The sequence below is a fragment of the Crocodylus siamensis genome, chromosome 3, assembly GCF_052110815.1.
Source record: "Crocodylus siamensis isolate JL-2025a chromosome 3, ASM5211081v1, whole genome shotgun sequence".
Classification (NCBI taxonomy): Eukaryota; Metazoa; Chordata; order Crocodylia; family Crocodylidae; genus Crocodylus; species Crocodylus siamensis.
In genome coordinates, this window is record NC_143397.1 from 202,764,461 (window position 1) to 203,052,818 (window position 288,358).

At 43.1% G+C, this 288,358-nt stretch overlaps 2 protein-coding genes and 1 pseudogene across 4 annotated transcripts; 1 reads left to right on the plus strand and 2 right to left on the minus strand.

Moving 5' to 3' along the window:
* Positions 1-21,428: 21,428 nt before the first annotated feature.
* Positions 21,429-145,920, minus strand: JPH1 (junctophilin 1). Its single transcript, XM_090040192.1, has 6 exons — positions 145,465-145,920; positions 139,206-139,962; positions 67,543-67,661; positions 35,739-36,400; positions 23,969-24,064; positions 21,429-23,792 (listed from the first exon to the last, which is right to left on the minus strand). The coding sequence occupies exons 1-5, from the start codon at positions 145,841-145,843 to the stop codon at positions 23,984-23,986; spliced, it is 1,998 nt and encodes a 665-aa protein (XP_089896318.1). The 5' UTR covers positions 145,844-145,920; the 3' UTR covers positions 21,429-23,792; positions 23,969-23,983.
* A 32,112-nt stretch (positions 145,921-178,032) lies between these two features.
* Positions 178,033-200,513, plus strand: GDAP1 (ganglioside induced differentiation associated protein 1). Of its 3 annotated transcripts, none has more exons than XM_090040193.1 (6): positions 178,033-178,277; positions 179,196-179,388; positions 180,294-180,467; positions 190,559-190,653; positions 192,334-192,448; positions 195,580-200,513. In XM_090040193.1, exons 1-6 carry the CDS (start codon positions 178,113-178,115, stop codon positions 195,960-195,962), a joined length of 1,125 nt encoding a protein of 374 aa, XP_089896319.1. In that variant the 5' UTR covers positions 178,033-178,112; the 3' UTR covers positions 195,963-200,513. The 3 variants fall into 3 exon arrangements, with proteins under 3 accessions (XP_089896319.1, XP_089896320.1, XP_089896322.1); XM_090040196.1 differs by lacking the exon at positions 179,196-179,388 and adding an exon at positions 179,463-179,632 and having other exon boundaries at positions 178,202-178,277; XM_090040194.1 differs by lacking the exon at positions 179,196-179,388 and having other exon boundaries at positions 178,175-178,277.
* Positions 200,514-222,735: 22,222 nt separating this feature from the next.
* On the minus strand, positions 222,736-222,910 carry LOC149869357 (U2 spliceosomal RNA; annotated as a pseudogene).
* Positions 222,911-288,358: the final 65,448 nt, after the last annotated feature.

Genomic DNA, 288,358 nt, shown 5'->3' on the forward strand with positions numbered 1-288,358 from the left:
TTATACTGTCTAAAATATAAGGATCAAGATAGTTTTACCCTAGTTTTAGAATCTGCAACTGCATTGTATATCTGACTTCTATGTGGTGATGTCAGTGGTGAATAAATATGGCAGATTCAAACATCATTGGGTGTGTCTACATGTCACTGTACAACATTACTATGGTGCCACGCTTAAGTACTAAAGCATGGCACAGTACAGGTGGTTACTGTGCCAGGTGTGCAGTGCACGGTTAGATTTCACTCCCATGTCGCTGTAGCAGTGTGCTATAACCTGGGAGCACATTGCTATGGTGACGAAGCTGATGATCATGTGTAGACCCACATGATTGCTATGTTACCATAGTGTGTTGCTATGTTGCCATAGGGCAGCATGTGGACGGACCCATTATGACATAAAGCATAATGTCATAATTGCTCTTGGATATACCTGTTGCCCATGCGGTCTGCTGCCTAATTGTCTCCCAGTGGGTGGAAAGTTTAAATGCATGTGACCTCTCTATATCTGATTGATAGGTGATTCACAGATAATATAAACCTAAATTTTGCTGTACTTTAAGGGACTGTCTTTAACTTGGAAGGAAAAGATCCTGTGCTTTTTTTCCCCCCCTCTGCTGATTGTGATATCTATATGTATGTTGCCACTGACTCATTACACAAGCAAAAAAAGTACACTTTCATACCAGGAATTTACCATACAGTTATTTGCGTGTGTGTGCATATCTTGTAAGTTGATTTTAGGTAACTATATTTCAAAACCTGGCCCCTTAATAAACAAGGCGGAGCTATACACATAAATGTTCACTTCGCCTTGCTTCAAAGAAAGGTTTAAAACAATTCCTGTATAATAACTGGCAGTAGTGTTAAAGCTGGTTGCTAATAGCTGGCCACACTTTTATTTTAAGTTTTCCATCATTATTAATGGATTGGAAAATTGCTGTAATAATACCAGTCAAAATCAAGTACTCCCATCTTAAATACTTCAGCTGGTATCTCATTGTAATTTAGCACATCTGACACACTTATTTGAGGCAAAACACAGTTAATATCTAGGTTAAACAAACTGACTTTCATTGTGCCTTAGTTCTGGGATACTAGATGCAACACTGACTTCAAAGTTGCACCTGCCTGAAGTAAATACTGAAAAAATTAAGAACTTCAAAGCATCATAATGTTCAAGTATTCCATTAAGTCTTAACAGCCTCTTCCCTGCAAACAGAAGTATTTGCATAACCAATTAGTTTATCATAGTAAATAATCCACTGACATTTACAATAAGTATCCCCACTGCAGGTTGAAGTAAATATTAAGTTGCATGTAAAGCTATAAATAGTAAGAATTTTGATGCCAGGCACAGTTTTAAAATACTATGGAAAATAAATGAGCAGGGGCTGTGTGAAGTGAGTTTGCATGTCTTGGTATACTGTTCAAATGCTCAAGTTTCCCGTCTACTAAAGGGTCAGCTGTCAAAATTCACTGGCGTATTTTCATTATTCACATGAGGTGGTGCATCTGTCCATGCAGAAGTGAAATGTTTAATCCCAGCAGAGGTGGTGCAGTTCCTCTCCTTGGAGGTGTTTAAGAGGCTGGACAAGCATCTTGTTGAGCTCGTTTGAGCCCAGTTACCTCCTGCCCATGGAAGGGGACCGGACTCGACGATCTTACAGGTTCCTTCCGGTGCTTATTTTCTCTGATCTTGAAACAAGAAATAGCCCCAGTGGGAGGAGGCACAGTGTTTTAAAACATAGGATTGGCAGTATTCTATACCTCGCTTTGCCAATTAATTGATACAAGAACTTATGAGAGTCACATGACCTCTAGTAAAACAGAGACCCAATTTAGGAATGAGAATAATATTATCCTTGTCATGCAGGCTTGCTGTAAAACATGTACAACTAAAATCTGTGAAGAAATGTGCCAGAGAAGTGACAACTATCATCTTATAAAGATCAAAACTGCTATCTGAGGACTATACAAATCAAGGGGGGGATACTCTGAAAAATATAGAGGTCTAGGGGTCTAGTTGTAGAGGGCTGCACATCACTCAGAGTCCTACTCTGTCAGTACCTCTTATTAGCAGACCCCTGCCAACTACCATATTTTATGGAGTATAAGTTGAGGTTTGGAGCCAAAATATTTACCTTTAAAAGTCCACCTTGACTTGCATACCATATCAATACTTTTGACCCCCACCCCAGTGCTGCCATGGCCCCGGCCAAAACCTGGCCTGGCTCTGATCTGATGTAACCTTTTTCACCTACTGACAGCATCCCTATTGTTGGAGGCCATGGGGCCTGTGCCCAGCCCAAGCATGGCCTGAGGGCCTTGCTATCAGCATGGAGATGCTGTTCAGCCAGGTGCTGAGATTGGCCACATCTCCTGTGAGCAGTGCTGCCTGGGCTGTGCCAGCTGAGCCCAGCCCTGTCCCCTGTAAGTGGCGCTGGGCTTGGTGCTCGACTGGCACGGCCCGGGCAGCACCACTCACAGGGGATAGGGCCATGTCGGCTGAGCGCCGAGCCTGGCACCATCCCCGCTGCAAGCAGTGCTGTCTGGGCCACGCCAGCTGAGAGCCAAGCCCGGCCCCATCCCCTGTGATCGGTGCTGCGGCACATGTACACCCCTCAGATGCCCACCCTGCAATGAGGGTGCGCAGGGGTTGGTATAAGTTGATCCCATACTTCTGATCCAAAAAGTTAGGTTGGCATATACACCAGATCTATGAAACTCCTACTTTTTTGGATCAGAAAAATGGGGTCAACTTATACACCGTGTTGACCTGTACACTGTGAAATATGGTAAATTCAGTGGTGCAAACTTGACTAATTCTTTAATAATGAGTACTATTTCCTCCTTTTCTGAACAGACCCACTAGCTGCCTTCTCTTACGTAATGAAGCCAATTACCATAACCTCCAGCTAGTGAAATTCTGCCAGATTCTATAGAATCCTCTTTCAGTTTCTGATGGGAGAAGAAGCACCAAGGTCATTCAATTGTTAATGACTCAGAATCAGTAAATGTTAACCAAAGACAACTGAGGACCCACATATGAAATTCTGAAACATAGTCTAGTTCAGAGGAAAAAAACTATGGTACTTTAAGCCTGGAAATATGGCACATAGCAAACATAGTGTCATTGGTATATGGTCTTTTGAATGTACTTTACAAGAAGCGATGCAATTAAAGAAAAAAATTGCATTTTTTTTCATGTTCTCTGTGAAGAATCGGTTGTATTGCAGGAGCTGCAGTTTAACTATTTCTTGTTGTGTGCATCAGTTGATGGGGATGTCTCTTGACTGATGTATTCATTGCATGTACTACTTGTAATTGGTTGGGGTTAGAAGCTATTTTCTGTGATGAAAATCTTGGTTCATTGACAGATACAGAGGCTGGCTCCATTTTGATGTACAAATGGCAGACAAGCTTGTTTACACATTTTAATTTGTGCTCCCTTAAAAGTGAGTAAAGGATTTTATTTATTTTTTTATTTTCCACTGTTAACTGAAAGAATTTACTGCTGTCAGATAATAAGACCAATAGTTTGGTGAGATGTAAAAAATGGAAAAGGTATGCTGATGGATCATGTGACTATCCCAGTTACACTGAAGTGGTAATAGAGGTTAGAAGGAGGATAAACCCTCATGCCATAGGGGTTTCCAGTTGACAGGAATTAGGAAGAAACTTCCACATCAGTCCCTGCGGGGTTTCCTTTATCTCATGCTGTCATCTCTAGTGCTGGTACATCAGAGACATGATTCTGAACTAGATGGGCCAGTGGCATTACATTTCTGATTTTCCTGCATGCCTGCTTGAACTTGACTGTTGCTTTAAATAAACACTAAGTACACCTTGTTCATTTTGGACTTACTAGGGCTGCATTTTTTATGGTTAATTATGTGTACGTAATGGAGTTAGTTCTGCCGCCTCTTACTCATGGACGGGACCTTTGTTCACAAGTAGTCCTATTAATAATGTCATAAGGCACCAGCCTTATGGGAACAAGGGTTGCAGAATCTGACACTGATAGTAATTCAATATAGTGCTGTAAGGTTTGTGAAAGATGTTGTTCAAAGTGCTGTATGAGTGGCGCACACTCTGGGCAGACAGTGCTATTCCTGTGAATAGGGGTAACATTTTCCAGTGTGCTTACATAACTTGGGAGCCAAGGCCAATTTTCAAAAGTGACATGAGCACTTAAAAACCACAAACGTTTTGATAAAATGTAGGTTTCTAAGTCATGTAGGCACTTTTGAACATTTTTTTTGCTAGCTCGTCTGTTCTCAGATTGTTTTGGAATTAATTTTGGTTTCTTCAAAGATGACAATTCCAGCATCATAGCAACCCTGTAATAACAGTGGCTTCCACAGTTCCTGGGACCCTTTAGTAGCAGATCCAAGGGTACAGGTACCTTAATTTCTGAAATTTCCTCTAGTTCTTCTCTGTACTCTTAGTTGAGTATCAAGTTATTTTTAGATAAATGCATTTAGGCTTCTTTGCTGGTATATTATCTCTTGTGTGCATGTGTGCACAGAGGTTGTATTTCAATGCATGCATATTAATTTATCACTACAACATTATTACATGTGGGGCATTATTTATATCCTTAATGTAATAGGATATTATTTTTCATTTACTTAATCATCTTATCCACATTGGCCATGTCTACACAAGATGCTGGTTGCACAGTTGTTACTGCACAGCCATTTAGTATTTGCATACAGAATATTAAATGACTGCACAGTAACCAGAATTACTGCGCAGTACCATCACTGCACAGCTTTTTGGTGATGCTGACTGTGCAGTATCTCTTTAATACTGTACAATAGTGTTGTGCCACACTTCATTATTTATTTTATTAGATGCTTACTTTTCCTGCTTTTTCTTTTGAAACCTACACATTCATCAATGGGAGGACCTAAGCCACCTGAAGTTGGAGCTGCATGAACTTTTCAAATGGACTGGTATTCAACTGGGAGTCATACGATCCTGATGAGAATAGTCCCCTATGAAGTTGAGAAGAGATAATGCCTAGCATCTCAGTGTCCTTAAACAAGCTGTACATCTCAGAAAATATCAGTGAGTTTTATTGGTGAGGGAGATGAAGGAAAGGCTAAGGATAAGACTATCATTTGTAACTTTTAAATCACTGATGAGCCTGATGGAAAGGAAGCCCTTTGAAGTCTCTCAGACTGAGTGGTGAATTTTTCCTGGCTATTCCTTTTGTGGCTTTTCTTTTGAGCTGTGCCATTACATCTTAAATCAAAGATACTGTACTTAAGCATTAAATAAATTTGTATCTTTCAGCTGAAGAAGGGAAGACTCATTGAACTGCTTGAAAATATAAAATAATATAATATTCTGTATCACTTTTAGTCATATTTGGCTTTTATGTCTTCAGAGTAAGTCAAGTGAATTGGTGATTCTGGCTGCCTATATATGTGCTCTGACACATTCTAATTAGAACGTGTTGGACCAGACTCGCTTAATTGAGTTTGCTCCACATTCTAATGAGAATGCTGCAGTCATGTGTATTAAGCCTCCATGTATTTTTAAAAATGCCTGCAGGATGCTTTAACTAAACCTCATCAAATGAGGTTTAGATAAGTGTCCCATGGCCATTTTTAAATGCATGGGGGGCTTAACACATGATGGTGTAGCATTTTAATTAGAGTGGCTGCCTGGAAACTGCTCTAATTAACCTTCTGCCGCCCCCCGCTGCCCCCCACACACATCTGAGCACCCGTATGGGCAGCTTCTGTTCTTTATCTTGTATTTGTCACTTGTCTTTTTACCAGTGCCATAGCTATGAAGTTTGGCACCTGGGGCAAAGCCCACAGCAGCAGCCTGCCTTTGCCCTGTGTACAGATCTGGTGGGGCACATGCCACCCCATGCTTGCCTAGGACTGCATGCAGTGGTAGGAACTTCCCTTTTCCTGTTTCCCCCAAAATTAGCTGCTTGCTGCTCTGTCCCGTGCCCCACCTCAGCTGGGCAGCGCCTGTTGGCACCCCTTTGCTTTGGCACCTGGGGTGGTTGCTCCCCTTCCCCCTACTTACTATGGCACTGCCCATCACTCAACAGACTTCTGCCAGACTTAAAACTTTTTCCCCATACTATCTGGTTATCCAAAAGGTGTTTTTGACCGTAACTCTACTTTGTGGCAGGGTTATTTGGTTTTGTTTCATGGGCGTTTACCATTTCAGAGTAATATCTGTCCCAAACTGTATCATTAGATAGAACCTTGTTCTGAATGTCAAATATCTCTATAGCTGGGGGTGTTAAGATCTGGAATTTTTGACTGGTCTTGTATTAAACTTGGTGAGCTATGAATTCTGGGTTGGATTCTGAATAACTTCAGCCACTAGAGGTGGGAATACAGGAACTTCAGGAGCATTTTCCTGAAGTTAAATGCTCCAGGATTTAGCATTTAAAGATGCTAAATGCTAAGGATTTGGATAAAATCTGCAGCTCAGTATCAAAGAATTCATTTATACAATGAAAAAAAAATCTTGTTTGACTCACTACATAGAAACAGCATTCTTCACTAAATGTTCTAGAGCTAGAAAATGAGGTATTCTTGGGCAATTTCCTCGAATTGGGTGATGTGGGATAGGTGATGCTACTCTCAATGATAGTGAAACAATTTCCAAATGTCTTCATCCTAAAATGTTGTTCAATCTATTGGGTGGAATTGAGTCTTAATTATATGGGCATCTGGTTATTCAAACAAAAGTTGCCAGCTTCCCAGTTTGCTATGATTTTCTGAATCATACCATATTTGGGTTCCTGCTGTAAAAAGCATCTCTTCATTCCAAAAAAACAGCAAAAGAAGTGGCCTCTATGTATGTATGAATGCACAATGTGGACTGGCTACTTCATGCCAGACCTGAGTTAGTCCCTTTACTCAGTAAGAAGGTCTAAAATAAAAACAAACAACAGTACAGCTTGAAAGTGTAAAGTGTAGACTGTGCCAAATAGTTTATGGCCAGCACAGTTTTCAAGCACCTGGCAAGCACAATTCATTCATTTTCCATATGTCATTGGCCAGTCAGTTCTTCAGGACATTCCCTTCTAACTCACAGATACTTGATAGGCACAATCAGCCAGGAATTGGCCTCCAGCCTTGGTCTGTTGTCATGTGTGCAAACTGTAAGGATGGAAGTATATCTCACTTCTGTTTTTGTCTTCCAGGGGGTAACTTCTTGATGATGTCCTTTACATTTTATTTTTCTTTCCCATTAATGTAGCACAGTATGTCAACAGAGCTTTGATAGAAACATATTTGGAATATTGAAAATATTTTTTTAGGTGCCTAGACACAACTGGCTCTTGATTATAGTATGCAAACTATCAGTGGTATGCTGTAATCACCTAGCTTTCAAAGGGTGGGGGGGAAGGGAAGAGAGAGAATATGATCATCCACACAGCTGCAATGAATTGGGTGTATGTGCAGTGTGAATGCTGATGTTCAGTACTGCCTTCTGGAGGAGAAAATGTTTCAAACTTCATGTTTTGAAGTTTCCTGCCTCAAACTCTCAAACTTTAGAGGGTCCAGAAAAGAGCCATCAATAGGATCAGGGACTTGCAAGGCAAGCCATACAAAGAAAGGCTGGGGGACCCGGACCTCTTTAGCCTAAAGAAGAGAAGGTTGAGAGGGGACTTGATAGCAGCTTACCACTACATCAGAGGAGTGCATCAGGAGCTCGGTGAACAACTCTTCACTAGAGCACCCCATGGGAAGACCAGGACCAATGGATACAAACTCCTGGAAGGTGCTTCAGGCTTAATACTAGAAAAAACTCCTTCACAGTCAGGGTGTCCAGACTGGAATAAACTCCTTCCAGAGGTGGTGCAGTCGCCTACTCTGGTGGCTTTTAAGAGGAGACTAGACAGTCACCTCGCTGGGGTCACTTGACTGTAGATGTCTTCCTGCCTAGAGCAGTGGGGCTGGACCCGATGATCTGTTAGGTCCCTTCCAGCCCCATACAATCTGTGAATCTGTGTGCGTTGGAGAAGAAAGTCTGGAAAGTATTTGACTCTGGTATTCATTACTGGCCAAGCTAGCAGGGTTTGGTTCTCTAGCCCACTGAATGGGGGTAGAGGCTTCTTGATACTACAGTATTCAATTGACTGGCAGTTGTGATTTTCTTTCAATTCAGTTTCCCATTCAAGTGTTTTCTACCATGTCACACAGACAGGTTACATGTATACTTGATGTAGAACTTTGAATGTTTTCCATTAGGTTTCTCCCAAATCACTTCTTGTTTTTTGAGCTGCAAGCTTGACTTAAATATGCAGAAGATTCCTTCACGTAACAGGAACATGAGACTGGAAAGGACCACTTTGGGCCCTCAAATCCAGCCACTTGTGTATGCAGACATCTGTTTGTCCAGAAGGGTCCATAGAAACATCTACTGAAGCCCCTTTGATAACGCACAGCCACAAAGCACCAAAAAAGGGGAAACCTATACTGTGCCACAGAGGGAGTACAGGAGAGACGAGGGCACCACCGATGGGAAGCGCTCTGGCTTCTCAAATGAAACCTAAAATCTTTTTATAGTTTATTATTAAAAATAAATTCAAATAACGCTAGTTTCTATGACTGAAATGCCTTTTCTCAATTTCTTACTTTCAGTAACTATGTCTGTTGTGTAGGAAGGAGAGCCAGTCAAGCAGTGGCTACAGGGATCATTGAAGGCTATTTTTCCTCATGAATGCATTACAGCCTCTCGCGACTTTGTATATATGAAAACATTAAATAGCTGGAGAAGCTGAGAGCTGGTCCTTTTTTTTTCGTTCACATGAGCCACTCCAGATATTCAATTTGTGTAATTATTAAAGTCTCTCCAAGACTGAGTAGAAGAAAAGCATATGTCATTAAGTCAAAGTAAATTACTAATAATTAACCAATGGTAGTTGACACATTCATAGTATGTGAGCTTGTGTATAATGTATCATACACATGTTTATAGACCTTACTTATCCATCAGTAAAAGTTATCAGAATGCCTGAGCTTCTCAGATCAAGTATCTATTCTAGTTCTCTAAGATTCCCCCAACTTGCTTTTTTTATTGCTTTTTGCAATAACGCTGCCTGTGAGACTATCTTGATCTTTTCCCAGGGTAAACTGGGCTGCTTTTAAATAGTTCTGCTTCTTTCTTTCTGGTAAGGCCAAGCTGTAGTTCTGTGAAATTGTTTATCTGCTCGGAGCCTGTCTTGCACAAGTTGCAAGATTAGTTTTATCAGTAACTCTGCATGTTCAAAGAGTGCGTGAGGAAGCCTGGAATATGGTGTTTGGCAAATGCTGTGACATGTCATGTTCAATATCTTTGGTCATGTGATGCAGTCAGCGCAGGAGAATGTCTTACTGTCTGAGACTTAGACTTTGGGAATTTATGCTTCAGTCTTCCTCTAAAATATTTAAGGATTCATTTTAGTGGAGTTGGATGCCTAAATGAGTTAAGTTTCTGGGTCCAACTGATCAAGAGCTTGTTTGCACATGGAGACTCAGGAAAATTAATGGTACAAATTTAAAACAGAGTAGTAAAACGCCAGTGTAGTCACTTATTTAAAATTGAAAAGGCCTTAATTTGATATAGCTTAATTCACTTTGGAATTAGATGGATCAAATTAAGGCTCCTTTAATTCTAGATATGTTGAAACCGGTTTTAGTAAAGTTTAATCCACTTTAAAGTTAATTCAGATCAATTTTCTTTGTCCCCATTTAGACAAGTTATAACACTGAGCCCACAGAAAGGGACTTGTAGAGAAGGCTACTCTCTAGGAGGAGTGTTTGAGCCTGGAACTCAGTTCAGGCCCTTAGTCTCAAGTTTGTTCATGTACAGGTTGCATTGCAAGACATCACTCTTCTCTGTCAGATTTTTATTTTTATTTTTTAGAAATGTGCACCTTTTTATATTTCTTCTAAAATTATCTGGAAAAGATGACTTACCAATTTTGCTCTGTCATTGCTAGGTGAGGATTCTGGGTGAGGACAGTGTCTGATCCTGACTCTAATACATGGATGGCATACGGTCATTAGATATTATCCATGTATTAGAGTCTATGGGGATGAATCATCTTTACCCAGAGGAAGTTGCTTGGAAATAACTCCTAACTAGGATGTTAGAAACAGGAGAAATGGATAAAAGGAGAGAAAATCTGTTGGTAATATTTTTGTAGCAAGCAGATGATAGAATATGTTTCCAATTGTTACATAATCTCTTGTGTGACTCACAAGGCCTTGCACAGAGTTGTATGCAGTGTTTGATACAAAAAGGAATAGCCATAAATACCAAGAACAATTTTTTGTGTTCTAGGGACTTGTACACAAAGAGGGCATTGGTAGCTGTGTGATAGTTCTCTCACTTATCAGGTGGGTTTTATTGCTTTAGATTTATCAAAATGTATTATTAGCAGGGAAATCCCATTATGCAAACTATTTCACAGCAGTTTTATGCAGTTAGTCAATATACTCTGCTATCTTAATGTGTCTGCATTATTACTGTTTTGAGAGGAACCTATGTTCTGAGGCCGCTTTAGAATCAACCTCTTACAATTAGACAGTTTGGTTGTTCTCAGTTTTAACATTGTGAAGCTCAAATATGCAGATATTTCACAGGTGGAATGAAGTTTAGAAATGTTTTCATCTAAAAATGTAGTGTGTGGTGGTCAGAGATCCTAGAAAGCCCTGGGGGTGAGTCTCTGTTACTGGAACTTCAGGTACAGCTAAGTGGATTTTTTTTAAAGCTTTTCTAGTGCCATGATTACAAAAAAAATTGCCACCAGCTTCAAGGGGACTGGATTTCACTCTAGTGCAGGGGTTGACATCCAGGGGTACATGTACTCCTGGGGATACCTGGGAAGGCCTTAGAGGGTATGCACAGGCAGCGGGGGATGGAGAGCTGCCACCTTCCAGGAGCAGGGCTGGGGGGGAGGTGGTGAGGGCAGCAGAGCCCCTTTGTGGGCTGCACAGGCGCTGCCCTGCCGGCTGGGTGTTGGGGGGGAAGCTTGTACATAGTGGCTGCCACCCAGCACCATGCACTGCCACTACTCCATGTCTGGCTGTGTGCCATTGCCACCCCCCCCCCCCCGCTCCATGTGTGGCTGCACACCACACCCCCCACCTCTGGCTTTACATCCGGCTGCCGGCGGTACACCTATTTAAAAAGGTTGAAAACCCCTGCTCTAGAGCATCTTCAATCAATATATATGTGCATAAGTCATAACACTGTAGTGACAATGTGTAATAAGCCCCAAACAGTCCAGATCCTCAGAAGTCCAACTTGTCTTGTACTAATGTTTAGGGCTCTGTGAAACAACACTGTTTTGTTTCGAGTTCCGTTTTGCCATTTCCAAGTGTCTTATTTTGCTGTTTCAAAGCACTGTTCTGTTTTGTTTCATTGAAACTGTTTTGCTGTTTTGATGTTGTTTCAATGTTTCACCCATAGGCTATTATGGAGAATCACGAAAATGCCTGTAACATTGTCATTTCTTGCCTGATTCGGATGCAGATTGCAGGGATGGTAGCCCCTTCTGAGGGCAGGAAGCCTGCCAAGATAGGTGCAGGGGTTTTTGTGAAATGGCACCTCAAACTGTTCAAAGCAAAACTAGTATCACTTGCTGGCAGCGGCAGCATGCTGTCACTCTGCATGCAGATCCAGAGACCCACACCCCCCAGGAGGAGTCTGGCACAGCCCCGCAGCCCTCCTGGGCAGGGCGCAGGCCCCTGGATCTGTGTGTGGGATGACAGCATGCTGCCCCTGCTGGCTAGCACCAGCACCGGGTTCTTCCCAGAGCTTGGTGTGGACTGTGCTGGGCAGACTTGGGTGCTGGCCCCAGCCGGCAGCGGCAGCATGCTGTCATCCACATGCTCTGCAGCTGGCAAGTGCAGAACTTTAAAAAAAGAAAAAAAAAAGTCCCGCATTCACTGGCTCTGGCAATGGTGATTGGGGTCTCTGGGTGCTTGTGGCAGAGCCCCCCCCCATGCAGTATGGATTGCCCCCCTGCCTGGCACCCACACAGCAGCTGCCCCATCCCGCAGGTGTAGCATGGCTTGGCAGGGTCCTGCGTGCTGTCCTGGAGCTGGAGCGGATCCACGTGGCTGCCGGAGCTTCCAGTTCAATTCCCCAGCTCTCTGATCATTCCTCCAGCTCTTCCTGGAGACTGCGGCCCATGGATCTGTGCGCAGGGTTTCATCAGGCTACTGCTGTTGGCTGGGGAAATGACCCAGAGCCACTGCCATCCCCAGCTGGCAGCAGCAGCAGCCTGTGGTCATCCTGCATCATCCAGGGGCCTGCGGCAGGGAAGCGATCAGAGAGCTGGGGGAAAGAGCAGGGAGCTGGAGAATCGAACTGGGAGAATGTTCAGGGACCTGAACGTTCCCCAGTCCGATTGCCCTCGCTCTTCCTGGAGGGTGCAGGCCCCTGGATCTGTGTGCCAGGTTTTAGCAGGATGCTGCTGTAGGCTGGGGTCAGTGGCAGCACCGCAGCCTTCCCAGCGCTCGGCGCGGGCTGTGTGAGACAGCTGGTGCTGGCCCCAGCCTGCAGCAGCAGCCTGCTGAAACCCTGCATGCAGATTGGGGCCTGTGCCCCCAGGAGGAGCTGTGAAAATTATCAGAGAGCTGGGGAATCGAACCAGGAGCTAGATGTCAATATCAGAGCAGTCCTTCCGCCTCCCCTGCCCTTAGTTTCTGTTTAGCTGCACGCAAGTCCAGCTTTAAAACTCAGAATGTTTTGAAACTTTTTTCGAAACATTTCAAGTGCCCTCGTTTTGTTTCAAAGCCTTTCATTTCATTTTGATTTTCTATTTTTAAACTTTAAACATGTTGAAACAGCTTTGAAAACGCCTATTGAAATTTCATACAGTCCTAATGCATGGGGTTAAAGTGACTGTCAGACTTTGGGTCCCTTCACATTAGACTGTCTTGGAGCATTGGGGTTTTTTTTGCCTTCCTTCATAACCTGCAACAGGGCCCTGCAACAACTTAAAATCATCTCTTGCATACTTCACCTAATTCTGTGCCATTACAGGGGCCCCAGCACACTGGTGACACTTTCTCTCCTGCTTTCTTCCTCTAGCACAGCATAGTTTTTTCATACTAACTAGCCTAAGTTTGTCATAAGCTGCTGTGAGGTATTTTGTGACTGTGGCATACATGAGGAAGATGGACACTTGGAAAAATGTGTATTACATTATCACAGGGTCTGGACTTGAAGACCCAGTGGTTCCTTCTAGCTCTTAAAGAAGCTGAGCTGCTTGCCAGCAGTTTTTCTCCATGAGGCTGTGGAGCTAGACTTTTCCTTGTCTTTTAAAAAATATTAAATGATTCAGCCATGTAACCTGCTGCATTGGTTCTGCTGCTTAGCAATCAAGTGTGTCAGATAAACAGCTTTGGCCCCTAAAACTGGAGGAGATCTATTCACTTATGTCCTTCCCTTGAGGCCCTCTCATTCTGGTGCTGCTGTTTCTGTTCTGGTCTCCTCCAGGTTTTTGGACCATCTTTGAGCTTCATCGCTGTGTTTTTGCAAGATCTCTGAAGCAGTGTCTAGCTGGTCTCCCTAGACCCACTTCTGTTTTCCTCTTGCAGTCCCCACTCTTCTTTTCATTGTATGTCCACATAGTTTCATTTTCCTGGTTCAGTCTTCTCTCTCAGGCCCTCCACTCCCTGTTTGTTTCTCTCAGATTCTTAGGCTCTCATTCCTGTCACACAGACTTTATTCTCCTCACCTTGTGCTTTGCCCTTAAATCCTACAACATTCGTAATTTCTTTCCCAGATCCTTAAATGCTTACTTCTTCTGACACTTCTTTTTTCTCTTCCAGCGTGTCAGTGTGTGTAATCTACACTTGTATTCTTATGCAGCACTGTGAGATACTGCCTCTGCCTCTTTGGCAAACCTGCCTCCTCTCCCCAAACTCCATCTCTTTTTCCCCCTAATCATCTATTTCATCTTTTATTATTTCCCCCTCTCAGATTTCCTTAGTTTCTTCTAATAATCTCCAGTGTTCCTGATTTTTCCTTCCTCCATTTTTTCCTCTCCTTAAAAGATTTCATCTCACTTCCTTGAACATCCTGTCCTCCTCCTTCCCTCACATCTTACTCTTTCCCTCTTCCTCTTAAATCTGCTTCTCTCCTCCATTCGTTTTTCTTACCTTCAAATTTCCCTTGCTCCTGTCACTTGCTTATTCCTAAATACTTCCTTCCTACCCCAATGACAGTGGCCTTTCGGTGGTGTAATTTCTTATTTGTTTGTGGAGGCCCATTGAAACTGATGCCAGGAATATGTCTCTTTGGTATGGTAGGAATGTACTGAAACCATCTACTGTAAATGCTAATCTAATTGATTACTTTTGCTTTTCACAGGATTTAAGCTGTGTGTAGCATTGGACTCTAGACTCTGTGAAATGGTGCTGCTACTCACGCTGCTGCTTCTGTGGTAGCAGACCTTGCCTTTTTTAATGGCTTCCTAAACCACAGACTCTAGACCAAGGGTGGGCAATTATTTTGGGTGGAGGGCTGCTTACCCAGTTTAGGAAGGCTGGTGAGGGCCGCCTGGGTAGCCCTGCCCCTTGACAGGTGCCCTGCCCCCTGGTCACCATCTTGGGACCAACGTCCCAATGTCTTGGGACCAATGTCCCAGGGTCAGCACCGGTGGGGCCAAGAGTGGGGCACAGACTGGCAGGGGTCTGTGGACCTGGGCTGCACCAGCTCCATAGGGCCCCTGTCAGCTGGGACCCTGCACTCCTGCCACCCTGCTCTGGACCCCACTGGCCCTGGGACACTGGTGCAGGCCCTGTGCTCCTGCTGGCCCCCCAGCCCTGTGGTACAAGTGGGGGCAGTCCATAGCCCCGACCCCCTGCTCACCAGCAGGGAAGAAGCTGGTGCTGAGCGTGGGGAAAAAGTGGCCCCTCACCTTCCCCATGCTGCAGGTGCTCACAGCCTATGTGGGGCTGTCTGGAGCAGGCACAGGCAGGCTGCAGGTGGCTGCAGTGCGGGGCACTGGGCATGGGGTGGGCAAGGAGCCGCTTTCCCCCGCGCGCAGCACTGGCTTGTAACTGGGTTACAATGTGGTGCTGAGTGTGTGTGTGGGGGGCAGAAAGCAGCCCTTCCCCACCCCATGGCTGGTGCCCCTGTGCTGCAGATGCTCGCAGCTGGCCTGGGGCTGCCTGTGCCTGCTCCAGACAGCCCCGCGTGGGCTGTGAGCACCTGCAGCATAGGGCGGGGAGGGACCACTTCTCTCCACGCGGGGAAGGAGCCCAGGGAAAAGCTGAGTGCGGGGAGGAAGCAGCCCCACCCCCACTCCCACCCCACACCCAGTGCCCCACACTGCAGGCGCTTGCAGTCTGCGTGAGGCTGTCCAGAGCAGGCACAGGCAGCCTTATGCAGGCTGCAAGCAGCTGCAGCACCAGGCATGGGTGGGGAGGGCCTGCTTCCCCACCCCCGTGCTCCTTCCCTGTCCGGTGTCTCCCCCAACTTACCTGAGCTTTCCACGCTGGGGCAGCCATGTGGTCCCAGGCCAGAAGCTGTGGCTAGGGCTTCTGGCTGGGTGGACCCATCATTATTGGAGTCTGCTGGGTTTCCCTTGGGTCCTACTGCCCTTGGTTCCTGTCACTTTTGATAGGAACGAAGGGCAGAGAAATATTAATTTTCTACATTTATTTATTTATTTATTTATTTTTTTGAGGGGCCCTGCAGGCTGGATAGAATGGCCTTGTGGGCTGGATGTGGCCCATGGGCTGTATTTTGCCCACCCCTGCTCTAGAGCTGTCTCAAGTGCAATGGGAGTGCTGGTGCAGTGTGTTTGCAGCCTCCACTATATTTGTGGTATTTTTCTCAACTAAAAATGTAAATAAAGTAAAAATAAACACCCTTGTCTTAAAATACCAGACACCATTCTAATCTGGTAGACTGCATCACCACAACAGCAAGGTTAAATGAAGTTCAGAAAACCCATTCTTCAAGAACATAAAGTGCTCTACCTAACCCAGAGTTGTTGCAACCTGATTGATTACTGAACTGCATTCAATAAAAATTGACTTTTTTTTCCCCTTCTAAAAGCAAGCCAAACAGGGTAGGGGCCTTATTCAGGCCTGGATCAATACTTCCAGTTTTGATGCCATTGCTCTAAAAGTTGAATCAAAACCTCAGAATAAAATCTTCCAAAATTTGGAAGATATTCCATATTTCAGGCAGGCGCAACTTGTTTTTATAGGTGTCTCTCTAAATTGTTAGCTTGTAAGGGGTGGCATGAAGCAGCTGATGATAGAAGTGGGAGTGAAAGTGACTTACTGGATTTACTCAAATATAAGATGACCTTGAATATAAGATGACCCCCCCCCCCCCCAAATTAGGTCAGGCATGGGGAAAGTACAGCCAATGGGCCAGATCTGTCCCATCAAGGTGTTTGGCCTATGGAGGATCACTCAGCCCTGCCCGACCTAGGCATTGGTGGAAGCCTGGCCCATGGTGCGTGTGGTCACCTCTGCTGACCCCAGGACATGTGGTGGGGTGGGGGCAACATGGCAACTAGACTCTGCTTCCTGGCAGCCTCTGCAGGGCAGCACCTTCCAACCGCTGTTTCCAGTGTTGTCACTGCTGCTGGATCCAGTGCCCTGTTGCCTGGGTACTCTGGCTTGTCCACCCCACATCCACTGCCGGGGTGATGAATAAAGTGGGTGTGTGGGTGGGGTCTCCAGGGAGCCTGACAGTAGGGACAGAAGCTGCAGAGGGAAAGTAAAGGGCAAGAGACTGCTGGGGGTATGACTGTCCCCAGCCTGGGCTCAAGGTCCAAGTCAGAGCCACAGCAGTTGCCTATTTTCCCCCCTCCACTTCATATGCAGATATAAGCAAAATATAAGACAAGGAGCTTTTTCTTGTCTTTGAGTAAATTTGGTATATTCATGCAGTTCCAAATACCCATTCTTCAGAGTTTCATAGTTGCTAGGGTTGGAAGGGACATGAGCAGATCAAGTCCGACTCCCTGCCATGGGGTCTATGTCGTCTTTCGGTGAACTGATGCCATATGCTCATGTGAGGGGTGACATCTTTTCTCCAGAATTTCCCTTGTCAGAGGACTGTTGGAGTAACTAGGATCTTGGAAGTACTAGGGAATTGATTCTGTAAAACAATCTGGAGTCATTCTCAGTTATCCTCTGCATAAATAATTCGTGTCCTCCAGCTTTTGATTAAATTGCAACAAAACCTGAGGCCAGTCTTTGAGAAGCAGAATGAAAACAGTAAAGTCACAAGCTGTAAGTGTATATAACCTGGACACTTTGGGGAACTCTGATTTTCCTGGCACAGTCTGGTAAATCAGTCCAACTGCTTGTGCTAAGGTGTAAGGGATGGAGGAGGCACATGGAAGCCCAGCTGAGTGAGCTAGAATGAATTTGCAACACAAGGTATTTTTCCCCCAAGAGCTCCTGAGTTCATATATCAAGTCCTAAAATAATCATACCACACAGTCCACACAGTAAATCAAGAACCCCCAGAGGACTCCAAACTCCCATTTCTTAGCTGGAGTCAGCTGCGGCAATCTATTCATTCTTTTTCATGATCTTATGAAAGACATTTATAGCGAGTCACTACCCAGATGATATCAGATTTTTCATCAGAGGTGTCAGGATTGACTGGCAATAAAATCAGCTCCAATCTGAAAGCTCTGATCATAGGGGTTTCAGTCACATGGTAACAACCTTAGGAATGAAGAAAATGGGTCAAATTGGAAACGGTGGCCTAATGCATGTATTTCAAATGAAGCAAGTACAAGTACTCCAAGAGTTTTTGCAACTGAAGTTGTTTGTATCAGCAGCAGCTTTGGCCAACATAGCTAAGCAGTGCGTCTAATAGGAAAAAAACTGATTCATTAGAGCAAGAACATATGAATGTATAGGACTATTGGGCTCCCAGCTCAGTTGGAGACGCTAGAGGGATTAACAATTATTATGCATCAAAGAGACTTCCATAGGAGATTAGGCAAATCTAAAGTCTTTCTTTTTTAGGAAATACTGAATAACTTTCCTCTTTGGAAAAGCCTTTCCTTTTTCAGAATGATACTCTCAATATTGTACCCCAAAAAGCTTCAAATGACTTGCCCTCAAATTACACTAAACACATTTACTTAAAAATGTAAATAGATAAATAAAAACAAAAGCACCCAAAACAAAACCACTGATCCACAAGCCCAACTCCTATAAGATAATGTAGTCCAAAAAAGGGAAGATGTCAAAGATGCCATGACCTCCATTAGGGACTTCCCTGTTCCTATCAATTCTTATCCAGAAAGCGATCAGTTAGAAGTTTTACATCTGTTTGTCTCAAGGTTTTGTACTGCTATCTCCATCCTAAACTAAATGCCAATAGTGCTATGATCTGTTTCTTTCTTAAAGCCTTCTGTTATGGAACAGATGATACCCGTTTCAGTTCATTTTTAATACAGTAGCCTATAAATTAGTAGCATGCCTCTTTTTTGGCAGATGCTGCTTTTGTTAGTTATTTTCCTGAGGAAGAGAGGGGAAGGAAGGAATTGCGATAGTTGCAGGGATTGCAATATTTGAGACGTGCTCTAGTAGAGCCATCTTCAACATCTGTTACCCCATACAGCTCTTTATTCTGCTTAATATTAATTGTGTTCTTCACTATTTCTGTGAATATTAAACCAGGGAATTTGGAAATAGTGAATTTTGAAGGCTTAGTTATCTTCTTCATTTCACTTTTAACTCTTCAGTTTTCAGGTAACCATGCAGGAAGAGGAGAGTAGATTTTTTTTTTTTTTTAATTATATAGCTTAGCTATATCTTAATAGGGTCCTTAGCTTCTCTCTCTGGACACGTCTATGTACACAATTAATGCCCAGAAAGCTTACTGTGAAATAAAATACTGCACAGTAAGCTTTCTCCAGCAGGGCGTCTACACTTGCTCCCATGGGGATCAGTTCAGGGCAGGGCTACTTCATCCTGCTGTGTCTACAGCAGCCAGGAAGAGCTCCAGGCTGGTGCCTTGGGTTGGCAGGAAGGCATCAGAGTCAGGCTCTTGTCTCCCAGGGAGTTAGGGGAAGCTGTCCCACCTCCAGGGCACCTGCCTTCCAGCCCTGCACCTGGTCTGCGGATAGGGGCAGGGGACTGGGAAAGAGTGTCCTCCCCACAGATCTTTGCCCTGATTGGCCAACTGGGGCAGGGGGCTGGGAAAGAGCTGCAGGGGAGGGGACTCTTTCCCAACCTCCTGCCCTGGTCAGCTGGTGGGGCAGCTAGCAGCGAGCCCCGGAGCCCCTGGCTGGGTGGGGAATCCCTGCTGTCCCACCAATGAAGCAGCTAGTATTTACAGGTAGCTAGCTAGTATTTACAGATACTAATAGACTAATGTACTGAGTAGTAGCATTTATGAGCACAGTTACATGGTGATGCTTTACTGCCCTGTAGATTAGTCTACTGCATAGTAAAGCATCGCATGTAGACACACCCTCTGTGTAAAAAATGTTTGTGCAAATGATTATTTTCTAGATTTGTTAGGAAAGCTTCACAGAAGGGTCACTTTTTTTCTTTTCATGAAGTCTGCATTCAGTATGACTGATAGTGGTTTATACTGTAAATGTAAGAGGAAGGTTTTGGTTGAATATATCATGGGACCAGAATTTTTTAACACTGAATCCTTTCTTTCCCTCTGTCATACCAATACACAAACTAAAACACTTCCCACCCTAACTTCCCATCAAATACAAAGGTGGAACAGAGGTTAAATAAAGGATTGTTGTATGTGCTAGGAAGACGTAGTCCATTTTCTCAGCTTTTTGGTGCCTCACATTTGTTCATTTGGAATTTTCCAACATAAGAGAAAATATCTTATCTAATTAGACAAATCAATATGGTGTAATAAAATAAGTAAGAAAATTTACATTGCTGGAAAAGATGTGCCTGTGGAACAACAGGCCACAGGTAAAGTTCCCATTCATCTCCAGTCTCATCATGCCTGAATGAGGGATGCCCACAGGCAAAGAAAGATACTGTATTTTAAATCTGATTATGAAAACATGGTCTTCTTTATTTCTATGGAAATCCTTTGCTCATTACTGGGAAGATTTTCATATGAATTAGTTCACTGTCACATTCATAATACTGCAGAAATATTTCATGTCCCACAAATCCCACTTTTAAAGATATGAAGAATATGGTATGATCAGGAAGAGGTGGTTTGATAACCTCTTAATGAAATCATCAAAGTACCATAGAAATTTTCTCCCTTCCTTATTCTCAAGAACTCATTTGCTCAAGGTAGAGTCAAAACAGCCTTTAGAGGTGGTTTTCTTTATGTAGAAACAACATTCTTGCAGCTAATTTTATGAGGACAGATTAAGAATATAGCTATGCATTTGCTCTTAATAAGCTCCTAAAATGTATTGCCATTATAAGGAAGCTCCTGAAAACTGGTGTATCTTTTTTTCTAGTTCAGGGCTAAATAACTGGTGGGCCATGGGCCACATGTGGCCTACAAAGTGTTGAACGGCAGCTGATGTGCTTCCCCCCCACCCCCGCTCCACATTGCTCTGGCTGCAACAGCAGCTGGAGTTGCCATGTCTCCCCTCCTTCCTCCAACTGCTGCTTCCAGCCCTTGTTTCTGTGCCAGGGATGTAGCAGAAGGACTCTGGAGCCATGTGGCTGTGTTGAGCAGCATGGGATCACTACTGCACAGAGGTGGTGGTGGGGAGATGTGCAGTGAGGGTGGGCACCCTGTACAGCAGTTGGGGCATTGCCCACATGGATGCATAGTGCAGTGGGGATGCTACAGAAAGGTGTTTCCGTGGCCTGCAGCCTGTAGGTCTGTGGCTTGCCTGTGGTGTGTGGTACTTGCAGTCTGCAGGGCAAGCAGTTCCTGGCTGCTTATAAGGGAATGCTTCAGTACTGGTTAGCAAGTAGCCGGAATGGGAGAGGGAAAGAAAATAAAACTCTGTACAGATGTACTTGCTTTGTATCCCAGCCAGCTTTGCTAGAGTTCTGGACCCACACGTGTTCTTGGCATAGAACTTTGGTTTAAAGGACATGGGATCTACCTGTTGGTTTTGGACCCATGCAGATCCTGAGAATGAGGGAGATTTAAAAATCTTTGCAGATTTCTTTCTACCAAGAGATATGGGGAGACTATTCACTCCCTGATTTTTAAGGTTTATTAACAATTCACTTAACGAGCATTATTCATGGATCTGAAATGACATAAAAATCCTATCCAGGAAGGTAGGCAAAAGAGAACAGTTGCATAATACAGCTTTCAACATATTTTAAACTTCTTCTGCTTATAAATTATATATTGCTTGGTAAATCCCGACTCATTTGCAGACAATGCCATTGACTTCAAAGGAGCCAGGATTAAATTTGAAAGAGGTATTTTTCAGGACAAACACTGTATTACACTGTTTGAGTAAACATAACAAAACTTATCTGCAACTCTGTTAATAACTATCTTTTTATTAGAGCAAATACAGTTGTGAAAACTGTACATTATACATTTTGGGTTCAAGAATTATAAATAGAGGAACTCCGTAGATAAAGAGTTAATTCTTTCACAGCAAGAAACTTTAGAGACAAAGTGACATAATTAAGTATATTGGCAGGCTTCATGTGTTGTCCAAAATGTAGTGTACATTATAACAATCAATTATAAATAGCCTTTCATGTAAAATACAGCTGTGCACATTTTAGAAAAATACCAACAATTTGTTTTGAGCTTTGTTTTTTTAAAAAAGCTTATAAATCGTACATATTTATAAATGGTACTATGTGCTTACTTAAATTTATAAACACTTTCATGAGTTGTGTTACCCATTCTCTCAAGCATAAAGTATTTTAAATAAATATTTAATAAGAATTAAATATGTCAGTTAGAAAATTAGCTCCTTTGGGAGGAGATGTGTGGTGGGCCGGGATGGAAGGAACACTTATCCATTAATCAAAGCTTACGCAGGTACTTTTAAAAATTTGTTCTAATTTTAAAAATCACTTTCCTAAATTTAAAGTAAAGCACAATTTTCTTTTACCCTTTAAAAAAAAATATACAAATTATTTTCATTTGCTCTCTTTCTGCTTTCTTCTTTATTCCACACTGGTCAAAACACAGGATTCTCAACATACTTCTGCAAAAAACACCACTGTGTTACTGCCCTGCTTTAAGCTGTTTCAAGGCTACACAATATTCAGTCCACACCTACGTTACTTTGTGCTGCATCAAAAGATAGCTAATGTAGTCATTAAGTAACTTCTCAATTAAACCATGCAAACAATTATAAAGTTTACAAACAGATTCAAAAACTATAAAATATGAAATCTTTTTCTAACAGAGATAAAATAAACCATATTCCATCCAAGCCCTTTGCTTTTTACGTTTTAAATTAAAATATTTACTTTCAAACTACCACACCACATACAGAGTCTTTAAGTAAATAAGCATGCTTTTGAGTCATATAGGGTACAATAATTACAGTGTAATGGCACATAAAAGAAACATGATCATATCATTGTAACAAAGGACTCTAAAACTACTTAAGACAAACAATCCAAATGAATTACTGAGGCTTTAATTTATTTTTTTCTGAGGTAAAATTATGGATGGACTTTAAAGACACTGAAGGCATCAGATTGATAACAATCATTTTAATAGATCTAACTGCTCTACCTGAATGTATTCAACACACAGCTAGTATTTTAAAATTCTGATAATTTACGCATATTAACTAGCTTAACTTTCATTGGCATTAATGTGCACTCAGATGAGACTATCTGCTGGCAAAGTATCAGTGTTGAAACATAATTATTCAAATCACCAACTACCACAACACCGGAGTCAGAAAAAACACCATGCAAAACTTGTATCTTTGATATTCCATCTTCCTTTTTTAATGTACTGATAACTGCCTGAAGATTCTCCCTTTTGTCTCTTAAATAATTTTGCTTGGTATTGACGCAAGCATTTGAGCATGTTTAGGAAGATATAAACAGCAGCTTAAAATTTTATCATTACCATATATTACCTACGAAAACTTAAAGTAAAAAGACTTTATAGGCTTAGGAAAATGAGTTTCAAGAATTATACCTTCAAATAAAAAAATATATGTTTACTATAACTCTCTCTTCTGCTTCTGCTGCTAGGTGCAACTAGTAAATGTTTCCAGGCTGGACTATGTACTATGTCATGGCTATACATCAGGTTTGATAAACAACAAATGAACAGAATCATGCACAAGCAAATGAAATTCAATCTCCCAGAACACTGCAGGAGATGTTAAAAGCAGCAGGTAATGGAATAAGACTGGTGAGTGATGCTGCTAACTATTTCTTCTAATGAGATAGGAGTGAACGCTGGAATCACTTCCACAGCAACAGAATCCTCTGGCCACATTCCTCTGGCAGTCGTTTTCCCATCTCCCCACTAAAAACATCAGACAGTAAAATAGTAAGGCAGCTGTTAGCTTCCATCAACAAAAAGTGCAGCTCCGTACATTTCCAGTTTAGTCACACTGCTGGAACAGATGGAGTAGCCAACGTGCTTCGCCGGCTGGGCTGCTTCAGCGGATTTGTTGTGCTTGTTTTCCAACATGGCTGCTTGCTTCAACTTTCAGAGGACCCCAGAGCCACAGATCATCAGCAGCGAGACTGATCGGGCCCCTGGCTGAATTTTCCAAGTTTCATCTCTCTTGCGTCTCATCCTAATTGCAAGCCTCCTTCCCTGTGTCTGAGTATGACTGGTGCCATTTAAAAGGCTGATGACACAACTGCAGAGAATTGTGGGCTAACACCACTAGTTGTCATGACTTCACTGAAGGGTCAAAACAGTTACATCGTTAAATAACTATGTTGAATCACATTCAGGCATAGCTAAAATTAAAGTGGGGAATATTAAAAGTTTGCAAATAAATGTTTATAATTTGAATGGGCTGTTTTTAAATTGAGGTGGATTACAGTGATCTTAAATGAAAACAAAACTTTTCTTACCTTTCCTAATTCCAATCAAGTTAGAAAATGGACAAAAAGAATGGCTAAACCAATATTCAACAGCATTACCAGGGCAATCATGACTGAGTTAGGACCCTGAAAATAAAATAAAATGGATTCTGATTACATTTTTTTTAATAAACATGTCAAATGAACTTGATGTAGCCCTAAACAAAGTGCAGGCTCTACAAGAACTGACAATAGCAAACATGTATTGATCCTGTCTTGACCATTTGACCTTCCTTTGGAAGATTAATTACATTCAAAGGTATAAATTCTGCTCTTGATAAACAAAACACTTAAACTCATTATTTCTGGCATTCAGTTGTGCTAAATACCATCTGTGTGCAAAATGCAAGGGATGCAGTAAAAGCAGGTGAGATTAAATGTGGTGTCACACTGGTTTAATCAAGTCAGGATTAAGTTGTTTTTCTGGGAAATGTGATTGTACAAATGAAAGCAAAATATTGCAGATAAAAACTATGCTAGGTTTTTATCACAAAATTCAAACCCAGCAATCTTGAGGTTAAGAATTAGAGCATAGCATTTCTTCCATTGTTTATGTTTCTTCACAGAGTCCAGTCTCTCTCTAATGTGGGAAATATAATTGTGAATAATGTAAAACCAGATACTGGAATGGTGTTTTTCTTGGAATTCCTCCTTTTTTCTTTTTTTCCACAAGAAATATGACCAACAAAAAGATATCAAATAGCTGCTAGTAAAATAATATCCCCCAGAAATCTCTCAGTAAAGCCTTAAATTGTAATTTAAACATCTGCAGAATTACAAACCTGCTTTTTCTCTTACTGAAGTTAAATGGTACAATTCTCTCATTTTATAAATGGAAGCAGTTAGTTTTGTGGAGAAAGATGGATGTTGAAACAAAAAGCACTAGCTAAATTTCAAAAGTATTAGAAAGCTGGTTCTTACTTTTTCTCTAGTGTCCAAACCTTTATATGAAACGGATAACAAAAGTTCCAGTCCAGCTATGCACAGCTTCTTCTAAGCAATGTCCTAATGGTCTCTCTTATAGTAATATTCATTTATGAATAATTTGGAATTTATACTTAGCAGAAGGTGATCCTTTTATTTCTGGTTTCTCCTTCTAAAACATTTGGTTGCTTGTGAGCAGGGATCCTGGTTTTCCCTGATAATCGTGTCCCCCCCCCCCCCATTTTCTCTGATAAATAAAATTGCAAATTCTCTGATTAAAAAAACCCAAATCCATGATAAAAATTAAAGGCACCTCTCTCCCCACAACAGCCTCGGCAGTCCTGCTCGTGCTGCTTACACACACGAGCTTACACAGACCAGTGTGACACTACCTGTGTGTTGCCCAAAACAGCCCCCCAGACCCCCCACATACACACACCCCACCCCACCCCAGCTGGGTGGGGGTGAGCAGCATGCAGAGGGGCACTGTTGGCCTCACACCCCCGCTCTCGCGCCTCCTGCACTGCTTGCCTAGAGCAGGGGTGAAGGCAGTGGTGCCCCACTGTGGGCCTCACATGCCTGCCTGGCCAGTGGAAAGGGGCGGGCTTGCACATGGCAGCTGCCACCGCAGTATTGCACCGTGCATCCTGTGCTTTCTTGTTGCCAGCAGCAGGCAAATGGCTGTGAGGTGTGGTGGTGGCAGTGCAGCCTCTGCGTGCATCCCCACCGCTCCCCCTGGCTGGGCGGCACATCTGCACATCACTGCCCTTGCCCCCCCCTTCCCTCCTCCTGGGAGTGGGCACAGAGTAAACTAAGGTGGGGGACTGGCAGCACCCCTTTGCCCCCATGCACTGTTCCCTCCACTCTCCCCACCTGCCCAGGCTGAAGGAGGGGAAGGTGTTGGCGAAAGCCCCACCAGGAGTGCCCATTGCCTGGCAGGCACTCTGTCTTCCCCCAACACATCCTCGCTCCCTCAGCTCCTAGCCAGCTTCCCCCCAATCCCTGTCCTGCAACCCTGTGGCCCCACTTACCTCTGGGAATGGAGAGTGATCCTGAGGCAGCCTCTGGTAAGTGAGAGCATTCGGTTCTGCCCTTTCCCCATCTCCCTTCCCCTCCAGGCAGGGTGAGGGGTTTCCCACCCCTTTTGCAAACAGCTCTTGCAGGCTGAAACTCAGCCAGCCTGCACAGCTCTTTGCAAAAGATGGGAATCCATGGGTTACATGCTAAAAGGAAAAATCCACATTTCTCCAATTAAATCTGTGGTTTTCTCTGTTTTCCCATGGGAAACGGAAAACCTGGATCCCTGCTTATGACCAACTTCCTCGGAGACCTGTACCTCTTAAATGTAAAGGCTAGAGACAGTCATTACACATAAACCAGTTTAAGTGATGAGAAACTGGTTCAAACCTCTAACAGAACAGATGCTCAGTGCACATAAACAAGTTTGAAAATGGCTGTAACTAGTTTAAGATGAACCTGGTTGAATGTAGTATATCAAACTTAACTGATCTGGGTCAAACTGGTTTATGCAATGTCTGACCCCTTGCTGGTTTAAGTTAAATCTGACTCCCCCAAAATCCTGGCATGCTCTCTGGGGGGGGTGGGGCTCTATTCCACAGCAGGGCTGGCCCCTCCCCTCTGCTCCCTGGCTGCAGCTCCGGCAGGGACTGCAGGCTGCTTCCCCCCACTCCCTGCTAAGCAGGAATTACCCCCTTCCCTCTGCCTGGTGGAGAGGTGTTGTTTTCTTAATGGGGCGATAAACACTGAGTTAGGAGTGATAAACACTGTTATCAGTTCCCTGCTGGGCTAATTGGAGCATCCTGCCAGGGCCTGGCCATGCCCCCTCTCAGCTCAGTGCTGTGGAAGGAAGGGAGGGTTGCTCTAGTGTCCCCTGATGTTTAGCCTGAGCCACTGCAGGCATGTGCCTGCATGTCTGGGATGTCTGTGCAGTTACGAAGTGATTTAGCCTAGCCAGGTTAGACTAACCTGCAAAGACTGAATTAATACAGACTCAGGCTTTTTGAATGTCTGTCCCTAGCCAAAAAGTGAATGTGCGTTGTTAGAGAAACAAGGAAACAAAAAACCTTCCAGCCATCTCACCTATACTGTTCGTTCCTAAGTACAAAAGGAAAATGCAAATGATCCACTCAAACTTTGGGCTATGGCAAGATCACTGGATTTAACGAGGGAGTAGTAGATACATTTGAAGTTTACATAGAAGTTTTTGTACTTATAGCAAAAGGTACCTATTGTAAAAATTTCACTGCATTCAAGGACGATAATAAATATTATTAACAACTACTTGATAGTTTAAAAAACTCCCACTGTAAATTTTTATTTCTTGGAGTAGGGTAATTGGAAGGCCTATATTAAATAAATGGCATTTGTGCCAAGACTATATCAAATGGTAGTCTTAATGATATAAAAGTCTAATCCTCCTAACACTTTTTACCCAGACTAGTGCTTACTATTGTTAGTAATTCTTTCAAGACAATGGGAACAGTACTTTGAATAATATGCAGTAGAGCTGGTAATAAGTGTTTTCAAGGACTTGATGCAGAGTACGCAATACAGTACAATCCACTTATTAAGAGAGCTGCAGAGAGGCCTTTATTCTTGGAGATATGAAGTAACAATTAACAGAAGACCCTGTTTTAGTGGTGCTACTGAGTTCTAGCAGGCAGAGAGGCCGTCAAATAAATAGAAAGGACCATAGAGATGGAAAGAGGCATGCTATTTAGACTTGAATAGGGATTTAGTTGTCTCTCTGCTCACCTAGTAACTTGGCAAGTGTGAAATACTGAGTGTGATGGCCCATATCATATAGTTAGCATAGCAGTCTCTTACCCTTGGTACTAAATGGTCTAAATGGCCATTTTTCACCTGCATAAATGTCCTTTTGGGCACTTATATGCAGTTTACCATTCCATTGCACTTTATTACTCTTATTGCATGAATGTGTAAGCATACATGCATATACTTAGCATATAGAGTAGACTGTGCACTGGCTGGACAGGGGCTGCACGCCCCATATAGAACTCAAGTCACCTGTTTCTTGGATGCATGGCCTACCCACTCACCTAACTGGAGCTAACATAAGGGAGGGCCCTCCTCCTCCTCCACCCTTCTGGGAATTCAGCCAGCATATGCCTGCATGTAGCTATGTAGCTGCCTAGCTAGTACATAGCCACCTGAGTGTGCGCAGTATACGTGTATATGCTTACTGCAGGGGTAAGTGTCACTGTTCTATGCAGCTGGGTAAGTGCCTTTTGGGGCACAAAGGGCACAGACCTTTGCTGTTAGTGTTTAAGAAATGAGATCACAGCTAACAGTAGATTGTAAAAAAGCATTTTGCTTCCTGCACAAATTGCTGCTAAAAGGTAAATGAAAATAGGAGTAAACACAACCTGTGTTAGACTGAAACTAAATCAGTAACAAAAGGTTTAGAGGTAAGATTTTCAAAAGTGACTAATGATTTTTAGTACTAGTTTCTGGAAGCCCAATTGTGGCACCAAAATTGCAAGCAATTTCTAAAAATCTTCCCATGCCACTAAATTATCTGTAGTTTTCCCACTTGAGCATAATTCCTTCTCTATCCCAATCCCATTCACTGGTACCATCTGCTGCTGAGTTTATACCAGTGACTTTGCTGCAGTTAACTCGAGATTTTTCATGCTTAGGTGTTGCCTCTGCCCCCTCTTGTCTATCAATCCTCCAGGATCTTCACATATTTTTCCCATGTGCCCAGAATGTCATTTACCTTCTCTTTCAGTCACTAGGAAAGAATTACAGAGTGGTTCAATTCATAGCTGCACAGAGAAGCAGTGCCCCGAGAAGCGAAAGTACCACATGGAGGAGAGCATGGTGACACTGAGGAACTAGTAACTCAAGTGAAGCGGTTGCTTCACATCATCTGATGAAGTAAGTCCACTGCTTATGTAAGTTTATGCTATAGATCTCTAATTTATGTAGTTTATAAGGTGCATATCTGCCCTGACTTGAGACTAACATAGCTAACTACTCCTCTCTCTTCATATCTAGGCCTTGCTGAAACCAGGTCCCATCACTCATATTAATCCTACTCTATCTGATCAGATTATAAACTAATAATGAGTAAGGGTTCAGGATGCTCCCTAGGGAAAACTGCTCTCAGAAAATTGCTCCTGCAGGTTTCAGAATAGATTTATCTCACTGATGTGGTATGTCCATACTGCACACCAAAGTACACCAGAGTCCTGAATCAGTTTGGGGCCTCTACATACCACAGTAATACTGGGCCAAGATCCGCAAAGTGAGCAAGAGTTAGGCCCCTTAATTCTACTGAAAATCCATAGGAGGTGGTTGGATACCTTGAAAGTGTCTTTTGAAAATCAGAGCCACAAACAATAACCAATACTGGGTGGAACTCTGACCAGTGTTTTAACCTCAAAGAAACCTTTGTCCTAATTCTAGTTCTACTCTGAGCCTTTGGCAAACAGAGATCATCTACAGTCAATGGGAGTTTTTCCTTTTGAGTTCAGCAAGTTGAAGTTGGGTTTTTTTCATTATCTATAAAACACCCTGAACTGTAGTCTGAATGGTATGACATGTACAAATCAGGTAGCATTTGGTTGAATAGTACCTTGGGGCTGAAGCTGAACTAGCAAAAGAAAGATAATGGGTGCTAGGGCTCAGCTTAGCAACAGATCACTATTTTACGGAAGCATCTGTCTTTCTGATGATCTCCCTCACAAGTTCAAACTAATGAAGATTAAAGGCAGAATCTATAGCAAGAGAGGGTCTAGGATGTAAAAGAAGAGGTCTTACCTAAAGGAAGTAATCTCAGGAAAAAGTGGCAGTAAAAATTATTGTTGCACATCTTAAATAAAACACGAGGAAAAAGGGAGCCATGGTGAGTGTAATACTGAAACTAGTGAGTTTATACTGTGTTGAGACAAATGATATCTTGTCCTGTTCATCCTGGTGTATATATTTCACTTCCTCATTTGATAATTAGTACTCTGAACCCAATGGAACTTCCTGAGGCATCTCAAAATGATCAGACAGTAATTCTAGATAGTTGTATTTTATATGTGGATATGCTATAACAAACCCAGTCTTCGCTCGTTAGACACCTATGCTCGGAGCATTAAATACATTAAGGTGAAATATCATTAATAAGAACCTTAATGCCCTGCAAGAGCTCAAAAAAGTAAAAGGCAAAATTAGTCTGTGCTGTCCAGGACTGACCAGAACAGGTACAATACAGGTGCCACAGCAGAAAAGATTTTGTTCTACATAAAACTGTCCTTCTATTTTTTAGGCAATAGTAAACTCTTGGGTAGTTAAACAGAATCAGGAAATGGAATTTCAGTTGCAATTTCTGTGTCCACTTACAGGACTTTCAAGAGTGCTGTACCTTCTGCTGTATCTTCCTACAATGAGGGCATGTCTACATGAGACATGTTAATGCGCTTAGCCTAATTTAATGTGCATGATGGGTGTGCATATACACGCACATGCCCTTAATGTGCATTAAAAATGGCGAAATTAGGCTAATCATGCCTAAATTTGATACTTGCAAATGCAGGTATCATATTTAGTCACGAGTAGTTAAAGTACATTAGCGCATGTGTAGACATGACCTGGTACTTACTTTAGTGCTGGGTCTGCCCAGCCACTAGGGGCACATGGCAGGGCTGCAGGGACTTGTTGCTAACTTTAGTGCCAAGTGCACTAACTATAGTGCCAAGTCCCTGCATGTGTAGATACCTGCCAAAAATTGCTTAATGTGCATTAGCTTAACTTAGCTTAATGCACATTAAATTTAGTCTCACTTAAATGACCAGGTAGACACGCCCTTAGGGTATTACATTGTATAACTATTAGAAGTTCACAGTGAAAGACTGATAAACCCCTATCACTTGATATTCTGTGTACAGTACTGTAATAGTCTTAGGTCTATGGGATAAATGTAGCTAAGTGCTCAGTGTGGTTTTTAAACCCCACTTATTCTATGGCAGTGGTTCTCAACCTTGACAGACCCTTGGAAAATGCCATCTCTTAATTTTCACTTGTTTTTTGACTCTAGAAAAATAAGAGCATTTCTTCTGTTGCAAAAAACTCAGAAAGAATAGGTCAGAATGTTTTCAACGTTATGAATTTTTATTTGAAATCTCCTGGTTTACCTTTGTGAATCATGCTTGCACACATAACAGTGCTAATGTTGCATGGCACCCTGTGGCACCCTTGAAAGGATCCTGTGGCACCCTGATTAAGAATCGCTGCTCTAAGGGTACTCTTTTCCATATAAAAGAGCTATGCCGTTTTTTCTAGCAGTTCCCTAATTAAGCCAATATGGAAACAAATAAGCAAAAGAATCATTCAGTGCTTGCAGGCAAAGCATAAAGCATTATCTCTTCATCCCTTTGACAATGATTTTAGCCTAATCTGATTTAGCTCCAATGATTTTTCAATTCCTAGCTCAATGGATGGGTAACAGTAATTTACTGATGATCTCTGTTTGCCAAAGGCTCAGAGTAGAACTAGAATTCGGACAAAGGTTTCTTTGAGGTTAAAACACTGGTCGTGAAAATTAATGAGAAAAATCTTCAAGCAGCATTAATGGCAATTATGTACTGACCCTCTTCCTCACTCTGGTAGTCTGGTGGGCTTATCCCTTGTTGATTTACTTCTTTTACAATTTAAAAAAAATGCAAATAGGCAAGAGAATTTACACAGTCTAGTAACATAGTACATATGCTGGAGAAATCAGGATAAACACACATTCTTACAGAACATATATATTTTTACATCTATAGAAAATGCCTTCATCATGAGAATAAGACCTTAAGCCATAAATTCCTTCCTTTCACACATACCACATATGTTATCAATACTGATGTGTTTAATGCATTTTGAGAGAGGCAGAGGGACAGATTCTACATCAGTGGAATAAATAAACACATAAAGATATATAAATACATTATATTCTCTTAATATCCTCCCTACTTCTAGTGGGCCCTGCCCTGGTCATTAGAGAAGGTAGAATTTGGCATGCAGAGGGGCTCTACCAAATAATAAAGTCAGTGGTGGGCACTGTTCCCAGTCTTGGTTTGGTTTGGGAGGAGTGGTAGAAAAGATAAGATTTGGCTTGAAATACTTGTAACTGGGCTAAGCCAAAAATTTTAATGTTAGACTGAAATTCTGTTCATTGGTCACTTGAAATTTGGCTCCTTCATGGTAGTGTATGATTCATCCACATATGTAAAGGAACTTTACAGCTGCAGCATCACACTTGAAAGTTCAAGTTCAGCTAATTATCTATCATCCCCACCTTTTAACCCCTGGTCTCTTTCAGAGTCTATGCCTCCCAGGGTAGAGTCCTTGTCCTGTAAGCATGGCCTGCATTCTTTGTTCCTAGGAGCATGTCTTGACATGTAGCTGTGTTAAAACACACATCGTTTGCTTGCATCTATCTTACCAGTTGATCCAAGATGCTCTCTATATCAGTGATCTGTCCTATTATTGGCCACTTCCCTAATCTCTGCAAACTATATAGGAAATTATTTTGTCTTCTTTTGGGTAGTAGATTCTGGGACAAGCGCTTATCATAGCCAGACCCCACTAGAAACAAAACTGCTTAAAATGTAAATGGAGAATCATCATTAAGACATCAGTTAGCTACATTTCAATACACGGTTTCTTTAGCCAAAGTTGTGATGATAAGTCAAGTGCCCTACAGAAGTCAATCAAATTTGTAACCTTGTATAAAAATGCAGTCAATTCAACAACATCTGTTTTCTTAAAATTCCCCTGATTGGCAATAATTAACATCTTTAGCCTGTTTAAAATATTGGCATGTTAGCTTTTTTTCTAATCCTGCGGAATTACCCTAAGTGCAGTGGTTCTCAACCTTTTTTGTACCAGGACCCATTTGTAAACATCAAAGGCCAGTCCCAACCCAGTGCCCCTCACTTCTGACCTGCTGCTCTAGCCCCTCACTTTTGGGTCGTGACCCACAGGTTGAGAAACACTGTCCTACTGTTCCAAGGCTTATTGAAAGATCAGCATTAATGATGAAGTAAGCCCCTTGGCCAACTCTTTCAAAACACTTGGATGCCAGTTATTCGGACTGGATAATTTACAAACGCCTAACTTTAAGAGGTCACATTTAATATTTGCTGAAATATTTACTGCTAGAATGGAAAGTATGTCATCACATCATCTACCTTTCTCTCACAACAAAGAAAAAACTTGTTTGCATTCTTATTGACAATTTTATCATTTCAGAACTGAATGTCTAGGCATAGTGGTCTAGATACATTTAGAAGATACATTTAGAAGATACATTTTCAAACTTTTAATTTCCAGACATATGTCCATTTAATATTTCTATTAAAAATAAAAAAGGAAAACCAAATTTTTCATTTTCAAGGAAAAAATGATTTATTGCCTAGATTAAAAGAATACTCTTCACTTTTTGTCTAAATTTGTGCCATTTTTGAGGTGCAGTTCAGTAACATCCCACCTGAAATGTTAATACACTTGTGAAATCCTAGGTACTTCAATGGAGATCTATGTATTCTAGTTGTTAGATGAGAATGGACTCAGGCATCTGAAAACACAGCTGTTGTGCATACTCAGTGTACACTGTTTTGAATGAGAAGTGCATGCACGCTGCTGGCTGAATCTTGTCCAAGTCTGTTTGGGATTCACAAACTGTGCATATCTACTTCTCTCTGAAGGCCTGATTTGTTAGGTTACCGCCCAGCCCAAGGCTTGGTCATATATGGCCTGTGGAACTTCCTGTCTGGGATACTGATGATCCTTTTCCCTGCTGCCAAACAATGTAGCAAAGGCCCACCCTGGTGGCCCATGCTCTGTGTCCGATCAGGGGTCCATGCAGCTGGGTGGAGGGTCACCCACTGGCACCATGCAACCAGGAGAAGTGGTGGCAGAAGTGGCTGTGTTGGGAGTACTGGCCCATGTTGGTTGACCCGAGCCAAGTTGCATAACCTTGTTGATACCTAGGCTAGCCTGTAGGTTAGCCTAATAGCTAACACACATTTCTTGGAAGTGAGATGTGGGTTCAAACCCTGCAAGCTGAAGAAGGCCTAGAATCCAGGCCTCTCATTTTCTGAACAAGCGTATTAACCAGAGGGCTACTGGGACAACAATGGATAGACCCTCTACCTCTTTTGATTCAATAAGGTCATGATGTTACTGGCAATATTTGGCTGTTTTTTGGCAAGGATACCAGAATCACTCAGTTTGGGTTGGAGGCTGGCAGGTATCAGGGCCCAGCTGCAACTGTTACTTCTTTCCAACACTGTGCTGAGGTACAGCACAGTGAAAGTCCTCCTTTACTGGAGCTCATACCGCCCAACTGTGGTGCAACACAAGCAGAGCTCCCATTCCCTGGAGCCCCAGGTAGTTGACTAGTATGGAATAGGGAGAGCCCCTCACTGCCAAATCCATGGCTCTGTAGGCTGGATGCAAAGGCTCTGCAGACTGGCTCTGGGCTAAAGGTTGAATGTTGCTTACCCCTTCCTTAGATCATTAAAGCCTAGCCAGTGGCTTTGGGTTGTGACTCTCCCACTAGTACAAACACCTAACTCAGCTTCAGGGAATTTACTAACTGCAGATGAGAAGCAGAATTCTAGACACATGCTGCTGTTTCAAACTGCCTGTCGGCTGTCCTATGCATCACCCTGTGTAGCATGATGAATGCTGTATATTCCATTTAAAAGGCACTTGTGGATCTCCATTCAAGTTATGGAGACCCAAGATGCATAACTTGTTTTTGGAATTCCACTTATGGAATGTGCATGACTTAACTCTAAGTGACACACTGTAAGGGTGAGTCGCCATTATGATGTACCTTCAAGTCGGCGCCTTACTCCTTAAATTACCTTGCATTAGGCCTGTAATGACATTTAATATTTTTAAAAAGCCTGTTAAATAGTACACTTGTTAATTTTTAAATGGTGGATTATAATGTAACTACCAGGTCAAAATATCATCTTCGTAGCTGTTTAATGACACTTTTTAACAGGGAATTTAATAGCATCTAGCATATAGTATATATAGGCTGATAGAAAGACTGCTTTTTATATGGATATTGGGGACTAAACTCTTCTGGGGTGTAACTCCCTTTAGGTATTTAAGAATTTACAATGAGAACAATTTTGGCCTGTTATTCCTGTTCTGCCAAAGTTGTAAAAATGAACACGGGTCTTCTGAGTGATACGTTATAGTAGCTTTATAACTATTTGTCCAATAATCTATCATTACTTGTTCAGCAACGGCCCTCATGGCTTTGGAAATTGCTTTTTACAAGGCCTGTACATAATGGTCCCTATGTGGATAATGTTTACATGTGAACTGACTGCAAAGTTGCATTGACATTATAAACAGTTTGATGATAGTTATCAGTGAATCCCACTGGTACTTTAAACATTAATGGAAAATTGTGTGTTAAATTCAAAAAAATGGATTTTTGTACCATTTTTAGAGATCTGTTCAGTAACTACTATGTTCTGACAGCAATCTAGCTGTATAAACATCATGGCCAAAATATGCAGTTGAGAAAGTGCAATAAATATATGTTAAGTGCAGTTTATGCAAAAAAGATGCTTCTGTGTGCAATGTTCTTGCTGTTATAGCAATGCACAGAGATTTATTCTAAAAACCTGCCACTATCAACATCTTGACTTGTGTATTTTCAAGAGAGACACCAGTGAGAGCTGGAACTCCTATTTGGGCATAATCCAGCCTTTCTTACACAGATGAAACTCCTACAATGAGCTTTGTACAAGAGATGCAGTGAGACCAAGGGGTGGTCTATAGTACTTACCGAACACACATCCACTTCTTTTTCCACTGATGAATGGGACTCATTATTAGCTGGATTCTTTGGTGCAGCAAACTCAGGTTTCTTTACTTTTGTATCAGGTTTGTTTTCTTTGGCTTCTGGCTTAGTCACAGATCTGGCAGGACTTGACTTCTGTGGTGGTGGTATCCGTGCAAGTGCTGAAGATGATGGATTGGCATCTTCATCTTCTCCCCTACGCTCATGTGGATGCAGTGTTGGATTTGATTTTACATAGTAGCCATGGTAATGATCATGCAGCTCCCCATTCCCTGTACTGCTGGGATTGTGGTAGGTTGAAAGCTTTGGCTGATATTTCACAACTACCTCCTCCTTCACAGGTGCCTTTGAATACAGAGGCTTGTTGATTGTGGGTGTTATATTCTCACTAGCTAAAATCTTTTTTTCTTGATTGAGTCTTGCCCCTGAGCTGGAGTTTTGACTTTTCAGCTGTTTTGTAGGAGAAGACTTAACAGGAACAGGAGGGCTGTGCCTTGGGCTTGCTTCGGGAGTCCCAGGTGGTGTAGTGCCTTTTCGATAAAAATGAGGAGACTCTTTGGGGGAAGGTGGTTTTTCCTGAACCTTTTCTTCTGGTTTCTCTTTAACCTCCATCCCTTCTTGAAATTTTTGTTTGATATAATCAGGGCCTGCAAAACAGTATAACAAGATCTTAAGATCAAAACAAGAGAAGGACCTGACAGCAAAGCTGTCACATGGTGATTGTGGATCTGGAACACCATGCTGAAATACAGAGATAAAGTAACAACTTGCTTAGTTAGGGGCTAGTTTATTATAAGGCAGTTACCAACAGAAATTCTTTATGTTTTGCCTTCTACTTGGTGACTGGGCTTTTTTTACTACTGGGTTGATCACTTTATTGTATCAGTCTTGGAAAAGGTGATATAAAATGCACTAAATCTGTTTCCAAGTTACTGAATGGCTGAAGTTTAATTTGTTTCATATACACATCGGCTATATTTGAGTTCTTTATCTTGTATACCAATTAGTTACCCTTATCAAGATCATATCTGTTTTTTTCCTAAAATTGAAATAAGAATCTTCCCCTTGGTCTTCACAGTCTATAGGAGGATACAACTTTTGGCTCGGTTACATGTATGTGTTTTCATTGCCTTTGTCTATGGGTGTATTTTTCTGTATAGTTAAGACACATTCTTGTATAGGCATTGGCTCTAACCCCCTCACTCAGCCATACCCACAAACTCTTGAATGTGATGCTAGTGCTTTCAACTAGCATTAGTCAGATGGCCCCTCTGCAGCACTACACTAAAACCCAAGTGAAACTTTTATTTGAGCTGAAAGCACAAAGCTGTTGAGGAAAAAGACTAAATCCACACTAGTACTGGTACCTTTAAGGCAACTCTTATCACAAGCTCAGAAAACAGGCAAGCTCTCACAGAATTCATTTGGAAAGAGCTTTATAAAAAAGCTCAGCTAACTGCATCATGGAGAGCCATGGAATGTGCTCCTAAAGGTTCTAGGCACATATACACAGGTGACTGGTGCCAGTGTGAAGCCAATAAGCTGGGTATATCTTTCAGTCTGGCTGCCCACATACAGGTTAGACTGCTCCATTTGCTCATATATGCCTGTTGGTGACCTGAATTTATTCTGCATAGATTTAGTTGTGAATGCCAGGGAATGCAGCGGAAGCTCAGATGTCTTGCGGGAGTTAATTCCACACCTAAATCCAGCTCCCATGAAGTTCGGGAGCTTTTAACACTGATAAACAATTGTGTTTACAATAAAACCAAAACAACCCACGTGTCTTTTTTATTTATACTCTTTTATAATAATTTCCATAAATAAGTTGCAACTGTTGCTTTCAGGATTTGGGAATATAGTTGCTAATATAATTTTTTTCTGCTTTTGCATTTTCTACAAGGTAGCCTTAGTTGAGTTTTCTTTCATGATGGAATTTTGTGGCTTGACTGCATTCATCATTCTTTTTTGTATACTTCAATTAAAGAGACTTTAATTGACACAAGAAAGCAACATTTAGACAGATCCATCAGGAATGCATACATTTTTCATTGCTGGGTAGATGGTAAGGAGTGGTATGAGGGCATGGGAAATATTGAATGGGTCTTGCCCAGGACAAGAACTGTTTGGTGTATAATGTATTTGGGTGGGGAAGTCACAAGGTTTCTTAAGTATCTGTAAAAGTTGGTAATGGAAACCACCAGTAGCTGGGGATGAAGGCTGGGTCTTAGACAAGTCAGGATTTGTTTTTACAAGTAGTTTGCTGTTGGTGTCTGGGGATTTTGGGAACAAAGGACAGAGGGAGTGGAGTAGAGAATTGGTGAGATTCAAGCAAAGGAATTTATTTTTTAAATTATGACCTCACCAAAAAAGGAAATAGAGAAGTAGCCCATGTAAAGCTATTATTCTATAAATTCACTGCTATAGTAAGAGATCTTTGAAATTCCACATCCTCGAGGGGTTTTCCTTCCCTCCAGACAAAGAAGCATTTGATAATACTGAGCTCCATGAAGGATTTTTATGCCCAAATACTATCAAATTCCTTAATTTGGTGGGTGCCAGGGGACGTGTATTTATCTGTGAATGTACAGTGCATAGAAATAGGTAAGAGAAAAATGTGACATCAGACTTGTTTACTGTGAAGGGAGATTGTATGTACTCTTCCTTTACAAGGAAAAAATCACATATAACAATTGTATCAATATCAAATGATACTGATAGAAGGTGTTATGACTTAACTTTTACATCTGCATGCTCCTGTAGTGACATGTAGCAAAACTGTTGTAGACTTGTTTCATTCAGGTTTAAAGTTAGACCAGTTTAGCTAACCTGTATTCTCACAGAATCATGCAGCTATAACACTTAGTGACTTGCAGTCCCAAGCAGCAACTCCCTTTTTAAGATGGTTACAATATCCATTTCTGAAAAGCCTTGAGAGCTTTGGCTTACAAACTGTGGCAAATAGTTAACAGTATTTTTAAAGAGCCATGCCTGTTTATGTATAGCAAAGCCTCATTAAAATAAACACTTTATAATCCACAGAAAGTGGAATCTCCTTCATCACCTAGAAAATTTTAATAACAACGTGTTAACCTGGGTCTGCAGCATGATTTCAAATGATTAATGTCCTGAATTTTTAAAACATGTATTACATTTTGTTTACAACACTGTCCCTAAACATTCAGAAGCATAAAATTGTTTCGACAGTTATGATATTCTGAAAAAAATGTATGTTTCCTTTGCCTTTTGGTTCCTCAGTCTTTATACCACATTCTGGCCATGTTTCCATGCTTTTCTCCACATTCATGAAGGCTACAAATGTTCTTAAAAACAAGAAATCAAGCATGTAATTGCTTGTTTCCAGAAGCTTGGCCTGTAATAGAATACTACACAGAAATAGTATGTGTATCTTACTGTCAACAAGTGCATCCATTGGACCAGGTCATTATATTAATATATTACCAAGGTAAGAGTCTGATGGTGTAACTCAGATGGCATGACAACATATTTTTATGCTATGTATAAAGTTCATGTAGTAGTTGTAGTAGCGTATTTTCAGTTGTTCTTAAGGGCTGAATAAGCTTTTACATTCTAGTCTCTCCATAGCTATTTCTGGGTGACCTTGGATAAGTCACAATTTCTCTCTATTTCAGTTTGACTAACTGTAAAAAGACAGTCTAGCAGATGCAATAAATTTACTTGTTTGTCCCTGCTCCAGAAATATTTTCTGTCGTTGAAAATGAGGAGTCAATTTTAGCACAGCAGAATCTTTCTACCAGGTAGCGATTGTTTTGATGTGTTCCCTCTTAGGGGTTACTTCTCAAAGTGTAACTCATTAAGGGTCAATCATGGGTTTTCAATCTGGGACCTGTGAACAGGTTTGAGGAGCACAGGTTTTAACATGTTAACAATGGAGGTATGCAAAATGTTGTGAGCCACTGGTTGTTCTGTGAGAAAGAGGCTGACTCATGCAGCATTTGGAGACTAGCTAACTGGGCCAGGTTCTTCAGGGGCCTCTACACAAGGAGCTCTATCAACCTTTTCAAAGATAAAACATGCATTCTTCTATGTTAATTCCATCCAATTTGCTGGTGCAGGGTGGAGGGAGGGTTAGTCTGAGGTTCTGCTCTCACCCTGCCCTTTTAACAAACTTTGAAAAGGTCAGCAACACAAGCAGTGTTACTGAAATCTCACCCCTCACATGGTTGCTCCCACCACAACAGAATAGATGCTGTCAGTCCTTTTGCCATCTCTTTTCCTGCTCGAGTCCTAGCCACAATCTTAAATACCTTTAAAATGATTTGGATGGAAGGTACCATGCAAAAATGCTAGCTTGACGATCACCTGGCATTACCTATGAAAAAACAATGTAACTGGGTTATAATTGGAATAATAGTAACTAAAACATAAAGATCAATGTGCTGTGCATCCTCAGGAACTGCTTGTTGTTTGTAGCGCATGGAATCCATAGCATGGCAAACAACACACCTGATTAGTTTACCATAAACCAGGAGTCAGGAACATTTTGGGGTAGAATGCCAAAAACACCCTCAAACCTTGACTTGTAAGATGTTGGCGTGCAAGGTTGGATGATAAGGGAGCCACAAGAGGCCTGATTCTTGTTGTAGTAGCACAGCCCTGGCCCCCTCCCCACTGTCTGCCCTGAGGTATGTGCCAAGCTGAATGCCTTTGTGTTCCCTCCTCTGACACCTGTGCTGGGGGTTGCCTATCCCTGCCATTATCCAGTTCTCCCCTCTGCAACAGGGGGATGGTAGCTTAAAAAAAGAAGATCCTGTTTAGAGAAAATGAACTTTGTGAATATTTTAAAAATTTCCTAGAATACAAAAACTCTTGCTTCTAAAATCTGGAGAAATTTAGGATAAAGGAATGAAATGGTTAAATATTAGCAGGCAATTGCAGACAAAGAAAAGGTGGTAATGCTACTTTACAGGACACAGAATATCATATTTAAACTACAGCACAGGCTGATAATATGCAATTCCATTTCACACTATTTCAGTTATAATTACTAGATAAGCATACACCTATTCCTGTCTTAACCAAAGTACACATTATATGACATCACCTAGATAACTTTAGTGCTGTATAAATAATATAATATTAATTGCTTTTGGACCCAGTAAATTTAACTCTTAGCTAATGAATAGTATAATGTTAATTTCATGATAGTTTACTTAGGGCTTAGCTGACAGTGAGTTGACACAGAGTCCCAGATATAATGACAGCATCAAACCCTGCACTTACTGAAATTGGTACAATGCTATGTCTGCAATTTATTACTATTATTTATATAACATTACAGGCTAGAGAACATAGCCAAGATTGGGCCCCTATTGTACTGAGTTTTGGGTGTTCCCTTTGTAAGGGAAACTTTGTAAGGACAAACTGATGCTCTATGTAGCTTTATAATCTGAAGACACAAGACACCAGGCAGAAAAAGGAGGCATCGACTCCTGTTTCCTACAGATGAGGAACTGAAGCACAGAGGGCATTTAGAGAAATGCTCTGGGAGTTGGGGGTGCTTTAATTTGGGCGCTTTAATCAAAAGAGCCCAGAGTGTTATGTGTATCAGTGTCCCAGCGCTGAAAAATGGTGATGGTGCACTTTGAACCAAAGCTCATTAAACAAGCTTTAATTTAAAGTGTCCCAACACCATTTTTCAGTGTAGGGACACTAATACATGTGACCCTTGTGTCTGCTGGAGTGTGGTAATTATCATGATCCTGCAGACTTGATTGAGTCTGCTCCAACATGCTATAATTACAGTGAGTCGCAGCAGCCCCCCTGCATGTGTATAGGAGCCCAGAGAGATCATGAGCTCCCATTTAGCTATATGAACAGTTCCACTGAATTCAACAGTAAGTTATCACTGGGACTCTCACATGTTTAAAGCTTTGCTTGACTCTCAGAAAAACAGATATGTCATGTCTTTGGTTCAGGTAAGAATTATGTTTACCAAATTAAAAAGGTAATTATTACTTTCATTCTGGTCTGGAAGAAAGAAACAGTAAATAACGATTACGTCTATACGCAGGTCTTTGCCATACATTGTGCCCTGGAACAAAGCAAAAACACAAGCTGGTTGCAGCAGAAGCTGAAATCTTGTCATTTAAGCAACTAAAGATCTTTTTGTACAATCAGTGTTGCTACCACTGACTGTTATGTGCTGTTTGAGGAATAAGCTAGTGAAAAATGTGATTTATTATTCTGTGAAATGATCAATGTTTTTCTGTAAAGCCACAGCTGCCAACAATACCTCACTCTGTCAGTGAGAATTATTTGATATTCTATCAACTGTTCCTAAGACATGTCTGACTACAAACTGAACCCATCAACGATGCAAAGGGTCTCTTTCCTCTGAGTCCCCAGAATGAAGAATTCTCACTGACTTCAGCAAGGTGCTCTCATATTAGGGCTTGCAGAATAGAACTTTTAATATGTAATCATCAGTCCTCAGTGGTCAGGATAACAACTGTGGGTGATGGAAATAAAAATAATCTTTCATCAGTTGTTAAACTAAGTATTCCAGTGAGTCATTCTGAATGTAAATAACTATATTCAGTAAACTTTAGAGACAGGATTTTTTTATTATTACTTCATTGTGGATGTGAGTGCATAGAAGGAGGAAGAGCTATAATTATAAGTCACTATTGCTTTTGTTTTGTTTTATTCTAATTTTTCTAAAGATTACAGTGGGAACAGGAAAAAAGAACTTTTAACTGCTAGGCTGCCAGGTCGCCTTCAGCACATGTCAATGGATAGCTTTTCAGTGGCAATTGTAAATGCGCTGCATAAGGACCCAAATAATTATTTTATGTATTCATGAACTTATTTATTTATTCTGTTTACATGCTGCCCTCCCCAGCAAAAGCTCAGGGTGGCTTATAATAAGAGAACAAACTATTGCATTTACTTAATGCTAAGACAGGCTCCCCCCACCCCCCGTTCTTCGAATCCAATACAAGGGCAGGGGGGAGGGAGCAGGTGGCTCCTGCGGCTCTGCCCCCAGCCCCTATCCAGGGTTGGGGCTGCAGTCACAGATGCTGTCTGCCCTTCCGCCCCCACCCCCTGCTACCTCTGCACTCTGTCATTTCCCTCTTGCCCTTTCCAGCCTCTGCTCCCCGGCTGCTCCTTGTCTCCCCACAGCCTTACACTTGCTTCATGGCCTGAGCATGGCTGCAGTCCCAGCCCAGCCCAACCTCACAGGAGTGGTGCAGAGCCTGCATAACTGCTACAGGGGCTGGGCTGGGTCTGTGTTCAGTGGCCTAGGTGAGAATAGGGACAAAGCTGATGCAGTGTAAGGGTGGGGGGAGCAAAGGCTGGAAGGGAGTGGGGAGCAGAGGCTGCTGGTGGGGGGGGCAGTTAGAGGGTAGAGGTGGTAGGGGAGCAGGTACAAGCAGGAGGTAAGCTGTTTGATTTCCCCATACTACCTGCCCCTCCACTGGACTTTCCCCTGTAGTGGTGGTGGTGTAATGAATTAAAGATAAGATCCCAATAATTAGATTCTACACATGGAAAATGATAAGAAATTTATAAATGTTCCATGTAGAATCTAATTATTGGGTAGTGTCTTAAGTTCAGGGTCATCTTAGTTTCAAGTAAATATGGTAACTTATAAAACAGGGGACTATGGCCTAGTATTGCATAAGCCATTGAGATGCCTGCTGAAAAGGTGGGCAGCCATTTACATCATGAAGATGGGACTATTTACATGTGTGAAATGAGTTGCTGGGCTCAGCTGGACTGCAATACCCCTTACTACAATTGCAGTGGGACTGGCAATATTTGGAAACCCTCCAGGCATTCCCAACAGACCAGGCAAGGCCCAAATAGGAGCAATGGGACTAGGCTTAGGACTTGGAGTTACATCTACAAAATACCTTGAGTTAGAGGGAATTAGGCTCAAAATATCAACACATCACTTTAATTGCCCTGGCCCCCAGTGGAATCCATAGCTCTGAGTTAGGTAGGCTAAGTCCCTATAAAACACAGGTGCAAAACTAGGTGTCTAAGAATGGGACTCACAGAAGGGAACATGCTGTGTGCAAGTTAGATGGGAGCCTGACTCTGGGCTGGAGGAGAAACACTTCCCTCCACTTAAAATTCACAGCTATTAACTATATTCTGAGGTGGTGCACCTAGGCAGATCAGTGCTTTCTTCCATAAAATACACCAAGAAGAGGAAGAGGTGGAAGTGGTGTCTGTGCCCACATCTGTACCTTCTGCTTAGCTTATAGCCCAGTGGTTACAGGAGTTATCTAGGATGTGGGAGATGTAGGTTCAAATCTTCTTTACCTGGAAATTTAGGCCACATATTTAGTCCTTGGTTGTGAGGCCTTATAAGATAGACTTCTCAAAAAATCTCTTGTGGAAGTTGTTTCAATGTATATAAACACTTAAATATGTATTGGGGTGGGGGGTGGGTGAGAGAGAGGATGGCTCCATAGTCTGATGCTTATGGCACTCAGCTGAGAAATCCTGGATTCAGGCCCCTCCTTTAGGGTGTATATTCCTGCTTCTAAGCAGCTGAGATCTCTGGCTGGCTTTTAGCCATAGTCGTCCTTCAAGGCCATATGAATGTGTGCATGGAGTGGGGAGAGGGTAGATAGTACCCAGGTCCCAGTACTCCCAGTTTGTGAGGTTGTCTCTTTTCTGTACAAATTGGGGTACAGGGAAGGAAGCTGGAGGGAGAAAACTAACCCAATTGGACACCATTTCATCTACTCCTACACTTAGTGTAGCTGACCCTGATTTTGGCTGCATCTGTAATTGCTCCTACCAGCTGCAGTTATTGGCTGGCTCCTTTCTTTCATACTAATTGTACTTAAGAACACTGTTTGCAGACTTAATCATACAGTTGCAGAGTTTAAAAATAAATAATAGCAAAAGGAGTGAGAACTGCACAGTACAGGCAAGGAAGATCATCATGTCAGTCAGTAATCAAAAGGAAAAAGTGGGAAGATACTACTCGGTGCTGTTTTTAAGGAACCCACGGTTAGAAGCCGGTTTTCCCTTTCAGCTTCTGAGAGCACCCGCTGATTGGTCACTACACTCATGATTTTAAAGTGCTAGTCAGCAATCTAGCAAGGAACAAGCCCTTACACTTCACTTATCTGGACTGGGTTTAACTACAAGACAAAGGAAAGAGGGAAATGATGTCTCAGGTATTTGCAGTCACCATGTTGCAGTGTTGAGGTAACATTTTTGCAGAGTGGTAGGTTCCCAGCAAGCCTGTGCTTCAGCACTTCTGCTGATGACATGCAAGGGACTGAAAAGATTTTTTCACACCCTCAAGGATGCTATATACTGGTATAAGGGGAGAAGAGCTTGTCTTCCTCTGAAGCATCTGACAACTGGACATGAGCAAAGCTGGATATTTTGGTTGGGTGCTGGCCCTGCTGGCATTTACAAACTTTTTAAGTCTCCAGCTTAGAGGGTCTTACTCTTCCACACAAGGTTAAAGAAATTACTAAATCTGGGGTCAGAAAGAATTTGTTCCTCAGCTCAGACTGGCTAGGATTGTGGGAGATTTTGCCTTCCTTTGTAGCATGGGGTGAAGTCCTCCTCCTATAAGCACAGTAACTAACAACATCTCTACCATTGCAGCAGCAAGGTACTGGCATTGTTCTCATCTCTCCTGCTTTTGACTTACAGTGTACTGTGCAGTACTTGGTAAAATAGTTACCTGTGAACATCTGGGACTGGACTTGATGTCCATTGGGTCACCTCCTAGTCCTAATAAACAGTAATAATAATAATAATAATAGCCACACATGCTCCAAACCATGTGCTTGGAAACAATCTCAGGCATCCTCAAACACTTCATCTTCCACCTAAGCTCCTTCATCTAAAAGTTCTTTCAATCTAGACTTGGGAGTCCAAGTTGCTAGCCAACTATGCTGCTTTCTTTAGTATCATTTGTTTTCATCTTCCTCCTCCTCCTTGCCTAAGGAGGTGAAGCTAGTGCTTGTCAGTGGCTGCTCACCAGAGTCATCTTTTAGAACAGGCCTGTACGACGACCCCTCCTGGGATGCCACACTGTATCACATGCACCCTCTTTCTTCTCCCTCCCCTGCCCAAATCCCTGTTTAGATTTAATGCAGCATCAAATCCAGTTCTTCCCCTTGCATGAAGGCAGAATACTGTATTTGCTAATCATTGCTACTCTTTTAGTTACTCGATATCCTGGTGTAAAATCCCCATTTTATTTCTTTTCAGAGATCAATATTGCTTTCATGTTACAAACAACTTCTAAGTAATTTTGCTGTTGCGTCTAATTCCTCTAAGACCTATTATGGTGTGTAACCCTCTTATTTATGATGCCTATAAACAAGAGGGGACCTTCTCAAATCCCACCTTAAACACTGCTTCTAGCAGAACAGCAAAAGATAACATCTCAGGTTCTTATTTACAGGCCATGTTCAGACTTAGGCAGGGTCAATCCCTAAGTTTTTGTCATTTATTCTGCTTTACTATTGACATGATAGAAGTGAGTTTTGCCATGATCTAGAAATGAGTGCTGCATTTTTAGCCTTCCTGTTTTCCTCTAAGAGAAGCAAATTCTGAAATGAAAAAAACTCTGTTAAAATTACCTTATGTTACATTATCTTCTGAAACTCACAATAACTTACTGCAATTCAAACTGCATCCAAATATGGACCTGATTTGCTTTCAAGTGATAGCAAGGTTGTCAAAACTGTAGTTGAAATTGCCTAGAATAGTTTAAAGGTTCTGAAATTTCATGAACTTGCAACTCATACAACAGGATGGAAAAGTTATCTAACAAGAAAAACTTTAAAAAGTAGCATTTCTTGTCTTCTCAAAGCAATATCAGACTCATTTCTCTCTTCCTACAGTTCTCAGAAAGCTGCCTAATTTAAGTCTTCATGTCATTAACTTAGTTCAATATAGTATTTATATACCACTTCAGTATTCTGTAACTATTTTGAAATTAGTAATAAAAATGCTTAATTACTTATTCATAATAACCCTTAAAATACTTTAAAAATATTTAAAGCATATTTGAGAAGTAGACATAAAAGTATTAAGTGAGTTGATAAGATAAATGTAACATAATTAATCTACTTAAAACAGCCAACAATAAACACTTAAGTAACAGAAGTGTATTTATTCTGACAGTTGCCCGTACTGTGTTCCCTTTCTGACATTTGTCATTAACTGATTAAAGTAGCAAGAATGTTGTGTAAACAGCACATTTTGAACTCATAAATGTGAGAATCTGCATGGCAGTTTAAAATGTACATTCTGGTACCTCTATAAAGTCCTGTTGGAAATGCTGTATATAGATTTGCATCTCACATGACAGATGGCACTGTGAATAGCCTAGTTCTCCATAATGCCATGCTGGGACATTAACTCTGACTCAGAGGAACCAGTGGGGAACTTAATGATTCATTAACATTGTTTCTTGCAGGCCCTTTATGTAATTTAACATCCTTTACTAACCCAGTCTAATTATGTTTAGTTTATGCAGTATTTCACATATTCACTCTAATGGCTGCTGGGTTTGACCATGCTAAATTCTCCCTGACTATATAACACATGTATTATAATCTACAAGAATGCCCTTGGCTAAATAAGGGTATAAATAATATGCATATATTGTAATCTGTGGAAGTGCCCCAGAGCCTGCAGGCTGTTTTGGCTGTGCGGCCCTTTGCATATGGGACAACTGACAAGTAAAACATTAATTTCACAAACATGATGACAACCTTCACACTGAATTAACATATTTCATTTCAGTGAGGCAGTTATCAGGGCCTCTGGGAAGTTATTAGTTTTACTAGCATCCTGGGGAGTAATCTTTGAAATAGTCTGTAAGAATTTGAATAGATCAATTGTAAAGTTAAGCGTTAACTGCAGTACTATACCAATGTTCCATCTTTTTTAATTGCTTGTAAAAAATGTAGCCCACAATCTCAATGATTTGAAAGGATTAACAATGGAGAAAACCAGTGAACATGTATTTGTCAATCAGGTAAGCAGATATGACTAAACAGATGCAAAGTGCAAGCCAAGTAGCATAAATAGCCATGTTGATAGCTATTTTTCACAGAAGAATCGTACTTTAATATTTGCACAATTTCTTTGAATTCCTTCTAGCTTGTGCCCCTTTAGTATTCAGGTGTCTACTACTGAACTTAGCATTCCAGGTTCAGTGTCACTAGGACCTTGCAGAGAAGTAATTATTACCTCCCTTCTCCATGACGTGCTGCCTTTCCATATACAGCCTAAAATAGCCTTAGTTCTTCTGCTGCCATATCATATTTCAAGCACATGGGTACAAACCTGCTCCCATAGGAGTTTGGCAATTGACTTGAATAAAAATTAAGATCGTGTTTCATATATAATTTGCTGAGTTGTCACCCCAAAGGTTCTTTTACAACATTACTGGTTGCATTGCTTCCTCCATTTAGATATTTGTTTGCTTTTTTTCCCCCTCTTCTCCCCCCTCCTCACCAACGTGTTTGCGTGTGTCTTGTATATAATTTAATTAGAGTCAGGTTGTGGACCCCTTTCTTGCATTGGTGAACAGATACTTATATAAGCAGCAGCTCTGATTTTTCAGTCTGAGAATGTAAGTTCAGTAGTTTCTTTGTTTTCCTCTGTTTTCACTTGTACTTCCACTACCTTATTTTAATATCACCTACCAAATAAAATAATAAACCGCGCACCTCTCCTGAAAGTCATTAATTGGGACCCACTATTAAGTCCTATGTCATCTCCCTCTCTGCTCTTTTATTAGATACCTTTACCTTTTCATGTTTTCAGGCAGTTTTCTATTCTTGTGCCCATACCTACTGATGAACCCATCTGAATGTTTTAAAAAGAGAATTATGCAATGTAGACAAGGAAAACAGTAACTAGAGTGCATTTTTAAGCAAAGCACAACAATGCAATGCATTTCATGCAGTCCATACTGAAGGATTCCAATTGATTTTGTTGTAATCTTAATAAACAAGCTGTTCGTTGCTCATGATTCCTCTAACATAAAGAAGTTTATTTTTTCCTCTTAATATTTGTTGCATAACTGTACTGCAGAGTTTAATTTATGGGATCCTGTTTTCTGATGAGGCTGAGATAACCAATTTGAATCCTAGTGGTAGACCCTACTGCCTTGCAGGTGTCAGACAGGAGGAAAGACTCTAACTGCTTTTACAAAATTTGACTTTATAAATCAAGAAGTATACTTTCCTTCCTGACTACACTTCTACTTAGGATTTTTTTGGACTAGTTCATATATCATTACTGGAGATTTGTTTGTACTATTCCAAAGGACAGACTATTGCTTAAGTTAAACATTTTCTGAATAGAATAACTCTAAGGAGTGGCCATCACAGCCTTCATGATATCTGTAGGGCCATCTTGGCTTCATGGAGTCTGACCATTTTACAGGAAATGTGAGCATAAGTTGAAAATAAAAATCTCTACAACAATGAGCACTGGAGCTGCATACAGCAAGAAGAGTTTTTAAATATACAAACCAACCCTTGAGCTGCTTAGGTACTTTCATATGTAGTGTTGAACAGCTAATAGAAATAAGTGCAAATTTAAACAGTACTGCAGGTACGTAGACTGGTCAGCTTCAAGCCAGAGACAACAAAACTAAATACACAATCTGCAGATCTTGGGAGTGGGAGAGAAACAAGCTTTCCCAGCTGCAGGGATGTTTGTCTCTGAGCTCAGCCCCCACAATACGATATGGGTAAAAATAACAGGGTCACAACTTGGCCCTAAATAAAACAATATCTGAGTCAAATGCAAGCACACTGATGTGGGAGAATCATCAAACCTAAATATTTTAAATGGAGGAACTCAGTCTTCCTTTGGGTTTTAAAAAAAATTGAAAGCTGTTAGCTGGGATTTTTCCAGAGGTAAGCCAAATATTTTTTTTCTGTGTTAAAAAAATTCTAGTTTGAAAAAGAAACATCCTTGAATTGCAATGCAGGGGGATGAATGAGAAAAACCAAGCTGCGCAGCATCACAAATGGTCCCCTGGTAAAGATCATTGTGTATTCAGAAACTAAGATGGTACTTCCTTTTTTTGCACAAGACTAGTGACAGCTAGTTAGACTTTAATAATAAAAGATTTTTCAAACTTTTTAAAACTAGGTATCCCAACAGCTTTCTTAGGGACACCTGGCACCCTGCTTCCCAAAGGGAAAATATATTTATCATGGAGCAAGAAACCTTTTTGCCTGCCCCTCCCCCGCCTCAAATGTGAAGCTCCTCCATATGGCAAAAGCCCCTTTTGTAGTATTTGCCCCCATTTGGGGATGCTTTCTCTTTTCTATATTTTCTTCCTTCTCCTCTCTCTCTTTTTTTTATTATATTATTATTATTTTTATATAATGTGTACTACTGGTGAAAATAGAGCTTGTAGATGCTTTTACAAATGTACTTTAAGTTTAAAAGTAAGTTGTACCATGTAACAATGTTAGCAAGGGCAGGAATCTCTATATGGAGTGGGTCCCTGAATGAATCATGGTTGATTGTGTAACACAGTAGCTTGTCTGGATAAACAAGTTAACAAGCAGCAATTAACACCTACAAAACTACAGACCAAGAAGAGGAAAGAATCAATACAGAGCCAGGAACTCCCTGAAACTTAATGTTAAAGGTGACAAAGCTCTGGTTTGAGCTAATCAACACTAGAAACTGACCCTTGGGGCTGAAATACCCCCTGATCAACCACTTCCAGAGCTCTATTCATTATGGCAGTGAATCAAAATTCATGAACAGACTCCTGAGACTGCACGTACCTGCGGACATGACCCCTGGGGCTGACAGCTGCCATCCAGCAGCTACCAAGAGGGATGTCCCTCGAGGTCGACGACCCCTGGATTGGGTAAATCCGAGAATTGGGGAGTCAGCCAAGTCTGCCAGAGAGAGATAAAAGGCAGCAAAGACTGACCCTCAATGGCACCCTCTTTGACCTGACCAGCACCCTGTCCGTCCAGAAGGCGAGTCCCTTCTGAAGCAACATCACACCGAAAAAAGCCTCAACTGACCATCGAGGGTAGACTCCAGCGCTTGGGGATAGGTATATCTTGCCACTGGTGCTTAGTGTTCATAGCTAGCTACTGAGTGTGCATGAATGTGTGTGTTTGTGGGGATCAGCACCAAGGTTTATGGTCTGACTTTTGCATCTGTCCAATAAACTAGAATTTTATGATGATCCTGTGAGTTGGTGCTTTGTAGCCAACAATCATCTGTCAACAAGAGACCTAGGAGATGGATCTAATTCATAGGTTGTAGCTCAAAGTACTTTCCATCTCTCTAGAACTTCTTTAGTAAACAATGCCAGCTAAAAAAATAGAACAGAGAAGCACCTTAAGCACCTGATGTGTCACCACAGAGGCAGACAGCTGAGTTAAGTTTTGAGTGATTTTTATCTGCAAAGTAACATGGAAATTGCTCATTATTTTGACTTCATTGTGCTCAACTGATTTCAGTTGCATCAGTTTCATACAAGTAACAAATTTCCTTCAGCAGTACTTCCAACTTATACTAGTATGAGAACAAAACTAGCTAACAAATCATAAGGTCCTCCCCTAATATAGTGCCAAAAAATGTATGCTCCTTTTTTTGCATGTGAAAAGGCACAATTTACTCCTGAATCATTTGTTTACATGAGAATCCTATTCCACCATGTTCGAGTCTCGGAAAAACCGTTAATTCAACTATTTCTGTAATGCACCATTGTCTGAGCTGTAAGTCACACATAGCAGTAATGAAGTGGACAATGACCCAGTCACTTTTTGCACTAAGAGTTTTCAGGGACTTGAACACAGTGGAATAGGATTGCACGTGGGGACTTAAGAGGTGGAATAAGATCTAGACCTAAAGGCTCAAAATTCTAAAGTCAAATGCCCAAAACTTTCTTCTTAAAATCTCATGGTTTTAAGTTGGTCATATTACAGTAAACCTGACTAATGAATTTTAAACACCTGTGGTTGGCAACAGTGCATGAGAATGTGACAACATTCATTAAACTGCAACATGTATGTAGCAAACTTGGTTTGTCAGAGCCAACCATAGGAATGGTTAAATCATGTAAGAGTTTGAAAAGGTCCAACAGTACTAATAGCTGCACAGAAAATATCACAACTATACAAATACTATATAAATCAATATGATGGTGGGAAGACCAGTAGGACTACCTTTTGTGGTGCAGTGGCATTCAGCACTAGCAACAAATCTTATTCTATTACATTCTCCTTAACCTTTATCCTGGTTCAGCTCTCTCCCCTCATAATAAAAACATGCTTTAGTCTCTTTCATATTAATAACATCCTACCCTAGACCCCACTTTCCTCTGCAACTACTGTCCAATTTCCATTCTTTATTTCATCGTTAAGGCACACTAAATACACTGGCTGTGATTACTGCCTGGAGTTCTTCTCCTCCTCATCACCTCAAGCCCAGAAAGGTTAAAACTGAGCTCTTAATCTCCAATCTCCCTACTATCTCTTTTCTTGATCACTATAGATAATGCTGTATCCTGCTGTCTCTGCAGTATAAACTGAGCACCACCAATGCAGATATCTCTCTAGTTCTTCATATGCAACTTACATTTGTCTTTAAAACTCTTTCTGCATAATGTGTCTAAAACATGGACTTATCCATGCTACAACTCTTGTTTCAGTTCTTTTTACCTTCCATTTACTGAAGCCTCCATTTCTCTGGTTTTGAGATGCAACCTTGCCCCACTGATACCCTTCCAGAATGCTACTGCAATGATTATAATCCTAGTCTATCAATTAGACTGTGTCATTCTTTTCTCAGTGTTTCTTTAGTGTAATAATTCTCAACTGGAATTGACAGTACCCTGGGATGCCACAAGATGCTTTTAAGGGTGCAATGTAATAGTAACACTGTTTGATGTGCAAAAACCTATACATGATTCACAAGATGAACCCAGAGATTTTAAATAGAAATTCATAGTGGCAAAAACATTCTGGAACCTGTTGTGATCTTTCTGAAGTTCTTTGCATTAGAAAAATTGCTTTAAATTCAGAAAAATCATGAACCACTGCTTTAGTGGGTCCTTCTCTGTCACAGAAAACATAAAAGGCTTTCGATGTCCTTCACAGTCTATCCCTGCCCTGTCTTTCTTCTGTCATTCAGTATTGGGAAACTGACTGTTGCATTTGATTGGCGACAATACCAGTCTCCATAGTCTGTCTATTAGATTTTCTAACAAGCGTCTTCATGACTTCTGTCATGCTGTCTCTGAGCTTAGGAGGAGCACCCAGTAAACATGCATACAGCTGCCTCACTGTCCTTGTCAAATCCTCTCTTAAAAGTCTCCTTCACCATGATGTTAAAGAAAACATGACAGGATAGGTTGTTGATCTGCTATAACTACTGCCGCCTTCTTTCTTTGTATTCCACTTTATAAGTCTATCAGTTCTTTTTTGTTTTATAGTAGAAAGACCACCTTTTTATTCTATATTTGTACTGAGCCTTACATAATGAGGCTCTGGTTCATGACTAGTGCTCCTAGTTACTATGGTAATACAAAAAATAATTTTAGCTGAGGGTCCAGTCTCTTTTGATGTGTTTCTTTCCTGAAGTCACTGACTGTTTCTTTGGTTACATGTGAACTACAGAACAAATCCCTTTCCATTGAACAGTTTTTAGCTGCGATTTGATACTTAGGCAGTTCCCTCATCGGCATGCTTCCCCTAAGTTACTTGGATTTGATTTCCAAATTCATGCCATTTTTCAGGATCTCTAAATGTTGTTTAAGGTTTTTCAGGTATTTCTTCTCAGACGTTGTCAGGTGACTATGCTTTCTCTGACTGCACATACTACTGGCCTAGAGTGTAGCCATAGTCCCCAAATTTGATAACTCTTTTCCTAGCGTGCAATAAGAAGGAATACTGAGGAGAAGAACTGTGCTTAAGGATTTTATTTCCACATCATCTTCTGCCAGTGGTTGTTGACATATGTCATGGAATGATATACAGGCAGTCCTCAGACATACGACACAATTGGTTCCTGAAAACTGTGTCTTAAGTCAAAACGTTGTAACTCAAAACCAATTTTCTCATAAGAAACAATGTTATAAATGAGGGATTGGTTCCTGAACCAAGGCCCAATACCCTATTTTCACCAAAAATACCCAAGGATTTTGTTCTGGATCAATTATAGATGAGTAATATAGCTACATTAATGTATTTATATTGTAAATAGCAATCATATTGTTTTGGAAGGACTTCTTTGAGGTGACTTGGTTGGACTTTTTGAAGGCTTCTTGGCTGGAGGCTTTTCAGGAGTCTTGGCTGCAGGCTTTTCTGAAGTCTTGTTTGCTTTCTTAAAGAAAGTGTCCAAGGAAGTTTGGAAAGATGTTCTCCAGGAAGATGAGCGACGCAGCGAACTTGTTCACTGGCATGGTGTCACATCGGAGCAAGCATTGTAAAGTCGAAACTGATGTCATAAAGTTGAAACAGGGTGTCAATTTATAAACGTTGTGTGAAACTTTGTAACTCAAAACCTAAGTTGAGGACTGCCTGTACTTAAAAGCAGACTGTCTGGTTCATTAACTACATCAGCAAACACAAGTTGGAAAACAAAACAAAACAAAGTTGACCCTTTATGGGGAAAAAGAACTATATTTGGTGTGGAGGAGGAGGGGAATACAAGCTGCGTAACAAAGATTTGTGTAAGTATACCCAAGTTAGCTGTACTGATAACAGTGTAACTTGGGCAGCTTGAGCTCAGCGTAGGCTAACAACCTTAGCATTTACACTGCTTCTTGGACAGGTTTTAGCAGCCCATTCTGAGCTCTGTACCGTAAAAGCCAACACTGCTATCAGCATGCAAGATAGTTAATTTAGTATAGAAAATACATACTATTATAGGCTTTGGCTTGTCTGGACTGCTTTGGAAAGGTATGGAAATGATAAAGAAGGATGGCAGTTGTGTGAGGCTGAAGAAGCCTTATGATGGATTATTTCAGCAAAAGACCCTGATCACTTATTTGACTAAGAACAGCTAATATGGCTGCACATGTTTTAAGACATAAACTGATGGCACGGGCACAAACTTGTAGCTTTGATCTGGCAAAATGTTAATTTTAATTGGCTTTATTGAATTAAAATGTCTGGACTAGTCCCATGTAATTATCCAGTACATTTCAGCTAGTTAGGGTTGGGCAGAAATCCCTCTTTCCTGTCCATATGGAAACTCTCATGTTAAACACTTTATGGATGGGAAAAGATGTGCTTTCCTTTGAAGTCACAAATGTCATCTACTGTATCAATCAGAGAGAATATAGTGTGCAACTGCATATTAACAGTGGTAAGCCCATGTATAGTTCCAATAAGTAAAAGCTCCTTATTTTTTAAATAACTGATACCTGGAAACAGCATTACTGAAGCATGAAGAAGTTCACACTGCTCACAACCACTTTACAAATTATTACAGTTTTCATCAAAAACTCTTTTGCTCATCTCTACAGAGACAGCACTGATCAACGGAAGAAAATTAGCCAACAGGAATTACAAGAATTGCAGTTAGCCATGTTAGTATGAAGTTATGCAGATGGCAGGGTAAGTTTGCATCTTAGACTAACTAAATTCACTGTGCCTTCTACTTTAACCTGGGGCACTAAACATATATAGCCCCTCAGGTCAGATGAGTGAGGCAGGATTGGCCCATGGACTGGAAGAACAGTGTGGGGCCAGCCTCACAACCTGGATCAGGTCCATGAATTTCCATCATCCAGATCAGGACCCAACAGGAAGAGGCCTGGCACCCCAGGTGCCTGGCTGCCACTGAAGGAACAAGCTCTAGCATCAGACTTTTTCCCTTAGTGATGCTGGGGCTCTAGCACTCCAGCTGTCACCTGGGTGCCTGGCTACACCTTTGGAAGGTCTCCCCCATAAAGGCTGCAGGCCATATGTTTGACACCCCTGCTCTAGCTATTCCAGTAGGATACAGTTTTAACTTTTCCTGGATGCCTGTCATGCAAAACATCTTAGGGCAATTCAAAAATCAATATGAAGGGAAATATTAGATCAAGCAATCAAAAAAGATCAAACAATTCTGAAGAAGAGGAAAGGATAGCAATCACCTAATCAGCACCAGCTAGATAAACTGATAGTTTTACATGAGACAGGCTAAGGATATGATTTAGCCACATTTTTCCAGTGTAATATATAACTGTGCCAGTAGAAGTGGAAACTGTTGACAATCTGTTTTCTGTATAAAACATTAAGCGCCTTTAAAGATTTCACAGAGCCTTAATGGTTGAATTCTTGCCTCTAGTGAGATCAGCAGCAATATTTTTGTAGACTTCAACAGTGGTAGGTTTTCACTTAATATCATTGACATTTCTTCCCATACAATTAAAATAAGTCTAGTGAAACATTTTTGTTGATTTAAATGTTTTCCTTCAGTTTCCAGTTCTAAACACTATGCAAATACATGGAAGGAAAAATACTATTTAAAAGAGGAGTTAAATTCAGCAAAATGCAAATGTTCCACAGCACAAGTGTTAATGTTATCTTTCTTCAGGCATAAAGACAGTCTGTTGATGACTGTCCTTATATGTGAAGAAGGGTGTTTGTGCCTGAAAACTTGCAAAGAACATCTTTTACAACTATTTAATTGGTCTAATAAAAGCTATCACATCTACTCAAGAAACTTGTTTGCCTATGTCCTTAGACCAACACAGCTACAACCAACAACCCTAAAAGTTATTTTTGTATTTTTTCAATTTTAATAATCATTGGTATTGGTAAAAGGAAAATATTTTTAGAATATTAAAATGAAACCACAGCTTTTTTTTTTATTTAGGAGACTGTAATACAATACGTGCATGATTGTTCACTCTCCATTTTTTAACAAATAGTAGTCACTTGGAGCTAAATAAACTCTTGGCATTGAATTACAGCCCTTACAACACCAAATCATACAGGGAAGGAATGGAAAAGAAAGGAATGCTATGAAAATGACAGCACTTGGAGGAATAATGTCTAAAGACTTAACTCTTTTGGAAGCCTGCAAAGGAACTATGACAGTGAGGGGATGATATTCCTCACCAGCACTCAGGTATAGCTGCTGCCTTAGTTACTCTCCCAAATTAGGTGCAATAACACATACAATGACTCCTGTTCTTAAAATAGTCTCCCCTCCTGCAATCTACTTCATAAATATATTGCAGTATTTGTATTGGCAATCCCCTCTGATCCATGACTCTTCCTTGGACTCAATTAATCTGTTTATTTCATATGCTATAGGCCATCTCCTATTAGGACTCCACTGCTCTTCTTTGGTAAAGTTGAGGCAATCTTTTCACTCAAAAGTCTTTCCCCTAGGTTACACCCCTTTGTTACCAAGCAAGTTTTTTCTCTCCATAGTCCTTTACCTGAAAAGACTTAACAATTTCCAGTTTCCCTTTCTTTAAGCCAGCAATTCTCAACGAGGTTGTTCCAAAGATCCTTTTAAGGGTGATACCTTCATGATCCACAAGATAAAACTAACTTGTGGATCACCCAACAAGGACACTGCTCAAGAGATAGATCACACTTTTGACAGAGCTGCACAGATACCACATAAATATTTGTTGAAGTACAAAAAGAAAATCCCCACAAATTGCCCAACATTAATTATGACATACTACCCTTCCCTGGATCCTACATGGAAAATCCTTAAACCATTGCAACCCATACTAGAAGAAGGCAGCTTTCCAGAACCACCCATCCTAGCCTCTGAGCAAGCACCGAACCTTGCTAATCTCATCACCAGAAACAAACTCCCTATGACCCAAGCCACACCAAATGGATCCAGACCATGTCAGGACAAGAAATGCAAAACTGGCCAACATATCTGTGCCACTCCTACAATAACCACACCCCACAACAGAACTATCACCATTCCTGGATCTGACACCTGCACTTCCAGAAATGTTGTATGTCTCATCCAGTTCAACAAATGCCCTGATGGAAAAAAGGTAGGAGAAACCAAATGACAACTGCACAAAATAATGAACGCATGCTGAAAATCCATCAAAGACAAAAATATCCAATTACCTGTGGGTGTACACTTCTCTCAAGACAATCACTCCCTCTCTAACCTCTCAGTTCTAAACCTCAAAGGGAATTTACAAAACACCTTTCATAGATAAGCCTATGAATTTCACTAGTGGATACTAAAAATCATGGACTCAATATAGACATTGGATTTATGACATATTACAACCTCCCTGACAACTAATTTACCAGGTACCTGCCTGAACTTACTATTTACATTTTTTTCCTCTCCTTTCTCCCCTCCTCTCCTTCTCTACCCTTTGTTTGCCTAATTTCCAGCTATGTACTTTTTCACAAACCGACTCTCTTCTACTTTGGATAACTCATTACTACAGCAGAGTCTCCCTTGCTCACCCATTTCCCCCACTCATTCCCCACCTCCCCTTCCCATTGTTTTCCTATTTTCCACCTACTTACATTCTCACTGACCTCCTGTTATACTTTTAGCTTTTTTAATTCTTTGGAGATCTCAGAACAGCAGCATCTCCCTATGCCTGAAGAAGGGTATTTGTGCCCAAAAGCTTGCAAAGAATTTTGTTCTAACTACTCAGTTGGTCTAATAAAAGATATCACATCTACCCAAAGAACCTTGCCTGCCTAAGATAAACCTAGAGATTTCAAATAGGAATCCAGAGCGTCAAGCGCATCCTGACCTGTTTTGGTCTTTCTGACTTCTTTAGAACAGATGGATTGTTCTATTATGTTTCCATAATCAACAAATGAGTAAGAGCTAAAGGCTGGCATTTTTCAAGGGGTATCTTGAGGCTAAAAAGGTTGAGGACCCCTGCCCTGAGATAGGAAGAATTCCTTATAAGCTTCTCATTTACCACACCTCATTATTTAACAATTGTGCTTATGGTACTGTATTAAGGTAGCTAATTTTTGGAATTTTTGCATATTACTCATCATACATGGAATAGGACGTAAAGAGTCTGAGGACCTGAAATTTAAAAGTCTGATCCAAAATACTTTGACTCCAAGAGACTTGGATCTTCAGTGAGGTGGAATTTACCTGATTAAGAGAGAAAAAAATCTGCTTATCAGTTGCTGGCACCTGCATTTCTGATGGAGGATTGCAACCTCCACACTCTGTTTCTCTTTCCTAAAGAGGCTTGTTGCTATCTCCCATGTGCAGCCATTTATTTCTTGCTGACAGATTGTATGCTTATTGTACTAAGCAGTTCTAGCCAAGAGGGTGAAATTACATTTTCCCACAACATCTTTTTTCAAGACAATTTGACAAAATGCAAGGCCTGTTTCTTAGTCTCAGTCTTCCTGACTATAGTTATCTCATGCATCATTAACTTTTGGTAACACCTAATGGCAATCTATAGAAATGTTGTACAACGTAATAGGCCCAGGCAACAGAAGAGCACTGAGAATTTGCTATCAGAAGGTAACAATGCAGAGCCTATTCTCTTTCAGAAAGTTATCAACCCGGTATTTTGAATGACAGTTGTTTTTTGAAGTACAGACTTTAAAAAGAGGGTTATTTTTTGTTAGCGAATGTGACAAAAAGATAATGTGAGATAGTGCTCCATCAGAAATAGTGGTTATCTACTGGGAATATTTATGACATATACAGAGCAGAATACTTGTGAACTTTACGACTAATTCCAGATAGGAGTGAGATACCTGAGCAAGACATTCAGAGGTGAAGGCACTTGACATAGTAGAAATCACACGTGTTGGAGAGGCTTTGTAGATGCACAATACTTCAAAATACTGGACACTCTGATGCAGGTTAGGAAGTGAAATACTTGACATTTGGCCAAATTATTTGTTTGATGCTATAAAACAAAGGATTTTAGTACAGGGATCAGCAATTAAAATATACGCATCTTCTATATTTGGACACCTTTAAGCTTAGGAAACTTAAGATTCATGTTGTTTGTTCTTGCAGGTAAACACTTTGCATGCAGTATTGAGCTTGAATAACCCAGCTTTGCATTATATGTAGATAAGAGGTGGTAGTTCATCCACTGAGACTACTGAGACCTAATGGCCGAAGTAACTCCCATCCTGTCAAAAACCTTTTTGGAAACTTGGAAAGAAGACTATATGTAGCTGCAGATCTCCTACCTCTGCCTCACCTGGCCTGTCCCATATCTCTGGTGCAGACAGAACTGAGTGCTAAGCTGCCCTCCCTGCAGATTCAAAAACTGTGATCTCTCTCCTTGTATAAGATGGAACCATAGCGTCTTCTGCAAGAAGTTTCTCTACATCTTTGGAGAAAAGGGGTCAGTATTTATTCCCTAGAACAGGAACAAAAAAGTTCTAAACTGGATTTTTTTTTTAATGAGGTCTATGTACTTCAAACTTCATCCACCCAAGTATTAAACTATATTTAATTACATTACTTTACATCTTTAGGCATAAAATGAAAAGGCAGATCCAAGACTCTGAGGCACCTTGCTCTGAAGGACTTCCAAGGTCAAATTTCATATTAATACACTTTAATATTTATTCTTGGCTTCTACACTCCACACCTTTGCAGTCTCTCAACCTGGGCAGTTTCTGATCTCTCTCCCTCTGGATGTTTCCAGCTAACTCCAGTTTCTCACTTCTAGCCAGTTTATCCTTGACATGCTCCCTGCTTCTTATTTTTTGCCTTGCTGTTCATTATATGGATCCTTACCCACTTACAGTATAATTCTATTATGCTTCATGCACCTAAATGGTAGTTTTCCAGCCATGTTATTGGCATTTTTGGCACTTATGCACAGTTTGTGATTCTATTACTCCTTTAGTGTGGACACATATGAGTGTGTACACATAAAACAAGCATAAACCATAGGACAGGAGTAAACCACCCCAAGCACAGGTGCCAGAGCATGGCACACAAAGGTATTTTGCTTGGTATGCATACCTTGAGGCGGATGATGGGAAAAGGACTGGAGCTGTGCTGCTACAACAAGGATTGGGCCTCTTGTGGCTCCCTTACCATCTGCCCCAGCACACTAACATCTTACAAGTTGAGGTTATGGGTGTTTATGGCACTTCCCAAAAATGTTGCCCACCCCTGCAATAGGACATGCAGTGCCTGGGCTGGTGCATGGCTATGTACAGGCACCCATTCTGGATGTGTAGGTGTATGTAAGTCACAAAAAACAGAGCAGCAAGAAATCCATGATTAAGGGGTGTTAGATGCCCGAGGAAGGGTGTACTCTCATGTATTAGTCCAGGGGTGGGCAAAATGTAGCCCAGGGGGAAGATGCGGCCCACGGGGCCACTAAACATTTTAGAAAATTAATATTAATCTGCCCTGAGCTGCCTGTCACGTAGCCCTCGATGGCCTGCCGAAACTCAGTAAGCGGCCCTCTGTCCAAAATAATTGCCTGCCCCTGTATTAGTCCCGGTAGTAGAGTGGTTAGGAAGAAAGAGACCCAGTTCTAGGCTTACTTTCACTTAGAGGGGGTAATGGCTTCTGACTTCTCAGCCCTGTGCCCTAATCGGTATACAGCAGGTAGGCTGTTTTCCAGTGCTCCTTTTGAAGCTGGCCCTTAGGCAGCTTAGAGAGAGAGAGAGCGCTATGTGGACCGAGGAAAAAGAGAACAAGCTACAGCAGTGCCCAGAAACCTTTTACAGGCTATGGCAGCGGCAGGAAATTATTTCAGGTGGAGGGCCCCTTACTGAGTTTTGGCAAGCCATCAAGGGCCTCATGACAGGCAACCAGGGGCAGATAAATATTAATTTTGTGAATATTTTAGGGGCCCTGTGGGCCAGATAGAATGGCTTGGCAAGTTGCATCCGGTCCCTGGGCTGCATTTTGTCCACCCCCTGGGCTATGGGCTAGGTAGCTTTAGTGATGTGTTACTGCTGGGGGCTTCCCCTGTGCTCATGTTGGGGTCAAGCAGCTGGGAGTTACTTTAGCACCACTGTTGCTTTCTTCAGTTCCCCACTCCCCAGCTGCAGTGCAGGCACAGATTCTAGTCACTGGGAAGCTGCAGTGCGACCAGGTATTTGCAAAGTGCATCTGTGCAGCCACTGCTTCTCTCTGTTCCTCCCTTCCCCCAACTGTAGCTGTAGCACAGGCATAGCTGGAAGCTGCACCCACACTGCAGCCAAGGGGGTAGACAATGGGGAGAAGGAGAGTGGGCAGAAGTTTCATAGTTGGTAGGGTCAGAAGGGACCTGAGCAGATCATCAAGTCCGACCCCCTGCCATGGCAGGAAAAAGTACTGGGGTCAAACGACCCCAGCAAGATGATTGTCTAGCCTCGTCTTAAAGACCCCCAGGGTCAGCACCACTTCGCTTGGAAGTTGGTTCCAGATCCTAGCCACCCTGACAGTGAAGTAGCACCTCCTGATGTCTAGTCTGAATCTACCCTCTGCCAGCTTGTGACCTTTATTTATAGTCATTCCTGGTAGCGCTCGGGGGAACAGGGACTTCCCCAATGCCTGCTGGTCCCCCCTGACTAGTTTGTAACAGGCCACTAGATCCCCCCTCAGCCTTCTCTTGTGGAGGCTGAACAGGTTCAGGTCCTGTAGCCTCTCCTCATGGGGCCTGCCCTACTGCCTTCTGATCATGTGAGTGGCCCTCCTCTGGACCCTCTCCATGTTGTCCACATCCCTCTTGAAGTGCGGCGCCCAGAACTGGATGCAGTACTCCAGCTGTGGCCTGACCAGTGTCACACAGAGAGGGAGGATCACCTCCTTGGACCTGTTTGAGATGCATCTGTGGATGCATGACAAGGTGCAGCTGGCCTTCCTGACTGCATCCCTACACTGCCAGCCCATGTTCATCTTGGCATCAGTGATGACTCCAAGATCCTTTTCTGTTTCTGCACTGATGAGAAGGGAGTTCCCCAACCTGTAGGTATGTTGCCTGTTGTTCCTCTCCAGGTGCATCACCTTGCACTTGTCAGCGTTGAATACCATCCTATTCTCACCTGCTCACCCCTGTAACCTGTCTAGGTCTGATTGTAGCCTATTCCTTCCTTCCAGCATGCCCACATCCCCCACATCTTAGTGTCATCAGCAAATATGAACAGGGTGCTTTTACCCCCTCGTCCAAGTCACTTATGAAGATGTTGAACAGTGCGGGCCCGAGGACCGAGCCCTGCGGAACCCCACTGCCCACGTCCTTCCAAGTTGAAAATGACCCATCCACCACCACTCTCTGAGTGCGGCCCTCCAGCCAGTTGGCGACCCATTTGACTGTGTGGGTGTTGACACCACAGTCCCCCAGTTTCTTAATGAGAACAGCATGAGAGACAGTGTCAAAGGCCTTCTGAAAGTCCATGAAGACTAAGTCCACTGCTACACCTGCATCTAAGGATTTTGTGACCTGGTCATAGAAGGCCACCAGGTTGGTCTGACAGGACCTGCCTCTATGGAACCCATGTTGGTTGCCCCTAAGCATGACCTCTCCTGCTGGCCCCTCAGGGACTTGCGCCAGGATAATTCTCTCAAAAAGCTTACCCAGGATCGAGGTAGGACTAACTGGTCTATAGTTTCCTCGGTTCTCCTTCCTCCCTTTTCTGAAGATGGGAACCACGTTGGCCCTCTTCCAGTCCTCTGGCACCACACCAGAGCACCATGAGTGCTTGTAAAGCCATGCCAGGGGTCTCACAATGACCTCAGCTAATACCCTCAGCACTTTGAGGTGGAGATCGTCAGGATCAGCTGATTTAAATACGTCCAGTCCCTCCTGAAGTTACCTGACTAGATCCTCAATGACCTTGGCCTAGGTGTGCCTCCCCTGGGGCCTGAGGGGGTCCTGGTGGGGTGGGGGCGTGATTCGGTCCCTGCTCAGGAAAATGGAGGCAAAGAAGTTAAATAGGTTAGCTTTGTCATCTGGTGTGACGACCAAATTTCCTAGCGTATCTTTTAGGGGCCCCACATTACCCGGTACCTTCTTTTTGCCCCCTATGTATTTAAAAAAGGACTTCTTGTTGTCCTTGATCCGGGTAGCTAGTCCCAGTTCCATCTCCGCCTTGGCCTTCCTGACCACCCCCCTGCAGCCCCGAGCAACTGCAGTATAGTCCTCCCTGGTGATGGCCCTGGGTGTATGCCTGCCTTTTAGCTAGAAGACATTTCTGGATGCTTTTGGTGAGCCATGGGGGCTTTTGCGCCCTCCTGCTCCCTTTGATCCATGTTGGGATTACATCCCTTTGGGCTTGGAGGATCATCTCCTTAAGGAGCGACCACTTATCTTGGATACCTGACTCCCCTCCCCTCCAGGACCTCAGTGCCTCCCCGACTATTCTCATTAGCTCATCGAAGTCTGCCCTCCTGAAATCTAGGGCTTCTGTCTTGCTGCTGGCCTTTGCCACCTTGCGCTTGATGGTGAATTCCAGCAGGCGATGATTGCTGTCACCCAGGTGGTTAAGCACCCACAGCCCCCTCACCAGGTCGTTGCCCGTGGACAGCACCAGGTCCAACAGGGCGTCTCCTCTGGTGGGGCTCTGTACCTCCTGGGTTAGATGGAGGTCCTGCATTTTGGCTAGGTGCAACAGTGCATTCTCAGTTTGCAGATGTCTGGTCTCACTGCAGCTCTGCACCAGGCAGAAACTCTGCTTGAACCCAGCCAGACAACAGACAACTGGGGGAAGCAGTGGCAGCGTGGGCACAGCTCTGAGCTGCCCAGGGGTCAGGTGCGGCCCACCAGGACATTCTATCTGGCCCACGGGGCCCCTAAAATCTATGGTTGCCTGTGATAGCAAGGGACCTGCGATAGCAAGGGACCAGATATAATAACCTATGTGGTCTGTTCAGCCTTAAGTCTGATATTTTTCCCCTGTTCATTTATGAGATGTAGTTGAAAGCTATATACAACAGGGTAAGCAATTTGATTATATTAAAATCAACCAGAAATGGGAAGCATGCATTTATGTTCACAGAAATCCAGTTCTTTCAAGAAATACAGTTCCATGACTTTAGAATAAAATTAAAATATGAGTGGGTTCAACGTTTAGTTCAGTATTTTCTATTCTCCATACTCCTACTCACATTTGGTCACTTTACATTGTCTTGCTATGCATAACTGTAGTCCAAATGGAACAATTATAAAAGGAACAAATCTTTAAAGCAATATTGAATTTATCTTTCAATAAGGTTGAAGTCTGTAATAAAAGTACTTTAATAAAAGTATAAAACAGCTTAAATAATGTTTTACTGTATAAGAAGAAAAATCCCCCCCCAGTTAAATTGTTCATGTTGGACTGTGTAGTGTGCTTGTCAGCAAAACATCTTCATATACTGCTTTATTTTAACATTTGAAATCAACAGAAACACTTGTAAGACTGAAATGAGCAAGATGTGACTGCACTACACGCTTAGGAAAATATGCAAACAAACAGGGTCAAATAGCTGTACCATATCCTGTATTTATATTTAATTGGCTGTATTTAAGTTATGTTAATTAACTAGAAAGGTATTATCAAACAAAGAAACTGCCCATTATTGTTGTGGTGTTGCTGTAATGTAACATAATTATAAGTTTTCTTTGCACTGGCTTAACATTGGTAAAAAAAAAACAACATTTTTTTAAAGTTCCAAGTTCTATTATAAGGTATTGCTAGGATTACCTCCCTCACCCTCATCCTTATTTTTAAATTAAAATTTGTAAGTTATTCACAGTTAAGGCATCCCAGCTGTCTTCTCTGCACACATATGCCAGGAAACATTTTGGGTTTACCGTGGCTCCATCATCACCAAGCCACATAAGAAACTGGCACAGTGGTGGTACTAGAAAGCTGAACACAGCTGGGGACAGGATGCTGAACTTCTGCCTCTGAAGTGCTGGCTGTCTTCTGATAAGTAAATAGGCTGTGTCCAGAAAGGGGAAGAGGGTGAGGGTGCTGAAGACTCTGGAAAGATACTGGAAGACCTGGGGTGTCAAATTAGTTTGCCCGCCACCAGGGCCAGATTTGGATTGCAGGGCTTCTTGTAGGCTGGATATGACCTCACCTCTGAGGATGGGGCAAGCAGCAGTGGGACAAGTGATATCAGGGATCCATGGGGCTTAACACACTTGTTGCTTGCTTGCTGCCACCAAAACAGAGCCCAATGCTCTGAGTTCTTGGCCCCTCAAGATTACTTAAAAGAAAACCTTCGCAAGAAACCTTAAAATAATGTAAAAACAACAGGATTGCTTTTTAACTCCACAGCGAAACGCATGGCTTGATGTTTATAGGCCACAACCAGGTAACACACTCCATTCCTGCCTCATGAGATAACTGGGGTGGGACAATTCCTGTGCTAACAAAAGAACAGGAGTTGACATTTTGTGCAACCCCAGCCACTGTAGGGGAAGGCCCCTCTGAGACGCTACATATTTGAGTGAGGGCAGCTGTGATCCAGGCCTCATATTTTTACTTAAGAAGTGCCTCAGGCAAAACTGTTGTTGGCTTCTCAAGATTTGAATAAACAAATTCAGTCTTCAGGTTTTGAACCATAATGAATATGGCACAGAAATAACTCTGAATATTAAATGTCTTGCTCTGACTTCTGCATTCAGGGAAGTGTTCATACATGGGTGTAGCCATGTGGAGGCTTGACACTAATGCTGCAACAGTGACATGTTTTCCAGAAAGCACTGTTATTTGTTACCAAATGATTATACACAGACAACAAAACCTCCTTGAACAACAGATACTCTTCGTTGCCTACACACAGCTATTGTTTCTGGATAAATGTTGAAATTCAAAATGGCATGAACTTTTTAATCTAAGAATTAAAAATGAGAATAGAAATAAAACTACTTAAAAAAACCAGCAAATCTAAATGCTGTTCAAGCTTTATAAATAAAAGACCAATTGCAGCAACCATTTTTATCAGCAGGATGTGATCGAAGGGGAAAAACAAAGTTTGAAAAAAACATACTAAAGTAGCAATATAAACATATGTGGACACAAGCTTCCCTGTACATTTAAATGGTGTTTCCATGAGCAGCAAGCATTGAGATTCTGTACATCCGATTTGGGTTAGAACGTTACAATGAGAAATAGTCAGGTTGTGATCCTTTAGGCTAAGTACAGACAGTCAAAAAGCCCAAAGCAGAATTGATTCAATCTTCACAGGTGAGACTAAGCTGCATAGATTGAATTGAACTAATAAGAAAGTACACACACACATTCACTTTTGATTCTGGAAATGAAGCCACATGCCTGCAGTGGCCCAGACCAGAAGCCCAGGAGTCCTGGGGCTGAGGAAAGGGAAACTGGGGAGTGCTAGAGCACACCTTCCTGTTTGGCTGCAGCAGACAGCTTGGGCCAAAGCTAGCCTGATCACCCTACAAGGTGGGCGGCGGGGGTTGCAGAAGAGATGCAAAGTATCCTTCAATGCTGGGGGGGGAATATGTGTTAGCTTGAATCTGGAGGGGATCTGGGACAGAAGTTTAATAAACCGATTTAACCTAAATCAGTTAAGTCTGATACTAAATTTATCCAGGTTTATCTTAAACCAGTGAAAGCAGTTAGTGTGCATTGAACTTCTCTTGTATTACAGATTTGGACCAGTTTCTGATCACTTATACTAGTTTATGTGTAATTTCTATCCCTAGCCTTAAAGTGCATTCACAGCTCATCTCTAACGTTCTTTTGTTTTTGTCATTCGTTTATGATGAGCTGCTGTGTGACACTGGCTTTTGGAACATGGTCATCCTTACTGGGAATGACAAGTATCTGCAAGAACCTTATTTTTTTGGAATGAAAAAGGAAAACCTTTTCACAATGGAACACAGAAAAAAGCCAAACTTTACCTGGTTGGTAGAAATTTGGTGAGAGTTCTCTGGCCACTGCTCTTGCAATATCACATTCCTGGCGAGCAGCCTGAGCAGCCTGATCTGCAGCGTCTGCTTTAGCTCTTGCATGTGCAGTTCTGTACAAAGCAGAAAGGAGTTTATATGGACAGGAGTCTTTTCATTATTTGTCATAATAAGTGTGAGAGCAAGGTACTGCAATAACTGTACTGACAATGAGTAACTGCAAAACAAGTGTTTTGCAATCAAGGCATTATTATTCTAATCCTGCCTTCCTGTCACTTTTCCTTTAAAGTTATACAATTGGCAACCTAGGCGAGTACAAAGTCTATAAAGGAAGAAGATATTTATCTATCTGAAACCTGAAACTATAACCATATGTAACCATGGATATATCAAACCTTAATCAAAGTTATTGTGACTCTTGATATTTATGCAAAATAATATTGGAACAATAACTTAACTGCAAACAGTGTAGTTTGGAAATGAATGTGGTGGGGTATTCTTCTTTGATGCATGAACTAAAATTTATATAAGGGGTAGTCAAATGTAGCCCGGTGGCAACATCATATGAAGACAAGAAAACCAGCAGTTCATCACATTGTTTGTAAACTCAAAGAAGCACTTTATCAAGGAATACAGAAATACAAACAAATATAATAGAATGGTTGTGCACTTTTTAAAAATAAAATACCTGCTCTTAAGTTTGGATAGGTGTTGCAAAGTTCAGGGATGGCTGACATATTTTTCATATGACATGTTTTTAAAAAGTGCAGTTGGTTTTGACAATGACAATATGGTCTGTGATAGATATAAAAGTACAGTCATAAAAAGAGATTTTGAGAAAAATCATTGTAGTTTAGTCAAAGGAACCGGTTAAAGCTACTCCCAAAATTTCAGAAACCACAAAAGCCAAAACTGCAAGGCGAAAATATTAAAACTAGAAAAGATTCCACCTTTCCCTCCATAAGAAGTCATTCAGGTCACACTGATACAGAAGGGAATCTGATTTCAGTTTAATGTTGCCTCAAAGTGTTTTACAAAATGATGAATTGCATTTAGCTAGTACTGTCAGCATGTGGGCACAGAAAGGAGACATTCTGAACTCTAATTAGAGTGTGGGCTTCTGTTTGGATAGTACTTTGTGCATTTAAAGACATAGGCATATATTACGGCAGCAAGGCTCCTCCTTTGCTAGGCATGGGGTGGCAGGTGGTGTTATGAGCTTTGATGTCTGCTGCAGCCCTTAAAGTTCTTTGCAGCCCAAGGCTGTATTGCCTTTTATACGGGCTACAAAAAAGGAGTGAAGAAGACTCTTTGGATTAAATTGAAAAAAGGAACTTAGTGGAATCTATAGCCCCAAAGTGTTCCTTACATAGTGTATGGAAAGACTTAGGGAGCCCAAAGAATGGGATCAACAAAACCCAGCAGGCTGAAGAGGCAGCTGCTAACATAGGCACTAGGAAATGGCAAGAAACAGACACAGGTTAAATTCCACAAGCACATCTGCAGGACTAGACACCTCACTAATCCTAGGAGTAAGATATTTGTTAAGTTGTTGAACATAGTCAAGACTAAAACACATTTGTGAGTATGCCTACAAAACAGACTTCTAAATGTCCAGAGAATTTTAATAGCAGAAAATACCTCCATGGACTTTAGGTACCCTCACGATTTGACTGTAGTGAAGCAGAGATTTTGGGAATATGTCTACACATGCATTAATTCACTTTAGTTAATGTACATTAAATCCATTGTGAAGTACTAGGAAAATGCACGTTAGCTTGTCCTAATGCACATTAATTAGAGAGTACGATTTTAAAGTGACGTTTAACATGCATTAGCCTATTTTAATATCACAGAATCATAGAAAATTAGGGTTGAGAAGGGACCTCAGGAGGTCATCTAGTCCAAACCCCTGCTCAAAGCAGGACTATCCCCAACTAGATCATCCCAGACAAGGCTTTATCTAGCCCGGTCTTAAAAACAGTTAAGGACAGAAATGTCACACCCTCTCTGGGTAACCCGTTCCAGTGCTTTACTCCCTCCCTATAGAGAATGTTTTTCCTAGTATCTAGGGACCTACTGAAATGACAGCAAAAGTGGCCCATGCGGCTGCTCCTCCAACCCTGCAGTTTCCCCCATGTGTCCCCTCCCCTGCTCCACCCCGCGGCTGATTGGCAGGGTATGGCAGAACGCCACATCTGTCTCTCCCTAAAAACTCTGCTCTGTGACAATTTGGTTAACATGGTCCCTGCAGAGGGCAGACATCCCATAGACTCTTTAGGTAATCCTGACTTGTAACCTAAACTGGATACATTCTTGCGGGAGGGGGATAACCTGGTCCCTCTGCTTACATGACTGGCATCACATACTTGGGTGAGGGGCTTGGGCTCCCTATTGTTCTGAGCAATGCCAGTCTACCCAGCAACCAGGGATGCATTTCAAATTGATTGGCTGGCAGCCAACAGGTGCTGGCCTCCATTGGACCAGGTAAATGAGGTCATAAGGTCTATATAAAGTTAAGGACTGCCCAGGAGGAGAAGCAGTAGCCATGATGAAAACTCAGAGAGAGAAGCTGGACCATCTGAAACTTGCTCTCTCTTTTGAAACTGATGATCAGTGAACTGCCTGTCTCCAGAGGGAATCTCCACCTGCCTCTGGATGATACTTGTGAGTAAGCTACCTGAGATCTAACTAGATAGCTTGCAGTAACTCAGATGTGTGATCAAAGGCTACCCAGCCATGCCAGTGTGCTCTATGGGATTTCTGATACTGCTCTACCCTGTACCCTATTCCAAACCTACTCCTTGTAACCGATAAACTTCTCCTTGGTACCTAGCATGGGAGACTTATGCATATTAACAATACTTAGATTCTTTAAATAGAAAATAACAACACATTTATAATTATTGGGGAGGTTGTCTTAAATTTGAAGTTGGCTTAGATTTAGGTAAATATGGTCATTCGTACACGGGTGAACTATAGGCTGATCTTCATTTTGTGATGGATGAATCACAGTGCCGACTGGGCAGTGTCAGTGCAAAAAGAAGGCCTGGGTGTCACGCAGCCAGCCAAGATTGTGCAGATATTTTCTTAATATTTTGGTGTACTAAGATACTATATTTCATGCCAATATTTGATGCATCTTTCCTAAAAATGTAGACTCATTAATATGGGATTTGAGCAGCGCTATAAATGAAAAATGATATAACAGTACTACCTGGCAGGAGAGCTGTAGCAAAGATAACTAAACAGAATGGGAAGCAAATATGTGACTTAAAAGCTGGGGAACTGGGAACCAGGGTTGGGGATGTTCTTTCTGGCCCTTGTCTTTTGCACCTTTGGATTTAAATTGCCCCATGTGCAGCCCAGATGGACTATACATGCTTCAGTCTAAAACCAGGGGGCTGCCTACTGACAGACTGCCCCTTCCCAGGCAGGGGAAAGCACAGTTTGTCAATTAATGGGTTCCCTGAAAAGTTGTACTGCTGGCTAGTCAGGGGGCTAAAACATGTACATTCCAGCTTCTGGGCTATTTTCTAGCCTATTTTTTTCTGAAATTCTTACCATTAGAAATAAATGTCTGTCCATGGCCAGTGTTTCCAACCTGGAGGAAAACTTAAGAGTTACCACTCTTACATAATTTTTTTATAATGGAAAGGTTGTTAGACTTTTAATTACACTCAAGCAGCATTACCTCACTCAAATACAATCCATTTCTCTTCACTGATTATCTTGGCTAAGGTTACTAAATATTTCTTGCTTTTTGTTCTGGAGTTATTTTGTCATTATGTCATCTTAGTCTCTGTCTGATATGAATAATCCTGTTAATCATGAAATTGAAGCCTATCATATACTGAATAAAGTCTCTCACATACTGAAAGGGTCACCATCATCTTAACAATCACTTTCCCAAAGAAAATGTTTCACTCATTCTTCTTAAAAGTAACTCGTAAGTTTATTACAATTATAAGGGAATATTTTTTTTTCCCCTTCCACCACTTTGTTTAATATGTGCATTTGAAATAGTTTCAACTTTGTGTTTCTGTTGCATGTTCTTCTACACAATGCTTCAAGATTAATTGCAGCAGCAGAACTGAACCTGAAGAGAGGGGGGAAGGACTGTACAACAAGAAAAAGATAAGGGACAAAAAAAGAAAGGCTTCAGCATATTTCTCATTGCTTTATTCAGGCCTCCCCAAAATACCTTTCTAAACAACAGCAGACAAACTATTGTAATGTTTTACGGTCTTTTTTTTTAAATCAGTACCCACTCCTCTTTAAAGCTTGTTTCAGAAATGTCAGCTCTTTACTGCTTCTTTACATCTTACTCACAGCTGAACTGAACATATCTTTTTATAAAAGTATTTTTTTAATTTCATTTAAATGCTATTAGAAAATGGCGTCTTAAAACTCTTTAATTTTTTTCATAGGTACAGCAAAAGTACGGCTTCAGAACAGAGATTAAGTATGGCTGGTTAGATACAGAATGAGCTATCAGTTAAGCTCAAATGTTACATGAGTTTCATATAATGACTCATCATAAGGAAAGGTAAAATTAAGTTACTCAGTGGCTGGAAACGAGCTGCAGTCCTCCTGTGAAATAGGCACAGACCTATGATTATGGACACATATTGTATGCTATGTAACTGTACCTATACTTGGATCTGATGCATCTTAAATATCTACAGGGTGCATGATGGTAATGAAGGACAAAATGCTGGTAGTTTTAATGTAAGTGATATTTGGATTCAAATAAAAGGGTATGTTTTTGACTTTCAGATTTCTAAACTGGAGATACAGTTGATGACATTTAAATGTTGTCTTGCTGTTTGGGTTTCACTGGTAGTTAAACATCTTGGTATCTGAACTACACCTACAAAATTGTGGGCACAAAATGAAAGATCTCTCAAAAGCAGTCTTAGTGGTGTAGTCATACAATCAGACTTCCATCTGCTTTTCTGTGAGAAGGGAACTAAAGGAGGGCTGAAGACATTCAGCTATATTACTTGGCATTCTACACCAAAAATGCTTTATATGTACTGCCATATGTCTTCTATGCATCAGTTATGAATGCCCTGAAAGTTGCACTGTTCGAGTCAACTAAATATTGATTGTAATGAAAGTTGTACATTGTTCTATACTCTCTATATCATTTTGTACCTCAACAATATTCTCCTATATATTTGCAATGCATTTTGGATTAATCTGAAAACACTATTAATATATAATTTACTACACTCTATCTTGCAGCTCATGTCTAAAGATAATGACCCCAGTAGAAGCCCTTCTAGTAACCAGAACATTACTTCTCTCCAGTGGGTGCATCTACAGTAATTGACACTGACTAATTAGCTCTGCAGTAAAGTATCACAATTTACATACGTACAGTAAATTAATTAACTATGTTGTAGGATAGTACTCTCTGGGACAAGTACCATCCTACAGCAAAGTAGTTGCATGTGCCAAAACACACGTGTAGATGGTGACCAAGGCTGGCTGGGGCACAAGGATGCTACAGTGCAAGGGCTGCCTGCTGGCTCGCCCCACGCTGAAGTCCACTTGTGCCCTAGCCAGCCCCTCCACAGCATGTTGAGCAGGGGTGGAGCAGTCCTGGGCTGGCAGGCTGACCCTCCTGAACTGCACCAAAGCTTATTGCTATGTGCTAATTGCACATGCAGATTCACCCAGTGTGATGCAAACCATGAATTGCTTAGATTTCTGCCCATTATTCAGTTTTATATAAATGCTGTAATATTCTTAATACCCAGATAGCAAGCATCTCATTTATTATTTCATTAAATACCCATAATGACTAAGGTGTAGGTTGTAGCTGTGATGGTCTAAGAACATAGGCAGAAAGGTTCTTTGGGTGAATCTGGTATCTTTTATTAGACCAACTTAAATAGGTGGGAAAAAAATTTCTTAGCGTGCTTTTGGGTTTAAAAGCCCTTTGTCAGTCTGAGGAAGCCTCTGCAGTTGGTGTGTGCTCTTCCTGGATGGAATAAATAGTAAAGAAGCCAGAGGCTGAGCTATCAAATTCACCCAAAGAAACTATCTGCCATAAGGACTAACAAATTTCAGAAAAGCCCAAATAAATTAGTTGTACTTGCTTCCATTGTTTTCCAAAGAGAACAATCAGATTTGAATACCTGATCTGCTTTTCTGATGCAGTGTTGCTTACCAGTCCAGAACATTGTTTTTCTTCTTTGCTGCTCAACTTTGCTTCTGTTCCCCACACCCCTGCCTGCTTTCCCAGTCTTGCTGTAAAGTATCTCAGACTGGACAAATCCAGAGGCAGAACAGAATGTGGGAGTTGCTGATGCTTCATAGATTGTCAGGCCAGAAGGGACCTCAGTAAATCATCGGGTCCAGCTGGCTGCATCAAGCAGGGGAGAGAACTGGGGGTCAGGTGACCCCAGCAAGGTGACTGTCTGATCTCCTTTTGAAGATTTCCAGGGTAGGTGATTGCACCACCTCTGGAGGCATTGGTGACATGTAGGGGGCGCACCCCGTGTGAAAAGTGCTGCTGACAGGATTGGCAGCACCTACAGGCAGTCACTGCTCACCACCCCCCCATCATTGCTGACACCACCAGCAGTGTCTGCAGGTGGTCCCCGATCGCCGATGCTGACAGTCTGTAGATGGTTGCAGACCACCGGTCAGTGCTCGCCATCCCCCCACCGATGATATCGCTGCGGCCACCTGCAGAAGCTCCCCACTCGGCCTGCCCCCCACAGCCGATACTGCTGCGGCTGCCTGCGGGACCTTCTCGCTTGCCGCCATCACACCCCCGCTGCCAACACTATTGCTGCTGCCTGTGGGCAGTCACCATGCCACCTCAGCCTCCAGGGCATGCATCATTCATGTCTGGAGGAAGCTTATTTCACAGTCTGGACACCCTGACTGTGAAGAAGTTTTTCTTAATGTTGAGCCTGAATCAGTCTTCCAGAAGTTTGTGGCTATTACTCCTGGTTTTCCCCTCAGATGCGCTGGCGAACAGTTGCTCACTGAGCCCTTGGTATACTCCCCCCAGTATAGTGGTAAACTGCTACCAGGTCCCTTCTCAGACTTCTTTTTCCTCACGCTGAAGAGTCCCAGATCCCTCAGCTTTTCCTTGTATGGCTTGCCATGTAAGACTCTGATCATATGGGTGGCTCTCTTTTGGACTTTCTCAAGCTTGTCCATGTCCTTGTTAAAGTGTGGTATCCAGAACGCAGTACTCCAGCTGCAGTTTCACCAGTGCTAAGTAGAGTGGAAGAGTCACCTCCTTGGCTTTGCTGGAGATGCATTGATTGATGCAGGCCAGAGTATTATTTGCCCTACCGGCTACAGCATCGCATTGCTGGCTCATATTCATACTTTGGTCCATTATTACCTCCAGGTCCCTTCTATTCGTGGTGCTAGTCAGTATGGTGCCACCAGGCTTGTAGGTGTGTTGGGGATTGCTCATCCTGAAGTGAAGCACTTTACATTTCTTGACGTTGAACTTCATCAGATTCTGATCCGTCTAACCTGCTAACCTTTCTAGGTCTGCCTGTATCTGTAGCCTGTCTTCAAGTGTGACCATGCTCCCCCATAACTTGGTGTCATCCGCAGACTTGGCCAGTGAGCTCTTCACTCCCACATCCAAATCATTAATAAAGGTGTTGAAAAGTACTGGACTGAGCATCAACCCCTGCAGGACACCGCTGCCTACTTCTCACTAGGATGACACACGTCCATTTACTACGACTCTTTGGGTTCTATCTTGCAGCCAGTTTCTCACCCACTTGACTTTCTTGGAGTTAAACCCACAATCATCCAATTTTTTCACAAGAATATTGTGGGATACTAGATCAAAGGCCCTTTGGAAGTCAGGGTATACAACGTCAATCTGCTCCCTCATGTCCAGGTGACGAGTTACCCGGTCATAGAAGGAGATGAGGTTGGTAGGCAAGACCTATTTGCGATGAAGCCATGCTGGCTGTCATTCAGAATCCTACTTTTTGCAAGCTTATCACAGATAGACTCCTCGATGAACTTTTCTAGGATTTTCCCTAGGATGGAAGTTAGGCTGATTGGCCTATAGTTACCTAGGTCCTCCCTCCTGTCCTTTTTGTGGATGGGCACAACACTGGCCCTGTTCCAGTCCTCAGGGACTTCTCCAGAGTGTCATAAGTTGTGGAAGAGTGTCATCACAGATTCTGCAGTGACTTTGGCCAGCTCCTTCAGCACTCTTGGATAAAGACCATCTGGTCCCGCTGACTAGTATACATCTTAATTTTTTAAACTGGTCATACACCAATTCTACAGCAATAGGAGGAAGGCAATTATTACCATGCTCAGCCTCTACTCTACCTGGCATGGTTCTCCCTTTGGTCCGGTGAAAGATGGAGGCAAAGTAGTCATTCAGGAGTTCAGCTTTGTCCTGGGTACTGGTAACCAGCTCTCCTGAGTTGTTAAGCAATGGTCCCAGACTCCCATTTATTTTCCTCCTGTTCCCTACATACCTAAGAAAGGACTTCTTGTCCTTGATTCCTGTTGCTAATCTAAGTTTGGTCACTACTTTAGCCTGTCTTACCTGTCCCCTGCAAATGGGGGCCATTGTGGAATAGTTCTCCTTGGGGCCCACCCTGAGAACACCCATTGTTTATAAACCTCTTTATTTTTTCTTAAGTAGACCATGATTTCCCTGTTTAGCTAAGAGGGCTTCCCAGCCCTTCTGTTACCTTTTTGCCACATGGGAATGGACTTCCTTTGTGCTTCAAGGATCTCTTCTTTAAGGAACAGTCACTTTTCGTGCATACCTTTTGCCTTTGGTCCCTGGTCCCACAGCACTTGATCTACTAGTGACATAAACTTGTCGAAATTTGCATTTTTGAAGTCCAGGACTTCAGTCCTGCTATCCAATTTGTCTGCCTTACATCAGACAGCGAACATGATGGTTTCATGGTCGCTGTTGCCCAGACTTCCCTCTATATTTAAGTCAGTCACCATGTTGTCTCCTTTGGCCAGGAGAGTTCCTGTAGTACTGAGGAATTACTCAGATATCTGGCTATTGCATTTTGCTCTCATTCTCAAAATTAAATTGAAAAATAGATTTGGGCATTCCCCCAGTCAGACTGTCAAGGATTATTTTTCTTTGGTTTTCCTGTGGAGAATCATAGATGCTAGGGTTGGAAGGGACCTCAACAGATCATCAAGTCCAACCCCCTGCCTGGGCAGGAAAGAGTGCTGGGGTCAGATGGCCCCAGCCAGATGTCTATCCAGCCTTCTCTTAAAGACCCCCAAGGTAGGGGAGAGCATCACTTCTCTTGGAAGCCCATTCCAAATTTTGGCCACCTTTACTATGAAGAAGCCTAAATCTCCTCTCTGTCAGTTTGTAACCATTGTTCCTCATTATCCCAAGAGGCGCCCTGGTGAACAGAGCATCTCCAAGTCCTTGCTGCACCCCCCCTAATGAATTTGTAGGTGGCTGCAAGATTAGCTCTCAGCCTTCTCTTGTGGAGGCTGAAGAAGTCCAGGTCCCTTAGTTTCTCCTCACAGGGCTTGGCCTGCAAACCCTTAACCACATGAGTAACCCTCCTCTGGACCCTCTCAAGGTTATCCACATCCTTCTTAAAGTACGGTGCCCAAAACTGGATGCAGTACTTCAACTGTGGTCTGACCAATGCTGCAGAGAGGGAAAGTATCACCTCCTTGGTTCTATTCGTCATGCATCTGCTGATGCATGATAAAGTGCAGTTAGCTTTCCTGATGATTTTGTCACACTGATGACTCGTGTTCATCCTGAAGTCCACTATGACTCTGATCCCCCTCTGCTTCTGTCTTGCTGGAGGATCATTTCCCAGTCAGTAGATGTGCTGGATATTTTTATGCCCTAGGTGCAGCACTCTGCATTTGCCCTTGTTGTACTACATCTTATTGTGTTCTGTCCACTTTTCCAAACTGTCTAGGTCTGCTTGCAATCATTCCCTACCCTCTGGAGTGTCCACTTCACCCCAAAATTTAGTATCATCCACAAACTTGGACAGAGTACATTTCACACCCAGATCAAAGTCACTGATAAAGACATTGAAGAGTACAGGTCCAAGGACCGAGCCCTGCAGGACCCCACTGCCCACATCCTTCCAGGTTGATACTGACCCATCTACTACCAAGGAGGTGATACTCTCTGGGTGCGACCCCAAGCCAATTTGCTTGAATGGCATGAGACACTGTATTGAAGGCCTTCCTAAAATTGAAGAAAATGACATACTTCTGCATCTAAGCATTTTGTGACATGGTCATAAAATGAAACAAGATTAGTCAGCTCAGTATAGCACTAAGCATGATTTACTTCTTAGAATAATAGGGACATATTTTGTCTAACAACTTTCCTGCCGCTGTAGGAGCACAAGGGACCAGTGGCAGCAAGGTATTCCTGTGGCACATTATAGTTTCTGAGGAATTTGGTCTTTTGGACTAAAGGTTATAAGTCGATTGTATGGTATTGGCTGTTTGTGGCTGTGATGTGCAGGTGGATGGGGTACAGTGATTGTGTGGACCCTTTTGTCAGATGGTTGCCTACTGCTGTGAGGGACCAAACTTTACACACATGTCCCTTCCAAACTTCTGTTCCTATCTTCTCTCTTCGTGTTCAGGCTGCCTTCTGAATCATTAAACAGAATTATCAAATCATTAAGTTGGAAGGGACCTTAAAGGTAATTTGGTCCAACCTCTGCATGAAAGGTATTCCTAAAATATACCTATCCTTATCTAGCTACCTCTTGAGAACAAACTTTCAATGAATGAGATTTTTCAGCTTCTCTGAGCAGTCTAGTTCACCGTCTTACTCTTTTTAACAGTAAGGAAGTGTTTTTCTGTGATCTTATCTAAATCATGAAATTCATCTAAATCATGAGGACCAATACACTTATTAGCTTTATTTTCTGCTTTCAAACTAAAATCACATGGAAAACTAAAGACCAGATTCTTTTCAGAGTCCCAAAGTCCAGCCAATAACCAAATATTTCTTTTCATGGATGATTTTTTTAAACATACACTTATTTTTTTTCATACATTTCGGGCCAAATGTTTAAAGACCAGTGCCAAAAAAGTAATAGAATCATAGAAAATTTAGGGTTGGAAGGGACCTCAGAAGGTCATCTAGTCCAATCCCTTGCTCAAAGTAGGACCATCCCCAACTATATCATCTCAACCAAGGCTATGACTAGCCAGGTCTTGAAAACCTCCAAGGATGGAGATTCCACAATCTCTCTGGGTAACCTGTTCCAGTGTTTTACTACCCTCCTAGTGAGAAAATTCTTCCTAATATCTAACCTAAACTTGCCTTGCTGCAACTTGAGACCCTTGCTCCTTGTTCTGTCATCTTCTACCACCGAGAACAGTCCAGCTCCAACATCTTTCGCACCCCTCTTCACAGAGTTGAAGGCTGGTATTAAATACCACCTCCCCCCGCAATTTTCTCTTCTCTAGACTAAATAAGTCCAGTTCCCTCAGTCCTTCCTCATAGGTCATATGCTTCAGCTCTCACACCATTTTTGTTGCTCTCTGCTGGATTCTCTCCAATTTGTCCACATTCTTTCTGTAATGGGGGGGGCCTAAAACTGAACACAGTACTCCAGATGTGACCTCACCAGTGCCGAATAGAGGGGAATAATCACTTCTCTTGACCTACTGGCAACACTTCTACCAATGCAGCCCAGATGCTGTTAGCCATCTTGGCAATGAGGACACACCGCTGGCTCATATTCAGCTTATTGTCCACTATAACCTCCAGGTCCATTTCTGCCGAGCTGCTGCCCAGCCAGTCAGGCTGTACTGGTACATGGGATTGTTCTGTCCTAAGTGCAGGACTTTAAACTCACCTTTGTTGAACCTCATGGAATTCCTTTTGGCCCAATCCTCCAATTTGTCTAGCTCTACCCTCCAGCGTATCTATTACTCCTCCCGGCTTGGTGTCATCTGCAAACCTGCTAAGAGTGCACTCTAAGCCATCTTTCAGGTCATTGATGAAGACATTGAACAAAATTGGCCCCAGGCCTGACCCCTGGGACACTCCACTTGATACCACCTGCCAACTACATATTGAGCCATTGATTACTACTTTCCGAGCCCAATGCTTGAGCCAATTTTCTATCCAGCTTACAGCCCATTCATTTAGCTCATACTTCCTTAGCTTACCTATGAGAATGTTTTGAAGTTTTATATTGAAGTCTTACAGAAATCAATAGAACTTGTATGGGGCAGAAGCAGAAGGTTCTTGAGGAATAGCTCCCCAAACATTTTCATTTATTTTTATTGCACACATTTAATTTTTATACAGATTTCAGATATGGTAGCACATTTACTGGATCTAGATAGGCTGTTATACCACCTCATCATTATGCACTACTGGATTATGCTAATATACAATAAAGTGACTAGTCTTCATCACAAGTGGCTGGACCTCCCACTCATTCTCTCCCCTAAGGTAAAACTCTCCAGTGTGCAGAGCAGAGTTAGGATGTTTAAATATATATTATCAAAGAGATCATGGAATAGGGATTATAACTCCTATTTATATACTATTTGAGACAATATATTCATGTAACCTTTCCTGAAGTTTTATAAATAGGTTACAACAGGCCATGTACTATATTAGGGCCCAATCTTATAGGGTTCCCAGAGGATCCTCTATAGACTGGTACAGACTAAAGAAAACCACTCTACCCAATGGGACTCTGTGCTCAGCCTAGAAAATCGCATTAAGGATCTCTGTGATGCTTAGTTTCAGTTCTCAAACTGTGGATTTTCTTTCCAGGGATCATAGGTGGGCAAAGTTATTTGGGTAGATGTGATATCTTTTATTAGATTGACTAAGCAGTTGGAAAAAAAGTTTTTGCAAGCTTTCAGGCACAAACACTCTTCTTCAGATATAGGGAGAGCTTGTCATCTCCACAGGTAACATCCTTGTTAACAGCAGTATATGGAGAGGAGAGATAACAGACCTAATTACCCATCTATCAGCCCTGTTGTCTCTGTGCAACTTTGTGTGTACAGTAAAGGCCTTTCTCTAGAAGTGCAGTTTCAAGAAGTTAAATCAAATCCACCCTATAGAAATTATATATAACTGGAGCCATGTCACTTTCCACAAGAATGAGACAGTGTCTCACAGGTGGAAGAAAGCATTATTCTCAGGTGCAGCTAAGTGAGAGCTTCATGTCAGTGAGGAATCCAACAGTGCTCAAACTACCGGGTGAAGTGACCAGTTGTTGGTATGCGCTTTCAAACAAATCTATTGTGCATATGAATGTTTAATTGCTCCTCTGGATGTTGCCAGGAAGAGTTTGTTAACAATTCTGTGGATAGACCCAATTGATCAAAATATGTAAATAGGTTCCTGTATGTGAGAGAGAGAATAGGAAGCATTTTTCATTTCAAAATGGCATCTCAATGTTTTGTACAATTTTATGGAACTTTTCATGAACATAATTTGAAAATGTTATAAAATGATTTTATAATCAATTATTTCTGTTTCAAAAGCCACTATAAAGTGTTTAAGATTTCTAAGAAAACAACTCAAATTGTGAATCTTCAAAACACAGAAACATTTCGGAATGGTCCACTGTTATCTTACCCTCCTGCTAGGGCCTAAGCCGCTAGGTTTTAACTTTCACAGTGTGCTTTCCAACTGGCTGCCCGCTGGCCAAAGGGTTTAATTGTGGTCCTCGGCTCCTGCCTGGCCACTGCTCCCCGCATTACTTTGGCTCCAATAGCAGCAGGAGTTCCTGGGGTGTTTGGCACAGCAGGGGGTAGGAAGGTTGCAGGCATACAGTACAGCAGTGGAAGGCCTGCATGGGTTCTCAGTGTAGCAGGCATGTGGTTTAGCAGTGGCATCATGGGATAGAGGGGAGGAGGGTCACAGGTATGCAGTGCAGCAGTTGTCAGCGAGTGGGAGAAGGGGAGGGAGGTGCATTGTTTGTTCAGCGCTCACTGGTGTGCCCTGGGCCACTTGGAAATTGGACAGAAAAGTCTGCAGAATTACAGATGCCTGAGAAATGAGCAGCTATACCATTCATTCTCACAGTAAAACACAAAGTTTATGTGTTTTGTTTCTGAGCTGCCTGAAATAACTTAGGCCAATTATTACAACAAATAAAACTTAATATTAAACAGTATAACCAGTTAAAGCACATTTGTGGATCCCACCAACGTAGGCTAATTGCAGGAAAATTATTTCTGCATTATTTGTGTAAAGTACAAATGGATAATAAAACAACTTTACTGTACTTGTTACTAATATATGTACATGCAGTATTCAGGTTGTTGAGGGGTTTTTTGGGTAAAAAATGTGTTATATTTATCATAGATGACCTGGGTACTCTGCTTCCCAGTATTACTCATCTGATTGCATTTCTGATATAATAACTGAAAAGAGTGCCAAGATATGTGAAGAACAGAAAAATAACCATTTAGTGTTCACTTTGAAGAGAAAGTCAAAATTTAAGTCTTTGTAACAGGGTGGTCTCCTCATCAGGTCTTTGCCGGCTGCCCTACTCCTGAGGTAACTGCCCACTTCACTTTCCTGCCATGCCTTGATAGAAAAATACGAGAGTTGTTACTAAGGTGGGAGGCTACCCATTACATCCCCTGCTGACAAGGGCCTAATACCCGCTCTGACCTCCCCTGCAGTTGTTACTCAGGTGTTACTTTTCCTGCCTGTGGCTGGAGCCAACTGGGCACAGTTGTAGCTCTTCTCTACAGCCCCGGAGGGCCACCCATATGCTACCCCTCTGTCACTGGGGTACAGGGACACTCACTCCGCTGGCTCTCACCCAGCTTCTTTCATACTGCCCTCTCTCAGGGCCCACACTCATCCCACCTGGCCTCACTCGGCTTCAGGCTTAGCTCTCCTCTCCTTGGGCAGCCCCAGCACCGTCTGTTGGATATCTCCCACTACCCTCACCTGAGCGTTGACTGAGTAATTGTACAACTGTAGGTCTATTTCATTCCTAGCCCCTTGCCAGGCCACTATGCCCCCACTGGGCCTCCTCAGTCACCCACACTCACAGGACCGCTTTAATCATTGGCCCTCTTACTCATGCCCCCAGGCTTAACTCTGCCTGGGCATGACCCCAGGTCCCTCCTCTGGCCTAAGCTCTGCCTCAGGGCTCCTTAATGAGCTGAGGGCTCCTCCTGCTTGTTAGATCACCACCAGGGATGTGGGACTGGGGTTATAAGGTGCCCCAACTAGCCTTTCACCGGGGAGATAACTGGCCTGGCATTTCCTGGGGTCTCCCACACCACTAGGAGCCCCACCAGGGTGCAGTTTTATGTCTTACCCAGGACAAAGGGTCACCTCCACCCCATAGCCCTTGCCATTACCCTCCTGACTGGAGCTGGAGCAACCTCTCAGTCTGATGTTACCTCCTTCCTCCTGCAGCAAACTGCAGCCCAGTTTATATCCCTGGGTCCAGAATGGCTGCCCTCAAAAGACACCTGGCTGCTGCCTGTTTTCTGCCCTTAAAGAGGCAAGCACCCAAGGTGCCCTACCACAGCCTTCATACTCATTTGTTAACTCTTTCTTCACACCGTTACAGAACCTGAATGTATTGTAGCTGCATTATTTGGTCAGAATAGAAAGAGAATGGAATGAAATTCCAAGACCAAATGAGAGCATGTAAGACACACAGGTGTCCAAAACAATTTTAGGCTGAGTTAGATTTAGGGGTAGATGCCAAAGTTTACAGAATATGATGGAGTAGACAAAATATAGATGTAGAGTAGACAGAATATGATGGAGAGACATGATAGTATAATGTATGAGGTTGATACTGCTAATTAAAATTCTGGAAAGGGAACAGCAGCTATGAATTATTTAAATTATGGACAAACACTGATATTCTGATTTCAGGTAATACAAAGACAACTCTAAAGGCTATGGAAATTTTATTACTGTTGATGTCTTTTCAATAGTTCTTAAGTACCATTGGGTTAAAAATCTTATGCTGAAATGTGACTGCAATAGATTTTCTATAAAATATTTTATAAGGGATGTTTTTCAGTTAATGACCATGAGATATTCGTCTGACAGCACATTCTGAATTAATTATTAAGTTTCTAAATTTAACATTTCCCTTCTAAGGCTTATTCACATCCCAATCACAAAGGAACTGCTTAAGAAAAAAAGGTTAATAAAAAAAGTCTTCCATAATTAGTTTTCTCCTTTCTTGTCATTCCTTGTATAGGTTTTTCTTAGTGCCAACATTTCTTACAGAAATATGTAATGGCAACTGCTTTAGAATACGAAGAATGCTCAAAACATACAAGCTCTTTGATATGTTAGATAAAATAAAAGGAATATTTGAATAGCTAGAGTTTGATTCAATAAGATAGCAAAAAGGCCAAAGCTCTCCCCTTGGAGTAAGAGCTCAGGTGCAGGAGTGCTGGTATGCAAATTGCTTGTGCCTCCAGGGTAGCATAGATAAATCAAACTGCTCATATTAGGATATGCTAAAAATCAAAAGAATGAATATGTGAAACAGGCAAAATAAAGAGGCTTTGAGAGTCCTTTGATTTTCAAACGTCTAATTTAGCCTAATTGAAGAACACAGCAAATTGGTGTTTATAGATATAATGTCAGAATATTTCAAACAGATTAAGTGAAGTGGCCTACAACAAATTTCAACGTTACTAACACAAAACAAATGGAAAAGCTGGAATTGTGATGAATTCAGTTAGCTGCTTCTCATTAAACCTCTGTCATGGTAAGAATGTTCTTAGTTTTGAAGCCATGAAGAGCACACACCACCAACTTTCACTGTTCTATTTGCAACAGTGACTGTTTGAAATGACATGACCTATGCAAGCACATGCAACTCATTTTATGGGTTCTGCTCAATTCTGCTTAGCAAGTAATGCAAAAGAAGGATAGGGTAGAGGAAAAAAATCTCTGCTGCACAACTCTCTAGATCAGGGTTTCTGATGAGCCTATAGTAAGTAAATATTGCCTGGCCTGGGCTCCTGAGAGGTAGAAGCAGTAATCCTCTCCCATTTTTCCAGAGGTAGATCCTGTAAGACTCTATCCAGATCCTTCTAGCATTGTGCCATGGGTTCCTGTGTCGGGAGTTTGTAAAACTCTGTTCTTAGACAGAGCTCTGTTGTCCAAGACAACAGCAGCACCACTCCTTATCAGCCTGTTGTATAATAATATGGGGGTTGTTTTTTTTTTTGTTTTTTTTTTTTAAGGATAAGCATAGCTCTCTGCTCCGCAGTACTGAGGCTGTAACATAAATGTTGTTGTTTCTTTGCAATCTTAGAACACGATCTCCAATAACAAAATTGCTTCAGTTTCCTTTACACTCTGCTGTGTCCCGTCACACGTTTAAGGTTTGGGGACTCCCTATACCTACAAACAAATGACACTGTCACAGGCACATGTATGGCCCTCCAGTATGCCAACACATTTATGACACAGCCTGAAGTCTGTTTCCTCTGCAGTTGCCCTCTCATCACCTAAGGTACTTCAATAACATCTTCACTGTATGGATACATGGAAAGGAAGCTCTAGAGCAATGTCACCAGGTCTTTAATAATTTCCATGCCTCCATCAAACTAACTCTGAATACTCAACCCAACAAATTCATTTCTTAGACACTATGGTGAAGATTTGCAATGACCCCATTTCTACCACATTGTTTCTAAAACCAACTGACTATCTAAACTAACTTCATGCCAGCAGCTTTCATCCTAAGCACACCACTAAATCCACTGTCTGCAGCCAAGCTGTATGTTACAACCATATCTATTCTGGTGTCACAGATCAGGATGAACATCTTAAGCATCTGGAGCAGGAATTCCTACAGTTACCAAAAAATCCCCAAACTATGGCCACGGAACTAAAAAACCCAGACTCAGACTTCAGTCTGATCTGCTACAAGGACACCCAAGTCCTTTGGGTTGTCACTTACAACTCCCAGCCTGAACACCTTAGACGTATCAATGATCTCCAACCCCTCATGCAAAATAACAACCGTCTGGAACTAGTCATAGGGGACACACCACCCTTGGCTTACAGACAGATTCCCAACCTCGAGCAGCAGCCTCAAACAGCAACAGGCTACCTAATTCCCAATCTCAAGAAGAGAGAAGGCACTGCAATGGACAAAAAAAACCTTATGTGCCCCAACATCAATACAGACCACACAATCACTGGACTGAATAACATGGATTATAAACACTTGAGGTTCATTCACTTGCAACTCCATATACACAATCACCTGTTTACTCTGCCCCTCTGTTGTCTGCATTGGACAGACTAGGCAATTCCTACATTACAAAAGGACTGAACGCTGCTCTGACTTCAGCTATAGAAAGACACATAAGCCTGTGGCAAAACGCTTTAGGGTGACTGTTCTCAGACCATAAACTTTTAAAAACAGATCTGAATGGCAATTGTGGGGATAAAAAATCATCCACAGACTGGACTGTGTTAAGCATGGTTTAAACTAAGACTATGGATTCTTATCCCATTGTGGGGGCTAGCTATGGTGACCCCTTTGTTCCTGTGGGTTTAATGTTTGCTTGCTTCTCTCTCCTAGCACTGCCCTACTCCCCCATCTCTCTCCCCCACCCTACACTTGGCTTTTGCATTCTAATTTCTCTCTCTTTCGTACTCTGCTTTTTGCACGTCCTTTCACACATCTGATTAAATGAGTTGCATTACAACTCACAAAAGCTTGTAAGATAGATATTTAAAATTATATATTATAAATCTACCTCAGTTAGTCTATAAGGTGCATTTCTACCTTGCCTTCTACTTGACTTTGCACTAACATGGCTAACATCAGTCTTGTGAAGAGTCATAAGTAGCCAGCAAGGCCTGGCAGTTACCTATACATAATTTCAATGGAAACAGTGGCACCCAATTTCCTCCCAAAACAATCCAGTCAGTTGAGGTTTGAATCAAGTCATTGAATCAACTGATGTTAATTTTGCTCGTACAGCTAATACCCAAGGTTGCGGTGATATGAGAATTTCTACGTTTCTACAATCTCACTGGAAGTCCCTGGCACAACTTTTCGACTCATTTGGTCATAGCTGTTAGTAGGGTTTGTGTCTGCTACAAGACTTCAACCAAACTTGGAGATCACCCTCAATGTGGAGGGTGGCAGCATTACACTGGCAGGATGTCTAATAACTTGCAGGATTTCATTGATGTCTTATGTATCAGTCTACAGTCTTGTCAATCCTCACAAGGAGCTTTTGGAAATCTTTGAAGAAATCCAATGCTGGAATCAGTTATAAGGACATGGTTCTGTCAGCTAATGAAGAAGAAAAATCCTTTGTCAAGATGAAGCATTGATATTTTTCTGCTCCCAGATCACTGAATCATATGACTAAAAAAAGAGCTCAGCTCTAAGCAGAAATATCTACACCCAAACCATCCGAGTCAAACGTATGTCTAACCTCTTCAAAACTTCAAATGACGGAGATTCCACAAGCTTTCTAGATAGCCTGTTCCTGTGCTTAGGTTAGAAAGTTATACTTCATATCCAATCTAAACTTTCCTTGTTTAAATTTGCTTCTTGTTCTGTCCCCTTCAGACACAGAATGGTCTATCATCATCATCATCTATATCAGGGGTGGGCAATTATTTCGGGCGGAGGGCCGCTTACTGAGTTTTGGCAAGCCATCAAGGGCTGCATTTTGCCCACCCCTGCGCTATATAAATAATCCTTTAGGTATTTGAAGACATTTATCAAATCACTCTTTAATCTTCTCTTCTTCAGGCTAAACTATCTTACTTTTTCTTTCCTGCATGTCTAGTTTTCTAGCCCTCGCATCATTTTTGCTGCTTTGCTGAGCTGACTCCAGTCTGTGAGCTGGATCCAGAACATGGTGCTGGCCCAGCCAAGTCCCGAACCCTCTGGGTGGAGCTGGTGTGGCTGGGGCCAAGCAGTCTGTGTGGGCCTTGGAAATTTAGCAGTGGGAGCAGCAGCAGCATTAATTGCCACTGCTCTCCCACTGCCCAGTTTCTGTGACTGTGGGGAGATGCACGGATAACATTACACAGTTCCTGCGCTGGGTGTTGAGCATCCCTGATCTAGACTGTATTTTCTTACATCCCTAATGAGAATGTCATGGGTGACTATGCTAAAACCCTTGATCAAGTAGAGGTGCATCACACCCAATTTTTTCCCATCATTGAAAAAAAATCATTGTCTTGTCATAGAAGGAAATCAGGTTGGTTAAAAGTGACTCTCCTGAAAAATCCATTTTGGCTGCTCCTGACACTTTGTTCTCCTCCAGAATCTTAGAAATAACTTCATCATATGCTCCAGGGATAAGAGCCAAGATGACTGGCCTGTAAATCCCTGGATCCTCCTTGTTCAAAAGATGCGCACTATGTTCACCCTCTTCCAGCTGGCTAGGACTTCATCTGATCTCTGTGAATTCTTAAAAATAATACCAATGGTCCTGCTATTTACCTAGCAGAATTCCTTGAATATGCTAGGATAAATCTCATTCATTCCTGCCGACTTAATGCCATCTATCTGGACCTGGCTTTCCTGCTTCTTAAGCATCAATGGGCCAGACTTTGGTGTCACTGGTAACACAGATGTCTTCATTTTCCTTAGCAGAGATTTCCCCTAGGATGCCCATGTTGGGGGTCCCTATGTATACCAAATACCGCTGACTCACTAGATGCTCGACATTCCATTGACAGTCTTCATTGAGCAATAAGTGGCTGAGGCTTGTAAATGAAGCCCATAAGTCTTTTCACAGCATAGATCAAAATCTCAGGAGAGAAGATTTTCTTTTGACAACATGAAGAATGCCTCAGTGATAGTGAGAGACAATACTGATATCCTGGATTCATCCAGTGTCAATAGCTCCCTCAGCACCAAAGGTGCATCTGAATATGCACAACAGTCATTCCTTCTGTACGGTGCTAGGGATATATGTTTGGAGTTGGTAGTAGTGTCAGTATCTGGCTACACTGAAAGCTGCTCCTTTTCTCCAGCCCCTGGCATTCTGAGGCTTTTAACTTCAGGTCTTATGCTGCCTGTCTTCATGGATACTAATTGTTTTGTGCTTCTGCCAAGGTGCCTTGAGTAGGTCCTCCCATGCTTGTTTTTGAAACTGGAGGTATTGTAGTTGACTTAGATGTCTGATGTTGGTGCTAAATCCTCTCTCATTGCCATTTTCTCTGTTCTAGGCACAGGCATTAGCTTTTTGCTCAGTGAGGCTCTTAATAGTTGTCATTCACCCATTAGTTACACTCCTCAGTTTGGTTCCTCAAGGTCGGGCTGCTCCAGAAGAAGGAATTTCAAATCTCGTGACTCATGCAATCTAGTAAAGAAGCACACCAAGAATCTGCTTAGAGTATAAAATTCCTGCAGGCAGAACAGTCATCTACCCTGATCATCTTTCAGGACAGTCAGTCCTTTGGAGGACAGACTAAGGCTTGAAGCCTGAAGGTTTTGAGTCCTCCATATTAAGAATCCCTGTAGAGGGAAACATATAGAGTCAGTAGAGTTCGGCCCAGATTGGATAGGTTGATCTATGACAGTCAAACATAAGAGACCAGAAATAATTTGAAGGACTCCAGAAGGTTTTGAAAGAGTTTAGTCAGAGCCAAGAACTAGCAAGTCCAGCACTTGAGAAGCTGTATTTCACTGCCAGTGCTGCCAAGAGGGAGGTTCACAGTTGCCCTATAGGAGCAGTTCCCAATGTGGTGCCCCCCTGAGGTTTATTCAGGTGCCCATGCACATTTTCATAATCAGTAAAAATTATTATTCCAACAGAAAATGCTGCCACTGCCAATTGAAGTCAGAACAACAACACTTCAAATTTTTTTCACAGGCTATATGCAACAGCCGCCAAAATGAGACAGTCAGTCTGACTGACGCAGTGACAGAGTGGCACTTACTACTCCCTCCCCAAACGAAACTATGTGCATGCACATATCCAAGATTTTAAATTCTAAACTTTAATATTCATATTGACACCCACTGCTTTTTTTTAAAAATTCAAATGTGCCTTTGTGCACAAACATTGGGAACCCCTGTCCTACAGTGTACGTCCTGGTTTACAAGAGCAAGGAGGCTCAGGGAGCATGTGCAAAACTAACAGACACTGCTATTGAAAAAACCTCTGAAGTAGCATGCACAAGTCATGTATGAACCTATAATAGGATGCAGATTGATACACACTTGAGGAAGAATTAGCACCTGCTTGCTATTCAGAGGAGGTGCAAAATAAGCAGAGTTTACTGTAATGTAACATTCTATATAAAGAAGATTTCTTGCAAGCAAATACAACTTCTGCATGCATGAATTCAATCTGTGCCTGTCCACATTCAGGTACTTAAAGTAGCAGCCTTATTTGTTTCAGATGTGTTGAACACCCGCAATTCTTACAATCCTCCTGCTGCACCATGCCCATGCTCCCAAACTGAAACTTCCCCTGGCTGTAGGCTCCCTCAGCGCTGTGAGCCATGCGAGTCCCTGGCCCTAGGGGTGGAGGTAGGTAATGAAAGTTGGAGGAAGGAGGGGGAAACTGGGGACTCCAGCAGCAAAAAAGTAGGTGGAGCAGTGTGGGAGGGGGGAGGGTGGTGTGACCTTACCTGGACCAGGAGCCCAGGGCACAGAGCTGAACCCCTTGTGAGGGTTGTATGCAGCCCACAGGCTGCCAGTTGGACAGTACTGATTTACGACATACCAAAAATGTGGTTTCTGTCAATCCTCCTCTTCTCTTTGTCTGTTATAATACCTCTTGGAAAACAGGAATTATGTTTCCATCATTTCTGTCCTTTTCAAGAGGAAAGGTTACAGGACAAACAAAAACCATTGTTATCACAGTTCAAAACATCTGTGAAAAGTCTGCCACTTTTTCTCTTATTTTTCAGATGACATTTTATACTGTGCATGCGAGAGGAACAAAAGATGTATTGTTTTAAGCAAGTTTGCAGAACAATGGTATTATCTCTTAACATTGGCAAGCTTATGTTAGGGAACAAAAATCAAGAGGCCAGGAGCCAAAAAGGTTTCGATTAAGCTGTAAGTACAGCTGGTGTACAAGGTGAAAAATCATAGAAAACATGGAAGTATACAGTTGAACTTTGACTACTTTTACAGCATAGGGACTTTGTCCAAGTTGTTGTGCTTTTTTGCAAGGCCAACATGTAAAAAGACATCCTCAATGCAGGCCACATGTACTGTCCAGAAGGTTCTTCCTTTACCAGATAGAAAATAGCATTATTTTAGCATTTTCCTCAAGGCTAAATACAGACAGTCAAAAAGCCCAAGGCTAAACTGATTTAGTCTTTGCAGGTTAGTCTAAGCTGCAAATACTGAATCAATAAGCAAAAGAACAGACATTCACTTGTGATTCAGGAAATGCAGGCACATGCCAGCAGTGGCTCAAGTCAGAAGCTGGCAGGCGCTACAGCACGGCTCTCTGGCACATAGCCAGTATGCGCTGTGTGTTCACTTTTCCTGCTGCTCCTGAGATCGCTGAATTTTGCTGCTTAGACTCACAGCAGCAGGATTCCACAGGGTTGCTCATTAGGGCTGTGCAAAATTTCACCGGTTGTTTCGATTCAACACTGGTTTCAAGTAATTTCGAGCTCAAAACAGTGAGATTAAATCATAATGAAGTGCTTCAAAATAGCCTCGAAACAAAACAAGGCTAGTTGAAACGTTTCAGAAGTTTCAAAATGTTTCACGTTTCAAAGCCAGCAGCAAGATACAGGGGAGAACCAGGGCTGCACCAGCTGGGAGCACAGCCCTGGTTCTCCCTGTCTCCAAATGCTGGAAGCCAATAACAGTGCAGCGGAACAGCGCTGTGATCCGGCAGGAGGTACTGCAATCAGGCACGGGGGTGGAGAGTCAACCCAAGCTGAATATGAACCAACAGTGTGCCCTTGCTGTGAAGAAAACTAATAGCACAGTGGGCTGCATTGGTAGGAATGTTGCTAGCACATTGAGGGAAGTGATTTTTCCCCTCTATTTGACATCAATGAGGCCATGTCTGGAGTACTGTGTCCAATTTTGGGCCCCCTCTACAGAAAGGATGTGGACAAATTGGAGAGTCTAGCAGAGGGCAATGAAAATGGTTAGAGGACTGGGGAAGATGACTTCTGAGAAGAGGCTGAAGAAACTGGGCATATTTTGTCTGCACAAGAGAAATCCTGAGAGGGGATTTTAACAGCTTTCAACTACCTGAAGGGTAGTTACACAGATAATGGAACTAGACTGTTTTCAGTGGTAGCAGATAACAGAACAAGGAGCAACATTCTCACATTTCAGCAAGGGAAGTTTAGGTTAGATATTAGGAAAAGTTCACACTAGTAAAGCACTGGAACTAGCACTGGGTAGTAAAGCACTGGGAGAGGCTAGCTAGAGAGGTTAAGTAATCTCCATCCATAGAGATTTTTAAGACCTGAGTAGACAAAGCCTTGGGTGGGTTGACATAGTTGGGGATCGTCCTTCTTTGAACAGAGGGTTGGGACTAGATGATCTTTTGAGGTCCCTTCCAACCCTCATTTTCTATGCTTCTATGAAAGCCGTCTAGGTGTAAAACTATTAAAGGAAACAAAGGGACATTAGCAGCTACCTGCTGATTCTCCCATTGTCCTGCCACAGCACAGACCATAGCCAGCATGTGGTCTGCTAGCTAATGCTGAGAGGTGTTTGTAAGGCAGAAGGGATGGAGGGGGGAGGGGGTGGGAGAGAGCAGGCAGTCTGTGCCAGAGCTCTGGCTAGGGAGCAGAGGGGAGGGGCCAGCCCTGCTGTGGAGCAGAAAACCCTGCCCAGCCCAAGAGCATGCTGGGTTGCTGGGGGTGTCTGGTTTATCTTAAACCAGCAATGGGGCTGGGACCGACACTGCATAAAACAGTTTGAGCCAAATCAGTTAAGTCTGATACTACATGCAAACAGATTTTTTTCGAACTGGTTTACGTGCACTGAACATCTATTGCGTTACTGGTTTAAATCAGCTTCTGATCACTTAAACTGGTTTATATGAAATGTCTGTCCCTAGCCCAAAAGTCTCTATGTTCATTTCTCTGTATAAAACTGTCAAACAAATCTAATAGTAGAGCTTCCCATAAGCATACTATCATGGTGTATCACAAGTGCATTTTAAAAATATTTCTTTTTCTGTAAGTAACAAATTATCAACCCACATTTGAAAAGTTATTAAATTGCTTTGACTGTATTTTTGTCTTCTGAGGAATACAGCCAGCTTTAAAAACCATCAAAAGTATTTATTAGTCCAACTCCAAAATCTATTTAAAATATTTATGATAATTACAAAGTTAAATATTTTATTGGATACAGAAAGCTCCTTGCCTATAGTCAGTGAGCGAGTAGAATTTTCCAGGGCCAATCAGCTCTCTTTTCCTTTTAATGAACAGCTGCCAAGAGGTCCAGCTATACTGTTTATTTTATATGAATAATTTGTTTACTGTTATGATTTGTTAAAATAATTTCATTTTGTACAAATTTGTACATGACAAGTGCACTGGGCATGTTTAAAAAAATACAGAAAGCAATTACAAAGTTGTAAGAAGTCCACGGGTAGAAATGTTAGACCTCATGTGCACAGCCCTGCATATTTTCTTCACCTAATTGGCATTTTGCCTGTGTGATTTTTTTTTCTAGGTCATCAAAGTCTATCTATTTTTATTCTTCAAAAGTGTCCATTAGACCACTTCCAGAAGACGAAGGAGGAAGAAAATCTCAGAAAAAAAAAAAAACCTCAGGGGTTAACTTTCCTTTTTCAGAAGAGAGATAATAACAAGGCAGAGACTCAGTATAGGCTCTGTAGAAGGACTGCTGCACTATTTTTTGGTATTACTGGTATTAAAAAACTGCATACCTCTGACATATTTCCTTGCAGAACCCACCTACCTTAAAAGCAGGTAGAACAAATGCTGGAAGTCGCCGTGAGCAAGAAAACAAGAGAAAATGGAACAGGCCTTCTGCTCTTGACCATAGCCATCAATTTTACAATCCTATTGGTCAGCAAAACTTGGATCTGCAAGTTTACTTTAGAAATGCATGAAGAAGGTCAGATTCTACTTTGCCTGTTACAGAGATAAGGCACAAAAGGTATCTGCTGAACCACTGAGTAAGTCACAGAAAGATTACATGCAAGGCCATACAACCTTATATTCTTTGTACTCCTCTGTACCAACACAGAGGTTTGTTAATGGGTCCAACTGACCAAAGATGGTGCCGGTGAATATGGGTGTCTATACACATGATAGAGCTCTGCTCCAATGCGTGCTAATTAGCATGCATCAGCGCACACACTCTATTAATTGAGTCTGTTGTGAGTCTGCTGGAGCTTGCTAATTAGCACTCTCCAGCAGCCTCTGCATCTAATTAAAGCATCCTCATCCACTCCAGGGCACGTGTATAGATGCCCTATAAGAAGACCAAGCAGATTTGCCAGCTAAGCTATAGTTCTGCACTTGGTAAAACCTAGCAGTTTATGGATGTTATGGACACTGGCTGCTGTTGTGGCTTTGGAGCTATACAGCATGTTTTGTCAAGAATTTCCTTCCGTCTCAGGAAACAAAAGAAAATTAGTCCATCCCTCCTCAGCTTTCATGGAGCTTCCCCGTGTAAGCCCATTTACTTAGTATTATATAAGAACAAGAGGATAAACCCTTTGTATTCAGCTAATAGCTAACACTGAAATACTTAGGCGGGTTGGCAATTCAAAGCATCTTACTGGACTTTTACACTAGAAAAAGATTCCTTTCTTTCTTGGGGAAAAAAGAAAACACCAATAATATTTCTAGTTTCTTTGTCTGAAACAGGCTTGTGTCTGAATCTCAGCATGTTATTTGAACTGCTGTTCCATTGAGAGATTATCCTGAACAGCACTGAGCAAAAATCTCTCACCACAAATATGGGTCAGGAGCATGAAATGGGAAGACTGCCTGTGGCAGTGTAACTTTAGAGATATCACAAAGGTATTGGGCTGCATAGATCTCATAGGTTAGTAAAAACCATCAAGATCCCCGTTAGTGTTTTCATACAATATAATTAGGATGCTCCCAAATACTAAATTATAAAACTGTGTGTAGCATGCAGCTTTCAGAAGCACTACCAGTTTGGTACATGCTACACTGGATTTTTCATCCATAAAGGAAATAAGGGAACACAGACAAGAACTAACATGTGGCAAATTTGATCTACCTCCTATATTGTTCAAGCTGTGCAAATAAAAATAGTACTAATTTCCTTCAGACAAAAGGAGGGAAAAAACTTCCCAGGGAAAAAAAGCTTTACACATTTAGTTGCAGTGAAACATATAGAACACATTATCACCCATATTTTGCATCAAAGCAAAAAAAAAAAGCACATTAATATTCAGGATGTAATCTTCTGACAAGGCTAGCATTTGAGACTTGAAAAATCCTACAAAAAAAATCACAGTTTTTGAACAGTTAAATATTGATAACCTCTGTTGCATTTTTTCTTACTAACTTAACATAATGCAACTACCAATAGACTACGTAGTACAGTAGTTAAACATGTTCTATATTAGGGAGGAATGTTTAACTGGTTATTTGATATACTATTACTCTGAACATTAAAATATACTGAAACATTCAAAAGTATCATTCATTCTCGCTCAATAAAGGTAAATCAAGTGTACGGTACTTTAGATATGCTCCTTCAAAGCATACAGTTTTCATATATTTAGACAGACTTTCCATGCAAAGGAACCTGCATCAGACAGAATGCACTGTAACATTAGGTACCACTCATTCTGGACCCTATACACAACAGTCTAAAAACCATGGTAACATTTGTGGTTGTACAGCATCCTGTCAGATGTGCATGCCTTCATTTGCATGCAAAGTGCGTTTTAATATATCCAAAACTACACACACATTTTAAAAAACATGCAAGTTCTCATGCAGCTGATAGTTATCTTATGTGGAAGTAACATATTTGAAATGTGTCCCATGCAGAATGCCTGAGTAAGGACAGCAGCTCCGCAAGAATTTCCATCCATTGGCAGTATTTCTGTAACATTTCAAACTGGCATGTCCCAAAATAGCAGGGAGACTAGGTGCCTTCACGTTAGAAAATTCAGTTCTCCCCAAAAAAGTATTATTAAGATTTAGGATTTTTTTTAAACACTGGTAATAGCGTTACCTTATCTTTTTGTGCTTTCCTAAAAAACTAGTTTCATATAGGGGTAACAAAGCTGTTTTGGCTGGAATTTAACAATCCTGTTTTCACTGAACCAACGAGCAAAAAAAAAAAAATCACTGAATTGAGATAATGATCAAGGGACTGCTAAGATATTTATGTACTTATTACTACAGATTATCTTATATTACCACATTTAATCTTTGAAAAAAAGACAACCACTTCCTTAATCCATAAAAGAATAAACTCTTTAAAATTCCTCTTTAAATTCTTACATTTTAAAGGATTTAATACGAAAATGTATTTGAATAGTGCAAAATGCAAATTTTGATTCTACAGAAACATCTCGTATATATTATTCACCTCATTCTGATGTTTATCTTTAGTCCCAAAACAGTAACTACATAGTAAAACAATAATAACCCATTAAAAAAATTAATAAAGATCATGCTTTGCTAGCAGCTATTCAATTGATGTGGAAAACCAGGTTATAGCTGATGAGATGGAAAGAGCGATCACCATAGCAACAATTTACCACTCAACAATGAAGGGGGAAGGGCAGATCATCCTTTGCCATTTGTACAAGTAAACAATTTAGTTCAGAAACCTCAAGTTTAACTATATATATTTATTCCTCTTTCACCTTAGCTAGAAATATAAAAACCACACATAGTAGTTCTAATACTAACAGAACTCATGTCATCATATGTTGATCTTAACTTACAATGGCAACAAATCCAGTGCTTAGGAAAAAATAATGATTTTTTTTTGGATTAAGCGAAGCACACAACACACAATCCCTTGTATTTTTGAACAGTTAAAGCTATCACAGGAAAGTGCATCTTACTGAGGGATAAAAAAAAATGTTCCAGCTAGGTGGTAAAAACCTGTTCCTCTAATTATCAAACTCGAGTGTATTTGTTTTCAGATGTTTTATAGAGAATCTAATGTGTTTACAGCTATTAAAATTAGTATGTTTTAAAAGATATGATACCAATCACCTGAAATATGTACCCAAATCCATGATGACTTCAAATTTAAGACAACTCCTGATAATTAGATGCTATACATGGAAAATTATAAATGTGCTATCAATTAATGGAAGGTCATCTTAAATTCCCCTTCCCCGCAACTGTTCTGCCAGGAGGCAAAGTGCTAGATCACTAGCTCTTGCTCTCCCAGCCTGGCCCCTGCCCCTTTCTCTCTATACCCCCTGCCCCCGTGCCTGCATCTGTCCCTCCATCCCCTGGCTACCCGCCCCTTCCCTGCCCTCTGCCTGTATCTTCTCCCCCACCTCTGCCACTCACTTTCTGCTCCAGCTCCAGGGCAAACAGAAGCAGTACCCAGCCAGGGAGAAGAGGCAACAGCTTCAGGCCAGGCCAGGTTAGGGCTGGAGGAACTGGAGCTGCAGCAGAAGGTAAGAGGGGGAAGAGGCGGAGGTTGTGTGGTGTACCAAAACTGCATACGTGGTTATCCCCCATTTTTTCCTCGACACCATCTCCCTTGAGCTCCCCCAGCTGCGCGACTCCTCCTCCACCAAATAAGCCATCCCAGCCCAAAGGAAGGTGGCAGCTCAGTTCTGGTTCAGCCTCATGTGCAGAGCTGAAATCAGAGCCGACCTGCCACCTGCCCTGGCCCAGTACTTGAATCTGAGATGAAGCTCCCACCCACCCAGTTAACTGAGAAAAATCCCCATCTTTGATTCAAATACATATCGTAATAAAGATTCCTTAGTTTTCTAGTTACCAACCTCATAATAATATTGTCTGACACTACCCTGACTAGGGAAATGACTCTAATTTCTTACAATTATCCTGCATAATGAGAGAGACCACATCTAATTAAAAAATAAATAAATAAATAAATCACTTTATTGTTTTTACTGAACTTTAAGTATAATTTATTACTTTTGTTCCCCCACTGCAGCTCCCCTGTCCCAAGTAACAGCTTGGAAACCTCACATTTAAATCAGTTGGAAATCAACATACAGTTCAGATGTATCAAAATGATGTGTTCAATATATTGTTTTTCTTTCCTGAAATCATCCTTTTCTTATGACACTTCACACACAAGGGTGGAGTGAGCATATTAACTGCTGGTGTTAAATCAGTATTCAGAATACTGTGTGCACTGCAGGCCAGACTCCACTCTCACTTGTATTGATGCAACTCCAGTAGGTCAGATCCAACTCACTGGTACTAAAAGTATAATAAATAATAATGCCATTAATTGCTGTGCCACCACTCCAGATTTACATCAGGGTCAGTATTTAGGTAAAATGCATAAATAGCCTTAGGAGCAAGGGTCATAAGTTAAGAAGCCCTCCTGCCAGGAGAGCGCCTGCTCCCTCTTGCTTGCTCTCTTTCTGGTCCCTTAACTTTTTTCTCCTGACCACTCCATGGACTGGTGTCATTACCAATAGAATTGTCGCAAACTCTTCTTTGCAACAAAATCCACCCAAAAAGCAGAAACTTCACTTTGCTGTCCCCATCACACATTCCTTTTACAAGCAACAAACACCTAGAATCAAACTCCAGAAACCATGAGGCAAACTTCACAACAAAATGATCCCCATCCCTCACCTCTGTTTATTTTCTTACTATTAACAGTAAGAGATGGATAATCCTGTTCTTCCCTTTCCACCCTTTGTATTGCGGTCATAAACTGTTAGGTAATTGATGCACTGTCCCTTTTAAAGAGACACAGGAAATTACTCTAAATTTAAAGACTGTGAAATATTCAGGTATTATAGAAGTAGGGGCCATGTACGTACTACCCAAGATAAATGGATAGAATTGGGGCTTCTCTGCTGTGCCATGAATTTTGTGTTTGACACTGTTATTTAAGCCAAATAAATTGGCTTAATAAAAGCCTGTTTGGTTTTCCATAGAGTATGTGGATTTCCATTGCTATGAGCAGTCTAAAGCAGGGCAGTGTTTGAAGGGAAGGAACTACCCCCCAAAAAGCTATGGTTTTTAAGCAGAATAAAGCAAGAAAAATACTAACAAAGGAATCAAAAACCAGAACCACTGCAGAGAATAGGACTCAGTAAAGGAACTTAGTAAAACTAATTTTTTGCAGGCCTCAAGGCAGATAAATATTCTTTAGCATAGGAAGCGGCTTATTAAAAAATATGTATATGGGATAAAAAAGTAGGGATATCTGCAGGGCATGGGTTTCTAGTGCCAGCTCACTGTAGCAGGTAGGACAAAAATCCACACAGGCTGACTAATTGACCTAGTGTCTACCAAAGAAAGGATACCCACAGATTGAAAAATTCTCTCTGAAAGAAAGAAAAGACATTTTCTCTGAGAGAAAGAGAAACAACAAACCTACTGAGACAGTTGATAAATGTGTAACCCAACTACTGTTGATAATAAAAGATTATGCTTTCAAAGAAAGGAACAACATGCTATATGACAGGATTTTCAAAAGATCAAACTCAAATATAATAAAATGCTATTGGAGGCCAATTTCAGATTAGAAAAAGCCATTAGAATAGGATGAGCAAATGAGGCATACCAAAAAATAGCTGAAGTATTCCCTACACATCATAGCGAGAAGGATTCAACAAAAGGGCACCACCCACATACAGCATTAAAAGAGAAGCATGTTAGGCAAGGCAAGGCATAACAGTTCTGTACGAGGAGTGTACTGTGTCAACCAAATCTAAAGGAAAGCCTAGCAGGAAGTTATACATAAAATGCCACAAAACCATTTTGTACAAGCATGCTTGACAGGCACACAACAAAGAACAAAGCATACACGGCACAGAGTTGCATAAATGCCTCCAAGGACAGAATTTCAGCAGCAGTGATGCTGCATTCTTTTCTGGTTATGATACAGAATAAAGAGAAAGGATAGTCATGCAAAATATGCAACTATCCTGATGGGTCCTGAAGAAATTCCAATAAAGTTCAAAATTGATAGGTGGGAACAAGTAAACAGCAATCCTGCCATGGAAGATAGGAATTTTAATTCACAGCACAACATTAATATTGCATTAGTCAACAAGGCATCCTCTTTACATAATGTGGAAATTACATTTTATGAAAGGCCAAGGAGGAAGGAAATGAAGAAAATCTTTTCAGGTGTTTTTAAAAATAGAGTGCATCTATTGAGAAGTTGTAAAATAAATGTGTATATTATTTTCGTTGGACCAAGTACCACAAAAAATGGGAGGGGAGGAATCCCAGCTCATGGCGGAATTGAGTACAACTGAAAAGTAGAACCACTACTGGAATGGGTTCCCTTAATGATGGTAGTCCAAAAGCCAAAACTTTGATGAGAGCAGATATGTATAAACCAAACCAAGCAGTAAGAGAAGAGGCAGGAGCACAATCAACCCTACATAATATCTTTTAGAGATCTCTACAGAAAACTCATTCACTGCACTAGGAAACAACATGACTATTACACACTTCACAAACAGAAGTGCGCATTAGAAAAGGAGGCATTAAAGGAAAGCGTTCCAGTGGTATGAGGATCAGAAGTATTAATGTCAATGCAGGCAGATTATGCTGAAACAAATTAATATAATTATTAGGCGTGTTTACTGGATTCCAGAAACTTTGCATGTACATGTTTGTTAAGGAGGAACAGTGGAAAAGGATGTCAACCTCCTAGGCTGTGTGCAGATGAAAAGAGAGGCATTTGTGCACAACACTTTAAAACGGTCTAATGCTTTTGCACCGCTTTAATGGTGTCGGTGCTTGCACGCCCCGGGAGCATATTGCGCATTAATTGCAACCGCTGTAGGAAATTCAGTGGTGTAATTTGCCTTAAATGACTTGAGGCGCAGCACACTAGAGCTCCTTTGAGGAGTTTTAGTTTGCTGCCCCTACAGTTGCGGAGTGAAGCTCTGGGCTCTGTAGGAAGCCCTGCAGGTAGCCTGGCAGTAGCCCAGGAAAGCAGCTCTGCCCAGGAAAAGCAGTGAGTCTGATCTTTTTTTTTTCCCCTCCCTGGAGCCAGCCAGCCTGCCTAACCTGTGTGAGGGACTGGTGCTTCCCTCCATGGCTGCAGTGCCCCCAGGACTGCCCAAGCTGGGTGCCGCCTGGGGGGACCACCACTGCCGTGAAGAGAAGCACCAGCCCTCCCCCCCGCTCGCCGGCAGCTCGCCCTGCCCTCCCCACTGGAGAGGCAGGTAAGTCAGTGGGGTGTGTGCGCAACACAGGGGGTTTAATCAGCCCTAAATTGAAGAGGTGTTTTTTAAAACCCATGGCTTCATAATTTAGGGCCCCTGTTTCGTCTACATATGCCCCTAGACAATTTTCTTGATGAGCCCACAGTGTATGTGCTGCCAAGACTTACGTACGTAATCTTAATGCTACAAAAATATGACTTGAAAATGAAATACAAGCCTGTATTTTCTGTAGGACATCAAGATGGAAAAGAGAAATAAGATTTGAAAGAACAGGCTCATGTTATACTATAACACTTTATTAATGTTTATAAACAAGCTAGTGGAAATATTGAAAGACTATAATGAGGCAATTACTCTTTTGAATTAAAATACAGAGTTAACAGTAGAGAATTGATTGGTATGGTGAATCCAAATAATATACGCTTGGAAGTTATGAAAGATTCGTGAAGATCACCTTAATATGGTACAATCTAGCACAGGCAAGAGAGAGACTTTATTGACCCAATATGAATGCACAGTTAAAAGAGTCAGACATTAACTTTTACATGTTGGTATGGTACCAGAGCCCAGAGCCACAGTGAATCTCTGATACTTACTGATGCACCTCTCAGAGCCTGACAACTACTGACAACAATTGCCACTACTGGACACTACAGCTGTTCCTAAAAGTACAACTCAGCAATGCTCTGGTCATGGGAGATGATTCAAAGCCAAGAAGTGGAAGGATGTAAGGTGCCCTAATGTTTTATTAAGCAGAACATTAATAATGGCATCTTCAAACAAAGTTTGTTTGAAGGAGTCTGTGTTGTTCATGTACTGCCCCTTTTAAGAGACGCAGAGGAAGTAGCTAACACTAGTTCTTCTTCACTTATGCTCTGAGCTGAGCAGTGGGTTTGAAGAGCCTGAATAAATGCCTGTTCAGTTTATCTTACCTTGTGTTCAGGGTAGATTAAACTATTTTACTGTGGAAGAAGCCAAGTAAGCAGACTGTAAGCAGTGTAAGCCAAGAACACGCACACTTCATGCTAAAGAAAGGAGGACATTGCTAGGTTCTCATAAGGGAGAGCTGCCCTTTTTTTGCACTGAATCCTTCATAAAAAGCCCCTCTCTCCACAAACATTTCAGGTGCTGTCCACATTTCCCAAGTGCATTACCTTAGTGGAAAACATGTAGGCTGGCCTCTGGGCATAAACTACTTTAAGGAAACACTGGCCAGTTATTCACACAAATAGGATAGTGTTCATTAACAAAAATTGCAACAGTATTTTTTTCTGCCACCCCACTCTAAACACCAGAAAAGAGGGGGAAAGTTCACAGAAAGAAAGAAAGAAAAGGCAAGCAAGCAAGCCTAATGGACTATATTCTGCTTTCATTTGCCTTGTATAAATATGGAATAATTCCATTCTCTTTAGCAGGGTAGAGATTTTTACCTGTGAAAAGAGAACAGAATTTGGCCTATAAAATAATTTTAAAGCTGACCCTAAACACTCAGATTATGTTCCAATTTATTCTGAGAGAGAATCTGAAAACTAGGGGACATTTCAGTTTAACAGAATTCAGGTTTCATGCCTGATCTCCCATACTACAATGCACAAATTGGCGCTTGGGTGCTTAAATCAGATGTTTTGGTGCCCATATGCAAGATTTGTGCACTAGGCATTAGACATTAAAGTTCGAAAACTGTGCCCATGAAAAGTGCAAGAAAAGTTTAAAATTACACATACACCTTGTACGACAGTCTTGCACAGAGGCACTACTATGCCTGATGAATTGGATAAACAAAAATGACACGAAGTGGTGTTTCTCTGCAAGAGCCCATTCGGTCACATCCGAGGAAAGAGATAACAGAACCAATACCGCAGTTTTGAAAAACTGAAAGCAGAAAAACCTAACAAGCTGAATCTATTTTTATAGATTACAGAAGAAAAGATTGCAAATCAGATTACTTTAAGAATATGAAAGTATAGACAAGTACGTCATCTACAGATCTTCAACACACTAATGCTTAAGATGAAGTATGAACAATTTCAAAACAAAATGCCTTTAAAATATGCCACGAATTGGATGGATAAACTGCCATATGCCTAGTGTAGTTTAACACAGTATATAATACAAACAATAAATTATTGATGACTTTTAAAGTTACCATTCATTCATCAAGTGGGACTGGAAGTTAGAAATGACAGGGAACATTAAACTACATATAGCATGTATTGCTAATGAGACAGTAAAAATACAGCCTCTACTATAGCAACATAAGGTGATTCAGACTTGGCAGAAAAAAAATGTCTTGCTGAGATTAACAGATACCCTTTTTTCTCTCCCTAGGATCACAATTCTGCTTGTAATTACTATACTCTAATCCTCTCCCTAGCAGAGAAAATAAAGATATTTGAACTTTTACAAGTAGGGAGTAAAAATGTACTTTTAATACTCCAAGAAAATCTTCACCTCCAAATCCTCTGTTTGATTATTCTGAAGTGATTATTAAAAAGGAATTGCAATAAAAAAAAAAAAAAAAAAAAATCAGGTCAGACACATCAGTCATGAAACAATTTGCTGCTCCCAAGTATTTTTTCTTTAATTACATTTCAAATTAGCTCTATATACAACACAAGTAATTACAAAACACACTGTATGTTTACATTTCTTTTTGCATTTAAAAAACAAGGTTAAAATATCCTAAAATATGCAAAATTCCATACATCTTAATATTTGGGATTTTGCCACTTAACTGTAAAAAACCAAAAGTTAGTTTAGTCTGACACAATTTTATAACACTGAATGTAGACTACATTCTTTTAACAAAACACTGGCATTTAAGCACAGACGTACATAACTGTTTCAGTTGATTGAGTGAATGTTGCGAGGGAGAGGGGGTCTAAATAAGCCTCACCTCATTTGGAAACCCTGGCTACTGCTAGCCACTAGGTGCAGAATCACTGCATGCTAGCTGTAGCAATGGACCCAGCAGGGCTCAGGGTGGCTGCTGCACTGGTGGGCTTGGGTTGCTGCTACCGCATCACAGGCTCTCCATGCAGCAGCTGCAGGACTGCAGTAATGCTGGCTCACTGGGTGCCACCAGTCTGGCACCCCCCTCTAAATCTGTGCCTGGGGTCACTGTCCCTCTACACAGCCCTAGTTATACTATTGTATTTGAGGTTTATTTTTAACAGAAATATTCTTGCATAAGAGGAAATAACTATTTAAAATTACTATACAAAACAAATCCCATCACATCTGCACTTCATATTTTAAAACTTGGTTTTAGAAAAGCTCAGTCTATCGTTATCTCCTATAGAATCTCTCTCAGCTCCTATGTATGGATTTCTATGTTTCTGTTGCTTTTACAGGTATTACTCAGACTGTAGCTGAAAGACCTCTAAAATCAAGTCTACGCATTAAGGCCCAGATCTAAGGGCAGAGCCCTGTTCTCATATACAGCTCATTTGGTTCTGCAGGAGCATAAAGGTTCACTTGTAAAAGGGTCCCTTCCTGCTTTACTCAACATTGGTGTTGCTGCAGCTGGAGTATTGGGTCCAGTTCTGGGCGCCGCACTTCAACAAGGACCTGCTCAACTCAAGAGGGTCCAGAGAAGGGTCACCCATATGATCAGGGACTTGCATGGCAAGCCATACGAGGAAAGGCTGAGGGATCTTGGACTCTTCAGCCTAAAGAAAAGAAGGCTGAGAGTGGACCTGATTGCTTACCACTATATCAGAGCTGTACATCAGGGGCGTGGTAAACAACTGTTTATCAGGGTGCCCTGGGGAAACCTAGAAACAGCGGCCACAAACTCCTGGAAGATAGTTTCAGGCTGAACATTAGGAAAAACTTCTTTACAACTAGGGTGTTCAGCCTATGGAACAAGCTCCCCCCATAGATGGTGCAATCATCTACCCTAGAGGCCTTCAAGAGAAGGCTGGATGGTCACCTGGCTGGTGTCGTCTGACCTCAGATGTCTTTCCTGCTCATGCAGGGGGGCTGGACCCAATGATCTTTCAGGGTCCCTTCCAGCCCTATGATTCTATAATTGTAGGACCCAAAATGAAATAATAAGATTCTTTCTATTCTTCCCCTCATTTCCCCCTCTCCCCAACTTTCAACACCATACTGTTTTATCATCACAATTTTGTGCTTCTTATCCATTATAATTCTTTCTATTAGTTTTACCTTTTTATTTTTATCTGCTCCTCTCACTCCGGTATGTGGTGGAATCTCCATTAAGGAAGTCTAAAACAGGATGGGATACCTGTCCAAAGGAAATGTTCCTCAACCTGGAGTTATGGACTTTGTGCAGGAAAAACTGTGCAAGTTCTATGTCTGTAGTCATGCCTAAAATCAGGCTAGGGGAGGCACACCTGGGCCAAAGGTTAGCATGGAACTAGTTAGGGGGCTTCTGAAGGGGCTGGATGTGTTCAAGTCAGCTGGCCCGGACGATCTCCACGCTAGAGTCCTTAAGGAATTGGCCGAGGTCATTGCAGGACCCCGGCACGGCTCTATGAGCACTCGTGGTGCTCTGGTGTGGTCCCAGAGAACTGGAAGAGGGCCAACATGGTTCCAATCTTCAAAAAGGGGAGGAAGGAGGACCCAGGAAACTATAGGCCAGCCAGTCTTACCTCGATCCTGGGCAAGCTGTTTGAGAAAATTATGCTGGCACACATCCATGAGGGGCCAGCTGGGGACTGCATGCTTAGGGGCAACCAACACAGGCTCATCAGTGGCAGGTCCTGTCAGACCAACCTGGTGGCCTTCTATGATCAGGTTACCAGATCATTAGATGCAGGGGTAGCAGTGGACAGAGTCTTCCTGGACTTCCGGAAGGCATTCGACACCGTCTCTCACCCCATTCTCATTAAGAAACTGGGAGACTGTAGGGTCGATGCCCACACAGTCAACTGGGTCGCCAACTGGCTGGAGGGCCGCACCCAGAGGGTGGTAGTGGATGGGTCCTTCTCAACCTGGAAGGACGTGGGCGGTGGGGTTCCGCAGGGCTCGGTCCTTGGGCCCACACTGTTCAACATCTTCATCAGCGATTTGGACGAGGGGGTAAAAAGCACCCTGTTCAAATTTGCTGATGACACTAAGATGTGGGGGGATGTGGGCACACTAGAAGGTAGCATCAGGCTTTAATCAGACCTAGTCAGGCTACAAGGGTGGGTGGATGTGAATAGGATGGGATTCAACACAGACAAGTGCAAGGTGATGCACCTCGGGAGGAACAACCAGCACCATACCTACAGGTTGGGGAACACTCCCTCTTGTCAGCACGGAGGCGGAAAAGGATCTTGGAGTCATCATTGACTCCAAGACGAACATGGGCCGGCAGTGTGGGGAGGCAGTCAGGAAGGCCAACCACACCTTGTCATGCATCCACAGATGCATCTCGAGCAGGTCCAAAGAGGTGATCCTCCCCCTGTATGCGGCACTGGTCAGGCTGCAACTGGAGTACTGCTCCAGTTCTGGGCGCTGCACTTCAAGAGGGATGTGGACAACATGGAGAGGGTCCAGAGGAGGGCCACTCGCATGATCAGGGGGCAGCAGGGCAGGCCCTATGAGAGGCTACGGGACCTGAACCTGTTCAGCCTCCACAAGAGAAGGCTGAGGGGGGATCTAGTGGCCTGTTATAAACTAGTCGGGGGGGGGGGGGATCAGCAGGCACTGGGGGAGTCCCTGTTCCCCCAAGCACTGCCAGGAGTGACCAGGAATAACGGTCACAAGCTGGCAGAGGGTAGATTTAGGCTAGATATCAGGAGGCGCTACTTCACGGTCAGGGTGGCTAGGATCTGGAACCAACTTCCAAGAGAAGTGGTGCAGGCTCCTGCCCTTGGGGTTTTTAAGAGGAGGTTAGATGAACACCTTGCTGGGGTTGTTTGACCCCAGTAATCCTTCCTGCCATGGCAGGGGGTCGGACTAGATGATCTACTCAGGTCCCTTCCGACCCTAGAAACTATGAAACTAGATCAGAGCTTGCCAACCTTTTTAGACTCAAAGGATTCCTTGTTAAACTCAAGGCATCATTCAGAAATTCCAGCTTTCACTCATTTTTGACTATGGAAACACAATAGAGTAATTCTTTAGTTGCAAAGAGATCAAAGACCACAACAGGTCCAAATGTTTTTGACATTATGGATTCCTTAAAAGCATCTCACAGCACCCCAGGGTGCTGCAGCACCATGGTTGTGAATCTCTGGACTAGATAATTCCTTTTGCCTTCAAAATTTATGAGACTATAAAAAAATCAAGGCAGCTTTTACTTGGCATGTGTAAGTGAAAAATTACATGACATATAAAGGAAGTAGTAAACCTGGTATCCTGACCAATATTGCTAATAATCAAGGCTGTCTGAATTTTTGCAGAACAGGTAATGATTCTGCAACATTTGTCCCATCAGTCAGTCACACAGTACCAAGTAACTTTTACTATAGCTCTTGATCATGAAAACTGAACAAAAACTTTGAATTCTTTTCGATAGGCATGAGTTACTAAGTACTTTGTAACAATTTATGCAACCTTATTACAAGCCCAATCTTTGTTCCTGGAACCATGATTACAAACAGATCAAAGGTTAGAAATGTACCCCTTTAATGTATATTCTGCATGTATAATCTTTATTGATTCCTGAATTCCCAGGACAGTTACCTCTATGCTTAGATGAAGTGAGGAAAGTAACAGGACCATCCTAGGATCTTGAAAAATTGGAAAGGTGGGTTAGAGCCAACATCAAATCCAATGCTGACAGATGCAGGGTGTTACACCTCAAGAAGAATAAACAAAAACACAAATACCAGATGGGTGAAAACTGCCTGGATAGCACCACTGGAGAGAAAGATCTTGAGGTTTTGGTGGATCACAGACTTATAATGAGTCTGCAACGTGATGCAGCTGCAAAAGGTGAATGTGGTTGGAGGCTGGATCCACAGGAGTATCAGGCATAATGCACAGGAAATAATAGTGGTTCTTGACTGATTTAGGCCTCATCTTGAGCACTGTGTGCAGTTCTGGGCTCCACATTTTAGAATGGACATAGAGAAGTTAGAGATGGTCCAAAGGTAAGAGAGAAAAATGATAAAGGGCATGGGAGGCAAGCCATATAAGGAGAGGTTTAGAGACATACGTATAATAAACATGAAGAAAAGGTAATGAACAAGGGACATGAGAACAGCCTTCAAATATCTAAAGGACTGCCATACAGAAGGAGAGCAACTTTTCTTCCTTGCTGCAGAGAGTAGGATGCACAGCAGTAGCTTGAAATGGCAGCAAAGTAGGCTTAGACTGGATATCAGGAAATCAGGGGGACTAGCAGGGTGTGTGGGGAGGATCAGGGGGCAGGTGGAGTCTTGCAGAAGGGCTTGAGGGGGCAGGCAGGGTCTGCAGGAGGTGTCAGATAGATCGGGGGTGTCTGGGATCTGCAGGGGGTGGCTTGGCAAAATTAGGGAGGACAAGTGAAGTCTGCAGGGGTCATGGAGGGATCAGGGGTGCAAATAGGGTCCACAGGGTGTTGCTAAGGTCCAGAAGGGTTTGGTGGGACCGGGGGGCTAGTGGGGCCTGAGGGGAGGCTTGTGATGGCTCTCCCCCACCCCAACCAGGAATTTTAGACCCCCCACTCCCAGGAAAATTTCCCTCATCACCCCAACGAACCTACCTCCTTGATCCTACTTGCCCCTGCACCCATCCAGGCTTACTGGCACCAGTGAACGCCAGTAAAACTGGCACCGAAAGTGGCTTATGGGATGAGTTTGGTGGGCCTGGGGGGTGCGGGAAAAAGGTGTCCATCGGGTGGGGGGAGGGAGGAAAGGTTCAGGGGGCTAAAAGCACAGCCTTGTGGTGGGGGCCAGCACCTAGGAACTGTACAGAAGTTCAGTTAGATTGGTCTTACTGGACCTGATCTAAGACTACTTCAGAGGTACAGTTAACTTAGATGGTTGACCATTTTTAAACGATCAAACCTTCCTAAACTTTGGTACACTTCACATTTAGATCCCTAGTTAGGTCAATCTACACTTGTGCAAATTAAGTTAGATTGGGTGGTCATTTTTATTGTGGTCTAACCTCCTACTAAGGTCCCCCAACATCTGCCTGAGAGGAGGATACAATTTTTAGTCACTGTTTTAAACTTGGATTTCTTCCTAAAAAGTGACTCAAACAGTAAGTTTGAGGGAGCATTTTACTAATGATTCAACACACTAACCCCATAGTGGAATGTTAGAACTCATATTAAAGACCGAGGGACAACCTAAAAGGTCTTGCAACATAATGCAGGATGATCAAATTTACTATTCCAGATATTTCAGGCTGCAAAGGAATTGTCCACAATCTAGCAGCCATGCGTTTGCCAAAGTGCAGGACTGGGCTCCAAAATTTGATAGTAAATAAGAAACCAGCTAGTGAAACGTATATACAATTGAAGAAAAGGGACCAAAACCTTAGAAGTGTCACATTCTTCCTATAAGAAAGTAAACAGGTACTTTGGTCCTTATTTTAATGGGTACTGGACTGACCCTGAGGGTGAGGTAAAAATAACTGACTAGTCAGGACTTGCTTTTGTCATTTCATGGATATGTATGAAAAATAATTGTTCGGTATGGTGTCCATCTGCATTAAGTTAATCTATGTTAAATTATGCTTAATAGTCACCCATTCTAGATCCTCTGTAAAAAAATAAAAAGACCTTTCTTCAGTAAATTCTGAAATATACAGCTATCATTTACAGAACTCTTATTCATTTACTGGAAAAATGACTTCAAAATTAGATCAGTGTTTGGAATAGTAGATGTATTTTTCAATCTGCTTTGCTTTGGTCATTCAAATCCTGTTGTTTCTAGGGGTAACAGCTCACTCTTACAACTTCTGGGACTAAGTAAAACAAAAAATTGCAAATGAGTAAATTTTTAGTGGAGTCAGCCACATAGCAGATTATAAACATACATCTGTGTGCAGCAGAGAGAGCTGATGATAGCACAGAAAAGATGGGCTACAGTATCAGCTGTTAGAGGACTATATTCCTGTCAAATGCTGATAAGCTCAACTTGTGCATTGCCTTATTTAGTCAGACCTCTCTGCTGACACGCCAAAGCACAGTAATGAGTGCGTATGCTGTTTCCAGTCTAGAGAGGTTCCTGCTCCTCTTTTCAGTAATACTGTAACAAATATTAAGTTTCTCAAAAAAGTAGCTTTACTGAATGACATATTGGCTTATGGTTTAAAATATACTGCTAGTCATATAATTTCCCAACAAAAAACAGTTAGTTAAATGGTGTGCCCTCATGTTGAAGCAGAACTAATCATAAAAGGTTATAGCTACAGCATGTTTACCCTTGCTGAATAAAGATCTTATATGAATAAGTGAGAAAACATTCAAACAAGATCATAGCCCATCAATTACCCTTCTGTATTCCCTTTTTTGAATAATGGATTTAAGTTAATTAATTCTCTAAACAACATTTAACCTGTTTTCAACAGTTTCCATATCTTCTGACTATTTCTAAACCAGTCAGAATAGCAACTTTCTTCAAGGAACATCAGCACTTTCCATTGCAATATCTGATATTATGATAAAGGAAGAGAGATGAAATAGATTTTTTTTTTGAAGTGTCTTATCTAAAGGACCCCCTTTGCTTGTTCTCCATCACTAACCTCATTCACCTGATACACTTAACTAAAATAATAGCAATTTATAGTAGGGCACCTTTGTCTGAAGCTCCATGATAACATTAGCAAGACAAGATTTAAAAGTACGTATCATAATATCACATTCTTAAATTTTTTTATCATGTTTCACTTGTTTGCTAATCAGTTTAATCAAGTATTTTGCAGTGCATCTCCAAGTCATTCGCATGAATTGGCAAAATTCTGCTACACATTATTTCACAACTACTGCCAAAAGTTAAATTACCGCGTAAAAGACTTCCACTGAAAAGTATATACATAATTTTGGATAATAATAATTTCTGATCTGTCAAGGGACTATATGACCATCCCATAGTATCCAGTAGGGCTGTGCAAAACAGCAGCATTCCACCTCAGCATCCGTTTAGAAGGAACAGTGTTTTATTTCGAGTTTTGTTTAGTTTTGAAAACACTCTTTTGTTCCATTTTGTTGAAAGCGTTTTGCAGTTTCAACGCTCTTTTGACATTTCGATAAGGCTGGGGAAGGGAACTCAACCTGGCTGAGTTCCCATCCCCAGCGCTGTGATTGGGCTTCAAGCAGCTGGGAACTACGTCAACTGAATCACCTTGATCCGTGTTTAATTTTCAGCTATAGCCATTCTAATAGGTACCATAATCTTCCTGGTCTCCTGAGAAGAGAAGCATATAGTTTCCATTTTAAAGGCTATTCTTGGACTCGCTATAGCTGCCTGGTCCAATAAATCCCTTGCACCCAATATTTTTATTGAATTAAACAAAAAAACCCCCCATGATGTATAAAGATGTCACTACATTACAACAGAGTGGCAAGAAATAGAGTGGCTGGCCACCATGCCTAGTTGCAATCATGTTTTCCTCTGCGGTTATCAGAAGTTGCATAAGTAGTATGGACACATTTACTTCTAAAATACAGCAGAAAGATGAATAATCTCACTCAACCAATCAACTTCACATGGTTCCTGCAGTTAGGATTCTTTGTTTCTCAATGTTCTAGAAATACTTCTTGTGCCCTTTTGATGAGGAAATCTCTTGCTATTTGTGAGATCTTATTAATTGACAAGGGAATCTGCAAACATATTTTTTCAAACACAATCTCTGAGTATAGACAGAGGTAACTTTTCAAAGCTTAAAAACAGGAGGGAGTTGTTGCATTTCATCTCAGCTGTTAGGCTGTAACTGCTACCTGTATTACTACAGAAGTATGCAGAGTTGAGCTCAACTGCTGGAATGAAAGGGTTGCAAGATGCAATAGTTTGGCTATATCCTTATAGGAGGTAATAAAGACATTGTACAGTTACTTATTAACCTAATGTTTTCTTAACTGCACAGGAACTGGTCTCAGTACCATTGATAGGTGCGATACCCATTCTTCACAAGACGAGGGGCAACATTTTTTATGAGAAAAGGCTAGAGACCATTAGTGACAGCATGTTATTTTTTTCTCTGATAAATTATGAAGAATAAAGCAGATATATAGGGAAAATATTATGTTCAGGTCTGGTGCTGTTAAAAGCACCTTTCATCTAGTCTTCCTTTTTTTCTGTCTTAAGATAAACAAAGTTCCCAGCAGCCTGAGAGGACAGAAGTGGTCTGTCTTCATTACTTTATTACTAGTGTAATAAAAATTTATATTGTAGCAACATCTGCAAGGCCACAATTTGACTGCCCATCCCCATTTTACACTAGGTACGCCACAAATAGGGGGGAGAGAGAGAAAGACTGACTCTTCTGGTCCCCAAAAACTTACAATCTTTAAAAGACAAGGATAGAGAAGACAGATAAGCAGGGTGAAAGTAGTTGGGTAATAGGAAGTGTAAATTTTTTAGTTGGATGATAATAGCAATCACAGCTCTACACCCTGTTTCCTTCTGTCAAGCTGTACTATGCTTAGAGCATTACCAAAGAAGAGGTGGGAGAAATACCTTGAATGAGGACATAGTACCCTCTCACCTGTAAAAGGTGGCATGAGAGAAAGCCCAGAGCTTGTTAAGGAAAATCTGAGCCCCTAGACTGTCTTGCAGTGGTCCTAAAACACTGTATAAACAGTGATGATAAGAAAATGATACAGGAAACACCTGCTTAGCGCTCTTACTTGGTTCCTGAAAAACCGAGTGTTAAGTGAAATAAGCATTAAGCAAAACTGAAAGTATCTGACAACCCAAGATGGTGACTGCAATTGTTTTTAATGACCCAAGACAGCGACTATGAGCATTATAACAAAACTCTGAGTGCTTAGTGAAATCAGGTATCAGTTTCAAATAAGCATTAGTAAAACAGCGCTAAATGAAATTAAGCAAGGATTGCCTGTACTTTAATTCAGGGGTGTCCAGCCCATCCAGCCTCCTGGATCAGGACTGTGGGGCTCTTTATAGGGTGGATGTGGGCATGGCAGCGGGACACACTGGGGTAGCAACAAAAATGGCATCAGGGGTTAATGCAGCCATTGTTTACTCACCACCACTCACATGTCACCAGCAGACTCTCTGTCCTGAGTTTTGGCTGTAGGCCCCATCCCTGAATTCCCAGCCCTACAGGTCAGATGGCAAAGCTGTATATTTGGCACCTCTGCTTAACTCAGTGCAAGTTTCTTTTTGGTAGGAAGTATAAATAGGAAAAAGGACCAATATCCTTGTCTTGGACTATTACTTTTATTTTTGATTGACTGTTCCACTGAATTGCAACCACAGGTGCCTGGTTAACTTACAAGACTTTAGAGTGACCTTCATTAGCATCCCATATGCAAAGGTTCTCTTTCTTCCTGTAGAGAGACTGCTCTGATGACACTATTTCCTTTGTTTCATTTTTTATTTCAGCTACACAACAGAAAAAAAAAAGTGAAGAACAGGAAAATAAGTGATTGTAGTCTGAGGTGTCACTTTGATGACCTTAGTATGAGACTTTATTTGTCTCATCATATTTGCATATAACAGTCCTTTCTTAGGAAAGCTTTTATGACCACAAACAACATTTATACTGTGGTTGATAGAAGACTTGTGGCCTTCTCAGATGACTTCTGTGGACCCTGTCATTATATCCTTGTGAGAGAGAGAAGGAGCCATCGGGCTCCAAAGCACACGGGCTAAACAAAGGCTCAGCGGCCCCAGGTCTGCAGCCCCAAGGAGCCCGGCTGAAATCTCCCTTACCCAGGTGTGTCGGGAAGGGAGGGGCAGAGAACTCCCACGCTGGTATAAAGAGCCTGGGACAGGAAACCAGGAGGAGCGCAGAACCGGAAAGAGGAGGAGGAGCAAGCCGACACGCTGCAGGGAACTCTGAAAGTGACGTGGAGTGCTGGTAGGAGACTCTTGCAGAGAGTAAATCCCCCAGCGGGGACTTAGAGCCAGGTTTACTGGCCCTGCTGGGCACAGAACTGTTTGTTTGCATGCTGGGAGCTGGCGGAGCTGGGCAGTGAGAATGGTACCATAATAACCCTAATAGAGAGGCACTATAGACTTTTGCAGTGCTGTAATACATGTAAAAGTGGCAAAAGCCAATAAGACGGACTCAAGGTACTAAAAGAAATCATGGCAACCTCCACAAGAGGCTCTGAGAGAGAGAGAGAGCGCACCACCAAAGTGGGACTGACCACACGAAGGTCAATTTCGGTTTAGATCTTGGCTGCAAACAGCAGGAACAGTGACACAGGCCAGGAGAGCCTTCTCTGTTTTCTTTTTGGTCTTTTGTGGGTTGTTTGGAACAGAGGACACGTGGCAAGACCAACTGGCTGGTCAGAACCCGGTGGAATGGGCGAGGGTGTAGGGGTGGCGGAGCCCTCAGGAACACAGGACCCCACGGGATGACAGTGAGACTAACTGGACTACACGTACAGGCAATGAACCAACTCCGTTAACATCAAGTCGTGGCAGGAAAACGTGGGCATGTAGATCATGCATTAGAATCCATAACATCCTAGTCGAGCAGCAGGCGGTGTACTACAGGTCTGCAAGTGACTGCAATACCTGACAATCCTGAACAAAAATCTCAGAAACTAATAAAACTTTTATTTCTCTATAGACATGCTCTGGAAAGGAAACCTGATCTGGAAGCGAAGCAGGTACAGCCTGAGCTGTAAGTACAAAAATGGACATAATGACCTAACTGCATTTCTGTTCCACCCTGCTCAAAACTCTGAATAATTACAAAAACGTGGGTGGGTATTCCTCTTCCTTTCTCCATTTTTGAGACCCAATCTTAAAAGGTCAGATGATGGAACTGTTCAAAACAGATACAATACAGATTTTCAGGGATTTCCAAAGTGTGAAAGAGAATCACATGTAGGTCCACTAAGTTTGTTCAGGGTACAGACAGATGCAATAACTGCAATAGCTATCAAAGGATACCAATACCATAAGTTGCAATGCAATGGTTATATCTGCCTGATCTAGTAGCAATAACAATGTATCAAAACTGTTCCAGCCTGGGGGAAATTTAGCTCATTTATGTTGCTATAGGATCATGCACACCTAACAGACTGACAGCTGCTGCACACTCCTGGGTAGCAACTCCTCATCCCCTTTTTAAGCAACTAAAGTTTGTCAATACTCTTAGATGCCTAATAAGTGGAACAGAATCTGGTTCTACAACTGGATACCCCATTGGCTAGATATGAAGGAGAGAGAAGAGGAAGTTCAAAAGAAGATAGAAAACATCCTAAACTTGCAATTGTGACTGAGGAACAACAAGTAAAAAGTTTTGGAGTTAGATATGTGATTGATATGATACAATACAGTTTTAAACTTCTACTGAAAAGTAAAAGATAAAGAGGAAACTGACCTTGACAGAATTATACTGTCAGTCTCTATGTAAAGGCTGAACTCTCTTTCAAATGTTGTTACATTTGAAAGCCAGGCTGTGTATCCACATCAAATAGGCATTTTGTGTAGATCTTCACTGTTGGGAAGGATATTTTACAAAGCTAGAGTATGGCAGTGCAACGAATGTAAACCATGATTCTGTATGGTAGTACTGTTCTTCAAATTTGCTATGCCATTAGCCAAATGAGAAAGATCTCAATCATCTCTCAATAATTTAATGTTTCTTAAACTAGCTTATGAATATTGAGCTAGTATGCTACTGGAAATGCCAACCAGAATTGTCTGCACTGGCAAAAACTGAGACTGAAATATTTTGTACTAAATCAACAAAGAGATTTCTTCTGTGAGGCATTTTGTGTGTGTTTATGGTCAAGCAGGCATTCAGCCAATTCCAACTTAAACACTGGTACACAGTTGAACATTTCTGAGGGCTTTTGACAGCTGCAGTATTGAATACTGTGCTTTGTAGCCAAATGATCCTAACCTGGCCCTTTTCCTTCGTTGGAGGCAGGGAAAACATGCAAGTACAAGAGATCATCACAGAATCTCTAGTGTTTCCAGAGACTGCAGTAACGAAAAGAATTGGCTCTAATACAGCAATTATATTTCAGATATATCCAGATTACAATCCTACACACACCCACATCATGTGCTGTGTGTCTCTGAACTGCGAGGCGGTCTTTTCCTAAACCAGTGGTTCTCAACTTTTAAAGACGCCTTGATAAAATTCTTGGAATTTAGCAGCAGCCCATGTAAAAACTAATTTATTTCTTATAGTGCTTATCTTCTTCTACCCCATGGTACCCTTAAAAGGATCTCACAGGTGGCAGGGCAGGCAGCAGCATGTAGGGTACCTGTGAGAGCATGGCAGCGAGAGGCACACAGTGCTTGAAGTGGCAGTGGCAGCTAGGCAGGGCAGACTGGGGCATTTGGGAGTGGGCCATTAGACCTCTGAAGGAGGCAGCTGTCTCTGCAGAAGGGGGCAAGTGGTCACTTGTACAAAGGTTGGTGCCAGATAAAGGTGGCGGGAGCAGGACCCTTCCATGCCTCATTCTTTCTATAGCTTCCCCATCTCCAAGATACTGATACAGGACCAAGATATACTGTTTGCTCACAAGGGCCCATGGCAAATCTTTTTTTGAATTCTATAATTAGGCCAGAGGGCTGTATTGTCATAGCTGACAGAGTGACAATATACATTACATGTTGAAGAATGCTTTTAGAGCTTTTTAAATCCACCTAACCACAGAATGCAAATGTATTAAAATAATACGAGTTTACTTGTAGTTCTTCCCTAAAGTTGATTTGAATATTTTATCACAACAGGAATCTAGCTCTCTCCCACCCTGCCACAAATAAAGAAAGAAATGGAAAATGGCTTTTTTATCACAATAACAGCTGCCTCCTATTTTAATAGATTTGTACAAGTTGAAAATTACTGAATACTGCGGTACAAAAAAGCCTCCGTGTCTTCCATTTTTGTCATTCTGTAGTTGATAGTTCTGGATCTGATGAATGCCACACAGTTGCATTACATTCCAACATAATGCATCCAGAAATAAACCATTTTCTTGATTCACAAAAATAAATCATTTGAAAGGCATTAGATATGTAGGTAAAAAAAATAAGTAAAAGTACACCGCAGTTTAGATAGTGTATTTGGAATTAATCCCTCAAGTGAAGCTGTCATGTAAAGCTAAGGTTATTATTCCAGATAAGAGATCTTAAAAAAATGGGTCAAAATACTAAGAGCAAAGCTCCCGCATTATGCTCAAGAAAAGTTTAAATGACTAACATGACTGGCATATACAGTTAAATTAACCTGGACTCTTCACCCATTGTCTTATATTTTATCCCCCTTATTATTCTTAGATATTTTTTCCAGCTTGCTATTAAAAAATATTCAATAATACAGTTAAAGTTTTTGATCTCTTCCAAAAACAGCTGACACAATGGACCTCCATTAGTAACTGGGCTTGCAAAAAAGTTTGAGATACCTACAAATCTGTAGGAATTAAACTTGCATAAAACAATCTTCAAGTTTCTTGCCATTAGAATTGTGAAAATATTTTTTCATGTGTGATCAGCCATGAATTAGTGAGGTGATACCTACCAAACCTCTCCAATAAAGTGTTTCAAGAGTGAAAACTAATTTTAGTTGTTGTTTTACACTATTAATTTTTAACATCATTACAAGTACCAATGAAAGAATTACAGGTCATTTATAGGGGTAGGTCTTGAAGCTATTCATGTGGAAGATGGAATCCAAAAATGAAGGCTGGATTAGGAGAGGGAGAACTACCCCTTTCTCATCTTCTTGCAACAGACAAGGCATGATAACTAGTTCAGAAAAGCATGAGCTTTGATAGGTGAAAGCCTACTTCATCAAGACTGCAGCAAGACCCGGATAGGTTTCAGGGGTGGGCTAACAAAAACAGGATGCGCTTCAATACTGACAAGTGCAGGGTGCTGCACTTGGGTAGTAGTAACCAGCATCACACTTATAAGATGGGAAAGTCCCTTCTTGAGAGCACGGAGGCAGAAAGGGATCTTGGAGTCATTACTGACTCCAAGATGAACATGGGCCGACAATGCGAGGTCACGGTTGGCAGGGCTAACTGGACCTTGTCGTGCATCCACAGGTGCATCTCAAGTAGGGCCAAGGAGGTGATCCTCTCCCTCTACACGACACTGGTCAGGCCACAGTTGGAGTACTGTGTCCAGTTCTGTGCACCCCACTTCAGGAGGGAGGTGGACAACATGGAAAGGGTCCATGATCTGGGGACAACAGGCTGCAGACCCTATGAAGAGAAACTGTGGGACCTGAACCTGTTCAGCCTTCACAAGAGAAGGCTGAGGGGGAACCTGGTTACTGTCTATAAACTCACTAGGGGGGACCAGAAGGGTTTGGGAGAGACCATGTTTCCCCTAGCACCCCCTGGCAGAACAAGGAATAACAGCCACAAGTTGTTGGAGACTAGGTTTAGATTAGACATCCATAAGAACTACTTCCATTAGGCTAGGATCTAGAACCAACTTCCAAAGGAAGTGGTGCTGTCTCCTACCCTGGGGGTCTTTAAGAGGAGACTTGATGCCTACCTGGATGGAATCATTTGAGCCCAGTTTTTTTCTCCTGCCTAGGCAGGGGGTTGGACTTGAAGATCTACAAGGTCCCTTCCAACTCCACTTCTGTGATCAGATGCTATCATCAAACTAACAGCAAAGGAAGGTTAAAGTAGCAGACTGAAGGATCTGGGAAGAGAAGCGAGAAGAGAAAAAACACAATACCCACCCCTCCTTTCAAATTCAGATGCATATTAGCCAGATGCTAAATAAATAGGTTTTGGGTTTTTTTAATGTTCATTAATTTGGTTTAGGGACTGTGATGAGGAAAACTCAGCAATCCCCACTTTTCAGGAACTAGAGCAAGTGGTAGCTTTGACTTAGTTACTTCTCCCAAGCATTGGACGCTCCTGCCTCAAATCCATCTTTGGCTACTGAAGGTCCAAAAATTTCAAGGCCAGTGTGGGGTATGGATGTGGGCAGACTTGTGGCAACCTACAGGGAACCAGGAGGTAGGAATACATCCTGCAGGAAGGAAGGTCCTGGATGAAGCACAAGATTCTGTACTGAAATGCTAGCTGTATTTGTAGAATCTCTCTAATCACAGTACCATTCTGATTTTAAGTCAACTATTTTCCCTCCAGAAGAACCATAAAAAATGCTCTCCACTTGTACATCAGGTCAATCTATACTCAGACTCCCTACAGTTCTGATGTTTGTACCTGCAGTGCATTTATACATGCAAGAAAAGAAGTGGGTCAGATTTTTTAAATGCTATTTTTAAACTTTATTTTTTAGTGCACTTAACCCTTTTCATTCTTCTCTTGGTTATCTTACTTTTCTTCAGGATTTTATAGGGAAAATAGTAGTTCAAGGTCTTTATCTATGGTTCCTGCCCTATATTCAAGGTGGGGGTGGGGGAGGGAAGTATGTAAAAAAAACTGAAAAAAATGTCTAAGTGTACCTAAAAATTTAGGGCTAACTTAAAATTGGAATTATATGGTATTAGAAACACAGTGCCTTGTTATTATTACCTACCACTCAGTATATGGTCAATGAAAGAAAGAAGTTATTAGATAAAAATAACAAGAAACACAGTATGAGCAGCACTCTAACAGTGGGATAGGCAAAGTTTGAGAAGGAGAAACCAAAAATGTGTAGGAGGAGGTAGAATATCATGGGGAAAAAGAGGAAGAAAATAAGCAAGGTTGACTATAAAACATTTTTTTAAGGTTTTGACAAGGATGGTGGTCAAAGCAGGTTTAAACTGGCTGAAACTAGCTTTCATCATGTAAATGATTCTAAACTATTTCAGAAACTTCCATAACCGTAGTCATAACACATTGGACTACTGTCTAACTTGCTGTAGAAGCCACAAACAGCAAAATTGTAATAATGTGACAAGTTGCCTGGAACAATAAAACCACATGAAAAAAAATATCCATTTAGAACTCTGTAAGAAATAAGCAGCAGCATAAAACCGTGATTTTACAAGTTATGATTGTACCTCATTTCATGATTTTTTTGAGAGCCTATTAAACCTTTTGGCTTCGCTGTGAAGCTACTTTATAGCCAGGTGACAGAAGTTCAGAAAGAGACCACCACACTGCAAAAAGACACCTTAACAACTGAGGGATTTATTATGCTCCAACTATTGGGAGAAACAAGGTGGAAAGCCAAATGGCATGACTTGAATCTTTTTCTGAAAAACAGAGAGTTTTCCTGAGTGTCAGTCTTGTTCAGCTACAGCACAGTCAAAACAAACAACAATGTACAGCTGTACAGAGACAAAGCAGCTGTCAAACTAATAGGGCTGTGCAAAATTTTAATGGCCGTTTCAACACTGTTTCGACTCATTTTGAGGTCAAGACAGCAAAATTGAAATGAAATAAAGGCCGTCAAAATAGCCTGAAAACAAAAATCAGGCTAGTCACAATGTTTCAACCATAGCACTGGGGATGGGAAGTCAGTCCAGCTGGGCTGCCTTCCCATCCCTGCGCTAGCTCACGCCCATGCTAGATCACTGCCTCCCTGCCCCAGGCACGATCTAGCACAGGGAATGTGGAGGCAGCCCAGCTGGGCTGACTTCCCATCCCCAGTGAAGTGTCGAAACAGCATCAAAACAGCCTTTCTGTTTTGACAGAACAGAACAGCTTTTTCGAATCAAAATGAAATTTGAAACAGAATGCTGTTTCATCGAACAATCGAAACTCAAGGCAAAATGGAACGGTGCCATTTCGTACAGCCCTACAAACTAAAACTAGTAAGAGTTGCTCTTGACTAACACCACAGCAAGCGGACTACAATTGCAGATCCAATGTAAGTGGCTCTTTGTCATATGTAAAGATTGGAAGCCACATGCAAAGCTAATCAAGTTAGTTTTAATAACTTCTGCCAAAAGCTGATGCTAACTTTTCACCCCCAAAATAATTCAGTTCCAGGGATGTGAAAGTCCCTACCCTAAACCATTCGTATTGGAGTTTACATGGATGAATGTAAAACCTGCAATATGGTGGTCTTCATTAAAATAAAAACTTTGATCCAAAGTTTGTTACTTTTGATATTCAAGTGCAAGTCTGCAAAGTATAACCTGTGTAGAAAGTATTTTTTCAAACTTTGATTTCATCCAGAATAAATTCAACCAAGTTAGCAAACTTCCAGTGTACTGTAAACTTTTTAATACCAAAAGTACATCAGAGCGCCAGATCCTTAATAGAAATGTATGCTCCACTAGCATAGGCTATACCAGGGGTGGGCAATTATTTTGGGCGGAGGGCCGTTTACTGAGTTTTGGCAAGCCATCAAGGGCCATGTGACAGGCAGCCAGGGACAGATGAATATTAATTTTCTAAATTTTTTAGGGGCCCTGTGGGCCAGATAGAATGGCTTGGCAGGCTGCATTTTGCCCACTCCTGAGCTATACTTACTCTCGCTGCTAAATTTGCCATGGGAATTGGCAGCACTCTGTGGCCAGGGGAAGCAGAGGCTGTAGCAAGAGAGCATGGGGCATGGAGCAGGGAAGGCTAGGACACTGCAGAAGGAATCAGCAGCTTACAGCAACGGCTAGGTCACAGTGGCAGCCCACCATCCAAAAAAAGATTTCCATCATAAAAAAAAAAAAAAATAAAAATCAGATTGAAGTCAGTGGAATTAGGGCATGTCTACACTGCTGCAGCAGAAAGGCTCAGCTGGAATTGATCTGAGCACAGCCTCCTCAAGCACACCAGAGACCAAGGTTTCAAGAGCAGCCACAGAGAGATGCCCAGGAGTATCTTCACTAGTGCATTACTGCTTTTGAATCACATGAATGCAAGGTGAGGTGCTGGAAATGTTCAACTAAGGCACGCTGCTGTCATGGTGCAGGCATGCCAATAACACACTCCGCCCAAAGGTCTACTGTGGATATGGACCAAGATATTCTGGAACAGCTAAAAGGAAGACTGCATAATACCTTCTCAGTCTGATTTTAAAAAGAAAAAAGTTGGTCTTTTACTTGTATTGTTTAATACTCACAAAAATGTTGCTTAAAATATTATGCGTGTGTTATATATTACACACAGCCTCTTATATTGGCTATGAGGTTGCCTAAATTGTCCTCGAGCTCAAATCAAGTGATAACACATACAATAATCTACCCTGTACAGAGAAACATTCTAAAAGCCTGTTATTCAAAATATCTTCCTTATATGGGTCTTTCTAAACGGATGGTGTGCAGTTTTTGTTAAAAGTAATATATTTATATACAATCAGAAGAATCTACCCTTTATTTAAAGCCAGAAATCTTTTAGATGCCTATGTTCTGAAATCCCTCCAACAACAGAAGAACATTTTTGTACCAACAACTGAACCAGTGGTGCTCAATCTTCTGGCTCTATGGGCTAGATGAGCAGTGTGGGGCCAGTCCACAGACTGGACAGGGCCCATGCCACCCCTGTCCAGACCCACATGCTGGAAACGGGTCCCATGCCACCCTATCTGGCCCATGGGCCTCCTCATGGGTCCAGAAATCTGGTAGCAGGGGAGTGATGCTGCTATTCCCCTGACACCAAATTTCTGGACCCAGCGGGAGCCCTGCAAGCCAGATAACACAACACATGGGACCAGATCTGGCCCACAGGCCAGGTGTTGAGCATCCCCATTCTAAGCCATGCACAGTGGAGGTTACAGGGTATACTCAAAGGCTCAGCTGCATTTACATTTTGGTGTGATAGTATAGTATTTACTTGGTTGTGAAAGTGAGCAAGCTTTTGTAAATACTACCAGAAATAAATACTTTCAGTTGATAGTTAGATCATATTGACATTAGTTTGTCGTTTTCAGATCCCTTTAATCAAGGCCCAATAAATCCATAGCCGATTTGATTGAAAAATGAAATTAAAATTTGGGGCTTTCTTAGACTTTATATATAAACAGAAAAGTGAAATATAATAATACCTTTGCTCTTTTTCATCTAGGAATCCCCTTGAACTACATATTAAGTCAAATCTGGGAAGTAGTGAGCTACAATTTTACAGTTTATACATTTCAAATAGTTCCATTTCTCAAACACTGAAATTCTTCGTATGTCAGCAAGCACTATGAGGACTTAACCGACACTTAACCTGCATTCTTTCTTCAGTGAATAAATACCCAATTTTGAGTACACAAGGGTGAAATCCTGACTGCTGACGTGAACAGTAAAACTCCCTTTGACTTCAATGAAGCCACGATTTCACTTATGAAATGCTGGCTTAGTCTTAAAATGTAAACCACTATCCATACAATAGATCCTATAGCATCTTGGCTTTAGCTTATATTTATTTTATGTTTTATTATGGCAAAAGTTCAACTGAGATTACCACTCAGAACAAACACTACAATGATTAAAACTCATTTTGTTCTGAACCCAAGACAGCTTTCTACTATAGCAAAGCAGACTTATACAGGTACATTTAGTATTAATTGGATCCTATTCCTAAATACAATGTTCATATTTTAACTAGGATAAGAAAAGCATCCTAAAGACTTAAAAGGCACTAATCGTGCAAGTATCTATCCAGTTTAGTTTCTTGAGTAAAGTGAGATTGGTAGGGTCAGTTTAACGCATAGAAGAAAGTAGTGTGCATTGCTCATAATTCTTGGCATGACTGGCAGCTGTTCAGCATGAACACAAACTATGTTACTATGTACTCTTAATTCCATTTTTATCATGAAATCACAGTTTGTCCAAGTCAAAGTTGAGGGGTAGGAGTTAATCAGAATACAGTGTTAATTGCCCTAACTAGCTATGGGGGGCTTTGGTATTCATTCCTCTTAATTCAATGCACTTAAATATTAACTCACAAGAATCAATCCAAAATTCCACTGAGGCAAACAATGCTCTGGAGTTCTTTAAAAAGTTTCAATTTATTATTCAAGTGTTTGGTGAAAACACCTAGATCCTCTGATAAAAAGATTACACAAAACAACTCCAAAAGAGCAGAGTGGTTTTAGCCACCACTTAGCCTCCCCATACATTGGCTGGTTCTATGCCAGACCAATTTTCAGAGCAAGTCAAAACACTTAAGGGTTACTTTAAATTACAATAACTCTAAATCACCTGCTCTACCTGTTCTCCTGATCCCATTCATGCTAGCTTTAGGGCAGTTTATGCCAACCAACAATGAACAAAGTCATTTGAATAGAGCCAAACACTGGCACCATGATCTTAAGAAATGCATAACTTAATGTACAACAATGCAAACATTTAGACTTAAGTTAAAACATCAGAGTATCTTCAAATTTATGTGCAACCAAGATAGGTTATATGTTGCTCAAATTAAAAGGAAAAAAAAGCACATTACTGGAAATTGACTGATGTGTCTTCCTTTAAAACTCATCTTAAAATTTTTCCCCCCAAAATACCTGTAAAACAATGCCATCTAAGAAAGAGGAGTTGGGTGTTGTGTTGGGACTGCTCTTTATTATTAGATGCAGCTAGTTAATTTTACTGTTACTACGTCCTCACATCCAGTTCACTGCCTTTTTCTCTGTCTTCCACCTGTTGCATCTTGTCATTATCATAGACTGTAAGCTCTCTGGGACTGGCCTCTCACTTACATGCTCCTGTGTCAAGTGTGTAGCATAATGGGGGGCTTTATCCCTGGGCGTGGGGGTGGTGTTTCCAGGCATAAGTAATGTAAATTTTGTTCATTATTTCAGTACACCTTATCAGCTGGGTCACATGGGTGATCTGACAGCTAGTACACCTTATACAACAGTTAATGGTTAAAGGGAATTCCTAGGGATTTTAGCTTCTTCAGGAAAAAAAAAAAAAAAAGATATTGCACATTTACATTTCTAATATTCCACTTTATTTACCTTATTGGCAAGCTGGATATGAAGGCTGAAAAGGTCAGCATGGAAGACTTCAATTTTCTTAGACTTTCCTTCTCCTTCCCCCCTCCCTACCCGCTTGGCACCCCTTTCCTCCTCACCAGTGCCACTCTCTGAGAGTAGCATTTCTTATGATTAATCAGCAATGGTGGAAAGAGAATCATCATTTTGGGTTAAAAAAAAGAGGCTCAGCTCTAGGAGGCCATGTCCAAGTTTATGATACGAAGTTTCTTTGTGGCCTCTGAATATCACTTAGAACCAGATCCGACTGCAACCTAAATTTAGACACCCAAGTCACAAAGGGGCATTTTTACACATGGTCTGTGGTGGGGGGGTGCTTTAATCAGAGCAGCTGTGCAAGCCTGGAATGTCTTGTGGACCAGTGTCCTCACACTTCAAAATGGCAGAAGGGACACTGTAACTAATGCTTGAACATGAAAACTGATACATGAGATGCGAAGGCTGGTAGAAGGGTGCTAATTAGCACACTCAGTCATACATTGGAGTAATTACAGCATGTCGGAGCATCCTCCCTACACATGTACAGGCAAATCAAACCCAGGTAACTTAGAGCAGCCGCATAACCCTAGATTCCTTAGGCACTTCCATTTTCTTCTGAGAAAGATCCTGGTATACCTAGACTTGGACTCCTATGTACATCTCAGAAGCAACCCAGACTAAGCATCCATTAATTTAACTACTGCCCAAATTCTGTTGTGATCCAAATTAGTTCTGGAAGGTACCTAAATTCCACCCAAGTCCCCAGTTTCTTAAGCAGCCAAACAGCAGGTCTAGGGACTGTTTGATACTGTAAGCACACATGCAATTGTGTAAAAAACACAAGTGAGGTGTTAGTGGTGTTCAACTTTTTGCCCCAAATGTTACAAAGTGGGAGACCTGGTTTTAGGCCTTTCACACTCTGAGGGGGTTCTCTCTAACTCTCACTTCCCAGGAGACTGTACTAACAGCCAGGATATGGGTTGACTAGTCTAGTAGGGACACTGTTTCCCCCTCTTCCATAGCCAGTGTTTATGTGACTCTTTTGGGATGGCAAGAAGTCTGGAACCTGCTGCTGTTTTTTAACATATGTAAAATGCATAAACAGTAGGGGTGTGCAAAGCGGGCAGTATTTGACTCAGATTCGGCCCAGTTCGGGGGACAGTGGTTCAATACGCCGATTCAGATCACTGTCCCAATTCGATTCGGTCCTCTTCCAATGTGCTCAATGATTGGCCGTGGGAAGACCCCAGGTGCCCCCCCAGACCCAGGAGGCACCAGTTGCTGAACTAGGGGGTCCCCTGCACACTCAGCAGTGGACCTAGAAGTAAACCAGAAGTAGCTCTGGTCCACTTTCAGGTCCATTGCTAAGCACGCAAGGGACCCCCTGTATTCCTGTGGGATGTTCCATTTGCCCCACCATCTCAGCATTCACAAGCTCTGCCTGGTACCTTGAGGTATGCAGGAAAAAAACATAAAGCTGAAACATATGGCCAAATCATCAAATCTCTCCAAATCGATTCGGAGGCTTCCAATTCAACTCAGAGAAATTAATGGGTCTCATGATTCAATTCAGATTCAGAGATCTGGCTGCCGAACTGCACTGAATCTCCTCCGAATCAAATCAGCGACTGAAGCTGCACACAGCCCTAATAAATAGTTCTGAAAGCAGGGACCAGAAATCAATGCATCCCTGCCCATGGAAGAGCCCTCCTCACTGAGCTACAGAGTCAGTATCACAGGTGCAAGTGGGAAAGATTATAAAGATTTCTGAATATGAAAGCTGCTCTGTATGGGATAAATATTTTTAATTATGTTTCTAACAGTCTATAGTTACTAGTTCTTCCTATAACTAGAGTAGTTGCTTACTAAGAAACTTTCAAAAAGTCAATTTTTAAGTATTAATAAATGTTTTTTATTATGCTTAAAACTAAATGGTAGCTTTTTATAAATTTGTTTTATAAACCATAGTAAACTCAGAGTTACTACTTAAAATAGATTTAATATGCATCTCCACAATGAACAAAATAAAAAGCCCCAATAAAATCTTGCCCATCTCCTCCATCAATTTTCCCCTAAATCCAACAAGACAGAGTTTAACTAAATTGAAGCCCTTACATTTAGAAATATTCCACTATTAGATGAGAGTTGTATAAACCCTTTGTAAAAATATCAAAATAACAATTAAAATAAAAATTTTAAATGCCTACAATTAAAAGACTCTTATATTTATTGACTATTCCTACTTCAATGAATGTTGAGAGTCCTCAGTATCTCACAGGAGACAATCAGCATCTTATAGGATTGGACTTACAGTTTGTATGATCATTGAACAGATGGGTGGAAGAAATTCCTGCAGTCAAGAGTCTTAAAGACTGGTAGGTGACAGTTTTTTCCTTCCAGAGACCAACAATTCCAGGGAAATATAGATTATAAGCTAGATTCATTCCTTGTTTAACTTTCTGAAGGGCTATGGATGAATGATGAATTTTCCATGCATCTTGAATATTCCCTACCAAGAAAAATCTACTTCTATTTTTAAGTTTTACGGTGCTGCGATTTCTCAGCTTTTAGGACTTAAATATATGCCCTGTTGTTTTCTAATGTATTCTGTGATATTTTTAGCTTTTTTAAATGGCAAGATTCCCAAATTATACTATAAGTTGTTAAAAAAGATCATTATTAAATTATTGCTCACCACTAAAGCATATTTTCTCTTTGGCTCTGTAGTGCATCTATGGTTTCTTTCTCTGAAAATCATTATAGCAAGGATAGGTCTACAATACTTAATTGATGAGTAGCTTTCCAAATATGGAGATAATTTTGTAACTCCATTTGTTTATCTTTAGATTAATTGCTATGCTTATAATTATTTTAATAGAATCTAAAACAAATAAATTGGAAAAGCACAGCTTGGGTCAGGAAAGCCAGCATGAATCCAGGAAAGAGGTCATGCTCAACTAAACTTAAGATTTCATTGCCAGATCCTCCTGCACAATAAAAGAAAAAGAGCACATATTAGAAATTAATGCCTATAAAGGGTCTGAGAATAGACAGCACAAGATGAACAGTATAAGAGGAAGATAAGAAAGCTACAAATATAGCTTTCATAAGGTTAAAAGGGATTGTGACTATGATATGCTAGTATCAGTTTTACAATTTTGGTAAAAGCATAATTACTTTGATAAAGGGTTGAAAATAATAAGATTTCAAGGCTGTAGATATTACTGTAATTAGAATCTGAAAAAGAAATGAACTGGGGCAGTCTATACAAAGTAGAATGGCCATTCTACCCAATCAAGATATTAATTTTAGGGCTGCTATAGAAAACTCCTTGAAAAACTCTTAAGCCAGAATATAGCTACTGTTAAAGAAGATAACACTAGTACTAATACAAGAGCAACCTACAGCAATAGGTAGAATTTCCATTTTACTGGATAAACACACATTAGACTGCACCCTTCTCCAAATAGTGTAGAACGCATCTGTTGTCCCATACAAATAGTACTAATGCTTTGGAGAGTCTACTGCACGCAATTTAATGCCAGAAGGGACCTTTATGATAATCCTCTTGCATAACACAGACTGTAAAATTTCACTTAGTATATCCTTCACTAAGCCTACAACTGGATGCTGAGTTAAAGTATTTTTTTAAATCAAAGCTGATATCAATCATAAAAAAACCCCCCCAACAAATCAGTGGTGATGAAAGGTTCAGCAACTCATGATAACTCTCACTTGAAAAAACAAGAGAATGATTCAAAATGTTAAATGGGATCAAAACACAACAATATACTGGAAGCTGAAGAGCTTGGAAAAAGAAGGTAGTTACTGATGTATTACTAGCATTTAACACAAAAGAGTATTGACTCATGGAATCAGTTACTGGAATGAATAAAAGTAATTTAAAGCAAAGTTGTAATAAAGAGTTTGGAATACTTAATTCTTCTTCTGAAGAACAAAACTGAGGCAGGATAATGCTGAATATTATTATTATTAACAACAAAAATAATGTGAATTGGCATCAGCTTAGAATGGGTAGATATGTCAAGCCAACTAAGACTTTCCTTTTTCTTAAAGCACCACATTTTTCTGGCATATGATATGTGCCCTTAAAGTATGGTTGCTTACTGTCTTAACTGGTTTGTCCAGATATTGTAGTCAGCAGAGACCCCACTCCTGGTACACATATTCCAGGCTGTCATGTAGGAGGCACCTTTCAGGACCATGCATCTAATCTGTGCCTCCTCACACTTCTTTCCCAGGTCACAAACGATTGCATCTGCAACCCTCCTGAATTTTCCTCACAATTCAAAGCCCATAGCTGGCTAAGGTCTCCAAAAACAGGGATGAAGGACAGGTTACAGGATCTGCATCAACTACAACATCTCAGATGGCAAAAAGGTACCATGGAACTACTTCTTTTTCAAGTATGAGTCAATGTGGAAATAGTGTTCGTCACTGGCAAGAAGTACTTTCTCAGAACGGTGGGAATGAGGAGTATCATCTTCACTGGCTGAACACAGAATGGGGAGATGTTTTCCAGGTGTAGCACCTAGCAGCCAAAGTATAAAGCTTTACAAACTTGAGCGAGTAGCTCCAAGGAGCAGCCTTGCAGATTTTGGTACCAAGGCTCATTCAGACTGTTTTGAGAGGAATGTAACTGATGGAACCCTCAAAGAAGAACTCCCTCAAGCTTTGGAGGATGACATTGTTTCCAAGCTGGATGCGGTCCTTTGACCACAAAATATGGATGTCATTGAATAAACAACATCAAGTGCAACTGTACTGGTGGATCTAAGCAGACTCTGATTGAGTGAGCTAAACAAAAGTTCAGAATATTTTAACTTCCAAGCAGTAAAAATTCTTCAGGATCAAGGATCTGGACATGGCTGTGCTGAGCCACCCAGATCTTCTGCAGTTGAAAAAATATGGTCTACTATAGATAATTTTCTGCTGTGTGCCAGCATATCTTGAACTTGCAAGGACCAATTGGTTGGTCCTCAGCCAGTCAACGTTCAAGCCATGAGATGCAGCAACTTCAAGTCTGAATGGAGTACCTGGTCCTGCAGCAACAAATCTGGGTAGTTGTATGGATATTGGTCACAGAAATGCCTCGTCTAGTATCAAGCTATACAGATGAGGCTGACCTACACTCATCTGGCTTTAGGAAACACTCTTTAAAACACTAAAACACTTTGAAACACTAATTTTAAATCAGGAAAAGTCAAAGTGAAGCCCTAAACTACTGGAAAAAGAAGGCACCAGGCAATGTATTTCATCAATAGACCCTACTGATGGAATATCAATTCAATGATGGGTGCCTGAAGGGCCTGTTCATAATTTTGGTAAAGTACTAAGTCATCATAGGTGCAGAACTATACAGTTTATGCCATGTAGGCAGCAAAATTTCCAGTTTGATTGTCCCCATTTTCACGTAGTATACTGCTGATAGTCATTCTGTCTTTGATTCTCTGCACTACTACAAAAAGAAGAATGCCATATACACCAGTCTGATAATTCCAGTCACCTGAACTCTTACACATTTTTATGCCATTCCCTGTCATCTTTTTGACATATTCAGTGATGTTCCACTTCTGGATCTGTGGAAAGCTGGGCCTCACTATGGTAAGTAAGGCTGGCTGGGAAATGATGAGGGTCTTGGCTAACCTCTAGCTGGCTTATCTACTGCTGCTTGTGCACTAGAGCACATTTTATGGTACACATCCGGCTTAACAGGGTAGGGCATCCCAAGGGGAGAGGAGGAGTAAAGCAGAAACTATGAAGAGAATTATATTCCTTGGAATGACTGTGCTGTAGGTTATGGATCTGTTGTGGGTGCCATTAGTGCTGGTGACTGTTCCACTACAGAGGCAAAAAGTGAAAAAAAATCCTTGAAAGGCAAATGTTGATCCTGGGAAAGACTTGCTAATTAACACTGGTATGTGTATATACCAGGCAGGTTTGGCACTACAGGCTTATGAGCCATTTTTCTATGGATGATGTCTCATTCTCATCCTTTGGTATTAAGGAAAGTGTGAAAGAGTTGAAGGGGGAATTCAAGTCCTTCTCATATGACACCATTACATCAAGGGTCAGCAACCTAAGGCATGTGGGCTGGATCCAGCCTGCAGGGCTGTGGGACTTCAGTGGAGAGCTTTGCGCATACTAAGGCCAGCTCCTAGCACCAGCCCACCTCAAACTGGGTCATTCTGGCCCACTGTCAGAAAACATTGCCAATCACTACATTACACAGTCCAATCTGTGCTTGTTACTTAGTATGGGTATATTGCTTCTTTGGCAATCCCTCACAGTTGAGAATGAGAGTCTTCCATGGCTGCCTCATCTGTGTGTTTGAAGATGGCTGATGAGGCTGAGATCCCTGTAGCAGACTCTTCCTCCATTTGGGGCAGTCCTGGGTGAGTCTCCCATGAGTTGACATTGATGTTGCATTTTTTTTAAAGTTGACCTTGAGGACATCCCTGAACCACTGAAGTATGCAGCTGAGGACTGCTTCAGTGCCTGACATTTCTGTACTGATGTAAGTACCAACACACTCAACAGAAAGACCAAGACTGCTAGTCTTTGGTGTCTATGTTGGCACATATATTAAAAGGTCATGGTATTCTTTTATGTCTCCCCTTAGGAATCAAGACATACAGTACCTGGTTAAAGGGGAACTAACCATATATAGCCACTTCAGCTCTGGTTTGGGAATGCCTCTACTCCAGGAGCAGACAAGAATTTCATAGATTTCTCCAAAAGAGCTAATCCAAGACTTGTTCTGAGCTGCACATAAAAAGGCATGCATGCATCAATACCCTACTTCTCAAATTTATTGTACATCCCCATCTAAGTAGGATATGCCTATACTGTAGCAGCACTGCATTCTGGACGGGTTGTTCCTGAACACATCCCATCCACCTGCTCCAGGATGTTTTTATGGACCACTTTCATGCACACCAGAAACTGAGGTCACTAACAAACCTGCTGGGTACAATTCCAATGCAGCATTTCCGGTGCACTTCTGAGCTTCGAATATGCACACAAATATGGCTAGGCAAGGCATGTTTGGAGATAACTGCTGGGACATGCCACCACTGCAGTGTAGTAAGGTCATGAGTCCATCATAACCTACTATCTATCCCATCCCTGTTCTAAACAATTAGGACCGAAAAGGGTCAATTTTTTGTGTTCGCCTTGTACGAATTCATGAATGACTTGCAGGACAGAGAGAGATAATTAGCCATGTTAGTCTGAAGTTAGACTGAAAGCTGGGTAGATTTGCACCTCATAGACAATATGTCACTCCTCTTTCATCTCATAGTATCATAGAAAATTAGGGTTGGAAGGGATCTCAGGAGGGCATCTAGTCCAACCCACTGCTCAAAGCAGGACCATCCACAACTAGATCATCTGAGACAAGGCTTTGTCTATCCGGGTCTTAAAAGCCTCCAAGGATGGCAAGTCCAAAACCATTCTGTGTAACCTGTTCCAGTGTTTTACTACCCTCCTAGTGAGAAAATTCTTCCTACTATATTACCTAAACCTCCCTTGCTACAACTTGAGACCATTGCTCCTTGTTCTGTCATCTGCCATCACCGAGAACAGTGCAGCCGAGGGGTGGGCAAAATATGGCTCATGAGCCAGATTCAGCCTGCCGGGCAATTCCATCCAACCCGTGGGCATGCACCAACTAACTGTACCCCGCCCAATCCACATACCTCGCTCCCACCCTGCTGCACAGAGGGGCCCAGCCCAGCCAGCACGCAGCTTCCAGGCAGGGCTGCTGCTGCCACTGCTGCAGCTGCCAGGGACCTGCTTGGCTTTCCCAGCATCTAGCAGCTCTTCCTGGTCTCCCTGCTGCAACACTCACCCTGGGCAGCAGATAGGGAAGTGGCAGGGGCCTGGGGGGCAGAGGGGAGCACATGTAGCTGGGCTAGGGCTGGCAGGGGTGTGGAGCTCGGGTGGGGGGGCTGTGGGGACCCCCCCACATACTCCCTCCCATGGCGCACAGCCCCTGCTACTGGCAGCAGCAGCAGCAGCAGCAGCAAGCAGAGGCCCTTGGAGCGCTTGTGTTGCTGCTACTTGGTGGCATACGACTCTGGCCAGAACTGCACATGACAGCAAGAAGCACAGCCAGGTTGGCCTGCCTCTATTGCGTGGGGCTCCCCGCAGCACTAATACAGCTCCCAGCACTTATGTGCCCCCGGGGAAGCCCCAAATAATGGAGCCAGCTGCCTTTCCCACCACATGCAGCTGCTGGGACTCTGCTGGAAGTGGTGGGGAGCCCTGCCTCCTGCATCACATAGGAGTTCCCCTGCTGGTACGCGAGTGCTGGGAACTGTATGTGTGCTGTGGGGAGCCCTGCATGATAGAGGTGAGCCAGCTTTGCTGTGCTCCTTCCTTCTATGCACACCTCTGGCCAGAGCCTCACACCTCCGGTTGACAGCACCTGCACATACCATAAGCGCTCCAAGGGCCCCACCTGCTGCTGCTGCTGCCACCAGTGGCAGGGGCTGTGTGCCATGGGGGCAGAGCCTCACGGCACCACACCCTCCCTCGGCCCAAAAATCCCACACAACACTCCCACATATAGACTCCCTGCAACATAACCTAAACCCCCCATGCATGGACAACACCCTCACAATCCCCCCAACACATGTACCCACAACCACACACTCCCCCACACACAAAATACCAGACTAAGACTTTATTTTTTACCTATTATGAAGTCACCTCATATATATATATATATATATATATATATATATATATATATATATACACATATACATATATACACATACACACACATACATATATACATACACATACACTACACAAACAAAAATCATGACAAAAATATTTTTGGGATAAAATTAAAATAAGTTATAGTAGACATTTGAGTTTTAATATACAATTTGGTTTTTTTCTAGTTCAGATGGCAGTTCTGTTGGCTGCTCAGGTCCTCCCCAAACTGTACGGTCAGGTGCAGTGCTCTGGAAGCTGACCTTGCCTGTGAAAACTGAGGTGAAAAAGGCATCGAGTACTTCAGCCTTTTCTGCATCCTCTGTCACTAAGCTGCCTCCCCCTCAGTAAGGGACCTACGATCTCCCTGATCTTCCTCTTGTTATTGACATATTTGTAGAAACTCTTCTTGTTACTCTTCACATCCCTTGCTACTCCAACTACACTTTGGCCTTCCTGACTACATCCCTGTATGCCCGAGCAATATTCTTATACTTTTCCCTAGCTGTTTGTCCAAGTTTCCACTTCTTATAAGATTCCTTTTTGTGATTTAGTTTACTTAAGAGTTCCTTGCTAAGCCAAGCTGGTCTTCTGCCATACTTGCTAGTCTTCCTGCACATTGGGATGGTTTGTTCCTGCTTTCAGAAAACTTCCTTGAAGTACAGCCAGCTCTCTTAGACTCCCCTCCCCCTCAGTCTGGCTTCCCAGGAGATCCTGCTCATGAGTTCCCTGAGTGAGTCAAAGTCTGCTTTTCTGAAGTCCGGGGTCCTTACCCTGCTGCTCTCCTTCCTCCCTTTCCTCAGGATCCTCAACTCTATCAACCTGTGGTCACTGCTGCCCAAGTTGCCATTCACTACATTCCCCACGAGTTCTTCCCTGTTTGTGAGCGGCAGGTCAAGATGAGCGTGGCTCCTGGTTGGCCGCTCCAGCACTTGCACTGGAAATATTTCCTTGATTGCCTGTGCACTGCTGTATTGCCCTCCCAGCAGACATCAGGTTGATTTAAGTCCCCCATGAGAACTAGGGCCTGTGATCAGGAAACTTCTGCTAGCTGTTTGAAGAAAGCCCCATCTACCACTTCCTTCTGGTCTGACAGTCTATAGCAGATCTCCACCATGATATCACCCTTAACCCAGAAACTTTCAACAGGCCTATCTCCAGTTTCATTTTGGAGCTCTGAGCAGTCATACAGCTCTTTTACATAAAAGTACAACTCTTCCTCCTCTTCTTCCCTGGCTGTCCTTCCTGAACAGTTTGTACCCATCCATGACTGTGCTCCAGTCATGCGAGTTATCCCACCAAGTCTCTGTTATTCCAATCATGTCATAGTTCTGTGACTGTGCAAGGACTTCCAAATCTTCCTGCTTGTTTCCCAGGCTCCATGCATTTGTGTACAGACACCTGAGGTAACCAGTAGATCGCCCTCTCTCAGGAAGAATGAGAACACCTCCCCTTTTGCCCCATCCTGCTTGCTCTTCCTCCAGGTCACCCACTTCCCCACTTACCTCAGGGCTTTGGTCTCCATCTCCCAGCAAACCAGGATTTAAGCCTTCTTCACTAGGTTAGTGAGCCTGTCTGCAAAGATGCTGTCTTAGTCAGGTTGATCCCATCTCTTCCTAGCAGCTCTTCTTCTTGCAACATCATCCCACAGTCAAAGAAGCCAAAGCCCAGCTGGAGACACCACCCGTGCAGCCAGCCATTGACTTCCAGGATGCACCTGCTCCTGCCTGGGCCCTTTCCCTTGATCAGAAGGGTCGAAGAGAACACCACTTGAATCCCTGTCCCCCTCATCCTTGCACCTAGAGCCCTATCGTCAATTTTGATTCGTTTAGGGCCTCCCCTGGCAATATCATTGGTGTCCACATGGACGAGCAGCATGAAGTAGTAGTTACAGGGCCAGATAAATCTTGGTAATCCCTCTGTGACATCTTGGATGCAGACTCTGGGCAAGCAGCAGACTTCCCAAAACACCAGGTCAGGTCAGCAGATGGTTCTCTCTGTCCCCAGCAGAAGGGAGTCTCCAACCACCACCACTCCTCACTTCTTCTTGATGGTGGTCGTCATCTCAGTCTTTCCCACCTTGGGGAGGTCTGGCCTGTCCACCACCAATGGAACATGCCCCTAGCCTTCCATTACTAGGGCTCCATATCTGTTCTCCAGATGAACTGCTACAGGTGGAAATGAAGATTTCTGCTTCTTGCCAGAGGTCACAAACTTCCAACTTCCACCTTCCTGTTAGCTCACATCCTTTCCCTTCTTTAGCGCTGCCTCTGGCAGTTCTTCTTCCACAGTCCTGGAGGTCTCCTCCAGCATCAAACTGATGAAGTTCTCATCATGGATGATGCTTTGGAGCCTCATCACCTCCACCTGTAGCTCTTGCCTGTTCCCTGAGAGACACCACCAGAAGGTACCGCTCACACTGCAGACACCTGGCTGTCACCAGAAGGAACCTGCGAGCCACAGTCCCCACAGCAACAAACCGGAAGTCTCAATGGTAAGCGGTCCTGCCTGGACAGAAACCTCACAGATGCAAGCAGAGACAGTGGCAATGGCTCTTGCATTGCAATATCCTTCAGCCATTTTCCCAGGTCTCAAACTGCCTCTTCTCTCTTACTGCCCTTCTTCCAAGCACACTGTCCCTAGCAAACTTGCCTGAAAGCTGGCCTGTTTACTCTTACTAGGCCCCAAGGAGTCCCTCTTCCCTGCTTCCTCACATCAGGGTGAAAGGCTCTCCCCCTAAGGGGACTGGGGGCGAGGAGGGGGACAGGAGACCTGCTTGCCCCGTTTGCTACCTTATTCGCTGGCTCCCTGGTCATTTGGGGAGTCTCTTTTCATACCCTGCTGGGCCTAGACTGGCTCCACCTCCTTGTCAGGGCTTCTGGCCTGCATAGGCAGCAATCACTCAGCAATTAGCAATCACTCAGCTAGTGACCCTCTCAGCTTCTCAGAGCATACACCCTAAACACACACAACCCACCAAACAAATACCCAGTAAGCCAGAAGCACAGGCAGCTCTGAATCACTTACCTTCCCAGCGCAGGATCTCATGGCTGGCTTCTCTTCCCCTTTCCACTTTTGCCCAGCAAGCTGCTTGCAAACTGCTTGCCCTGTTTGCTGCCCGTTTGCTTTATAACAAATGAATCCCGGAAAGTTAATTACAGATTACAGAAGGTGATCACAAGAAGCAGGGGATTAAGAGCTATCAATTATATACAAAACCTCTCCAGGTATAAAAATCTGCCCCAATTACCACCTTATAAAATTACGTCCTACCACTTTAGTTACACATGGCACCTCAATACTTAGGCTTTCCATCTTTCAGATATTTATATATAGACTATGATGTAAAATGCACCTTTAGTTATTGCTCAAACAGGCAATATATATTTAGCTCTTAAATGTTATATTACAAGTTAATTCTTCCACCTCTTTATTGGATTCTACTTATTTTACTTGCATCATCTTTTTAAGAAGCAGTTGTTCAAAAATGAGTATCCTATTCTAACAAAGTATCAGTAAAACTGTATCATGAGGAACAATTACTTTGCAACTTCTTGGAATGGGGTTTCTGAATATTCTTTTTCTACTGATTTACATCATTTGAAGACATCATAGATATCTTCTACACATTTTTGATGATTCTGTAACATATTGCTGATGTTTTCTCTCTGATTAGGAAGGAGTATATCAATTATGAATAGTTTATTTAGTTCAGTACAACATTATGAATTTAAAAAAAAAAAAAAACACACTAAGGTTCATACTACCATCAAATTAACTTAATTCTTTTGAATAAATTAACAATTCTTATTTCAGAATTGTTATTTTGTGTTTAACAAAATGTTTAAAATATTTAAAACTGAGTTCTTACTGTGCTAAAAGACTATGATCAATGGGTACCTGACTTCTTGGCAGAGGCTGGGGTGGGGGGGAGGAAACCACAAAAATCGAACAACTTGCATATTTCCCCGTTGGTTAACAGGATAGATAGTACCCCTCAAGATTGTTTTTTTATAGCTCAGTAAGGTCAACTTCTTTGTTTGCTCCTCAGCTGCTTTTCAACATAAATTATCCATTTATTCAACAACTATGTATTTCATTTTTATTCTTTTAAAATGTTGTTCAGCAACTTTTAAACATATATTAAATGAACATATAGTGGCCTAACAGTTAGTGACTATATAATTCAAGCTAAAAATTGGAAATCCGGTGTACAAGATCATTTCCTTTCTATACCAGTAGTGCCCAATCTTTTGGCCCTGTTGACCAGATGGGTGGCCTGGTCTGTCTTTGGGCACAATACCTCTGCACAGGGCCTGGAAATTTGGTGCCGGGGGTGATGCGCATGTTAAATTCCACTTCTCCGCTGCCGCCAAATTTCTAGACCTGTGGGACAATTGAACATCAGCTGGATCTGGCCCATAGGTTGGGAGTTGAGCACCCCTGTTCTACAGTATGTGTTTTTTTTCCTGGCCACATGAGTAAATTCCAAGTACAGCCTGAATGAGAGAAGCAATCTGAAATGCAAGAAAATTATTAATGGCAAAGATTTTGGGGGGGGTGATAGCTTTCATTGGACCAACTATATAGTTGAGATAAAGGTAGACAAGTTTTCAAATGCAAAGGATGCCACCACTGTGCTCATCATTCTTTTGCTCTCCCATGTATGTTTCTGTTGTGGTGGCATCAGAGTGATCTTTCACAGGGCACTAATCACAGTCACCATCTCCAAAGTAGAACTGGCATCACTAGAATTAATTCTGCGCACAGAGGCATCATAAAAGCTTTGCATTCAAAAGTCTGCCTAACATTATCCTAATTCTATAGTTGCTACAATAAAAGATACCACCCAAAAATCCTTGCCTCTTGCATAATTCCTGGACCATGACAACAACATTCTGAAAATACCCTAACACAGAAAATTACTAGGAAGCTTCATTTAATTTATTTACAGACAAGAAGAACCATCATTGTTGAAAACTTAAGATACAAGCCATCAACAGGTGCCTATATTATGATTTAATATGCAAACATTCCATTTCAGATAAACCCCAACAACCATTAGGCAAATTAAAACTTGAAACATCTGCCTTCTCTCCACCATTAACCAGTCCTCATTCTCCTCAACTTTCAAACAAAAAAACATGAATACTGCGATATGCTCCCTGAGTCATCAAATTTTATATAGTTCAGACTAAGTTGGAAAAGCATATTCCAAAACTAATGCGACATTACAAAGAACACCTTGCCAACGAGATGCTGCTCTCTCTCCAATCCTTTATATGAGCTGAAGGGCTTGAGCTCTGCAGTTCTGCATACCTTAAATTCTACCTAGAAACTGACAGTGAACAAGTGCATACACCAAGCACAAGTGTAAAGTTTTATGGGAAAATATTTCCCATAACAAGCAGGCCATTGCATTCTTAACTAGTGTAAATTTCCAGATAGACTTAAAGATGCAGCCACATGTATTGTACACATTAAAAGTTCTTTAAATAAAGAATACATGAGTAAGCCTAACACTTACTTCCAAAGTATGCACATGCTACTTTTACATTATACAAGCAAATTCAGTTCTCAAGTTAACAAATGCAACTCCATAAAAGTCTGTAGCAATGTACATAAACAGAGACCTGCATATTACTTGCCAAGGGCAGTAACTCAATACAATTTACTTCACACAATTCTTTTTTGATTTCTATAAACGAAGGTGCAAAATGTCTACCTTGTGCAATTACATACCTGGAGGTTGCAATTTCCACTTTGGTTCTTGCCATACCAGCTGCTCGCTGTGCTCCCTCTATTGCTCTATCCACCTTTTCTTTAGTTTTTGTGTTTCTTATTGGTATAAGCTGCTTCCTTATTCCACGGACCAAAACATTGTTTTTATATTTTCCCTCTTCTTTTGTGCCATCTGGAAAAATGGTACATCCATATCCATGCCTCTTATTATTTAGCCATTCACCTTCATATTTCATGCCATTTGAACGCTCACTAATACCAAAGCCACAGCGCTTGTCATTCTTCCACTCTCCCATGTACGTTTCTGTTGTAGTGGCATCAACATGGTCTTCCATTGGACAATAATCACAGTCACCATCTCCAAAACTAATTGTAGAATTGGCATCACTAGAACTAATTCTGCTCATAGCAGCATCACTCCTGACTGAGCTCCGTTTGCTAGATATTGATGATTTAGATTCAGATTTTCTAAGTTTTATACTACCAAGGAGGGATCCTCTTCTGAACAAGCCTCCTTTTTTCTTAATACCCATGGCTTCTGGATCGCTGTGAAAATTCAAAACAAACCCGCCTCTTGTTCCAGCTGGACTGTCTGAAACAATATCATGTAGAACAGTGCCATTGCTCTGCTCACTGCGAAGTGAGGCTAGAGATGTTCGGAGGGGTGAACGGATCACAGTTGCCATGCCATAGGGTACACTTTGCCGTACACCATATCCATGCCGCATCCCTCCTGTCCATTGCCCCTGATAAGTACCTTTTGAAAGAATAACCAAAGGAAACAAAGTTTAAGCAGCAATTTGATTCAGAGAACCTTATCATATCATTAAGAGAACATTGTGTGTTAAGTATTGTATCACCACACTTGTAGCAAAACTTCAGTAGTAAACTCAGTATGTATTCCATAGAAAATATACACCAGTGCGTCACACTGATAAATATAAGATTTCTAGTACACTAAATATTTTACTATTGCAGTTTTTAAAGTTATTTCTTCTCTTAAACAGCCCTTGGCATTTCAAACTGGACTAAAGCTTAGGCAGCCTAAATCTATCTTTAAGTTACATTTTAAATAAGTTCTGCCCAAAGAAGTTGCTTCCAAAGGCTTACTGCACAATGAATTTTTTCACAAAAAATTCTAAAAGGAACCAAAAAGAAAGTAAAGAATTCTAAAGGCCTAAAGGGAGTATGAGAAATGGAAGACCCTCACTACACTAAACAATCATCTTATACTCTGGACTTCCTAGATGTAAAACGCTCCATGAAATTAATAAATCTACTTGTGAAAAAGCTGAATTCAGGTCCAACACAGAATGTGTTCAGTATATGTAATCTGGAGCAATGATGATACAAGGAAAATATCAACGTGTGTGTATGTGCACGCGGGCGCGCACGCATACATACAAATATTGCATTACTAATTATGTAGCAGAAAGATCAAAATTAAAGCTGAACCTTCATGTTTCTCTCACTCTTTTGACTCGCATGAAAAGAATCTGAAGTTACTTCTCAGCCATATAGTATGTAGGTAGGACATTGACGATAACAAATTAGTGGCACTAAGGGATGCCATTTTAGTTGTAATGGAGTGTCCTTGCCTATGTCATAGTCTTAATAGTCTCTGTGATTTTTAAAGGTAACATAAGAGAGCACTTAAAAATATTTGACATAAATAGGTCACATCTCTCTACAGTAGTGCTTATTGTTTGGGGTTAATGAAAAGAATAACCAGGATTTTATGACGTACACGATTTGATCTTTAAGAAAAAAAGAACTTCCATATTGGGTCAGACCAATGGTCCACCTAGTTCACTGTCCTGTCTGAGCAGCCAGTGCCAGATGCTTTACAGGAAGCTGGAAGAAACCCTATGGTAGGCAGATGTAAAAGAATCTGCACTCTAAGAAGGTCTCATCCTAACTCCTTATTAAGATTACCTTAAACCCCAAAACATGAGGTTTATCTCCCTTCCAAAACTGTTTTTTTTAAGCATTAACCATGATAACGCTGAATAGTCCTGAAAAAGGACTAAATAAGCAACTTTTAAAATATCTTTGGTTTAACTCAGTTTTAGCTGCATGGCATATGTTCTTCAGAAAGTTATATTTGGAAACTCAGTGGTTTTCTGTAAATGTTTGTTAAAACTTGAGGAACTCAACATCACTTGAAACTTAATTTGCTACATGCTTTGGAATTAAACCTTATACAATTAAATCTTATGTAAGATTTAAGATAAGACTATATAATGTATTTCTTATAAAGTTAAATACACTTAACAATGTAATTCTATTCAGTGTTAAAATATTTCACGAAGTGGATGGTTTTCCTTTCTAAACAGATGGCTGCTGACATCGACAATAAGCAACTTACTTAGGTCCTCTCTCTCTGTCTCTCTCAGTATCCTAGATACCTGCTGATGCACTACTTTTTAAGGCTGCTGAATCTAGAAACATGGTTATTTAAATATACTCAACATATGGAGTAGAGCAAATAGAAACATGAGCACACTACACTGACATTCAGAACGCTTTATATAGTTTTAAAAGTATAGTCATCTTGTCAATATTTTCCTTTATTAAAAATATTTTTCCTGGAACAAATGCATTCACATCTATAACAGTGCAAATAGTTAAATTCTGTCTCCGGTTTTCTCTCTGCCATCACACTCATATTATAGGAGTATGCCTAAATGAGAATTCTGGCTGCTCTGTGTATCAACTGACTAATTTGTTATGCCAACAATAACTATTGTATGCGTTTCAGAAGAATAGATCTGATTCTCATTTAGACTAAGACACTGTTACATTGTTCTGGCAACTCACACTTATAGCCCCTTTACACTAAGGTACTGTAAATCAGCATCAGGCCCAACGTGTTTCCAATAAAAAGTTTTAAAATATAATTATCAAACATCAGCATGGACTGCAATTTTTTGCCCATGAATTATTTTTGCTTTAAAAGTGAAGGCAGAAGATCAAAAAAAGTATGATGTGCAGGAGAAAATTCTCTCAGGCTGTAACTATTTCCTTTAAAATCAGAATAATTAATGTATTCTTGAGTATGTATCATTTTTTCCTACTGGGATAATAGAAGCAAGGCTAACTTATTTTAAGACTGAAAAAATAGCTACAAAAGAAGTCTTACATAAAGGTTTTGGTTTCCTGGGCTACATATGCTCACAACACCATAGACACGTCTTTTCCCCATTCATTTGAATTACAATTGATAATTTTAATTAATTCAATTGATAGTAGCACTAACAGTACTGCTATAATTACCACACTATTTGAAAACTGCATCAGGTCAATAAAAGCAGCTAAGATTGGGCAATATAATTAACATAAAAAATGGGAGACATAACTAACGGATAAAATATATGGTTAAAATCTTTCCAGATCAATCTTTTGACATGAGTTTGGCTCTCTTGCATAGGTGTCCTTATTTTAAAACTGAAAGCTCATCAGTGTAACTTTCCTTTTGCTGATTTTTTTTTTAGTCAAATATACTACTCTGAAGCGTGCATATTGATTATTTTCTTTAGGATTATAATCTATTGGCTTTTCTATTTTTTACAATTCTGAAATCTCTGGTATTTGTGAAACTGTAGCTATAATACAGGGGAAAAAAAGGGTCATTCAGGCTAGAAAAGACAAACTTTTCCTATTTTCTGAGAGCTCAACAGATTGTTGCATGCTCCTAGAATCTGACTAGTGGTTACATAAGCAGATGCTTAGAAATGAGGCTATTTGGAAATTATGGAGTATTCACACTCTGAAGGACTGTAGGGTCTAATCATTCCCTATTGACTTTTGCAGGATGACTATGCCCCCAGTTCTTTTCCTCTTTGTACTTACTTGTAGTAAGTTCTTATTTTTTATTATTTTTACAGTCATTGATCATTGCCTAATTTATGCACAGTGAAAATTCCAAATTAAGGCCTTGGTATTAATGCAATCCATTAAGTGGAACTGCAGGCAGGTGTGATCTCCAGCTGCAGTTAGTGAGCTCTCCTTAAAGGACTGGGACACTTGTGGCCCAAAATGAAATGAATGAATTCATAAAATGACTGACTGGCTGAATGAATGATCAGGACTTAAAATTATAACCTTTTCCACACAAATTTAGTGAACTTTTAGCTTAAAAAGCCCTTATGAACAACAGGACATATATTACCTTTACTTTGCCCAGAAAAGGCAATGAAAGTTTGTACAGAAATTGAGAGCAGGCTATTACTAGTGCTTTCTATTTCTAATCCCTTCTCCATAGCCACATGCACGAACATGTTTAGAGCAAAAGTATTTTGGAAACAATTTCAATTTCGATTCCGTTTAAAAGTCATTAGGCTCAAAATTGGTTTTGTCATTGCCTAAGTAACAAAACTAAGGCCCTTATTTTGCAGATACCTGTTATAGGCATCTAATTCACAAGTCACCAATTAAAACCACCGAGACTTCATAGGCTCAGCTTTACCACACACAGACCCGTGTCAACAAAATCAATAACAGATTAGCACTAATAAAAATGAAAATCTTAAGAGAGTAAAATGTAGATTTTCAATAGAGCTGCTTTGATGAGCTCTCTCATTTCCAATTGTGTCATATGCAGAAAAACAATTTCTCTCTCAATTATATGTACTATTGCAGTTTCTGAGAGAAGCTGGTTCTGGACAATACGTATTAGTTACTTAAAAAACTTTCTAATAACCACTAGTATAGTCACATTTACTTTAAAAACAATGTGGCTTGTGAGTTCTACTCAGCCCCTAATCTAACATAAAAAAAAAAAAAAAAAAATCCTATAATGCAATGAAAGTGAAACTAAAATTGTGATCACGTTTTAGAATGAAATAAAATTTAAAACTCTCAAAATATGACTGGCTGCTAAGTCTAGCAACCTTTACAGGTTGAGAAGAAAATTTACACATAGGTAACATGGGGTTTTAAAAGAGTCCAACAGAAAATAATTATAAAACACAAGGAAAATAAAACAATGATATTTTAGTTTTATTATGAAACAAATCTTGCTAAATGTTGTGATGAAAACATAAAAAGCCTCAGCTGAAAATGGTGCTACACCACGTTAGCTTGAGGGCATTTCTCCTCTGCTGTCTCTTTTGGGGGTGACACTATCTTTCCTCAATATCTATGTGGGAACTGACTACAGCATCTATTACAAGGCCTGAATTAAGGATCTCTTCTTCAGCTACACTTTTCCAAATTACACTTCTTGCACAGCATTCACATATTATCACCAAACCTCAGCCTGCACAGCAGGTATAGTAAATATATTAAACTAAGCAATATGTCTGCATAAAAAACCCCAAAACTTAAAATCCCTCTACACAGGGGTATATCAAAAGTAAGTCTGTTCAGAGTGAAAGCAGTGACTTTAACAATCTCACACTGGCAGTCAGCAGAATTACAGCGATTAAACTAATAAGAACAGATTGAAGAATAAATGTTTTCGCTCACATCCATTTGTCTCTGATGATTAAAAGTGATACACACGGCATGATGAGAAGAAACCGTCCACTTAAGTATGGGGGCTTCAGACTCTTGGATCAATGAAATGGGATGACGGGTGGTTATCTGTGCTGGCCTAAAGTTAGGCAGGAGGGAGGCCAGCACCTTACTGATGAATTATGTGGAAACTTAGGATGCTATGAAAATCATTGCATAGCTTTCGATGAAGCTGCTTGTAGCCTGTGAAACCTCATGCCTATCTGACCGAGCTAGTCTACAAGTTGTTATCCTGCCTTCCTCGCCGTCTGCCCTAGGATATAATTATCCCCAACTATTTACAGGCTTCAGGCAGGTTGATTTGTGCTTAACAGGAGGGAAGAAGCACTGGGTCCAGCCTGCTCATTCTGGAAGTGGGATACATGTCCCGGGGCTCCTGGCTGCTCTACTGTCTTAACCCATACGTTTAAGGTGGGTCCAAATCTTACCCTGTGTCTGGATGGAGTCAGCAACTGCGGCCTTTTCTGCCTGCCTGCCAGCTCACGGGGTCCCCACCAAGTCCGGGGGAGGGCTATTTTAGGTAGTGCCGAGGCTCCCTTGACCCCGCGGCCCTGCGCGCCCGCCCTAGGAGCTGCAAGCACAGGGGCGCCTCCCGCCCGGCCCGGCCCGGCCCGGCGCCCCCGGGGAGAGGGAGCAGCAGGCTCTTTCCAAGCCAGCACCTCACTCCGCCGGCGGGCGGGCGGGCCCGCGCGCAACCCGGCAGCACGCAGGGCAGGCGGCGACGGGCCCGGCCCGCGCTCACCTCCGTCGCCGTAGGTCTCCACGCCGTAGCCGTCCTGCAGCCCGTTGCTCCAGGTGCCCTCGTAGCGAGCGGGCGTGCTGAGGCTCTGCCGCACGCCGTAGCGCCCCTTGAAGCCGTGCGCCCACTCGCCGCGGTACGTCCACCGGCCCTTGGTCTCCACGCCCAGCCCGTGCCGCTTGCCCTGCGCCCAGTGGCCCAGGTAGGTGTTGCCGCTGGGCCAGGTGTAGCCGCCCACCGCCTCGAAGCCGTGCGCCCAGGCGCCCGCGTACTCGCCCTGCCCCTTGGGCCCCGTGCAGATGCCGTGGCCGTGGGCTTTGCCGTCCTCCCAACCGCCGCAGTACGTGCCGCCATCGTCGAAGTCGAACCTGCCGCCCGTCATCCAGGGCAGCGCCGCCAGCCCGACCCCGCGCTCGCGCTCCCGCTCCCGCTCCCGCTCCGACTTCGGCTCCCGCCGCGCCGAGCCCAGCGCAGCCGAGCCGAGGCGCTCTGCTCGCCCCGCCCCCTGCGCCGGCCCCGCCCCGCCCCGCTGGCGGGCGCCCCAGGCCGCCGGGCTCTGGGCCGGGGCTGGACAGGCGGCCGCGCGTGTCCGAAGAGACGCGTGTTTCCGTGAGCATGTGCGCGCCTGAGAGCACGGTGTGTCCAAACAGGCGTGTCAGCTCGCGCGTGGGAGCGCACGTGTGTGTGCGCACACGTGTGAGTGTGTAAGAGAGAGACCGCTGTGTCCAAAAAGACGTCTGCGCTGGTTGTCAACTCACACGTGTGAGCATGCGTGTGCCTGAGAGCACCGTGTCCAAAGAGACATGTCAGCTCGTACGTATGAGCACATGCGTGTGTGTGTACATGCACGTGTAAGTGTGACTGCCTTAGAGAGACAGAGAGGGAGAGACTTTTGTGTCCAAAAAGACATGTGTTCAGGTTGTCAGCTCACACAGGTGAGTATGAGTGTATCTGAGAGGAGTGGGTGTCGAAAGAGATGTGTCAGCTTACACATGGGAGTGCACATGTGTGCGCATGGGGTGGAACGGAGAGGGAGAGAGTGGCAGAGAGACTTGTGTCCAAAAAGATGTGCGCATTCTGGTTGCCAATGCACACATGCATGTGTGCACCTGAGAGCAACGTGTGTCCAAAGAGAGGGCAGCTCACACATGGGAGCATGTATGTGTGCACATGTGCATGTGTGTCCGAGAGAGACTATTGTGTCCAAAAAGACGTGTGCGCCTGAGAGCATGTGTCCAAAGAGACATGTCAGCTCACACATGGGAGCGTGTGTGTAGGTGCGTGCACATGTGTGAGTGAGAGAGACTATCGTGTCCAAAGAGACATGCTCAGATGTGTCATCTCACATGTGAGCCTGTGTGCCTGAAATCATCATGTGTCCAAAGAGATGTGTCAGCTCATGCATGGGATCATGCACATATGTGTGCACGCATGAGTGAGATACTTGTGTCCAAAGATGCTTGTGCACAGGTATGCCAGCTCACATGTGCTTGAAAGCAACGTGTCCAAAGAGAGATGCACGTTGGCTCACACATGAGCATGGTCACACATGAGCATGTGTAAGAGTGTGTAAGAGCAATGCATGTCCAAAGAGACCCGGGCATGCCTAGGTGTGTCAGTTTACATATGTGTCTGAGAGCATCATGCATCTACAGAGATGTATGTTGGCTCACACATGCATGTGTGTTGGCTAGGCACAGCAAACACCTCCTCCCCCTCAACCATGTTTCAGTCTGTAGCTTCCCCAGACACGTGCTTTGAATCTACATGAACACGAGCACTTTTATTTAATGAAATACGGACCTCGGGCTTGATTGGGATTCCAGTAGCAAACCACAGCCCCTACACGTGGACCGGCTCCTTGCCTCCCGTTAAGTACCTATGACTAAACAGCCAGCCAGTTTGATTCCTGATTAACACTTTGCCAGGGATCAATCTCAACTAATTCAAGTCAATTGCCATTTTAAGCCTGGTGCGTAAATGACTCTCTCCCACCTGTTTTGACAGAGTCAAATCTGGGATAAGTCAACTCTGGATTAAACTGATTGTCTATTTTTAGGTAAGCACCTACACAGGCCTTTTAATATGGCATTCAGGACGGTGGGGCAAACCCCACAAAGTAGAGCTATAAGCCCTGCTTGGTGATGCCCCCCCACCAGGCATATCTATCACCAATTACTTGTGACAGGAGGAAAACCAAACAGGGATGGGATTAAGGGTCATGGGTTCATAATGAGTACACAATGAGAAGGGACACTGAGCAGAGAACACTAGACAGTGTCCACTGACCATCAAATGAGTAGACACTGTCCAGTAAAATTCTGCCTAGAGATGTGAACAGATTTGAATACACAAGATGCAAAAATACATTTTCACAACAGTGTATACACTCTTGTGTCCTAAGAACTTGTGTTTCCATACATCTTTGTTCTGTCTGTAGCTGCCTGGGAGAGAATGTGTCCAATAGGATATGCACATGTCTAAAGGTCCATAGGATATGCACATGTGACTTAATGTTTAAATGTTGGCTGGACGGTCACACACACAGAGTAGTGGTGGATGGGATGTTTTTGACCTGGAGGGATGTGGGCAGTGGGGTTCCCCAGGGCTGAGTCCTTGGGCCTGCTCTGTTCAATATCTTTATCAACAACTTGGACAAGGGGGTGGAAAGCATGTTATCCAAGTTCACTGATGACACCAAGATGTGGGGTGAGGTGGGCATACTAGAAGGGAGGGACAGAATGCAGCTAGATTTGGACAAGTTACAGAGATGAGCAGATGAGAATAGGATGGAATTAAATGCGGACAAGCACAGGGTGCTGCATCTAGGGAGAAGGAACCAGCAGCATCCCTATAGGCTGGGGAACACCCTTCTCATCAGTGCAGAGGCAGAAAGGGATCTTGGAGTCATTATTGACTCCAGGTTGAACATGAGCCACCAATGTGAGGAAGCTGTCAATAAGGCTAACCACACCTTGTCATGCATCCACAGATGCATCACAAGTAGGTCCAGGGTGGTGAGCCTCCTCCTCTATGCAGCATTGGTCAGGCTGCAGTTGGAGTACTGCATCCAGTTCTGGGTGCTGCACTTCAAGAGAGATGTGGCTAGCATTGAGAGGGTTCAGAGGAGGGTCACTCGCAGAGTCATGGGGCAGCAGGGCAGGCCATATGAGGAGAGAGTAGAGGGCCTGAACCTATTCAGCCCCCCCACAAGAGAAGGCTGGGGGCAGAGATCTGGTGGCCATCTACAAATTCACCAGGGGGGATCAGCAGGGAATAGGAGATGCCCTGTTCCCCCAGGCACCACCCAGGGCAACTAGGAATAACGGCCACAAGTTGATAGTCAGCAGGTTCAGGCTAGACATCAGAAGGCATTACTTTACTGTCAGAGTGGCTAGGATCTGGAACCAACTTCCAAGGGAAGTGGTGCTCGCTCCTATCTTAGGGGTCTTTAAGAGGAGGCTGGATAGACACATGACTGGGGTCATATGACCCCAGCATCCATTCCTGCCCAAGGCAGGGGGTCAGACTTGATGATCTGTTTAGGTCCCTTCTGACCCTAGCTGCTATGATACTATGAAATATGCCAATTATAAGTATAATACCAGGAAGGCTGAGCATAGTGGGATAGGGACTGTGCCTTGGAACTGCTGGTAGTGCTTAGCTTACTGGATGATCTAACTTCATCATTCTACTGCTATGAGGGTTTTTTTTTTCCTTTAAGTTTGTATCCCCACTCTGTAAATTAATTGTTATTGTCTTTTAAAAAATTAATTAAAATAATGCCTATAAAAATAGCTGTGGAAACATTTTCAAAGTGGAGCAGTTTCCAAATCTCCTTTTGTGCTTCTCAGAAATGTAATGCCATTTCCAGCAGCTAATGTTGTCACAGCAAACTGAGTTGTGCGCTGTTAGCTCAGTCTTAAGTAGCAGAGGACTCATCTTCAGTGCAATACTAAGGGACACGGATAAATTGGCAATAGGTGCAGGAATTGTGGTCTAGGAATAAGAGGAATGGAAGTGTGTAGTTATATTAGTGACCTTTCAAGGACAGTGCTTCTGGGAACACGGTAAGGAATCTCACATTGTGCCTTCCACCCCATAGCCTTTGGATGACCAGATGGCTTCAAGTACTGCCATGTACTCTTCCTTCACCAGCCATTTGATGATGGGATAAAAATATAAAATGCAAGTGAGAGAGAAGGAGGCACAGAAGTGAATAAGATTTAGTGGAGAAGAAATTGGAAAGTGTTGATCGTATCTCAGAGGATCAGGGATGGCTATTTTCGGAAGCCAAATTTTCATAGTCTTTTTAAAAAAGTTATAGACCAGGACTAAAAGTAAAAGCTGAAAGCAAATTTTATTTTACAGCAGGTTCTGAGGAAAGCATGAAATGTATGTTTGGGTGACAGAAATGCCTACTGCCACTCCTGCAATGATAGAGAAGAATCAAAAGAAGATAGTAAATTGGTTATACAATTTCTAAAGAAAATATTATTGATAGAAACTGCAATTATAACCAGCAAAACTTAACTGCTAACGCAAACAATTGAACACACAAGACAAAGTATATATTAAAGCAAATTCTACCCAGGAAGAACCAAGTCTAGTGCTAATGCCTTAAGACAAAACTAATAGAAATTAATGCACCTGTGTAGTGTAGGCATTTTAAAATGTCATATGTAAATTCACTAATACAATAGTCCGGGGAAGATTCAGTAGGGATGCAGTTGCACCCCTTTGATTCCTGCTAAAATAAACTGCCTAGGAGTGGCAGAAGTATATCTTTCAGACAGCAGTAAGAGTAACTTAACTTCATCATTCATTATAATCTACCCAGTTCTCTCTCAACTCTTCAAAACATTTAAGATCTTAATATTTTTTAAAAACATTTTAAGGTCTTAAATGTTCCACTAATCAAACTGTTCTTTTCTTCTGCAATTCTGCTGTCAGTTCACTGGTTTTGTTAATATAGCTCCTATTTCACAGCCCTACTGACTGTTTTTAACTCTCACTAACAACATTAGCTGAGGTGTGGAAATCACCTTTCAGTGAAGCATTGGATGTACTGTCAAGATGCTCAAGAAAGCTTGATTTTGTTTTATGAATTTGAGAGAGATGTACATTTAATTCTAATGACCACAGGACTAAAGAAACAACCAATGTTTATTATTTTTGCCTAGTTTATTGTTTTTAATACACAGTATATGATATAGCAAACTAATGTACATTCCAATAAAGATTCATTTATTTTTGCTTCCCTCTTAAACTGAATAATATAGACTTATTAGTAACTTTAGCATATTAGTAAAACTTGTAGCCTTTTTTTTGCCTGGAGAGGAGGTGAGTTGAATTACATGCAGTGATGCACTGCACCATCTATTCCCTGCTTTTCATATTCCTAGATTTGCCCATGACACTCGTTTTGTTCTGCACAGATTCTTATACCACACTTATTAGTATTTGAGTGCCGTCTAGCACTACATTAAGCAACATAAGTAGCATCTGTGTCATGTTCCCTCATCTTTTCCTCAGGGGGCATAAGCATGTGTAGTGAAGCATTTTGTTTTGCTATGGGTGTTATTTTTTTTTCCCCAAAGAAAAGATGTTGTGATGGTCCTTTTTTCCACAGTTTGTGATGGTCCTTTTTTCTGAATTTGTTCAGCTTTGGACCAGAACCCAAGAAAGTCTGCCTCTACCACTGACAAGTTTTACAGACCCCCATACCTGGTTCACAAGATAAACCCAAAGATTTCAAACAGGAATCCATAGCATCAAAAATGCTCTGACCTGTTGCGGTCTTCCTTGCATTCTGAGTTACTGGTTCAGATTTTATGCTGAATATCAGCTTTAGTTTGTCTCTCTGTACACCGTCTATACTGTTTTGTCCTGGCCTGTGGCCAGACCAGGCTGTGTAGTATGCCGTATGCTAGACATAAGAAATCAGATTCCAGATATCTGCTTTCATTTCCTTGACCAGTTTTCATGATTTGAACTGTGTTATTAACTGAAGTACATGGTACTTCTGCATTTCCATAGTAAGAATTGTGAACAATTATGAATGTACGAAAATATTTACTTTATGATAAATGTCTCTTGAAGGGATACAATTGCTTTTAATTTATTAAATACTCTTATGATTTAAGTGGTCTAGTCATTATTGAAAGTTTACTATGTGAGATGTGAAGACATGAAGTTAATTTGTGGCTTATTTATCTCAGCAGTAAAAGTAGGGCTTTTATACACATATGCATTTCATATTCATCTCCTAATACAGTATAGAAAGTTTCGGTTCAAGTAAAAAACTTTAGAGAAGTAAAACTGAAGTTCATAATGGAAGCTATAGTATAAGACTTTTGGCTCTGATCCTGCAAAGACTTATGATATGGATATATTAATAAAAATATATTTAAAAGTTGGCTATATATCCCCATTTAATTTGGAATAAAGCTGTGCCAGTTTACCTTTTGCTTATCACCAGATAGACAGGGGCATGCTAAACAGTTGGCATAGAAGAGCAGATGTGGGGACGTTAACCCCTGCCTTTACCCCAGTATAATTTGTTCATCTGTCTATACCCTTACACACCTGCTTCGGCATGATGTTAATACATAGATAGCAATAATTAAAGGACCTAATCCTGATAAAAACAAGACTATAGTTCCACATGCATATGTACTCCTATGGAGTTACATGAAAGGTCCCAGCCTTGAGTAGTAATACTATACAGGGGATAATACAATGAATAAAAACAGAGTGATGGCAACAGGAAGGTTGACCAAACTGGGAATCTGATCCATCTTCCGAACCTTTATTTATGTCAGGAGCCTGAATCGATTCAAAAAGACTGTTTTTACAAGGAATTTTTGTACGAGTGAAAATAGGACACTTACAGAGAGATTTAGGAAGGAATCAGTTGAACTCAATGGGACTGATGTGCTGAATCAAGCACCTCAAACAGTTTAAATATGTTTTTAAGAGTTCTGCAGACTAAGGATGGAATGCTGAATTGAGATCTATGTGAGCTGTAATATAAAGTCTTTTGCAATTCTTAAAACTATATCTTCACAGGAAGCCAAATCCTTGGCTACAGCTGAGGAGCATAGGCAATAGAGGAAAGGGCAAGACAGAACAAAATGCAGGTGGGATATGCAAAACCCAAAAGCAAATGGAAAAATCCTGACTCCATGGCAGCAGCCATAGTTGTTGTGTTAGGAGTCAAAATTAACCAATTTATAAATTTAGTGCCGACTATATTTAACACAATTAAATGTCATCTTACTGTAGACAGGAGCATATTATTTTGTGCAAACTGAATACAACATGGATTAGTCACAAAAATTATGCTGGAATGTCAGTATCAAAAAAGTTTCTGAAATAAAAAAAAAAAAAGAGGGAGAAAAGAGGAAAAGCTTCTAATCCCCTTAGAAATATGTGGAATTATGGTTTATGACTCTACAATTAGTTTGTTTCTCTTTACACTTAAAGTAGGGACCTAGTCTCTTTGTTCTGTGTACAAAATATAGTGTGTTCTTCCTAAACCTGATAGTACAGAACTAATTTTTCAAGTGTTTAGTATTTGTAAGAATAATTGTTCAGTAGCTTCTGAAAGAAAATCAAATTAGAAATGGCTCTTTTAAGGCAGGTAGCATCTCTATCTTTTCTTTGTCCCAAGTGATCCAAATAATGGACTTGCACAGACCCTTTTAATAATTGATTGATTAATTTTAATTGATTAAAAAAATATTGAAAATTTGTGCTATTGCTGTATTTAAAGACATCTGGTTACTCTGCAGTGATAGTCATAATCAAAACATTATTACATGCTAAAACGTGACTGTTTATGGTCACAGACTAGATTAAGCTGATTTTAACAGACACATTCAATAGTTTTTCTCCTTCTTTATGTAGGACAGAATTAAGGTTGGTCAGATGCACTAACAGTGCATTGCCATTCCTTATAACATATTTGTATTTCTTACAAGTTTAGGCTCAGTTTAAATAACTTTGTCTCATAGTGACGGGGATAGTTTCTGGAACGTATTACTAAACTAAATTACTAATATGTTAATTCAACCATAACTCCATTCTGAGAAAACTTTGTCTTGAGAATTCCACCCCCCCCACACACACACTACAATTTTCATATATAAACAGTACAGCAGCAGCATAGGTAGATATTATGTTATTTGTTATGGTTTAGAAAACTTAAGTGTTAATCTTTAAATCACTTTAAAAATTTTTAATTGATATTGTTCTAAGCACGTTTTCGTTGTTCTACTCCCAGGTGACAAATCAAAGCAACCATTACCACAAACTCGGTTTACAGTTTTTATATATTCACCTACATACAGAACATAAGTCCTTTGCTTGCAGATTATCTATTTGTGGAAAATATGTATAAAAGGGACCCATTTATTCGGGCATAACTTTTGGAACAAGTCATAGAAAAAAAGAACACAATTATTCATGAGAAACTGAATGACTGTGCGAAGGACAGAAGAATGACAGTTATCCACATATCACTGAAAATAACCGTGATAGACTGACCTTTCATTGTGAGCATTAACAGGAACTTGCACATGCAAAACATTTTGACATTGTGTATCATGCATCTCCTGGAGTTTGGTCCTATTAGCACATGCAAAACATTTTGACATTGTGTATCATGCATCTCCTGGAGTTTGGTCCTATTAGCAAAGAAATTATCAGTAGATAAACAAATAACTTCACTGCACTCTTTCTTCTTATCTTGGGTTTCAAACCATATTAAAAGTTTTCTTATTAGAAGTCTCATCTCACTTATTAGCAGCTCTACATAGCAGCAGATTGAGGAAGTTCTATTATGGATCTCTACCTGAATGTTGTTGTTCCACTTAGTTATACAGGCAGTCCTCAACTTGCAACATTTCAAGTTACAACGTTTTACATTTATGGCATTTATAAACTGACACCGTTTCAACTTTATGAAGTCAGTTTTGACTTTACAACACTTGATATGATGCGATGCCACACCAGCGAACACATTCGCTGTGTTGCCCATCTCCCTGGAGAACATCTGTCCAACCTTCCTTAGACACTTTCTTTTAAGAAAGCAGCTAAGACTCCTGAGAAGACTCCAGCCAAGAACCCTTCAAAAAGTCCAGCCAAGTCACCTCAAAGAAATCCTTCCAAATCAATGATTGCTATTTACAATATAAATACATTAATGTTGCTATATTACTCATCTATAGTTGATAAGAGTACAAAATTCTGGGCTATTTTTAGTGAAAATAGGGTATCTCCCATTTATAACATTGTTTCTTATGAGTAATTGGTTCCAAGTTACAAAGTTTTGACTTAAGACATGGATTTTCAGGAACCAATTGCATCATAAATCCAAGGACTGCCTGTATTTACATACACAAACAAACAAGAGTGGTCATTTGCTTACTCTCTATGATCTTCTACAAACAGCTACCTTCTTTTTTAATTTTAAATTAATTGTGTGCAAAGTGTACTAGATGAGGGGTCAGTAACCTACAGCCCACAGGCCAGTTCTGGTCCATGGAGCCACTTGACCTGGCCTGTGGACATGGGGCTTTGGTGGCATTCAGTAATAGAGGGCTTTGACAGTGGTTACTTTTACTGTTCCATGGCAGTGGCATACTACTGTAGGTCCTAGTAGCCACCAATCTGCCACCTCTAACCCAAACTGGGCCACTCTGGCTCTCACAGCCTAAAACATTTGCTGACCACCATCCTAGATCAATAGTTCTAGATACTGAAACTGTTCTCTGTAAAAAAAACAGCTGTATTACATGCTTCCCCGTATTGCCTCAACAATAAGCCATATCACTGTTTGAGGATTATTAATTCTTTTTAATAATCTGGTAGGGAGGTAACACCCTAAATGAGACTAGGATATGCTTTTGGATAATGCTGGGGATAATTTTATGGTACTGATTGCAGAAAACCCACGTACGAAGGAAGCACATTGATTTGCTGCTTACTTAGAGGGAAAAACTGATTAAGAATCTCAAGGTGTAAGGCAACTGTCAGATGAAATTCTGTAAGGGCAAGAATTGAGTACTTCACTTGGGGCAGAACAATCAGATGTGCAAATATAAATTGGGGATCAGTAATGCAGAAAAGGATCTAGTAATTAGTGGACTGCAATCTGGGTCTATAATGTAGTTTTGTTGCAAAACAAGCTAATGGTATACTGGGATGTGTTAACAAGAGTGTCACATGCAAGTCAAAAGACTGTTTCTTCAACTCTAGTCAGCACTGGTGAGACCTCACTTGGAATGTGTGTCTCCCATGTTGGGCGCTGTACTTCAAGAAAAACCATGAACAAATTGTAGAGTTCAGAAGAGCACAACAAAAATGAGTAGAGGTCCAGAACACAGTTTTCAAGGAAAGTTTGGAAAGACTGGGAATATTTAGTCTGGAAAAGAAAAGACTATAGGTGCATTTGATAAGGATCCTTAAATACACAAAGGATTGGGGTTAAATTACAACAATGTATGAGGAAGTTGGGTATGAAGAACTTTAACCTGTTTCAGTGCTTAAGTTATCTTCTTAGTGCAAGTTAGACAAATATTTGACTGAGACGGTTTAGATAAGGTATTTTTTTCCTTTGAACAGGGTAATAGTTGCAGCATAGCTACTGGTGTCAGCATGGTACAACTGCTTTTAGGGGCCAGTACCAATTAGCACCCTTCATCTCCCCAGGGTCTTCTCCTCCACTTGGTATTCTCACCCAACACACCTGAGTGTGACAAACTAGTGGGGAGGCTGCCCTACGGGCAGAGAGAACTTTGGGTAGGGGGCCCCTGACTGGATTGTGGCTTCCTCAGCCTCATCTCACTTTTGCACTGGCTGTGGCCTCTAACTTGGAGTCCACTGCCCAGTGCCAAAAAGTTTCCAGCTCAGCTCATATCACGATTTCAAGTTCTAAACCCAGCAAGTGCCTTACACAGGCCCTGGATCCAGCTTTCATATGTTCCAATCCTGCCTCTCACTCTGGCAAACTTTGCCCCTCATAGGCACATCCCAACAAGCGCACATGTGCACTTCCCACAGAACAAATAGCAGTGGCACATTTGTGCCACTGCCATTTGTCACTGAGCACACCCCTGAACATGCACTCCAGCATGTGGCAAATAGACCCAGGTGGGGTAGGGGAGATAGGGGCCAGTACTTGTGCTGGCTCAAGCAGCCTTACTTGTGGTCCTGAGGGCCTCCTGGGGTACCAGCAGCACTGAGCCAGCCACTGGGAGCCTGCCTGGCAGCCAGAACAAGGCTTTGGCAAGCAAGGGTCTGGTTTGCTGTGGTACAAGCTGCTGCTGCTGCCGCCACACTGCTTTTTTCAGTGGTGATTTTCCCCTAGTCTCCATCTTCTGTCCTCTTAACACAGAGTCTGAGATTCAGGCCGTTCCCAGGAACCCCTTTCTGCAGCCTCTGCCTTTGTTACAGGCACAACACAGTCCATCAAAAGAAATGAAAACCACAAGACACAGGCATCTGCCCTGGCTCAAACAACCACCCCACCTGGATTAGCTTCACCCTGCAGCAGTGCTTGTAAACCAAAACAGAAAGAGACTCAAAGTACCTATCTCACTTCCAGTAAATGTTTCTAGGTTCCTTTCACCCAGGCTGTTCTTCTGAGACCTTCCATCATAGACCCATTACAGCCCTGGACACTCCCATCCAGAGCTCTACTCAGCCAGACTGCCTCTCTGGGTTGAAGCTTGGGTTTATAAAGTCTCTCCCAGGTCACCTGACCCTTGCACTTCTGCCCCTGGGCCATCAGGCACTGTCTGCACCTGGGCTTGGTATCTGGCTTGGTATCTGTCTTGTCTCAGGCTTCTCTGAAGTCCATTAATTAGGCTCTGGCAACACAAATGAAGTGTGAATAAAAAGGAAGAAAAAAGAAGTGGGGCGAAAGAGACAAAAACAAACAAGAACAAAAAAAAGAAAAGCAACAAAGAAAAGGGAGGAACTGATAGGGAAAAAGAGGAGCTGTTACCTCTAGACCCTTTCCCTCTCTAGTAACAGGGTAGGGGCCCTGTTACATAGGAAGCAGGCAAACGAAGGGCAAATGACCTCTTGAACCGCTTCAGCCCTACTGTTCTATTATTTTCCTAAAAACTCATTCCAGTTAAGTGGGTAGTTTTATGCATTATATCATTAGTCCTTTACCTTTCTGTTGAGGTTGGCAATTAATACCTGTGGTAGTGATAGTCTACATGATGAAGACAATTTCTCACGTGAAACTGGAATGAAGCCACCAGCCCATTTTGCAAACACAACTGGGACTCCCAACTAATTTTGTGCTTGCTCTTTGAGATGCTGTTCTGTCCTTTTGAAAAAAGGAGCTACTGCAGCAAAACGTCAGTAAATGTCTGCATGCTTTACAAGCAATGACATTTATGTACTATCCTCCATGTTATGCATAGAGACCCATTCTGTTTTATTCTGAAAGTCTAACAACATGAATAATATGTATTTACTTCCTATGAGTAGCTTGTTTTAATAATGAATATATGTCTGATTTAAATCTCCTTAGATGTCCCATTGAACAACAGGAGTCTGTTACATATACAGAAAGATGAGTATAATTCATTTCTTGGCTTATGAATTTCAATTTCTCTGGTATCATTAAGCCTTATGATATAACTCTAGCTATATTAGATTTGAGGTTTGGATCACTTATTTGGATGAAAGATACATGAAGCTTCAGATGAAGAGGCTTGACTGTCAGTTATTTCAGTTTAAGCAAGCAATAACACCTACTTAGTAATTCAGTTCCAGATCCATTTCTTTCATATAACAGCCTTAGAAAATATTTTGTTAAGTCTGCTCACATTTGACCAAGAAATATTTTTGTTTTAGCAACCTCCCTCCTTCAAAGACAAAAAAACTCTGGGGTTGGGATTGGTGTTCTATGAAGAGATTTAGAAAGGTAGCAACAGTTAAATATGAAGGGCAAGATTTTTAAGATTTAAGTTTAATGAGTTTGGAGGTGGCAGTTGTTGGTGGTTTTAAAAAACTTTAATGATTTTTTTGGTTTTCAAAGAGTATATGTTTTGCACACTTTGACAACTAGTCCTTGATTAAATGTCTGTGAAATACGAGATACTTTTGAAAACTTTCAGATACTCTCACTGCTTATAAAATGACCTATTCCAGAGTTTCAGAACCTGCAGCATAACAGTAGAATGATTTTTTAAATTATTGCTGAAGATATGTTGATAGGTCTAAAAGAAAAAAAAATCATTCTTGTGCTTCTTGTGCCATATGGTTACAGAAGTATGTTTAGAAATTATGCTAAAATATCTTAAAATTGGCAAAGGGCTATCATTAATGTGTGAAAAGTAAGCTTGTGTCATTTTATCTAAAACCTTTGGGGAGTATAAAGTTGCAATTTCTCTTTTGACTATTTAGCTTTTGTTCCCTACCAAATTATACTTGAGGATTCTATTGATATGTTCTTCTCTTAGGGGAATCTGTTTTTTCATAAGACAACTGATTGTGGTTGTGGACTTTTAATGTTTTTCTGTTGCTCACCCTGTATATACTTCCACAGTATTTGAGTTCATTAGAAATGTATACAAATCTAATCAATCATTTTATAACTAGACCTAGAGCCATATCCAGATCTACGACATTGCTTTGGCTCCTGGATTGATTTTGTCTAGAAAAGATTGTCTTGCCTTACATGACTATGCATGTTCAGAAGTGATCCATATTGGTCACCTAGGTCCTAGGTGCTTCTCTTTCTCTCAAGTTCTGTTGTGATATAAATCAGTGATAGGAGGTGCCTTCAGGCAAGCCCAAGCCTTATGCTGTCTAGACTGCCTATCGGATGCTGACAGCATGAAGGCAGTTTGTTACAAAACAAAAGAGGTAGTGGTTTTTGCTTAAGAGCAAGTGCTTAGGAATTAGATGAAATAGGTTCTAGACTCTGTTTACTATGAGTAGTCCAAATGCATACCTCCAGCTTCTGCGCAAGAGAGTGCCCTTATCACTAGGCAATAGGTTAGGCTAGATTGAATCTAGCTCTAACCCTACTGGAGCTGGTCCATTGAGAAACTAAAAGTGCGAGTTCAAAGTTTACTTAGGTCTTTATAAGGATGGTAGGCCCCTAACCCTGTCAATTTGGATCAAGTCCTGGAATGCTTCTTTCTCTTAATGCCACTTTGTATAGCAATTAACATGTACTGGATTAAAGATTGGTAGATATTTTAGTAAACAATTGATCAATTGTTATAAATTACAGCAGGTCACTAGATAGCTTTAACCATCTGTAACATTCTGTGTTGATGTACCTGTTACGGTGTTTAATACATGCTACGCATGTCTCTTATATACTTATAACATCCATTAATCATTTATGAGTGCTTTAACAATGAGAATGGACAGGAGAATGTGACCACCTTCTCTTATTTTAAAACATGTCGAAGGAAAATACAGCAAAGGTGATTCTTGCATTACAACTCTTGCATTGCAGCTGGACAGGTGCTCACTCCAGCAGTCAGATGATGATAACTTGTAGCTGCTATCAGCGTAAGTTAAATTTGAGTTGTCATACTTGCAAGGCAGCTTGTTACCAATCCTCTGAACCATTTAGTTTAGTTGTCCTTGCCAAATCCAGAATGATAGGTTTATAAATGTAACCTGTATGTGTCAAAAGAATATTTAAAATATTGCCCCAACAGATTATTTCAACATCTGGTATAGAGAGGAAATACATTATTTATAGATAGCATATTTTAAAAAATAAGTCTTAGGCATGTAACTAACTTTGCTACCAGTAAATTTTGTTTCATTTCATCCTATCATACTTGGATTGAGTGTTGAAAGATGAACAGGCTGGCATTGCTCAGCCAGAAGGGAGAAGAACGTCATCCAGCCCTCAGAATAGCAACAGCAATAAATATGGTCATGCTTCTTCTCTAGTAAGATAGACCCAGATCACATTCATAGCACCCGCAGGTCCATTGGCTACCAGACATTCAGGACCCTTGATGAAACATTTACAAATGTACCTGCAGTGGAGAGAGACCTTGTTCCAGCGCCAAACAAGCTGACATCCAGCAAAAGGGAGAAAACGTGATTGCATGATGCAGGCATCCTACAGATTATAGGGAACACAAATCAACATCTGGCTCAAAACTCAAGATATGAGTGGTGTTCTTGTTGCACTTTCATCTGCGTGGGAACTTGCACCTTTCTTATGGTTGCTAACGAATGTAACTTTTACGTAATGGGAAAGGTGGACTGCAAATTAATTTTAAAAATCATTTCCCTGTGACTATCACGGAAGTATCAAAGCACATCACAATATGGAGGAGCAGAATGACTGGGAGGATCATTCTCTCTCCCAGTCATTTCTCTCTTTTATTGAAAAATATCTCAAGTTAGGTAAAATAATCTAACCTTGCAGAATGAAATGGCATATCCAGTTAATTAGATGGAGGTCTTTGGTAGGAAAACTCAGTTAACTTTTCAGATTCAGAAACATAGGAGATTTGCTTCTCTACCCAAAATTTTTATTGGCCCCTTACTGTGACAGCCAGATTGACTCTTTTGTTAATTTACAGCTTAATTTCGATATATTTTGACTTCCATATGTTACTATTGATAATATAAAATGCAAGTCAAAATTTGCCCTCTTTTACATGCTATTAAACTCCACTGAATTATATGAGATCATATAGGGGGTAAATCTGGGGGTTATTTGTCTCTGTAGCTCTATCTGTCCAACTTGAATAGCTAGTTTCCGTCTTTCACTGGTTTTTCCTCACTACACTCTACATTACTTGGGGGTCTCACAGGAAAGTGTCACTGGGAAGGGTTTGTTATTTCAGACACATACCATCGCCTGCTGAACTCATTTCTCCCCTACACTCTAGCACAGGGCACAGAGTCAACTTCATACTTTCATTTGTATCAGTTACACACATAGGATTTAAATTCATCCCTTTCTCTATATAGCCTAAATTTTTTCTGTCAGATGATAAGTCAATAAAGACTTTATTTAGTTGTTTTTATAAATTCCATTAATTTGCTGTAGTGAAATGAAAGTATTTTTCTTTTTTTTGAAAGTCTTATTGCAACAGATGATAAAGGAAGTGTGTTTTTAGTTCAGAATCGCTGGTGTTTGTTCCCAAGTCCCCAGTGACATTATGTAGTTAAGAAAAAATCATGCCAGCATGTTGCAGTCCGTGCCAAAAGAACATAGACAGCTATTCAGTGCCCAGTATCTACTGCTGCCCAAAACCTTATCTTGTCCTATTTATATTTTCACAAACGGAGGTCTTGTTTAGAAGAGGAGCTAGGTGAATATTGTACCTGCTCACTATTTTTAATGAATTCACTCCAACCATAGTTAGGTTCATATTTCATATTGATAGGTTCTGCTGTCTTTCAATTAAAAGTTTAACATTAAGTTTTAGTAGTACCAATACTTTGTTAAAAGCAAATGTCAGCACTGTGTATGCTAGTATTCACAGAAACCATTTTTTTATTCAGATGTCAACTGACTGAAAATGGTTGTGGCCTGAGTGAAGGGAGGCCTCAAAAACACCTGATTATTAAGGATTAAACCATGCAGCTTTAGCTCAAATGTTGAAGGCCAAAACTCTTTCAGAGAACAATCTATGCTCAATCTTTAGGCTAAAAAAGATTTACTAGAAAATGAAATTTAATTCCATTAGAGATCATGCTAAGGGGTGAATTCAATAGAGTCTTACTCATGTACACCAATAAGTTGATCTGGTATGTTTTATCTATTTACAAAATCACTACCAAAAAAATTGTTCCTACAATTTAATTCCATTTACTGTTAAAAATAACTGTTTTACTGCTAACCCTAATTTCTCTGGACTTAATTTCTATTCACTGGTTCTTGTTATGTTCCTACTCTAGGCACTCAGTCCTCCCCACAAGGAGAGTTTTATCCTGCAATTGTTACCTCTCAATCTCTATTTGGTATGCTAAACACTTGAGATACTTTTCTGGCTTTTGAATCACATATTTGATTTTCCTCTATACCTTCTCCATTTAAAAATATTCTTTTAACAATTTGAACAGCAGGACTGGACACTGTCTGTGGTGAAGAGTATAGATGTAGAGCTGCTCAGAAATGTTCTGACAAAGACAGTTTGTCAAAAAATGTCTGCTCTTTTAGAAGCATGATGAGTTCAGTAAAGTTTTGCCTAATCTGAGGCAGAGTTCAGAGGGAAGCATGCCTGGATTTCCGGAGGACTTCCATGGAGGGTACTCCGGCAGGTGGTAAGGGAAGGTATGATGCTGAGAGCTGTAGATTCTCTGATATTAGGGCAGACTTGCTTTGTTTTGGATTCAAAACACATTAAAAAACTGAATATTTCCAGGAACCAGAAAACTTGCTTTTTGGCCAACTTTTAAGCATCTAGTTGAATAGTCAGAGGTAAAATGAGAGGATTAGGTATTTCCTATGTAGACTGGAGATCCAGATGTTATATGACTTTCCAATTACTGTTCTCCTGAATAATGGACAATGAAGCAGTCCCTAGGAGAGACTTTTCTGGAAGTATTTTTAATTAAAAAATTGTTGTCTTTTATCAAATAGAATTCTGAATGAAAAACTTAAATATTGTATTATATTATACTGTATCACATTATATTGACATTTAATTGCAAAAGTGGTCATGGAAATGTTTAATTTATATATTTTTTTCATAAATGAGAATTGATTCTAATAGCTTTGATACCATTTTCAATAATGCATTTAATAAAGGTTTAACTGAAAACACAAGGAACAGATTTGTATTCAACTTACAATGGAAACAACTTAATTATTCATCATCTCCAGTGTGCTTTCTGATGTTTTTTCCAGTTAGAAAATAGACTCCATTAGAAGATGTTCCTCTCCATCAAGTTCCTCTCTGACCTTTCCACTCAGTGACATGTTTGACCCTTTGCCATCTTTGACAGGCATATAATACAGTGGGTACAGCCAGAAGCAACAGATTTGGAGTGATATGGCCCCTGAAAAAGTGCTCTACAACTGTGACTTAATGTAAGTGCACGGCTGAAGAGTACTTTAAAAATGGCCGATTGTGGAAAAATTAACCTTGGTTAGATCAGGTACATTAAGATGCTCAGAGGCAGAGTGCCTTAGGAAAATTATGTTCCCTCCAGGGTTAATTTTTCATGCAGGGGTCCTGGGCTGTCAGAGGGAAGGAGAGGGAGCTGCTGGCTGCTGAATGCCAGAGCTGGAGGGCAGGGGGGAATGGACCCTCTTGCCTCGTGGCTCCTCCTGGCTACCACAGCTGGGATATTGGAAGAGCTGGATCGGGCCCCCGAGGTGAGGGAATTCCATTACCCCCTGCTTCCAGCTGCTGAATAGCCAGAGCTGGGGGGTAGGTGCGGGGAAAGGCCCCCTTGCCTTGTGCGTTACCCTGAGATTCCCCGGCTAGAGTACTGGGGGCAGCTGGATCAGGACTGTTAGGTGAACAGGCTCCATTTCCACCCCCACCAGCTCTGGCCATTCAGCAGCTGGGTACAGTGGAAGTGCCCCCACCTGCTGGCTTGGGCCAGTTCAGGCTTTCTGTTGCCTCCCGATCCCAGTGCCCTGATCCAACAGACTTTATGTAAAGTGAGTTAGAACAGGGCCCTAGCCTCTGTCTGTGCCCAATGTGAATAAAAATAGACCCAGAAGAACTGTTACTGGAGTTTGCCATTGAACTGCTGCAAAGACCTGCCTGGCTTCCTTCTCAAGTGAATCCATCTAGAACGGTATACATGTTGTAGACTGCGGCATATCTTTGGCTTGAGGGAGAAGCCTGGAGCACACTAAAATGTAGGCATTTTTGTGTATGTATCGATGGAAAAAAAGCAAGAACTGAGGTGTGCATCAAAAGGATAATTTGGGGAAATATGGACTAGGGATGAGGGAGAGGATGTATATCAAGCTACCTTTATGCCATGATCTGTAGTGGTAACCAATAGGAAACTCTAAATGCAGGGGTGTGGCTTTACTGCTACCCTTCGCTAGAGCTTATGATGCCAGACTGCACACGGGGAGCTAGATTCTTTTCCACTCATTAGGCATCTAAGTGGGTTTAAGCCCCTAAATACGAGTCTATTCCAATCTGTTCAAGTCATTGAAAATCAATTAATGCACTTACTTTTGTAACATGCCTGTCATATCATCCTTAAGTCCCAAAAAAGCAGTGAGGAGGAGGAGGAGGAGGAGGTGGAGGAGAAGGACTCACCTACCTTTTGTATTAACTGTGTTTCAGAGACTCAAGCAGACTGAAATACAACCACACTCAGGCACCTAAGTCCACTTATGGGCCTAATAGGTAGAACAGAATCTGGCCTTAGATTTCTTCATCTGAAAAGAAGGATGCATTGCTCATCTCTTACATATAAATAAATACATACATACATATGTATATATATGTTAGCTGTAGGTCAAAGACGTGGTCATTAGCCTGCTAGGAGTGAGTCCTACATTCCTGCCTCTCCTCCAAGCATTATTTCTGTTTCTTATTTGGTAACTGCTTATAGTCTTTTGACTATCTTCTCCTTTTAGATTGTGATGGTTTGGGGATAAGTGCTATCGTTATGTGTTTATATAATGCCTGACACAGTGGGGTCTCAATATTGGTTGTGACTTTTAACATTAAAGTAGCATAAAGAGGTGAGATAAGACAACCAGGAAGGACATGAGACTTATAGTGGAGAAGAAATTAAGATAAATCTGTCCTGTAGTAACAAAAGAAAATGCTGAACAATGGAGAAAAAACAAATCTCATGAACTATTTTTGTTTAAAAGAAACGTGTATCACAGCTCATTTTATTTGATGTTGACCTATAACATTTTGAAAACCATTTTCTATTAATGTAGCTGTTTAATGGATCTGTGGTTATATTCATGCAGACATCTGGCTATTCAGTGGAATACACCTCAAGAGCCTTCAATCCTGATACCCAACTGCCTGATTCACCTTGTAGTAAAATCAATAGATTTTTTTTCCTACTGATTTCAACTAGATTTATAATAGGCCTTAAGGACTGATTTGCTTTAAAAACTATTAAAGTCAATGCAATTATTTCTACTGACTTCAATGGGCTTTGATTCAAACCTTAAATAAGTTACTGACTGGCAAGCTTTTGTTCTGGCTGTAGGCCTGTAGCTTGAAGGAAACATGATCATTCACATATTTATTATTTGTATTATGCTAATACTTAGAGGCTCCAAACAGAGGCTGGGGTCCAATTGTGTTAGGTGACATTGTAAATATAACAAAAATAATAGACACTCCCTGTTCCAAAGAACTTGTTATATGAGAATAAAATAAAGGATAATTGGGAATGCAACAGAGATGCATGCATGGAGCAATATGACAACTGTGATGATTATAGAATGATAAACCATGGTTGGATATACAGGTCCCAGTGCTGAAAACACTTAGGTGTACATTTATTTTTACTTCTGTGAGTTGTACCATTTAAATTAATATGAACAGAGTTCAGCATGTGCTAAAAATGTTGGTAGTACTGGGCTGAAAATTTCAAGAAACTTTACAACAGGTAGTATTAAACCTTTTAGTTATTTTTTTCTTTCTTTCTTTTTTAAACCTATGCACATTGACTCATTGCAATGGCTAAATTAAAAACAAAAAACAAAAAAGCAAGCAAAAATAAATATAACCCCCTATGCTGGACTGGGGCTTGAGTTCCTATCACCTAGCTTTAATTTAGCTTAGGTTTGCTGGAGAGGAAAGATTATGTCCTTGAAGAATGTAGAACATAATTTTGCATAGTAAATTACGTAACTCTGTAAGTTGGAAATTGCTTTTACAGCCTACACGAGTGTATTGGCCTTAGTGCAAATGGCAGATCACCAGTTGACACTTTTATGGCATACTTCTTACAACAAGGGTTACCAAGGGTTATTTAGTTCATCCGTTTTATGCCATATTACTCCTGGGTAAATTAAGGCATGGGATTTACTCTGATACGCAATTGTGCAAAAATGTGTGACGTTATTGTCTCTAAATAATTCCCACATTTACTGTCTCTAAATTATTCCTATAAGTAATTCTTTCAGTTCACAGTAAAAACATATTTATTCTAACTGTCAATACTGCAATCTTACCCTTCAAATCTTACCCTTCAAATCATACCCTTTTCCTATAGCTCTATTAGATACCTTATCATGATCTGTAAAGCTGATTCTGCAACTGGAATGGAATCAACCATTTTGCTAATGATGCACGAGCCAGAATAGAATAGAGCTAATTTTTCTGTAGCAAAAACTTAATTTTTAGTCTGAAAAGTAATTGGATCTGACTTTTCATACATCAAACAAGCTCCTCCATTAAGGAATAAACATCATTTGCGCATACAACATTTTTTTCTGACAATATTGGCCTCTTTGTGCCCAGAACAAATCACTAAATAAGTGCCTGGCAGAGTCAGGAGAAAGCCAGAAATCTTTATTTACAAGCCTTGGTTTGACTGGTGAGCTTGGTTTTGCTATTGTTTGTATTGTTTATGTATATGTCAGTAAATATTATTTTCTGTAACACACTTATGGAAAAAGTCATGTTGCTGGTATCTTGAGGTACTAATTTTTATAATATTTGTAGATAATCTAATGTGATTGTAGATTCACTCAGGCACCTTAGTGTTATAAAAGTTGATGCTGCAAAGCCAATATATTTTGTCTTCAATATGAGAAAAAACCCTATTTTTGTACAACATAGAAGATTAACAGAAAACTAACTAGGAAAAGTGTATAGTGAGACTATGTAGAGCAGGGGTGTCCAACCTTTTTGAATGTGGGGCCGGATCATGAACTTTTTATCACCCAGTGGGCCGGCGAGCTGTATTCAAAGACCTCACAGGAAGCAGTATCACATCACCCCACCGAAACGAAAGTGCGGTGTTTACTTTTGTTTCCCATCATAGCACCTCAGGCCTCAGAAAACAGCTTGGAGGGCCGCATGGTGGCCTGTGGGCCATATGTTGGACAAGCCTGATGTACAGAAAAGAAAATGCTGGCATGATTTAAAAAATAATTATTATTCAGGAGGCAAGATTGAATGGTACATTGGCAGCCTACCTGAAATTAAAAGCTACTGGGTGGCAACTCTATTTATCAGTTATATTTATCATGGGCCCTGCAGGTCTTTTATGTGCTTTGGCACAAATCCAAACAATACAAAATTATCTGCACTAAATTATGGAAAATAATTTTTGGCTCTGGACTTTCAGGAGGCCCCCTTGGCAAATAAATTTGGATGGCATGCCAATGGATGCCACTTGTTGATGAAAGGATTTTCCAAGGTGTTTTGAGTGTCTCTCCTCTTTTGATAATCTTGGTGGAATCCTTTTGTGTATTTGAAGAGAAGAAAAGGAAAGGGGAAGAAGCTACATATTGGAAGCTACATTGACAGTAGCTATCCTTTCTGAGCTTTTTCTGGGGAGAAAAATAATCTTTGCTGTCATAAGGGGGACCTCTTGTGGTCATTTTTTAAAATGGCTAATGGAAAAATGCAAGGCACAGAAACCTTTTGAGTGTGTTCCCATTGTTCAGATCCCAGCATTCCTGTCATATAGGTCTAGGTTTTGGGGATTGATATGCAAGTAGTACATCAAGCGCCACCCCTAGAATGTCTGTATTTTGCAATCCACTAACTGGAGCATTTTTTACCCAAGCCAGGTGTCCAAATATGCATATTTTGGTACTATTTGTAGTATTGCCAATATAAGGAATCTAACAAGAAACTGGATAATATGGATGTTCTTGTGGATGCTGTGAGATATTTAAGCAAGTCTACATGAGGAATTCTTTCCTTCCTTTACTTTCTTTTCTTCATCAATTAGTGAACTCTGGGTGTGTCTACACAAGATGCTTTACTATGCAGTATCATAGTTTATTGCTCAGTAAGCAAGGAAATCTACATGTGAACACGCTTACTGCCAGTAAAAATCAGTACTAGTGAGTAAATTTGCTATCTGCAAATGCAAGTAGCAAGTTTACTTGCGAGTAGTTACTGCACAGTAAGTCACGTCTACACGCCAGCCAGGAGCAAATCTGCTTCTGGCCAGCCCCCCCCAGTAGGGGACCAGCCTCAGGCTGGCCTTAGGGCTTTGGGACTGGGAGCCCAGGCCCTTAAAAGCCTGCAGGCACAGTGAGCCCTGGGGCACATTCAGGCAGCCAGAGACCACACCAGGCCACAGTGTCCCCTTGCGCAGGCTGCAGGCCACCTGTGCCAGCCTGCCTGCACCCTAGTGCCACTGCTTGGCACCGCAGTGCCATGCAGCTTCCAGGTCCCTGCTGTCCAGATGCAGGCTCCTGCCAGGCCTTTCAGCACCTAGGCCCAGCTGCAGGCAGCTTCTGGCCACTGGGGCCAGCTCTAGCTGCCTGTAGGCAACCCCCACAGCCTGTCTGGAGTCTGCAGGTGCTGTGGGGCATTGCCTTGCTGTGCAGCTCCCAGTCCCATGCCATGCCCCTGAGCTGGCCACTGCAGGCAGCAGCCCAGGCCTGGCAGTACAGGGACAGGAGAGCTGGTGTGGGAGCACTGATGGCCTCATCATTGCCCACACCACATCCCACTACCTGGGGCCCCAGTTGGTCACAGGAGGAGAATGGTGACCTCATGGCACTGTGGGATAAGGCAGAGATACAGCAGCAGTTTGTGCAGGGTGGGTGGTCCAACACCCATGTCACTGAGGGGCTGTCAGGCCAGATGTGGGAGCATGGGCATGACTGGTCAGCATGGTAGTGCTGCATGAAGGTCAAGGCCTTGTGGGCACAGTGGGTCACCATCAGTGATCACAAATGTCAGTTGTGGAGTGTCCACAAGCCCATGCCCTTTTCGTGGTAACTGACTGAGGTCCCTGCGTCTCAGCACCCAGGCTGCAGCCATGCTGTATACTGCAGCACGGGAGGCCTGCCCAAGTTCCTGCTCCAGCCTGGCACCAGCAGTCCATTCCACCAAGCTCCCCACCTGCAGCCTCCACAGCAGCTCGTGGAGCCTGGGCCAGTGCCTACCCTGACAGCTCCACAGCCTCAGCCCCAGCCACAAGGAGCAGCCAGCCATGTCACTGCCAGCCACAGGCAGTGCTAGCTCCTCTTCGGGAGCGGGGTGGGCACTTATTCGGGTGCCTGCATGCCATACCTTGCTGCCTGAGTCCGCTAGAAGCAACATGCTGTTGCTGCCAGCTGGGACCCACTGGAGCTACTGGACATGCCAGCCCTACCCACATGGCAAGCCCCACCCTGGGAGGAGGGCCTTCCCCACCTCAGCCCCAACCCCTGTCCCCGCCCCTGCCCTGCCCCTGCTCCTGGCCCTATCTTCCCCTCCCTGCCCAGGCCAGCCATGCTCTCCTGGCTTCCAGGTTTCACCCCCCAGCATGCAGGGAGGTGGAAGACAGTGCAAAACTTTGAGTAGCCCATGCCCCTGCAGCTAGGTGGGCACAGGCCTCACACACCAAGAAACATGTTGATGCTGGAGGCAATGTCCTCCTCAGCTGCGGGGGGCAGGCATATGTAGCGCAGCTACAGGTAGTCCTCCAGGTGGCAGCACAGGGTGCAGGGCAGCCCAGGCTTGCCTCCTGCATTGTTGAAACTCAGGGTCTTATGCCAGGTGCACAGGTTCACCCAGGGCACCATGGAGATCATCAGCAGCAGGGCATAGTGGGTTGAGCACCCCTCATGGGCCTGGACAGAGGTCCAGTGCTGCCTCCATGGGCCAGGAGCCCCTGCTCCAGTCCCCACCCTGGGTCTCCCACCACCCTGCCGCCCCACCTGGGTACAAGACTGCTGTTCGCCTTGGCTCCATGCAGGGCCACAGGAAGTGGAAACAGTTTGCTTTTAGGAGCAAATCTGCTCCCATGTCCAAGCATGTCCCTGTATTCATAGATGCCTATCCAGAAGTGTTTACTCATGAATAGTTTACTCACAAGTAAACTGATCCTGGATCAAATGCATATGTGATGTACCATGTGTATGCAGCTGTAGGATGAATGAGGAATTTCTTGGAATGAACTTTTGCTGGCCAATTATATAAAAACAGCATAAGGACTACATTTTCATTTTTTCAGGCAACAGTGTTCAGACAAGATCTGATATCCAGTTTTTTTATGCACCCACATTTTCATGGCGGTAAAGTTCGTAGAGTTCATGGAAGGGACCTCGAAGATCATCAAGTCCAGCCCCCTACCCCAGGGGCAGGAAGTCAGCTAGGGTCAAAGGATCCCAGCAAGATAAGCATCCAAACGTTTCTTGATTGAGTCCAGAGTAGGTGCCTGCACCACTTCTGGAGGGAGTCTATTCCAGAACTTGGGGGCTCGGACAGTAAAGAAATGTTTTCTTATGTCCAGCCTTAAATGGTCTTGGAGGAGTTTATGATTATTGGTCCTTGTATTTCTGTGGGGTGCTCTCCCAGATCCTGATGCACACCCCTTATGTACTTATAAGCAGTCATAGTCCCCCCTGATCCTGCGCTTTTCCAGGCTGAAGAGTCCCACAGCTCACAGCCTTGCTTCATAAGGCCTATTCCCTTGCCCCCTGACCTTCTTGAATTGTAGAGCCCAGAATTGGATGCAGTACTCCAGCTGCAGCCTCACCAAGTCCAAATACAGAAGGACAATGACATCCTGAGATTTACTTGAGAAGCATCTATAGATGCAAGCCACTTTTGTTTGCTTTACCAGCTACGACATTGCATTGGTGGCTCATGTTCATCTTGTGGTCAGTCTCCCAAGTCTCTTTCAGCTGTGGTGCTAGCAAACTGCCAAGCCTAGAAGTATGCTGTGGGTTTTTTTCCCCCAAGGTGGAATACCTTACATTTGTTGGTATTGGACATTATCAGGTTTGTATCTGCCCAATTACCAAGTTTATCCAAGTCAACTTGGATCATTAGCCTGTCCTCAGGTATGGACACTATGCCCCAAAGTATAGTGTCATCGGCAAACTTAGCCAGTGCTGGCTATCCCTCAGGATGTTGTCCTCAGCCAGCTTATCCTGAAGGGTCTCCTTGAAAATTTTCTCCAGAATCTTACCAGGGATTGAGGTCAAGCTTATGATTAAATGATTATTTAATGATTATTTAATAAGAACTTGAGGCAACTAATACATTCTGTATTGGATTATAGTCAATAGATCAAAACTCTATGCTAGTTTGTATTTGCTTCATCAAACGGTTTGTATTTGCTTCATTCATTTTTTCCTACAAAATGAACTGGAGTACAAGCAAAAGTCTAGTATTGCAGATAGTGCATTTCCTGGCCAACTGGTTAAAAAGAATGTCCATAACATTTAAGGCATCTGAAGGACTCAAGACTACTGAAGCACTTTACAGTAAATATGAAGTCAAAACAGTCAAAAGGGTTGCAAATTGGCTGGAGGACCGCACCCAGAGAGTGGTGGTGGATGGGTCATTTTTGACTTGGAGGGATGTGGGCAGTGGGGTTCCCCAGGGCTCGGTCCTCGGGCCTGCACTGTTCAACATCTTCATCAGCGACTGAGAGGGTGAAAAGCACCTTGTTCAAATTCGTGGATGACACTAAGATGTGGGGAGAAGTGGGCACGCTAGAGGAGAGGGACAGGCTGCAACTAGATCTGGACAGGTTACAGGGGTGGGCAGATGAGAAGAGGATGGGTTTCAACACTGACAAGTGCAAGGCACTGCACATGGGGAAGAAGAACCAGCAGCATACTTACAGGCTGGGGAACTCCCTTCTTGTCAGGACAGAGGCAGAAAAGGATCTTGGAGTCATCATTGATGCCAAGATGAACATGGGCTGCCAATATGAGGATGCGGTCAGGAAAGCTAACTGCACCTTGTCATGCATCCACAGATACATCACGAGCAGGTCCAAGGAGGTGATCCTTCCCCTCTATGCAACACTGGTCAGGCAGCAGTTGGAGTACTGCATCCAGTTCTGGGCGCTGCACTTCAGGAGGGATGTGGGCAGTATCGAGAGGGTCCAGAGGAGGGCCACTGGCATGACTGGGGGCAGCAAGGCAGGCCCTGCAAGGGGAGTCTACAGGACCTGAACCTGTTCAGCCTCCACAAGAGAAGGCTGAGAGGGGATCTGGTGGCCGTCTATAAACTGGCCAAGGGGGACCAGCAAGCAATGGAAGAGTCCCTGTTCTACCCCTGGGAGTAACAAGGAATAATGGCCATAAGTTGACTGAGAGGCTAGATATCAGGAGGCACTACTTCACTGTAAGGCAGCTAGGATTTGGAATGAACTTCCAAGGGAAGAGGTGCTTGATCCTACCTTGGGGGTCTTCAAAAGGAGGCTGGATAATCACCTAGCCGGGGTCATTTGACCCCAGCATTCTTTTCTGCCATGGCAGGGGGTCAGACTTGATGATCTGCTCAGGTCCTTTCTGACCCTACCAACTATGAAACTATGAAAACATCATTTGGATAGAAAGACTTGTTATTAAGATATATAAAAATGATTATTTTCAGCTCTCTCAGATAACTTGCAATGGAAACTTTAACATTGGGCTTCCACACATGTTAACATATACAAGCATTAGAAATGATCCCCTTTTTAATACATCATTGTATATTTCTGATTTGTCTGAGTGGTTATTCTGGGGTCTGATCCAGCTGTTAGTAAAGCCACAGAAGAACATCTCCTGACTTTAGAGGGAACTGGATTGAGCCTCTGTTATATCTTTGGAACAGAAATGGGATGTAATCATCAAATTCTCCTGTGTGTGTGTGTGTGTGTGTGTGTGAGTGAGACAGAGAGACTTAGTTCCTCTTATAGGATACAAATATCACTAATTTTATATTGATTATGGGAGACAAATGTGATACAATCACCAAATGCCCAGTGTGTGTGTGTGTGTATGCAAAGACACACAGACATGCACACACGATTGGAAAGCCAGCTATAGTAAATAAATAGATCCTGTTTGTAGGGCAGCATCTCAGAATTCAGCTCTGCAATGCAAAAAAAAGAGAGAGCATATTGGCATAGTTGTTTTCTTGATGAGAATTTTTTAATGTTCTTATTCTGAAGTCTGAAGGAGCTGAGAATATATATACACATCTATACAAATGTGTGTGTATGTGTATGCAAACTGATGTATCTGTGTGTATATATATATACATGTGTGCTGTGCATGTCTGTGTGTCTTTGCATACACACACACACAAACACACTAGAGAATTTGGTGATCCCATCACATTACCAAATCTAACAGTGATATGGTATCAAGCAGCTAAAATATCTGGACCAAGTTTTTTAAAGACAACCCCAAAAGTAGTTTTATGAATCCATAATTAAACATATAAATCAGTAGTCTAAACGTTTTTTTAGACTGAGGCCGTCTTCAATGAACTGGAGGCACCCCTCAAAAACACAGCTTTGATTTTCCGTTCTTTTTTTTACTATAGAAAATTAATAGGGTTATTAGTCTGTTGCAAAGAATTTAGAAAGGCCAAAAGAGGTCAGAATAGTTTTAACGTTATGGATTCCTATTTGAAATCTCTGGGTTTATCTTGTGAATCATGTTTGCACACCTAACAATACTAACATTGAAAGAATCTCAAGGCACCCAAGGGTGAGAATTGTTGGTATAAATAAATAATAGGCAACCTGTTTTTCAAAAGAGCTGTGTACCAAGTATCTACCATTAAGAAAGATATTTTGCAACCTGTTGGTGAGCAATTATGAAATAAGCTACCCATATGGGGCATTTTCTTGCTAAACTTTTCAGAAATCCAACAGTTAGTTCTGAGGAAATGTTTGAAGGTATTTCTAATTTATATCTTTTATAACATAGTTCCAGATTTTCCCATTTATGTTATAGATGTCTAATTCTCTTCTAAATACCTAATAAAGTCTTTGTCTCAATTATATCTTGTGACAGTGAGTTCCACAGGTTAATTATGTCCTGCATTAGGAAGTACTTCCTCTTAGCAGTTTGTGTTGTCATCTGTTCTCCTTCTGTTACTGCAGTTTGTAAAGAAGTGCTGATTGTAACATCTATATAGAATTCTTTATTTTGTATACCTCTGTCATGCTCAAGTTACCCTCTCTGAGCACTCAGAGCCACTGTGCCAGGAATTTCCTGGCAAATGAAGTGGAACACTGGGTTACAGAATACCTGCTATAGAGCTTTTCTACTATACTGCCTCGTATCAAAATGGATAAATGGAGTCATCCCTCTGAAAAGCCTGTCTGACCTCTTTGTCACAAACCAGCTAGGCACTGTGAGTGTATCAATTCTATTGCAGGCCTACTGGGTGCTGCAAGGGTATTAGCCACTGGGCTGTTCGGTTCAGTTTCAGATCAAGGAGGCAAAGTTGGGAGTGAATCAAAGGCAAATTTATCATAGCTTACACACACAACAGTTAACAGAAAGATAAATGTGATAAGCAGATAATGCAGTATTAAAGAGATAATAGTAAATAATAACAACAGATAATAACAGCAGATAGATGGATCAATTCTGTTGCAGGCCAACTGGGCACTGCAAGGGTATCAGCCACTGGGCTGTTCAAAACAACAGATAGACAGACATGGGTTGGCAACTTATCGATAGGCCAGGTGATTCCAGTGAAGTCAGGTGTTTCCAATCGATGCTGTTGGGGAAGGTCCCTTGATCAGGATTCGATCCTTACTCACACCGGGAGTCTGGAGTCCAGGCTTGGAACAGCAATGACCGTTCTGTTCCCTTCTTCCTGCTGGTCACCTGACGCATGCGCTTTTTATACCTAGTCTTATACTAATCTGTTGGCTTTAGATCCACTCACAATCTTGCCTTATAGCTGTTGCCCTGTGGGTTTGAAAGGTGTTAAAAATTATCATAAAAGGTTACTACCCAAACTTGGGTTTATCCAATAAGCAAATTACAATGCAGCATCTTTAGGTTTGAAATTGATATTACTAAGCCCAACCCTTTTAGGTTTCTCTGAATATGCTTTCTTGGGACATGCTTTCCTGGAATGTGTTGAGTGTGCCAGGTGGTTGGATCCAGCTTTTATCATCAAGGCTGAACCCTGAGCAAAAAACATTAGGTCAGCTAATCTTGCAGCTACAACTTCACCTTTGGGGCCCAGGCAGTTCCACAATTAATATGAACAGTTAGTTTTATCATTTTGGTTAAAGTTATGACAGAAAATTTACATTTGCAGGTTATGAACTTACAAGCTTTATATTAGCTAATATTGCCTGTTAGGCAAAATACCAAATGGCTCCAAGAAGCACATATTTTTGCTTATTAATCACTCTGGTTCTGGCTGTCACACCTCTTTGAAGAGTTTAGTACTGGTTATGATGCTAACTTTGCCATAGTCCTTGTGTTGACAGCAAAATTCTGCAAAAGTGTCCTGCTCTTGTGCATGTTGCAGGGAGGGAGAATGGGCCAGCTCTTTGTTCCATTTCCCTGTCTTTGGTATATGGATTCACTCACTAATTTTGCTCTTTTAATGAATTATGTTTAATTCCTCTTTGCAATCTAGTAATACAGCCTCATGTAGTACCTTCATTGTAATCCCCAGTATTTGTTAGTATCAAACCACTGCCCGGTGTAAATGTATGGTGGTCTCTTCTCAATAAAGAAGATAAAGTGTACAGCAGCAATTCTTAATCAGGGTGCCCTGGGGTTCTTTCAGGGATGTTGCACAGTGCCATGCTCTGTGAACACTGCTAGGTATGCAAACGTGATTCACAAGATAAAGATCTGAAACAGGAATCCATAATGCTGAAAGCATCTGTCCTGTTGTGGTCTTTCTAATTTTTTTGCAATGGAAGACTTACTTTATTAGTTTTCTGTAGTTGAAAATAAAGTGAAAACTAAGAGCTGACATTTTCTTAAGGGTGTCTTTAGTTTATTAAGGAGTGGGTGCCTTTAGTCTAAAAAGGTTGAGAAATACTGGTCTAGAACATCTAAAGAATATGTGGGGGAAGATTTTTGGGTGGAATCACCAGCAAGCAATGTTGTAGATGCTCTCTTCAATTACCAGACAACATAGTACATTTGATGGTACATTTTGTTTTTATTATCTTAACTGAGGCCATACTTTGATCACTATTGAAGAAATTAGTGGCTAATAAATAGTTAAATAGATGAAATCTCAGCTCTGGTGAATTTAATGACAAAACTGCCTTTGACTTCACTAGAGGCAGGGTTTTATCAAGTATATGTTATAAATAAATCCATATACAAATAGTACCACAGGTACTATAACTCTTAACATATTAGGTTTCAGGTTTGGCTTGTTTTGTCCTTATCTGTGAGAAATATTTGGTATAAAGCCATGGAATATCCAAAAACATCAAAAAAGCTTGTCCTGTTCCCTGCAAAATCTGGTATTTATGGTGTACTTTTTTTTGCTTTTACGTAAAAATATACTGATTATGTCTGATGATGACAGACATCATTTTTCTAATGTATCACCTAATATAGGAGAAGCAATTTCTGATAGATGAAGGACTATCCTTTAACCAAATACTTTACAGACCTCCTTTATTTTTCACTGAAAAATAAAGAAAAAGTACAACACAACTCCTCCACAAATCACCTTTAAAAATTCAAGGTTGATACATTTACAGAAGAAGAGCAAATCTGAACGACAAGATTGATAATCTCATCTCTTTATTTTCAGTAACTATAGTAAAAAAAAATAAAAGGCAGTTGGGAAAGATAGCGTATTTATATTACTGATGTACCATCAGGATCTATTTGAACTTCTTTTTGGAAATTTGTAAAGTTTTTTCCTGTTCATCAGCTATACATAATTTCTTTGAAAGTCACCACAAAGACCTGCGGTTGTTGAACATCTTTTCACGTAAAATAAATGAGCCTTCCTAAAATGTAACTGTTCCTCCTGCAAATCTGTCCCAATGCTTCAATGAGGAAAGTTCAAGATCACCAAGTTCCCCTGTGTGTGCATGTGTGAGACTTAGTTCCTCTTATAGGACACAAATACTACTAATGTGTGGATCCTGTGTACGTGGGGATCCTTCAGTGGGTAAATTCCAGCTGCAAACGGGGCTTGGACTAGACTGGGGTGGGCAATTATTTTGGGTGGAGTGCTGCTTACTGAGTTTTGTCAAGCCATCAAGGGCTGCATGACAGGCAGCCAGGGGCAGATAAATATTAATTTTCTAAATTTTTTAGGGGCCCTGCAGGCTAGATAGAATAGTCCCCCTGGGCTGCATTTTGCCCACCCCTGGACTAGACGACCTCTGGAGGTCCTTGCAGCCCTACTGCTCTGTGATCCTATGACCAGTTAAAGCACTTAGGCATATTCTTCCAAGCTGTCGGTCTCATGCTCTTCAACGTTTAAGCTCTACATTTTTTAGAGAAATTGGCTAGCCCCGAGGACTGCAATCATAGCCAAAGGTGGGGCATCCACTGGCTCACAAGAGTGGAAGGAGGATGGTGGTTTGGGGGGAAGGGGGTGGCGGCCTGCAGGTTTGTGCCTGGCCAGGACTAGCCTAATTTAAAATATATCTCCACATGGGTGGAAGTGAAGGCTCTCCCTAGCTCCGCCCTGATAGGGACCATCCGGGGTTAGGCTTGAGCCCGGCTGGAGCAGGGCAGCCCCGGGGGCCCTCCCTCAGCCTCGGGCCCGGGCCCGGGGCAGGCGTGGAGGCCGCCGGCAGCGGCTCTACGGAGCATGCTCGTGGCGCTGGAGCAGGCTCAGTGCCCGCCGGGAGCCGGGCTGGGTGGGGGCTCGGGCACGGGAGACATGGCGCCGGCCGGGGATGGAGAGGGGCCGCAGCCCGAGCCCGAGCCCACGCTGGTGCTGTACCACTGGACCCAGTCCTTCTCCTCGCAGAAGGTGAGCGGCGCCGGCTGCTGCTTCAGCATCTGGACAGAGGCGCCCGGCTGCGCCGTGGGGCCCGCGGGCAGGGCCGGGCCGGGCCGGCGCCGCGCGGGGTGCGCCGCCGCGCCCGGGGCCGCTGAGAGGAGCAGCGCCGGGGGGCGGACGCGGGGTGGTTTAAAATCGGAAATGTCACGCTCGGGGGTTGCTAAAATACAGTGTGCAGCGTCTCCGTGATCAGCCAGGTGATCGCAGGCACTGGGGGGAAGGAGGGGAGAAATCACCCCGCCTTTAGGGCCAGCTGATTGCTCTTTCTTCTTCTTCCAAAAATGGTGTGTGTACTGTATGCATGTGTGTGTGTATGCAAGTGTGTATATCTACATGTGTGTACATATATATGTGTGTGCATATGTGTGTATATATATATGTGTGTATGCCTCTGTGTATCTATGTATGCCTGTGTGTGTGTGTGTATATGTATGTATATGTCAGGCTTGGCTTTAAGGCAGCATCATTTTGCATTACTCAGTCATTTAAAAGTAGACGCACCCTTTCCCAGAACAGCGATCCATGAACCAGCCACTAAGTATTCATGCTGAAGATTAAGGTGTTGAAAGGAGAGTGTTAGGCAATAACTGTTCACGGTTACCACTGTCAGGAACTGTGTCAGTGTAGTGGCTCAAGGCCCCAGTGGAGAGTCTGCTAAGTGCTCTAGAAACATAACAGCACAGTCCCCAGCTACAGCATATGCAATCTAGCTAGCCTAAGAGTAGGAGAAAAGAAAGAGAGAGGTGAAGTGATTTTGTCTAGAGACAAGAGATCATTGGTTAGGCCTCATGATTCCTCCTGAACCACACTGATTCTATAATTAAACAGTCTCTATTAGTTTATTCATGGTAAATGCCTGCGTCAAGTAATTCTTGCAATATTTTTCAGGTGCGCTTGGTAATTGCTGAAAAAGCACTAAAATGCGAGGAACATGATGTTAATCTACCCCTGAGTGAGCACAATGAACCATGGTTTATGCGTCTTAATTCATCCGGTGAAGTCCCTGTTCTTATCCATGGAGAAAATATTATTTGCGAGGCAACACAAATTATTGATTATCTTGAAAGCACTTTTATGAATGGTAATGCTAAAAATATTGAGTTTATGAGATTTTTCCCTTGCTAATAATATACAATAATTATGTATCTCTTGTAGAGCTCTGTTCATATCCACAGGATGTTTACAGTTCCAAAAGCAAACTGAAAGGTCATGTTGAACTCCCTGTCAGAGTTTCTCACACACAAAAGATTGGTGGTGATCTCCTTGCTAACCTTTTGTTCAGAAAACAACTTCCCAGAGGACTGAGGGGTATTGGTAAACTGAAAGTGCGTAGTGGCATCCTGAAATAAATGAACTTTTTCAAGTATGTTTTAAAACATGAAAGTATTTTTATATCGAATGCCTTCAGTGTTCCAGCTCTAAGTGGTGCTGGGTACACCAGTTGCTTAGTCTTGGTCCCCTCTGGGCTTCGGTCCCAGTAGAGCCCAGCTTCCTGCTTTCAGCACTGCCTGGGGGATGGGCAAGTGGAAAGTGCATCTCCCGCTGCTTCCAGGCCCTGTGGGGAAGCATGCAAGGAGGCATGCTCCTTTAACATTTTATAATAATCTTTCTGAATGATTGAGCTATCCCTTTCTAATGAGCTATAGGGATGTCTATTATACATTCACAGGCTGTAACAAAAATGGGTGTAAAAAATGGATGTTCATGAAAATATTTGAAAATAATACACGACAGACCAGATTCTTTGGTATGCTTAGGCCTCTTGAATCCATGTGCATGTTTAGCTGGATAGGGATAGGAACACTCAAGTGCTTGAGATCAAGTATGTGCTCAAATGTTTTACTGACTGGGGCTCTAGGGCTAATGCCATACAATAATAAGGCTTTTTCACGATGATCATGTCATCTGTGCTAGTTGGAAATAGTCATAATACTACTTTACCATATTGCATTTCATTTTGTTTTTACTTTCTTAAATATATTTCAGAGAAAACACCAAGACTAATGCCAGAAGATGGAAGCATGTATTATCCAAGAGTGCAGCACTATAGGGAGCTTCTGGACTCCTTGCCAATGGATGCCTACACACATGGCTGTATTTTGCACCCAGAATTAACTGTGGATTCCCTGATTCCAGCTTATGCAACAACCAGAATTCGTAGTACGTATTAAATGTAATATGAAATTACTGCCATTTAACAGATTTTGCTTACATGATTCTAAGCATATCCTGTTTTTTTTTAAAGGTCCTTGATAGCTGAATAACAACATAATGTTAAAAAAAATAATCCCATAACTACTCAGATACACATTATGTTGTTGTTGGAAAAGATTTTTAACAGATGGATGCCTACAGCTGTGCATTTGTATAGCTGGAAGCAGATGGGTGATCAGGATTTTTGAAGATGTGAACCCTTAATTACTGTATTGTATGGTGTATGGGTAAAAACCCCTCAAACAACTGCATAAGCCAACTCCATATTTCCATAAAAAAAGTTAGGATTTGTGTATGTCCATTGTATAAATAATCAAACCCACCCCAGTGCCTGGAAGCCTGGGTGGGCTTGTGGGAGAGGTGGCATGCTGGAAGGCTCCTGGGAAGTTGGATTGGGCCCCTGAGAGTAGTCGGGGCCCAAGCTTACCTGGCTATTTGGGCAGCACAGGGCCTGCTGGCAGCTGTGGCAAAGTTGGGGGGTCCCTGGCTAGCCACAGAGCTAGCTTCCTACCCGCCTCTGGGCTCACTGCCCATCTGTCTCGTCTGCCATGCCTTGTTGTTAATTAATTAATAGTTGTTAATTAAGGCAGGAGGGTGCCCATTGTACACTCTGATATTGGGAGGGGGCGTTATCCGTGGCTCCGTTCCATCCCTACACCGTGGCCCAAGCCTCACAGATGGCATCTCAAGCAGTTGGCTCAACTGTCCCCTTCACCCGTCAGCTGTGGCCCCACTCATGGGACCTTCAGCTTCCGTAAGCCCTGGCCCCATCTCAGGCCAGTCGGGGCCCTTAGCTTCTTCACTCATCATGGGCATTCCTCACAGTGGGCACCTGGCCCTTTTGACCCTTCCAGTCCCGGCCGCAGCATTGACAAGTTGAGTGCCTCAGGGTGGGTTTTCACCTCCTGCCTGCACTTAGGGATCAGGGTCCCCCATTCCCTGCTCAGGTGCTCCTGGAAGCATGGCTGGCCCTGAGGGGTCACTCCCCCAGCAGGCTCAGGCACCTCCAGAAGCTTACCTGGCCTACCCTGCTCTGGTGGAATATGGCCCACTCAAAGGTGAGGCCTGGGGTTAAGGTACCCCTACTCTCTTTTCACTGGGGTGGTAACTGGCCTGGCATTTCCTGGGGGTTCCTGCGCCACTGAGAGCCCCACCAGGCCACCCACTCCTGGCAGGGTGCAGTTTTAGGTCATGCCCAGGATCAGGAGCCTCCAAACCATCCTCTATAGCTCCTGCCCTTACCTCCAGGATGTTCAACAGTGCCCTGCCACAGCAGCCCATCCAGCCCATCCCAGAGGGTGCTGCTACTGCAGAGGGAAGCACTGGGACCTCCCATTGCTCAGGGGCTGCCCAGCCCAGTGACAGCTCACCCCCTGAGTGCAGGACAGGCAGGGAGGCTCTACTGAAAACAGGATCAGGCACCCTGGAGCTTCGGTCTTCAGCGGGGGCCTGCAGCTGGCAGGACGCCTGGTACTGCCTGGGAAGGGGCTGGTTTGCAGCAGGGGGAGGGTAGGGGTGTCAAGCAGGGCTCCCCCACTGCCAAACTCCCCCCACAAAGGCAGAACTAGTGAGGCCCAAGTTTGCTTTCAGTGGAGCCTCCCTGCCTGCCTCACAGCTGGTGGGTGGGTTGCTGCTGGGCTGGGCCACCCCTGAGCTGCAGGCTATCTGTTCCTTCCCTCTGCAGCAGCAAAAGTGGAGGAAATGATCTTGCATTTACTCCAGGGTAAGAGCATGCACAGAGGCAGTTAGCATGGAGTGGATTACATGCTGTAAACTGACACTGTAGCATACTTCACAGAGACTTGCTTATGTAGCCATATCTGTTGTTTCTTTTGATGGCTGAAACTTTTGAATGAGTTGGGAATTTTTGGAAACGGAACATAATTCCTAAGCCACTTAGGCAGCATTGAAAATTGTATTCAGTAGCTCCAAATTTAGGATGTTAGGAAACTTCAGTTCCATTTTCCCAGAGCTAGTAAATGTACAGTCATTATGAAACGATCCATTGAAGGTATAGCTATTTTGGGGGTGGAGGCGAACCAGGAGTAAGTCACTGTTTTAGAACGAAGATGTCTTTTGTCATATACCTGGGTTGAATATGACCATCATGTAGAGTTGTGGTCTTATTTGACTTCAGTAGAAGCATGAGCAGTCTCAGTAGAGTAACTAAGGGTGGACAAGAGGGTCACCTGCCCTGGGCACCAAATTAGGAGGGGTACTGGAATTGCCTTCTATTACCACAGAGTTCATGCCCCAGCTGCATACCCATGCTGGGAACTTCAGTATTTCCCAGCTGCTGCCACTGCTGCTGCTTTAAGATTAACAGCTGGGTTGGGGCAGAGTATGCGAGGGCAGCTGCAGCAGTTCATCCATGAGTAGGCACGGGTTTAGGAGTTCGTGGCATGGGTAACACTGTTGCCTCTCCCTGGCTCCACTCTCAGAACCCACATGCCCCACAGCCCCTCCCTCAGATCCCATGCACCCTGTGTCTCTCCGAACCCCGTGCCCCCTGCCCGCTTGTTCTTGGAACCACATGTTTGTTATGCCACTGAGAACCCTTCAGAGTTTCAAGTTCCGTTGGACTTTGATTTCTGTTGGCCCTTGCTCTACTTTATTCTGCACGCTAGAACAAAGAGGGCTTCTATTACCAAATTTCTGTTCCCTGTTTACATACTTTCCGCCTGTAGACAAATCACCCTTATTATTTTTTCTTAAATGAGATAGACTCACTTCCAGAAGTGTCTCCATATAAGGTTTGTTTTCCAACCCTGTAATCTTTCTCATAGCTCACCTCTGAACCCTCTATAATTTTTCTGCTTCCTTCTTGAACCACAGACACAAAAATGAATACAGTATAGCTGTAGTGGTTTATAATACAGTGCCAAATACAGAGATAATTGTTTATATATCTTCTCTTATATATCTAAGACTGTATTAGGACGTTTGGCCACAGTATCAGAGTTAATGCTTATCAGCGATGATTCCCAAGTCTTTCTCAATGTTAACCTGCTTCCCAGGTACAGTTTCTGATTCTGGAAGTATGGCCTATATTCTTTGTTTCTAGATATATGACTTTACATTTGTCTTTATTGAATTCATATTGTTTGCATAACCCCAACTTATCAAATGATCCAGATTGCTCTACATTACTGACTAATCGCTTTCATTATTTTTTACTCTTCTATTTACTGTTACATTAAAGGTTTATTAGTAATGGTTGTATGTTTTTTTCCTGTTCCTTCATAAAAATATTAAAATAGTATAAGGCCAAGAATCACTCCTGGAAGGACTCCAATGGAAACACATTTGCTCAGTGATGATTCCCTATTTACAGTTACATTTTGAGGTCTCTTAGCCCATTTTTAATCCATTTGCTGAATGTTCTGTTGATCCTTCATTTTTATAATTTCTTAACCTATCACATGGTGCAAAGTCAAAGTATATTCTATCTGCACTATAATATTGACAAACCAAGCTTGTAATGCTATCAACAAATAATAGAAAGTTGATCACTATTTTCCATCAACCTATCTTGACTGGCAATTCTTTTAATTATTTAAATACTCTTTTAATCTTATTTGACTTCTTTATTAATTGACTTAGGAGCTTTTCCATTATTTGGCCCAGGATTGAAACCAAGCTGATGAGACTATAACTTGAATCACCCCATTTATCTTAAAACATTGGTACAACATTAGCTTTCTTCCACTTCTCTGGAGTTTCTCCAGTATCCTAAGACACACTAAAAATTAACCTGCCCAACATCTTAAATTTGGATAGAGGTTACTTAGACTTCATAATTTAAAAAGGTCCAACATTAATAGTAGTTGTTTAACCTTCCACTTATTCTTAGAATAGAAACTCACTGCTGTCAGCATTGTCATTAAATGGAAACATATCATCTGGCTTTTTCTCAGATACAAAGCAGTAATACGTTTACTAAGACTCCCACATTTTTTGCATTATTATCGATAGTTTTACCATGTTTACTCAGTAGTGATTCAGTGCCATTATTAGGGTTTCCTTTGTTTATAACTACTTAAAAACCTTCTGTTTTTCGTCTTTGACCCTGTCAGCTGTATACTGTCTTGTGTCCTCTTGGTTGTTTTATTGATGCCTACAACAGTGGTTTTCAAACTTCCTAAAGTCACAGAACCCCTTCAAATCACTTCTTCTGCTATGGAACCTCTACCCTGACTCTGTGGGCAATGTGAGCTAATGTGGAGCCATGTGATCTGGCCTAGGAATGGCAGCACAACACCTCCAAGCCCACTCTGCCATTACTCTCAGTCTCTTTGTGGAAACCTGGATGACCTAACACAGAACTACAAAATACAGTTTGAAAACCACTATCCTACAGTGTAAAGCTTCTATATATATACTAGCCAATTGCCTGTCAAGAATGATGGCCTGGTGGGGTGGGGGAGAAGGAAGAGTGGCCAGGGACAGAGGCCTGTGTCTGGCCCCAGCTCCCCCCACCTTTGGGGCCAGGCCTGCTTCCCCTCTTTCCCCTACTTTGAGGCTGGAGACAGGTGGGACCCCTCTATCTGGTGGCCCCGCCTCCCCCCGCTTCGTCACCTTGCCTGGCCCCCCTGCTCTGTCACTGTCACCTGCAGGGGGGCATAGCCAGTAGCACCGGCCTTGCTGGGCTCTACTGGCCCCACCCCGCCCCCTCCATCTGCCCTATCACTACCCCTGCCCCACTCTGTCTACCCTGTTGCCACTGCCTGGAGGGAGCTGGGGGGTTGCGGCCAGTTGCTTTGGGGCCGGTGCCGGGGCTGCACTGCCTATCCAACCCAGGGGGCGGGCAGGAATGGAGCCCAGCATCTGGCCCTGCACCCCTGTTCCCATCATCCAGCTCTGCCCCCCCAGTTTGGGTGCGACCCTCTTCCCCCTGGCGGTTTGGGTCTGGGTCCAGGGCCACTCCCCAGCTGCCATGGCAGTTCTGACCCCATTCCCTCACCCCCTCACACCGCTGCCACTTTCTCCATGGAAATGGGGGGGGACCAGGCCAGCTGTGCTGTCCTGGACCCCCTCCTTTCCCTTTGTCCATGCCATCATGGTGGCACTCCACCACCTGCTGTCTGGAACGCTGTTGGAGCACTCTGACTGACTGCCATGACAGTCAATCAGAGTGCGAATATAGCATTACAGAGAGACAGACAGACAGACAGACTACAACTTTTATAATATTAGAATTTATTGTTATCAATTTCTACCTTTCTTATTTTTAATTTATTTATATACTATTATTATGATTATATATATATATATTTAGCTATATCTATATGTGTGCATGTGTGTGTGTGTGTGTGTGTATAGAGAGAGAGAAAGAGATAGAGATAGTGTTGGTGTGTTGTAGCTGTAATGGTCCAGGAATGTACAAGAGTAAGGGTTTTTTTTTTGGCAATAACTTGTGTTGGACTAACCATATAGATGGGAGAGAATTTTTAGTGGCTTTTGGACACAAACTACCTGCAGCAGGGACCTGGCTCTCCCTTGCATTCACCAGGGCAATGACTGCCATGGCATCCTATGGTTCCCAGGATCCCAGGCTGTCCCTAGCAGTGGGTGATGAGCCCATGGACAGGCTTCATGCCCCCCTGCATGCTTGCCCCCAGGGTAAGGCAGGGAAGTGGCAGGAGATGCACTTCCTATGTCCCCATCCCCCGGGTAGGACTAAATACAGAGAACTGGGCTCCGCTGGGGTCTGGAGCCCAGAGGGGACCAAGACTAAGCAATTGGTGTACCCATCACCACTTAGAGCTGGGATGCTGAAGCTGCAGCCAGTATTGATTTCTGCAGGGGCTCTCAGGACTTGCCAGCAGCCACAAGGCACGTGGAGGCACGAAGGGCTCTGGGTTAGCTCAGGTCAACCTGGAACTTCCCTTATAGGGCAGCACCAGCCCCAGCCCCAGAGAAGGGGAGGAGCTGGTGCAGGGACTAGGCCATATTGTTTTCCTCCGCTGGAGCTGAGGACATCTTGCTGGAGACCAGCTCAACCCTGGCTCCCATGGCAGGAACCTGATCACCCTGAAAACGCTGGAGGCCAGGTACCTGCAGGAGCCACATAAGAGTTCCTAATACCTGTGACCCCAAATTGCCCACAGAGGTTGGCCTGCTACAGGCCTACCCTGTGATTTAGGCTTATGACTGGGGGCGAACTCTGAAGAATCTCTGCTGTCTGAGGAGAAGGCAGACACACACCACAGGGCTGAAGCTAGGCCCGTAAGGAGGCAGTAGGGGTGTGTGAAACAGGTCGTATTTGATTCAGATTTGCCCAAATCAGGGACTGTGATTCAATTTGTTGATTTGGATCACTGTCCTGATTTGATGAGCTGAATCCAAATCTAAAGATTCGATGCTGATTCAGAGAATCCGCAATTTGGCCATAGACACAGCTTTAAATGTTTTTTATTCATACTTTGAGGTACCAGACACGGCTTGTGAATGCTGTGATGGTGGGGTGGATGGAGCATTCCTCAGGAGTGTGGGGTGCGGGGGGAGCCTGCATGCTTGGTGGTGAACCCAGAAGTGGACCAGAAGTGCTTCCAGTGCACTCCCGGGTCTGCCACCAAGCTCATGGGGCCCCCCTGTGTCCCCCTGGCTTGGCAATTGCATGTTGGGGGGGCCCTAGGTGCCCCCCCTCCCCAGCCCAGGAAGCACCAGTCACCAAGCTGAGTGGCGGGGTGGGGGTCCCCCATGTACTCCCTGGTGGCCCATGAAGTGGACTGGAAGTGTTTCTGGTCCACTTCTGGGTCTGCTGCTGAGCACGCTGGGCCCCCCTCCCCCCCACATGCTCCTGTGGAATGCTTCATGTACCCCACATCTCAGCATTCACGAGCCGCCTGGTACCCTGAGGTATGTAGAAAAAACATTTAAAGCTGTGTCTATGTCTGAATTATCAAATCTCAGAATCTCTCCAAATCAATTCTGAGGGCTCCAATTTGATTCAGAGAGATTAAAGTGGCTCCTGATTCGATTTGGATTCAGAGATTTGGCTGCCGAATTGGACCAAATCTCCACTGAATTGAATCGGCGAATAAAGCTTCACACAGCCCTAGTAGGCAGAGATGATTATTTACATTATATTGCTTTATTAATTTCTATGTAGGATGGATGGGAGAGCCTTACCAGAGTCACAGGGCTTGGCCAGCTCATGTTGGTCCCAGACTGCTTTGCTTTTGTCTTCTCACATGGGATCTTTTGAAGACAGACAGACACCTGGAAGGGCCAGGCATCTATCTTGATCACCAGAACACCTGCGTGAATAGAGGTAGGGTGTAAGGGAGGCAGAGCATTACAGAAAATGCCCTGCAACATCATGGCAAACCGCATACAGTCAGGTACCACCTCCAGATAGCCTTTATATTAAAGTCATGGAAGGTGGGATATAGAAAACAGGGTGTATACAGTTTGACCCAGCTTTGAACCAGAGGTGGAAAACACTGTGAGACATTAGCGAGGCATGGGACACATATAGGGATGGTAGGAGCATGTACTGATAGCCCAGAGTCATTTGGGCCCACAAAAGGCAGCCTTCTGCCTATTTAACATCACAATCATTTATCAGCAAGCTGTGGCAGGAGAACAAGTTGGGTGGTTTGCCTAGAGACAATGACGGGACCATACTAGTAGCGGGCCTGGAAAATGCCTTTGTCACAGATATCACAGAAAATGCTTGCACCCCTCCACCCCCGTGTGTGTATTTATGTATGCATGTATATATATTTGAATAATATTACATAACATTAGGCAGTTGTTGTCTTCATTTCCTGCCAGGCTGAATTTTTAATCAGTATAAACTTCTTTCTCAATTGTGTGATTGGGAATCTAATAAAAAGTTCGTAAGAAACTCCTAATTATCATCACATATTTTGTTTCAGTTTTTTCTTCCAGATGATTTGACCCATAATTGTTTTGAGTATTTTTATATTGTCTCTTTTAAAGCATCACACTTATGTATTACTGGGTGCGTCTGCATGAGAAATGACATTGCTGTAGTGACAAGCTATGGTGATATAGCTTGTTGCTACAGTGTTATAGCATCAGCGGGCAATGCTACATCACCATGGTGACCACTGGTGACATAGTGTTTAAAAATAATCATGCGCTGCTGGGGACTGTGCAGTACTGCTGGGTACTGTGTAGTTATTTAGAACTTGCTAAACCAAGTTCTAAATGACTGCGCAGTACCAAGTGTGCAGCCAGGGGCACATGTAGATGTGCCTACTGACTAGCATTTTATCTGCAAATGCAATGAAGTCAGGATCCTTGATGCCTATTATTTTTCAGCTCTATATTCAATTCCTTCAAAATATTCATGCAGAATATTGTCATATTCCATATTCATGGCCATGTGACATTGAAACAAAAAGCATATAAAATAATTGGTCAGCATTGTTTAATAACACTGTTACTTCAGGTTAACTCTGCTGATTTCATTTAAGTTAGTCCCAATTTCCCCAGTTCAACGGAAAGAGGACTCGGGCCCTGTGTTCAGTTCATTATTGAAGATATTAGTTTTTATTCAAGACTTTCTTAGTTATGGCTTAATGTTTGACATTCTAGATTTGTAAATTGGGAAGTCTCTGGCCAGTTTCATGTAAACTATGACTTTAAAGAGTGAATTATGTTATTTCCTATATAACAAAAGATAAATAGTAATCTTTTCCCAAGTTTTTCACTCCACCTCTTCTTCCAAACATAGTGTCTTGGGGCATCTTGGGTCAGGTTTTAAAAGGTGTTTCAACCCTAAAGATGTAAATAGTCTGCCATGGAGTTAGGTGCCTAACCTGGTTAGATTTAAAAAAACCCAACAACTGGACCCCTTGCTGTATTTTTAGGCATCTAAATACTTCTAAAAATATGTAAACATATTGGCACCACCCTAAATGATACATGCAGAACTATAACAGGCTGCCTAAAACCCACCCCTGTTTGCTGCCTATATGCACTATGCAGCATAGCGTCTCCTTACAGCAGGAGAAAAGTAGCAGGTGCCATTGTCCAGCAGGTACAAGACTCAGATGACCACCACCCACTATATGGACATCAACCAGTGCACTGTTGTCTCTCATCGAGAAACAGCTTTTTGTCTTCTATCACACCATTGACCACATCCCCAGAATCATTCAGAACTACCCTCTGGCAAAAAGAATGGGAGAAACTAGGCAACAAACAAGTTGAATGGAGCTGGTGAGGAATTACCCCCAGTAAGGATTTAGCATCCAGCTCCAACTACAAATGGCATACATGGCAGAGCCTGAACAGATTGAGAGTGGAAGAGTCAATTTTCTCATGAAATTGTGGGGCCTCCGTGCAACTGACTAATTCATTTGTCATGAGAAGCAAACCATGGATCGTCTCCTGAGATGTCCTATAGCAGATCAATGCCACCCATAAGATCTGGCAACACCAACACCAGATACAGTGGCCTGTGCAGAATAATGGGAACAGACCATATAGCAATATTGGAGACCCGACAAAGACAACTAAAAATCTTGCCTTTTGTACACTGATTTTCAGAATTGCTCAAACTCAGTGGGAACTCTGTATCCATAGCTTCTCTGGAAATCATGGCCAAAGCATCCAAAATTGAGGATCCGAAAATGAAGCACACAAAATTACAGTACACTATTCACAACTCGGTTGAAAATATTTTCAGGAGTGAAGTATGAATGTTTGTGATAGAAGTAGAACTGCTTAATATGTCCTGTTACTTTAATTGTCCTTCATTCTTTTATTATAGATAACAAAACATTTGTTTGAACTTAAGATCAAATGTGTAAATTCCCTATCCTATATTCTTCCTCCCTTCAGCATATGATTCATGGTGAATAGAAAATGTTTTGGGATCCCTGGCTTATGCAACACTTCACTGACTGATATGGATGCTTCACGCAGGAACCATTTTCCATTTCTTCAGACTAGTTACAATACTTTAACTATTTTAACACAATTTATTTGCTAATTTTTATGGATTAAAACATTAATATATTTGGTGATTTTACGTAATTCCATTTTCTGTTTATCAGGCCAAATAAGTAACACAGAATCTGAACTGAAGAAGCTTGCAGAAGAAAATCCAGACCTCCAAGATGCTTATATAGCAAAGCAGAAACGCCTTAAAGTAAGAAAACTCATGTTGACCTACTGTTGGTTATATTGGAATTTTCCTGAAATGTTGGTGATTGTTTTTTACCTGTTGTTTTCAGTATACTTCATCAGAGGTTTACTTTTGCGAGATGTTGGGAACTCTGCCAAAATATAACAAAGCTCTTATGTATGTATCTATTAGGGCTGTGCGAAACTTTGTGGGGTGTTTCATTTGAAGCTGTTTCGATGCATTTTGAACTTGAAACAGCAAAATCTAAAATAAACAAAAGGCTTCAAAACAGCTTTGAAATGAAATGAGTCACTCAAAATATTTAGGAAGTTTTGAAACCTTTTGAGTTTTGAAGCCAGGCTCACTTGGCTTCAGCACTGGTCCCAGGTGGCAGTGGCAGCCTCCTCTCATCTGACGCGCAGATCTGGGGCCCTGTACCCCCAGGAGGTCTGTGGGGCTGTGCCAGACTCCTCTTGGGAGTGTGAGCTCCCAGATGTGCGTGCTGGATAAGAGGAGGCTGCGGCTGCCACCTGGGCGCAGCCCGCCCCAGCACTGGTCCTAGGTGGCAGAGGCAGCTTCCTCTCATCTGTGGCACAGATCTGGGGGCTTGCACCCCTGGGAAGGCTGCGGAGCTTTGCTGGACTCCTCCTGGAGGTGTGAGCCAATCTTCTCCAGTCCTGGGTGCAGCCTGCATCTAGCACCAGTCCCAGGTGGCAGCCTCCTCTTATTGGGAGTGCTGCCGGTGTCATTTAGGCAGCAGCGGCAGCCTCCTCTCATCTGGCACATAGATCTGGGGATCTGCACCCCCAGGAGGAGTCCAGAACAGCCCTGCAGCTCTCCTGGGGGTGCGGGCCCCTGGATCTGTGTGCCAGATGAAAGTAGGCTGCAGCAGCTAGCAAGTGTCAGGAGTTGTGTTTTGAACAGTTTGAGGTGCAGTTTTCCAGAAACCTCTAACACCTGTCTCCTTGAAACGTGGCAGGCTTCATGCCCTCAGAAGGGGCTACAATCCCTGCAATTTTCATCCAAATCAGGCAAGAAATGACAATGTTTTAGGCATTTTCATGATTTCCCATTCTAGCCAAGGGTAAAAGTCAAAATGCATCAAAACAGTGAAACAGTTTTGATGAAATGAAATGGGACAGTGCTTCGAAATGAAACGAGACGACGAAACAAAACACTGTCCCTTTAAAGCAGCAAAACGGATGTCGAAATGAAGCAATGGTGTTTTGCACAGCCCTATTATCATCAGTGACCTGCCAAAGAATGTCTTGCATTCAAAAGCTTGTCTAACTCTATCCCAACTACATGGTTGGTTCAATAAAAGATATCACCTTAAGAAATCCTTGCCTTTCACATAATTTATGGATTGCCATGATGACCAACATCACTATTCCACTACTTATCTTTAAACACTTGTGATTACTTCAAAGCTGAGCATAAACTTAATTTCTGTGTTTGATTAGGGTTGGTGTGCCCAGAAATTTTCACTATCGAGAATTTACAAAATATTTGATTCTTTAGATACTTTTTCTCTTATGTGAGTTGTCACTAAAATTCCTGTCACCATAGGCATCCCCCTCGCTTTTAAACCTGGTAATAACTTTTTATTAAATATGGACTGTAATGCTAAGTAAATCTTCTGAAAATGCTGTAACAATATACTACACGTATAATGGTTAAAACTGCAACCTATTTATATTTTAGTCTAAACTGCTGGACCATGATAATATAAAATACCTAAAAAAAATACTTGATGAACTGGAGAAAGTTTTGGATCAGGTTGAGACTGAGTTACAACGGAGAAATGAAGAAACACCAGGTAAAAAGGAGTATTTCTGATTAATTCTAGTGACAGATGTGCAGCACAGTTGATTTAGCCAGATATCATCACTTGTTCTACGCAGACTTTTTATTGTTTGATTTGCTATTTTATAACAGCATAACTCAGTCTAATTTAGTCAAATGCAATCTGTTGAATGGCTCATGGAGCCTGACAGATATTTTCAGCAGGATGTCGACAGAATTAACTGCACAATTCTACACTATTTTTTTTTAAAGCTTCAGTTCAGCCTAGCAGGTATGAATCTAATTTTAAACACATTGCTGGTCATCATGTCCTTACGCACATGGGTAAATAACATGCTAAATTTGGATTCCAGTACTGGATTGACAGTCTTGGAGGCTGAGGTATTTTATTAACCAAAGAAAGACTGCAGGCAGTGGTACTGCACATTTCCTTTTGCTGTCTTGTCAGTATCCTAATCCTTGCTAATTGTCTTTCAAGTTAGCTCTCCATGCTCACTGAAGGAAGAATCCTGTAACATTTTACTTTACTGAAATGGGACTTTCCCAGCTAAGGAAGTGCATTTTTGGCACTTGCACAGAGTTTGTGATCCTACCTGACTGAAAGTATAGACACGTGCTCAGTAGCTTATGATGGTTATGTGCAGTGGATGTATGTTGTGTGCATATGTGTGCATGCTGTGTGAGCATAAATCATGAAATTCTACCTGATAAAAACCCATGAGTAGCAAGTGTTAGATGCTGAAAAGGGGAGGGCACAATAGATGAATGGTTAGGGTAGTCACCCAGGCAGCAGAAGATCCACGTTGTAGGCTTCTCCCTGCTCCCCCGCAAGGAGGTTTGGACCTTCTCTCTTTGATTTTGCAGGACTAGGATCTTAACTATCAGGCTACAGGTTTGTAATTAGGTAGTCCCTTCTCTAGCCTTCCTTTTGAAGCTGCTCCTTTGGCCTGTCAAGAAGGGAGTTTTAGGGGCTCAGGAAGAAGAGAACAAGCTATAGGGTAAAAGGCTCTGTAGTATGGATTGTGTAGGAAGGACACAGGCTGTGGATTCTAGACTAGATCCTTGTTTCCTGTGGGACAGAAGCTTCCCCAGTACTCTCCATCCAGTGTAACCAATAAATATGAAGTGCAAGATCCAGTGACTCACCTTCAGAAGGAAACTAGAGCGAGGGGTGTAGGGGTTTGATCACAGTGGTGGGAAATTAGGGAGATGCAGGTTTAAACCCCATCTGGGTGAAGGGGTCCCAGCACCTGGGTTGCCAGTTTCCTGGGTAAGTGCTATAACTACTCAAGTATTTTTTTGTGTTGGGCCAGAATTTTGGGGATTTACACTGAAGTACATGTGTATGGAGCAGTATACCTGCCTGGCCAGAGCACACCCTACTGGGAATGTGCCAGCATGTGGAGTAAGCTTGCAAACTGTGCCTAAGTGCCAAAAATGGCAATTACATGACTGGGTACCTGCCATTTGGATGCATAAAGTGAAATAGGATTCTGCCAGTAGAATTTGATCCAGTTCCCTTTGAAGTTACTGGGAGCCTTTTCTCTAACTTCACTGGGTGCTGGATTGGATCCGCTGTCCTTCAGTTTTCTGTTGACACTACCAGTACAGATGCCTGTTAGTGTCCAGCTGTGTTTTGTAAGAGAAGCCTTGCTCACTAAGATGAAATTTGGACCACTGATTCTGTTCACCTGGATTACTAGATAGGTGCAGATGGTAACAACTGCCCGTCACTATCAACATAAGCTGGTTTAAACCAGTGAAGTACACAGTAGGAAATATTTTTTGGTCCAAAACCTCTACTGGCATAACTCCAGCGGTATTACCCCATCAATGCACTCCACATCGGACAATAGAATGTCAGTGAACAAATGAGGAATACCAGTTCTACCTCCTGCAGTATTTGGTTTTCCCCTGCAGATCTCCTTTCCAAGCAGTGATGTGACATGACACTCACTGATTAGCTTATGATATCTGACAAGATAGCAGGCAGATAAAATTTGGCTCTAGGTCAAGTGTCTGCCTGTGGAAGGGAGGCTTCTAAAGTTCTTGAGTTTGCAACCACCTCCCAATCTCTCTCTGAGCTTCTCTTTCTTCATTTTTACTGTTCACTTCCCACTCACTAGCCTCCTTCCTCACAATGGTCTCCCTTTCACACATCTAGGGTGTATTTTTTTTGCCCTTCTCATGTACAGGATTACCATGTATTAACTTGTCGTTCTCTTCAGCTGTAAAGGATTGAATCTGTTTACAAGTCTCTTGTCCCAGGCTCCTACCACAAACCTATTTTGCTTTTAAAAATACTAGAAAGCTGAATCCTCTCACATTCTGCTTAAGACATAAGCAGAATATAAGTAATTCTGCTGTTTAGGAGACACAGTGAGAAGAGATGAAGCCAGCCTGACATTCAGTGAAGAATTAACATGCCACCTTAAAAGTTTTGGTTGGGCTATGGGTTGATTCAGTGCTGTTCTGTTGGCTCAGTTGTCAGGTTAAGTCCCTTTTGTTTAGAAAATATTCACCATATTAGCAGTTCTTGCTTGAATTTCTCTCAGTAGAGCAACACACAGAAGATGTCATAAGGTTCCAGAAGTTGAGAATAGGGCTAACATAGTATCCATCTTTACACAAGAAAAAAGGAGGACCCATGGAATGATAGGCCAGTTAACCCAACTTCAATACCTGGGAAGTTACTAGAACTAATTATAAAACAGTTATTTTTTAAATACCTGTAGAAGGAAGGGTGATTACTAGCAGCTGCAATGCTGTAGAACCTCCGCCACATTGGAGGTTATCAAGAAGAGGCTGGATAGGCCTTAATTAATGCTGGGAGTTGCATTTACATCCATTATAACCCTATGACTCCCAAATAAGAGTTCCCAATGAGTCTTAAAGACAAAACTGAAGTGTGTATTTTATGGTATCAATAAAGAAAACCTGATCTCCTGGGAGAAGGGCTTTGAAACCTTGTATGGATAAGGTTGGAAAAATGTTAGTTACTAAAGTTTTTATTTAAAACGTTGCTATTGTCTATGAATACCTGTTATATACTTGCCATAGAAACAGACATGTTAGATCATACAGACTTCCACATGCTTTTATTATTAATTAACTCCTAATTCTTCATGTCTTCTTTTTGATTAGAAGAGGGACACCAACCTTGGCTCTGTGGTGAATTTTTCAGTTTGGCAGATGTGTCACTTGCTGTTACGTTACATCGTCTGAAGTTCCTGGGATTAGCAAGACGAAACTGGGGAAATGGAAAACGTCCCAACTTGGAAGCCTATTATGAGCGTGTCTTGAAGAGAAAAACATTTAATAAGGTTTTAGGACATGTCAACAACATATTAATCTCAGCAGTTCTGCCAACTGCATTCCGGGTGGCCAGGAAAAGGGCACCAAAAGTTCTTGGCTCTACCTTGTTGGTTGGCTTCCTAGCAGGGATGGGTTATTTGGCTTTCATGTGTCTTCGAAAGAGATTTGCCAATATGATATTATCAATTAGAACACGACAAAATTATTTTTAGACTTGTGAGAGTCTTGGGATATCTTTTGTCCCCAGGGAAATATCTAAAACAAACATATAAGAAAGATTATGTCCATGGACCAAAACATTGTCACAGAATAATAGTCTCCTGCTGTTGAAGAAATGTATTGGCAACGCTGAGCTGTTTGTGGAAAATAAATGTTGAGGGGATAAGAGGGAAAAAGCAATACTTAATTTTCAAAGGAGGAGCTGTAGATTCTGTGCCAATGCTTTGTTAGAATGACTATTGTTTCTTACTCTTTTACCAAATGACTGATATAATTTTAGTACTTTTAATTTAACAGATATTCATGCAGAAACATGGTAGGTTTCCACAGAGTGGGGAAATTCATTAGTGTGCACAGAACCAGGGTTCAAATGGGATCTAAATTGCACCTGTACCTTATGCTTTCTTCTGCAAAGGAGTGAATTTCACTGCCTACTGTAGAGAGGAGGATTTTTTAGGGTGATATCTTTTATTGGCCCAATGGGGGTAGTCTTACATAAGCTTTCAAATGTAAGAAATTCTTCTTCAGGACCCTCCCTAAGAAATCCTTCCGTATCACATTTCTGGATGATCATGGCTACAGTATGGTTACACTCCCACTGTGTGGCATACTGATCAAGGACCATTGAATTTCTGTGTGACCACTATGACTAGTTTAGATAAAATAGCATCAGTTTTTCACTGTAGGTTCACACCGTGGTACAGTTTAATTTATTTGGGAAGGATTTAAGGGGCTAAATCCTATTTCACTTTATTTATTTACACACTTTTGGCACTTAACATACAGTTTTGTTTCACCCTGTTGCAAAATAGATGTACCTGCTGGAAGCAGAGAAGAGGAGGACCTTCCCATGGGTTAGCCAGTAGCCTAGAGGTTAGGGCATTGCCCAGGGGGTAGGACCCGGATTGTAGGCTCCCTTCTTGCATAGAAGGTTTAAACCTGCATATTCTGTTTCCTAGCAAAGTGCTCTAACCAGCAGGCCACAGGTTAGGTAGTAGCCAGACCTCTTTCCAGTCATCTCCTTCAAGCTGAGCCATTGCATTTGTTCATTTAATATTCTCTGGATAAAGATCACTAGGGAAGTTTCTGCCCTTTTGGGATCATGGCTTCAGCCTAAAATCCAGGCCCCACTCCAAGACAAAGTAGCATTCATCCTACTGAGCTCACACGTTCAAGCTTGTTCTTCCTGGCCCCACATATCTTATTCTCTTGCCTGTCCATGCAATTAGTTTCAAGAGGGAGGCTGGAAAAGTCACTGGATGATATCTAATCTGCTGCCTCCTGTTTAGAGCACGGTGCTGGGAAACAGAAAATGCAGACTCAAATCCCTTCTGGAAAAAAGGTGAGCTTTTTCACCACAGGCAAGTGCCCCAATCGCAAGAGTTAAAACACGGGAGAGGGGCGGAAGGACACACTTCTCCAGCATTTAGCACCTGCTAGTTGTGGGATTTTGCCTGGCTACAATTTCAGATCTTACCCAGCCTTTTACATGTACATCACCACATACCTGTCTGCACAGAGTGCACCCTTACTGAACATCCTCACTTGCCTGCCCAGTGCTGAGTTGCAAACTGTATGTAAGTGTTTAAAACTACAGTTATGCAGTTATGTATGTGCTATTTAGCTGAAGAAAGTAAAATGGATTTAACCCAAAGTGTGTATGAAAGTCAGCTATTTGTGTACAGAGGGAGACCTTTCAAAGATCTCTACTCCCCTTCAGCAGGATCTGCTTCTTTATGACAAGGTTAGAAATTGGTGAAAATGAGTAACAGTACTGGACAATGACAATTTGGATTTGTAAAAATACTGTAAAAAAGGAAAAGGTCCTTTGATATTAATCACCAGTCAATGGCTGTTGTCAAACGTATTGTTGAGTTTATCTCCTTTTCATTTCAGTGAAACTTGTGCACCTAACTATGATTTGCACCTATCCTGGATTTCTGCAGCCTGAATGGAATCAGGACCTATCAAAATTCTCATCAAAGGCTGTTCTAGCAACACTTACAGTTCATTCGTGAAGACCAGGAAGCACGCTACATATTTTTGGTCAAATGTCACAAGTTTTAGATTAGGTCACTGCACCAAAACACAAGTGAACTTTTTGAAGGTTGTCCATCACTAACTAGGGCCCACCAACTTAGTACATTTTAAATCTAATCTTTGTGTCTGTAGCTCAGTTCTATTAAAATCTGGTTGAATTCAATATATAACTTGTAAATACTCTCTTATGGCCAGTGAATGGAACAAATATGGATTTTAATCTGGAAGTCTAGCAGAGGGTAAAGTGGATAATTTGATTGTTAAATATTGCTGGTTTAATTTAATGGAGTATTAATTTTTTTTTAAACTAAAGAAGGCCTAAATGTCACAGTCCTTTTCCATTAATAAGAAACATTCTTGTGTAGGAAAAAGTCCTTTTTTCTTGATGGTAAGAAGACAGTTTTATATATTTCCATTTCATGATCCATTTGTTTTGGAGAACTTGATAAATTGAATGTGCTGTATTTACAAAAACCTAACATCTCTAGAGTAATTTTAATCCAACAATACTATTAATGTGCTGGCAGCTTGAATTGACTTTTGCTTTGTTGTTTGTGTATTGCATAGCGTCTGCATTTATTTGTAACTGACATATTCCACATAAGTTATAAAGATTGTATAAACCCAGTAACTTGATGCTTTGATGCCATTTCATATTTCTGGGGGGTTGGAATACACTAAAGTATAACCTGTTCATATTACTGTAAAATTAAAAATATGCTATTTATAAATATGGACCATGAAGGATAAATTTCATCTTCTCCCCCTTCTTTTTCAATTTGAAATGTTCTCTTCCTATAGAAATATTTTCTGTTAGTGTGGAAGTGTCCACTGCAGTCCACCCTACCAATTTGTAAGTGGGCTAGCATGAGCACTAATTATTGATCAGGCTGCATGGTTTCACCCCCTATGAGCCCTGATCTTTTGTGCACTCCAAACTATCCTCATTAGCTGACCAAACCAGTATGTGGTGTTGAGATTGAGAAAAACTAAAATGGCCACCAGATGTCAGTGCTCTTCCAGGGCTGCTCTTTAGGTAAATCATCTGAGTTGTGTTGGAAAGCTTTTGACAGTTTTCACAAATGAAAAATCGATGATTGGAAAGTGGGACAAAAGGAAGGGTTCTGATCAAACTAGCTGGCTATTGAGAATGTTGATCAACTGCATCAAAACAACATCTTTGTTGTCTGGGTAGATTTTGTTAGACCAACTAAAATATTTGAAAAAAAGTTCTTTGTAAGCTTTGGGGGACAAATACCCTATGTCAGGCACAGGGAGACGCTGCAGCTCTTATGAGTTCTCCAAGGTAGAAAAGCTAAAGTGTACCAAGAAGTCTGTGAAAATGTAAATGAGTGGAAGTTTGGAAGACAATACGTAGAGATGGGGGAAGGGAGGGGGATGTGTGAAGAAATGTAAGGGGTCAGCTTCAGGCAGGTTACCTGGTGAATTAATGTCAGGCAGGTTATCATGTGTCCTCAATCCAATGTCAATATTAAGTCCATGATTTTTGTATCCAGTAGATTTATGAAGTGAAGTTCGCACTCCACATTCCTTTACATATCTCCCTCCCCCTCTCCCCACATCTCTACCCATTGTCTTGCAAACTTCCACTCATTTACATTTTTGCAGACTTCTTGTTACCCTTTAGGTTCTTTTCCACCTTGGGGAACTCATAACAGCTGCAGTCTCCCTATGCCTGATGTAGGGTTGTTTGTGCCCCAAAGCTTGCAAAGAACTTTCCCCCAACTGTTTGAGTTGGTTTAATAAAAGATATCACATCTACCCAAAGAACCTGGTCTGCCTGTGTCCTTAGACCAGCACAGCTACAACCAACAACTTGCAATGTTGTTGTGGCATTTCACAAAACTGGAATATTTATTGCATAATTTCAACAGTAAACAATTAGGAGAGTATACAAGTTGTGATTGTCTAGCCGAGGGCAAAGTTAAAGTAATATTTCACGTTAACATGAGTCCCACTGAATAGCAATGAAATGGCACATTGACCTGAATTAACTTTTTGGACAGCACTACTTTCAGAAAAGCTCAGCTTGTTAATTTTACTCAGAGCACACATCTGTTACCTAAACTGCAAACTAATTAGCTTTTGTTAGCACAGCAATTGAGTATTTGATAGGAACCTTATTTTAATTGCCTTAAAGTGCTCTTTGTGGTTAAATTTGTCTTTGTGTGGAGGACCAGGAAAGCCATACTTCACTTAAACTAGCAAAATGGGACAGCATAGGCTGGTGCTGCATAGGCTATGTATCGGCCCTTTGCATTGGGTGAATTTTGTTTCATTTTTAAAGCTGTTTGCCTTGTAACAGTTTCCTGCCAGCATTGCTTTGTCTGCACACCTGCGAACATCTTGCCAGCTGGATGCTGTCCTCTTTATTGTTTCTCTATGTCATGCAGCTGGTGCACAGCAGTATGCTAATATTTTATTTTTGTATCTTATGTTTGTATGTGGGATCAGCAAAATAAACATGGATCCTGACACAGTTATCTGGACTAATGTATCTCTTTTCTTTTAACAAAATGTAGTACATTTGACAAGCACAAGATTTGGCTAAGAGGAGGAATTAAATAGGCTGATGCTGTTTGAGTCACTGCAAGTTTTTCCATTTACATGTAATTAAATCATATGCTAGGAGCTGTTCATATGCTAGGTGGCGGATATATCGCCCCACTTTTTGCTGAAAAGTGGAAGTGCAAAAAAACCTGTTGGATTATAAAAAAAAATAGATTAAGGTGAATTATTGTCATTCTTGGCACATCATAACTGTTTGCTAAATTCCATTTACACCTGTGCAATAAGAGAGAAGTTAGCATGGCATCTTGAGATGTCACTGAATGTGTAATTTGAAGACAATGGGCATGTCCACACATTCAGGCATATGCCTTTGCAGCAGCTCAAATAGAAGTGGTGCAAATCTGAGCCAGGGCTTTTTGCCTTAGTTCACATGCTCGGACATGCACTTTGGTATAGAATTGTGCCACTAGGGGCAAAATAACCCTGCCTGGCTCCTCCTGGATCTGCAGCCCCTGGGAGCTAGAGCCTGGGGCCAGCTCCTGTGCTGTTCCCAGCAGTAGAAAAAGCTGCTCTGTCCTGGCCCCAGCAGTATAAAAAGCTGCCCTGTCAAGTAGCTCAGGGCTACTTCCTCTCAGGAGCTTCTGGGTCCCAGCCAATTGGTACCTGGGAACACTACCTCTTGTGCCAGCTGGACTGCTGAAGCAGCCCTGAGAGTTCCCTGTACCCGTTACCCACTGCAGCAGTCTGGTACTGGGGGCTGCTGCCTGGCTGTGACCGGTTGCGCACCTGCCAGACCTGGATGAGGCTTCTGCTCCTCTGGGGCTCTGGCTGTGGCTGTAAAGCTGGCCTTTGTGTGGCACTACTGCCATGTATGCCCCCTGCCCAGGCATCTGGGCAGCTATTGCCTGGAAAATGTTCCCAGTGTGGTGGCCTGCTTTGAACTATCAAAGCATCCTCCTGGTTGCATTTGGCTAGGAGGTCAGTCACCTCCAGCTCAGTCCAAGGTGCCACCTCTGAGCAGGCAGGGTCTTGCCACAGGCCTCCCTAGCAGGAATTCTGGTGTTCCCTAATTGAAAACTGAAAAATCCCTGATATAAAAATCCCAAAGCCACTCTGTGAAATACCATGAAATCATTGTTCCTCTGCAATTAAAACAAAAGACCACTATATACATATATATAGGGAGAGAGAGAGAGAGAGAGAATGAAAGACAGAGACACAGTGATCAGTTGGGCAATGTTTTATTGCTATATCTACAGTGTTAAAGCAATTTGGAAGCCTACCAGTATTTCTATCATCATACTAAAGTGAATTCTAAACACCTATATGTTTTGTTGCCCCCCCACAGGGACTACAGCTCTGCCACAGGGGTTACAGCCTGCCCCCACAGGGGCTACAGCCTCTCCCCACAGGGGCTACAGCCTCTCCCAACAGGGCCCAAATGGCCCCTGCAGGGGCTACCACCCCCTCCTGCAGGGTCCACATGCCCCAACTCTGCTTGCTCCCCCAGCCCCCAGATTGCTGGCCCACCTGGTCCCATCCCCTGCCAGCTTCTGCAGCCCCCCCATGGCTGCCCCACCCAGCCCCACGCCTCCTGATCCCCCAGACCCCGCAATGGCTGCACTGCCCAGCCCTACCCCCCGCTTGCACCTCCAGCCCCATGATGGCTTGTACCCCCAGCCTCTGGCACTTAGAAAAATAAAAAAAACTGCTAATCAACAGATGTAGCAGGGGCTGTGGAGGGGCTCTGGGGCCTCTTGGCAGAGCCCTTCCACACAGCACGGGACAGTGGGGGGCAGCAGGGCCCAGGCTGGGGCCACTGTGGCTGTCACCTAGCCCCACTTTGTGTTGTGGGGGGAGCCCCAGTGACCCCGAAGGGCAGCTGATAGTGGCAGTGAGTGTCGGGCTTGGGGTTTTTTTGCTTTTTTAAAAATTCGTGGTGATGCCGGGGTGGGGGTAGGGCAGCAATGGAGGGGGAGCTCAGGGGACTGGTGGGGCTGAGGCCAGGTGGAGCAGTGATGGGCAGGAGTTCTGAATGTTCTGGAGTTCTAATATATTCATAGGCTCTTTATGGATCATCATCCAAATGTGTTGTTAGAATTGGTAATATTTTAGGGTGCATAGTGGCTCTTGATTAGGCATTGTAATCAGTCTGTTATGGCAACCATCACCTGTTGGCATAGTTAATCTTAATCTTCCTAGTTCTTTGTTTTAGCGTGTAAACACATTTTTAATCTTGAACTAAATATTGTGGTCTATTAGCCTGTGTTTACACATGGTTCTGAGTAACAAGTGTCAGGAGGGTTTGGTCTCTGCCTTGGGTACAGTCCATGGTCAATTCTTGACATGAAAATATTCCATGGCCACCCAATATTGGTGTTGGGTAATTTTAGAAAGAGAGAATTAACTGTCTTCTGTTTGATTACCCTTTTTCAGGACCGAAGTATAAGTAAAAGCAAATTATACTTAGGCTAATACCTACGTCTACACTGCTGATTTATCTTTCACAAGAAAACTAGCTTTTGGGGCCATGACATCAACTGCTGCAAGGCAGATGGTCACCAGTGCTATAAAAATGGGGACACAGGAAGCAGAATGTGCAGCAGCAAGTCTTAATGTACAGGCTAAGTAGTGCGTGTGTGTGTGTGTGTGTGTATGTATGTGTGTGTGCATGTGTGTATGTGTGTGTGTATATATATATACACACACATAGACAAAGTGTGTGTGTATGTATACAATATGTGATTGTATTTACAATACAATATATATACCATATACAATAATATACAATATACAATATACAATAATATTAGCAGTAGAATATGCTAATACACAAAGTTCTTTGGGTAAATCTGATATCTATATTAGACAAACTAAAATAGTTGGAAAAATTCTTCTTAGCAAGCTTTCAGGTACAAATCCCCTTCGTCAGGCTGAGGAAGCATTTGCAGATAGTCTGTGCTCTTCCTGGATGGAGTGATAAAGCAGCTAGAGTTATGTTTCATCATGATCCCTAGGTTTGGCCAAGATCAACGTCCTGCAACTACCAGCTGTGTGCCAAGTTGGTTTAGTGAAAACACATGGGAAGTTGTTTTTGGTAGTCACACTTCAGAAATGGAACTCCTTCCTCATCATGACCCTGAACCTAAGCCTGGGCATCTTCAGGAAACATTATGAGACTTTTTTATTTTGGTAAACTTTTTGCAGGAAGAGTTAAGTTTTGGAGCACTGTTTGGGGAATGTGTTGTTTATTACATACTACTCTATTTTAGTATTTTATCTGTCTTTATCATTGATCTTGCTTTTTATTGTCAGCTGCTTTCAGCCTTTCCTGAGGAGGGAAGCATATAAATCTAACAGCTGAAAACACTGCACTAGTGAATTGACTCTACTTCTGGAGTAGATTCAGTTTGCGAGCTCCATCTTTCTAATATGTCATAGAATCATACAGAAATATGGCTAGAAGGGATCTCCAGGGGTCCTGCTTTGATTGAGTAGACTTAGATCACCCAATAAATTTGTATTCAACATATTTTTAAACTCCCACAGTGAGGATTCCACAGCTTCTGTTAGCATCCTGCTCAGTCCTTTACTGTCCTATACAGTTATATATTTTTTCCTAATATCTAACCTCCAGCTCCCTTGCTACAAATTAAGCCAATTTCTTATTTTTCCACTCTTTATAACAACCTTTTACAAATGTGAAGATTATAATCATATCCCACTTCAGTCTTCCTCTTGTCTAGACTGCTTAAACCTAGATCTCTCAACCATTCCTCACAGTTCAGGTTTTCTAAATCACTTATTATTCTTTTCACTTTTCTCAGTACTCTCCAAAATGCCGACATCTTTCTTAAAGTATAAAACCCAAAACTAAACACAGTATTCCCCTAGGGCCTCATGAGTACTGAGTGAGGTGAAATAATTACCTCTCTTGTCTTATACCACAACCGTTTGGTCAATACATTCCAGAATGACACACCTCTTTTTCAACAACATTACATTATTGACCCACATTAATTTGTGGTCTGATATAATCCTTATACCCTTTTCTTTGGCTTCCTACCCACTTTCACCCAAAATTTTTATAATTGTACATTTGATTTTTCCTTCCTATAGTATTTTGCACTTTTCTTTATTGAATTTCAGCTTATTGATGTCACACCATTGTTCCAATTGATTAAGTTTATGTTGAATTCTAGTCCTATCTTTCAAAGTGCTAGGAACCTCCCCCTGCTTGGTGTTTTCTATACCTTTTACAAGTGTGCTGTCTATTCCATCATTCCAGTCACTAAAGAAGATATAAAAAGGTACTCAAACAAGAACAGAATCCTGAAGAACTTTGTGTGAGGATATCCTCCCAGTTTGACAGTGAGCTAGCTACTCAGCTTGTCCAGCTTGAGTTTTTTTGGCAACTGTTGATCCTTCTGGATCATGGTATATGCATGAGAGGTCATCCAGACCTTTGATACATAGGCTTAGGCAGGAGTTTTTGGAGGCGTGGAGGTTGCACAGACCTCCCATCCCTCTTTTAGGCCACTGAGACAGAGTGCAAAGGCCAGACTAGATCTAAGGGTGTACCTGGTAAGCATGTTGGTCTGAGAGAAGAAGACATACAAAAACTAGAACTCTTGGTTTCAAAATTATACTGTTTATTAGACCAACTGGGAAAATGCAAGAAAATTGTCCTTTTCTGCAAGCTTTTGGGATCAAGTCCCTTCGTCAAGCTCTAGGAAAAGTATAGATGGTACAAGATGGTAAAAAGTCTCCATAGGTAGGAAATAAAGTTAATTTTTGCACAGAGGAAGCTGAAGATGGAAAGCTGTCCCTCTGGGCGCCTGATAGTATCTTTGTGAGCTGTGCTGAGTAGCTCTTTGATGCATGGATCAGGTAGAATTCCTTCCCTGGAGGTGTCAGATGGCAGGCAGGGACATAAAAAATCTTTCTACTAGGTCCAGACATTTGGTGCCTCCATGGCTGCATTTGTATAAGCATCTGGGACTTCAACCTTGGTCTCCTTTGTGGTAGACAAGGATTCTACTGACTCCTCCAGCTAGCTAGTGCATGCTATACTCTTCAAGAAAGACTGACAAAGCTCAGTTAGTTTTATTAAGGATACCTCTATTAAGAACTGCCTCTGTTAAATAGGCCTTAATCAACGAGGGCTGAAGTTCTCTTGCTTCTGCTATAGTGTTGTTTTTTACATCCAGGCAATAATCCTGCTAATGTTTCAAATACACCTGTAAGTTCCAATCTACATGTATTTTGTAAATATTTTTACTTGCATAGATAATACCATACTTTAACAAAACTCTACACAGTGTGTGTGTGTGTGTGTGTGTGTGTGTGAGTATACACGTTTATACCATATACACACTCTATTACAGGGCATGGATTTGCATTAAACTGAACATCCAAAATTCGATGTTCATTTGGTGAATTACTGAATAATTCAATGCGTATCTAATACACACACATATGCACACTGTATTACAGGATCAGGATTAATTTGCTTTAAGCTCAATGTCCACATTTCTGTGTTTATTTTATACATTTATGGATAATTCAGAGTTACATAGATAATAGCACAATTCAGTATTTATGAAATGTACTTTTAAAACAGTAGTTATGAAGCTCTAGTTTATTAGAGTCAGCCAAATGAGAAATGATCTTCCTCATATATGGTTCAGTGTTTCATCATGCTTAAGCTTCTCTGCAGCAATGTCCACACTGTGCAAATCCCTCTGTGATAGGGTCTATAGACCCCCCACAGAGCATCATTATTAATGAAGAACTAATTGTCTTCCAGCTGTGACCAAGCAGCCAGTTAGAAACAGCTGCCATGGAAAGCTCAGAGCCTAGGCTGAATGGAGCAGTGGGTAATTATTTTCTTCATTAACACTTTCTGCATTTCTGCTGTTGTCACTAGGATTCTTTTTGCCAGAGACCACCAAGGATTGACACAGTCCCTTGTCTAATTTGGTATCAAGTGAACTTTAATAGTAATCCCTAATCACTATTACAAGTTTTCTCTCTGGCAAGTGGCTCCTTTAGATGTTACAGCAGTGACCTTTGGTGGTACCAGACTCATGTCCTCTGCTGGTTGATGTTTCTGGTTTTCCTGCAGTTCAAGCAGAAATTCTATGACTGCCCTCCGACTCCCCAGAGTAAAGGCATGAACACACACTCTTCCTTTGTTTGTCCATTACTTTTGTATCTTCTTCATCCCAAATTATCCAATTGCCAAGTTCCTTACCTCACCTTTTTGGATAAGGTACTCCAGTCCCATTCAGGTTTTGGTTTTGTTTCCTTTTAGGCAAACTGGTGTACCTGGTTCACCCACTGTACCAGTCAAAACACTCAATTTTTCCCACTGCCTTATAAGGTATAATTTTATTGCTTAGTTCCAGGAAGGCCTAAACCATGGCTAAGAGCCTTAACATAACTCATTTTTCCCACTATAGCTGTTACAGGGTGTCTATATACTCCATCATATTTCTTTATAAGGAACATTACCTGTTAGCTGTCTTTGCTAGCTTTATATATACTAATCATAAAGTATGACAAATTTCTGAAAGAGAAGGATTTGGAAAAATATATTAGTATATTTGGTGCTTCACTATTATTATTTATTTGTCTTCTTTAATTGCCAAGATGCTCCATTTGAAACTGGAGCATCATCACATTAAAATCTATACAAAATCTTAGTAAACGAATATCCTTATTTTTAAACCTTCTGACTTAAGTACCTTCCTAAACTGATCCCTTAAGTACATGCCTAATTTTAAGCATAGCCAACTCTCAGGTGCTTAAAGTTGAACATATACTTAAATACTTTGCTGAAGCAGGGTCCATATAGTTGAGATAGAATGGGAGAAATGTTTGTCAGCACTATTTTACAGATTGAAAATTAAGGCACAAATTGTTCAACAGCTAGATTTGGTAAACTATTTAGACACCTAAAGCAAAATGTCAGTGGAATTTAGGCGCCTAAATCGAATTTGCTATAAAAAGCCCCTAGCCAGCTGCTGCCTAATGCAGGAAGTGCCTAAAATTATATGGTTCTGTATTCTACCCCAAAGATCAAATACCTAAAAGTTAAGTGTTAGAAGTTAAGTGTTAGTGCCCAACTTGGAGGCACCTAAGTTCTTTATTTGCTCTAGTCCTAAGAGACTTTGCTAGGAGGATCTCACCGGGTGTCTGGGAGAGCTTGGAACAACAAAAAAACAAAAAACCTCATATCCCCCGGAATTTGTATCTTAACCAGAAACCACCCTTCATTACCACTCATCCTTCCTCTCTTTAAAGACAACTCCAGAATATGGAGACAAAAGCAGATAAAATAACAGAGACAACAAAATTGGTGCATGCTGCAATAGTGGAGGTATCAACGTTTCAGTTTACTGAAGTGGACAAGATTTAGGTCCGCAATGAGCCATTGCTACAATAGTTTCAGTAGATAGTTGCATTTACTTACACCAGGCCTAAATTGGATTTTGAAATCATTATACCATGAATCATATTTCAGGATTTTATACTAAAAGGTTTCCCTTTAACCATCCTATTTGTTTTAAAGACAATAAAAGCCACATAATGCATTTTTTAAACAGAGAACGTATGTAGAGCATAGCATAGAAATGCATTTAATTTGTTCAATGTTTTAATCTGGGCACTGTATACTGAACTCAATTTTTTGACTATGGAGTTATTTTTGGAATGAGGAATTCTTTTAAAATAAGTCTGAGTGTGTATATTTAGGATTGTTTCCAGAACAACATCATACATTTTATATTCTGTGTACTTAAGACTGTACTGAAAGACTACAGTTTATTTTAGTTTTTTCTTCCCATCTATTATTGTAGTATAGAGAAGCTTCACCAGTAAGCAAACATACTAGATACCGCATAAGAGTTTAATCTGACAACTATGTTTCTTTAATTATCTTTACGGTGATGTTTGTAGGAATAATAGCACCATACACTACATAAAAGATTCTTCTCATTTGTACTTCAGGCCCCAAATTCCCAGAACCCTCTTAAAAGTAGGAAAAATGGAAACATTCTCAAAATATCTACTAGAACAACAGTGGCAGCAATAAGCAGGTCTGACTGCATTCCTTTCTCAACCTTTTTTAGATTTGAGGCACCCCTTCATAGACACACAGCACCCCCCCTGGAAAATGTCAGCTCCTAGTTTTCACTCATTTTTTGACTACAGAAAAAAATAGAGCAATTCTTGTGCTGCAAAGGCCTCAGAAAGACCACAACAGGTCAGAATGTTTTTAACGAAGTCCTGAGCTTGACCAGGAGTTCACCCAGGAACTGGTTGAGGCTGCATGCTCCAGGACCATGGCTTTCATGGGTGACTTCAATTACCCGGACATCTTGTGGGAGCATTACTCAGCAAAATCCGAGTGGTCACAAAGCTTCCTCTCATGCGTGGATGACCTCTACCTGTCACAAGAAGTTTATGGTCCAATGAGAGCAAAAGCATACCTGGTACTGGCTACCGGGGATGACCTAATCAGCGACCTAGTGATCGATGGGAAGCTGGGTGACAGCAACCATGAGCTGATCACCTTCATCATCCATCGTAAAGCTGGCAAGTCAGTCAGCAACACGGAAGTCCTTGACTTCAGGAAGGCCGACTTTGACAAGCTCAGGAGGCTTGTTAGTGAGACCCTAAGGGACCATGACCCCAGGGAGAGGGAGTTCAAGAAGAGTGGTTGCTCCTCAAGGGAGCGATCCTCAATGCACAAGCTAATTCCATCTTGGAGAAAAGGCAGCAAGAGGGCACAGCACCCCCCCTGGCTTTCCAGGGACCTAGTAGACCTCCTGAGGATAAAAAGAAAGGCCTACAAAGGATGGAGGATGGGATTCACCTCCAAGGAGGATTATTCTGCACTGGTCCGGTCAGGGAGCAAACCAGGAAAGCCAAGGCTGCAAATGAACTGCAACTAGCTTTGAGCATCAAGAACAATAAAAAGTCCTTTTTCAGATATGTGGGGAACTGGAGGAAAAGTAAGGGCAACATTGGACTCCTGCTGAACCAGATGGGGCAACTGGCAACTGACGTCCAGGAAAAAGCCAACCTATTAAATGGGTACTTTGTGTCAGTCTTTCATCAGTCCCATGGGACGCCCATGCCTGCTATGGGACAGAGAGGTCTGGGTGAGAGAGATCCCCTGCCCTCCATTAATGCTGACCTCATGAAGGAACATCTTGAGAAGCTGGATACCTTCAAGTCAGTCAGCCCTGACAATTTTCACCCCAGGGTACTCAAGGAGCTGCCAAGCATCATAGCCCAGCCTCTGGCATGGACCTTTGGGACCTCCTGGATCTCTGGTGTAGTGCCCGAAGATGGAAGAAGGCCAATGTGGTGCTGATCTTCAAGAAAAGGAGGAAAGTGGAAAGCTAACTATAGGCCCATCAGCCTGACTTCTATCCCAGGGAAGATCTTAGAAAAGTTTATTAAAGAGGCCATTCTTAATGGACTGGCCGACGCCAACATCCTGAAGGATAGCCAGCCTGGTTCTGTTGCTGGTAGGTCTTGCTTGACCAATCCCATTTCCTTCTATGACCAGGTGACCTATCACCTGGACAAGGGAGAAGAGATTGATGTCATATATCTTGACTTCAAAAAAGCCTTTGATCTGGTATCCCATGATCACCCCTTGGTGAAACTGGCCACTTGTGGCTTTGGGTCCACCATGATTCACTGGCTGGGAAATTGGCTCCATGGTTGGATGCAGAGGGTGGTAATTGACAGAAGTCAATCTTCATGGTGTCCTGTGACCAGTGGGGTTCCCCAAGGCTCTGTCCATGGACCCATATTGTTCAACTTCTTCATTAATGATGTGGACACTGGAGTCAGAAGCGGACTGGCCAAGTTCGCTGATGACACCAAACTATGGGGCAAAGCATCCACACCAGAAGACAGGTGGATGATCCAGGCTGACCTGGAAGGGCTCAGCAAATGGGCAGACAAGAACCTGATGGTTAACACTGAAAAATGCAAGGTTCTCCACCTTGGGAAGAAAAACCTGCAGCATCCTGATAGGTTCAGCAGTGCTACACTGGCTAGCACCATGGAAGAAAGAGACTTGGGGGTCATCATTGACCAAAAGATGAACATGAGCCTGCAATGCAATGCTGTGGCTGGTAAAGCGACCAAAATGGTGGCTTGCATCCATAGATGTTTCTCTAGCAAATCCCAGGACGTCATTCTCCCCTTGTACTCGGCCTTGGTGAGGCCGCAGCTGGAGTACTGTGTCCAGTTTTGGGCTCCACAAGTCAAAAAGGATGTGGAGAAGCTTGAGAGAGTCCAGAGAAGAGCCACGCACATGATCAGAGGTCAGGAAAACAGACCTTATGATGACAGGCTGAGAGCCATGGGGCTCTTTAGCCTGGAAAAGTGCAGGCTCAGGGGTGATCTGATGGCCACCTATAAGTTTATCAGGGGTGACCACCAGGATCTGGGGGAGCATTTGTTCATGAGAGTGCCCCAAGGGATGACGAGGTTGAACGATCATAAACTACTACAAGACCGTTTCAGGCTGGACATAAGGAAGAATTTCTTTACTGTCCGAGCCCCCAAGGTCTGGAACAGCCTGCCAGCAGAGGTGGTTCAAGCACCTACATTGAACACCTTCAAGAGTAAATTGGATGCCTATCTTGCTGGGATCCTATGACCCCAGCTGATTTCCTGCCCTTTGGGTGGGGGGCTGGACTCGATGATCTTCCGAGGTCCTTTCCAGCCCCAATGTCTATGAAATCTATGAAATCTATGAAACACTATGGCTTCCTATTTGAAATCTCTGGATTTATCTTGTGAATCATGTTTGAACACCTAACAGTGCTGACTTTGTGTCTCTCTCAAGGCAACCCAGGGTCCTGTGGTTGATAATCACTGATCTCCACCAATAAAGAGCCACAGCAAAAAACCACACTGCAACACATCAGGCTTTGCTGAAACAGGAGAAATAACAAACCTACATCCTATCCCAATTTAAAGACCAGCGAGCCTCACAGCTGTAGTTCTAGCAGCAATGGTTTGAGAAGATCCATAAATTAGTTATAAAGGCCAGGTAGTCCCAGCATTTCTCTATCCAGGTCTGGAATCAGAAGTTGTCCCCGTGGATTTCCTGGTCAAATTTGAAAAAAGTAGCTGTTCCAACAGCTCAGCCACAGGAATTCTGCGACTTCCTGGTCCTGTTCTGACTGGAAGAGTTACAAATTAGAAAGCAAGTCCTAGATCGGGCTATAGATCCCAATACTAATTGGTTGGCATTTTAAAGGAAAACTGCTACCAGCAGCTTCAGGGCCATCTCACAATGTCCTGGGGCCCCCTGATGCAAAGAAGCTGGCGGGGTGGGTGGGGGGGAAGGGTGTGGTGAGTGGCCAAAGAAGCTGGTGGCAGTGGCGGTGGGAGGGGTGGTGAGCCGGTGTCAGTGAAGCTGGTGTCAGTGGCATCAGTGGGTGGGTGGGGGGTGGCCACTGGCCAAACAAAAAGCTGGCAGTGTTGGTGGTGGGGGGGTGAGGGTGGCAAGCAGCCAGACGCAGGGGTCTCTTGGTTGTGGGGCCTCCTGTGGCTGCAGGTTTCACAGGATAGGATGGGTTGGCCCTGAGCAGCTTTGACAATGATGCCTTTTCTCCAGGAATAGAGCCATTACATGGCAGTCAATGGCTCAGCATCTAGCTGGCTGAACAAAAGGGTGTAAGATTACTAGTAAAATATATAGCAAGTATGCTTGTTTGGGTGTGGTAGCACCACAGGCTGAGGCTGTACTTTGGGCATGGAGCTACCTGGAGGCTGAGCTCTTGAAGAGAGACCCATGGATTCAGAAACATCCTGAATGTGAGGGACAGTCAGTGCAAAGGACCCAGAAAAGATAGTCATCCCCGTGAGGGGAGTCACAGAAGTCTAACTGTATGTTTTTTCCTGTGAAATTGGGGACTAGGAAGACATATTGCCACTTTATGGTCTGTGACTATGGTAGAAGTTATAGCTTGGCTGAAGATCCCCAGGGAGTGTGCTATGTAGGTACAAAGTGAATTTAGTGCAGGATTTAAGTGATGCAGGATTTTGCCACGTGTCTGGTAAAAGTTGGTGTTTTCCTTAAATCACCAGCTGTGGAGGCACAGGATTAGGGAATAATCTCATCTATATTTTTAGTACATAAATATTAGCACTTATCATTGTGCAGAGAAAACAAGGTACTGTGATCCTCTTCCTCCTCGCCCCCCCCCAAACTTAGTACTGTGTTAAAATATCACTATTTTTAAGTCAGTTTCATAATTTTTTAATTATTTGATTGCCATTACTTCATAGGGCAGCTTAATCAGAGCAGAGGTACTACAGATATGAAAGCCCATTCAATTTGACTGTGTCCAGGGAAAGCGCCACACTCATTTGCACCCAGTGACTCCTTTTTTTTGTAAAGGGACATTTGGGCTCATTTTCAGCACCAGATGAATTGTTTTGAAGAGAAACTAGAAGGACTTTCCTGCCTTTCTAGGCTTCAAGGGATCTCATAGCTTGCCCAGGGAAACCAGCAGGTTGAATCTTCTGTCTCTACCCACGCAGAAGATGGAATTTGCATAGCGGAAGCTAAAGTAAAGCATGCTCCGGAGGGAGTGATGAGAAAGGTTTTCTATGGACTCACCCATCTTCTTTGTTAGTAATTGTTGGGATAATGAACATAAGTCAAGATAGGTGTAGTTCCTTAAGCATGGGTAAAGCATCCATTTACTGTTATTATGAGCAGTAGAAGTAGTACCACAGTAATAGCAGTTTTATTAAGCCAGTCATGTTGTAACCTCATTTAATGATGTTTCTGTTATGTTCTGTTTAATAATGCACTCTTAGTAGACTGTACTCCAGGTGATATTTTAAATAATACTAGCAATAATTTGCTCATTGATGCTTCTCCATTAATGAATTATGACCTTCAAAAATAAACATTGGTCAGGTATTGGCTATTAACAAATGCTGTATTTTTACTATACTATATGATTCTGCTCTTAGTTGGGATAGTCTCTGTTGTGATCTGTGGACTTTCAAACCTATGACTGCTTGTCAGACCTGATATTTTCAAATGTTAATGGATACCAATATAGCACCATATAGCTGAGTAACACAAAACTTAACAGTTTTGTGATACTCACCTATCTTATCCTGTATCTTAACAGTTATATTCTCTAAACACTATAGTAATCCTCGGAAGTATCATTATCACCACTAGAAAAAACTTAGACAAAATAATTCAGGATTGTAAGGACTTACCAGGTCCTGTAACTTGGCTGTGAGGTCAGGAATTTCCTAGAAGCTTACAGTTTCTAAAAAAGAGTAAGAAACCTGAGAGAGACTTTTTTTCTTTCCTTTTCCTATTTCAATCTCAAATTGCAATTTTAAATACTGTTTGTATATTTATTGTCACAATTTGCATTTGCTTTATGTGAGGGGCCTGGGATTGCGTATGCTGTATATGACAGTGTAAGTCTGGTTTAATTTAAAAGTATTGCCTGCTGTGCATAACAAAGTGAAGAATTTATCGTGCCTTATATGCCTTAAATTGAGGCATTTGGTAATAATAGCTGCTTGGCATTAGCTTTAATTGATGTGACAGATGTTTCTGGTATTTCCTTGCTTTTTTTCCATGAGGAAAATATATGCATATTTGTCATTTTACCCTTCTCCACCACTCTGAGCTCAAATTTCATCCCTTATAAATATAACTCAACAAGAGTTTCTTGTAATAATCTGCAAATGAGAATGCCAGTTCACGGTACTTTAACTGAACAAGCTCCATTTAGCAACCTGATACTTTAACTCTTAAAAAAGGTATTTTTCTAGTCTGTCATTCAATTTAACACTTGCAAGAATACACTTGAATACACTGATTTTCAGAGCTGCTAAATACTTGTTGTTCCCATTGATTTTGACAACACCTCTGAAAATCTGGTTCACACAAAATGATTGTATATTAATGCATAACTTGGGTCATGTCAAAGTAACTTTTGTGAGGTGGGCTTATAAGCAGATCAGTGTAGCACATGCAGTTCATAAAACAGTTGCCATAACAGCAGGTGAATGATCATAATTGACAGCACAGTGTGTATAGTGTGATGATTATCAATTTGATGGACTGTGTAGCTCGAGAGTGGCCAATCTGTGGTATGAGAGCCACTAGTGGCCCAGGCAGCCTCTGTGTGTGGCATGGAGCAGATCAGGGAGGGAACAGTGGCAGACAGGGCAGGAAGTAGAAACAGAGCAGTACATCACGCAGGAAGCACATAGCAACAAGGAAAAAGCAGAACAGCAGAGCAGGTAGGAAGCACAAGAAAGGCAGCAGAAAGCAGAGCAGCAGATTGGCAGGCAAAGGGGATCAGAGAGATATGGGAAGAACATGGGGATAATTTGTGGCCTGCTTGCTGAAAAGGTTGGCTCCCACTGCTCTAGCTGTACAAAACTTGCTGTTTCACTTCACTGGAGTACGTGCAAACTGTTTTTGACCTGGATTAATATCTTCTGTGTTTTAATTTGAGATTTGTGTTCACACAATCCAAAAACTCAGTACAAACAGAGTGAAACTGATAAGATTTACCTAGTTTTACTTGAAACTTAATCTCACATAAAGGTTTCAGCAAGGAGCTTGTAAATATGAATTTTGTTTCTAACTCAGTATTCTTTTATTTCTGTCTAGTCTCCAAAGATGTCACTATCTTTTTCTGCACATACGTGTAGTGGATGCTGGTTGGCAGCCTGTTGAGGAGTGGAGGAGCCCTGATAGATGGACAAATGGATTATTTCCTTTGCTCTGGCAACCAAGCTGGTTCCCAAAGTACTGGCATTCTGCCTTTCAACAAGTCTATGGGCCAACAAGAGGCAAAGCGCTGCTCGACCTGGTACTGGCTACGTGGGACGACCTAATCGGCGACCTAGTGATCGATGGGAAGCTGGGTGACAGCGACCACGAGCTGATCACCTTCACCATCCGCCGTAAAGCTGGCAAGTCAGTCAGCAACACAGAAGTCCTTGACTTCAGAAAAGCCGACTTTGACAAGCTCAAGAGGCTTGTCGGTCAGGCCCTTAGGGACCGTGACCCCAGGGAGATGGGAGTTCAAGAAGAGTGGTTGCTTCTCAAGGAAGCGATCCTCAATGCACAAGCTAAATCTATTCCAACACGGGGGAAAGGCAGCAAGAAGGCACAGCAGCCCTCCTGGCTCTCTAGGAACCTAGCGGACCTCCTGCGGCTAAAAAGGAAAGTCTACAAAGGATGGAGGACGGGATTCATCTCCAAGGAGGATTATTCTGCACTGGTCCAGTCCTGAAGGGACCAAACCAGGAAAGCCAAGGCCGCAACTGAACTCCAACTAGCTTCAAGCATCAAGGACAACAAAAAGTCCTTTTTCAGATATGTGGGGAGCCGGAGGAAAAGCAAGGGCAATGTTGGACCCCTGCTAAACCAGATGGGGCAACTGACAACTGATGCCCAGAAAAAGCCAACCTATTAAATAGGTACTTTGCGTCAGTCTTTCATCAGTCACACGGGATGCCCATGCCTGCTATGGGACAGGGAGATCCGGGTGATGGGGATCCCCTACCCTCCATAAATGCTGACCTCGTGAAGGAACACCTTGAGAAGCTGGATACCTTCAAGTCAGCTGGCCCTGACAACCTGCACCCCAGGGTACTCAAGGAGCTGGCGAGCGTCATAGCCCAGCCCCTGGCACGGATCTTTGAAAACTCCTGGCACTTTGGTGTAGTGCCCAATGACTTAACACTGATAAGTGCAAGGTGTTGCACATGGGGAGGAAGAACCGGCACCACACTTACAGGTTGGGGAACTCCCCTCTTGCCAGCACGGAGACGGAAAAGGATCTTGGAGTCGTCATTGACTCCACGATGAACATGGGCCGGCAGTGTGGGGAGGCAGTCAAGAAGGCCAACCGTACCCTGTCATGCATCCACAGATGCATCTCGAGCAGGTCCAGGGAGGTGATCCTCCCCCTCTATGCGGCACTGGTCAGGCCGCAGCTGGAGTACTGCGTCCAGTTCTGGGCGCCACACTTCAAGAGGGACGTGGATGATATGGAAAGAGTTCAGAGGAGGGCCACTCGTATGATCAAGGGTCAGCAGGGCAGGCCTTATGAGGAGAGGCTACAGGACCTGAACCTGTTTAGCCTCCACAAGAGAAGGTTAAGGGGGGACCTTGTGGCCTGCTACAAACTGGTCAGGGGGGATCAGCAGGTATTGGGGGAGTCCTTGTTCCCCCATGTGCTGCCAGGAGTGACCAGGAATAATGGTCACAAGCTGGCGGAGGGTAAGTTTAGATTAGATATTAGGAGGCGCTACTTCACAGTCAGGGCGGCTAGGGCCTGGAACCGGCTTCCAGGGGAAGTGGTGCAGGCTCCTAGCCTGGGGATTTTTAAAAGGAAGTTAGATGAGCACCTTGCCAGGGTCATCTGACCCCGGTGCTCTTTCCTGCCAAGGCAGGGGGTCGGACTAGATGATCTACCTAGGTCCCTTCCGACTCTAGCTACTATGAAACTATGAAACTATGGAAGAAGGCCAATGTGATGCCGATCTTCAAGAAAGGGAGGAGAGTGGATCCGGCTAACCAGAGGCCCATTAGCCTGACTTCTATCCTGGGGAAGATCTTAGAAAAGTTTATTAAGGAGGCCATCCTTGAGGGACTGGCCCAGGCTAACATCCTAAGGGATAGCCAGCACGGGTTTGTTGCGGGTAGGTCTTGTTTGACCAATCTTATTTCCTTCTATGACCAGGTGACCTATCACCTGGACGAGGGAGAAGAGATTGATGTCATATATCTTGACTTCAAAAAAGCCTTTGATCTGGTATCCCATGATCACCTCTTGGCCAAACTGGCCAGTTGTGGCCTTGGCTCCACCACGATCTGCTGGCTGGGAAATTGGCTTTGTGGTCGGACCCAGAGGGTTGTGATTGATGGCAGTCACTCATCATGGTGCCCGTGACCAGTGGGGTCCCTCAAGGCTCTGTCCTGGGACCCATCCTGTTCAACATCTTCATTAATGATGTGGACATTGGAGTCAGGAGTGGACTGTCCAAGTTCGCCGATGACACCAAACTTTGGGGCAAAGCATCCACACCAGAAGATAGGCGGGTGATAGGCTGACCTGGACAAGCTCAGCAAATGGGCGGACGAGAACCTGATAGTGTTTAACACCAAAAAATGCAAGGTTCTCCACCTTGGGAGGAAAAACCTGCAGCATCCTTATAGGCTCGGCAGTGCTACGTTGGATAGCACTACAGAAGAAAGAGACTTGGGGGTCATCGTTGACCACAAGATGAACATGAGCCTCCAATGCGATGCTGCGGCTAGTAAAGCAACCAAAACGCTGACTTGCATCAATAGATGCTTCTCGAGCAAATCCCGGGACGTCATTCTCCCCTTGTACTCGGCCTTGGTGAGGCCGCAGCTGGAGTACTGCGTCCAGTTTTGGGCTCCACAATTCAAAAAGGATGTGGAGAAGCTTGAGAGAGTCCAGAGGAGAGCCACGCGCATGATCAGAGGTCAGGAAAACAGATCTTACGATGACAGGCTGAGAGCCATGGGACTCTTTAGCCTGGAAAAGCGTAGGCTCAGGGATGATCTGATGGCCACCTATAAGTTTATCAGGGGTGACCACCAGGATCTGGGGGAGTGTTTGTTCACCAGAGTGCCCCAAGGGATGACGAGGTTGAACAGTCACAAACTCCTGCAAGACCGTTTCAGGCTGGACATAAGGAAGAATTTCTTTACTGTCCGAGCCCCCAAGGTCTGGAACAGTCTGCCAGAGGAGGTGGTTCAAGCACCTACATTGAACACCTTCAAGAGTAAATTGAATGCTTATCTTGCTGGGATCCTATGACCCCAGCTGACTTCTTGCCCTTTGGGCAGGGGGCTGGACTCAATGATCTCCCGAGGTCCCTTCCAGCCCTAATGTCTATGAAATCTATGAAATCTATGAAACCAGCAAGGCTGAGAGGGGAACACTGGTGTGTGGGGATCTTAGTGTCTCCACATACCCTGCCCAGGCTTTTGCACCCTGGAGAGGTCACTCCATCTTTGGTTTATCTTTCAATCAAGGATTATGTTCAGTGAGCTAATGTCTTGCCTGACATAATTGTATTGTCTTGTGAGACAGACAGATGCCTACTGTTCTTGTAAGAAGTTTATGTCCTCCTCTTTGCCTTCTTTCCATCTGGTTCAATATTCACCAATATTTTATCCAGGATCTCCCACTCAATAGTGTTATTACTACATTAGTTATTCCACTGAGGTTACTGGGACCTCTCCTGTGGTTCTTACTATGAATAAGGGCATCAAAACCTAGTCCTACCAGAAATGTACTGAGGGACAATTCATTAGGTCCTCACTCTTACCCTGCTGAACATTTACTCACACAAGCAGTCTTGCCAATTTGAATAGGACCACTGGTACACGTACTCACCTGGTAAATACACATTGCATGGTCTAGCCCTTAATGTTCATGAAACTCTAGGGTCATTGGCTGGATGACACGATAGAAATGCAAAGCTTATTTGTATTTACAGCAATACACTATGAGGATTTCCAATTTTCTGGGGGCTTGCAAGCAATAGGACATGTGACAAACCAAGGAAGGAACTACTAAGCTGTTTGAAAATGTGAATTTCCTCTTTCATCAAGCTTGAGAAACCCCAGTACATGCTTATATATTTGATTTGGGCAACTCTTCTCTGCACGACATGGGAAACAGCTAGGATTTCAAATGGAAGCAGAGGGCGGATTTTTCCTCTCTAAACAAGTCATGCCAAACATTTATGGGTTTTAATTTTGCTGATGAAGTGTATCCACTGTGCTTTACCCAAAGGAGCTCAGTACAAGTACATGGTTTACGGTCAGCAGTGTTTGGGTAAGGCATTTCTCAAGTGGCAATGACGCCACACTGTCTGCTCAAGTAGCTTTTAAAGAACACTTGATAGTATAGTGAGGCCCAATGAGAGTTTTCCAAAAGGTATTACGTATGTTTGAACATGAACCTGGATGACTCTAGTTTTCTATTTAAACTCTCTCAATGAATTATTTTTCTTTTTATGTCCAGAACGTAAATGATGTGGTGTGTGCATGGTGAGGATGGGGAGGCTTGCAGTTTCTGGGAAGCTTTGTTCTCTGGACCATCTTCAGAATAAGGGGCCCAACAAAGGCTAGTAAATAGGTAGTCACTGCTTTATGTTTCAGCACATGCAAGGGACAAGCAGTAGATCCAGATGCATAGTAAACGAATAGAGTATTTTTAGGAGGAAGTATTATAAGAAGCTCAGGTAGTAAATAGTATATGACAGGGGTCCAAATGCAACTCTGTCTTATGTCTTACAGAGCTGTATTCACTTCATTGCTCAGGCAAACCTGTTGAAATGTCCATAGGACCATAGGTATAGGGCTAGAAGGGACCTCAAATACCCTTTGGTCATCAAATCCAGTTCCTTGCTGCCACAGGCAACCATGTCATATAAACCCCCGCCCCATATTAAATGCAGCGAGGTTATTTTCAACGTTACTTCAGTTGAAAAGCTCTAAAACTTCTTTATTCATGGCCACTTTATTCTTATTTGTTTTTATGCCAATATTATCCTTTAACTTAAATAGCTCTTCTCCCTCCCTACTAAATAACTGCTGACTTTACTAACCTGATATATTTATAGTTGGCAGTTGTATTTCCCCTTGGCCTTTGTTTTGCTAGACTGAACAAATGAAACCATACTAAGCACTTACATTGCACAAACAGTACAAAGTATGCAAAACATAATATGGCTGGGAAAGCTATCGCTAGGGAAGCAAGATTATGAAAAATCATGGATGTCATTGAATGCACAATTACTGGCAGTCTACTGTGTCCTCAGGCCCTTATATCTAATATAAATGAAGGGCCTGACAATTTACTCATGGAACAATGAAACGGAGTTACCTGTATAATTGGCAACCAGTGTGAGTGTAGTCTTTACTGCCAGGCCTAACTTGTAGCCATTCTGGAGGAGATTGTGATCTACCCTAGTGAGGAAGAGAAGGGGGCAGTTACAATAGCAGGTCTTGTGAGCATATTCTGTTTGAGAAATAAAGGGTGCTGACAGATGTGCAGGTCTCCGCTCTAATTCATGGTGCTTCACAAAAAGAGGCATGAGTTAGAGCAACCCCCCAAACCAATACACTCATCTGTTGGGTGGATGTAGGGGAACTGAACTCCACTTCGGAGCTGATCAAGCAGAAGAGCCTGTCTGCAGCCTCTCTCCCCTAATCTTGCTCCTCTCCCCAGGTCTGGTGCTGTCTGCATGAAAGGAGGAGGGAAAAGGGAGGAGGAATGAGCTGTGGACTAGGGTCTGCCCAGCCTGAACTGGAGGGTGGGCAGCTTGTGGGGAGCCGTGAGGTGGGGACGCTTCAATTCACTCACCCCCGCTCTCCAGCTCAGGCTAGGTAAACCCCAGTTTGCAGCTCACTCCCCTTTTCTTCTCCCCCCTCCTTCCTGCAGACACCACTGGGGGACAGGGCTAGGCTGCATCAGCCCAGCTCCAATCACAGCACAAATTTATTCTAGGTAAAGTGCTTCAAAATGGAATGCCTTCATATCCTAAGGGCTAATTTATCACATGATTGGCCACTTTTAAAGTGCTCTGCAGCTGTGCACTTGTCACAGCATGGGGGCAATCACACAACAAATATCACTTCTGTCAGCACCCAAAGGTATCAGACAGAGGTGGATAGTTACTAACATCCCACCCTGTCCTTCACCCCAGCACAAGAAATCAGATTACCACACCAACAAGAGTAAATGGCATCTTCTTAATGAATGGTTGAGAATAACTCCTCTAAATGTGCTGTCTAAGGGAATCCTCAGCCTTGAGTCAGGTGCCCATGCTCCTTGGGGAGGGCTAGAGGTTAATAATGGAATCCACTAAAGCCAGTATGCTAAGCAGGAAGCTGGCTAAACTGGCCAGTTGGAAGGATCAGAGGAAGGTAAAATGGAGTTGTGTCTTACATGGGAGTTACGTGCTGAAGTCAGCACGAAAGGCAAAAATTGTGTATAGCTGAAATCGCCCTTCCTGCTGCACTCCTTGCCCCTCTCGTCCTCCGCTGTATTGTCCTGCCAGGGCAGCCAGCTGGGCGTGTGTGAGCTGCTGTCCCCTAGCCATGCTGGCACATGCAGGCACATGCAGGCAGTACTACGTGGTCCCACACTACGTGCCATGCCCCAGCTGGCACCTGGTGGCCAGCCCCAGCAGCCGAGCGCGTATAGCTGAATTTGCGTAAGTTAAATACGTGTAAGATTCGACTCGACTGCATTTGTCTTCAGTTTGTCCCTCTCTGGGAATTAGGCACCTAAGTCAAGAGGACAGAAAGGCATCAGGTTTCATAAATGTGAGCCCTCTTTCAGAGTTAGGTCCACATGCCAGCCCTTTTCCACATAATTTAGTTAAAGAAGGGTATTATTGGAGCCCCCGTTATCCAACAGCATAACAGCTAGAATAATCACTGAGCAGGGCTTTGGCTTCTTTTACCACGGGATGTTGTTCCAAGATGAACAATTGCTAGGAGGAGATGGGATCCACCTGCTGAAAAGAGGGAAGAGCAGCTTTTCAGACAGGCCCGCTGATCTAGTGAGGAAGGCTTTGAACAAGGTTTACTGGGGATGGAGACCAAAGCCCTGAGGTAAGTGGGAAAGTGGGTAATTTAGAGGAAGTGCAAGAAGGAGGGGCAACAGGGGAGGCCTTCTCATTCTTCTGGATGAAGTAGAGTAATTGGTTATTTACTTTAGGTGCCTGTACATGAATGCACAGAGCCTGGAACAAAGCAGAATTGGAAGGAAGAATTGGAAGTCCTCACATAACAATGGTGTAAGAAAAGAGAGCCACGATTCTCTCCTGAGGATTTCCCTACTCCTAAAGGATTAATTTCCCTTTGAGCATTGAGCTACAGACTGGCACCACCCAAAGGTGCAATAAATCAGGTTCAATTCAGTCATTAGTTAGGTTTAACAACTAGTATTAAGAAAAACACTGAAGAACAGCTTGTAATAAAGTGATACTGAGAACAAGAACAGTGACAAAAAGAAACCAGGAACAACTTATGTGCAGAACCTCAATGACACAATTATACCATAAGTGGCAACCTTTTGTTTGTTTGTTTGTTTGTTTGTTTATTGCACTGCTCCTGGAAGCACTGCCATACCAGGCCGATGCATGCAGGGGATGGAGCAAGCTCAAGTTCCACCTCCCAACACCAAAAATCTACTCAATATAGACCTCCTATGGAGGACATATCAGGGACAACCACCTGCCCTGGCACAGCTCCCTTCCCCTCAGGAATGGTACAGAGCTGGTGAGGATTTCTAAGCCTTTCCCCTTGCCTTGGGTAATCACCACCTCACTTATTCAGGATAAGGTGACATGCAGTGCTGTAGCAAGGGGGAGCAAGTGGGAGACCATCCCAAGTGCTGAAGTAAAGGGGTTCAACAGGCACTGCACAATCGGGGCAAAGTGCAGGATGGAGACACGAGCAGCTCATTTGGGAGGGCATGGGAATGTAACCCTTTTTTTCAGGCAGATTTCCTGCCATGAATTACATAGACTACATGTGTTCCCCAGGCATAAGTAGGTAAATGTAGTGCTGTAGCAATGAAGTCTGGCAGCTGAGGCAAAGCCCACAGCAGCAGCCAGCCCTTGCCCTTTAAAGAGATCTGGGGAGTGCATGCATGCCCAGAAGTGCACACAGTGCTAGGAGCCACTCTTCCCCCATCCCTGTGCCCCGCAAAACAAGCCTCTTGTGTCTCCATCCCATGCCCTGCCCCAGCTGGGCAGCACCTATTGGCATCCCTTTGCTTCGTTGCCCAGGCAGTCGCCCTGCTTGCCATCCCTCTGCTGCAGCACTGAGTCAATCACATCATCCAGGTGGAAAGTTCAGTTATTCTTGAACCTGCCTGTTGGGATTTGAACCCATGGCAATCTGTTTTCAGGTGAATGCTCTAACTACCAGATTAAAAAGTAATCTGAGGCAGGGCCCTCTCTCCATTCCTTCTGTTTTGTTTTGTGTGACATAAATATATAGTTACTGAATAAGAGAGGGAGTGTGAGAGATGAACATGACTTATAGTTTAGCGGTTCAAGAGAGGGGATCTATGGCCATTTGAATATACATTTTGGGAGGTGGGGGGGAGGGGAGGTACTTTAATTAGAGTAGCTCCGAGAGCCACTGTAATTAAAGCACCTTCAATGTCATGTGTATCAGTGTCCCCACACTGAAAGATGGCAGTGGGGGTGAGTTAACTAAAACTTGTCAAATGAGCTTTAGTTAAAGTACCCACACCACCATGTTTAAGCATGGGGATGCTGATATATGTGATGCTGGAGTCTGGTGGATCACAGTAATTATCATGCGATTAATCAAGTCTGCTCCAACATGCTTGTAGCAGGGCACTGTTTGTGCCTGCCACTTTAAGACCTAAGCCAGGCAGCCAGCAGGTGCTGGATTGCGGCAGCCATTTTAGATTAAGGGCTGCCTATATAAGCAGGGCATTTTGCTGGTGGTAGTCCAGGCAGTAACATTGGCTGGCTACAAAGCTTCACGTATCATCCTGGAGGTAAGAGAGGAGCTGTAGGGGATGGCTAGGAGGCTTCTGGTCCTTGGCATGACCTAAAACTGCACCTGCCAGGAGTCAAGCAAGGCCTGGTGGGGCTCTCAGTGGTGCAGGAGCCCCCAGGAAATGCCAGGCCAATTACCACCCAGGTGAAAGGTGGGTTGGGGCACCTTAATAACTACAGCTCTCACAACCGGGTGTGTTACCCCCTTGTAGGGTCTGGAAGGTGGACCCCGGAGAGAGAGTGGGGCTCTAGACTCAGAACTTGTCTTGAAATCCCTTGACTGGTGAATGCTGGGATCAGGACCAGAAGGGTTGAAGGGCCAGGGGCCCACTGTGAGGGATGCCCAGAGGTGAGGGCTTGGGGTTCTGACTGGCCTGGAGGTGGGGCCAGGGCCAGTGTAGCCAAAGGTCCTGGGGGGATCACACCTATAAGGGGGAACAGCTCAGGGAGCTAGGTCGTCTAGAATGAAGGTGGAGTAGGTTGCCTGAGTGGAGGGATCTAGGTGGGGCTCATACTGGAGGATTCTGGGGCCCAGAGTGAGGCAACAGTGGATGCCATCTGTGAGGCATGGGCTGCAGTGTAGGGAAGGAATGGAGCCGCAGATAGCACCCCCTGGCATCAGGGCAAGAAATGGGCAGCCTCCTGCTTAATTAAGATAATTAATTAGATAACAACAAGGTGTGGCAGGAAAGAGGGCAGGCGGTTGGCCCAGAAACAGGTGGGCGAACCAAAGGCAAATCGGCCCCGAGAAGTCCCCTGTTACAGTGCTGTAATTAGAGTGCATCAAAGCAGCCCCAGTGCACATGTATAGGTGCCCTGTGTGACTGTACTTTTCTCTCATAACTATTAAACATTCATTCAATCAGGAGCCAAAACACAGATCTCTTCTGTCACAGGTGAGTGCCCTAACCTCTAGACTAGCAAGACAAGATCAATTTATCTCTGGTTTAATTAATATTTAATTATTTAATACATAATGAAACAGGATAACAGCTCCCTCCCATATTCTGTTCTCAAAATACTTTCTAGTCTGGTAGTTAAAGTGATCAGTTGGGAGGTAGAAGAACCACATTCAAATCCTTTTGGGCAGAAGAGAAACTGAAATCTGGATTTCATGTGTCCTGGGTGAATAATCACTTAAGTATTGGTTAAAATGTGGCTAAAAGCTATGTTTTGTGCAGATCTTTTAACCTCCACAACAACTCCCACTAAACTAGGAGAAAGAACTCTTAGTTTTTGGATCCTGACTGGGGGTAGGTATGAAATACTTACTACTCTATTTGCAATTGTCCAGACAGAGGCAGTTCTGGGAGTGCCCAGGAGCATACCTTGATGCACCTATGGAACTTTACTGAAGAAAACTTAGGCACCTAAAATCTCTAGGGTAAAGCAGCAGCTGGACAGGAGTTTGGGTGTCTGAATAATGGATATCTAACATAGCAATTAGGCAGGATTTAGGATTTTAAATCCCCTAGTGCCTCTAACTCTAAGTGACTTAGGCTCCTTAATTTTCATTTTCAAGAATGACTTTCAAAAATCTTAGCCATCTAAGGATGTTTATACATGGGGGGGTGGGGGTGGCGCTTTAATTACAGTGGTTCTGACAGCCATTCTGATTAAAGCACCTGCAAAGTCATGTGTATCAGCATCCCTGTGCTGAAAAATGGCAGTGGAGGTGCTTTAACTAAAACTCATTCAATGAGCTTTAGTTAAAGAGTCCCTGCCACCATTTTTTAGTGCGAGGGCATTGATACATGTGATGCTGGAGTCTACACTAATTACTACACTCCAGCAGACTCAATTTGGGGGTTGGACTAGGTGATCTCCTGAGGTCTCTTCCAGTCTTAATTTTCTATGTTTCTATGATTTTCTATGAATCGAGCCTGTTCTGAGGCACTGTAATTATACCATGTTGGAGCAGCCTCAATGCATGTATATAAGTGCCCTAAGAGACCAAGTTAGTTTTGAAATTATGTGGGCTCCTAAGTATGTTTGAAAACTTACTTTCGGGGGCACACTCTTTCCTACTACTCTATGTATCGTGTGGGTCTATGCTCTGCCCCTACATGAGCACCTGATGAAAATGGCACCAGTGAGCTCTCTATAGGGCACATCATACATATGCAGTTATTTATGACTGCGTACAGGCAGTATTTCTACACAGGATATCCAAACAGCAAAAGCACTAGGCACATAAAGCTGGTGGTATATACTGGTTATATATACTGTAGATATCAATTGATGACTCTGGGTGGGTCTGGATATTCTATAATAAAAATAATTATAATAAGCATCTACACAACACTTCCCTCTTGTTCTCCAGCCAGTTTATAAAAGTTTACTGAAGTCAAAATATGTAGCAAAACTGAGGCCTAGTGACTTGCCTAAAATTATAGGGCACGTAGATGGCGCAGCTGGAAACAGAACCCACAGCTCAATCCCTGGGAACTTAGAGATGGGACTAAGTTTTAAAATTTGGCTCTGGATTTCCACCTTTTCAAAACCTGAAGTGTGGGACTGACTACAATGGTTCCAGATCCTAGCTGCCCTAACTGTGTAATTCTTACAGATGTCTAATCTAAACCTCCTCTCTGACAATTTATGGCAGTTATTCCTTGTTATGCCAGGGGGCGCTAGGGGAAACAAGGTCTCTCCCAAACCCTTCTGGTCCCCCCTAGTGAGTTTATAGACGGTCACCAGGTCCCCCCTCAGCCTTCTCTTGTGAAGGCTCAACAGGTTCAGGTCTCGCAGTCTCTCATTGTAGGGTCTGCCCTGTAGTTCCCGGATCATGCAAGTGGCCCTCCTCTGGACCCTTTCAATGTTGTCCACATCCCTCCTGAAGTTGGGGCACAGAACTGGACACAGTACTCCAGCTGTGGCCTGACCAGTGTTGCATAGAGGGGGAGGATCACATCCCTGGCTCTACTTGAGATGCACCTGTGGATGCACGACAAGGTCCGGTTAGCCCTAACTGTGACCTCACATTGTTGGCTCATGTTCATCTTGGAGTCAGTGATGACTCCAAGATCCTTTTCTGCCTCCATGCTCTCAAGAAGGGAGTTTCCCATCTTATAAGTGTGCTGCTGGTTTCTACTGTCCATGAGCAGCACCCTGCACTTGTCAGTATTGAAACGCATCCTGTGTTTGCTAGCCCACCCCTGTAACCTATCCAAGTCTTGCTGCAATCTTTCCCTCCCCACTAGCATGCTCACCTCACCCCAAATTTTGGTATCATCAGTGAATTTAAACAGGTCGCTTTTCATCCCATTGTCCAAATCGCTGATAAAGAGACTGCACAGCGTGGGCCCAAGGACCGAGCCCTGGGGAACTCCACTGCCCACTTCTCCCCAGGTCGAATATGACCCGTCCACCACACTCTGAGTACGACCTTTCAACCAATCTGCAATCCATATGACTGTGTAGGCATCAATGCCACAGTCGCCCAATTTTTTAATGAGGATGGGGTGAGAGACGGTGTCAAAGGCCTTGCTGAAGTCCAGAAAGACTACATCTACAGCAGCACCTGCATCCAAGACTTTTGTGACCTGATCATAAAAGGCAATCAGATTGGTCTGACATGACCTGCCCCTAATGAAACCATGCTGATTGCCCTTGAGCATCATCTCTGAGGCCGGCCCATTGCAGATGTCTCGAAGACTTTCCCTAGGATTGAGGTAAGACTGACAGGCCTATAGTTGCCCAGGTCTTCCCTCCTCCCTTTTTTAAAGATGGGGACCACGTTGGCTACCTTCCAATCATCCGGCACCTGGCCTGAGCACCGCGAGCACTCGTAAAGCCAAGCCAAGGGCCCTGCAATAACCCCAGCTAGCTCCCTCAACTCCCTGGGATGGAGAGCATCTGGACCCGCTGACTTGAACACGTCCAGCCCCTCCAGAAGCTCTCTAACCCAGTCCTCCCCAACCTGAGGTCTGGAGGCATTCGCCTCAAGTCTGTCTTGCATCACGGTGGGGAAGTCCCAGTCCCTGGTGAAGAATTGGTTAAAGAGGTCTGCTTTCTCCTCTGGTGCAACCACCAGATTGCCCAGAGGATCTTGCAGGGGCCCCACATTTCCCCCCTTGGGATCTTTTGTAGCGGGGTTCTCAACGGCATCTCCTTGGCTTGTGAGTCCCGAAGGCAATTTCTCCCCAGCCTTCTCCACATCTTATACTTTGGGCCCCAGTATCATTGGCTCTTGGCAGGTGTGGCAAGCCTCCTCCCCACTGAGTAATAATTGTCTCCAGCTGCCAACATCCCTCTAGCAAAGGGTTTCAGTCGGGACCCTGTTACACAGTCTATGAAGCTTAGACTAACCTGTGAAGATGGAATCAATTCAGCCTTGGGCTTTTTGACTGTCTGTACTTAGCCCCAGTGATGGCAAGGGAATAAGGGTCAGACTTGGTCTGTTTTGTATTGCTGAAGCAACACAGAGAGGATTGACCAGGGACAGGGTATTTATCCTCGAGTCACCTTATCATCTTTTTATCATTTGAAAATGTTTAGCTTGCCTGTTTATCAATGACCCCTTTTTCTCCCATTTCATGAGCAGAAGTTTTTTGTAAAAAGTCTGTCTGAATCAAATTTTATTTATAATGGCTTGAACTGAATTTTTTTCTGAACATCTTATCTCCCTACTTAACAAAAGTGAGTAAACATGTTTTCTTTAATTTAGCAATGAGCAGCCTGATCTTAATTCCATTGAATTCACTGGCAAAATTCCCACTGCTATCCATTTGGCAGGACCCACCATGATGAACTAACTTACATTTCTGGAATCTGGACTCCTCTCTTTGTAGAAGGCTGGATACAGCATTTTGTTTCATGCAGAGCACTCATTGACTTTCCTGGGGGCTATATACACTGAGATCTCCACATGGGGCACTTCTATAGATGGTAATGGGAGTTTTGTATGTGAAAATAATTGAAGATTGGTTTCAGATCAATAAGTAGTAGGCTTCTTCCAAAGTCAAGATGAAAAACTTTGTTTTGCTAATTTAATTAGAACATTTCAGGGAATTATCAGGAGAGCAATACTGCTGAAATGATATACCCACAAGAAGCAAAATAAGACTAAGTCTGATAAGGTGCTCCACACTGTAAATGTTCCCACTTCAAATGTTTTTTTAAGAAGCCAAGAAACACACTGGAAACCAAGCTTTAAAAACACTTGAGATAGAATAATTAAACAATTACTTTTAAAAGAGGTAGACCCTAAACTAACTTATACTACAAGACAAGGTTTTCAATAAGCATCTGGCTATGGAACCCTTATTTATAAATTATTTTTGATAACTGAAAATTTGTTACTACAGAAGGACACAGCAGATAAGGGCAGTGTGCAGTGCAAACAAGTATTTCAGTGACATGACAATACAGTCAAAATACTGGCAAATGCAATTAAACTTTTGGAGGGTCAGTTCAGTCCAAATAAATTCTAAGTTAGTGAAGATAAATAAACAGTGATTTCATGACATTGTTTATTTTCTGTCATCGAGAATTTGTTTTGGAACAATACATATAAATATATGCATGACTCCAACAGTATTGGACTTAAGTACAGTGCTCGTATTAACATTTTTAATTCTCTTTGATGTAGAGAAAAACCCAGCCAGAAACTTCAATTAAGGACAAGTCATAATCCATCTGCATTGCTGAAAATCTGTGTGCAGAGTTACAGAACTCTGGTCCCAAAAGAACAACCCTGACTCACCACTGCTTTTAAAGGAAAACTGAATCCACTTTATTCAGCTCAGCAGACTGAATGTTCAATGGTAAGGAGCATTTCTGACCATGAAGAAAAAGAAATGATGAACATCTGTAAATAAAATTTACATTTGTAACTACAATTTTTTAGCCTATTTCTAAAAGCTGCTCTTTCCAAAACAATTGACATCATTTGTGACATTGGCAGCTTCTGAGTATAGTGTCAGACACTACAAAAGTTTCCATCCTAGCTTAACAACAACAATGATTAAAAAATTGTAATGAATTTCTAGCCATCAGAGAGCACTTTACCTTTCTAAAACAGATTACAAACATTACCTTGTGAACTAGGTATGAAATATGATGTCCATTATTCAGATGGGAAAGTTAGAACAAAGGGTTATTTTAACTTTTGGTTAAATGGTCCCGTCTGTTCAGCCTAGGCTAGTAGGGTTAAACCGTTTTAAGCTCCTTTGCTCCTGAACTCAATACAGCAAGAGCTGAAGCAAGCTAAAAGGTCTCAAAGTACAGGTTTCAAAACAGTATTTCACCTGTTTTGAGACTATTTGTGGTCAGTTTAGGACACTCTGTAATTTAAAAAGCCCAAGTTTCTAGTCACAGCCTTTCTAGTCCCATTGCTGTAGAGCAGGGGCGGGCAATTATTTCGGGTGGAGGGCTGCTTACCCAGTTTTGGCAGGCTGTTGAGGGCTGCATGGGTAGCCCTGCCCCTTGACAGGTGCTCTGCCCCCTGATCACCATCTTGGGACCAATGTCCCAATGTCTTAGGACCAATGTCCCAGGGCCAGAACCAGTGGGGCCAAAAGCGGGGCACAGGCTGGCAGGGGTCTGTGAAGCTGGGCTGGGCTGCAACAGCAGGGAGAATGGGGAGCTGGCCTGGCTCCATAGAGCCCCTGCTGGCTGGGACCCTGCACTCCCACCACCCTGCTCTGGGCCCCGCTGGCACTGGCCCCAGGACACCGGTGTGGGCTCTGTGCTCCTGCTGGCTCCTGCACCTGCTCACTTCCAGTGCTCCCCAGCCCCACAGTACAGGTAGAGGGCAGCACACAGCCCTGACCCCCTTCTTGCTGGCAGGGAAGAAGCTGCTGCTGCTGAGTGTGGGGGAAAAGTGGCCCCTCACCCACCCCATGGCCAGTGCTCCCTGCTGCGGGCACTCACAGCCAAAACAGGACTGTCTGGAGCAGGCACAGGCAGCCCCACATGGGCTGCAAGTGGCTACAGCATAGGGTGCTGGCCATGGGGTGAGTGAGGGGCTGCTTTTCCCTGTGCTCAGCACCAGCTTGTAACCCAGCCCCGCTGCCAGCCTGGGCTCTGCACCAGCTCTGGGCTTGCTCATTGGGCAGTGTTGGCTGCTCCTGGCTGCCAAGATTTGACACGCTGGGCAGCCCAGAGGTGGCAGTGGAAAACACTGCCCGGTGCGACAAGTGGGGGGGGGGGGCCGCAGCTGCTGTCGCCACACGCAGCCCTGACAGGTGAGCCCAGAGCTGGTTCAGCGGCCAGGCTGACAGCGTGGTTGGGTTACAAGGTGGTGCTGAGTGTGTGTGTGTGTGTGGGAAAGTGGCCCCTTGTCTGCCCTGTGGCACAGGCAGCCCCAGGTGGGCTGTGAGCAGCTGCAGTGTGGGGCACCGGGCACTGGGCAGGTGAGGTGCTGCTTTCTCCCCACTCTGCACTCAGCTTTTCCCCAGACCTCTTTTCCCTGGGCTCCTTCTCCGCCATTCGCCCCCCTTAGCTGCCTTCTGGCACAGGGCAACCATGTGGTCCCAGGCCAGAAGCCCCAGCTGGGGCTTTAGGCTGTGGGGGTGGGGCCGGGCAGGCCCTGCTGTTGTGGGAGCCTGTGGAGCTTCCCCTGGGTCCTACTACCCCTGGTTCCTGTCATTTTTGACAGGAACCAAGGGCAGATAAATGTTAATTTTCTAAATTTTTTAGGGGTCTTGCAGGCCAGATAGAATGGCCTCATGGGCCATATTTTGCCTACCCCTGCTGTACAGGAAGTGGTAGGAGGTTATTTATCCTGATAACCTCCTCACTGGTGGAGAAAGAATTGGGTTCCCAGATGAGTACCGACAATATCACATTAGTGTTCCCTGTTCCTTTACTTACATTCTTTCATGCCCTCTTTAGCAGGCTTGTCCAACATATGGTCAATGGGCCACCATGCCCTTTTCTGAGGCCCGATGTGCTGTGATGGGAAATGAAAGTAAACACTGTTTCCCACCCTTGTCCCTCCCCCAGCCCCTCAGCAGCTTCCTAATGGCTGCTGAAGGGCTAGGGAAGGGACAAGTTTCCCACACGCACCACGTCAGCTTGACAGTGCCAACATGGTGTGGCTCCTCACCTCCCCCCTCATTTCACAATGTCCCTTCCTAACCCCACCCCTCCCTTACTCATTTGTATTCTAGCTCCTCCCCTCTTCCTCATTGCAGTGTTTCCCTTCCTAGCCCTGTCCCTCCCTTCCTCATTTGCATGCCAGTTCCCACCAGCCATGAGGGCTGGAGAAGGTTGCAGTACAGCGGGCGGGTGGGAGGTGTGGATGCTGGCTCGTAGGGATGCTGTGTCTGGGCCTGTGGGAGATGCTGCTGCCACTGCTGCTGTGGCTGTGGCTGTCAGGGCGGGAAGCTGGAACTGCTCCTGCCTCCCCACATCCCACTGTGCCCACAGACATCGCACTGGGGGTGGTGAGTCGTGGGCCTGGGGGAGGAAGTGAGCCCTGCCAGTCAGGCTCGGGCTGCCCTGGGGGAGAGGGAACAGGGCACATCCTGCACCCCCCTGTAGGGACCCCGCATGTCTCCCTGGCTGCTGAGCCCAGGCGCTCTGGTATCGGAGCATCCTCGAGGCTGCCCAGGTAGCAGAGAGGACACAGAGGGGGTCAGGCAGTGCCCCTTGACCCCTGTGCCCCCAGGCCAGGGCCAGACTGGACAGGTCACGCAAGAGCCTGCTCCTGTCCCCCTGGCTGGATGTCGCCCTGAGAGAGCGCCTGCAAATAAGATATTAAAGATCTGTGATACATTTTGACCAAGTATTTGAAAATTAGGAGGCATGAAACCATGGTAATAGAAAGCTCTGCTAACCTTTGGAAAAATCAGATCTCTGCAACAATTCTCTGGAGTAAATGCAGCACGATGTCAACAGAGGTTTTGCATTCAAAAATGATTTTTACCCCTCTGCAAATTGTGGCTTTCCATGTGGACAAAGGCAGGGAATTAAGGGTGCAGCAGGGTGGTATGCTCTTCTCCAGCACTACTAGAGGGTTGTTTAAAATCGTGCTACCAGACCAAATTGTTTTTATTTTAGATTTTAAACCACATTTCCAGACCCATTTCATTGTCACTTCCTATAACTTCGTTGGCGTTAAAGACCATGTGATATCACTTCCTGATGTGATACTGCTTCCTGTGAGGTCTTTGAATATGGCTTGCTGGCCCAGGGAGTGATAAAAAGGTTATGATCCAGCCCCACATTCAAAAAGGTTGGACACCCCTGCTCTTTAGCAACACAGAAGAGCTGATATATTGAAACACATGAAGCAGACACTGAGGTAGGATGGAGAAAATGGAGACAGGTCAAATACTGAGTGAAAGAGAAGGGCAGAAGAAAGTTAAAGAAGTTTATGCAGATGTAGTCAGAGAGAGGCTATAAGTACTGTTTATTTAAATCATGGCACAGAAGGAAGCCAGATAAGAGAAGGGAAAATGTTTTTAGGCAGATGATAAATAGGGAAGAAGAAAGAGAGGAAAAACAGCTTTCTGGCTAGATTAGTACATTCTGTGTTATACTAATGAAGATCCTTGTTCCATGTTAGAAAGCAAGAGTTCAGGAGACATTTAGTAAAAATGGGCAAAAAACTAAAAGGACTTGATTAGGGTGACAGAAGAAAAAAGTGAGGAGAGAAGAAAAGGAGAGCTAGCAAACAGGGCGGGGAGAGGTGGAGTTTGGAAGTGGCCAATAAACACAGCAAGCCTTTTGGTGTGTGTGTTTGAGAGAGAAAAAGGAGTGAGGGAACAAGCAAGCAAGCAACTGTAGTTTCTGGTGTACAATACACATGCCTTTTTTCCAAAATCAGCTGCTAAAAATATGGATGCATTCTAAGTGGGGAAATATGGTACCACAGTTTCTATAGCTTATGCCACAGGGTGCAGTACAGGGGCTGCTGTTACTAAGTGGGTGCATCAACATGTACCCTTTATTGCAGAGTTGACTAATTAGCTCCACATTAACGTGTCACTGTCTACAGATGTGCCTATATTAAGGCATAGCAAATTAATTAACTACAGTGTAGGATAGTACTGTCCGGGACAAGTACTATCCTACAGTGGAGTAATTTACAGCACCATAACTCACGTGTAGATGGTAATCAGGACTGACTGGGCCACAAGGATGCTACAGAATGGGAGCTATCTGCCAGCTAGCCCCACACTGTAGCACCTTTGTGCCCCAGCCAGCCCTTCTGCTGCCTGCTGCTCCCACACAGAGCTTGGGCCTGATGCCTGGGCCCCTGGCAGCTGAGGACTGCTCTTCCCTGGCTCTAATTCCTGCAGTCCCTGGTGCATGTGCAAATACTCTGCCCAGGATCAGCTGACTCCAGTGTGAACTGTGCTGGAGTTTATTGCATCAGGGTAATTGTACATGTAGATGCATCCAGTTACTGCTACCTATCAGTATTTTCAAGGAAAGATTTTTTTCCCCTTTATTCTGTCTTTCAAAAAAAGTGTGTGTCTTATTTGGGGGCATGTTCTATACAGGAAAATATGGTATAAGGGCTCAGAAGCAGAAGCAGGTCATACACTAACAAAGGCATAGGGAGTGCTTATGTGTAAGTAAAGAAAATAGAAAGCAAAGAGGGAAAAGAAGGAAAGGGAAAAAATAGTTCAGGAAAAAAGGGCGAGAGGCAGATGTGTGTGGAAAGGAAAGTCCAATGAAATGAAATAAAACAGAACTGGATGACATGGTGTTTGTTTTCTTAATTTGTTTCTCCTTTTGTTGACTAAGGGCCTTCATAACAAAAGTCCTGTGCATAGCATAGTGCATTCAAAAGTAACTCATAAGAAGCCAGATAAGAAGCCCTGCTGTTTGTAAGATTACCACAGACCCCGCCCCCCCATAAAAGGCCTCCTTAAAATCAAAGCATTTGATCGTACTTCCCATTTGCGCCCCTTATCAGGGTTGCCAACAACACAAGGCAATGGTTGCAGTATGAGCTGAATCAGAATAAGATTATAAACACAGGACCAGATTGTCAGGGAGCTGTGTTGATTTACAGTCTCTGGCCTTGGAAACTGTTGTGACATTCAAGTGTAAGGTTCCTTAGGAATCAAACATGCTTATAGTGCATAGATATAAATTATGAAGGAAAATCATTACATTTCAGAATTCTGCTGTTAAATGCCCTTGTCTTTTCTTCTGCTATAGTGCTAAGCTGGACAAGTCTTTTGCCTCCTAGTGAATATCAGTTTCCCAATGGCTTCTTCCCTGATAAGTGAATGAGAGCTGTACATTTAATGAGGTACTGGGTACAGTACTTTAGAATGGGGGTGTTCAACCTCTGACCCATCGGCCAAATGCAGCCTGTGGAACCATAGGTATCTGGCCTCTGGGTCTCCCCATGGCTCAGAAAATTTGGTGGTAGGGGAGCAGTAGCAATAAATATGACCACTTTCCCTGACTGTCAAATTCCAAAACCCCAGGCCCTGTGCAGCAGGTTGGGTCCAGTTAATGCCTTCATTTCCTCATGGCTGGATGAAGCTGTGCCCTGCCTCTTTCCCAGGCTGGATGGGACTGGGCCATGGGGTTAGGTTGGGGCTGGTTCAAGCCCCTTTTCCCCCACCATGGAGCCAGGTCAAACCCCCTTCCCCATGTGGGGCTGAGCAATGCTCCCTCCCTCCTACAGGGCCAGGTTGGGGTAGGACCACATTCTCTGTAGGACTTTCTCACACAAGGCTGGGCCATGCCCCCTTCATCCCCACTGTGGGGCTAGGTTGGAACTGGGATGCCTCCTGCACCCCTCTAAACAGCCAGATGTGGCCCAGCTGCAAAGACCCCCATATAGGATCAGGATCACCAGCTCATTCTGGCCTGTGGATGGTCTGGGCCAAAAAGGTTGAGTACCACTGTTCCACTACAGAAACTTAAAAATGGAAATAGAATGTAAATAATTGTCCACAAAGTAGCCTGCATATACACCAGGTAGAAACAATGTGTTTCTTGAAAGGTATAAAAAACATATAGATTAGGTTTTGATAGTTACAATTAGACACAGTTAAGAAAGTATGCAGTGAATTTTCATGTGATAATCATAGAGTTTTTGGACAGAAAAGCTGGAAAGAATTCAGATAAAGTAGGTCATATCAGTCTTAAGCATATATACTTTGTAATTTGTGTAGGTTACTGTGTCAGTTTGATGAGATTCATAATATGGAATGTTCAAGAACTGATTTTGATTCCATATTTTATATTTCTGACCTCTTGGGTTGACTGGAGCCCTCTGTGCCTCCAGCTTTATTAGGTTGCAATAGTTTACTCTTTTATTTGTCTTCCAGTAGTCCAAAATCAGAAGATATATGATATTTTCTGTTAGCTGAGTGTTAGAATTACACAGCTTGCATCTTGCTCTTGATAAGAAAAAATTCTGCCCAAGGTTTCTCCCTCTCCCTCCTTAGTCTTTCTCATGCTGATTATAGAAACTGCATAGCTTTGGGGAATGAACCGTCGATGACCCCTTGTAGCATTGAGCATGCTTAATTAGCTGTTGCATATTTACCTCTCCGCCCTCCCTACTCAAATACTATACATGCGATGTATGTGATGATGTAGTTACATGTATGTTTGTATGAAACGGAAGCAAGCTGCAAGAACTTCTGTGTCTGTGTACGCGCCCAGGAGATTTGAGAAGATAAATGCCGCTTGCAAACACAATCAAGGGCCGGAGACTGATCTGAGCTGAGCTCCTTTCTCTGGCCTTGCTTGCAAGCAAATAGACCCTTAAGTGCCGACTGATGTCTGCGTGTCTGTGATCTCTGCGTGCCTCCAGGGAACGAACTGCCGTTTGTGCAACAATTTGGTGAGCCAGCCAGGAGCCTCCTGGACTACCCCGGGACCCAGTGACAAGATCGTCCCTGCCGCCACGGGGAGTGCGCACCGAGCCACCTTTTTGGGCTCGCCCAGGGGGTTTGAGACATGAGTCGGGGTACCTGGGAGGTTAAAGGCTACCTGTGTAAAATTCTTGGTTTCTGAGGATGCCAGACACACATTCCGGCATGCCGATCGAGATCTTTAGGATACTTGAGTGAGTATACAAATTCCCTTGCCCAATTTGGTTTTTGGATCTGGGGACAAAGAGACTTGTTCGAGGGATTCTTTTGGCCCGGAGTTTGGTGTGCGTTGGATGCACTTTTGCAGACAGTCTTTGGCTCGGATCTTTTGGTGCATGCTTTCTGGTATTTGGTGTGCATTGGATGCACTTTTGTGGGTATTAAAATGGGTGCGGGTAGCTCCCGTGTAGAAAACTCAGGTACTCCTCTGGGTTGTGTTTTACGGAACTTTAGCAAATTTACAAAGCAGGCAGATTATGGGGTAAAGATGAAAAAGGATGATTTAATTAAGTTTTGTCAACTTGAGTGGCCAACATTTGGGGTCCACTGGACCCCGAAATGAGCCTTTGTAGTGAAAGAAGTGACAGCTGTCCATGAGGTAGTTATGCAGGATGGACACTGGGATCAATTCCCTTACATAGACTGTTGGTTAGGAGTGGCCCAAGATCAGCCACCCTGGATTAAGAAATGCTTAGTAAAATCTCACGTGATGGTTGTTAAAGGAAAGACCCGAGGGGGACTGCCTGTACTCCCCGAGTCTAATGGGCTCGTTCTCTGGTCACCCCGACAGGTAGCAAGGATGAATCAGACACCTCCTCAGGACCCAGTCCTTCTGCACCACCACTCCCTCCCTCAGGGAAACCACCACTGGCGTATCAAAATATACCTAATGATTCAGAGCGAGTGCCTCAGCCAAGTGCCCCATCTGAATCAGGGAATAAGGGCTATAATTTGCGCAATATTGTAAAATCACGGCCGGTATTGAACTGCCCGATGCGAGAGGTTATCGGAGAGGGGGGGCGATGCAACTTTTGTCTACACCCCATTTAGTACTTCAGATCTATTCAATTGGAAGAATCAGAGCCCCTCTTTTCGTGAAGACCCTGAAAAGATGAGGGACTTGTTTCAATCCATTGGGCAAACCCATTGACCCACTTGGGCTGATGTCCAGATGATGCTCCAAACCCTCCTGACCCCTGAGGAGAGGAGATTAGTATTGGGGACAGCAGAGCGCATTGCAGCAGCCAGGGTAGAAGCAGAGGGAACCGCCGGTCATGCCTTGCATGATACCTGCCCTGTTGAGGAACCGGGATGGGATAATCATACCACAGCAGGAAGAGAGCTGAGTGCACAGTATCTGGGGATTATAGTGGAAGAAATGGGGAAGGCAGTGCCTCGGGTTACTAATTTGTCTAAATTGTATGAAGTGAGACAGGGAAAAGAAGAGGATCCCTCAGCTTTCCTCGGGAGGCTGTACGAGGCGTTCTGCAGGTTTTCGGACCTAGATCCAGAAGCCCCAGATAATCAATGCATGGTAAATCTTATGTTTATTGGTCAATCTGCTGCTGATATTCATAGGAAGCTACAGAAAAACTGAGGGAGGTCCCAGGAAACCGATTTCAGAGCTGGTGGAAATCGCATATAAGGTATATGGGAATCGTGAGCAAGCGCAGGAGCGCAAGGAGGATAAAAAGGCTCAGCAACAGATGGCAGTGCTGGCGGAGGATCTCCTCCGGCGGGCTTTAAACTAGGCTCGTCGGGGGGAGGGGAAGATGAGGGTGGGGGAGGCTGTGGACCACCAAACCAGGTGGCACCCACAAGGACAGCCCAGCCTGAAGAAAGAGAGCTTTGGGAACGTGAAAGACAGGGGGTGGACAGCAATACAGCACAGGTAAGGAACGGGAAGGTTAGAGACAAAAAGCCCTTTAGGACTTGGAGCGAGGGGGTAGCAAAAGCACCAGTCACAGGGCTCAAGTGCCTATATACTAATGCTAGGAGCATGGGGAACAAGCAGGATGAACTAGCGCTCCTGGTTGCACTAAACGACTATGACTTAGTGGGGCTGACGGAAACCTGGTGGGATCCATCCCACGACTGGGCGGTACATATTGAGGGCTATAGATTGTACAGAAAGGACAGAGTGGGGAAAAGGGGGGGAGGGGTTGCGCTCTATGTTAAGGAGCAATATACATCAACCCTCATCAAGACAGAATCAAAGGATGAGGAAGTAGAAGGACTGTGGGTTAGGCTACATGGGGGGCAAGGAGAAAAGGATTTGGTGGTAGGGGTCTGCTACAGACCCCCACATCAAGGGGAAGAAATAGATTTGGGGCTCCTGAGGCAACTCTCAGAGACCATAAAAGCTAAAGAGGTGGTGGTCATGGGGGACCTAAACTACCCGGACATCTGCTGGGAGACACAGACAGCAAAGTCCCACCGCTCACGCAGGTTTCTAACCTGTGTACAGGACCTCCACCTGACGCAGGAGGTACATGGTCCCACTAGGGGGAATGCCTTACTGGATCTGGTATTGGCAACGGGGGATGACATAGTAGGGGACCTACAGATCGGTAGCCATCTGGGGGACAGTGATCACCTAAAAGTACAATTCAACATAAGGCGTCGAGTGGGTAAGGTAACCAGTAGGGTGAACGTGCTGGACTTTAGGAAAGCTGATTTCAGCGAACTCAGGCGATTAGTGAAGGATGCACTGCAGAGTAGTAGTTTTGAAATGATGGGAGCCCAAGAAGGGTGGCTGTGCCTTAAGGAAGCTATCCTTCGAGCACAAAGCGAGACTATCCCCGTGCGAGGTAAAAGAGGGAAAGGGGCCAGGAGGCTTCCCTGGCTGACCAGAGAAATCCAGGGCAGACTAAGGGCCAAAAGGGGAGCACATAAAAAGTGGAAACAGGGAGAGATCACCAAAGAGGAATATACCTCTTCTGCTCGTGCTTGTAGGGATGCAGTTAGACAGGCCAAAGCTACCATGGAGCTGAGGATGGCAACCCAAGTAAAAGACAATAAGAAATTGTTTTTTAGATATATAGGGAGTAAAAGAAAGGCCCAGGGAGGAATAGGACCCCTGCTAAATGGGCAGAAACAATTGGTGACGGACAGAGGGGACAAGGCTGAACTCCTCAACGAGTTCTTCGCCTCAGTGTTCCTAAGCGAGAGGCATGACAAGTCTCTCACTGGGAGTGTAGGGAGGCAGCAGCAAGGCACCAGACTTCCATGTGTGGACCCTGAGGTGGTGCAGGGTCACTTGGAGGAACTGGATGCCTTTAAGTCGGCAGGCCCGGATGAGCTCCACCCGAGGGTACTGAAGGCACTGGCTGACATCATTGCAGAGCCACTGGCGGGAATATTTGAATGCTCGTGGCGCACGGGTCAAGTCCCGGAGGACTGGAAAAGGGCCAATGTGGTTCCCATTTTCAAGAAGGGGAGGAAGGAGGACCCGGGTAACTATAGGCCAGTCAGTCTCACCTCCATCCTTGGCAAAATCTTTGAGAAAATCATCAAGGCTCACATTTGTGAGAGCCCGGCAGGACAAATTATGCTGAGGGGAAACCAGCACGGGTTCGTGGCAGGTAGATCGTGCCTGACCAATCTAGTCTCTTTTTATGACCAGGTCACAAAACGCCTCGACGCAGGAGGAGGGGTGGATGTTGTATACTTGGACTTCAGGAAGGCCTTTGATACGGTATCCCACCCCATACTGGTGAACAAGTTAAGGGGCTGTGACTTGGATGACTGCACAGTCCGGTGGGTGGAGAATTGGCTGGAGGGTCGCACCCAGAGAGTTGTGGTGGATGGGTCGGTTTCGACCTGGAAGAGTGTGGGCAGTGGGGTCCCGCAGGGCTCGGTGCTTGGACCGATACTCTTTAATGTCTTCATCAGCGACTTGGACGAGGGGGTGAAATGTACTCTGTCCAAGTTTGCAGATGACACTAAGCTATGGGGCGAAGTGGACACGCCAGAGGGCAGGGAGCAGCTGCAAGCAGACCTGGACAGGTTAGACAAGTGGGCAGAAAACAACAGAATGCAGTTCAACAAGGAGAAATGCAAAGTGCTGCATCTAGGGAGGAAAAATGTCCAGCACACCTACAGCCTAGGAAATGACCTGCTGGGTGGCACGGAAGTGGAAAGGGATCTTGGAGTCCTAGTGGACTCCAAGATGAACATGAGTCGGCAGTGTGACGAAACCATCAGAAAAGCCAATGGCACTTTATCGTGCATCAGCAGATGCATGACAAATAGGTCCAAGGAGGTGATGCTTCCCCTCTATCGGGCGCTGGTCAGACCGTAGCTGGAGTACTGCGTGCAATTCTGGGCGCCGCACTTCAAGAAGGATGCGGATAATCTGGAGAGGGTCCAGAGAAGGGCCACTCGTATGGTTAAGGGCCTGCAGGCCAGGCCCTACGAGGAGAGATTAGAGAAACTGGACCTTTTCAGCCTCCGCAAGAGAAGGTTGAGAGGCGACCTGGTGGCTGCCTATAAGTTCGTCAGAGGGGCACAGAAGGGAATTGGTGAGTATTTATTCACCAAGGCGCCCCCGGGGGTTACAAGAAATAATGGCCACAAGCTAGAGGAGAGCAGATTTAGATTGGATATTAGGAGGAACTTCTTCACAGTTCGAGTGGCCAAGGTCTGGAACGGGCTCCCAAGGGAGGTGGTGCTCTCCCCTACCCTGGGGGTATTCAAGAGAAGGTTGGATGTGTATCTAGCTGGGGTAATGTAGGCCCAGCACTCTTTCCTGCTTATGCAGGGGGTCGGACTCGATGATCTATTGAGGTCCCTTCCGACCCTAGCATCTATGAATCTATGAATCTATGAACTGGAGGTAACCCTGGAAAGACTGGGATACAGAAAGGGAAAGGAGGAAGAGTGGGAGCAGACGTTTGTGCTTACTGTAGGGAGAAAGGACACTGGAAGAGGGAATGCCCAAAGTTGAAGGAGAAGAGAGAGGGTGAAGCAAGGGGTCACCTCATGCGGGCAGAGGAAAAGGGTGAGGACACAGAATGAAGAGGACAGGGATATAAGACCACTACCCTTCGGGTTGGAGCCCGAGAAGATCCCATGGTAACTATTAGGGTTGGTGGCAGAGACTTTAAAGCCTTGGTTGATACTGGGGCTACCTTTTCAATGATTCCAGAAACTCCCCCCCCCATGCAGGAACTAGTGAACAGCAAGTTCTTGTGGAAGGGATTGAGGGAACACAATCCCGACTCCCTGTTTGTAAACCACTCCTCACCAAAGTGGGGGACCATTTGCTTGAGCACTCCTTTGTATACTCTCGAAGTTGCCCGGTTGCGTTACTTGGGCGAGACCTACTCACAAAACTGCAAGCTGAGATATTTTTCAGAGACGACCAGATGGTGGTCCAGTTGCCTGTCAAGCAGAGCTTGAACTATCAGATGGCTCTCCTGGAGGACTGACGCCCTGTAGTAAGTTCTGAAGATCACATAACTGGAGTAGACCCTTCGGTATGGGCTGATGGAACCCCTGCGCGAGCTAAGTCGGTCTCCCCGGTAAGGATCATACTCAAGGATGGGGAGGGGCCTGTTCGGGTAAAGCAGTATCCACTCAGCCGAGCGGCCAGGGTTGGACTCAAGCCGTCAATAGAGAAGTACAAGAAGTACGGATGGCTAGTGGAAGGGTCCTCACCATATAATACCTCCATTCTTGGAGTGCCGAAGGCAGATGGGGTCTCATATAGACTGGTCCAAGACCTGCGAGCAGTAAATAAGAAGGTTCTTTCAGACCACCCTGTAGTCCCGAACCCACACACGATTTTGACACAAGTACCGGGGGAAGCCGAAATATTTTCAGTGCTAGATTTGAAAGATGCTTTCTTCTCCATTCCCCTTCACTGAGAGGGTCAAAAATTGTTTGCTTTTGAATGGGAGGACCCAGATACTTTCCATAAAGCCCAGCTCATGTGGACGGTTCTCCCACAAAGATTCATAGCAGCCCCCCATATTTTCAGACTTGCCCTTCAGAAGGACTTGGAGGAGTGGAAGGGATCACACCCCACAGTGACTCTCCTCCAGTATGTGGATGACCTGCTGGTTGCAAGCCCAAATTTGCAACTCTGCGAGGAAGCCACCAGATCACTGCTAAACACTCTAGGGGAAAAAGGATATAAGGTCTCTAGACAGAAAGCCCAAATATGTCAGCCTCAAGTTACATTTCTGGGATATAAGCTCTCAAAGTGAGTCAGAGCCCTGAGTGTGGACCGCATACAGGCAATCCAAGGTCTAGCCTCACCTAAGTCACCCAAGGAGCTGTGGGCATTCCTAGGGCTAACTGGGTTCTGTCGACTATGGATACCAGATTATGGTGGAAAGGCTAGACCACTGTATGACTCCCTGACTAAGGAGAGTCTCACTGAATGGAAGTGGACTAAAGAAATGCAGCATGCCTTTGATCTGCTTAAGGCAGCATTAACCCAGCCCCCTGCCCTGGCCATCCCAAATGATAAAAAGCCATATTGACTGTATGTTCATGAGAATCAAGGGGTCGCATCAGGGGTGCTGACACAACCATCAGGCCCAACTTGGAGACCCATGGGATATTACTCAAAGGTTCTAGATCCAGTTGCGCTCGGGTGGCCAGCCTGTCTTCAGGCTGTGGCAGCCACAGCAGTGGTTGTCGAAGAAGCCCAGAAGATAGTCATGGGTGCGGACATGGAAATACACACCCCACATGGAGTTCCCCAGATTCTAGGGACTTAGGGAGGAAAGTTTCTCAACCCCTCCAGATAATCACGGTATGAGATATTTTTGCTCTCTAATCCAGGACTTACTTTCAAACATACTACAGCCTTGAACCCTGCAACCTTGCTGCTGGAACCAGGGAGACCAACGCATGACTGCCTTGAGGTCCTGAATCAAACCACACAGGTGCGGCCTGACCTTGCTGAGGACCCAGTTGAAAACCCAGATGCTGAATACTTCGTAGATGGCTCCAGCTCTGTCATCGATGGAAAAAGATGAACAGGATGTGCAGTGGTAACCTTGGATAAGGTAGTATGGAGGGAGTCATTGCCGAGCTCATGGTCGGCACAGGCCGCGCAACTCACTGCGCTCACCCGAGCGTTACAGTTGGGGACAGGCTGGCGGGTTAATGTATATACTGATTCTCGCTATGCTTTTTCTACGGTTCATGCACACGGACTATTGTGGAAAGAAAGGGGTTTCATTACGGCTTCTGGGAATAGAATTGCTAACGGCCCCCAGATTATCAAGCTACTAGATGCACTCCACCAGCCTAAAGACGTAGCAGTCATTCATGTGCGAGCCCATGGGAAGGCTGCTGAGGAAAAGCATAAGCTTGGAAATGCAAGGGCTGATGCGGCAGCAAAGGAAGCCGCATTTATTGGTGGAGAGGCGGAGGAAGTATCCAGGCAGGCCTTGTCCCATGCCGTATGGCCATACGTCCAGGATCTAGTCCTGCAGTATTCCCCTGAAGAAGATAAATTTGCACATGAAGCTTGTGCAGAAAAGAACTCCCATGGGTGGTGGATAGTACCAGGAGGGAAAGTCATGATACCCAGGCCATTGCTTCGGGAGGTGCTGCACCAGCTCCATGCAAGTACCCATATGGGAGGCTTGGCTATGGGTGATCTAGTGATCTGCCAAGCAGTAGCCCCAGGGCTATATGTAGAAGCTCAGCGTATTGCTACCAGGTGCATCACATGTCAGAAAGTAAACCCTCGAACGAAACCTCCTGTGCCAATGGGAGGTAGACCCTGGGCAGCGTACCCTGGACAAGCATGGCAGATTGATTTTGCCGAGCTCCCGGACATCACAGGTTTTTACTTTTAATGGTAGACCAGCTCTCTGGTTGGGTTGAAGCATGGCCCACCAGGACTGCCACTGCGGCTACAGTAGTGAAGTATCTGTTGCAGGAGATCATTCCCTGGTATTCTCTGCCCGAGTCCATCGAGTCGGATCAAGGACAACACTTTGTGGGAAAGGTAGTTCAAGAAGTCGCACAAGCCCTCAAAATCACTTGGAAACTACACACACCATGGAGACCACAGAGTTCAGGACAAGTGGAACGCATGAATAGAACCTTAAAAACTCTACTCACCAAGATCTGTATTGAAGCACACCTTAAGTGGCCTAAGGCATTGCCGCTAACTCTTACTTGCATTCGAAACACTCCCCGACGAGGCATCAAATTAACCCCATATGAAATTATGTTTGGCATGCCTTCTCGGGTCTTACCTCCTGGGATGCGAGAAAATGTAACTTTAGAATTAGGTAATAGCGAGCTTCACATGTATGTTATTGCTTTGCAGTCTGTCTTGTCTTCTCTTCACAGGTATGCAGCCTCCTTTCAACGTCTGCCTTTAGACACTTCGGTACATGAATTTCACCCGGGAGACTGGGTCTTGGTGCAGCGGTGGAAAAAGGAACCTTTGACTGAGCGGTGGAGTGGCCCTTTCCAGGTACTTTTAACAACCCACACTGCTGTAAAGATTGCCGGCCATGACCGTTGGATACACCATACCCGTGTGAAACGACATCCACAAGCGTCAGAGGACACCAGCTCCCAGGACGAGCTCACTCCAGAGGCTGAGCAGTCCTCGGAACAAGAAGCCAGCAGGTGGAGCTGTGAACCAACTGGTGATCTGCTAGTGCGCCTGAGGCAGCTTAGTCAGGGTCCAGAAAATCAGATAAGGAAGTAACAAAGGAAAAGTTTAGGCTGTATTCAATCTCAAGAGAGGGAGGATATGGCGGGAGTCTTAATATGCCTTGTTGTTATCTATGTAGTAAAGGAGGCAGGACTGAGCAGCCCTAGCCGCCACCCTATATCCCCGTTCCCCCCAATTGCTCCCCCAGAAGAAAATTTGTATGTTGACATGATGGAAAGAATTGCAGGTACTTTCAATCTCACCAACTGCTGGGCCTGTGGGGGACTCCAAGAGGTCTGAGGACGGTGGCCTTGGAGGGCTTTTCCTTTGGCCCCAAAGTGATTGGTGAGTAGTAAGGCAGATGTTAAGAGTACTAGTCAAGAATGGGATGAGAACCACAGCTGGGATCTTTCCCAAGTGGCATTAGGAGAGTACTGTATTAGCAATAATGGCACAGGAAGGAGTTTGGGACATAGCCATTGTACATGGACATTGAAATGGGTCTGAACATGCACTATCTGTTATGCCCTTAATTGCAGCAGGTATGTGGGTCGATGGAATTCTACTGCTATCAAACTTCCAAACTCCATGTAGATGAAATGTAACCCATCCACTCCACAATCATCCCCGCATGATGAGGACTCCTGCTTCCAAAAGGCCAGAAGGGCAAGAGTATCACATTTCAATCCTAACATTACAAAATGTCAGGCATATAATGAGACCCGAAGTGAGCAATTCATACCTTACTTCTATAATTGGCAATGGGTACACCCGAATGGCACGATAACGTGTTTTGATAAATTTTGGAGTGCCTCAAATGACACAAATGAAGTAACCGAGTGCGAGTATAGGGATAAAGATGGCGTATGGAGATGTCGGTTTAAACCGAGTAATCATTACACCGGCCCTTTAGGGCATAGGGACAACAAATACTATCCCCCTCTTTACTGGTGGAACCGTGACCCCCTGGCCTTGGGAAGGGAGAACAGGGCCTTAAAAGGACATTATTGGATTTGCAGAAGACGAGCCTATATGGTACTACCACAAAAGTGGACAGGAACCTGCTACATTGGGGTAATTGGCTTTCTTTTTACTACCGTTTGAGGTTGGAAATAAATTGGGGATCTCTTTGTACGATGATTGGAAGAGGAACAAGAGAAGTATTGATGTAAGTTTGACACAAGGTGGCTCCCAAAAGTGGAAGGAGGATGAATGGCCCCCTCAAAGGATTATTGAGTATTATGGGCTGGCCACATGGGCCAATGATGGAAGTTGGGGATATTGAACACCAATATACATGTTAAATAGAATTATCAGGTTGCAGGCAGTCTTGGAAATGATTACTAACCAAACTGCCACTGCTCTCGAGTTACTAGCCAGACAGAGTTCTCAGATGAGAGAAACCATATACCAAAATCGAATGGCCTTAGACTATTTACTCGCAGAGGATGGCGGAGTCTGCGGAAAGTTCAACTTTTCTAATTGTTATCTCCAAATAGATGATAACAGGAAAGCAGTCTTAGAGATTGCCAAGGAGATTAGGAAAATAGCCCATGTACCGATACAAACGTGGAAAAACACAGGGAATGGGGACTGGTGGTCTAATCTGCTTGGGGGAGCCTGGTGGAGGAAGGTAGGGTTTGTATTTCTGTGTGCTCTGTCTGGGTTGATTTTTATTCCTTGCCTTAATTCCTGTTTCATAAGATTGATAACAACCACAGTTGAAAGAATGCAGGTTGCGACAGTCCCCCTCAAAGCGCAGACTGCAGCAAAGGTTATGGTTCTTAGAAATATTCCTTGCAATTATATTAATCTGTCTAAATGAGAATGGGAAGCAGAAAGCATCTTGAGGGGGGAATATTGTTAGAATTACACAGCTTGCATCTTGCTCTTGATAAGAAAAGAATGCTGCCCAAGGTTTCTCCCTCTCCCTCCTTAGTCTTTCTCATGCTGATTACAGAAACTGCATAGCCTTGGGGAATAAACTGTTGATGACCCCTTGTGGCATTGAGCATGCTTAATTAGCCGTTGCATATTTACCTCTCCGCCCTCCCTACTCAAATGACTAATTATACTATACATGCGATGTATGTGATGATGTAGTTACATGTATGTTTGTATGAAACAGAAGTAAGCTGCAAGAACTTCTGTGTCTGTGTACGCGCCCAGGAGATTTGAGAAGATAAATGCCGCTTGCAAACACAATCAAGGGCCGGAGACTGATCTGAGCTGAGCTCCTTTCTCTGGCCTTGCTTGCAAGCAAATAGACCCTTAAGTGCCGACTGATGTCTGTGTGTCTGTGATCTCTGCGCGCCTCCAGGGAACGAACCGCCGTTTGTGCAACATGAGGTTGACCCCTTAATTTTACTGGCACTTCTGCTCTGCCACATTCCACCTCCTAGTATTTGATTCTCATATTATTTCCCTCACTTTCTGTACCCTCTCTTCACATATTTTCAGTCTTGTGTGGTATATGCCGGGGGCTGGTGTTCCATTTATGAGGTCTAGGATTAGAGAGCTTGATATTGTGCATAAGCAGGAGGCTGGAGGTTGACTATTTCTTCCTTCCTTCCTTCCTTCAGTATTGGCTCTGTTGATATCTATGTGCTGATTGGATATAAGACAGTTAGTCAACCACAATGCATAAAACAGTGTATCATTCCTGCCTTCTGTGGATGGCATTCAGAATCAAGGGGGCTATAATTCAGCTTCTTTTAAGAAACCTTGGCCATGCCTTCATGGTAAACTTATAAAGCCCTACAGCAGCATCTGCAATAGCATGCTTATTCATGTCTGGCCATATCCATACAGTGCTGCAGGAGGCTGATTAGCATGGGGCAAGCTAATTGTCCTTGGCACTAAGCAATGTTAATTAATCTAGCTGAAGCCCTGGGCTTGAGGGTGCCTTTGTTGCACAGGGCAGGCTTACCACATAGATATACCTTAGATTCACATGCCTGCAAACATGTATCAGCCTTGTACTAAATACTTGAAACTAGATTGAAAAACCTCAGGATAGTTCCAATGAAACATAGACAGTTGGAAAGGACTTGGCAGACTACAAGCTGTTTTGTCAATCTAAGTGTCTGGGTCAGTGGCACATGGGACAATACAGATCCATTTCCTTTTCATTTCCAGGCTTTTTTCAAAAAGACAAGTTGTTTGGGCTTACAGGAGAAAAAACCTTTACCTTGAAAAAGCCTCTGTGTAGCTTTCCTTTTTCTAGCTTCCCTCCACTGTCTTTTAGGCTGGGGCAGACATTCAAAAAGCCTGAGCCTGAATTGATTCAATCTTTGCAGGTTAGTTTAACCTGTGGAGATTGAACTGATTTGCAAATGAATAGACATTTACCTTTGATTCAGCAAATGCAGGCACATGCCTGCAGTGGCTCAGGCTAGAAGCTGGGGGGCACTAGAGCAGCCTTCCCTTCCCTTCCAAAGTGCTGAATTGGAATGGGGCACAGGCAGGCCCTGGCAGGACACTATGACTGAGGAGGGGTTTAAATCCCCACCCTGGCCTGTACAGTCCCCAGCTGAGGTGTGCCTGGACAGGGAAGGGGAAGCAGCTTTTCTTCCCCAGGCTTTCCTTCTCTCAGAACCACCTCTGCTCACTGCTCAAGTAGCAGTAGTATTGTCAGGTGCTGGCCCCTAGCTAGCACTCTAAGGCAAAGGGAGGGTGTGATGTGCATACATCTGTTGATGATACTGAGCTTTTCAATTTCACTGTCTCTGCTTCTTCATACTGTCTCCAGCAAACTGACAGCACTCATAGGTCCCATGCACTGCAGACCAGGTCACTTCTCACAACTCTTTCTGTCCCCTCTTCTACACTATCAAATAGTGGCTTTTGAAGCAAGCCAGCAGGAAGCTTATCAGAACAAAAAACTTATCAGCCCATCAAGAAAACAAAAAAGCCCCTCTCTCATTAGTTCAAGCTCTTCTTAAACAGCTTTTCCCAAAGCATTTGTAAGAGAGAACAGAGGGCCATTACTAGCTGACCTGCTGTTTAATTCCCAAAAGCCCTAAGTGGATAACTTTCTATCTGCCTGTGTTCCAGTGAAATTGGAGACTCACACATAGACATCCGTCAGCATTAGCTACCATGGGGGTGGTGTGACCATGACCAGATGCTGGCTGGGGCCTGTACCACTGGGGTATGTGCTGTGGGAGAGGGGGGGATCCTAGCTTGAGCAGCAAGTGGTGGTGGGGGGAGGTGGAGGGGGAAGCCAGGCGGATGCTGCTGTGCCTGCAGTCCCTACCTCCTCCTAATCCAGCTGGAGCTCTGGATAGGGAGGAGGGGGGGGAGGGGAGGAGGGCCAGTCCTGCTCTCTGGAGCAGACAGCCCAGCCCAGGCCAGGGCTGAAAAGCATGATGGGATGCTGGAGGACACTTATTTAACTTAAACCAGGAAGGGGTTTGGGACATAAGTTCCATAAGTTGGTTTGATCCAAATCAGTTAAGTCTAATGCTACATTTAATCAGGTTTATCTTAAACCAGTTTCAGGCATTTTGAAACTGGTTTATGTGCACCGAACTTCTGTTCTGTTACAGGTTTAAACCAGTTTCTGATCACTTAAATTGGTTTATGTGTAACATCTGTCCCTAGCCTTATAGTTGTTTTCCTCTCCTATTCTATATATGGTTTTCTTGCCTCTTTTTCCAGTCCTTTATTTCTTCTTTTTTGTTTTCAAAGCTGCTCTTGTATTTCATTTTCTTGCCAGGTCTTCTCACTCCTATAAGTCCTGTTCTACTTTTGTTTCTTCCCCTTCTTGGTTTCCTTCATTGTTTCATTTCCTCGTAGCTGCACATTTTACTTATTTCTTTCACTCTTTACTAGCCTGCTCCACATTGCTTTTGCATTTTTCTCATCAGTTTTCATGTTCATTTTCAAGTTTTGCTTAGGACTAATTCAGATTATATCCATTTGCACCTACACAAACTATGAACCATATCTTCAGCCAGTGTAAGCTACGGTTGCTCCATTGCTTTTAATAGATATACAAGGCCCCTGGCATACACATTACATTAAAGACACAATTAACCTGTTATTTGGCTGCACATTCAAGTCAATTTATGGTGTGATAATACAGTAAATGACCCACAACGTTATTCCACATATAATGTGTACCATCTTTGCGGCTTGTTTGTATCAGCCTTAAATTAAATGTGTGGCAGGTTGAGGCTGGCCCATAACGGGTCCGAACACTCAGCTCAAAGTGAGGGGCAGCCCCAGTTGTCTCCTACACAATCAGAACAGGGGGAAGAACTGATTCCTGGAATCTGGTTCTCTGATCTCTGGAGACAGATGGGGGGCAAGGGGCACTGTGAATGTAATGATGAGTGTTGTTAAGAATACACCTTCTTTATAAAAGCAAATATGGTTTATTATTTTCATGAAAGACTCTAGCAATGTTTGCAGACAACTCTTTATAACAACCAACAGCTTTGCTCCCTCTCAACTGAACTCAGTCAGTTCTCTTAACGAAGAAAGTGTACTATTCCCACATGTCCCCTTTTTAAACATCTAGCTTTCTAACTATAGCACAAGTTTAATAAACCATTTTTTGATAAAGAAATTAGATTATAAGAGTAACAGTCACATTGTTCAGTAAGTATGTCTGGTGCTCAGCATAATCTGTTTTATCTCTGTGGTGCTGCATCAGCCTCTTCAGTGACTGAAGTGGGTGTCTATTCTTGCAGTGGCTCTGTCATCTCCCCTGAGCAACTTTCCTGAGTCTGCCCACGTGTAGTCTCCAGCTGTCCACTCCTCCTATTCTCCTCCCCTTGTTCAGGAATGTGTTGCAAGTGTCTCCTGTTATGTCAAAAAGATTGTCCATCATGAGTCAATATGTCATAAGATTGTGGAACAACCTTATGAACAACCCAGACCTTTCTGTTCCCAGCTTTCAGCATTATAAATATGAACTGCATTATTGAGCTTTAGTGCCTGCAATGCCTATGGCCCTTGGTCATAGTACAATTTGTGTTTAGCTTTGGCCTTTTGCTTATATCTGGGCAAGTCAGTGTCCATCCTGTGATCTGTTGCTGTTAATCTGGATAAACTAGTTCTCAACTTTCTGTTAAATAAAATATCAGCAGGTGACAGGCCATGTGCTAGAGGAGCTGATTTGAAATTCAGAATTGCTAAATATGGATCACCACCTGAATCACTGGCTTTCTTTAATAGTCTCTTTATTATCTTAACAACATTTTCCACAGGCCCATTAGATTGTGGGTATCTTGGGCTCTATATAACATGCTGAAAACCATAGTCACATGCAATTTTTTTAAATTCATGCCCCAAAAACTGGGGGCCAGTGTCACACATAAGCCTATGTGGAATTCCATGTCTGAAAAAAGACTGATTTAAGGTGCAGTATAAGCTTCTGTGCCAATATTGACTAATAAAGCAACTTCAAAATAGTTAGAAAAATAATCTAAAACCAACAGATAATCTTTGCTAGTTAGTGTAAACAAATCAATTCCCACTTTGTACCATACTTTTTGAATATCACTGTCTATCCACACTGGTTTCTTCTTATTCTTAGGCTGGTAGTTCTGGCATGTGTTACATTTATGTACAGCATTTTCTATCTGACTATTCATGAGTGGCTAATATGGGTGTACGAAATGGACTATATTTCATTTGGATTTGGATTCGGCCCAAATCAGGGACAGCGATTTGATTTGTTTATTTGGATCATTGTCCCAATTTTATTCAGCCAAATCCCAATCTGAAGATTCAACGCTGATTCAGAGAATCAGCGATTTGGCCATAGACACAGTTTTAAATGTTTTTTCTACTTACCTTAGGTATCAGGTGCAGCTCATGAATGCTGTGATGGTGGGGCAGATGGAGTGTTTCACAGGAGCATGGCGGGGGGGGGGGGGTGGCTCTCATACTTGGCAGTGAACCCAGAAGTGGACCAGAAGTACTTCTGGTTCACTTACGGGTCTGCCGCCGAGCATGCAGGGTCTCCCCCACTCCAACCTCTCCCAGCTCAGCAATTGGCCACTCAAAAATACCCTGTATTATTTTTGCAGATGCTAGCTTTGAAACAGGAAGCAGTCTAGATGCATTTGTACAACACAGTTAGAAAAAGCCCTGGCTTTCAGATGCCTCCCAACATGTAAGTACTCCTTCATGAATCACTATTTCTTTTACTTCAATAGTAAATAAGCAAGGGGCACATCTACACATTAATGAGCTGGAGCTAGTGCACATTAAGTTTAGTACTTGTATAACCAAGTACTAAACAAATGTGCAGTAACTGGTGCTTCTACTCAGTAGCGCCGGTGCATAGCTTTTTATTGATGCTAACTGCAGTAGCCTAATACTACTTCACAGTAGCATATTAGCAAGGGTTTTGCTGGCATGCTGCTGTGTAGTGTTATTAGGCTACTGTGTAGTTAGTGTTTCATCTAGATATGTCCAAGGGGTTTAAAAATGTCACTTCTCTGCTCCATAGTTATGTCAATCTTTTTCATTGGTTACATTCATGTAAAATTACAAAATCCACTGGAGTTTGTCAGGAAAATCTGGCCAGTTATATCTGTCTTCATACTATGTTTTTCTAGAGGTAATGTGCTCAGTTATCTTAACATTTCATCCTAAGAGATATCTTTACAAGCATTTTCTTATTCCTAATAGCATTTTCATTTGGTTGGTTATTTATATTTAGGTTGCACTATCACTACGTTTCTGAACACAAAGACATAGAGCCTAATTTTCCAATCTATTGAATGCTAATATAAATGTGTGTGTCCATGTAAATCCATTTATATAGTAAATCCACAGTCCTGGTCCCTGACCCACAGTTTTGTCTGAACACAGTCATTAAGCTGAAGCCTTTGTGTTCTTTACTCGGTAGGAAGGTATAGTTGCCTTGTTCATTTTAGATGTAATATTTTTAGCCTTAACACAACTCAAAATGTCTGTATGTTTTTTTGTGACAGCATTGACTCACTTTACTCAGTCAACCCAATATCCACACTCTAATAACCTCTGTATTTGCCCACATGAGAATGTTATTTGACATTTACCAGATTTCTTACCAAAGTAAAGATACATAACAATTTGTTTCAGTTACTTTACTTTGCAGCATTTTTATTAGCATGTGTTATCTTCACTCAATTTTTCCACTGGTGCTTTTAAAATGACTGACATATTTTCAAAACTACTTAGGAGCACACATTTCATTGAAAGTTGCCTTGACTGGGGTACCAGAACATGGAGACATTTCTGAACATCACACTTTGCTTGACTATTTGTTGCAGCCATTGTATGTGAAGGACATGTTTGCTGATCTGCGAGTTCCTTAGGGTTTCTTTTTCTGTAAATATAGAATCCAGGAGGCCAGCTGGCTAATAGTGGGATGGCTGCTAGCAAATGGGCAGGTGCCAAACTGCCGACTGCTGAGCTAAGTCCTTGTTGAGAAAGCAGGCAGGTCATCAAATAGGAAGGGAATACCTGTGGGGAGCTGCACGGTCACATGCTCAGGTAGGTAAGGGCTTAAGAAGTGCATAAAGCCAGTGCAGGGGAGTAGGCAGTTGGTTTGGCCCTGCAAGCTGCAGGGGAAGGTGCCCCTGGCAAGAAGGCTTCTGAGCTGCCTGGGAACTACCAGTAAAACTCTGAGGCTAGGGCCAGACATTACACATAAACTGGTTTAAACCTGTAACAGAACAGATGTTTAGTGCACATAAACCAGTTTGAAAATGGCTGAAACCAGATTGATATGAACCTAGTTGAATGGAGTATCATACTTAACTGATCTGGGTCAAACTGGTTTATGCAATGTCTGTCCCAGACCCCTTGCTGGGATAAGATACATCAGACTTCCCCAGTATACTGGCATGCTCTCTGGGCTAGGACGGGCTCTCTGCTCCACAGCAGGGCTGCCCCCTCCCCTCTGCTTCCCTGGCTGCAGCTCCAGGAGAGATTGGGCTGCTCACCCCTCCCCAGCACTCCCTGCTAAGCAGGAATTCCCCACTCCCCTCTGCCTTGTAAAGAAGTGTCTGTGTATTAGCTAGAAGACCACATGCTGACTATGGTCCATGCTAAGTCAACAGGCAGAATCAACAGGTAGCTGGTAACATCCCTCTGTTTCCTTAATGGGGTGATAAACACTGAGTTAGGGGTGATAAACACTATTATCAATTCCCTGCAGAGTGTCCTGTTGGGGCCTGGCTGTGCTCACCTCAGCTCAGTACTGTGGAAGGGAAGGGAGAGCTGCTCTAGTGTCCCCCAGCTTCTAGCCTGAGCAACTGCAGGCATGTGCCTGCATGTTTGGGATGTCTGTGCAGTTACAAAGTGATTTAGCCTAGCCAGGTTAGACTAACCTACAAAGATTGAATCTATTCAGGCTTAGGCTTTTTGAATGTCTGTTTCTAGCCTGGAGTCTTACAGGGGGGACACAACTTGGAGTTGGGGGTATGTTGAGACCCAGTGTGGGAACAGCTTTGTGTTATAGCCTGGAGGGGCTGGTTCTGGGTTGTAGTCAGACTAGTGGTTTGGGACAACTGAGAAGATGGAGGTCCCAGTCCAGGGGTGGGGCTCAAATTTCAAGAGTAGCAAAGACAGGGCTAGAAGTCCAGTGCTCAAGCAGGGTGAAAACCAGGGTCAGGGACCTGCAGCCTGAGAGGAATGAGAATCAGGGTCAGGGATCCATAGCCAAGGAGGGGTGAACTCATAGCCCAGGTGGGGGAGAACCAGAGTCAGGGACCCATAGCCCAGGAGGGACAAGAGACCAGAGGCCAGGGCTGGGGATCAGCAGCCCAGAAGGACATATTCTAGGGCCAGGGTCCCAGGAAAAGAGACACAAGGGTCATAGGCTTGAGACTTTGTTGACCAGTAGGGCTGGACCTGAACCACTAGGCCTGTACTAAAAGCTTACAGCCACAGAAAAGAGAAGCTGAAACTTAAAAAGCTGAGACCTCTACAAAGGATCGAGTGGTATTGAGAAAAACCTGTTAGGTATGGGCACAGCTATAGGGGAGATCAGAGGCTGTAAATAGCACTTAAGGCAATGGGTGCCCTGGGGCATGTATAAGCCGGGAGGGGCCATCTAGCAAATAATTGGACTTGGGCTACTGGGGTCTGGGAGGGGAGCTGCTAGAAAAGGTAGGAGAAAGGTATGCTCTAGGACCCTAGGGCAGCTTCCCTTTGTAAAATCAACTATTACAAGGCATGGCAGGCAAATGTAAAGGGAGGGTACCTAGAGCAGGTGCAGGGTAGTAGATTTTGGGCCACCATAGGGCATCATGGTAACCTTGGCCTGGTCCTGTTACATTCATCAAAAGAAAAGATGTTTTGGAGCTCAAACAGAAAGTTAAGGTTTTGAAGGAATTGGTATTTATTTCTAGCTATATTGCTAAACTGCTGAATGGACTGATTTTTCAGACATACTGGGCACCTGTGGTAATAGATGATCTTTAGACATTTTGTGTCTCAGTCTCTGTATCTATAAAATAAGCAAATATTGCTTTCTTGACTCAGAAGGAGAAGGCTTAATTAATTAATGTTTGTAAAATATTTTGAGATTCTGATCTGGAAGGTGCTATAATAAGGCCAGGTTCCATTTTATTACTGTCTAATCTTTGTCAGCTTTTAACTTGGATCAGGCTGTTTGAATCTGAACTATTCTTCATGAAATCAGGTTTGTTTTGGTTTAGAAAAACATATCATTTTAGAGCAAAGAGTAGGAACATGTGGTGTACAAAAGGCAGGAGAATTTTCTGATACTTATCAACAGCTACATTTTCTTGGAGAGAAACATGATAAATGAAAAATTCGATTGCCTTCCAGAAAGGGTTCAGCATCTGCAAAGAGGACCACAAGTTCAGAAGGAATAACTGGTGAGCCAGGAGAAACAGCTGTGACTAGTTAATGTGGCAAGAATTAAACAGAATAATTAGAAGATGATGTTTACATGGTTTCAAACCAAAGTTTTAATCAATTTCTTGATTGCAAGTGAAGACGTGCAAACTTTCAGGTTCTATAACATACAACAAAGATAATGGAATAAGTTAAGAATCAATAGACAAGACTCAGTGGCTTGCTTAGTTTTCTCTTGCTCAGAAAATAAGATAATTTTGCATGCTTTGTAAAAGCTTGGTGATCAGGGTGATCAGAGTCACTTTCCAGCCCTGTCTCTGAACTGCTATGTAACCTTGGGCTAGTCACTTCACCTTTCTGAACTTCATTTTTCCTCCCACCTGCTGTGCTGTCTATTTAGCTTGAAGGCTGTTGAAGAGTGCGGATATTCTGTCAGTGTGTTTATACAATACCTAGCACAGTGGGGCCTCACACTTTGTGGGGATAGTATTGCTGTAACCCAAATAATAATAATAGGAGAGCCTGTGATTAGTTTGAAAACCAGATTATCTTGGAGTAAGAGCTATTTGACTTTCAGTGTTCTTTGGGATAAGAAAGCTTTGTTGGAATAACGCTGCATGTAGTAGGTGAGGACTTAAATACTAGATTGTGGCACTTAGCCATTGCTTCTCTGGAGATCAGGTGAGGTCACAATACCTCTAAGAAAATTTGAGGAACAACATCCCAGAGTATCAGGGATCTCAGAAGATCAAGAAGACATTGTTCCAAAACTCCTTTGAAGCATGTGTAGGAGCAGACTTGTCATTCCACCATGACAGGAACAAGTATGGGCTTAAGAAAATCATAGTGACTCTATTATGAATTGACACATTCTCCAGGCTTTGGGGAACTCCATTGGGAAGGGAGAGTTGTAGCTGGGGACAGGAAAACTTCTAGTGGAAAGGGAGACAGAACATAGGAAAAGAAGAGTGAGGTGCTGTTCTGGAACACTGTCCAAGATAAGGAAGGTTCCACTGGAGGAAATAAATTATATTAGGTCTCAGGCTAGCAATGCTTGTGGAACAAAATGGCTGATTCATGCTCAATGGTTTACTGATTATACAAGTCAGTTATTCTAACTCAATTAATTTCGTGGAAGGACCAACATCTATTTGTTGAAGTTAATATACTCAATCCACTGTAGTCCTCCATTATTTTTTTTCTTACTTTAAAATGTGCATAATTTTATTCTAGGATGAAAATAAAGGACAGGAAAATTGTTACCCTTTTTATTCTTCACTTTGTAGCTGCCAAGAAATGCATAAGAGAAATTCTGGTATTTGTAACTGTGACAGGGCACTGAGTGTCACAAGAAACCCAAAGAGCAGTGGTGGAAGAAAAACTTACTGCGGTGGAGAGACTGGCCAGAGGCAGAGCTGGGCAGAAGGTCCTGGATGCTAATTAAAAGAACCAGCTGGAGTAGCTGGTGGGGCAGTGAATTGGAGGCTGCAATGGGCTGCCCAGGTGATCATCCTGGAAGTTAAAGCTGGAACGGACCAGCGGTTAGTTCCCTGGAGAGGGGAGCAGTATGAATAAAGGCTCGTGTCCTCATGGAGATGCAATGTTTGACTGTTTTGACTAGAGATGATGGAGAACTATAACTGAGACAGATTTAAGTGAGACAAGGTATGAGGAGGGGGTGACCCATGGAAGCTGACTGGAATTGAGGATGAGTGTGTGGTTTCCTTTCAGAGTACTTAGAGCAAGAAGAAAATGGAGATAGAGGGAGAGTGAATTCTGGGGATACGGGGCACCTTCCTATGTCAAGGGATCTGAGACTCTTTGTATTTATGACTTAGGGCCATTGTGGGGGGTGTTAATAGGAAGCCCTGGGACCTACTTCCTAGGACTTAAAAGATAGTGATCCACAGGCATATAACCCCTTAGGAGGGAGGAGTAATGAGGTGGGGAAATATGAGAATAACATCTACATTAAGGCATCTGGAATGGTAAGGGCAGGGCATGGGGATGGTGGAGTCCTGCAAAGAGGAGACAGCCAACTAAGTTGCAGGAGTGATCATCCAGTCTTCCTCCAAAGGTTACATCTTTCTTTGGTTCTTGTTTCTTTTTCCATCTAATGCATGGCAGGCAAGTTCAAAAGGGGACCATTGGGTCCTTACAGAGAGACTGCAACTTTTTTTTCAACAAGATCTTTGGCATGGTGAGGTGTTCCACAGTACCACAGAAACATTGAACTAATGTTGATGTATTCTTTTAATGCAAAGCCAGTAACCATAAATGTCATATTTATATCATTCAGATAAAACCTTTTTGAGGTAAGCACGTGTTAAATAACATTCTTCAGAATAAATCTCGTCTGTGCTACAGAATAGGCATATAGGGCTGGGAGAGCTTCCAGGGCTACAGGCTGGTACCCCCAGGCAATTGTTAACTGAAGGAACCCTCACAACTGCCACTTGAAAAGCCTTGCACAAAACCTGAAACACCAAGAACACCCTATAATATGCCCTACGTAAAAGCAGGGGAGAAAAGGGCACTACCTGCCACTGTAGTGACCGGAAAGTGATTGGTTATTGGTTATTATATGCTCGGAAGAGTGTGGAAAAGGACCTTGCCTCACACTGAGAGGAAAGTAGACATCCCCACCAAAAGTTGCAATAGTGGGAGTGGGGTGAACTGTCACCTCAAGACTTATAAATTGAGCACACAGCTCCCCAGAGTACCCCTTATTGATCTAAGATGTCTGATATTTGCGGGAGACTAGAGTGACTGGGCGTGTAGGTCTAGGGCCAGTTGGACCTTCACCAAAACAAGGAGCCTAGCGCGAGTGCTGATGGACCCTGAGGTCACGCTCATCACCCTTGACATTGCCAGGAGAATGGGCGAGTGGGGACACAACAGGATGGAAGTCCAGTGCTGAGTCAAGGCAAAGGTGCTGTGGACTGCTTGTCACAAGGATGTCACCAGAAAACTGGTAGGGCACCTCACTGCATGATGTGGCCCATTATACATACCTCCAGCTACTAATGAAGGTACTGAATTGCCGTGAATGCACAGGGACAGAGGTCTATGGGATGTCCTCACCTGCAGGCTCATTGCCAAACACTGCTACAACTCTCAGGGGCTCCAGTGGAGAAGATAGCAGCAGGGTCCCAGTCATGTCACCTGTCACTTCCTCTGAGGAGGATGGACTGTGGAGCTGGACCTCTTCACCTCAGCCTTGGTTGTAGCCAACAGCCTGATGCTTCAGAGCAAAATGCAGAAAAACCTCGAAAGCCAATTGCATTCATGAAGGGAAATAAAGTCCTTCCTGGCCACTAACTGGCAATCAGGAAAGGTCCTGAGGTAGGTGATTATCCAGCACCTTTGATACCAGAGCTACCTTTATAAACCCAATTTAGGATTGCAAACACTTGATTCCACATCATAACCACTGCTTGTTAAACCAAATCTTCATTTTGTTTCCTTTCCTTTCCTATCCTATCCTATAAACTTGTCCAGTTCAAAATTAAAATGATTCGGGCACCTTGCCATCACTACTTTCTGTGGAAATCCATTTCAAAACCTCATTCCTCTGATAGTTAGAAAACTTTTAATTTCCAGTCTGAATTTGTAGTTCATTGGCAGACATTTGATCTTGTGCTGGTTTTGTTTTTCAGTCTAAAAAACTCTTTGCTCCCTAATATTCACCCCACATATATACTTTTAAGAAGTGATTAATCTCGTTCTCAATCTCCATTTTGCTAAACTAAATAAGGCAAGGTCCTTTAATCTCCTTTCATGAGAAAAGATCTTTGTTCCCTTAACTATCTTAGTGGTCCTTCTCTGAATCTTTCTTTAAGTTCCTCTTTTTTTTTAAAGGCTCTCTAAATGGGGTCTTGTCTGTGCCTTGTACAATGGTGCCAGTACCTCTTTGTTTCTGTTGCATAGACTCTTACTTAGACATCTCCAGCATATGTACATCTTATAGCTGAAGTGTTTGCTATTGGCCTCTAAATGCATGACTGTTTAGCTTCATTCTGTTTCTAATGTTCCATTTCTGAAGGTTATTTAAGTTTTCCTGTATAATAGCTTGGTCCTTTTCCATACTGGCAATGACCTCAGCTTAATGTAATCTGCAGAGTTCATGAAGACACATGTATCTCTCATACCAATATTGGTAATAAAAATTTAAAATGATATAAATCCTGAAGATCCATAAGCAACTCCATTAGTAACCAGTCATCTACCGTGTGGTTTTATGGATCTAATTTTCAAGAATGCCTCTAACTGTGTGGTTTTAGGGCTGAATCTACTTAACACACAAATGGTGGTTTCCTAGCCATGTAGCAGTCATTTTTGGCACTCAAGCATAGTTTGTGACCTTATTCCATGTGCAGCATCTACGTGACTACTATGCATAGTCAGTAGGCTGTATCTGGCTGATCAAGTACACAGCTTTGTATATCTGTAGCTGAGTGTAAATCACAAAATTATAGTCTGGCAAAAATGAGGGTGTTTTGGCTCAATAGCCAAGTGCTGTGGAGGCAGAAGACTCAGGCTCTAGGACCCCAGAAAGGTGCCAAAAGGTTGGCCCCCACTGGAGTAGGATGACCATATGATGGAAACACAAGAATGACATGAGATTGATACCAGGAGCTTCTTAGATACCCCCAAATCAACAGGAAAACATGCAGGAAATGTAAGAAAGGGCAAGCTACCAACAAAGCATACCAAGAGACAGCAAGACTGTAGGGATAAAACCAGGAAAGTAAAGATTAAAGAAAAATTACATGTGGTAAGGGACGTTAAGAGCAACACAAAGGGGCTCTATCAATATGTTGGTTAGAAAAGAATGACCATGGAAGCTGTAGGCCTACTGCCAAATAGCCAGGGTGAGCTCTTAACAGAAAATGCAAAGAATGTAGAGTTGATCATGATCAGTGCCTACTTTTCCTGTCTTCACAAAAAACAAAAGCTGCCCTAGTACAGCTAACAGAACTGATATAGACAAGAAAGGGAAAGACTCAGGGTTATGGTAACAGAGATTTTGATTAGTTTGAATGAATGAATTTAATTCAGCAGGACCTGATCAACTCTGTCAGAAGGAATCTTAGAGACTTTGTCAGTAATATTTTCAAAGTCATGGGAGACACTGTGGAAAAAGGCCAACATAGTGCCCATCTTTAAGGAAAGGGAAAAAGGAGGACTCAGGGAATTTTAGATGGGTCAGCTTGACTTCAGTGCCTCGGAGGTTACTTGAACAAATTATAAAGAGGCCTATTTATATACATCTGGAGGAGGAAAGGGTGATTACTAGTAGACAGCACAAAGTTGTTATGAACAAATTGTGCTAAACCAACTGTATCCCCTTCTTTGACAATGTAATTGGTGGAGTGGATACAGGGAATGCAGTGAACACAGTGTACTTGGATTTTAGTAAGGCTTTTGATACAGTCTCACATGACATTCTGGCAATATTTCACATGAGAAATGTGGGCTAGATAAAATTACTACTTGGTGACTAGATAATTGACTCAATAACTGTAAGTCATAGATAATTATAAAAAGATCAGTGTCAGAAAGGCAGAAATTCATAGTGAGGTTCACAGGGGTCTGTCCTAGGTTCACTGATCTAGAGAGAAAGGATAAAGTTCAAGACAGGAAAACTTAAGGTGTTGCACTACCTAGGAAAGAATAATAAAAAGACACAAATATAGAATGGGAGACAATGGGCTGGGTTGTCTCACAGCTAAGAAAAATTAAGGGTTTTTTGTGGATCACAGCCTCAACAGAAGTCACCAAAGTGACATAGTCACAAAAAAGGAAATGCAATTTGGGGGTCATCAACAGGAGTATTAGCTATAAGATATGAGAGGTGATAGTGGCACTCTACTTAGCTCTGGTCTTGTCTAGAGTATTATATGTAGTTCTGGAATCCACTGTTTAAGAAGGATGTGGAGAAATTAGGGTTTAGAAGTGAGCAACAAAAATGGTAAAGGAATTGGAAGGCAAACTGTATGAAGAAAGGTTGAAAGGATTGGGCATGTTTAGTTCGAAGAAAGAAAGGGTGCATGACAGCAGCTGACAGCAGCCTTGAATTAGATCTGGAAGACTGTCATACAGAAGAGGGAGAACAACTGTTCTCCTTTGGTGCAGAAGACAGAACATGAAGCAATGGTTTTAAATTACAGAAAAGTAGATATAGATTAGATGTCAGGAAAACCTTCTTTATAGTTAGAATAGTAAAGCAGTGGAATATACTGCTCAGGGAAGTTGTGAAATCTCCTTCATTAGAGGTGTTCAAGAGGAGGCTAGATAAGAATTGTACAGGGATAATTTAGGAGTAGCATTTCTGCATTTCTGCAGGGGATTGGACTAGGTAACTCCCAAGGTTCCTTTCAACCCTATGAATTTATGACAATGTATTGAAATTAAGATGGCTAACTGAATAAATGCATTGAGTAGTAAAAGATGATACTATTGGATTCAATTTTCAGGGAATGTATACATTGCTACTAGGTGTAAGATGCTAATGGACATAATATTCCTGCACAGAGAGGAAAAATATTCTAGAGAAAACAGACAATCCTCATTTTAGTATATTTTAAAATTTCCATTGTAAATAGAAGAATATTTCATTCACTTGGGAGCATGTAACCAACTAGTTCAGAGGTGAGTTAAAGGTGGCATAAATGGTTGTAATTTATGAGTTCTAATAAGGGGTAATTAACTCCAACACAAATAGTTTTTCATATGTACTACTTTTCCTTTCCTTTCCTGATAAAACTCAGCCCTTTGATTCTTTTAGTGTACAGACCCTTTTGGTCTAATTTAAGACCAAATCTTGGCCATTTTGGCTTCCCTGGAACCAGGTTTTTGTTTTTGGTAACTGATGAAGTGATTTAGGATTTACAAAGTTGCAGCCAAATCTGAATCACCAATTACAGCATGTGACCTGCATTACCTCCTAATGTAATTCAGATTATAATTAGAGTAAAGGTTGCATAGCTACTGGAGTGGGAATAAAACCAACCACCTTGATTCCTAGTCATAGGTTCTGCTTACTAGGTGACACTGCAGTTACAAGGTGGCTGCTTTCTGTAGCTTATAAACTGCAGAAGGAACTCATACTTCAGGTGTGGAAATAGATATTTCCAATAACAGTTTTGTTACCCTTGCATGCAAGCTATTGGTAGATAAGCCCTGCTATAAGGCAATTTGATTGTATGCACATTTTGTTACCTTGCATCAGGTTGCTTTTCAAGGCTGACAGTTTCCAACACGGTAAAAACAATGCCCATACTTGCCAAGCTGGCCTCAAACACTCCCATCATACATGAAATACTGGGCATTTCTGGCTGTATTAGAGGCTACTGGCAGATGTTAACCCCACTCCCCAGGTGCTGCTTACATTGGCTCCTGGATGCATAAAAAAGTAGGTGTGCAGCTGGGGTTCCCAACTACATATCCACTTTTAAAATCCAGAGCACAATAAATCTGACATCAGGGAGCTTTTCCTGGACATTTCAAAAGCAGGCATGCAACTGGGAACCCTGGCTGAATGGCTGTCCCCTTTATTGAGCTCCATGGGCTCTGTAAACCTGACAATAGGGAAAGGCTCTCTTATCCCCTGCTGCATGCACTGGTTTAAAGAGGTACCTGAAGCAAGCAGTAGGATATGAGAAAAGCTCCTCATCCCGTTGCTTTCATTGGGCACCTTTTTGAAGGGTGCCATGCAGCCAGGGATAGGGGAACTTTCCCATGTGCTGCTGCTCATAGGGGGCAGTACATATACCTGCAAATGGGAGAAGCTCCCTCAGCTGCACACCTCTTTTTAAAGGCATCTTCTAAGGATAGTGCAGGGGGCAGCTGAGATTAGGACCTAGGGACACCTCCAGCCCAACTCTGCCAGTGGGACAGGGGGCATCTTTGTCCCAGATCCCATGGCCATCTGGTGATGAATCCCAATGATGAACTGAGCATTTGGCAAGATTTGGCATCGGGCAGGCCCAGTCCCAGTTCAGACACAGGATTGTCCCTTGTCTGATCCTGAGGATCATGTAGGGGAGGGCTGTATCCCAAACCCTGGGGCTTGCCATGACCTGGCACTTTAAAGAGCCTTAGAGAACAGAGGCTTCAGAGCTTCTTTGAGGCACAGTGTCCTGGCAAGCCTGTATCCCAATGCCAACAATCAGCAGATTGTTAGCATCAGGATGATGGGGCATGCCACACCATACTTATGGTGACATGTAACTCAGTCACAAATGTTGCACATTTCTTGAGGAATATTTTTGTGGTTGGTTTACCACTTTATGGTACCAGAAATTCAGTGAACGTATGGTGGGTTGATATTTGTGGTGCAGTCAACACAATCACACCAGAAATGTAATGTGTTCCCGGGACCAGATATTAACATTCTAGAAACAAAGCAGGATATTTACTGGAGGAGTGTTTGTGCTAGAAGGATTAGTCTGAAGCTTTGCCTGTGATCTCAATGAACTCCCAACTTTTTTTGTCAAGATCACTTCATGCAGCCCTACTGCATGGATCTGCTCCATTACTTTTTAAATATTATTATAACAAAAGAGTTCTTTTGGGTTCTTTGAAAGCAAATACAGTCCATGCCCTAAGAGTTCACAAGATCTCTAGGACAAGCCAAAATTAAATGGAGTGAATATGTCCTGGATGTTTCTCCCGTCATGGCTTATCTTGACAGAAACCGTCCAATATGGCTAGAAGGTTACTCAAGGACAGCTTTCCTTAATGTCTGTCTAGTCATCCAGAATTGCTTTCAGTACTCTCATTTCTTTCATTTGTTCATCATTCTCAGTTGCCTCTTTGCTTTGCCATTTTCCTAATCATTAGATGGAAGATTCTGTGGTACTGCAAGTCCCTCTATGTCCTTTCCTGCAATGGAATTATCATTGCTGGCAATGGCAGATTTTTCCTGACAGATCAGTAACAGACAGAACTTATTTTGGATGATGCACATCACTGCAATTATAGCATCAGTCTCTGTACTCCATGCAGTTGGATACTGCTGCAGAGAGTGATTTTGCAGGACTGATACACAGTTGTTTAGACATAACCATAATGCAGTGATATATTGAGGAAAGTGCATGCAATCAAATACAACTGCAAACAGTTCCCTTTATTATTTGTGCATAGTGTTCCTTAACTGGCGTGAGGCTGACATAATGGATTGGCTTTCTGGAGCACTACCATATTATGGTCATTTGGAAATACTTACTTGTAGAATTGGCTCCTTATTAGAAATCAAGTACTGCAGCATTAAATGTACTTCTTTTGTGATTAAAAAAAAAGGTTCAATCTTGGTCCTATTAACTACAGTTGGCCATAATCATAACTGTGTTATGACTGAATTATGATTGAAGTAATTGAACAGCCTGATACCTTACTTGGCTACTTCAGTTGTGCTTTCTCCAACACTGGTGAATGCAGGTGTAATGTCTTTTAAGCAAATTGCACCTGTAATAGACTGTTCACTTCTTCATGTTATAACAGCCTGTGGAAGCAAAATTTTTATAGTACATAGAGCTTGCTTATAAAATGGGCTAAAAGCTTAACTGGTTTTAAGATAGACCCTGATAGGTTTATGAACAGGATTTTATGAGGATGTTGTCCCAAAATCAGACAAGTAGGCGTAATCTATGAAATTTTTGTGAGATCTGTTTCTAGCAAACATGGGCATTGTCTTTTGGATAATGATTTGTATCTGTCATCAGTTTTCAAAGACTTGGCAGAATATTTGCTGATGGTGCTTGTGTTAGCTGTCTGTTTCCAATTGTAGTAGTCTTTGAGCATGCCTAGGGATTGGCAACCTTTTGGAGCTGTAGGCCACCTGAAATGAGCTAGTTCAGAAGGCAGGCTTCTGCATTCAAACTGATCTGCCCCACCACTGCTCTGCCCACGTCCATTGCTCCCCTTGGCAGTGTTGGCCAGATCACTGCAGACATGCCTTGCTGTCAAATCATGACAGACATCCCAGCTTTGTGGACCGTAGGTTGCTGACCCCGATCTAAGCCATGTTCGCTTAATTCTTTTCAACATTTAAAAATTATGAATTAAGTTATAATATATGATATATATGAATATATATAATATATGAATTAAGTTATATATAATTAAGTTCATCTCCAGAGGGTGAAGAAGCTATTGATTAGAGAGAAAAAAGGATTAAGAATGCTGGGTAGAAAAGGGAGAAAATTACTGGGCAGGTTTTTCTGTGAAAAGGGGACTGAATTAGGAGGGAAAGTCTAGGTGATACCTGGGGAAATGGGGACATGACTAGGTCCATGGAAAGGGACTGCACACTTGTTGTAGAAAAGGATAGATTCGGTGTGTCACAGATGAGCATGAGCACTCCAGACCCGACCCTATAATGTCCCTCCAGTTTACATTTTGTTAAATGTAACACAACTCCCTAAAGGCTCACCATTTCTATTTAGCTGGCTGTGGGCCTCAGTATTACAGTTGGAACATTGCACGGCACTGATGACAGACAAATAGCTAGCACTTAGCTATCTTTTTGTGAAGAGAATTGGCGATTTTTAAACTGTCTAGTGTATTAACTATTTGGTGGGTTAGGTTTTTCTTTTTTACTTTTATTCCTCTTTCCCTTTTAGCTTGCTTAGACATTTATTTGTTTAAGATGATAAATGTATACTTTTACAAAAGCAAACCAGCAAATATTTTAAATGTTCCAGATCATATTCTCCAAAACTCTTAGGTCCAATGTTTCAAAACAGCCATTATATTTTGTATACCTCAATTTTGGGACATTCATGTTGACACTACAGGCTATTTTTCATATTGAGCAACCACTACTCCCCTTGACATTAGGAGCAGACTATACGTGGTACTTGTGAAAATCGGGGGCTAATTACAATAGACAGGCCATTCTACAAATGTTAGTGTTAAATTTCTTGCACATTTTGAAGGCGATCTTAATGGCTTGGGGATAATTTTAACCAAAAATTTCCATTAAGTGATTTTCAGTTTGAGAGGTAGTAAGAGTTCCTACTGTTTCAGGTTACAGAATAGCAACATTTGACTTCTGGCCTGTCCCAGCTGTCTGTGTAGTAGTGAATCCTATTTAGCTTAAAATGTTAAGCTGTGTGTCTAACTAAACATTAAGAGGACCATGATTTATCTGTACACCGTCACCTAATATTAATTTATTTTGCTTTCATCTATTTGTAGCTCTTTACAAGCAAGGTAATTATTCTAGATACAAATGAAAGAAACTGTGATTCATGCCAAGGAAAATAAGAAGTCAAGCATAGCTGGCAACCCTGCAGTTTATCACCGTGGCTGGGATCTGACTTGGCACCTGACCACTGGGTTTAATTCAACCAAACCTATTATTAAACGTTTGTTGGCCAATAATGAATAGATAGGTTCAGAGGCCCCTGGGTTTTGCAGTCACTTTTTTAAAAATCAGCAGTTTCTGATAAATGAGAAGTAAGCATTTTTCTGTTCTGTTCATTTTAGCTGCTTTGCACACAAAATACTCTGTCATCAGTTTAAATAATTCTGTCTCCACTAGTAAGCAACGTCTATGGTCTTAGGGATGGAGTATGGTTGAAGACTTAAAGCAGAGAATTTGGAGTCCAGAATCTAGCCATTTTCCCATTTAATTTTCTGTTAAGATCATTCTGCCCTTTATGCTTCAGCTTGTCTTCTCTGAAGCAGTTGTGATATATGTATAACTCTGGTGTCTAGAGGCTTAAATAAAAGGTCATCTTTCAAATAGTAAAAAACTAAAATCAGCCATTGAATGTACTTTTCAGTATGCAGCACTTTTTCTAGATAAACTCACATCTTCCTAATTTAAACATCTCTATTTTCTGATGGACCCACTGACAACCGTGAAACAAGCTAAAGTTGTCACATCTTGTTCAGTTGCAGAATATTGAGTCTCAAAAATATAGTGGATAAAAAGCCTATTTCAACACAATTAAGGTCATAGTATCAATTTCATTACTAATAATTTGCAGTTTAGTAGTACCTTTTATCTAAAATGCAAATAACTTTATATAAACACTAATGATTGTAATCTCACTTAATCATCTCAGCTAAGAATCATTATATCTATTACTAGATAGGGAAACTTTAACAGGTCAAGTTCAGGGGTGCAAAACCCATGGCCCATCATAATCTTTATTAAATTACTTTATTAAAGAAAAAAGAATTGAAAAGAAGAACAAGTCCTGTGCCCTTGCTGCATGATGATTATTTAAGATGCACTTGTGCCCTCAATCCAGTTTTCTGCTTCCAAATGTGCTGAAAGTACATCTAATTTAAGCAGATCCTACTAGTGCCTGTCCTTCATTGGAAAGCACTAGAATAACTAGGGTGGGTGGGATGAACAGTGCAACCACCCTGGGTGTTGACTTGGTATGGGAGGAACAAAAATAAAGCTGCTGCTGGCAACTGTGCAATTGTAATCGTAATCACACAGAAATTAGAAGGTGCTTATCCCCCTGTGCCCTGGGCACCTGGCCACATCCCTATCCTATTGTTGGTAAGGGTGCTTTGCAAGTGGCCCTCAGTAAAAGTTTGAGTTGAGCCCTGGTCAGGTGATTTGCCTAAAGTTATTTGGGGAGTTACGAAGTTGGCTAGGGAGAAAGCTGGGAATGGAACCCAGATCTCTGGAGTTAAAGTCCTGAACGCTAACCACTAGACAATACTCCTTAAATTTCAATACATACATCACAAGTTGGACATTATACCTATCAGTTACAAAATGAACATTAATTCAAAGCAGAAAAGGTGGGTTTTCTTTGTTCTCAATGTTTCTTTGTGGTCTGTGCCAATCTGTGAATATGAAAGGAGGGCAGCAGATAAAGGGTCTTTTCTGGCAGACTCCAGGGTCAAGTTTCACCTTCCAGTAATTTATGTGTTCACCACCACTGTGAATTAGAATATGATCTTATAATTCATGGCCAATGGTAGATCCAGAGGTGCTGCTGTGATATGACTGCACTTCCTTTTTAGAACATACTGTGGGAACAGAAGCCATGGACTTTCTTTAAGTCCCTGAACTAGGTAAGAATCCACCCCTTTTGGCACACCCTCCCCTTCCCTCTGTGCTCAGCAGAAACTCCCTTTCCTTGCCTTTTCCTCTCCCTCCTTCTCTACCCCACCTGTCATTGCCCCAGCTGACCGAGGGATGGGGCAAGCTCCAGGACTACTTTTATCCCACCACAGCTGAGCTGCACGTCTTAGCTGCCACTGCTGTCCTTGGCTAAGCCTAGCTTTTCTCACAGCCACCCCTTGTAGCCCCAGCTGGAGGGGGTCAGGAGCATCTGGGACCATAGCAGTGGGGTCAGGCCTCCCCTTCTTGCACCTTTAGGTATAAGTAGAGAGGGCAAAGAGGGACTGGTAGGGGTAGGAAATTGCTGCTAAGTACAGAGGGGAAGGGAGGGTATACTACAAGTGTGTAGGGGGATACTTTCCTGATATGGGGACTTTAAAAAAGTCCTTATATGCTATTCCCAACCATGGCTTGTCCACTCTGGTGAGGGGTGGAGCTAGTAGTGGGGGTAAGCATCCCTTGCAGTGGTGATTGCTGCTTATGCACCTCCTTTTTAAAATTCTGGATCTGCCTATTGCTCAGAGCTGTATCTGCTTATGAAACATTAGTATACTGAGCATGTCTGCGGCTTTCTGACTGTCTGTCATGGCTGCATACCCATTGCTGCAGTGCTGAGCAGAACCAGCTTGGCAAGCAAGACCTCAAGTAGACATCAAAGTTTCAAAGTCTCTCAAGAAACAATCTTTGAAGTTTTGGATTCTATTTTTTGTTGCCATGTGGAATAAAAACAGACTTTTTAAATTGTTTCTCAAAAAAGAGAGACCGTCTCCCACCTCAGAAAGGTGAGTGATTATGATGCTTCTTTGAGATGAGTCTCCTTTGAGACTGGTTTGATTCCTGGCTCTGGACTGGGCAGAGCAAGGTTCAGGGCTCTAATCAGGTAGAAAATGGTCCTGAAATTGTCTTTGCTTGCTTGATTCAGAGCAGGGACTTGAACCTTAGTCTCTGACATCTTAGAAGAGTTTCCAAACAGTTGGTAACTGGCTGTTCTAGAGGCAGTCTGTTTCTCATAAGAAATTCCAGCCTGGACATAAGAAACCTTCATGAAAAAAAGTTGTTGAAACTTAGGTTTAAAAATTTTTGGTTATATGAATCAGAATATTTCTATCCTCTCCACATCTTCTCACTCGTGCCCACAAAGAAAATTCATCACAATTCCTGATCAATGCTAGTGCTGAGTAAGTACACAGGTCTGTTTTCATTTTCATAAACAATGATACTATAGGCAGTGGTTATGAGGTTATTATTGCTCTTCTTGGGTGGTTGCAGTTTTTTTACTTTCAGTCCTGTAACACCACCTGAAGCATACTGTAATCAAACCAAAATGCACTGTCTGGAGCATATTATTGCTTGATTGCTTTCTGGACAATCAACCAAATAGACTTTGGTTCCAGAGGGCTCTAACTCTTCCTGAAATGTGAGGATTAGTTTCTTTTCCCGCCCCCACCCTGCTTCTGGCCAGTGAACTTTGTGATGCCAACGGTCTATGTCTGTTTCTCTTAGGAGATGGGGAAAAATAAGTTCTTATCTAAATTTTCAGTCATTGAAACATTAATAACAACCAAATCTTTTTTTAACATATTCTAATAGCAATAACTTTCTGGGAGCTCTCATCTCTCTTATTAAGACTTTGGCTCCAGACCTGCAAATTCGCTCTAGAATTGTCTATAATCTTCTGACGGAGTCTGCAATGGAGGGGGATGATTGCTGAATAGGCTTCATTTAAAGCTATAGTATAAATAAACTGAACATAGATAAACATAACTTTTTCATGCTTCATTATCAGGATTTTATTGTTAGTCACTTGAAACCACTAACCACCAATGCTGTGGTGAAAATGTAACAAATGACTAAACTGAAGAGTGAATTGGAATGGGCCTAACATTTCATTGTCTAAAATATAAATTCTGCGCAGCAATGACAAAACTATACATTTGTACCTAGCTCTCTGGTTCACTAATTTTTTCTAGTGAAGTCCATTGATTAGCAGGAAGATGTACAGAAAATGGCATATGACTTTTTACACAACTAGAGCAAAGGAGGCAGATTAGCAGAAGTCTTCCGGTAGCTCACAAAGGAAAGGGATCTGTATAGACTGGCTGTCAGAAAAAAGAGATGGCAATAAAGGTTGTGACAAAGTGGGGCTACGTCTTTATCATACTGTGAACTCCATCTTGTTGGCAAATTGCATTTTGTTTTATGGTTTTCATTCTGTGCTGTATATCTGCACAGTAAAAATCAAGTTTCCTGACTCAAGGGTTCTGCTCAGGGTTGTATCAATCACTAAATTTGGTGTTAAAATTAATTTTTCACATAGGTTAAATTGATGTGGACTGTGGGGGTTTTCACTTTTCTTTGTAGTGTGCGGCATGGTCATTTTCCTAGGTTCTTCCAAGCATATATTAGTTCCCTGTTGTTGCAGTGGCAGGACATTCACACTACCCTTGTATCTTCTGTTTTTACCTAAGACATGTCATAGGTCAAGAATGCTTGGTGTTTCAAGCACTATGCCCTGTAGTGAGTGAGGGTTTGAGATGTCTATTTTGGGGGTACCTTGGTGTAACTATCACTTGTGATATGCAAGGGACTTGATAGCTCATGGGGGTCCTTACAGTCCTATGTTCTTAGATGGATAAGATTATCAGTATTGTAGTAGGGGATTGTTAATGTCTATAGTTGAGAAGCTAGCACAGAGCAATCTAAAGGCCCTTGTACATGTACTCGGCATTTATTTGCTAAAAATGTTCCTGGTTTAATTTTTCTCCCTTAGTTTAAGACGGCTAAATAAGTAATGTGGATGTGATTTACTATGTAAGGCCATGACTAATAAAAAGTGCTAGAGGGCATGTCCAAACAATGTTACCCTTTCAGTCCTACCTTATTGCCAGGCCCAGCTGCAGCACTTCTGCCACTCGCTTTTCCAGGGTGCAAGTTGCACGGGGCACTTGGGGGGTTAAGGCATGAAATCTTTCTGTCCAAAGCTGACCCCAAGTGTACACAAGCATGGAGCACTTGGGCGCTTATTTCTGGCTCCAAACCTTTCCATACAAAGCCCTGCAGGGCTCCCTGAGTGCACACAAGCATCTCCCAAGGCTGGGGGGGGGGCACCCTTTGTGTCGCACACTGTTTCTACAGGGCACTGGGTGCAGAGTACCCTTTGGGCTACCCCCATGTGCTCTCAAAGCATTGTCTGTCCCCTGGCTCCAGGGTCCCAAGGGGCATCATCACCTGCCCTAGCCTGGTGCTCCTTGCTTTTCCCTGGTTGCATGGGGCATCTAGGCACTCTTTTTGGCCCCAAACCTTTCTGTGCAAAGCCCCAAGTGTACACAAGCATCTCCCAAGGCTGGGTGAAGGGGTTGGGGGCACCCTTCAGGTGGCACACTGTTTCCACAGGGTGCAGGGTGTGGGGTACCCTTTGGGTTACCCCCAAGTGTGCTCCCCTAGCTCCAGGGTCCCAAAGAGCACCACTACCTGCCCTAGCCTGGTACCCCTCGTTTTCCCTGGATGCAAGTTGCATGGGGCGCTTGGGCACTCTTTTTTTGGCGCCAAAACTTTCTGTGCAAAGCCCCACATGTTTTGACCCAAAATTTTCACTCTTACCAGGCCGGTGCCAGGCTATCTGGGTTTTTTAACACCGACACGAGGCAGGTGGGGAGGGCAGTGGGGCCCTTGAGTGCCTATAGATTTGTGGAGCAGTGACTTACTGGGGTGCATACTTTTGAGGTGGATGAGAGATGGCAACACACCAGAGGCACAAGGACTCAGCCCTGTGGGTCGCTTGCTCCACAGCACTTTTCCGTAAGAGTGCATCCTGCTGCTTTGTGCTGATGTCGGGTGCTGCATTGCCTTTCAGTGCCAGATGAGGCAGCTTTTTGCGAGACTTGAAAGAGGACACCCTGACATGTTCTACAATCCAATGGGATGTTTACACTTAGGGAGGTGAGAACAAACACTTGGCTGTGCCTTGAGGGAGGGTGGCTTGAATTGTTTACTTTATCTTTCATATAAATGGGGTTTAATTGCTGTGAATGAAGTTGCTAGGTATCCAACAGCATCCTGTAGTAGCAAGGCAATTTTCAAGGGGGGGGGAACCCACCACTTCCTCGCCCCTCAGCTGTCTTTCTCCACCTCCCCTTACCCCCCACTCACATACAGGAGGGCTACCCCCATTTCAGGGCTGGAATGACTGCATGATGGTTTTACTATACAAATTCTTGTGCTCTTAACTTTTTCCTCCCTATTTCTAGTTCCCGAAGGCTATGCTTTATATTATGCTACTACCATTGTGAACAGCAGGCAGAAGAGAAAAACACAAGCCTGGGAAATTCACCTGACACCCCTTCTGTCTCTAGAAAATGGATGGCAATGTCACTGCCAGGTGCCTATTCAATACTCAGATGACCATTCATTTACATGAGAGATGGAGAACAGAAAACCTGAAGCAGAGACTGCAGGGAATTCTGGGATCAGCAAAGCGGGGGGCACTGCATGATGGGGAAGCTGTGCTCCAAATGCCAATCAATCCTCACATCCAGCTCAGCATTTAGCAGACAAGTTCTAATCTGGATTTACAAAGGACTTTTCCTCCCCCGCCCACAACACACACACCTCTAAGCAGAGGTAAGTTTACTAGGCATCTCGGGCTGTACATTCCCCGGTCCCACTATGGGAGGCCTATGTAAACTTAAATGGCTAAAACTCAGTTGCTGGGTCAGGGAATGCTGAGGCAATAGGCCGAGTCAGTGGGGTATGGACAACATTTGAACAATGGTACAGGGTTCATCACAGCGTCCAGTCCGTTGGAGCCCTGTCCACGAGTGTTGTCATACTTTTCCCGAGATGACTGGTGGAAGTCCTCTCCACAACAGGTTATGAACACTCCCGTTAATTGCCTTAAGTCTGTTAAAAGACTATAGTAAGATCTGGAAAAGTCATGTTAAGCTGAGGGTTGTTCACAGCAAGTAAAAATTCAAAACCCTGATGCTGCAAGCTATCTATTGTTTCTGAAGATGCCAGGTGATGTCCCATCAAGTATATCTGCTATCCATAGGAATGTCAAGCTGGCTCCTAAGTATGTGTTTCCTGAGTATCAATCAGTGTCCTGAGATGTTCCACCCAGATAACCCCTTGTCAATAGAAAAGACAATTTGATTTACACTATTGAGAATGCTTGAAAGAAGCTGAACTGAGGGTATAAAACTCTGTAAAAGAAGCAGCAGTGTGTGCGCTGACCACCCGCTTTCTTCTGGAGAGGCTGAAGGAGGCAGATCATCTCTCTTCAAGGATCGTGCTGAGAACTTTAACTTGTCAGCTTTGCAACCCGAGTGCCTTGGACTGGTGAGATCCCAGCTCTCTCTCTCTTCTCTTCTCTCTCTAAGCATAGATTTCTGAACCTGAACTGTATTAGTTAAGCTTGAGCTAAGTTTCCCCAAATACTTAGTGAAACCAGGGTAATACTGTAACTGTTTGTGTTTGTTTTTCCTTTGCATGTCTATTACTACTAGTGTCATTATATATTTCATCTACTTAGCAATAAATAACTTTTATAGCCAAACTGGTGGTAATTGGGTATATTTTTCCTTTACTTCTCTTTCCCCACTTGCTCTGCAGCAACGCTCCTTTTACCTAAGCTAAAGATCCCTGTGTAGCCCAAAAATACTGTGGGGTCTGCTCATCAAGAGGTTAAACGATTGAGACGTGCTGAGTTTGAAACAGCGTGTACAGGCTGATTGACCCAGTTTGGCTCAGACATGCCCTAATGAACTGAATGCTGGCCCATGAGGGTGTCATCTGGACACCCAGCCAGATTTCAGAGGTATTCTGTTTAACTGTGTGATTGTGTCTGACTATCGTTATTGTTGCTCTGATGAACTGATTCTTGGCATACGAGGCATATGATTCTTGTCAGCCTGTCCATGCTGATCAACCTGGCCAGGTCAGGCGTGGCACGTTAATCTGTGTGTGTGTGTGTGTGTGTGTGTGTGTGTGTGTGTGTGTGTGTGTGTGTGTGTGTGTATGACCGATTTGAAGACTGGAGGAACCCAGCCCCACTGAACTGAGTCCTGCAAGATAGCTCCATTGGGGGTGAGGGCTTGCAGGGGGAGAGATACAGCTCCATAAAGAAACACAAGTAACACAAGCAGCACATTAATAGAATTACCAAGACCATAGCCCTAATAAATGAGCGTACCCCAAAGTAGTGGGCAAATCTGGTAACAATGACCAGGTCACAAAATCCTTAGACACAGGTGTCGCAGTGGGCGTAGTCTTTCTGGACTTTAGGAAGGCCTTCTACACTGTCTCTCACCCCATTCTCATTAAAAAACTAGGAGACTGTGGTATTGATACCCATTCAGCCAGATGGGTCACTAATTGGCTGGAGAGCTGCACCCAGAGAGTGGTAGTGGATGGGTCTTATTCGACCTGGAGGGATGTGGCCAGTGGGGTCCCCTAGGGCTCAGTCCTTGGGCCCGCACTGTTCAACATCTTCATCAGCAAATTGGACGGGGTGGGGAGGGTAAGATGCATCCTGCTCAAATGACACTAAGATGTGGGGAGAAGTGGGCACACTAGACAGGAAGAATAGGCTGCAATCAGACCTGGAGAGGTTACAGGGGTGAGCAGATGAGAACAAGATGGGATTCAGTACTGACAAGTACAGGGTACTGCACCTAGAGAGAAAGAACCAGCAGCATACCTACAGGCTTGGAAACTCCCTTCTCATCAGCACAGAGGCAGAAAAGGATCTTGGAGTCATTATTGATTCCAAGATGAATGTGGGCTGCCAATGTGAGGACGAAGTCAGGAAAGCTAACCATATCTTGTCATGCATCTACAGATACATCTTGACCAGGTCCAAGGAGGTGATCCTCCCCCTCTCTGCGCCATTGGTCAGGCTGCAGTTGGAGTACTGCATCCAGTTCTGGGCGTTGCACTTCAAGAGGGATGTGGACAGGATTGAGAGGGTCCAGAGGAGGGTCACCCGCATGATCAGGGGGCAGCAGGGCAGGCCGTACGAGGAGAGGCTGCGGGGCCTGAACCTGTACAGCCTCCACAAGAGAAGGCTGAGGGGGGATCTAGTGGCCATTTACAAACTAGTCAGGGGGGAATCAGCAGGCATTGGGAGAGTTCCTGTTCCCCTGAGCACTACCAGGAGTGACTAGAAATAATGGTTACAAGCTGGCAGAAGGTAGATTTAGGCTAGATGTCAGGAGGCGCTACTTCATGGTCAGGGCGGCTAGGATCTGGAACCAACTTCCAAGAGAAGTGGTGCTGGGTCGAAGGCCTTCTGAAAGTCCAGGAAGACTATGAGCACTGCTACCTCTGCATCTAAGGATTTGGTGATCTGGTCATAGAAGGCCACCAGGTTGGTCTGACGGGACCTGCCGCTAATGAACCCGTGTTGATTGCCCTTAAGCATGATCTCCCCTGCTGGCTCCTCGTGGATATGCGCCAGAATAATTTTCTCAAAAAGCTTGCCCAGGATTGAGGTAAGACTAATTAGCCTATAGTTTCCTCCTCTTTTTGAAGATGGTAACCACATTGGCCCTCTTCCAGTCCTCTGGCACCACACCAGAGCACTGCAAGTGCTCACAAAGCTGTGCTAGGGGTCCTGCAATGACCTCAGCCAATTCCCTCAGTACTCTAGGGTGGAGATTGTCTGGACCAGCTGATTTGAATACAACCAGTCCTTCCAGAAGTTCCCCAACTAGTTCCTCAGTAACCCTTGGCCTAGGTGCACCTCCCCTGGGATCTAAGGGGGGCCCAGAGTGGGGGTGACTGTTCCGGTCCCTGCTTAGGAAAATGGAGGCAAAGAAATCATTAAATATGTTGGCTTTGTCATCTGGTGTGACGACCAGATTTCCCAGCATGTCCTGCAGGGGCCCCACATTACCTGGAACATTCTTTTTGCCCTCTATGTATTTAAAAAAGGACTTATTGTTGTCCTTGATCTGAGAAGCTAGTCCCAGTTCCATCTCTGCCTTGGCCTTCCTGACTGGCCCCCTGCATCCCCAAGCAACCGCAGTATAATCCTCCCTGGTGATGGCCCCTTCCTTCCATTGGGTGTACGCCTCCATTTTAGCTAGGAGACATTCCCAGATGCCTTTGGTGAGCCATGGGGGCTTTTGCGCCCTCCTGCCCCTTTGATTCATGTTGGGATTACCTCCTCTTGGGCTTGGAGGATCGTCTCCTTAAGGAGCAACCACTCTTTTTGGACAACTGGCTCCCCTCCCCTCTGGGACCTCAGTGCTTCCCCAACTATTCTCCTTAGCTCATTGAAGCCCAGCCTCCAGAAATCTAAGGTTGCTGCCTTGCTGCAGGCCTTTGCCACCTTGCGCTGGATGGTGAATTCCAGCAGGCGATGATCGCTGTTGCCCAGGTGGTCGAGCACCTGCAGCCCCCTCACCAGGTCATCACCAGTGGGCAGCACCAGGTCCAACAAGGCATCTCCCCTGGTGGGTCTGTGCACCTCCTGGGTTAGATGGAGGTCCTGCATTTTGCCTAGGAGCCTACATGAGCGGTCAGACCTGACTGACTGGTCTTCCCAGCAGATGTCTGGAAAGTTCAGGTCACCCATGATGACCACATCCTTTGACCTAACTACCTCCATGAGCTGACTTAAGAATTCCTGGTCTAGCTCTTCCCCTTGGTTGGGTGGTCTGTAGTAGACCCCCACCGTTAAGTCTCTTTCCCCATGACTGCCTTGTATTCTAACCCAGAGCACTTCAGAGTGCCCCTCCTCTGATTCTTTGCTAAGTGACAAGGATGTGTATTCCTCCTTAATGTAGAGCGCCACGCCCCCACCTTTCCTCCCTGTCTTATTCCTCCTGTACAGCCTATAGCCCTTGATATTCACCGCTCAGTCATGCATTGGATCCCACCACGTTTCAGTGAGCCCCACTATGTCTGGGTTGGTGTCAGCTAGCGGGAGGGTAAGTTCCTCTTGTTTGTTTCCCATACTACGGGCGTTTGTGTAGAGGCATTTGAGGCCTCCTGTGGATGTGTGCCCTGGCCCCCTACTTTCAGCATTACCCTGGCCCCTGTTGTTTACCTGTGTATATGTTCCGTTCGTCGGACTGGCTGGGCTGTACTTGTGGGTGTTGCTTGGTTTGGCAGTCCAAGGCTTCCTCTGCCCTCACCTTCCCCTTCCCCCAGTGAGCCTCATTTAAAGCCCACCAGAGGAGATCCGCCATCCTAGAAGAAAACACACGCTTACCTTTAGGGAAAAGGTGCAGCCCATCCCATCCAAGCATGTCTCTTGTCATGATGAGCCGGTCATTGCAGAGGAAGCCAAAGCCTGCCTCTAGACACCATTCCTGAACCCACCAGTTGGTCTCCGCGATGCATGTCGCATGCCGTCTTCCATGGCTGCTCACTGGTATGATAGAATAGAAAACCACCTGTGTGCCTGTCTCCTTTAGCATGCACCCCAGAGCGTGGTAGTCTGCCATCAGGCGATCAGGGCTTCTCCTGGCGGCATCATTAGTACCCACATGGATTAGGACCATGGGGTAGTAATTGGTGGGCTGGGTCACAGCCTGGATCATCCCCTTCATGTCCTGAATCTTTGCTCCAGGTAGGCAGTAGACCTCGTGAGTCAAGGGGTCCTGGTGACAGATGGGGCCCTCTATACCTCTCAGGATGGAGTCATCTATGATGATCACTTGACACTTTTTCCTCCTGACCTGCTTAGCTCCTTCAGCCTGCTTGGAATGTGGAGAGCATGGAGTTGCCTCCTCTCCGGTTGCCTCCTCTCCTTCCTTTTCCTCCAGAGTTGCCAGGGCCTCATACCTGTTCTCCAGCTGGACTGGAGGAACTGGTACTGCTGTGTTACGAGCAGCCCTGGTTCTGGAGGTGACTGTCTGCCACTCTGCAGTGGAGGGAACCTCCTGGGGTGCTTCTTCCTTGGCTCTGTGACCCTGCAGGGAAAGGAAATAGCTGTCAATTTCTTCCTCCACCTCAGCCTGCTAACTTCCTCCTGGAGCTCCCTCACCTGCGCTTCCAGGGCCCTAAGGTGAGCATCTACAGGACAGGCGTGGGGGACCCCAATCCTTCCCCCCAGGCCTTGCTGGGCAACTCCCGCAGGCCAGGGGGTGGGGGGGACACCAGCCCCCTCGTGGGCTCTGTCTGGGTGGAGGCCTCAGACAAGCCCTGGGAAGGCTGCGCACCCCGGGCAGGGGCTCTGGCAGCACTCCGCGTCAACACCATCGTAGGAGTTGCTGCTTGTTTTTGGCTTATTGCGGTGCTTTCGCCCCACACTAGCAGGAGTCTCCCTCCTGGCCCTTCCTGCTCACCCACCAGCGTGAACACTGATGCAAACGCCGGCATGCTTGTACAGAGCACGCCTATTTGCGCAGCTCAGGAGCACAGCTCCCTATCGGCTCAGTTAAGAGGGATCCAGGGGGCTTCCCCTCCGGATCCAGCTCAGCTACATTGGTCCCTCTGCCTCACTTACCTTAGGGGGTTTAGCTGCTGCTGCCCCCACTGCTGGCTCCGCTGCTGCTGCGTTCACCTTCACTTCAAGTCAGGTAAGGGGGTACATGTGTGTGCGGGACACACATATGCCTGGATCCCTCCTCTCCTCCCTGCTCCTGGATCCCGAGTGCTGGGAGCTACGTCAAAGTGTGGCTTTTAAAGGCCGTGGTTTGAAATTCCCACTGCTGCCCCAACAGCCAATCAGGTGCTCCAGTCTTCCCGAAAGTGCCTGCCGGCAGTCCCGCCCCCTACGCTTCCCCACTGGGGGGATCTGGTGCCTCCTGCTCCCCGAGGGTTAACCCCGGGGGTGCTCCCTGGCTTGGGGGGACAGTCCCCCCTAGCCCTTCTCCTGGTTTTGCGCTCTGTTCATGTGGCTCAGGAGCACGGCTCCCTACCGGCTCAGTTAAGAGGGATCCAGGGGGCTTCCCCTCTGGATCTGGCTCAGCTGTGTCGGTCCCTCTGCCCCACTTACCTTAGGGCATTCAGCTGCTGCTGCCCCTGCTGCTGGCTCTGCTGCTGCTGCTGCGTTTGCCTCTGCTTCGGGTCAGGTAAGGGTGCACACGTGCGTGCGGGACACGTGTGCCTGGATCCCTCCTCTTCTCCCTGCTCCTGGCTCCTGAGTGCCGGGAGCTATGTCAAACTATGGCTTTTAAGAGGAGGCTAGATGAACACCTTGCTGGGGTCGTTTGACTCCAGTACTCTTTCCTGCCACAGCAGGGGGATGGACTTGATGATCTGCTCAGGTCCCTTCTGACGCTACTAACTATGAAACTATGAAACACACACATACACACATACACGCACACACACACACACACACCCTGCTTCATGCTGGTGAAAAATGGGTGCTAAAAATGCTCAGTTCGTTCACCTCAGAGAACAGCAACAGCTTTCTTTTTGTTTTTTGGGGGTAAATTAAAAAAAAGGGTTTTCCCTAAAAATCAAGACCAAGACTACATGCAGGTTTGAACAGTGTTGCTTGAAAGTAAACTTTGTGATATAATATTATTCTTTTCACACACAAAATATTTTTCAGCCAGTTTTTCACTATGAAGGGCACCCCAGCTTCCCCACTCCATCCTGTATCCCACACAGAGACCTCCCTGAGACCCCATTATGAACCCATTATACAAGACAACTTTTTATAAGACAGACTTTATTCAGTGATAAATTAGTATGAAATGGAACCTTAATGATAAAAAGGATCAATTCACACAATTACAGAGCACATTCCCCCTGCAGAGTGGCACTTATGTGTGCTGCCAGACAATTTCTGATCACAGCACCGCTCCCACTATTTATCTATATCTCTAGCCCCCCATGCTCAACTGCTTCTCTGCTAGTGAAGGTTGCAGCTTGTATCAATTCTCTTAACTGATTTCTCCAAGCGTCACTGAAGACCTCACCCCTGGCTTCACAGATATTATGCAGGATGCATGCTGCCACTACATAAGGGGCAATGTTATCAGCATCAACTCCTAGCCTGTAGCTGAGTGATCTCCAACGGACTTTCAAGAACCCAAATGCACACTCTATGCTCATGCAGCTCTTGCTTAGCTGCTTGTTGATCAGCAATTTCTGTGGGTCACTCACTTGCCCTGCATACGGTTTCATGAGCCAGGGCCGGAGCGGGTAGGCCGCAACAGCTAGTATCGGGGGGGTGGGGGGGGGACATTGAAACACCCCAGATGACAACCTCCTCCAGTACTGGGGCATGTTGGCCCTTGTCCATTATCTCGTGGGAGCTTCCTGCCCATCCCATGTAAGTGTTTGTAAATCTGCCTCTGTGGTCCATGACAGCTTACAGAATCACAGAAGGAAACACCTTTCTGTTTATGAATGAACGGTTGTCCTAGGACCAGTTTAGGATGAGAATGCGCGTGCTATCAAGTGCTCCCACGTAGTTAGGGAAGCCCATTTTGTTGTATCCTTCCACCACTTCATGGGGGTTACTTAGGCATATGCATTTATTTGCTGCCAGGTCCTGTAGCAGTTGGTAAACCTCACTGATGGCCCTCCCAGCAGTTCAGGGAGCCACAACAAACTGATTTGGAACATGGCACAGGCTTCTTGGAGTGGCCAATTTCATGACGGCCATGGCAACATGCTTCTCTGGGCTGATGAGCTTCTGCATAATAGTCCTCTGATGCTGGATGTGCGGGTTCAGCAAGCTAACAATGTGGAAGGACATCTCTTTGTTCATTCTGAATGTTTCCAGCCACTAGTCATCATTCTACATTGACATGACTATTCTTTCCCACCAGTCTGAGCTGCTTTTGTGTAGCCATATTTCATAAGGCTTGCCTTGAATATATGGCCAGGAAGAAGCTGTAATCTTTGGCAGCTATGCTTTCTGTTTGTTGCAACATGAGAGCAGCTTCCCCACTTCAAATAATAGCATCCTCCTCATGGCAAACCTACGAACTTGGCTCTTCATGAGTTTTCAACTATCAGACCAGAGGTATATCAAGTTACTGAATCTGATCAGTAGAACCATATGTCTGCGATATGCATGTTCAACAGCCTTCAAGATTAACCTCTGATTTTTCCTTAGTCCCTCTGGATTCAAGGAAGACATTGTCTTTAGCAAGATTTTGGCATGTGGAGTGACCTGTCTCAAATGTCTGCAAAAAGTCACTCTCCTAGATTAGCATGAAACTATTCCTGTCATTTACATATCAATAGCTGCTGAAGCCATGTGTTCCCTGCAACTGAAGGTTGTCTGTATTTCTTGAAAAGAGCTGAGATGTTACCACATACAAAAAATGGTAGCCTATGTGCTTGAATACTTTTGAACAAAACTTACATGCATCAGGAGGAACCAAAAACTCACTGGCACTGAAGTACTTCCCAAGTGACAACTACTTTGCAAGTTCCATGAAGTCAGCCCCTTCTTAAGAAGAGAATCAGTCACAGACCAATGACTTTGCTTGAGACTGCTCATGGGATCTAACTGGCACACAGCCAGAAATGAGCTCCCCCTCTACTTTAGTGAACCCACACATTTTGGTACCAGACACCCAGGAGGCTCAAAAGATGCTTGAAAGAAATAACTCTCCTGTTCATAATGAGGAAGAGGACACAGACTCAATCATCTTCATGTCACAGGACTTGTCAGGTTCCAAAGGAAGTACTGTGTCAGGGAGGCAACAGCAGAGTCTTGAGACAGAGACTCCACTTCACAAAAGGTGACTTATAAGTAACAGTACTGGTATTAGCAGTGTTCTGGATTCTCAGTTGTACACATTTACAGTCATAGGGTGCGTCCAGACGAGCATGCACGTGCCTCTTGCCCCATCTCAAACCCTCTTGAGACGGGGCAAGAGGCACTTGCGGGAATGAAAAAATGTTCCCTGCACTGCAAACTTACAGCGTGGTGAGAAAATTAGACCCTTGGATATCCAGAGGTCTAAAAAACCCAAAGTTTAAAAAAGCGGGACAGGGCATGGTCGTGGACTGTGCCCTGAGGGAACCAGAGGCTGGGTCCTCCATGGAGATGCTTTGGTTGCCAAAGCATCTCTGTGGTTGGCCCCTCACCCTCGTGCTGAAATGTGTGGCTGGCCAGGCTGTGTGTTCAGTACCAGGGCTCCAGTGCTGTAAGTAAGGGGTTGGAGGGGCTGGAGGAGGGGGGAGGGGACCATGGGGGGGTCCTCTGCCAGCCCTGCCTGCTGCCCCAGCCCCTCTGACCCCTGGCTTGCCTGGTCCCACCTCCTTCCAGCCCCCCTAACCCCCTGATCACTTCCCTGCCCAGCCCCTCCCCTCGCCAGCCCCTCCGACCCCCCCAATTGCTTCCCTCCCTGTCCCTCCCCTTGTCAGCCCCCCCAACCCCCATCACTTCCCAGTCCAGCCCTGCCCCCTGCCAGCCCCCCTGACCTACCCAATCATTTTCCTGCCTGGCCCCATCCCCACCATCCCCCCCAAGCTCCTCTGATCCCTTCCTCACCATAGTTTAAAAAAAAAAAAGCCAAAAAACAATGCCCCAGCACTTACTGGCAGTCTGTCTGCCATCTGTCTCACTGGTCCCCTGCCCGCACAGCACAAGGCATGAGGGACAGCCCCAGCATCCCCAGACTGGGCCCTTCTGCCCCCTGCTGCCCTGTGCTGCCTGGGGGGCTCTACCAAGAGGACCTGGAGCCCCACCAGCCCCTTCTTCTAGGGTAAGTAGACGCTTCCCCCCCCCCATTTTTCCTTTTTTTTCCTTCTTTCTTTTCCCTTTAAAGTGATGGTGCCTGGGGTTGTGAGGGGCAGACATGGGGGCCTGAGGGTGCAAGTGGGTCAGGCAGGGTAGCCACTGGGGTTCTGGTGGAGCGGGGGGTGGAGATAGGGGGGCAGTCATCGGAGGAGCTGCAGCAGCTGGTGGGGGATGAGGCCAGGTGGAGAAGCAATTGGGAAGCTGGGGTGGGATATATAGGCCTTGCGGGGGTGTGTGGTAGCTCCTGCAGGGGTCATTTGGCCCCTTTTGGGGGATGTAGCCCCTGTGTGGGGGCTGAACCCCATGTTGGGAGGCTGTAGCCCCTGTTGGGGGGCTGTAACCCTTTTGTGGGGGCCAAATCCCCCGTTGGGTGTCTGTAACCCCTGTGTGGGGCCCATAGCCCCTGTGGGAGGGCAGCAAAATATATATTAATGTGTTCATGAATTCATTAAATGTATTTAGAGTTCACTTTATTATTATGAGAAGAGACATACTTTAACACTGTAGATATATCAGTAAAACATTGTCCAACTGATTACTGTCTCTGTCTCACTCTCTCTCTCTCTTTATAGTGGTCTTTTGTTTTACTTGTGGAGGAACATGGATTTAGGGGTATTTTGCAGAGTGACTTTGGGATTTTTTTTATCATGAATGCTTCAGTTTTCCAATACGGAACACCAGAATTCCTGCTAGGGAGGCCAGTGGCAAGACCCTGCCTGCTCAGAGCTGGCACCTTGGACCCAGCTGGCTGTGGCTGACCTGGCCAAATGGGGCAAGGAGGACATGCTTTAACAGTTCAAAGCAGGGCACCACACCTGGAACATTTTCCAGGCGATAGCTGCCCAGATGGCTTGGCAGGGGGCACATTTGCCAGTAGTGCCGTACAGAGGCCAACCCTGCAGTTGGCCCAGAGGGGCAGATGCCTCTACTGGCTGTACAGTCCCCATCCGGGTCTGGCAGGTGTGCAGCAGGTCACAGCCAGGCAGCAGCCCCCACTGCCAGACTGCTGCAGTGGGTAAAGGGTGCAGTGAACTCTCAGGGCTGCTTCAGCAGTCCAGCTGGCACAAGGGGTAGCTGGGCCTTAGAAGCTCCTGAGAGCAAGTAGCTGTGAGATACTTGCCAGGGTGGCTTTTTATATTGCTGGGGACAGAACAGGTACTAGCCTCTGGGTCTAGCTCCCCCTGGCTGCAGATCCAGGAGTCAGGCAGGGTTATTTTGCCCCTAAGTGGCACAATTTGCTCCACAACAAATTTCATGTCCAAACAAGTGCGCTGAGGAAAAAAGCCCCAGCTCAAATTTGTACCTCTTCTATCTGAGCTGCTGCAGGCGCATGTGCTTGCATGTGTTGACACACCCATAAATTTGGTGGGAACATGGTGCTGTTCCCTGTGACAGGTGCTGCACCCAGGCAATCTGGGCTGTAGCCACTACTGGGGGAGAGGAGCTTGAGGCTCTCACCCCTGGGGGGGCCACTACAGTAGGGGCTGGATGCTGCAGCCACCTGTGGAGGTAGCTGATTTTCGGTGTGGGGCAGGCATGTGGCTGGGGTGGGGCATGGCTCTTGCTTCAGTGTGCACCTTGGGAAGTGGGGTGCATTATGTGGTGCTGGGACAAATATTTTGGGGTACAGCCTTAAGAAGATGGTTGGGTGAGAGATAGTAGGCTGTTAGTGGTAATTCTTGAAGAGACAGTCCTGTTAAAATAATTTAAGAATGACTCACTGTTCTTTATAAATACTCAAGAACTGATGAGAGCTTTCTTTTTGTGTGCGGACAGGTGCTCCTTCATCTTGATCTTTAAGAGCGGTTACTAATGCTCAACAGCAATGTAATTGTTGAAAAAAATAAACAAGAAACTAAGGAAAGTATTCTCCATCTACTGACAGACACATCTGAAAGCATGGCTACATCCAGTGCAGAAATGACATCTGAATTGAAAGATACGTTTGATGTGTTAATGTGCAATGAGCAAGCCAATTTGGAGTTTATGAAATGCATTAGTAATGACATGGCACAATGTTTTAAGGAGTTAAATCAGAAGGTTGATCTCGTTTTGAGGGGGGATCAAAGGTTCAGACAGGAGTTTGTAACAGAGTTTCACAAATGCTGACGTATTGGGAGCAGCACTGAGAGTAGCCCACCCCAAAAAAACGATATAATCTCTTGCAAAGGAGAGCCATGCCTCCTGTAGCTGCAAGAGGAGAGCCCCAAGGTGCTTCAGGGATGATAATTATGAGGAGAAGGGTGATGCTGATGTGACCCAGGGAGGATGCAGGAGGGGGGTATCTCATGGGGGAGCAGGTTCTTGTGACTAGAGTTTTCTATGAACCCCCAGGATTGGTGTGCTTCCCCCTCCCTCACGTACTGTCAGCCCAGTCTTTGCAAAGCAGATTGCACTTTAATATACCGGGGGCTGCATGGGGATGTATGAACCAGATTAGGTTCACAATCTATATTTCTTTTTTCTCTCTGCCTACTTTAGTATTTTTTTCAAAATCTCTGATAGAAGTAAAGTATTGCAAAAGGACTTTGAAAAGTGTCCCGTATTTTTATTTTCCATATAAGAAGCTGGATGAAAATCTTTTGTAATGCTGGGTGATAGAGGGAGGCACCCAATATTATGAATCCCAAAGCTGGTGACAGCCAGCTTGGGGCCAGCATGACCATGGCTAGTGTCTTGTGGCAGAAGGGAATGACTTTCATTTACTAAGTACATCAAACTGTTCTTCAGGGGCGAGATTCTGATCTCTGTCCTCATGCTCAACAGCATATAGCACCATTAATTTCAGTAGGATTGCTTGTGTGAGAAAGTCCTAGTTTGTGTGAGAAACGAATCTGAATCTGGTCCTTAGTGATTAAGCTGACTAATGAATATTTCTACATTTTCGTAAAACTAAATTAATGGATTCAGTAGTTACTTACTTAGTTAATATGATTTATAACATTTGTGTGATGTGTCACTGTGGTATTAACCTGTTACACTTAGAAATCTGAGCCACCATTTACTATTGAAAGCACCAAATAAAAATAAAAATTGAATTAGGAACAAAGAAATAAGCAATACTCTGTGCTCTAAAAGCTGTTATGTAGACTCACAAGAGGAATGAATTGCAAAAATGGAGCTCTCCCCCCACTCAAAATATCCGGAATAATATGTGAAAGCAGTTGTTTTGAACTTCTTGCTCCTGTAGGTGTTTTGCCATTGTGTTTTAGAAGTGTTTCCCTGCTTTACAAAACTTTCTATTTTGCTAATGTCTTTTGTGGGAGGCTCCTGACATCTATGCCCCTCCATCATCTCTGGGCTATGAAATTCCTGTTCAAGTTGAAATGAATAGCATGTTTGGATATGCCATATCATATATTTTTGGATGCAATAAGGTTTGCAAACTCAAACACTTTAAAGTTGAGAAACCTCAGGTGAAAGCTCCTCATACAATTTTAATTTGGTTGTCTTCTACTTACACATTATAATAGTTTTCAGTTGTATGCACCCCCATTTTCGTTGCCATCCCTCATCTGAATGGATCTTGAAACAACTGGCTTCCACATATCTTCAGCCTGACAGAGGGAGAATGAAAGTTAGGTTCTCTCTTGGCTTGATGAAAAAGAGATGCAGCAGGTGGTGGTGGAGTCAAAGTTAAAAATGTGTTCTTTTATATTTCTGATGCACGTGATATTGCAGACTTGACATTATCAGCTCCGTAGTAGTGAAGTGGTGACACCTTAGAACAGAAAATGTCAAATAAGCCTTCAGTGTTAAGTTTGGCATGGTCCCTTATTTATCAAACACCACTTTACCCACTCCCTAGTTTTCTTCCTGGGTAGAACTGCATTTCTGGCAACAGTCTATCTGAGACCTCCCTCTAGTGGCTGACTGTACCAATGCAACCAAAACTGAAAATAAGGTGACAGGGTGGGGGGGAGGAGAACACATGACTCAAAGTCAGTCCTTTTATAGTACCTGTTAATAAATACAATTAACTTTCTTTATTTTCTGCATGTCTTTGACTTCCAATTACTTCATCACATAAGCCATTTGGAGTCTAGTTTTAAAAACACTGATTTGTCAATGCCATCACTTTGACGTTTTTTGATAAGGTGAGCTAACATGTCAGAACTGTAACATGGGTAATTTAA

Excerpts from the sequence above, each read along its gene's own strand:
- JPH1 (XM_090040192.1), bottom strand. The coding sequence starts at position 145,843 with ATGACGGGCGGCAGGTTCGACTTCGACGATGGCGGCACGTACTGCGGC. Across the intron at positions 139,963-145,464 it reads GGAGACCTACGGCGACGGAG|GTACTTATCAGGGGCAATGG; the intron begins GTGAGCGCGGGC and ends TTCTTTCAAAAG. Across the intron at positions 36,401-67,542 it reads ACCAAATTTCTACCAACCAG|GCCCTGATTATATCAAACAA; the intron begins GTAAAGTTTGGC and ends ACTGTTTTGCAG.
- GDAP1 (XM_090040193.1), top strand. The coding sequence starts at position 178,113 with ATGCTCGTGGCGCTGGAGCAGGCTCAGTGCCCGCCGGGAGCCGGGCTG. Across the intron at positions 180,468-190,558 it reads TGCAACAACCAGAATTCGTA|GCCAAATAAGTAACACAGAA; the intron begins GTACGTATTAAA and ends TCTGTTTATCAG. Across the intron at positions 190,654-192,333 it reads CAAAGCAGAAACGCCTTAAA|TCTAAACTGCTGGACCATGA; the intron begins GTAAGAAAACTC and ends TTTATATTTTAG.